Source organism: Dendropsophus ebraccatus, chromosome 3, assembly GCF_027789765.1.
Source record: "Dendropsophus ebraccatus isolate aDenEbr1 chromosome 3, aDenEbr1.pat, whole genome shotgun sequence".
Lineage (NCBI taxonomy): Eukaryota > Metazoa > Chordata > Amphibia > Anura > Hylidae > Dendropsophus > Dendropsophus ebraccatus.
The window spans coordinates 39,479,101-39,731,587 of record NC_091456.1 but is presented as its reverse complement, the minus strand read 5'-3'; the positions used below and the strand labels follow the sequence as shown (position 1 = coordinate 39,731,587).

General features: G+C 43.7%; 5 protein-coding genes across 8 annotated transcripts; 3 read left to right on the top strand and 2 right to left on the bottom strand.

Moving 5' to 3' along the window:
• Window positions 1-14,900: 14,900 nt before the first annotated feature.
• On the bottom strand, window positions 14,901-48,668 carry METTL17 (methyltransferase like 17). Its single transcript, XM_069961539.1, has 14 exons — window positions 48,406-48,668; window positions 42,714-42,867; window positions 38,889-39,035; window positions 37,900-37,987; window positions 36,117-36,198; window positions 31,196-31,269; window positions 29,692-29,786; window positions 29,508-29,578; window positions 23,461-23,568; window positions 23,306-23,378; window positions 22,562-22,608; window positions 17,772-17,864; window positions 17,316-17,503; window positions 14,901-15,500 (listed from the first exon to the last, which is right to left on the bottom strand). The coding sequence occupies exons 1-14, from the start codon at window positions 48,439-48,441 to the stop codon at window positions 15,389-15,391; spliced, it is 1,368 nt and encodes a 455-aa protein (XP_069817640.1). The 5' UTR covers window positions 48,442-48,668; the 3' UTR covers window positions 14,901-15,388.
• PARP2 (poly(ADP-ribose) polymerase 2) lies at window positions 48,590-135,705 on the top strand. The gene is made up of 19 exons (XM_069961537.1): window positions 48,590-48,795; window positions 61,696-61,879; window positions 63,042-63,178; window positions 64,824-65,030; window positions 68,620-68,739; window positions 68,841-68,911; window positions 86,336-86,386; window positions 119,468-119,564; window positions 119,796-119,871; window positions 121,619-121,721; window positions 122,651-122,813; window positions 123,608-123,746; window positions 123,823-123,886; window positions 124,523-124,657; window positions 127,780-127,904; window positions 129,410-129,509; window positions 130,995-131,093; window positions 134,494-134,618; window positions 134,755-135,705. The coding sequence occupies exons 1-19, from the start codon at window positions 48,753-48,755 to the stop codon at window positions 134,912-134,914; spliced, it is 2,199 nt and encodes a 732-aa protein (XP_069817638.1). The 5' UTR covers window positions 48,590-48,752; the 3' UTR covers window positions 134,915-135,705.
• A 1,057-nt stretch (window positions 135,706-136,762) lies between these two features.
• Window positions 136,763-209,245, bottom strand: TEP1 (telomerase associated protein 1). 4 transcript variants are annotated; one of them, XM_069961536.1, is made up of 54 exons: window positions 209,131-209,245; window positions 203,663-204,470; window positions 203,441-203,575; window positions 197,929-198,063; window positions 193,940-194,101; window positions 188,446-188,610; window positions 186,920-186,991; window positions 186,676-186,803; window positions 186,381-186,538; window positions 186,184-186,293; window positions 186,001-186,091; window positions 183,957-184,128; window positions 183,664-183,871; window positions 182,196-182,348; window positions 179,416-179,502; window positions 179,172-179,299; window positions 177,970-178,032; window positions 175,351-175,494; window positions 174,173-174,349; window positions 173,962-174,082; window positions 173,506-173,633; window positions 169,069-169,182; window positions 168,867-168,984; window positions 168,585-168,788; window positions 168,307-168,470; window positions 167,096-167,249; window positions 166,305-166,484; window positions 164,387-164,479; window positions 164,162-164,294; window positions 163,931-164,084; window positions 162,691-162,827; window positions 162,520-162,608; window positions 160,961-161,075; window positions 159,802-160,078; window positions 159,094-159,211; window positions 158,023-158,147; window positions 157,178-157,277; window positions 156,930-157,085; window positions 156,625-156,834; window positions 155,849-156,005; window positions 155,524-155,736; window positions 154,646-154,800; window positions 154,023-154,133; window positions 153,141-153,248; window positions 152,927-153,065; window positions 152,728-152,795; window positions 152,480-152,612; window positions 152,262-152,398; window positions 151,432-151,550; window positions 151,190-151,322; window positions 144,603-144,705; window positions 141,595-141,680; window positions 137,209-137,313; window positions 136,763-137,131 (listed from the first exon to the last, which is right to left on the bottom strand). In XM_069961536.1, the coding sequence occupies exons 2-54, from the start codon at window positions 204,452-204,454 to the stop codon at window positions 136,988-136,990; spliced, it is 7,881 nt and encodes a 2,626-aa protein (XP_069817637.1). In that variant the 5' UTR covers window positions 204,455-204,470; window positions 209,131-209,245; the 3' UTR covers window positions 136,763-136,987. The 4 variants fall into 4 exon arrangements, with proteins under 4 accessions (XP_069817637.1, XP_069817634.1, XP_069817635.1 ...); XM_069961533.1 differs by lacking the exon at window positions 209,131-209,245 and adding an exon at window positions 209,022-209,124; XM_069961534.1 differs by lacking the exon at window positions 209,131-209,245 and adding an exon at window positions 209,045-209,107.
• A 9,401-nt stretch (window positions 209,246-218,646) lies between these two features.
• Window positions 218,647-219,660, top strand: LOC138786431 (olfactory receptor 6B9-like). Its single transcript, XM_069963419.1, has one exon. It carries the CDS (start codon window positions 218,647-218,649, stop codon window positions 219,658-219,660), a length of 1,014 nt encoding a protein of 337 aa, XP_069819520.1.
• A 30,956-nt stretch (window positions 219,661-250,616) lies between these two features.
• Window positions 250,617-251,558, top strand: LOC138786430 (olfactory receptor 11L1-like). The gene has a single exon (XM_069963418.1). The coding sequence runs from the start codon at window positions 250,617-250,619 to the stop codon at window positions 251,556-251,558; it is 942 nt and encodes a 313-aa protein (XP_069819519.1).
• The last annotated feature ends 929 nt before the right edge of the window (window positions 251,559-252,487 follow it).

Here is a 252,487-nt window from a genome sequence, read left to right as displayed (position 1 = left end):
GACCCTCACTCGATAAATGAGGAGTAGGCGGAAAATGATCTCTCACCACACAGGTTTCAGTTTCACTATCAATGTCGCTATCAATCTCCCACCCATTAGAGGAGGACTCTGGGTTACAGATAGATGAGTGACAGACAGAGTACCATCAGCACAATTAACATTAGCATCAGGCACAGGTATGGCAGGTTTATCAGAGAAACAATGTATGTTAATTTCACTAATGGGTACCTGTGCGCCCAGATGACCTTCGTGGTAGTCATCTAGATGCTGATGATGATGTTCTGATCGCTGGGGACGTACAGGCAATGGTTGATGTAGTGACCACTGTTCCCGCAGTAGAAGCATAGGCCGTTATGTCTCCGGAACTCTTGTCTGGCCCTGATGTTCAATACTCCCAGCTGCATAGGTTCCTCCTCTGAGACATCAGGGGTGGGGAAAGGTTTTTCAGCAGGAAAAGAAGCAGAAGATTTGAAGAGGTCAGAGTTTGCTTTCACCCTCTTTCTGTCACATGGTCTGCGGTCAATACTAATGGCCAAGGCCATGGTCTCTTTAACCCTTAGAGGATTGGGCCAATTTAAACTTTTGCGTTTTCGTTTTTTCCTCCTTGTGCTTAAAAGGCCATAGCAGTTGCAACCACTGAATATCTGCGCCATCTCGGCTGCACAGCACGAGCCAAGGGGCGCACGGAGTTCAGCACAGGCATATTCATGACAGGCATCCCATACAGCCCCGTAGGTGAAAAAATAAAGAATCCCAATAAAGCAATTTTAATCATACCTATTTGCAAAAAAAAAAAAAAAAAACTTTTTACTGTTAAAAAAAGAGTAAAACATGAGAAAAGCTATGTAAACATGCATATCACTGTATTCAGACTGACCTATGGAATAAAGATATTATGTCAGTTTTACCGTAAAGTGCATTATGGAAACACGGACCCCACCCCAAAAGATGGAAAAAGAGTTATAGCTCTTAGAAGGTGAGGAGGATAAAAAGAAAGTGCAAAATTGAAAATCTCATAGATGGCTAAAAATAAATTTGCATAAGAGTATGCGACTGGCGTGCCCATCGCCTTCCCAACCATTTATTGGAACCAATCCTCATTATATTTAAATGCATTGTTAGTCAATATAAATGTGAAAGATTCCTTTATGAAATCTCTGAAATCTTCTTGTCTGTGTCAATTAAAAATTTCTCGATCCCCTGTACACATGCATCATGTGGTTGTACAGGCTCTCGACATCAATGGACGCCAGACAAAAACCCTCCTGCCACTTATGCCTTGTATCGGTTTCAGAAATTCATTGCTATCTTTAAGATATTGTGGCATGGGGGGGGCACTCCTCCATGCCCCGCACTGGAGCAATCTGAAGCGACTGACCTGTGGAGGAGGCCTGGGGTCCTTGAGAAGATGCCCGTGCAGACTGCCTGAAGTGCCGGAGACTTCTGATGGCCCTTGGTGCGACGCGTGGAGGGAGAAGATGGCGGGTCCCGGAGACTTGAGGCATGGCCGCGGTGAGGGCGTGGCTGTGGCGTCCTGGCCTTGGGGGCCACAGCCAAGGACGCTTGGGTCAGGCACCTAAGGGAGAGCCCTTGATGAACGCCGGGGATGGAGAGGTCCCGGAGTCAGGGAGAAGCGGTCACATCGTTCTGTGCAACCAATCCGAACCAGGATCGCCCTCCATCTGGCTTAAAAGGAAGTGAAGCATTGGGGGAAGCAGCAGGTATAGTGGAGCGAACAAACGGCTCCCCGCGCTGAGCTGGAGGGGCAAGCCTGCCCGTGGATGCCGGACACTGATATCAGGAGCAGTTAGCACAAGGAACCTGGTGGAAACTTAGTAGTCTGTTTGCTGGGCTCTGCTTCCGTGTATTGAGCGAAACTATTCATGCTAGAATGCTGAGTAAGGTCGGATGAACTACTACACCCAATATGTGTGTTACAGGATTGGACCTAGTGTGGCAAGTAGCAGCAGCCATTTAGCAGGACTTGGTTTGGTTGCCTGTGTGCGGATAATCTACAAGAAATTGTATCTGGGGGCCTTGTTTATTATGAAGGTCAGTAAAGGAACTGGTTTAATCCGTGCATATTGCTCTGGGTCGTCCTTGCCTATATGTTAATTATATGAGTTTCAACTGGGAGGAGAAAATGGGCGCTGAACGGAGAGACTCTTTCTGGCTCAGGTACAGCGTGTTTTCATGTACCTTATGCCTTCCCCCATTTGCTCTGTCTTTTTTAGGATTGGACTTGTCACAACAGCCCTTAAAAACTGGATTTCCCTCTGCTAAGCTGCAAGCATTAGAGAACCCACGAAGAGGGGAACAGCATAATTGGACAGGACACCTTATAAAAACAGTCGACATCTGCTGGTGGAAAGCTAGCTGATGATACTTCTAAAACGTGGGAGCTATTAGAAAGTAACTGGGGGCCCTCGAAGGCCTTGCTTCCTTTTTTCCTTTATTTTGGTCTTTAAGAAGATATAAGGAGAACTTTTAATGTTTATCTGTGACATTGGTCTAAAACTGTCTGCTTAAGGCCCTATTCCACGGAACGATTATCGGCCGATATCGGCCTCTACGGACGATAATGGTCCCGTGGTATAGAGTGCAATGATCAGCCGACATCGTTCCAGTGACTGATCCAGCAACGATCTGCTGCCGTCGCTCCGTTGAATAGGAGCATCGGCAGCAGGCGCTGCTGTATCCTATGGGCTGCCCGGACGATCAGCGATCACGACCTCTCCATGCAGCCGCCGGGGTCCATGTGCAGGGACCCGGCGCTGCTACTAGTTCGGCCCCGGGGGGCGCCTTACCTCGCCCCGCTCCTGTCACCCGCTGTGCCGGCCGGCGCGCGTTCCCCAGATTTAAAGGGGCAGTGCGCTCCTAATTGGTTTTAGTGTCAATCACTCCCCTATAAGTTCCAGCCCTGCCCCCTCCCAGGTGTTGGAGCCTCTGCATGCTTTCCTTAGCGTTTGGCCCAGCTCCCTTGTCCCCTCCCTTGGTCCTTGTCCCTTGTTCCTGTCCGCAGTCCTTGTCCCTAGTCCTTGCCCGCTGCCTTCCCATTGTTCCTGAGTCCTGTCCGCCACCTGCGATCACGCCTACAGACCTCTGCCTGCACAATCTCCTGCCTACTGCTCCTGCCACACCTCGCCTGCCGTCACTAGCAACCAAGCCAGGGGTAGCGACCTGGGGGTCGGCTGCCGCAGCAAGTCCATCCCGCCTTGCGGCGGGCTCTGGTGAAAACCAGCGGCCCCTTAGACTCCGCTCCCTGGTGAGGTTAGTGCCATCGCTAGTGACGGTCCAGTGGATCCACTACTCCAGGCGTTACACTCTAGTGGGGGGCGGGGATGGGGAGGGAGCCGGCCTAGGAAGAGAGAGAACGTCCCCAGTGTTGGTGGAGATCCTTGCAGAAGTGACAAAATGCAACCAGGCTATATCTGGGCTGACTACTCAGGTTGGATCAATTTCCTCTGACATAATGTTATTAAGACACGACCTTATAAATATCCGTTAGAAAGTTGATGCTATTAAGAAACAGGTTTTGCCATTAGAGGATGGAGTTAGTAAATTAACTAAAGAGCTGGGGAAACTGAAGATGGATAATGAGGGGATTAGGAAGAAATTAATAGACCTAGAAGACAGGTCAAGGCGGGCAAATATCCATGTGGGCAATATCGATAGATTTCTGTTGTAAATGGTTAAACAAATATTTTGGTTTGGGGGTGGTGTCTCCAGTGTTTGGTATAGAGAGGGCCCATCGGGTCCCATAAAAGAAGCCCCCAGCAGGGAGCAGGACGCCCCCCCCCCCTTCTCTCTCTCTGTTTAAATGGCTATAACTAAAGTGTTGGCATGGAACGTCAGAGGAATGGCAGAGAGGAATAAACATTGTGCTACTATTGGGGGTTGATAAAAAAACATTTGCAGGCAATAGTCGCTCGGCTAGAGACTAATAGATCAAGGGATGATAGCCCCAATAATATCTATAGCTGGGCTAAATACGAATTCCACTCTGCTCTCTCTTCCTGCCTCTGGGGTCTCTGTTTATATACATGCTCAGGTTAATTTTGAACAATACCAATACCAATAAGGTTGATGACAGGGGTGGCTATGTCTTTTTATTTGGAAAGTTAGAGGGTAAGAGCATAATATTAGCATTTGTGTATATAGCTCCTCCCTTTCGCACAGAAGTACTGGAAATTTGGTCTCCTTTGTGAAGAACAAAATATATGACCTTCTCTTTGTTCTAAGAGACATTGTGTTTGGGAAGGCAGCAGAGACCACAGAAGTATTACTGGAAGATCCGGCCTGGGTCCAACCCCTCTCCGTAGCTTTTGCGCAGAGGCGGGCTGGACTGATGCATGGAGAGCCCTATACCCGATGGATAAAGAATTCTCTTGCTTCAGTTCATCCTATCAGGCGGCCTCAAGGATTGATCTTGTATCATCTGATGCAAAATCTTTGGAGTATGTTAGCAAGGATAAAATGGAACCAAGATCTGTTTCGGATCATACACCACTTATATTAAAAATAGCTGTGGGGCAAACCCACAACCAACCAACCTTTAAGCTGAATCCCCACTGGTTGTCAATATTAAATAAGGATGAGAGGTTTGGAGATAGAGTGGTTCTGGCAAACAAATAAAAGCTCTGCGGATATCATTATAGTTTGGGATGCGTTGAAGGTATAGTAGAAAGGAGTACGGGAAGGAGGAAAGGCGCTTGAGGTAAGAGATTCGGGAGAAGAGGCTTGGGGTAATCTCCAGACAGCACATAAGAACTATGAGGTGCATGTTAGAAATAAAGCACAACATAAGCTCTTTTTCCGAGATCAGACTAAATTTCTGGCGGGAGGGAAACCCAATCCTATATTGTTTAACATTTTAAAATCTCCAAAACATAGGGAGTCAATCCTGTCTATTTAAGATCATACAGAGCAGTTAGTGTATGGTAAAGAAGTGGTTGAAGGTGAAATTTGTTAGTTTCTTTTCTGAGCTGTATCAGTTGTAAGGCTCAGTTGATATAGCGGTAATTAAACAGTTTTTGGAGAGACTGAGCCTCCCGAGCAGTGTGGCTTGCTGAGCAAGGAATTTACTCTACAAGAACTGGAGGAGGAATTTAGCCTCTTTTTCTGGGAATACATCACCTGGGGCTGACGGTCTTCCGTTGCAGTTCTATAGAAATATGTCCAGTGTGGTGTTGCCCATCCTCCTGGGGGTCCTTAAAGAATCCTGCACTAGAGGTAGCCTTCCTTTTTCTATGAGGGAGGCCCATATTGTATTAATTGGGAAGAAGGGGAAGGAGATTGGGTCATATAGGCCCATATCACTCTTAAACACAGACGTTAAGATTTTTGCAAAAATGTTAGCCCTGAGGCTCAAGAAAGTAATAACTATCTTGGTGGGGGAGGAACAGGGGGGTTTATGCCCAATAAAACCGTATATGAGAACATCATGAAGGTCTATGCGACTGTGGAGTACAGTGAGGAGGGGTCCCGATCCATTCTCTCCCTTGACGCAACTAAGGCGTTTGACAGGGTGGAGTGGGACTTCTTATGGCAAGTAATGGAGAAGATAGGGTTGGGAGATAGATTCCTAAATAGTGTTAAAACTTTGTATAACTCTCCGACTGCAAGAACGGTCATAAACTGCTTCCTTTCATCTAATTTTTTGTTAGCTAGAGGTACTTGTCAGGGTTACCCCTTGTCACAACTGTTATTTGCTCTTTATATGGAGCCTTTGGCGGAGTTGGCAAGGCGTCACTTGAAATTTAAGGGCTTTGGGACAGAACGTGACTCTAATTACATACTTTTATATGCCAATGATGTTTTGTTAAAGACCCTGAGAAAGCTGTGTCAGGGATTGTGGTTTCCCTTGAAGAATACGGGAAACTGTCGGGACTAGATATTAATTGGGGGTAGTCCTCTCTCTTCCTTCTGGATAGCAAGGTAGTTGGCCAGATCGGTAGTTTGAGAATCCTGGGGAAATCAGGTAGCCTATGTTATTTAGGGGTAAATATAACGAAAGAAGCTTCCTGTTTTGGTGCAGCAAACCTAAACCCTTACCTCTAAGCTCTGGATAAACGTGTTGGGGTTCGGAAGAAGTTGCCGTTTTCCATGGCTGACAGACTGGTAATAATAAAGTCAGTGGTTCTTCCTCAGCTGATCTTTTTTTCCTCCTCCCCCATATGGATCAGCAAAGCTTGGATGCGGAGGGTAGAAATGCTGTTGGGTGGTCTAGTTTTGGGGAGGAAGCGAGTGAGGCTGAAGTATGAGGTATTTGCAGCCTCTAAGAGTAAGGGGGGATTTTGTTGCTTGTCACTTTGCACGAATATTAAAAGGAGAAAGGATTATTTATTTATTTGTTGAAACAAGGGAAACTTAAAAATTGGATGGAACTGCTGGAATCAGGAGTTTAGGGGAACAGAAATGGTCTTTATAGATAAAGCATAGGGATATGTTAAAGCGACTCTGTACCCACAATCTGACCTCCCAAACCACTTGTACCTTCGGATAGCTGCTTTTAATCCAAGATCTGTCCTGTGGCCCGTTCGGCAGGGGATGCAGTTATTGTCATAAAAACAACTTTTAATCCGGCAGCGCTGTGTCTAACGTCCGGGGCTTACATTTGTATATGCATTAGGCTGACACACCCTCTCTGTCCTTCCTTCCCAACCTCCTCATCATTAGGAAATCTCCAGGCAGATTGATTCCTATTCCCCACCCCGCATAATGAACATGGGCTGGATCGTTAATACACCTGTGCAAAGCTCAAACAGCAGTAAATGTTCCTGGATCATTCCTAATGATGAGGAGGGTGGGGAGGAAGGGCGGAGAGGTGGTGCCAGCCTAATGCATATACATATGTAAGCCCCGGCCGTAAGACACAGCACTGCTGGATTAAAAGTTGTTTTTATGACAATAATTGCAATCCCAAGGACAGATCTTGGATTAAAAGCAGCTATAAGAAGGTACAAGTGGTTTTGGGGGGGGGACAGATTATGGGTACAGAGTTGCTTTAAGCAGTGTTGCACCATAGAAGGTAGTTAAGATATTACTCCACTGTGGGGGAAAAAACTGTTGTTTATGGATTCTGTTAAACTTGAATTATTGGAAATTTTCCTGTGTAAAGATGTTATTGTAATGTATGAGGAAAAAAATTGTTTAAAAAAAAATAATAATTAAAAAAAAAAGATATTGTGGGATGAAAGATAAACAGTGGGCACAACAACCAATCCCTATATTTGAATAAAGATTCAGTCACTGACCTGATCCCCGCTACAATGGGGCAGCCAGGGGGTTGGGTCAGTGACTTATGGGTCTTGGTTAAGAAATACCAACTGGGATGCCTTGGGAACAGTTTTTCTGCTGTTTTTACTGAAATAAGCTTTTTTTCTGTAGCCTTTCTTAGACTGTTCTAAGTTGATCTAAAATTTTATTTTTGGGATCTGTTTTTAGTTTTTTTTTATACACAGTATCATTATTTAATTGTCTACTGGCTTCATCCTCATAATAGGTTTATGACATATTTACTGTACTCCCACCCTTGTTAGCTTTATTTTTAAGTCGGGCATAGTAACCTTCTCCACCTACAGGGCTGGTTGGGGGTGTCATTTTTTGCGCCATGATCTCTAGTTTTTATTGGTATCATATTTTGATTGTTTTTTATAAAAAAAAAATTCCAATATACAATTTTTTTTTAAAATCGGCAATCCTGTTTTTTTTTTTTTTTTTTCATTTTTCATTTACGCCGTTCACTGTGCAGGAACAATATTGTTACATTTTAATAGATTGGACCATTTCACAGACTACGGTATGTAATATGTTTATTTTTTGTTTTTTTTTAAATATTTTTATTTGTCTAATGGAAAGGTGTAATATAAATCTTTATTGGGCATTTTATTAGGGATTTATAAAAAATGTTTTAAAACTTTTTTTTCACATATGATTGCATATACTGATGAATGCTATGCCATAGCATAGCAGTCATCAGTATAAGGCCTGTCAGACATTCCGACTGCGTCCCTGGTTATCGGCCTGGCGGCATTCTCAGGAGGTTGAAGTCCCAGGCCCCAATCAGTTTCTGGGGCTTGGACTTTCCCTCCCATGTAAACCTGTACATTCCCCTCCTTCCTTGCCTGTGATATAGAGCCTCATACCCTAAGTGACTACTTGACCTTTTATTTGTTTCCTGATTAATATACTGGTGTTTTTTACTTTTTGGCTTTGACTTTTGACTACTCTTTGGATTTTTGTGCTTTGCAGACCGCTAGTTGCTGACCCAGACCTCTGACCTTAAGTAATTGTGTTTTGGTTTTTTTGTCCTCATTCTGTGTCACACCTGTGCAGGATAGGGACCGTCGACCAGTCTTCCGCTGCTGTCTAGGGCAGTCGAGGCAATTAGGCAAGGACAGTGGGGTGGGTGTCAGTGCCAGGGCATCACCTATCTGGTTTCGTACAGTTGCCTAGTACTGACAGGAACACTTGGTTGGGCCAAACATTCCTGTGTAAGTGGAGGACAGGAGCCAGACAGAGTTAACTGATGGCTAAATGGTCAGCTGTTAGTTACTATAGGTATAGGGCCACCTTAAGGTGAGGTCAGTGTCTATTATCTATAATGTTGTAATTGAGTGGATGGCCGTCATTTAATGGCAAATATGTGCTGTTATTTTAAAACAACGGCTGTTGTATTGAAATAATGGAAGTTATTTACCGTTATTTGGCAGCCATCCACTCAATTTCAACATTGTGTGGACAGAGCCTTTCTGTGTTTTCAATCCACTCCTGGTTTTGGTTGTTATGAGGACCTGACATGAGGACCAAATACAGCCTCAAATATACATAGTGTGAACCCAGCCTAAAGGGACTTGAAAAAGGAAAGGTAAAGAAGTATCAAACATAACAGCAAACAAGATAACATAAAAATATTTCTCAGTGCTGAATTACTGTAACAGGGAACAAAGGGGTGAAATGTATCTGATAAAAATGTAAAAGTTTATTTTATCTCATACAAGTGCAAGGTATTTGATTAATTACTTTCTATAATATAAACCTGATCAAAGTCCATACAACTACTGCTATGGTGTGTAAATACACAATGAACATGTTCCATACATTACATAAGCCAAGGTGGTGCTTTTCTTACCTTTTGAGATGTTAAACCTGTTAAACCCTGTTATCCTCAGGGGCAACAGTTTCACCGAATACGTTTGCCGGCCGTACCCGCTGCTCGTGGCATGGCCCATGTGAGGTTTATGGCACTGTTCTGACAAAAGTAGGTGTTTTCTGGGAAGTAGTATTTGACTTCAGTAAAAAGTTCTTTTTAACCCCTTGACATCAGCCATACAGCTACTGTATATACGTTCCTGCTACACATACCCCAAGCAGCAGGAATGTATATAAACGTATCTGACAGTGAAGGGGTTTTAAAGTGTGCAGGGCCATTTTAATGCGGTCAGCCCTGCACACATTACTGTCACCAGACCAAGGAATGACACAGGCACTGTCCTGCAGCTGCCTGTCATTAACCCCCGTTAAGGCTGCAATGCACAGCGATCGCAGCGTTTAACCTCTTAAGGACGGAGCCACTTTTCGTTTTTGCGTTTTCCTTTTTTCCTCCTTGTGGTTAAAAGGCCATAGCACTTGCATTTTTCCACATAGAAACCCACATGAGCCCTTACTTTTTGCATCACTAATTGTACTTTGCAATGACAGGCTGAATTTTTGCATAAAGTACACTGCGAAACCAGGAAAAAATTCAAAGTGTGGTAAAATTGAACAAAAAAACACATTTCTTTTATTTGGGGGGTATTTGTTTTTACGCCATTCACCCTGGGGTAAAACTGACTTGTTATATATGTTCCTCAAGTTGTTACGATTACAACCATATATAACATGTATAACTTTTCTTTTATCTGATGGCCTGTAAAAAATTCAAACCATTGTTAACAAATATATGTTCCTTAAAATCGCTCCATTCCCAGGCTTATAGCCCTTTTATCCTTTGGTCTATGGGTCTGTGTGAGGTGTCATTTTTTGCGCCATGATGTTTACTTTCTATCGATACCTTGATTGCGCATATACAACTTTTGATCGCTTTTTATTACATTTTTTCTGGATTTGATGCGACCAAAAATGCACAATTTTGCACTTTGGGATTTTTTTGCGCTTACGCCGTTTACCGTGTGAGATCAGGAATGTGCTCTGAACATCTCTTGCGGACGCATAACGTACCGGTACGTCATGCATCCTTAAGAGGTTAAAGGGGTTATCCAGCGCTACAAAAACATGGCAATTCAGACCGTCCGCTTTATTTTGGTTTACAGGAGTAGCGAGGGAGACAGGAATGGGTGACCGCAGTTTCGCGGCGTGTTCCGCTTTGACGAACCCTTGCGTGACCATGACGTCACTTCCTTTTATGTGCTCAAACAAAAAAACTTTATGTACAAATAAAGTGAACAATAAACATACCATATACATATATTTAAAAACACATACTATATACCCTGAATTCACATAAGGACCACAACATCTACCCAGTTACATAATATTTATATCGCTACGGGTATTTAATCCCAGGCTGCCTAATGCTTCATATTTTATAATGCATTCAGTTTCTTTATTCAAGAGCATTAACTTCCTATCGCCTCCACCCCTAGGGACCGATACTGTACATAGTCCCGCAAACTGCAATTGTGACGGATCCTCATTATGTGTTTGTTGCATATGTTTGATCATGCGTGGGCTGCCCTTGCCTGTACGCAATGATCTGATATGTTCGGAAAACCTCTTCCACATCGGGTGGATAGTCTTGCCTATGTAGTATCTCCCACAACTACAGATCAGGGCATAGACCACAAATTGGCTCTTACACGTAACGAAATCAGTTACTGTGTGTATGACCTCCCAATTTGATCTGTTTGCCATTCTGTAGTGATCTGCAATAATTGCAGTGTCCACATTTAAAGTTACCATGGGCTGAACTTGAGGTAAGCCAAGATCCTTCTCTATATGTTTTTTCCTTCTCTAATCTTCCATGGACTAATAAGTCCCTGATGTTTTGTGTCCTTCTGAATGTCACTATGGGGCGATCTGTAATATGTTCCCTGAGGACTTCATCTTGCTCCACTATGTGCCAGTTTTTATGGATAGAGTTCTTAATTACTCGTTCTAACGGGGAATAATCAAAGGTAAAAACAATCCGTTTTTTGTTCTTTGCTGTAAGTTTTTTATTAGTCATACTCTCACTATGTTGTGCTCTAGTTTTTGGTGGGGATGTGTCCATGTTCAGTGCTCTGTTCAGACTCTCTTGTATCAACTGCTGGGGATATCCTCTCTTGCTCAATCGTGCACTTAATTCTTCTGCCTGTATATGAAATAAGGTGTCATCATTGTTTATCCGTCTCAATCTTACAAATTGGCTATAAGGTAGGGCTTTTTTAGTATGGTATGGATGATAACTATTATAACTTAATAAGGAATTGACCGCTGTTTCTTTTCGATGGCAAGAGGTAATAAGATGTCCATCCCTTATATTTAAATGTACATCCAAAAAGTCCAATTCATAACCCCCATATACTGATGTGTATTGCATATTTAGATCATTGCTGTTCATATATGATACAAATTCTGCATATATGGGGAATTTGTATCATATATGAACAGCAATAATCTAAATATACAATACACATCAGTATATGGGGGTTATAAATTGGACTTTTTGGATGTACATTTAAATATAAGGGATGGACATCTCATTACCTCTTGCCATCGAAAAGAAACAGCGGTCAATTCCTTATTAAGTTATAATAGTTATCATCCATACCATACTAAAAAAGCCCTACCTTATAGCCAATTTGTAAGATTGAGACGGATAAACAATGATGACACCTTATTTCATATACAGGCAGAAGAATTAAGTGCACGATTGAGCAAGAGAGGATATCCCCAGCAGTTGATACAAGAGAGTCTGAACAGAGCACTGAACATGGACACATCCCCACCAAAAACTAGAGCACGACATAGTGAGAGTATGACTAATAAAAAACTTACAGCAAAGAACAAAAAACGGATTGTTTTTACCTTTGATTATTCCCCGTTAGAACGAGTAATTAAGAACTCTATCCATAAAAACTGGCCCATAGTGGAGCAAGATGAAGTCCTCAGGGAACATATTACAGATCGCCCCATAGTGACATTCAGAAGGACACAAAACATCAGGGACTTATTAGTCCATGGAAGATTAGAGAAGGAAAAAACATATAGAGAAGGATCTTGGCTTACCTCAAGTTCAGCCCATGGTAACTTTAAATGTGGACACTGCAATTATTGCAGATCACTACAGAATGGCAAACAGATCAAATTGGGAGGTCATACACACAGTAACTGATTTCGTTACGTGTAAGAGCCAATTTGTGGTCTATGCCCTGATCTGTAGTTGTGGGAGATACTACATAGGCAAGACCATCCGCCCGATGTGGAAGAGGTTTTCCGAACATATCAGATCATTGCGTACAGGCAAGGGCAGCCCACGCATGATCAAACATATGCAACAAACACATAATGAGGATCCGTCACAATTGCAGTTTGCGGGACTATGTACAGTATCGGTCCCTAGGGGTGGAGGCGATAGGAGGTTAATGCTCTTGAATAAAGAAACTGAATGCATTATAAAATATGAAGCATTAGGCAGCCTGGGATTAAATACCCGTAACGATATAAATATTATGTAACTGGGTAGATGTTGTGGTCCTTATGTGAATTCAGGGTATATAGTATGTGTTTTTAAATATATGTATATGGTATGTTTATTGTTCACTTTATTTGTACATAAAGTTTTTTTGTTTGAGCACATAAAAGGAAGTGACGTCATGGTCACGCAAGGGTTCGTCAAAGCGGAACACGCCGCGAAACTGCGGTCACCCATTCCTGTCTCCCCCGCTACTCCTGTAAACCAAAATAAAGCGGACGGTCTGAATTGCAACTAACGGTGAGTGCCCTGCGTCTCCTTCTTTTATTAGTTGATACTCTATGTACAGATCGCCGATAATACTGATGAATGCTATGCTATGGCATAGCATTTCTCAGTATGTGCAATCAAGGCATTGCATATATAAGTCCCTTAAGGGTCACATAAAATTGAGAGAAAATTGTAATAAAAAGTTATTAAAAAGTGGTATATGCGCAAGAAAGCTACCGACAGAAATAACAGATCATGGTGGGAAAAAATGATGCCTCATATGGTCCTATAGACCAAAAAATAAAAGTGTTTTAGGGATGGTAATAGAGCAATTTTAAACACATTTAGTTTTTTAAAAAGTTTTAATTTTTTAAGAGTAGACAAGTAAAGTAACACTTACACAAATTACATATCTTTGCAATAGTACTGACTTGAGGAACACGCAGCAGGGAAATGGCATAAACACGGAAACTCCCAAATGGAAAAAAAAAGCTTTTTTTCCAATTTCACAGCACAAATAGTTTTTTTTCCGGTTTCGCAATATATTTTCTGGACAAATTAGGCCTGTCATTGCAAAGTACAATTGATGTTACAAAAAATAAGGCATCACATGGGTCTGTAGGTGAAAAAAATGCAAGTGCTATGGCCTTTTCAACACGAGGAGGAAAAAGCAAAAGTGCAAAAATGAAAATTGTCTTCTTCCTTACGGGGTAAAGGAGATACATTTTACCATCCACACACTGGACAAGAATTTAAAATTATGTGCAGATTTACATGTGCCGTATTTTCCCTGCTGCGGTCATTCAGGGATTAACAGCAGCTAAATAAAAAAAAAAAAAACATTTAACTCACCTGGGTCCCGTTCCCGGCATCGGCGGGCCTCCCGTACCGTTCCCGATGCAAGCAGTGTTACATACACTACCTGCGCCAGAGACGGAACCTTTCCCGGGCAGCCGAGTGTCTCATCGTAGAGGCTCCGCTGCCGGGAGAGCTTTGGGAGAATGAGAGAGGCGCCGAAAGTTCCCGAAGCCTCTCTCATTCTCCCAAAGCTCCCCCAGCAGCCGAGCGTCTCCAAGTCGCTCGGCTGTTCGGGAGAGGTTTGGCGATCTCCGGTGCAGGTAGTGTACGTCACACTGCCTGCTCCGGGAATGGTACGGGAGGTACACCGATGCCGGGAACAGGTACCAGGTGAGTTAAATGTTTTGTTTTTTTTATTTGTTCAGCTGCAGTTAATCCCTGCCTGACAGCAGCAGGGCTGCGCTCAGGCAGGGGTTAACATTTTTCGGCGTATAAGGCAAACCCCTGACAATCTTCTTAAAAGTCAGGGGTCGTCTTATACGCCCAGTCGCCTTATACGTCCAAAAATACGGTAGGTCTATCTTTGTAATTTATTTTTTACTAATTCCTTGTGGATTGTACTATAGTGGTGAAACTATTAATGAGTGGCATGTACATCTGAATAATCGTAAGTTTACCATTTGGACAACAAAAAAAAAAAAAATGGATCTTCCTATTTGTCATGACTTTGTTGAAGCAGGACATAGTAGCAGCCAGTTGTGTTTTAACATTGTTGATCATGTAGGAGTGGTTCGTGAGAACATATTCTGAAACATATAGAACTCATGTGGATTCTTAGATTAGATACTTTACAACCTTAATGACCTTATATTGATTTTTTAAAACCATTTATGCAATTAGCCTTTTGATTAGACATGGTCAAAATTTTGAATTAAAAAAACATATAAAAAATATAAATAAACATATTTGGTATTGTTATGGGTAATATCTGGACGATTAACATATGTTATTAATCCTGCACAGAAATTGCAAACATCGAAAAAAAAAAAAAAATCCAAAAACACAAAAATTTTACGGTAAAACTAAGGATTCAAAAATTTGCCAAATATTTTTATATTTTAAATTTCACCTCGCAAATTATTTTTCTGTCTTGCCATACATTCTCAAAAGTTTATTAATGGATAAAAACCAGGTGAGTAGGGCAGATCCATGGCTTTCAAGTTGCCTCCAGCAAAAAACATCTCTGCACCCTTTTCAACTAGCGGCGCTGGGTCCTCTTACTCAGAGTCCTCCATGATATTGAATGGTATGTGTATCAACTGAACAATGACCGGCAATGGGCATTAAATACAACATAGGAGAGAAAGCCAGAGAAGCAATTGTATTCATTATGAGAGGCAAACTACAGAACCATATTCTTCCTGTAAATAATGTATCAGGCGGATTTTTAGTTCATTATTGATATCAGGATACAAAGTGATCCATAGTGGTCCAGTATGTGGGCATCCTCACATACACTTTAAGTAAATAATAATTACTTTAACAGAAAGAACATAAGGTAAAAAAAAAACAAAAAAAACAATATTCTCTTGGACGTGGTTTTCTAATGGCACATGTCCTTCATGTTATACACTTTTTCATCCATTATAAAGAAGTCGTCTCTTCATCATAGTGTGTTTTATCAGTACCAGGATTAGCCGTCATGGAAGGCAGACGGTCCCCCCACTCACATTTTCTAGCACACCGGTACAGATCTCTAGGGAAATAGAAAAAGTACCAACCTTAATAAATACAGTACAGCTTCAGGATTTACATACAAGAATACAATCTACAAAAAGAGCTTCTACCTATGCAGGGCCGTAGGGGGGCCTGGCTGCTGTTTAGCTATAATTTGCGCAAAATCGCTGCGTTTTTACCGAGATTTTGCCCAAATCAGGGCTAAATAGCAGGCAGGAGACAGTACAGCAAAGTTACTGTAGATGGTGAAGGACCTTGACATGTGACCATCATGTCACCGCAGGTCCTGTATATAAACTGCACTATGGAGGAAGAAGAAAGAAAATACAGGTGTGTGGAAAGGGGAGGACAATCAGGGGTGCACAGTCTGGGGAGGGGGTTGGCGGGTGCCCAGTCTGGGGAGGGGGGTCAAGGGTGCCCAGTCTGGAGTGGGGAGGGGGGCAGGGGGGTACAGGGTGACACCAGTCTGGGATGGGGAGAGACACACAAGAGAGTGTTCAGTGTCTATTTAGGGGTCTGGTCTGGTTGTACATTATTATATACTTAACCTCTTAAGAACTGCCCTCTCTAAATATATATCGCATTTATATAAACCTCACCTACTATCTGCAGAGGTAGGGAACCTTGGCTCTCCAGTTGTTGCAGAACTACAACCCCCATCATGTCTGGACAGCCAAAGTTTTAGCTTTGACTGTCCATGCATGATGGGAGTTGTAGTTTTGCAACAGCTGGAGAGCCAAGGTTCCCTACACCAATCTATGAAGCACCTGTATCTGTATATACAGCGACCATGATACAGGAGTCATTTTTCTAAATTATTTCTATTTTGAATTTGGTGATGGAATACCTTACTGGAGGTATTGCTGCTGCTGTCTCCGCTGCTAAGTGGAGTTGATCGAAGGTAATAGGCTCTCCTCCTTCCCCACGGACTGGTAAGGCATCAGCAATCAAATGTGGCAGGTTCGTGAATGTTCGAGTTCGATCGAACCTAGGATTTCCCGAGGTTCGATCAACTCTACTGCTGAGCGTACCTGTGCATTAGGAGACGGCACCATAGAATCACATTACACTCCTAATTCACAGGTACAGAAAGCAGGGAGCGGAGACAATGGCGCCTCTGTTACGGTACTTAGGGACCAAATTTTAAATGGGAAAAATGGAAGTACTTTAAAAAATGCTGATTGAGCCCAGAGCTGCCTGATAATCATTCTTCATAAAAACATTTCAGGTACACAGTAAATATGACATTATGTATCCCATATTGTGAACACCACACTAGTGCTGCCAGGAGAGATGAGTGAATTGCTCATCTGAACAATCGCTTATCTAAACTTCATTTAAAAAAAAAATAATATATATATATATGTTATATACCAGCAGTGAAGGGACAACATGGGCCCCCCTGTGCTTACTGCGCACACTATGGGGGGTCGCCAAATTGAATCTTTTCCCCGGGTGCAGGAGAGCCTAGCTACACCTCTGACCTATGTTCCATTACTTATCTTGTATTCCGTCACAGCGTGCATTATAATTCTGAGCTACATTTACAATTCTGCCACATTATACATTCCTCCCAGAATTTCTTGCTGGTTGAGTCTCCAGTGATTTGTATTCTGAGAATTGTAATGCTTACACCAGGCACTGAACATTATTAGAACAAACTTTCCTACCGCAATAAAGGAGCTACCCTGGTCGAAGCATTTCTATCACCAAGCTTATTGACCATTTCCAGTAGTTACTATTGTCATAGAGTAATGTATTTATAAAGTTACTCCACCCTCTCTCTCTATATACGGCTAGTCTAAGGTGTAAAGTGTTACACTAATAAACATACTTTCCGTGTCTTCTGGCTGTGATGACATCATGGTGCAATTTTCCATCGGAGCAGCACATGTTACAGTGTACATGGCGTGTTCTGCGCAGCACAGGTCCAATCACTCTCGGCCAATGTCTGTCATTTTCACCCACAGGGCCACGGGAAAATACTAAGAAGGAAAATTTCTCCCAACGTGCAGATGGGTTCTGGTACATATAAAAAATGCATATGAAAAGCAGGCAAAAGTAATAAGGACAGCATTATCACTAAGAGGCTATTACACATTGGTTTAGTGGACACTTTTTTGGACCTTCTTCATTTTAGCGGCAAAATGTGTCAGTTTTATGCAAATGTTGTCCGTCATTTGCATAAAAAGGCTGCATCTTGGCACCAAAATGACCACTGTCCAAAAAAATGGCCAAACTAAGACGTTGTAAACATAGCCAGAAAGAGGATAGGTAGTATTATTCTCACCCAGCTAAATTTCAGTGGTTGATACTGTTGTAAAAAATTACAAGGTATCTGGGAGTTTCCAGCAAGTTTGGGACATTCCATCTGATGTGGGCACTGGTAATAAGAAAAAGCTATTAGTACATATATGTGTTTCTTCTGGCTCAGGATACAGTACTTGCATAAATGCATGAGAAGAGACTCAAACCTGATAAACCATGTTAGGGAAACAGAAAATCGCTTTATAAACTATAGATACAGTCTACACCATCTGCACAGAGTTTATGAGTAATAATGCCAGCTCGGGCTGACTAGAGATGAGTGAACCTCGAGCATACTCGAGTCCATCCGAACCCGAACTTTCGGCATTTGATTAGCGGTGGCTGCTGAACTTGGATAAAGCCCTAAGGCTATGTGGAAATCATGGATATAGTCATTGGCTGTATCCATGTTTTCCAGACAACCTTAGAGCTTTATCCAAGTTCAGCAGCCGCCACTAATCAAATGCCGATCGTTCGGGTTCAGATGGACTCGAACCCGAACCCGATTCGCTCATCTCTAGAGCAGACATAGAATAATGACATTATCTTATATTCCACTTCTCTTGATGACAGCTTATCCTGCTTTATAAGGAGATCAGGAAGCGCTTTGGACTTTAGTTGTAACATAAAAATAACAAAAAATAAATATATAAATGTACTTGTCCTGCCCCATTATATTCTACTGCAGTGTCCCAGAACAGCCCTTCTTATGCTCACACTTTCATTATAAACAGTTCTGTTCTGGAAAGCTATGGTCCACTGAAAACTGCGTGTATTGTGTCCCCCTTCTCAGTATTTAAGTCTGCCATTTCAGTCATTTATTGCATGTGAATTCAGGTATCAGTGTCAAAAGGTATTATGTCGCCTCCTAGTGTTCAAGGATGGTACTCCTCATGTATGTTCCTCTGTATATGCCTAATGGTGTGATGATGCAATGGCTGGATGTCACGTGACTGTGCCCTGCTTCCATGGTAACACCAATGGTCATCGAGCTTTTGGCTGGGTTACCATGTTACTTCCTGTGCTACCTCAGTCTATTCCCTACCATCAAGGGGATAGGTTGTCTGTTAGTCCTCTCTCTCCCTGCCAAAGAGAGAGGCCTGCGTTGTGCTCTGCTGCTCCAGTCCACTGGCTGTGTTCCTGTCTCAAGTCTCAAGATTCTCATCTGGGTGTCGATTCTTCAGTCATTCTTCAGTTCCTCTCATCATCATCTTCTCAATTCATCAACAGCAAGTATTTCATTCAAGTCTCATTCCACCCAGCATCTCAGCTTCAGTTTCACTACTACTCCCATCATTCAGCACCCTACTCTCACAGCCTATTGCAGCATCACCCATTATTCTGCTTTATTCAAGATTGCCTTATTCCCGGTTGCATCCGGAGAGACTGTTACTACTAGTTACCACCGTTACAATAAATACACAACTACCGTTGTTTCTGAACCTTGGCATTGGTGTGATCATTGGTGCCCTGACTAAGGACAACAAAGAATCGCATGCCCAGTATTCCCGCATGGTCAGGAGCCCGGCTTCCAGCTGTAGCACCCTCGTGCCTAAACCGTGACCACTATTTCCTACAGCTGCCCCGATTCCTGCACCCATCCAACATCTGTATAGCGGAGTGGCCCCTAGGGGCCAGGGCATCGCACTACCTTACTACACTGCATCCCCACCAACCTCATAACACAGCCTGAAATAATAAAAAAAGAAAAAAAATCTCCTCTAATTTCCCCCCCCCCCCCCATTTCCAAAAGGTACAAAAACTTTTCTATGGCAAAAAGAGATTGACTAAAAAGTTGCCATATATTGTAAGCTTTATATCTGGTTATACCTTTGCATAACATAGTTGTTCTATTAAAGGGGTTGTACAGGGAACAGAATATGGCTTTATAAATTCTACTCCCTAGCACTTAGGGCCCTATTACACGGGACGAAAAATTGTTATATCGTTCGAATTTAAACTATATCGTTCTGTGTAATTGCAGGCAACGATCGAAAAATCGTTCGTATGTCGTTGATTGTTGATTTAGATCTGAACCTAAAATTATCATTAATCGTTCGCTGTAATTCCACATTTGTTCGCTCAAGTTCCGCATTTGTTCACTAATCGTTCTGTGTAATCGCACACTGTCCATTGTTTTGTTGGGATCAGAAGGAATAAAAGATTATAGTAATGATTGCAGTAACAATCGTATCTAAAGACCAACGCTCTGTGTAATATGGTGAACGATTTCAGGTTATCGATAAACAATCTCATTTGTGATCGTTTATAGTGAAACAAAAAATGGTGGAGGTCTGCTACACCTAACCCCTACGGATGGAATCCACCCTCTTCGAGTGCACCACTATCCCAGCGCTCACAGGATATAAATGAATGAATAGATATGTACCAATGTAGAGGGCTCTCTAGAAGCGGGTGATATGTTGCAAACACTGTGGAGACATATGATTTGTGCACCTATATAAATTGTACATCAACATTTATTACTTGAATCTCATCAGTCAAACATTGCTATAAAAAACCTTATATAGGTAAAGCTAATAGTAGAAAGCAATCTAGATGTATAGGAAATACATAAAATTTGCATAAAATACCCAACTAGTATAAAGATAAAAGGGTAGAACAGTGGAAGAGTAAAATCTATGTGATAAAATAAAGATTTATGTGTATGGGGAGCCTAGTGAAATTACCTGCGCCGGGCCCAGCGCAGGCAGCTCACCTAAATGATTTTAGCAGTAGTCCCGAATCTCGAGGTCTGGCATGAGCTCGTATCGCTGTATGGCCGTTGAAATAATTATATTAGTGTCCTGGTGAGACAGCTTGCTTTTCAGGTTATACACTTTAAGGTGAAATAAAGTGATATTTGAATGACAAATGGTGGAATGTCCACCTCTCATCCTGTTGGTGGTCGCTCTCACGGTCCGATATGGTGTTGTAGCGGTAATCCGTGTCTCAGTCAGTTCGGCTTCTTTGAGATCCGTGCAATTAAGATCTGATACAGCACAGTGAGCTATTTCATGCTGTTTGCGGCGTCCGCATGCATGTGAGCGCGCGCTCTTGCTAACTGCCGCTTCCGGCAGTTAGAAGCGGCAGTTAGCAAGAGCGCGCGCTCACATGCATGCGGACGCCGCAAACAGCATGAAATAGCTCACTGTGCTGTATCAGATCTTAATTGCACGGATCTCAAAGAAGCCGAACTGACTGAGACACGGATTACCGCTACAACACCATATCGGACCGTGAGAGCGACCACCAACAGGGTGAGAGGTGGACATTCCACCATTTGTCATTCAAATATCACTTTATTTCACCTTAAAGTGTATAACCTGAAAAGCAAGCTGTCTCACCAGGACACTAATATAATTATTTCAACGGCCATACAGCGATACGAGCTCATGCCAGACCTCGAGATTCGGGACTACTGCTAAAATCATTTAGGTGAGCTGCCTGCGCTGGGCCCGGCGCAGGTAATTTCACTAGGCTCCCCATACACATAAATCTTTATTTTATCTCATAGATTTTACTCTTCCACTGTTCTACCCTTTTATCTTTATACTAGTTGGGTATTTTATGCAAATTTTATGTATTTCCTATACATCTAGATTGCTTTCTACTATTAGCTTTACCTATATAAGGTTTTTTATAGCGATGTTTGACTGATGAGATTCAAGTAATAAATGTTGATGTACAATTTATATAGGTGCACAAATCATATGTCTCCACAGTGTTTGCAACATATCACCCGCTTCTAGAGAGCCCTCTACATTGGTACATGTGATCGTTTATAGTTAGTCGTTAATCATTAAAAATCGCTCTGTGTAATAGGACCCTTACTTTATATCTTTTCAGAGGTCTACATTCCAAGACATGAGGGGGCAGGTGTCCCAATCATTGCATGTGGGCAAAACCATGCCTGCACATGATGTCCAATAGTTGTAAAATGTCACCAATGTTGCAGCCATGTAGCTATACAAATAGATACAGCACTCAAGGATGAAATGGGTGCTTATGTAGTATCCCACTCCTTCCAAAGGTAGATAAACTTGGCACTCCATACATATGCTTAGATGTGACTTATTGAAAAAGAAACTCAACAAAAAAGTGTAACGTATCAGTCCTACTGATCTCATCAGACAATCAGATTTCTGTGAGACCATGTAGAAATCAGGGAAAGTTGAATTGTGACTTATAGTTGCTGAGGACTCCTTCTATAAGCCACATGTGGTGTGGTTTCACCCGCACACAATAATCATGACTTACACCTGCCCCCTAACATCTCATAATATATACTTCTGAAATGTAAGGAGAGGAAGCAAGTGCTGGTGAGCAGAAGGCAACAATTGTACACTTAGCCTTATATTAATATTGAAGAAAGTATAAACAGAAGTTGGATGGATTTACTGTTATGAATAACACTATGGCATATGTGCGGTCTCTATATGAAAAATTCCAGGATTAGTACTGTATGTGTAGGTAAAGTTATTGCTATTACAACATATATAGGTGTAGGCTAAGTAATTGCTATTACTATATATATATATATCTATATATCTATATATATATACACACACACACATTATGAATGACTGTATTTATACAAATTAGATTCATTTTTCGAGTGACCACTTTTACACAACGACACACTAGCTTAGCTGAAAATATATAAAACAAATTGTATTATAGCATCATCTACTGGTGAAACACTAAACTGTTTTCAGCAACACTATAATGAACAGGATTCTTGCATAAAAACACCTAAGATAAATTTCTTACTGGTGCAAACACACAAGCAGGGCGGTGGTCCCAAACTTCCTTGTCACCTCCCTATGTGAAGAAAAAAAAAAGTTTTGCTAAGACTGAGATAAACATATTAGTGATAAAACTACAATATAATTTTCTTCCTTTGAGCACACAAGTTTCCTCTAGTTGCTGAAGTTTAATCCCACACTCCAAAAACATACTATTTAAAAGGGAATCGGTCACTAGGTTTATGCTACCTTAAATGAGAGCAGCATAAACTAGTGACATAAATGCTAAACAGGTTGGTGTATTATTTGTATGATTCTGTTCAGCCGTTCTCCTGATATGCAGGAGAATGGGATCCTTGCCACACCCCTCCCACCACCCTCCAGCTACTGATTGACAGCTGACTGCCTACACACAGCATAAATAGATAACTGCCAATCAGCAGCTGGTGGGCAGAGTTTTAGCGTCTCATAAATATCCAGGGCTACTGGGCTCACGCACATAATGGAGAGGGCTGCTTATTGTCCATGTTATTCAGGGGGAGATCTCTGATATAATGGCATAAACCTGCAGACAGAGTCTCTAACTTTCTATGTAACGTTCTAAAGTTCATGTGCGAGATTAAGACATTGGTTCATAAGCCACAAAGATAGGGACTAAAGTGATGCAGCTTATGCTGAAGGGATAGTAATGACGAGAGATGTCAACTTCCCTGTACAAAGAGAGTAGCACATAGTAACTAGATGTAATGCAAAATATTAAAGGGGTTACTTGCCTTTAAAACTATATCACGAGCCTCCATTAAAAGCTGATGTCCTTCTTGGGTACCATTTTCTACAAGGACCTAGGATACCACACAAGATAAAGACAAAGAAATGAAATGATAATAAATGAAGTGGAAAAGCCAATAGCTAAGATATACTAACCAGAAAGCCCCCTGTTTTTCTCCATAATGTCTGGATGACTCTCTCCCGTTCAGCAAAGTTAGGAAGTTCATTTAAAGAGTATGCAGACACAACTAGGTCAAACTGTACCTGGAAAAGCATAACAGGCCAAGCAAACATTGGTTTAATATAGCAGTGAAACACATTTCTCCAAATCACAAAATGGTGATATCGAAAACATCTGACAACTGCATAATATGTAAGTACATGGTCCTAACATGGTCCTCATTTGATCACATGTAGATGAAAGTGAAATGGCTGGATTTCCTGTTAATCATTCCTCAATAAAAAGACCATCCAGTGTAAAAGCTCTGAGACACAACACATTTATTTTGGTCCATTCCATTTTGTTGGGGCTAGAAGACTGTCTAATGTATAAAGGGCAGAAAACAATAGTATCAGCTCACCATAAATAGTTCACTCAATACAATGGAGGCTCTCCAGGTTAAAAGCATGTAAGATCTTTACTGCGGGCCGTTCCCCGTTAATCCATAACATAGAAAAAAGCTTCAAAAAACGTGGCTTCTTTATTTAGTTAGGCATCAACATAAAAAAACATTTAAAAACACGCAGACGCGTTGTGAAGTTACGTTTTATAAAGCTGGAGATCGCCACCTCTTTTCTATACAAAAAAACAGAAAATCGCTACAACCATATACATGCCTGTAATGCAGGTCTGAACCTTCTCCTAGATGCAAGCGTGGTAAAGGAGGCGTCGCTAGTGCCCTGGAACTCACAGGGCTGGTCAGAATGCAATGTCCAGAAAGTATTCCAGCGAGACAGCCATCCTTGATAAAATCCACTTTTATTTAACTTGGACAAAAATAGAATAAAACATCCAGCACATGGATAGTGCGACGCGTTTCGACGTTAGTACGTCTTAATCACTGCATAAGTACATTGTGTGCATGAAACATATAAATAGTGCTCAAAACAATTAAAACACAAAGGGAAGCTCACCTGTATCTGTGTCCAGCAAACATCATAGAGTGGGCTAGCAATCAGCAATGAGGTGAATCACCAACATGCAGCTGGACACAGGACAGGTGAGTAACAGCTCCATCTGGTGGACAGGAGGAATCATGCATGAGAGGATATCAATACAAATACATTAGGTCCGTTTTGTAATTTAACCCTTTGGGAAAACGGGAACCCAGATTGAGAATCCAATACGCTTCTCTATTCAACAGCTTGCGCTGCCAATCACCTCCTCTTGCATCTTTATACACCTTCTCTATACCAAAAAATGAGAAAAACTTTGTTTCACCATTATGAATGTCTACAAAATGTCGTGCGGCACCGGACATATGAGTACTCTTTTTTGCAATGTCATGAAGATGTTCCGCAATTCTAACTTTTAATTTACGTGAGGTACATCCTACATATAACTTATTACACGCATTGCACTCTATTCCATAAATTATATGATCACTATCACAATTGATAAATGAATTGATTTTATAAATTTTCTTTCTTTCACAGTCTTGGAAAGTATTAGTTTTTTTAGCCACTTTGCATACATTGCATCGTCTTCCACCGCACGGGAAAAAACCAGTCTGGGATAACCATATTTTATTACGATTGTATTTCTTGGGGACAGTTGGAGATATTAAATTCCCGATTGTAGTACCCCTTTTCGCTACCACATTAACCCCTGATTTGAGGATATGATTAAGTTTATCGTCCTGGTACAATATCGGTAAGTACTTATTAAAGATTTGTTTAATTTGCCCAAACTGATTGCTGTGAGCTGTAGAAAAGACTAAGTTGGTTCTGGTATTGTTCACACCATCCGTTGTATGGGATGAATATAGCAGAGAATCACGGTCCCGCCCAGCTATGTCATTTTTGGCTTTATCTAAGATCCATGGGGCATACCCTCTTTTTTTCAACCTCTTGTCTATGTTAGTGACTTGTTTTTTATAATCTTGCATATCAGAACATGCTCTTTTACTTCTCAAGTATTCACCTTTGGGGATCGCAGTGATAGTATGCCTCGGGTGGCAACTTCGTGCATGCAGGATATTGTTGCATGCAATTGATTTTCTAAAGAGGGTAGACACCACTTTACCATTGGTATTGTTGCCTCTTAACTTTATATCCAGAAAATCAATTTCATCAGCAGCTCCTGAGCTGGTAAAACTTAAATTTAAATCATTGTGATTAATATACTGAACAAAATCCTGTACGGACGGTACATCGTGACTCCAAATAAGTAAGAGGTCATCGATGTACCGCCCGTACCATTTAATATGATTTTTAAAGGGGTTATTATCTGTGAAAATAAATATTTCCTCCCACCAAATCATATATAAATTAGCTAAAGTTGGTGAAAAACAAGACCCCATAGGGGCACCCGTGATCTGCAAAAAATAAGATTGATCAAACAAAAAATAATTGTATTTCAAAAGAAATTCAACTGCCAAAATAATAAACTCATTAATCTCTACAGAATACATGTTACTCCTGTCTAAATGGTGTCTGACAGCCATAATGGCTAAACCATGTGGTATATGGGAGTATAGTCCCACTACATCACATGATATCCACTTGTAGTCTTTTTCCCACTTGAAGTCATTCATAGCTTTTAGAACTTCTCTGCTGTCCTTTAGGTAACCAATGGAATTTTGAACCAACGGTTGTAACAAGTTATCTATAAAAATGCTCAATTTTTCAGACATGGAACCCATACTAGATATTACAGGGCGTAATGGGGGAGGAAAGATATCTTTGTGCACCTTTGGAAGACCATGAAATACCGGAGTCACTGGTTGTTTAACAGTTAAATGTTCACAATCTCTGTCAGTGAGTACTCCCAGGGACCTACCCTCCTCCAAAAGTGCACAAAAAGCCTTCCGACATTTTTCTTCTGGATTTTTATTCAATTTCCGATATGTATCTGTATCATTCAAAATCACAAAAGATTGTTTCATATAAAGATCGTGATCCAAAATTACTGTTGCTCCCCCTTTGTCGGCTTTCTTAACAATTACCTTCATGTCGTTTAATCCCGACAGAAGTTTACTAGTTTTAGAAAAATCTGTATTGTGGGGGGTAGAATCATACAGCAATTTTAGATCTCTCTCTATGGCACCCTGAAAATTATCCAATACACTAGCCCTAGACTTGATGGGATAAAAGTCAGGATTAGACTTGACAGACATGGGTAAGACTATATCATGGTTAGTAACTGACGTAGAGGATTCAATCTCTAGATTTTTAAGACACATCAAAGACATTTGTTCATCAAATGTGAAAAAAGACGCTCCCAAATCTGATACGTCCCTGTTCACATTGTCAAAGTCGACGGAATCCTCATTATTCATATCCATATTTAAGAAATGCCTTTTAACCGTCAGTAGTCTGACAAATCTATTCAGGTCCAAAAGAGTACGAAACAAATTGAAGTTCTGCCCAGGTGCAAAATTTAGACCTTTGCTGAGAACCTCAATTTGTTCCGTAGACAGCACAATAGGTGACATGATAATAACATTATCTAAGTCTTTTTCCGACTCGAGTATTTTGAGGGATTTTTTCCTCCTCTTGCCCCCCCTTTTCCTCTTCCTCCGTTTTTTGACCCCTTAGCGGTGGTTACTGGGATATCACGATCCGAAGCTTCAGAGGAGGAATAGTCGGTGGAATCCACATCTGTTGATGAGAAAGTAACTCTATGTTCAGTGGTAGAAGTGCTTGGAGACTTTTTCAAAATGGATTTAGGGTTTCTCCTTCTTTTCCAATCATATACTGTATCCGAGTTATAGTCCTGTGTATCTCGCCTGAGTTTCTTCTGTTTTAATTCCATGATGGATTTTTCCAAATTTTTAATATTATCCTTCATTTTTTCATACAGTACATCAAAATCATGGTTTCCCATATATTGTTCCAAGTTCACTTTTATCACATCAATATCAGTTTTCAGATGTTTTAATTTTTGTTCCTCCTCCTCTACAATTAGAGTCATGAGTTTTATCGAACAATCTGAAAGGATTTTATTCCACTTATTCATGAAATCCTCTGAAAATATGGTAGTGGGCAATTTTTTTATTCTCAGTCCCCTCGGTATCATAGACTTTTGTATATACATTTTTAGTGTGTTAAAATCCCACCATGTCCGTTGCTCGCTGGCTAACAGTTTTTCCAAGTCTGCCAGCATGGTGTGATATTCCTCCTTAGATGGATTTTCTCCAGCCTTAGTAAACATTTGCAATAATTTGTCAAAACGTTCATCCTGTGCGGTAGGTTCATTAGATGCAGACATATCGGTACAAAGAAGGTAACAAAAAAAAAAAAAAAATTTCCTCCAGAAATCAAAACAATGTCCAAGTAATATTCAAGATTATACTAGGAGATAATAATGTATTTGTATTGATATCCTCTCATGCATGATTCCTCCTGTCCACCAGATGGAGCTGTTACTCACCTGTCCTGTGTCCAGCTGCATGTTGGTGATTCACCTCATTGCTGATTGCTAGCCCACTCTATGATGTTTGCTGGACACAGATACAGGTGAGCTTCCCTTTGTGTTTTAATTGTTTTGAGCACTATTTATATGTTTCATGCACACAATGTACTTATGCAGTGATTAAGACGTACTAACGTCGAAACGCGTCGCACTATCCATGTGCTGGATGTTTTATTCTATTTTTGTCCAAGTTAAATAAAAGTGGATTTTATCAAGGATGGCTGTCTCGCTGGAATACTTTCTGGACATTGACCTCTTTTCTATGTAATGTATAAAGGGGCCTCCTTACTCTCCACTGACAGATGACGTCAGTGCTTAAAGTGCGGCCGGGTAATTTTTTCTCAAAACTGCCGGGGAGGAGGATGAAAAAAACAGCATGCACTTACCTTCCCGGCTCCAGCGCTGGTGGCCACAAACCGCTGCTCTGGTCACCTTGTAACTTCCTGGTTTGAGAGGGACCTGGGATGTGACGTTTTAGTCTGGCTCAGCCAGTCAGTGGCTGAGGTGGGACACCACTGCAACCTCTAACTGGATAAGCGGACCTGGAACTTCCCAGGTCCCAGGTCCCCTTTCAAACCATTAAGCGCCCGGGGACTGGAACAGTGGTATGTGGAAACCAGTCCTGGAGCCAGGAAGGTAAGTGCATATAATTTTTTTTTTATCCTCCCTAGTGCTTTTCAAAAAAAACTCCCTGCCTGGAATTCTCCTTTAGGGTAGCTTCACACGTACCGCATCTGCAGCGGATTTTACGATGCGAGTTTGCAGCGAAATCCGCTTCGGAACCTGGTAGTGTGAAGTTAAATGGGTCACATACCCGCAGCGGAATTTTCATTCCGCTGACAGTATGTAACCCCCTGCCGCCCGTAGCCCCTGAGAATACATTACCTGCTCGGTGCTGCGGCTGTGTGTGAGGCTCCCGGCGGTCCCCATCAGCCAATGAGTGCTGCCGTGCATGTGCGCTTATTGGCTGATGGGGAGCGAGGGGAACCGGGAGGCTCACACACACAGCCGCGGCACCGAGCAGGTAATGTATTCTCAGGGGCTGCGGGCGGCGGGGGTTAAAGGGGCCGGTTCACATACTGTCAGCGGAATGAAAATTCTGCTGCAGGTATGTGACCCATTTAACTTCACACTACCAGGATCCAAAGCGGATTTCGCTGTAAACTCAGAGTAAAAATCCACTGCAGATCCGGTAAGTGTGAAGCTACCCGAACAGAATAATCCTTCTGTTCTTGGAGCAAAAAGCTAGAGAAATCTTTCTTCTTCCCATTCCAAACACATGAATGCTCGGCTAAGAAAAATGTTCAACATGTATGGGAGAACTGAAAGACATAGCTGCACATATATATGGGTACCTTAAGACCAAAACAAAAGGCAACAATACTTCTGATTTAAATGTATTGTATTCTATGAAAATTGAGCTGGCATCTCTTTAACCTTTTTGATTTTTCAAATCAGTCTCCACCATGGAAACACATTTTGTGACTCCAGCTTGGGGACACCACTTAGACCATCCGAAATTGTAAATGGTGTGCACAACAAGGTTCATAGAAAAATAAATACTTACCTTGGGTGAAACTGGCAAAAATTGTCGAAAATGAACACCAGAGATGTGCATCTCACCCTTTTCTGACCCACCTGTCCGGGAACACAAAACAGAAAGATCGCTGGTTAGTGATATAAGAAATTATAAGGAAATGTAAAAAAGAAAACATCATGACAAAGAAAAAAATTATAATGAAGTATATTACCTTTCAAAACCAGCTCACTGAGAGTATTCATTGACGCAGAAGTATCAATACACATATATTCTTTGAGGTTCTTACCCCATATACTGTGGGCTGCCCTGTAAAACAAAATATGGCAATGCATTAAGGACACGTGTAAAAAATGATAAAAATTACTGATTATAGATAAATAATGAAACAAATTTTTTAGTGCAGCATGTGGGGGGCTGCCATCTTGCCTGAGCTGTTTTAGCAACATGGCCCATGGACATAGAAACTATAAACATCTCCAGACCCTATTCTTTGTATGGGACACATTTGTAAGCATTTAAACACAAGAAAGGTTTGGGATAGAGAGGGTTAACAGTAGAAAAAAAACTATCCCTGTACCACGAGATGTCACTCTATCCTATGCACAAACAACCCACTTACAAACTATGGGGGGGGCATGGGGGAGGTTTATCAAACATGGTGTAAAGTGAAACTGGCTCAGTTGTCCTTCGCAACCAATCAGACTCCACCTTTTATTTTCCAAAGAGTCTGTGAGGAATGAAAGGTGGAATCTGATTGGTTATCTACAATAACAGAATTTAAACATGCCTGGGATAAACATACATCTATCCTAAGATAATAAGAAAGAAAATACTAAAACGGCAGACTAGATGGACCCAGTGGTCTTCTTCTATGTTTCTATTAATCTCCCCATATATACAGAAAAGACACTATGGGCATAGTTCATACACAATAATGTTCCTTTTTTTCACATGATTTACCTAAAAACATGATGTATATAAAATATAGTATACTATTTAAAAAGGTTAAAAATTACCACATAACAAAACAATAATATCTCAGTTTGTAAGCCAGAATAAGTCTAAGGGTGCTGAACGGATGACCTAAAGTGCTTTAAATATGTATACAACGTCACTCTGGTGTCAACTGGGTGGGGCTTGATAGCAGTTGGGCCCTATCTCCTGGCTGGAAAGAGGGCACAACTTTTATGAAGTCCTACTTAAGTGACACTGTCCACCTGTGAAATAAAGCAATTTTAGAGCAAAAAGAAGGTGTATAGAAGGTGTATAGAAACACACAGAGTAATACAGTTGACTGCCTATACACAGCATGGATAGATAACTGCCAATCAGCAGCTGGTGGGTGGAGTTTTCTTCTTCTCATGAATATCCAGGACTACTGGGATCATGCACATAATGAAGAGGACTACTTATTGTCCATGTTATTCAGTTGGATATCTCTGGATCAGCTGCACAGAACAATGTAAGTGATACATCATTCTGTTCAGCTTATAGGACATCATAAACCTACTGACAGAGTCTCTTTAACAGTGTAAATTGTGCAGGATTCTGCAGCTGGCCCCATCTCCTGGCTGCAGAGAGTGCCCAACTGCCGTGAAGCCCGCCTAGGTGACACTGTCCACTTATGAAATGAAGCTATTTTAGAGCAGAAAGAAGTTTTTTAACTTGTTTGGAACTTGAACCGCATCTGACAGTTTCACTTTAATAGCTCTCACCAAATCACTGATCCAATGCCAGATCCAAAATCCATCAATGTCTTTGGGCTGAACTCAGGAACACGTTGATGTATCTGTGGAGGAGACAACACATAATCATTACAGTACAATTCATGTAGTCCTGTCATATTGCAAAGATATCATGATCATCACACTTCTGTTTCCTCTCCTCCTTCCATAAAAACTCCTCATTGTATTAAGATCTGGCACCATTCTCCTATATGAATGCAGTAGCAGAGTTCTTTTATTCTCTTCCATTACATTATATGTTACATTGTACATTATATGGCCAGGTTCAGACTATGTAACTGTGCGGCTGTATTTGCGGCTGTAATTGTGCGGCAGTATTTTTGGTGGTTCATGCATACGCTGGAAAGTATAGGATATACGGCTGCACAGTGCACACTATGTATGAATCTACGGCCCGATCGTAAACGGACCCGTAAAAAATGAACAAGACCATTTTTTGCGGCTGGACATGCGGCCGTGGATTGACAGGCGGTTCGTATGGAGTACTTCAAAAATAGCCGGCAATGATGCCGAATACCGATGCCTCTAATAGTTATTATATTAAATTAATAAAACACATTTTCTTTGTAATAAAGTCCCTTTTGTTGGTCAATAATTTAATTCTAACGATGGATGCGTTTTTTTTTTTTTAAATAAATAAATAATTTAAAAAAAAACGCATAGGGTCCCCCCTATTTTTATAACCAGCCGGGTTAAAAACCAAACGACAGCAGCCTGGTAACACCAGGGTGGGAAGAGCCATTGGTTTAGGCCCTCCCCAGCCTAAATCTTACCAGCCTGCTGCCGCCCGGTCCAGGAGCGCCAATTTTGACGCTCCGGGACCACTGGCACCCGGCTCTTCCCAGTACCCCTGGTGGCATTGGGTACTGGGGTAATAATAGGGGGTTAGTGTTAGCCATTTTATACCGGCTAACACTAGGCCCCAACTTAGTAATGGATTCCGTCTATTAGACGGCTTCCACTACTAAGTCTATAAAGTAAAGAAATAAAGACAAGACACAAGTTAAAATAATTTTTTATTCAAATAAAAACACCCCCACACCCCTCATTGACCATTTTATTAAAAAAATTAATAAAAAAACGCTGGTCATCGACGTAGTCCACGGAATCCGACGTAATCCCCAGGATACCGATATCTGAAAAACAAAAAGGGAGAAACACACAAAAAACACACAAACAGGAGCACAACACCCATCATTGTGAGCGGTGTTGTGCACCTTACAGTATGCAGCATCTTTACAGATCGCTGCTTACAGTCTGGCCCCCAAGGGGTTAAGGGAGGATGTATTGCATCCCCCTTAACCCCTTGGGGGCCAGACTGATGTCAGACTGCACCCATCCCAGCAAGGAAGGGGTTAAGTGACCCCCCTTCCTTGCTGGGAGGGGTGCAGTGCTGGGGAGGGGGTGGGGAGAGCTCTATACTCACCCCGATGTGTCCTCTTCGCTGGTCCGCAGCACAATGAAGTCACTGTACTGCGGACCGGCTCATTATATGTGCGCTGAGCCGATCAGCCAATCAGCTGAGCGCACATATAATTCTAAATGTTTCTTCTAATAATGCTATTGTGATAACATAATTAGAAGAAACATTTGATGTTTTCATTAAAGTAAAGTGATGATTAGTACAGAATGCTCTATTTACCGGGAATATGAATTAACGGCTTATGGAGCTTCCTGTACTAATTAATATTTAATTAATAAAACACATTTTCGATTAAATAAATTCAGTTTCGTTGTTCAATAATTTAATTCTAACGAATCCATCATTTTGCAATTAAATATACTGTCAAAAAATAAATATATATATAAATATACATTTATTTATATATCTATTTATTTTAACAGTATATTTAATTGCAAAATGATGGATTCGTTTAAATTTAATTATTGAACAACGAAAGGCACTTTATTAGAAAGAAAATGTGTTTTATTAATTTAATAGATTAACCATGAGAGACATCGGCATTAGTGCAGAGGATCGCAAACCCCGGTAATAGCAATTCATGTAAACTGTTTCCCTGCTTTCCCAGATGCATCCAGAGGTGTTTGCATCACTTTCTTAAGATTTTATTTGTTATTTTTAGTTGAACCAGATTTCAAAGTAAATGACCGTATGTTTTGAGCCGCATGTCTATTTTTTCCCACGGCCGTAGTTTCATCCGCACATTTACAGCCGCATAAAAAATACAGCTGCACAGTTACATAGTGTGAACCTAGCCTATAGCTATCCTATGGTTTGTGGTGACAGGTTTACACAAGGGTTACAAGAAATTCTCCTGTAACCATTTGAATCTGCCTATCATTCATATGAACAATCGTACCATGGCAGAATAAATCAGCTGAGTTAGTTACTTGCTGCATCAGCTAGCTGCATCAGCCAGCCATAGCAAACTTTATCTCATGTTTTTGGGCATCTTTAAAGGGAACCAATCACACCGAAAATCGCCCCTGTACCCTCCGCACCCCCCCTATTAGACCGTATTCTTACTTTTATGATGTCACGTGCTGTATGTAAATGCCGGGCAAGTAGTCACAGTGGGCATATCTAGTCACGGTCCTGGGCGGTGGAAACGCTGTAATCACGCCCAGAGGGGCATATCTGAAAGACCTGCGTTTCTGTATACATCACCCAGGCCTGCGTTCCACGTCGGTGGTGCGGCGACGTCCTTAGCATGCCGCGCATGCGCTGTACGCGGGGAGAACATGCTGACGTACTGCGCACGCGCGGCATCATGAAGACGGCGGCACGCCGCCGACATGGACTGCAGGCCCCGGGTGACGTCCACGGAACGCAGGTCTTTCAATCATGCCCCTCTGGGCGAGATTACAGCGATTCCAACAGCCCAGGACCATGACTAGATATGCCTAGGACCGTGACTAGATACGCCCACTGTGACTACTTGCTCGGCATTTACATACAGCGAGGGAAATCATAAAAGTAAGAATACGGTCTAATTGAGGGGGCACGGAGGGTACAGGGGGATGTTTGGGAAGCGTGCTGGGTGATGTGCCAGCACATTTCCTTATCATTAGGGCGATTTTCGGCGTGATTGGTTCCCTTTAAGGCCCTCAAACACTGACATTAAGGGGGGGGGGGGGTTCACGCAACAGAATCCGCTCATGGTGGCATGCATCTCTGCCCGTCCCATAGACTCAACTCTATGCGCGGGCGAATTCCGCCGACTGCCAAAAGAAATGGCACGTCAATTATTTCGGCGGATGGTGGAATCCACCCACCCATAGAATGGTGGCTATGGCACAGGTGGATATGTGTGCCTCTGTGAGCGGGTACAAGCGATGGATTCCAATGTCGGTCGCTAAATCCTGACGTGTGAACATAGCCTTAAAGGGTTTTCCGGCCAAAATATCAGCACCAAAAGCCGATCATTGGAATGCCCCCACCAATCAAAAATTTGGCACAGCCAGGCAGTCCACATGCACACAATGTACAGAGTCTGATATGTCATGTTACTGAAGATCACTTCCTATCCAATTCATACGTTGTTCACATGTGCCGAACAGCTGTAAGTGAGCTATTGGAGACCTATCCGAAAAAAACCTTTAAGTATGCTTTACATGCATTCCTTACTAAGTTCTTGTAAATGTCTTAATTATAACCTTGGTAAAACAAAGCACCAGTGATCACCCATGTACTGGAGATGCTTTGTCTGCTTTTAGTTTTAGCTTTTAGAAAAAAAAGAAAAAAAAACAACAACATGCTCTGCTATTTTTTTTAACCAGAGGATACAGTGAAATCTTCAGCTATATGACATCGCCAGAAACCAGAATTAATGATATTAGTCGTGCAGCTCTGCACATAATATACGAGCCAAGTACAATCTGTATAGACACAGTTGAGTCACGGTATTATGACTACCAACTAATATCGAGTAACTACTAAGTGCAGCACTGACAGCCGATAGACGGGCTAGGCGAGACTCAATAGGGTCCTGGTAGATGCTACAGGTATTATAGGCCATGCTGACTCCCATGCTCCCATGCCGACTCCAGTGACTCCCACAGCTGCTGGAGGGTGTAATGGTGCGTTTACACGTAACGATAATTGGCCCGATCGTACGATTAACGATGTCGGAGTAACAATTTTTTTTTCATAACGCTTAAGCCTATGTCACACATTGGTTAAATCGGCGAGCGACTGTTCACAGGGAACGATTTGCAAATTTTTTGCGAACGACGATTTGATAACATGTTGAAAGATCAAAATGAGCGATGTATCGTTCGTCGATTGATCGTTCGCTGCGTTTACACGTACGATTATCGTTCGAATTTGATCGTTATCGCGCAAATTCGTACGATAATCGTTACGTGTAAACGCACCATAAGGGAAAAGAATCAACATGATGATCAGGTTGGTCCCAACAACGTACAACGGGGGTCAAGTTTGGGGAATTAGGGGGGGGGGGGGGGTGTTGAGTAGTACTTGGAAGCATTGCTCCTGGTCTTCCAACCAACATGTTGCATTGTCTTACTGGAAGATGCCATCCACATGAGCAAAGACAGTCAGCATGTATGGGTAAGTGTGATCTGCAAGGATGGACACTTATCCAATTCCACATGGATGAGTGGGCCCAGGGTATGCCATGAAAATATTCTTTAGACCATCGCCTGGTACATCAATGGACGTGCTGTTAAAGTTATACAATATATCATGATATACAATGCAGTTTCAGAAATCCTGCCACCTTTGACCAAAAAGCCAATAATAATCCCTTTCCGCTTTTACCCCTGACAGTAACGAGCGGTAAGTGTGCAGACAGCTTATGGCATACCTTATATACCCATATGAAAGTGATCATTCAATAATAGGTAATATGTAACCATGGGTAAAAAGTCACATTTAGTGGGATTTTATTTTCTGGCATTTCCTCACCTCTTGTAGCACTCGAAATACAGCAGCAAATCCTCCATCAAAGCGTGCGGCTAAATATACCAAGCCAATCTGCTCTGTGTAACTGCGACAAACAAAAGACACAAACAGTAAGAATGCTTTGTGGGAATATTAACCACATAGATACTATAGTGCATACATGTTACCATATTACAACTTTTCTACAGCAAACTTTAAAGGGGTACTTCAGCGGGGGGAATTCTTACAAATTAACTGGTGTCAGAAAGTGACAGAGATTTGCAATTTAAATCTATATTTTAAAAAAATCACCAGTCTTCTAGGACTTATCAACTGCTGTATGTCCCGCAGGAAGTGGTGTATCCTCTCCAGTCTGACACAGTACTCTCTGCTGCCACCTCTGTACGGGACAGGAACCGCCCAGAGCAGCAGCAAATTCCCATAGATAACCTCTCCTGCTGTCCAGACTGGAAAGAATACACCACTTCCTGCAGGACATACATCAACTGAAAAGAGATTGGAGATTTTTTTTTAAAAAAAGGGAAAATTACAAATCTCTGGCACCAGTTGATTTGAAAGAAAACAATTTTCACTGGAGAACCCCTTTAAAGCGAATGTGCCAGCAGTAGCAGATTGGCGCCACCATGGGATCCCTGTTCTCATTCTCGGCGCTGATCTTTTGCCGTGCACTGGCCCCGCTCTATGCACTGTCCCTGCTGCAGGTTTCTTATAGAATATAAGGTAAGCAGCATTCATAGGCCACTGGAAATGTAATTTTATGTTGTATTACTTTCATGCCTCTCAGAATTTTGCTATTACACAGCTAATTTTGCAGTTGCGGTAAAATTACGCATCAAAAAAGACATGACTGTGAAAGGCATGAAAGTGATAATTCAACAAAAAATTTAATTTAAGGTGGGTCCACATGTACCGGATTGCAGCCGATTTCACATTGACAGTTCCGCAGAGAAATCCACTGCGATTCCCGGTACTTTCATTCTGTATGGGTAACAGTTGCAGCAGATTTTTTATTCCGCTGTATGTAAAGCCTCGCCCCCCGGTGAATACTTTTCCCGTCTGCTCTCTGGCCTGCTTCTGTGGCTTCCAGATCTCTGGCGTCCCACTCACAGTATGTAAACCCATACAGAATGACAGGACACATTGAACTCATAGTGTGAAATTCGCTTTGATCCTGTACGAGTGAACCCACCCTTACAGCGGTCTTTGAAAATACAAGTACAAAATTATGCAGACAAACTACTTGTTTCATCTATAAGACGTCTGCTGCTGGCCTCACTGCACTGTGATTGACAGCACAGGAGAACATCCTGCCTTCACTTTCTGTATTTCGTCCAAGCCCTGTCACAGACCATGGTTGTCAAATTCGCGGCCCTCCAACTGTTGCAAAACTACAATTTCCATCATGCATGGACAGTCAAAGCCAAATGTCCATGCATGATGCGAATTGTAGTTTTGGGACAGCTGGAGGGCCACAGTTTGACACGTTTCATAGACAAAATGTATTGCATGGAAAAAATAAGGAACATCTTCCTTATTTTTTCCTGATCACAATAAAAAATTTGTTTGGAAAAAAAAAAAAAAATGTATTGCATGGAAATAGAGACACCTAGTGGCCAATATTATAACTTTCAGTTACACACAGGAAAACAAAGATAATTAGAAATATGTTAGATATTGATGCCTCTGTCCAAACTTGTAAATTATTTGAATGACAGTGCCCATTTAACATTTAAATTGAAATTTTGGGAACATGTCATGTGTTTCGAGGCCCCATACAGCATCTTACCTTAAAGGCTGCCAGTGATACGTGTTCTTTCGTAAAGAATTCAACACCTCATTTTTTAACTTCTCTTCTTTTTGAAAAATATTTAGATCTGTTATAAGACGCAGAAAGATAACAATCAACTGATCTCCGTTTACGCCAGGCAGCCAACATTCACCCATAAGTAATAATATAATTACAACTCATAAACCGAGAGGCGCATCAGCAATTTACTATGACCTGTAAAATGCTGAGAATTCCAATCCCAATCACCTGTGCTCTTACTATTACTGACAATGGCTTGAACTGTCCACGTCAATTGAATATATAATATACCAGGGATGGGGAACCTTTGGCCCTCCGGCTGTTGCAAAACTACAATTCCCATCATGCCTGGACCGCCAAAGCTAAAGCTTTGGCGGTCCAGGCATGATGGGAATTGTAGTTTTGCAACATCTGGAGGGCCAAAGGTTCCCCATCCCTGTAATAAATATTTGATCAGTGGTGGTCTGACTGCTGTGACCCTACCAGTCCCAAAACTAGGCATGTGTGTTACCATATTCCTAATGGGAGAGTGTATATGGTAACATGACTCTCATTTAATATATTGTTGCTAGAAAGGCATTATGGGAGAGATTTATTAAACATGGTGTAAAGTGAAACTGGCTCAGTTGCCCCTAGCAACCAATCAGATTCCACCTTTCATTCCTCACAGACTCTGGAAAATGAAAGGTGGAATCTGATTGGTTGCTAGGGGCAACTGAGCCTGTTTCACTTTACACCATGTTTGATAAATCTCCCCCTTTGGGTTTCTATCTATTTATATTTATTCTTTAACAAACAATACAACATTTTCTGTCCCTCCTGAATGTTTCGCCTTTATCTGAAACAATAAAACTCATGCTTAGTCAAAATTAAAATTAAAATTCTATCATTCCGCTGTCCTTCAGTGTACAGGAACAGCTGAGGTCCCAGATTATCAGATCGGATGAAATCAGGTTTATTGTAGTCACCGGATTCGATGTGTGACTTTTCTTTAAACATTTTTTCTAGATCCACAGCTTTTTCTCTGAGGTCTTTGTCTTCAGACGGGCGTTTGCGGCTCCATAGGTAGCTACTCAGGGATGTGACGTGTTCTTGCAGCTGTCTGACAGGGCTTTCTACAAGACAAATAAATTATTATTAATGAACAACAACAAAGAATACATTTGTTTTTGTTTTTTTAAAATAATGTCCGTTATTACCGCAATTTAATTGACATCAATGGAATTCATTGAAGTCCAATGCACATAGAGGGAAATTTATTATGCGGCGCAGTGGGCATTTTCTGGTGCAGAGGACCCACTTGGGTATAAATCTATTGGCGGAAAAATGTTAACCTATGCCAGCTCGGAGCTGGCATTGTCCCTTTATATAAATCTGGCGAACCTCGGCAAAATAATGCCAGACGTAATAAATGTCCCCATAGTGTATCAAAAAACGGACGTTGTTTATGCGGACGTCAAATTAATGTTCATGACAATTATTCGCGGTTGTTTTTTTGCAAACAGATCGCTCACCGCCCTTTCACCGTCTTCAGTATTAAAGGGGTTGTCCAGCAAAAATCTTTTTCTTTCAAATCAACTGATATCAGAAAGTTATAAAGATTTGTAATTTACTTCTATCAAAAAATCTCAAGTCTTCCCATACGTATCAGCTGCTGTATGTCTTGCAGGAAATGTTTTATTTTCAGTGTGACACAGTGCTCTCTGCTGCCGTCTCTGGCTGAGAAAGGAACTGTCCAGAGCAGGAGAGGTTTTCAATGGGGATTCATAGAAAACCAAGACAGAGTTCCTGTCTCGGCCAGAGATGTCAGCAGAGAGCACTGTGTCAGACTGAAAATAAAACAATATTTCCTGCAGGACATACAGTAGCTAATAAGTATGGGAAGAAGTAAACTACAAATCTATATAACTTTCTGATATCAGTTGATTTGAAAGAAAAAGATTTTCGCTGGATAACCGCTTTAAATTCAATGGACCTAAAAAAAATAAAATTTAAAAAACATACCCAAAAGTGCCTTACTAGAATAATATGCCAACAGCCATCACTAAAAGTCAAAATGACTGACAGCATTTGGAACTCAAGGAAATTCCGGACGTCATTTTAAAACCACTACACTTGTAGCGTCCATACAGAACCCCTATGACCCATAAGAAGCAGACCTGTCATCATACAGCATCACTGGCGTAATAAGAGATCACATAATCACATACACTGCCTGATGACGTCATCAAAGTCACATTTTTCATCAAAACTGGTCTGGTGGTCTATATGAACCACTCACTGCTTACTTTTCATTTCTTAAAGGGGAGAAAAAATAAAATTTTTCTGCTACCTGAAACAAGTCATTGGGTAGATCCCTGGCTCCTCCCCGCCCCATCAGCCTTCATTGATACATCTTTCCCTGTTTGTGAATGAGATCTACCAATCAAAGCTGGTGAAAAGGCCTCCAGGGACCGCCCTGATGATTTCTGGTTCTGACAGCATGAAAGTGATGACAGGTTCTCTTCAAGGGGTTCTCCAGAGAGAAAATTTTGTTTTTTTAACCAACTGGTTTCAGAATGTTATACAGATTTATATATTACTTCTACTTGAAACACTCAAGTCTTCCAGTACTCATCAGCTGCTATATGTCCTGCAGGAAGGGGTGGTTTCTATCCGGTCTGACACAGTGCTCTCTGCTGCCACCTCTGTCTTAAACAGAAGAGGATCCTCCCTCCCTGCACTGACACATTATGAGGAATAAAGGCTCTAAACAGCAAATTGGTGAGTGCCACTACTATTTTAATTTGTAAAGAATTCTTGGACCATACTTTGTTGCTGGCATTGTGCCTCCGAGCTGGAACAGGTCAGGGTGCTTGTATTCCACCCACAGGCTTCTTCGTTCACCTTAGGAAGCAGGTGTGTGGTGCTACTGATCTTTCTGTGGGGATTTGATACTACTCCAGACAGTTCCTGTCACGAACAGAGGTGGAAGCAGAGAGCACTGTGTCAGACACGGACAGAAAACTCCTGCAGGACAACCAGCAGCTGATACTTTTTTGCACACGGCTATGTTTACACAGATCTTTCTCAGTTGTTTTTTTTGTTTTTAATGTCATTTAAAGCCCAAAAATACTGTTCACAAACATAACCTAAGGCTTTGTTCCCATTTCGGGAACGTTGCGGGGAAAGGACGTCCGTCTCGTAATAATAGTAAGAGACAGCTGCCTTTCCCTACTATGTTCCAGAAGTTGGAGCAAAGCCCAAAGAGTAATAAAGTGATACAATACGCAGTGTGTAGAAAAGAGGGAATGAGGGCACTCACCACTTAGGGCCCTTTTACACATAAAGATTATCTGACAGATTATCTGCCAAAGATTTGAAGCCAAAGCCAGGACTGGATTTGAAAAGAGGAGAAATCTCACTCTTTCATGTATGACCTGATCTGTTTATAGTCTGTTCCTGGTTCTGGCTTCAAATCTTTGGCAGATAATCTGTCAGATAATCTTTCTGTGTAAAAGGGCCCTAAAATTTGCCAAAAGACGCCAAACACTCGACAGTGATTGCAGTCACAGCTGTATCGCGTGCATGCGCGCTTCATCAGGCGCATGCGCACGATACAGCTGTGACTGCAATCAATGAATGAGTGTTTGGCGTCCGTGCCCGACATGAATTTTACCAGCTGAATAGTATTTTCACTACAGATGAAATTAAGACAGTGCACATCTTAAGGCTGCATTCACACTACGTATATTTCAGTCAGTATTGCAACCAAAACCAGGAGTGGATTAAAAACACAGAAAGGCTCTGTTCACACAATGTTGAAATTGAGTGGACGGCCGCCATTTAATGGCAAATATTTGTTGTTATTTTAGAACAACGGCTGGTATATTGAAATAATGGCAGTTATTTACCGTTATATGGCGGCCACCCACTCAATTTCACCATTGTGTGAACAGATCCTTTCTGTGTTTTTAATCCACTCCTGGTTTTGGTTGCAATACTGACTGAAATATACGTAGTGTGAACGCAGCCTAATTAGGCTGGGTTCACACTACGTATATTTCAGTCAGTATTGTGGTCCTCATATTTTAACCAAAACCAGGAGTGGATTGAAAACACAAAAAGGATCTGTTCACATAATGTTGTAATTGAGTGGATGGCCGCCATATAACGGTAAATAACAGGCATTATTTCAATATAACAGCCGTTGTTCTAAAATAACAGCAAATATTTGCCATTATATGGCAGCCATCCACTCAATTTGAACATTGTGTGAACAGAGCCTTTCTGTGTTTTTAATCCACTCCTGGTTTTGGTTGCAATATGAGGACCACAATACTGACTGAAATATACGTAGTGTGAACCCATAAGTGGTGAGTGCCCTCATTCTCTCTTTTCTACACACTGCATATATGCATTACTTTAGTGAATTTAGTAAGCACCTCCACACAGCACGTATATATTATATTTATTACTTTCACTCTACAATCTTTCTTAAGGGTACGTTCACATGTACCGACTCGCAGCGGAAATCTTGCTGCAAGTTTTGCAGCGAGATCCGCTACAAGTCAAGGTCCTGGCAGGCACCTGGGACTACATACTTGCAGCGTTCTGCGAGTATGCGAGAGACTGCTGCGAGTAGGTAATGCAGCAGCCCCCTTAACCCCTTCCGCTGCCGCTCGGCTCCCCCGCTGTCTGTATATACATTACCTCTCTCCTTGCTGCACGGGAGTATGTAGTCCCAGGGGCCTGCCAGGACCTTGACTCGGTACGTGTGAACGTACTCTAAAAGTGATACAATAACCACATACTTTTCAGTAACACATGGACTGCATCCTGAGCTTCCTCTGGCAGGCGAGCCAGCTTTATATGTAGAATTCCAGGGTGTTTTCTATGAGGAACTCGAGACAGGAAATCTGAGGAGTTGTCAATCTGTGGCACTGCCGTAGTCACTGAACTCAGCGCCTGTTAGTGGAAGATAGTAAACCATTATGTTAATTACGCACAACAATCACTTTTAGGCTATGTTCCCACCACATAGTAAAGATCGGAAAGGACATTATTTCCGTCCATTGTTTAGCACCCCTAGCACCTGGGTTCTTTCCCATCTTTAGTACGTTGTGGGAACATAGCCTTAAAAACCTGTCAGTAAGGCCGCTGCTGCCAGATCAGCGGTGAATTCCTCCCCTAATCCGGAAGTTTGGGTATCCATGGCAAACAACCATGCGGTGACGGAAATGCGCACAACCTCCATTCTGATCCAACAGTGGTCACACGTATTTCCGGCACAGCGGGGTTTGTTGCCATGGATACCCAAACTTCCGGATTAGGCAAGGAATTCACAGCTGATCCGACAGAAGCGGTCTTACTGACAGGTATTCTTTAAAGGGGTTTTCCAGTGCTACAAAAACATGGCCACTTTCTTTCAGAGACAACACCACTCTTGTCTCCAGATTGGGCAGGGTTTTGCTGCTCAGTTCCATTAAAGTGAATGGCGCCTAACTGCAAACCGCACCTGAACTGGAGACAAGAGTGGTGCTGTCTCTTAAAGAAAGTGGCCATGTTTTTTAGCACTGGATAACCCCTTTAAAACAGCACTTCACAAACTGTAAGGCGCACCTAAATGGTCAGGGGCAGCTCACAGTGGGGCAAGGTGCAGGACATTGGCATGTTTCAAATGAACTGGTTTCAGAAAGTTATACAGATTTGTAATTTACTTCTATTTTAAAATCTCAAGTCTTCCAGTACTTATCAGCTGATGTATGTCCTGCAGAGAGGAACTATTTATTTTGAACATTGCTATAAAGGAAACCAATTGGTACATTTGTGCAGTTTGGGCTCCCATAAGGTCTGTACAGACCTCGCAGTCGGCTCTCCAGTGTTGTCAGGGGATCGAGGCTCCGTCTGCTTCATGTTCGGTAAAATGCATTTTAATCCCACGTATGAGGCAAGGGGAGAGCGGTGAACTAGTCTTCTAGGCTGTGACTAATCACGGCTCTTTCCTGTCACGGCTCTCTTTCCTGTCAGTGCTTTCCTGATTGGCAGGCAAGGAGACATATTAGCGGCCTCTAACGGGGCCTCCTTGCCTGTCAATCACCCTGAGGTGCGTGCAGCCGTTCTTGGAGCCCAAGCAGCACAAATGCGCAGACTGGTTTCCTTTAATAAAGTTATCTTATTATGGACAATGATTACTGCATGGGGACACAAGAGCCATTATTACTATAAGGGGGACATTACTGTATGATGGCATGGTGGGGATATTATTACTAGATGGGGAACATGGGGGACATTACTGTATGATGGCATGGTGGGGATATTATTACTAGAGGGGGCACATGGGGGACATTACTGTATGATAGCATGGTAGGGACATTATTACTAGAGGGGGCACATGGGGGACATTACTGTATGATAGCATGGTGGGGACATTATTACTAGAGTGGGCACATGGGGGACATTACTGTATGATGGCATGGTGGGGACATTATTACTAGATGGGGCACATGGGGGACATTACTGTATGATAGCATGGTGGAGATATTATTACTAGAGGGGGCACATGGGGGACATTACTGTATGATGGCATAGTGGGGACATTATTACTAGAGGCGGGTACATGGGGGACATTACTGTATGATGGCATGGTGGGGATATTATTACTAGATGGGGAACATGGGGGACATTACTGTATGATGGCATGGTGGGGATATTATTACTAGAGGGGGCACATGGGGGACATTACTGTATGATAGCATGGTAGGGACATTATTACTAGAGGGGGCACATGGGGGACATTACTGTATGATAGCATGGTGGGGACATTATTACTAGAGTGGGCACATGGGAGACATTACTGTATGATGGCATGGTGGGGACATTATTACTAGAGGCGGGTACATGGGGGACATTACTGTACGATGGCATAGTGGGGATATTATTACTAGAGGCGGGTACTTGGGGGACATTACTGTACGATGGCATGGTGGGGATATTATTACTAGATGGGGCACATGGGGGACATTACTGTATGATGGCATGGTGGGGATATTATTACTAGATGGGGCACATGGGGGACATTACTGTATGATGGCATGGTGGGGACATTATTACTAGATGGGGCACATGGGGGACATTACTGTATGATGGCATGGTGGGGATATTATTACTAGATGGAGCACATGGGGGACATTACTGTATGATGGCATGGTGGGGATATTATTACTAGATGGGGCACATGGGGGACATTACTGTATGATGGCATGGTGGGGACATTATTACTAGATGGGGCACATGGGGGACATTACTGTATGATGGCATAGTGGGGATATTATTACTAGAGGCGGGTACATGGGGGACATTACTGTACGATGGCATGGTGGGGATATTATTACTAGAGGGGGCACATGGGGGACATTACTGTATGATAGCATGGTGGGGACATTATTACTAGAGGGGGCACATGGGGGACATTACTGTATGATGGCATGGTGGGGACATTATTACTAGAGGCGGGTACATGGGGGACATTACTGTACGATGGCATAGTGGGGATATTATTACTAGAGGCGGGTACATGGGGGACATTACTGTACGATGGCATGGTGGGGATATTATTACTAAATGGGGCACATGGGGGACATTACTGTATGATGGCATGGTGGGGATATTATTACTAGATGGGGCACATGGGGGACATTACTGTATGATGGCATGGTGGGGATATTATTACTAGATGGGGCACATTACTGTATGATGGCATGGTGGGGACATTATTACTAGATGGGGCACATGGGGGACATTACTGTATGATGGCATGGTGGGGACATTATTACTAGATGGGGCACATGGGGGACATTACTGTATGATAGCATGGTGGGGACATTATTACTAGATGGGGCACATGGGGGACATTACTGTACGATGGCATAGTGGGGACATTATTACTAGAGGGGGGTACATGGGGGACATTGCTGTATGATGGCATGGTGGGGACATTATTACTAGAGGGGGCACATGGGGGACATTACTGTATGATGGCATAGTGGGGATATTATTACTAGAGGCGGGTACATGGGGGACATTACTGTACGATGGCATGGTGGAGATATTATTACTAGATGGGGCACATGGGGGACATTACTGTATGATAGCATGGTGGGGATATTATTACTAGATGGGGCACATGGGGGACATTACTGTATGATGGCATGGTGGCGACATTATTACTAGAGGCGGGTACATGGGGGACATTACTGTATGATAGCATGGTGGGGACATTATTACTAGATGGGGCACATGGGTGACATTACTGTATGATGGCATGGTGGGGACATTATTACTAGATGGGGCACATGGGGGACATTACTGTATGATAGCATGGTGGGGATATTATTACTAGATAGGGGCACATGGGGGACATTACTGTATGATGGCATGGTGTAGACATTATTACTACATAGGGGCACAGTGGGGATTTATTTCTATATGACAGCACGGGAGGCATGAATACAGTATTGGGGCACACTGGGGGCATTATTACTATATGGGGCACTGGGGGTAGTATTATGTATAGGGCACCATTACCCTGTGGCTCGGGGGCATTATTACTGCATGGAAGTTTACAGGCTAATATTATGGTATGAGGGCATTACACAAGGAAACGTCATTATTATTAATGGGGGGGGGGGTTACAATTTGGGGATAACTGGTAAATGGGGGGGCACAGTTGGGGCCATTATTAGTGAGGACATTATCACCATATGTTACAACACTGGGGGCTCCACACTCTGCAGAGTCAAGTTGAAAGTAGTTGTCATTCATGGATGCAGGAGTGGTCTGAGACCAAGAGCTGCCTCTTGTGGTAGGCCCTTCTGCCACAGGATAGACATCACAAACGCTCGCAGTTGTTGCACGGGCCCCATGGCAGTGATGTGGTCTGCCTTTAAGGTAGCTGCGCCACTGCATGGATGGCCGAGTCAGATAGAGAAAAAAAGGGAAAGAGAATGCCGCTGATCAGAGAGGTCGCCTGTGAGTCACTGGACGGAACTGTATTCATATATATGGGCTGCAGAGCTCCTATATAATACTGGCATCTACCAATTGGTTATATGGGTCATTACAGTCGTCATGTATATAGATTGTCCTTGTATAGCACAGGACTGTATTATGCAAATGCACTATTGGTCATTGGTGGCAGTGGTGGCGCTATGACGCCTGTGTGTAAAAATGTCAATTTTATTAAAGTTATATACCTTTATATAAATAAAATAAAAAAATAATAATTATATATATTTTTTATTTATTTATTTATTTTTTTTGTTACATGATGGGGGAGATTTATCAAACATGGTGTAAAGTGAAACTCGCTCAGTTGCCCCTAGCAACCAAGGTGGAATCTGATTGGTTGCTAGGGGCAACTGAGACAGATTTATCAAACATGGTATAAAGTGAATCTCTCAGTTGCCCCTAGCAACCAGATTGCACCTCGGTTGCTAGGGGCAACTGAGCCAGTTTCACTTTACACCATGTTTGATAAATCTCCCCTGATGTGTGTACATATATATATTTTTTTTAACTTTTCTTCATGACTCTTTAATTTTCCATATTAACCAATCACAACTCAGCTCTTATTTTACCAGATGAAAGCTGAGTCCTGATTGGTTGATTTCGAAGAGAGGTAAATCAGTCTACAATGTAGAGCAGACATCACGTGATCCCAGAAGTGGAATCTGTTTAATTTATTGAAGCGAGACAAGCCCCGCCCCCAGCGACAAAAGAGCGGCGGCGGGAGAGTAGTCTGACTTGGGTTGTGGGGCGCGCACGTGGCGCTGCCTCACCTCAGCCATTGGACTTAGCGGGCCAGCCGTGAGTCGCTTCCAAGATCCGGGGGAGGGGCGGCATCCGCCGAGCAGGAGATGCGAATGAACAACGGGCGGACCTGTATTCAGTGATCCGCCCAGTGTCACCACACACCGCCCGGCGTCTTCTGCATAGCCCCTCCCACGTAACGGACCGCTCCACTCCAGCGTGGTGTTGTTGGGGACTCACTCACCCGATATCGGGTGACGCCCTGTAAGGGCGGCGAGGGGCTCTTGTCTCAGACCTTCCCGGAGGCAAGGGGGAGATGACGTCACCGGAATGACGCACTCAGCACGTGACCTCTGCATTGAGCTTCCCTTCCGCTCGCACGCTGAGCCCTCACCAGCCGTATATATAGGGCTCTGAGGCCGGGGAGGTTTAGCTTAGAGAGAGGACACAAGTCGGCTGCCTGTTTGGTTATATAACATACATCGTTCCTTCCTTCAGCAATAAGCGCGTCTACATAAAAAATTACTATGGTATAATGTGATATGGTTATAAGTATGAGCCTTCCCAGAAGCACTTGCGCCACTAATATGCAAATTATAAGGCAGGGCTTACGGAAAACGTGTTTACCTATAAGCCGTTCAGCCTCCAAGGCAAACAGGCTTTCCGTAACCGCACAGGCACACGTGACCAACTCACCCTAAAGGGCTGGAAACGGGTCCGTAAAGCCAGCATCGTTCGCCCGGTCAATGTCAGCGCTAAACGCACAGAATGCCAATCACATGGCCGTCCGGAATACGTAGCCAACCAGCGTACGTCCGCTTAGTCCCCGCCTTAAAGTTTTCAACCAATCAGCCGGCGAGCTTCCTTAGCCAATCTCCCGCGAAAACAAGAGTTCTCTAATCACGTGTTTCCTCGCCGGCGTTCTGTCCCCTCAGCTGTAACGTGTTATCGGCTGAGTGACAGGTCGGACAGCCAATGAGAGGCGTAGCTGCGGACAGGCTTAGAGTCTTGAGAGGCAAGAAGTAAAGAGCTGGTTGCGGAAGATGTCCGGGCGCAGAGGCTCAGGGCGGGAGCGTAATCCCCGGGGTGAGAGATGAAGTGTGGCTGGCGAGAATGGGCCGCTCTGGCCGAGTGCTTAGAATACGTGACTTTACTTGTCGCCGTAATAAAATCCCCGTATTCGGGCGCCCGAGACGTGTGTGTGAGGCGAGCGTGTCCGCGCTTCTTTATTTACCGTATTTATGTGGCTGAATGAGGAGCCCGTGTAACGGGCGGGGTGACCGCGGGCGGCGGAGGTGCAGCCTCCTCCCCCCGGTCATTTCCTGCACCTGGAGCCTGACCCGTGCCGCCATCTCCGGGGGGGGGCGCTCGGCCATGGCGGGGAGGGCACAAAGCGCGCGACTAACGCAGCCAGCCGCAAGGCCTCATTCACATCACAGGGTTTCCTGCCTTGTGCACGTAGGGGAATCACCTTGTATGTGAGGGCAGTGCTGCTCAGCATGGATACATGTACACACACAGCGTCTTGTAGCCTGAGGGGGGAAAAAAAAATCAGCTGAACATAGGGAAAAATATCAGTATAGTGTTACTGGCTATAGTCCAAACTATCCCTATAGGTGTGGGTGAGGCCTAGGGCGGTATTCACACTGTTATAGGGCTCACGTCCGCTCCTCATGATCGGATACAGCTAGTACCCGGCCCATCTTCACACCGCATCGCCTGAAAGGTCGTGTTCACACTTGCGTTGCAGTTTCTGGCAGGCGTCCCAGACTTGTGAGCACAGTATGCAGTAATCCGCCGGACACCTGAAGGCTCCCATTGTAGTCGGTGGAGGCTGTCCCATCAGTCCGGCTAGCCACAGTATACAGGATACACATCTTTCCACTGTTTTTTTTTTCGTTTTTTCTGTGGTTCTGTGTACAAATACAGTATACAGCCATGTGATCGTAGTCTGAAACCTTCACTATTGTATTGTGCGCCACCATATCATGCTTTGTATGTAGGAGCTATTCTTCCCTGCACGTGAGGGTTGTGGGGGGTATAATATGTTAAGAAATAAATAAAACCCTATTTTTGCAATGTGAGGCAAATACGAGTAGAGTAATGGCCTATACACATATAGGTGCCGCTTGGTACACTTATCAGCGTCACCTCTGCACTGCAGCGGCCGGCACATAGGGTCTGAGGTTAGGCTCCTGCGTACCTGCCATTGGTAGCATACTCTATAGCGGGGATGGGGAACCTTTGGCCAGCTGTTGCAAAACTACAATTCCCATCATGCCTAAACAGCCAAAGCTTTGGCTGCCCAGGCATGATGGGAATTGTAGTTTTGCAACAGCTGGAGGCCAAGGGTTCCCCATCCCTGCTCTGTAAGGTTACAGTATAAGGCTGTTCCCACACAGTATTTTTTTGGTGGTATTTTGCAACCAAAACCAGGAGTGGATTGAAAACACAGTAAGGCTATGTTCACACTGGTAAAATTAAGTGGATGGCCGCCATTTAAAATGATTGTACCACCAGGCCCAGGCTAAAGCACTGGAGGCGGCCGACCCACCCTTAGTGGGAAGAAACCCCAGCCCATCCATGATGTGACGCCATTAGAATGAATGTAACCCTATCATAGAGGGGCGGGGATTTCCTCCCACTAAGGGTGGTCGGCCCGCCTCCAGTGCTTCAGCCTGGGCCTGGTGGTACAGTCACTTTTTAATGGCAAAAAAATTGCTTCTGTTTTAAAATAATGGCTGTTATTTGCCGGTAGGTGGCCTCCATCCCCTCAATTTTACCAGTTTGTGAGCGTAGCCTTTCTGTGTTTTCAACCCACTCCTGGTTTTGGTTGCAAAATACTGAGCAAAAATACTGTGTGGGAAACAAAGCCTTAGGCAAAGTTCGCATCTGTTTTGTTCATTCCTTTGTTAGCGCAAAATGATGGAAAAGCGGCATCAGTGGATCCATAGCATTTCACATCCCATTGACTATCATGTTATCTGTTCGGTTCCCGGCAAGGAGTCTGTCATGTCACTGGACCAATGCAGGTGTGACCTCAGCCTAAAACCCACTGTAACATCCTCAATCAGTAAGGGTATGTGCACACAACGGAATCCCGGCAGATCACCTCTGCTCCCGGTGATCTGTCTGTCTTAAATACTGTGTGAACCCAGACTAAATGTGAAATATCCCTCTGCTACATCTGTGTGTGAAACTAGTGACCATTGAATCACGAGTCCGAAGAGTTAGACAGGCTTGTGATGTTTCCCATAACCCTATGGCCTAGAAACAGCATGGCTCTGTGCCACATAATGTGAACGGGATTTCTTAAAAATCCTCTTAACGTCTATGTAACTTGCCGTCTGCGGCAAAAGCCTTGTGTGAGGATAGGTTCACCCATAGCGGTAATGTGCCATGTGGGTTGTTGCTGTATGGCAAAACCAAAAATTGCCTGGGCTGTAGAATGTATTTATTGGACATGGTTTTTTTTTTTTGTTTTTTTTACAGGTTTTGTCTGTAAAAACCACGGCCATCGATCACATGCCATACTATTGTGATCCCAGCCTGACAATGGTCAGATGCGGAGTCTGTACAAGGTCTTGGTGACTAATATTATTAGGCTTTATTCACACTGGGGACATGATTTCAGTTTTTACGGGAGCCATGAGGAATGTATGATCCATTTCATGGGTCCTTTTTTTTTCCGTCCTTACAGTTGACTTATTGTGAATCAGGTTTCCATCAGGCGATACGTCTTTTTGTGGATACAATACTGCTTTATGCTGTTCTGGGAAATAAGCGAAGCTTGATAGTAAAGAGTCGGGCCTTAGGTCCTGTTCACATCTGCATCAGAGATTTGTTCCTTTAAAAAGTAGAACAGCATACAGCAGTATTTTGCTGGTAAAATTAGATGCTATGATGGATCCCCAACAATCCCCATAATGGTCAGTGGGGTCCTTTGGGTGTTGCACGTTTGTTATGTCAGATCTACCACTGACATTATTAATTATGCTGCGATGGCAGAGCAGAATGACAGTAATGCCTGAGGCTTGGATAAAAACGATGACAATGAATGATGCAGATGTGTGATCTGTCATAGTAGCAGAACAATGAATATCACGGTGGTGCCAGATACCACTGAATTGATTGATGTGAACAGAGCCTTAAAGTGTACCTGTTGTTATAATGTTCAAAATCTACATATATAAAGCATGTTTGCAATTTTACATTCATTATATTTTAGTTATGCTTTAAAACAAAGCTATGCTTACCTAAAATCCCGGTCCAGTCTCCTGAAGGCAGCGTTTTAGTCTTGTACTGATTGAAAAAAGACTAAACGCAGGACGTCGCAGCAGTACAGAGAGTGACGGCTCAATAGGCATCAGTCACATGACTGCCTTCTTTGTAAGCGCAGATGACCTGGGAGTCTGTGTTTTTAGACTCTCTTGGGGGGGAAAAAGTATGAACACAGGAAGTGCTGTGTTTTTCATAACTAAAATAATAATCATGTAAACTTGCTTTATGGAGCAATGTACCTGGGATTTACTAAGCCTTGCTCCCACCTAGCCAGAAACCTGCAGCACCCCGAAACAGCTGTCTGTGGATGGATACCTGGCCTTGGTTTCTCCCTTGTCATTACATTGACTTTTAGGGCCACTTACTAAGGTGGATTTGGTGGTTTCCCTACAGGAGCCAGCCCTTCGGTGGGCCCTTCCCGGAGGGATATCTGGCTAGATTCTTAAATGAGGCTCCAGGGACTTTTCTTTTGCATATTCATGATTCCCAGGGGGCAATGCAGCTAGGATTTCACTGCATTGAGCGCTTTAACCAGCAGCTGATAGTGGTATCGTTTAGCTGGTCTTTTTTTGCATAAACTTGTTTTATATCACATATACTGCTGATTTTGAAAGTTATAATGACAGGGACACTTTAAATGTGTGAAAAGAGCCATATGATATGTTATTGATGAGCCTTATTGATCTTTAGCATTGTGGTTATCTGCATCTCAAGGACGTCAGCTCTGCCCTAGTGTCTCCTGGATCCTAAGAAGCCCAAACACTTTCAACAGCTGGATGTTCATTTGACAATGCATTCTCCTATTCCCCACATAAATGTTTGAACCATCCATATTCATGTACTCTCAGTGGAGAGAGGAGGGGGGTAAGCCATTGCCAGATTCCTTTGGCGATGGCTTATCTATCCAAGAACAAAAATTAGGTAGTTTAAATCCACAATGCCCATCCTTCATTCATTTGACATCTGTCTGGTGTGTTAGGAGGTCCCCCCCCCATATACATAAGACAGTCAGGCGGTCATGCCGTGCTGAACTCTGCAGCCTTGGCCAACAACTGACTTGTGTATTGGGGGGGGACCAATAGTTTTTATGGAATCTTACTCCTCCCGTATACAAAATCTGGATCTCTGTACATTACTCATGTAGTTGACTTTATATTATGGCCCCAAGACAGTCAACTTGTTGATCTACTCAGCGCTGTGTCATAATGACTTCTTAAATGTTCAGCTACAGTTTAGCTCAGAATTCGGCGATGCTCCCCTGGCACAGTAGACAGAAGGCAGGCACTCGGGTGCAGCCGGAATCTGTGCAACCCTCGCATCTTTGTAAATATTTTATATCTTGTCATGGGACAGTACTGAGGATGACACTGATACAACGTAGTCAGTGTACAGCTTGTATAACAGTGTAAATTTGGTGTGCCTTCAAAATAACTAAACATACAGCCATTAAAGGGGTAGTGTGCCGTTTAACATTTATTCACTAAATAACACACATTACAAAGTTATAAAACTTTTTAATGTGTGCTATTTAAGTGAATGATGGCCCCCTTCCCAGTGTCCCATCCCCCCAGGAAGTGTGGTGTAGTATACTTACTCCATTGCTGTCGACCCCGGACGCCATCTTGGGTCGATGACGTCTTCTTCGGGAGGCCGGCCAAACCACTCCAGCTGTCCCTCAGGCCGGGCCCCCCGCTGCCGCATCATCAGTCATGCTCAGTCAATCGCGGCTTAGCAGCTGATGACGCTGCAGAGGGAGACCAGCATGAGGGACGGCTGTAGTGGTTCGGCCTCCCGAAGATGTCGTTGACCCAAGATGGCGGCCGGGATCGGTCAGTATAATGCACCACACTTCCGTGGGGGGGAGGGGAACACGGGGAAAGGGGGCCATTCACCTAAATAACACACGTTACAAAGTTGTATAACTTTGTAATAAAAGTTATATAACTTTGTAATGTGTTATTTAGTGAATAAATGTCAAACGCCGCACTATCCCTTTAACCCTTTGAGGACCAGGCCCAAAATGACCCAGTGGACCGCGCAAATTTTGATCTTAGTGTTTCCGTTTTTCCCTCCTCCCCTTCTAAGACCTCCAGCACTTTCAGTTTTTTATCTACAGGGCCATGTAAGGGCTTATTTGTTACAGGAATAGTTGTACTTTGTAATGGCGTCTTTCATTTTACCATAACATGTATGATGGAATTCCAAATATATTATTTATGAAGATATAAATTGCTGAAATCGCAAAAAAGAATGCAATATGGTAACGTTTGGGGGGTTCCTGTGTCTACGTAATGCACTATATGGTAAAAGCGACATGATACCATTACTCTATAGGTCAGTCCGAACACAACCATATGCAGGTTTACGCAGATTCTCTGTTATATATTTTTTTTAAATGAAATCCTTTTTTTTGGCAATTAATTATAAATAAAATGGGACTATTGTGACGCTTATAACGGTTTTATTTTTTCACCTACGGGGCTGTATGGGGTGTCATTTTTCCGCCATGATCTCTAGTTTTTATTAATACCATATTTGTGAAGATCGGACGTTTTGATCACTTTTTATTAATTTTTTATATATATAATGTAACATAAAATCGGTAATCCGCGCACTTTTTTCCCTCTTTTCGTGTACGCCGTTTACCGTTCGCAATGACGCTTGTTATATTTTAATAGATCGGACAATTACGCACGCTACGGTATATTATATGTTTATCTATTTATTTTTATATGTTTTATTTATATAATGGGAAAGGGGGGTGATTTCAACTTTTATTGGGGGAGGGGTTTTGGGGTAGTGTGTTAGTGTTTTTAACTTTTTTTTTTTTTACACATTTGAAGTCCCTTTGGGGGACTTGTACATCCAGTACTTGGATTTCTACACTGATGAATGCTATGCCATAGGCATAGCATTGATCAGTGTTATCGGCGCTCTGCTCATTGAGCCTGCCTGTGCAGGCTCAGTGACCAGAGCGCCGATCGGACCGCACGGAGGCAGGTGAGAGAGCTCCGGCGGCCCGTTTTACCGATCGGGACCCCCGCAGTCACACTGCGGGGGTCCCGATCGGTAAGTGACAGGGGACTCCCCCTGTCACTTACACTTAAACGCCGCGGTCGCCCCGCGATCGCGGCGTTTAAGGAGTTAATGACACGCGGCAGCGCGATCGCTGCAGCGTGTCATTACCGGTGAGGTCCCGGCTGCTGATTGCAGCCGGCCCCCACCTGCTATGAAGCGCGCTCCGCTCCGGAGCACGCTTCATAGCGGGGGAAACACCCAGGGCGTACAGTTACGCCCTAGGTCTTCTGGGGACAGACTTCCATGGCGTAACTATACGCCCTGGGTCGTCTAGGGGTTAAAGAGTCAGTCGTATTTTTTGCAGAAATCAATAGTCCAGGCGATTTTAAGAAACTTTGTAATTGGGTTTATTAGCCAAATCTGCCATTATCTGCATGTAAAAAGCCTTTTCCCAGGTCCCCCCCTCCTTCCTCTTTTTCATCCACTCTGAAAAATCTGAAAATTGTGACTTGTTGCAGGAGTCGTACCCTGTCTGCTCTAGGGAAGGAGGAGGAAGGAGGGAGTTAGCCGGCAGCAGAAAGCAGATAACAGAGGATTACAGGCACGGAGCTGGGTGACAGCTGTAATCTGAGCTCAGACAGGTCACTGGTGACTGTCACAGGAGATATCCCGTGAGGGATTTGTAGATTAACTCTTTGTTGTCCTGTTTTGGTCTTTTCTTTAGCTCTCTCCATAGGAGAACAATGAAGACAGGGGGGAGAGCTTCAAACTGCTTTTTCATGATAAAAATGCATTTTTCGGATAATAAACCCAATTACAAAGTTTCTTAAAATCGCCTGGACTATTGATTTCTGCAAAAAAAAAATTCACGACAGTGACACTTTAATGTCTAAACCCCTGGCAACAAAAGTGAGTGCACCCCTAAGTGGGAATGGCCAAATTGTGCTCAGGTAGCAGTTTTAACCTCCCCGGTGTCATGTGACTTGTAAGTGATACAAGGTCTCGCAGATGTGTTAAATTTGGTGTTATCGCTCTCATATACTGGTCATTGGAAGTTTAGCAATACACCTCGATGGCAAAGAACTGTGAGGATCTGAAAGAAAAAAATTGTTGCTCTACATAAAGATGGCCTAGGCTATAAGATGATTTTCAGGGTACCTAGCTGCACCATAGTGACCAAGACAGGTGCCGCTCAGAACAGGCCTCGCCAATGCTGTCCAAAGAAGTTGAGTGCACATGCTCAGCTTCATATCCAGGGTCTGTATGAGTGCTGCCAGCATTGCTGCAGAGGTTAAGGGGGTTGGTGTTTCCGCCTGTCAGTGCTCGGATTAAATGCTGCGGGCTACATCAAATTGGTCTACATGGCTGTCGTCCCAGAAGGAAGCCTCCTCTAATGATGATGCCTAAGAGAGTCTGCATATAGTATGCTGAAGATAAGCAGACTAAGGACTTGGATTAGGCTGGGTTCACACTGCGTCCTTGCAATCCGTTTTTTTTTTATCCGTTTTTTTGAAAAAAACTGATGCATTTGTGTGCATACGTTTTTCCATTGACTTCCATTATAAAAAAAAAAAAAACAACTATCAAAACGGACCAGTGTTTTGTTTTTGTTTTTTTTTTTTTGACGGACACAAACATTGCTGAAACTATTTTTTTTTTGTCCGTTAAATGTATGCTAAAAACGCAGTGTTAATCCAGCCTTACTGGAACGATGTACTGTGGTCTGATGGGACCAAGATAAACTCATTTGGTTCAGATGATGGTGTCAAGCGTGTGTGGTGGCAGTGTCATGGTTTGGGGCTGCTTGAGTGCTGCCTGCTAATACAGTTCATTAAGGCGACCATTAGTGTCATCATGTACTGTGGCATACTAAAGCAGAGCATGATCTCCTCCCTTTGGAAACGGGGCCTCTTATTCCAGCATAATGACCACCCCAAACACACCTCTGAAAACACAACTCCATTGCTGAAGAAACTGTGTGAGGGTTGTTGGACTGGCTAAGCATGTCTCCTGACTTAAACCCTATTGAGAATCTGTGGCACATCCTCACACAAAAGATGAAGTCGTCATGGAGGAGTGGAAGAAGACTCCAGTAGCAACCTGTGAAGCTCTAGTAAATTCCGTGCCCAAGAGAGTTACGGCAATGTTTGGAAAATCATAGTGGCCACACAAAATATTGACACTTTGGGCACAATTTGCCCACTTTCACTTACAGATGTCCTCACTTTTGTTGCCAGGGGTTTAGACTAGTGTTGACAGAGCTAGCAAGGGGTGCTCGATCGAGGTTGATGCTTGATTGAACAGCTCAGGGTGCACTATTGTAATCAGTGTGTCCGCACAGTAGCTCGAATATTTAAACTTTCTAAGCTCCTGACATCATTCATTCGTTATGATGCTGGAGGCTCCAGAACTGTTTAAGTGTACCTTCACATGTAGCCTACTGCAGTGGGTTTAGCCGTGAAATCCACTGCCGTACTGAGTACCAGTAAAGTCTATGGCACTCCATTCTCTAGCAATTGACTGCATACCTCCGGAGTTCTAATGTGTCTTGCAAAAACCTAATGCATTTTTTTGTTCTTAACTTTTGTATATTTCATTACACGTTCCTTCAAGGGATAAAATACGCAAAAATTAGAATAAAAAAAAAAATGGAATAGGTCACCTTACCTGTCTGACATGTTTATAGCCACATGTAAGAAGATTGTCGGTGGGGGTCCGGGTGCTGAGACCCCTGCTGATCACTAGAACGAAGGGGCAGAAGCACTTAGCAGCATGTGCTCTGCCTCTTCATCTCCGTTCTCGCTGCTAATGCAGCAGTAGACTGAATTATAATGGAACGTATGGAACTTCCTGTAGATGAGATTGCTGGATCTTCCATAGACTCCATTATTATTCTGTTCACTGCTTTATTAAGAGCAGAAATGAAAGGGCAGAGCACCTGCTGCCGAGTGGTCCATCCCCTTCGTTCTAGCGATTGGCAGGGGTCTCTGCACCCATACCCTCACTGATGCAAACTTATGACGTAGCTATAACATGTGAGAGCTTTGTTGAAATGGCAGGTGTCACTGTTTAAATTTTATTTGCAGAAATCAGTACAGGCGATTTTAAGAAACTTTGTAATTGGGTTTATTAGCCGAAAAATGCATTTTTATCATGAGAAAGCAGTTTGAAGCTCTCCCCCGTGTCTTCATTGTTTTCTATGGAGAGAGGTGGAGGGAGATGTGGCACCAAAACAGGACAACAAAGAGTAATTACCACCTTCCTCCTCCCCCCCTCCCCCTTCATAGAACAAACAGGATCCGACTGATGTAAAAGAGTTGAGATTTCCTGATTATGAGCAGTGAAAGAGAGAGGAGGGAGGGGAGGGGGGACCTGGGGAAAGGCTTTTTACATGCAGATAATGGCATATTTTCCTAAAAAACCCAATTACAAAGTTTCTTAAAATCGCCTGGACTATTGATTTCTGCAAAAAAAATTAGATAAAAATAAACCAGACATCCTCCACTTTGGTGACATACTGTATTTCTCTTTGCTAAAAAAAATCCTTACAACCTGTTAGAAGTCTGTAGCACGCTCCTGTTCCTCTGAAATCATACAGAAATGTCTTGAGACATTCCAGTCAGTGTAGTACAGAGGTGTTCACAGAGAAGCATTGTTTCTATGGGGAGAATTTCTGTTCTGCCCTGTATGGTGGCGCACAGAGTCCTAGCATGGAGCCACAGAGAGACTGCACACAGTTCTGCTATGTGGATTAGGGATGACGCCATAAATCAGCTGATGGTGCTGAGAGCAAATGTGGGAAGCTGAATTCTTCACAGCTGCTCACATCTTTGGGCACGTTCACACGTACAAATACATCTGAAATGGTGGGATTTCTGCAGTGTTTTTGAAGACGAATGAGGCTGCCTTTGCATGCACATTGTGTGTGTGTGTGTGTGTGTGTATATATATATATATCTCCACCCTTTTTATATAGTGTGCGTACCGATGGCTTCTTTTTCACAGATTTTAATAGAGTACATTATTAGATGAAAAAAGACGGCTGCTTGTACCTATTGTACGGCTTTTTTTTTTTTTTCATTCCCTTCATTTTACAGTGTGTGAACCCAGCCTGACACACACTTCTCACTGAATATTTTGCAACAGAAATCTTGCAGGTGTGAACATACCCTTCAGCTAAGTACAGAAACGACGTGTCAGAAAAACAGTTTTAAGGAATTAGTTTTTGTTAGTTTTTGTGTGTGTTGGGGGGGAGGGGAGGTGCCGCTTTCTGTAGTTTCTAACAAAAATAAATACCTTATCAAAACAAGTGGGCAACAAGAGCTTTTTAATATGAGCATTTACTGCGAAGCTTTCACAGAACATCTCTCAGCCACTAGGGTTAAGGGTGGGTTCACACCTACCGGAATCACAGTGGATTACATGTGAACCCATACAGACTGACAGTACGTGTGAACCCACCCTTGAGGGAATCTAACCTGCTGATAGCCCCCTAATGCGCACAGGTTGCAGAGGGGGAAGGTATGTCTCTTTCTTACCGGCCTCCTCTGTGCTGTTTCCATCCAGTTAGTAGTTGAATCCACAGCCCGGACCATTTCCCTACCCCAATCACACCGAGCCTGCCCACTTCTTCTAATGATGATGAATAAAGTGGCACGAGGGGGGTGGAACAGTGCGCCGGGCCGTGGCTTAACTGCTAACAGCACAGGAACAAGACTTACCTTCTTCCTCAGCGCTCCTGATAGTTTCCCTTTAAGATACATTTGTTTTTTTTTGTTTTTTTTCCGCCTAATCGATCAATTAATGATTTTGAAACAACGATTTGGTTTTTATAACTATCAGCGTTTAGATGAATACTTCGTAAGAAAATTTGTAAGAGAAATCGTTATTGCGATCGTTTTTAAGATCGCTTAAGCCCATCTTTCACATAGGGTGAATCTTTGAAAGACTGTTTACACTAAGCGATCTGCGAGTCTTTAGCGAACGACAACTTGAGAACATGTTGAAAGATCAAAATGAACGATTTCTCGCTCGTCGTTTGATCATTTGCTGTGTTTACACAGAACGATTATCGCTTAAATGCGATCATTATTGCTAAAATTTGTACGATAATCATTCCGTGTAAATGCAGCATAAGAGGGATCTACGCTTATAGGGACTTAATCAGCACATTTGTCCTGATTGGGCTCCCAGAACGGCTGCACGCACCAGGCATCTGGCTCTCTGGTAATGTCGGGGGATACAGGCTTCATGTGCGGTAAAAGGCATTTTAATACCGCATGCAGGGCGCGGGGAGAGGCGTGAACTAGTCATCTGGCTGTGTTCACGGCTCTCCCCCACCTTCCATGCGGTGTTAAAATGCATTTAATTGAAGCCCAGGGAGCCCGGATCTCCCGACATATGAGACCCGGGTGCAAGGTGCTGATTGGTTCTCTTTAACCTGCTCTTGCTTGGGAAAAAAAAAATCTATTTTAGGCCATGTTCACACTGTTAATTTTTTTTTTTTTTTTAAATTAAAATAAAGGCCATTATTTGATACTTGAAATAACGTCCGCTGTTTTCAGTCTTCAATGATTTCCATTGAAGTCTATGAAAAGATTGGCAGTTCACACAATGCATAGAATAACGGACGTTGTTCGCAACAGCTGTCAAATTAATGTTAAGGACATTTTTTGGCAGCAGTTATGTAACAAACAATGGTCGTTATTTGTTCTCAGTTGGGTTTTTATATTTTATCGTCCCTTTATCGTAATTTACACAATTTAAATCAAACTTTAAAAATAGCTACACACAAAAGGGTGTTAAAAAGCAGCCATCTCCTTGTAACAACTGCTTCCAAAGTATGTTGAATAACGTCCGTTATTGATTCTCAAAACCCCAGTTATTTCGCATATCAAATAACCACCTTAAAAAATCGCTGTGTGAACATAGCCTAATTTTTATATAAAGGCATGACAGATTTGTGCAGAGGGTTAAATCTGTGGCCTGTGCAGTCCATTTTTTTTTTTTTTTTTGCATACAAGTGGAGCCTAAATAGAGAAGTGTAATAAAGCTTTCTTCTGTTTGGATTGCTTCCCAGCTTTGACTTAAAAAAAAAAAATTGCATGTAGCTGCAAAGTGTGAACACAGCCTTACAGGAAATCATTGCTGGCTGGGGGAGGAGGCATCAGAACGAACAGAAGGGAGAATGTGAGGGGAAAAAAAATACGCAGCAGCAGGGTGCAAGATATGGTATTGTTAGTAGGTTACAAATTGGTTAAGGCCCTATTCCACGTAACGATTTTCGTTCATAAACTCGCTCCAACGACCGCTCGTTAACGATAATCGCTTCGTGGGAGAGGTGTAAACGAGCAAACAACAAAGGCGAAATCGTTATATTGTCATTCAAAATAGTTTTTCAGCATGTCGGAAAGAAAATGTTGGTCTTTGAAAGATAAATCGCTAATCTGTTTGTAAAATTAGAAATCTTTCAGTCGTTTGTAAAAAGGTTTAAAAAAAAGTAGGTGTCATATGGTCATGATCACCCCGGCGAACGACCATGTAACGACTGCAAAATAATTGTTACCCTACATATATCATTCACGTTCCCACGTGTGTTATGTGTTATCGTTCGCTAAAAAAATCGTTTAGTGGGACCTCAGGGATAACTATCCATTTGGTGAAATGCATTTTTATTTTCTCCCGTAGGATCGCAGAAGAGAAAATCTGAGGTCGATCTCGACATTGTAGTGAAGACTGAAGATGAAAGTGAGGCACTTGGAGACTCTGACAAAGATTCAGAGCTGGAGACTCGCTGGGAATGGCTGAGTGATGCAGATTTGTGGATGGCTTATACAGATGAACTTAACAACCAGATCAACCAAGCATTTAGGTGAGAATTGAGAGCTGTATGTAATGCTTATATTGTCTGCGCTGAGAGATGTGTATGAGGAAAGGATGTACCATGTCTCTTGTGGTGGTTAGTGTGCTGTGCAGCACCTATATCCAACCAAACTGATCTGGCACCTCCCAGTTAGACGTAAGAAGACGTTTCCCCTCTGGTCGCTCTAGAGCTATATATATATATATATATATATATATATATATATATATATATATATATATATATATATATATATATATATATATATATATATGTGTGTGTATATGTAATATATATGTGTGTGTGTGTCCTGGTTTAATCACTGTGAACTTCATGCACAAACAGTACCTGGACCCTGTGCAATGTGCAGTTGTGGCATAGGTTATTGCAGCTCGGCTTCTATTAAATGGTACCTGAGCAGCAGTACCCCACCATCACTACTACACAGCAGGCAGCTCACTCAGAGTTTCTAGCAGGGTTTTCTATATATGGGTGCCAGCGCAGTGGCTCCCCCAAACAACTGGTCATTGAGGGTGGCTGAGCTAACGGGTGGGCTATCATTGGAGGAACAAAGGGGTGCAGATATAGATAAACCTGCTCCCAAATTTGAAAGATTAAGGTTTTTGTTTTTTTCATTTTCACTCAACATATTTTTTCAGTTCTACTGTAGTTTAGGGTAAAATGAAGGTTGTAATTACAAAGTAGAATTGATCTTGCGTAATTTATGGCTCACATATGGCTCTGTAGATTGAAAAATAAAAGTTATGGTTCATTGGAGAGAAGTAGGGACGAGCAAATTTACACTATTAGTGAAGCGCTTCGCTAGGCTGACAGTTGAATTGTTAGCCGGCTGCCTCTGAACTCTTTGCCACTTCTGTCCGGGTGCCTGGAAAAGCTGGATCCAATCCTGGGAAACTGGACTGCAGAGTTATTTGGTCTTTCACAACTGTGCCAGATTTGAGAGGGCCCATGGTTAGGAGGGGACAGAATGATAAGCTGCATTTCAGTCCCTAATCTGTAGTCATTGATGCTTTAGCTAGGAAAGATTATAGATAAAAAAAAAATGGTCACTAAAATTCTGAAGAACATTCCAGAGGCTCAAAATAATGTGTGCTTAATGCTAACGCTAATTCTTAATTGTTGTGTTAAAGATTTGTGAACTCCTTTTCAGCACTGGAAAACACTCTGTCACCATCTCTCCTGACGTTGGGATCTCCTTTCAAGTGGATCTGAGAAATATGGTACAGAAGAATAAAAAGAGTGGCTACCAACGGCCTATACGACTTGCAGTGAAGGAGCAGGATCAATGTAAGTTTACTTTAGTTTCATTGCCTCTTTAGCCTGCATGGTGAAGGCAGACATTTTATGTGCCAATGAGAATATAACTATGAAACATTTAAAAAAATTAAAAAAGGGATTCTGCCAAATGCAAGCCTATGAACCTGGCTGCATTACGTGACAGGTAATAAAGTGGTTATGGCATACCTCTCAAGTCCGTGTCTTTATTGTCAAGAAGAGGTGTGTTGCAGGGGGTGCCCTAAGACCCACAGCACCTCTTTTCCTCCTCTGCCCACACCCTGCATTATGAGGTAGGTGAAGAGCTTTGCTTAGGCTAGGTTCACACTGCGTTTTCAGCATCCGTTTAACGCATCCGTTTTTTGCAAAAAACGCATAAAAAACGGATTGCAAAAAACGGATTCATTTGTGTGCATCCGTTTTTCCATTGACTTCCATTATAAAAAAAAACGGATCCGTTTTTTTTGGCGGACCAAAACGGACCAAAAAAACGTTGCTGACCCTATTTTTCTGGACGTTAAAAAAAACGGATCCGTTAAACGGATGCTGAAAACGCAGTGTGAACCTAGCCTTACATTGCAAATCCCTGCCCAAATCTTCTTCCAGTACCACAATGTTCTTTTCATGCTCAGTGACTTTCTGAAGCTGTGATCACGGTCCCATCTTTCACTGCATTTGTGCTGGAAGAGTACATTGCGGTGTCGTGTGATATTTGGGCAGGTCTTTTCAAAGTAAGCAGAGCCTTATAGCTACCTCATTGTGCAGGAGGGCAATGGTGGAGGGAAAGAGGGGCAGCGGTCCTGTGGTTGTTTGGTGCAATAAAGGTTCATAGGTTGTAAGAAATGCACAGTTTTTGTGCTAAATATTTTAAATGGGGGTTATCCAGCGCTACAAAAATATGGCCACTTCTCCCCCTCTCATCTCCAGTTCATGTGTGGTTTGCAATTAAGCTCCATTTCCTTAAATGGAACTGAGTTTGAAACCCTACCCAATCTGGAGACAAGAGGGGGGGGGGGGGAGTGGCCATGTTTTTGTAGCTCTGGATAACCCCTTTAAATGGATACAAGTAATGAGTACCGATTTTTCTCAAAATATTGCTTACAAATAGATTGTACTGTGAGCTTTAGGAGAGTTATGTATTTCGTCATGTGAGTAGATCATAAATGTAACAAGTCATAAATGTGAGGTTTAAATGATCTGTAACCCTTTAAGAAAGGTTGCAGAATAAGCTGTGTGTTTTTACATAAGCAGTAGCACTACTGAATGTATCTTCTCTCTTTTTTTTTTTTTTTTTTTTTTTTTTTTTTTTGCTTGGGCAGTTTTATGCAAAGTGCACCGGTCATCCTGTCATGGGAAAAAAAACTTTTGACATGTCAGTGGTGGAGTGCCCCTGCCTGTGACGAGATGGCCCCATAGACTGACATATCAAAAGTTTTTTTGTTTTTTTTCTTGTCCACTTTGTTGGTGATTTTGTATGTAGTTTGCAGTGAACTATACATACACAATATGTAGCATATTATATAGTTTATTTAAAGTACTTTCAGTTTATCAAATAAGCTTTAATCTGTAGACATGTTTGCAACATATACAAATCAATATTATTTGCTCAATATTTATGACTTATCCCATTTATGTGGTTTTTTTCCCCTCTTCACAGTTTTTGTATGGCAGTGGCTGTCAGATGATGAATCGTGGATCTCCTATGATGCTAAAACATCCATCTTTCTGGAAACGGCACTGCACACAGACAGCAAGATTGTGTCTCTTTCTCTGGGTGGCAAGCATTATACGATTGATCTTGGAGCCATGGTGCAGAAAAATACCCAAACACAGTATGAAAGACAGATTCAGCGCTGTTTATCTGGTATGTCTGCTGAATAATTAAAGGGAATGTATAGTTGGAAAAAGACCTGTTGTCCATATAAAGTTTTTATGTTAGTGTCACTGTTTTGTTTTTGCAGAAATCAATAGTCCAGGTGATTTTTAAATAAACTTTGTAATTGGGCTTATTAGGCAAATATGCCATTATCTGCATTCGAAAAGACTTTCCCCAGGTCCCCCCCCTCCCTCCTCTCTCTCATTCACTGCTCATTATCAGGAAATCTCGACTTTTACATCAGTCTGTCTGTTCTATGGGGGAGGGAGGAGGCAGATTAGTCGTCAGCAGAGAACAAAGGATTACACAGCGGAAGCTGCATAAAAGCCGGTATTCAGAGGTCAGTCCTGACTGTCAGAGGAAATAGCCGGTGAAGTAGCTGTAAATTAACTCTGTTGCCCTCTTTTGGTGCCTTATCTCCCTCCACCTCTCCATAGAAAATCATGAAGACAGGGGGGAGAGCTTCAAACTGCTTTTTCATGATAAAAATGCATTTTTCGGCTAATAAACCCAGTTACAAAATTTCTTTAAATCACCTGTACTATTGATTTCTGCAAAAACATTTAAACGACAGTGACACTTTAAGCCTTATAATAAGCTGGCACTTCCTGTTCTGTAGAGCTCACTGCTCTGCTGTCTCCTCAGTATCATCACCAGCAGGAATTTAATGAAAGTTGTCCCAAATATGTAGCTAACACATCTGTCTTTCTCAATAAGTTATGGGTACAGCTCCCCTTTACTGCCCATTGATCTAGAGCAGTGATTTTCAACCTTTTTTGAGCCGCGGCACACTTTTTATACTTGAAAAATCCCGGGGCACACCACCAACCAAAATGGCACAAAATGACACTAAAACAGTACATATTATACATATAGTTAATAATATAGATTCTAAATGTATTTATACTCACTCAGTGTGAAACCTGGGCCTGTTTTCTTCTCCCCCCTGTGCTTCTCTCCTGTGCTTCTCTCCTGTGCTTCTCTCCTGTGCTTCTCTCCTGTGCTTCTCTCCTGTGCTTCTCTCCTGTGCTTCTCTCCTGTGCTTCTCTCCTGTGCTTCTCTCCTGTGCTTCTCTCCTGTGCTTCTCTCCTGTGCTTCTCTCCTGTGCTTCTCTCCTGTGCTTCTCTCCTGTGCTTCTCTCCTGTGCTTCTCTCCTGTGCTTCTCTCCTGTGCTTCTCTCCTGTGCTTCTCTCCTGTGCTTCTCTCCTGTGCTTCTCTCCTGTGCTTCTCTCCTGTGCTTCTCTCCCGTGCTTCTCTCCCGTGCTTCTCTCCCGTGCTTCTCTCCCGTGCTTCTCTCCCGTGCTTCTCTCCCGTGCTTCTCTCCCCTGCTTCTCTCCCCTGCTTCTCTCCCCTGCTTCTCTCCCCTGCTTCTCTCCCCTGCTTCTCTCCCCTGCTTCTCTCCCCTGCTTCTCTCCCCTGCTTCTCTCCCCTGCTTCTCTCCCCTGCTTCTCTCCCCTGCTTCTCTCCCCGCTGTTTCTCTCCACCAAACTTCTCTCCCCGCTGTTTCTCTCCACCAAACTTCTCTCCCCGCTGTTTCTCTCCACCAAACTTCTCTCCCCGCTGTTTCTCTCCACCAAACTTCTCTCCCCGCTGTTTCTCTCCACCAAACTTCTCTCCCCGCTGTTTCTCTCCACCAAACTTCTCTCCCCGCTGTTTCTCTCCACCAAACTTCTCTCCACCAAACTTCTCTCCCCGCTGTTTCTCTCCCCCATTGTTATCTCCTGTTTCACAGGGGCACCATAGTTTGGGGAACTTTCCCCGCGGCACACCCAACCATGTGTCGCGGCACACTGGTTGAAAATCACTGATCTAGAGGGTATGTCGGTCTTATGCTTAACTCTTCACACTCCCCCTAATGTCCTCCTTTGGCATCTTTAAAGACTCAGAGACATTGCTGAAGGACACCGGGGGAGTGTGGATCGGTAAGGATAAGATGTTTGTTTTACAGGGCAGCATCATAAAGTTTTTAAGTGCTGGAGTATCCCTTTAAAGGCAGCTCAGGCAAGGTGGCTTTCCCCACAGTTATTTACAGAAAATAGCATAAATTTAAAATCTCTTATTGGCAACTAAAACCATATTAAAATGAAACTCTAAAACGAGATACCAATGCATTTAGTGAAGAAAAATATAGGTGAAAGATTTGGGGATAACCCCTTTAAAGGGAATGTATATTATTTTTTTGTTACATAACCCCTTTACTATTATAACTTCAAAACAAACAAACCTAATTTTAGTAGTAGTGAGACCCAGTTACTATTTTGGGAACACCTCTTTAAATGATAAGCATACAGATTAGATGACCATAATGGTCTGCTCGTTCTTGACAATCACATTGAAATTATATCTGCCCGTGAAGAACAAGTTTGAATGGAACCTGGCAGACTAACCTGTGGGGTTCTGCTGAGCTGCTTGTTTTATTAGGGGAAAAAAAAATCACTACATGCAGCAGTGGTTTTTCACCCTTTTTAGGCTGGGTTCACACTACGTATATTTCAGTCAGTATTGTGGTCCTCCTATTGCAACCAAAACCAGGAGTGGATTAAAAACACAGAAAGGCTCTGTTCACACAATGTTGAAATTGAGTGGATGGCCGTCATTTAATGGCAAATATTTGCTGTTTTAAAACAACGGCTGTTATATTGAAATAACGGCAGTTATTTACTGTTATATGGCGGCCATCCACTCAATTTCAACATTGTGTGAACAGAGCCTTTCTGTGTTTTTAATCCACTCCTGGTTTTGGTTGCAATATGAGGACCACAATACTGACTGAAATATACGTAGTGTGAACCCAGCCTTAAAGAGGGTTTCATAGATGAAAACATTGAGGGTGAAACCTTTAAAGTGGCTTGAAATTCAGATTGGCCACTGACCAAATTGACCAAATATTGTTTTTTCCAACATCCATACTTGTTGGGGCTCAAAGTTTGGCCCCCACTGGTTTGATACTGGTAGCTATCATTAGAATAGGCCATCAAAATTGCGATCCTGGAATTTCCCCTTAAAGGAGAAGTCCCACTAAAGTTAAAAATCTTAAGCAGGCCGGGAGGGTGCAGGAACACAATAAAGTATGCTTACCTGTCCCTGTGCCCTTGATGTGCTGCTGTCAGCCCCCAGATGTCATTCTCTGCCAGCAGCTGGGTCACTTACCAGACTTCTCCAGCTGCAATGTCACAGCCTGGCTGAGGGATTGCCCGCTCAGCCACTCACTGACTGGCTGACTGGGCAGTCCGTCAGTGGGGTACGTCATGTTGCAGCTGCAGGCATCGGAATGTCAGGGCTGCAGAGGCGCAGAGATGGGTAAGTACTGTATGCTTTCTTATGTTCCCACTCCCCTGCCTGAGATTTTTAAGTTTGAGATTTTTAAATTTGTGACTTTAAATATGAGAATCAGCAATGGAGGCTCTGAGCAAAATCTTGGATACAGATGTGATTTAAGCCTTAGCTGTCAAGAGAACTTTTTTCTAAGGTATATAGTTGTAGGAAAACTGTCACAAATGAGTAATACAAATACTTAAGAGTGAAGCAACTTTTGTTGATATTTATTTCTTCTGTATTAAATGAAATGTTTCTGCAGTTGCTTTAGATGTCCTAGCCGATGATGAAGATGACAGTATTAGTAATGGACCTTCTGCAAAACGACTGAGAGGAAACAGGAGTATTGAAAGTGGAGACAGTGAATCTGAGGACAGCAAAGGTAATCATTTACTTCATGTCTTTTATTTGTTTTTATCATCTACTCAGCAATTTATATTTAAAGGCCTTTAATCCAAACTTTTTTTTTTTTTTTAAATACAGAACACATTAGAACCCTTGTCTTAAAGGGTAAGGCCCCTGTGGATCCAGAATGCTCAAGCAAGCTTGGAAAGGTACGCTGTCTGATTTATCCTGAAGCTTACCTGGCACAAAGTACACCGGACCCAATCAACATGCAACTGTGCATGACCCACATTCTGATACAATCAGGGTTGCGGTGTGGTGTGGATACCTGAACTTCCAGCAGCAAATTGATTGCATGCTGATCGGGTCCAGGGTCCTTTGTGACAGGTTTCATAAAGATGAAATTAGGCCTGTGTTCATGGGGAGGCACAATGATTGGATTATTGATGATATTCAAGTAGTATAGACTTGTTACTGTACCATTCACAAAGTGTAGGGCAGTTCTCGATTGACTAAACACACTTGCTCCCACTGTAACACCACCACTATGTGAGGCAGCATTGGCTGCTGGAGACTAATATCTCAAATGGAATGACTTGCACATTCTCCAAATCTAAATCCCATAGAAAACCTATGGAGTCACTATGTAGAGGCTCGTAATTCTCTACCCCAGAACCTCAATGACCTGAGGGCCGTGCTTCAAGAAGAAAGGAATGCCATGTCCCAGCAGACAATAAATTGACTTGTGAATAGCATACAGTGTCGTCAGGCTGTAATTGATGCTTGAGGGCACATGACAAGTTATTGAGGCATTGACATTTTTTGTTGGGGTGTACCCACTACCACTGTTGGCTTTTGTTTCAAAGCATTATTTGAGATGAGGAAATCACCCTTCCATGCTTCTACTTAAAGAGGACTCCCGACCCCCAGCTAGATCCCCTTATACAGACCTCATCTAGCAGAGTCACGGTCCTGGGACGGAGATATCCCGGTCAGAAGCAATCACGTGTTGTGGAGATAGGTCCGGAGTCCATAGAGAATGAATGGAGCCGTGCACACGCTGCAGAGATGAGTCCAGCTCCATTCTATGGACGCCGGACCTATCTCCACAGCGTGCACGCCGGCTTCTGACCAGGATATCTCCGTCCCGGGAGCGGGACTTGGCCAGATGAGGTCTGTATAAGGGGATCTAGCTGGGAGTCGGGAGCCTGTCCTACTGGAACAGTTTAAATGTGGCTGTGTCAGTACAGTAGCATAAAGATTTAGGCTAAGTTCACACTACATAAAAGTACGTCCGTTGTTGCATGATGGCAGGGGGACACTGAGGGACACAGGGCACTGGAGATATACTGAGTATCCCTCTGCACTCATCCTCTCCAGCATGTAAATGTACGCCCGTTTGCGTTAAGGCACGGGTTTTGGGGGCGTACACTTACGCCCGCGGTCTTTAAGGGGTTAATGCGCCTGTGAACACTGCCTATTGATCTATGGGATCCCGGCCGGAGCGTATACACATCGCATCAGAACCCTACGGCCGGTAGGTCACAGCGTGTGAACATAGCCTTAAATTGTTTTGGAGCTCTCAGCATCATAATGGCGGGAGGTCCGTACTGTACGGACTGTATATTACAGATGTGTGAATAGGGCTGTACTTCTTCTTTTCTTGTAAAATGTCAGGAATGTGCAGTAGCCTGGTGTGAACTGGGCTTGGTTTTTGCTTTTGTGTGACACACCCGATTACTTAGCTGCGGCAATCAAGTCTATCAGAGCTCATTAGAGCTTCTGTGTAAATGGACCCTTAGGGTCCTATTCCACGGGCCGAGGAGGGCCCGATCAACGAAGTAAAGGAGCGGCGATCTGCTAGATCGTCGCTCGTTTACTGGGCCTATTCCACGGCCCGAAGATCGTTGAGTGAGGGCTGCAAAGACATCATTACCAATGTCCTTTCAGCAGCATACATTACCTGCAGGTCTTCTCCGCGCTGTCTTCATCCCAGGGTCCCGCGCGCTCTATCTTCTGAATGGCCGGTCAGCTGACAGGCCACACTCCGCCAATCACAGGCCGCGGCGGTCCCGGCCTGTGATTGGCTGAACGCTCCGTCAGCTGACCGGCCATTCAAAAGATAGAGCGCGCAGGACCCGGGGATGAAGACAGCGCGGAGGACCCGGGGATGAAGACAGCGCGGAGAAGACCTGCAGGTAATGTATGCTGCTGCTGCTGCTGTCAGTCTGACAGTGTACACAATAGTGATGTATTTTGTATTATAAAAAATATTCTATCAATGACATACAATATAGACCTTTATTCATGACATAGCTGAGGCCAACACGGCCCTGCCAACATAATCAAGAATAACATGCCTGCTCAACACCTATGTAGAGTTGGATTACCGCATTTTTGCGCTTTCGCTTTTTTCTCCTAGTGCTTAAAAGGCCATAGCACTTGCATTTTTTCACCTAGAGACCCACATGAGCCCTTATTTTTTTGTGCCACTAATTGTACTTTGCGATTACAGGCTTAATTTTTGCATAAAGTACACTGCGAAATCAGAAAAAAGTGTGCTAAAATTGAAATGAAATAACTTTTTAGTTATTTTTTATTTTTTTGGGGTGGGGGGGTTGTGTTTACACCGTTCGCCCTAGGGTAAACTTTTATTTTATGGCTTTTAAAAAAAATTAAAACTTTTTTAAAAAAAAAAATATTACAATTGCTATGATACCATGCTTAAAACGCTTATTACCATGGACGCCCTCCATAAGCCCCTTTATACTCTTTATAGGTAACTCCCATGAGCTGCCTCTACTAAATTAACCTCATCTTTGCATCTGCCTCCCTTTTCTTTCTATTCCTCTGATAATTGACATTACTGTGCTGCCTTGGATTACGCGCATAATTCGTTCCGGGACCGTGCTTGTAATCCAAATTCACTCTTAAACAAAACCTAATTTTCCCATAAGAAATCATAGAAATGCAGACAGTTAGTTCCACACCCCAAATATAATTTATTCTGAATAACATGTAAAACAAATAAAAAACATACATTTAGAAACTTAGAAACAGCTAAATATGTCAAGTTACTGTACAGTAATGGAGAGGATGGAAAACACAAGGGCTCACAGAGACTGCAGGGAGCATGAAGTAATGAGCAGGGCAGATGTGGGCACAGTATAGCAGCACACTCTGTCCGGGGAGAGAGGGGTTACAGCTATGGAGATATTACCGCCACAGTCCTGTCCCCTGATGCAAGCCCCAGCCTGAAGTGAATTTGCTATGATTTGGAAGATGAGGGAGACTTCCTGGGTCAGAGTACAGTGCTGTAGACCACACTATGCAAGTCATACCCCCCTCCTCCACTCCCCTCCGACCCAGTACAGGGAGCTCTTAAACCAAGTCACAATTTTGAAAAACTGTGAGCTGCTCTTGCAAAATGCTCTCAATCCAAGTTACTCTTAAACCGAGGTACTATTGTACCTTCAACTACTCATATGGTTGATTTTTTTTTTTTTTTTTTTCTCCGACATTTGTCCTTTTTCAATTGTTACATTATCTTTTTATTTTTATAGAGTTTGGACATTTGATAATATAACCTGTCACACATATCAGCATAACTTTAAGTGTTCCTTGACATTTTTTATGCCATACATTTACTATTGTTGTGGTGTACGCTGCTGTTCTGATGCACTAATAAAAAAAAAAAAAAGATTAAAGGGAACCAATCACACTAAAATTGGCCATAAAGCTAAGGAAAGGTGCTGGTACATCAGCCAGCACGCTTCCTAAACATCCCCCTGTACCCTCCGTCCCATGTACATACAGCCCGCAAAGTTAGTTTAATAGTCTCCCGCACTCTATGTAAATTACCATGCAAGAAGTCACGGTGGGCAGGGGCTTCCTCAAGTAGTCACTGGGTCCTGGGCCGGCTCCGGCACTGTAATCACGCCTTGTGGCGTCACTGGGGGGGGGCTGGCATTGCACATCGGCCACGCCGATGTCTTTACTATACTGCGCATGCGCAGTGCAGCCGGATAAGAAGCTGCTGTCATGCGCCTGCGCGGCGTAGTACAGCAGCGGCTTCACCCACTGCGCAGTACAGTAAAGACGTCAGCGTGGCCGACGTGCAATGAAACACCCCCCCCCCCCCCCCCCCCCGAATGACGTCACCAGGCGCCGCTTTCCAACACTCCAAGGGGGGCGTGATTACAGCGCCGGAGCCGGCCCAGGACCCAGTGACTGCTTGAAGAAGCCCCCGCCCACCGTGACTACTTGACCAGCCACCCGCCCACCGTGACTTCTTGCATGGTAATTTACATAGAGCACGGGAAACTATTAAACTAACTTTGCGGGCTGTATGTACATGGGACGGAGGGTACAGGGGGATGTTTAGGAAGCGTGCTGGCTGATGTACCAGCACCTTTCCTTAGCTTTATGGCCAATTTTAGTGTGATTGGTTCCCTTTAAGAGCAGTAGTTCCTTGCGTGGACAACATTCTTATTATAGCAGACTCGGCAGAACCATGTATCCTCTTCAGTCCCATGGCTGGATCATGAACAGTTGAGTTTCTAAGGGTCCTATTAGGTACAATTTTTTTTATTTTTACCGATTTTAACAATAATAATAATAATAAATTTATTTGTTTAGCGCCAACAGATTCCGCAGCGCTTTTTTTTTCTATGCATACAGTACAGAGGTACATAATACGCAGTTAAATTGGAATAAATAAGTACATAGTTAATAAAAATAACAAAAAATACAAAATACAGAGTATAGACGAGACCTGCTCGTTGGAGCTTACAGACTAATTTTCATAGACACCAGGCATAAGTGCTTTATTTGTCCATGGTCCAGCCATTGTACATAATTAGAATTACAGGATGAGCCAGTAACAACGCCAATGTCTGATGCAGGTAAACATATAAAGTGCAGGAACAGTCAGAGAAATAGAGCAAGGGAAACAGAAGGGGGAAACAGTTTAGGGAACGTTATAAGCGAGCCTGAAGAGATGGGTCTTCAGGGCACGCTTGAAACTGTGGGTATTGGGTATTAGTCTGATGTGTTTGGGTAGGGCATTCCAGAAAATTGGTGCAGCACTAGAGAAGTCTTGGAGGCGGGAATGAGATGTTCTGATTATGGAAGATGTTAAGGTTAGATCATTTGCAGAGCGCAGAGCACGGGAAGGATGGTAGGTGGAGATGAGGGAGGAGATGTATGGAGGGGCAGAGTTGTGGAGAGCTTTATGGGTGAGGGTGAGGAGCTTGAAGTGGATTCTGGATTTGATGGGTAACCAGTGCAGTGACTGGCACAGAGGAGAGACATCGGTATAGCGGCTGGAGAGGAAGATGAGTCTGGCTGCTGCGTTCAGGATAGACTGGAGAGGGGAGAGCTTAGAGAAAGGAAGACCGATTAGTAGGGAGTTACAGTAGTCAAGACTGGAGTGGATCAGGGCGACAGTCAGAGTCTGAGCAGTGTCAGTGGTGAGGAATGGGCGGATTCTGGAGATGTTTTTGAGATGGAGATGACAGGAGCGTGTAAGAGCTTGGATATAGGGAGTAAAGGATAGATTGGAGTCCAACAAAACCCCCAGACATCGAGCCTGATGCACAGGAGTGATGCTAGTACCACAGACTGAGAGGGAGATGTCGGGTTTAGGTTTGTTAGAGGGAGGAAATACAAGACGTTCAGTTTTAGAGAGATTAAGTTTGAGAAACAGAGAGGTCATAGTGTTAGAGAGAGCGGATAGGCAGTCACTAGTATTTTGCAGGAAGGCAGGGGAGACGTCACGGGAAGAAGTGTATAACTGGGTGTCATCAGCATAGAGATGGTATTGGAAACCAAACCTGCTGATGGTCTGTCCGATGGGGGCTGTATAGAGGGAGAAGAGGAGGGGACCCAGGACTGACCCCTGGGGAACCCCAACAGTAAGAGGTAGGGGACTGGAAGTAGAGCCCGAGAAGGATACACTGAAGGAGCGGTCAGAGAGGTAGGAAGAGAACCAAGAGAGAGCAGAGTCCTTGAGGCCAAGAGAGCTGAGCATGGAGAGGAGAAGCTGGTGGTCCACAGTGTCAAACGCTGCTGAGAGATCCAGGAGAATCAGCAAGGAGTAGTTTCCTTGTGACTTGGCCTTCAGGAGGTCGTTTGACACTTTGGTGAGAGCAGTTTCAGTGGAGTGAAGGGGTCGGAAACCAGACTGTAGAGGGTCAAGAAGAGAGTTATCAGAGAGATAGCGGGTTAGGCGAGAGTAGACAAGACGTTCCAGGAGTTTAGAGATGAAGGGGAGATTGGAGACAGGCCGATAGTTGGCTGCACAGGATGGATCTAAAGAAGGTTTTTTCAGCAGTGGGGTTATAATAGAGTGTTTGAATGAGGAGGGAAAGATACCAGAGGAGAGGGAGAGGTTGAATATTTTGGTGAGGTGAGCAGTGACAGCAGGAGAGAGGGACTGGAGGAGGTGCGAGGGAATAGGGTCACTAGGGCAGGTAGTAGGACGAGAGGAGGAGAGGAGCTTGGAGACTTCTTCCTCTGTCACTGGGTCAAAGGCTGAGAGCGAAGGGGGAGAGGGAAGGGGACCTATGGGAGAAGTAATAGGAGCTGTGGGACTTTGGGGCTGGGAGGTGATGTCGGAGCGGAGAGTGTCAATTTTGGTTTTAAAGGAGGAGGCCAGGTCTTCAGCGCAGAGGTCAGTAATGGGTGTTGAAGAGGTGTTTTGGATTGTTGGAGAGGGAAGAGATGAGAGAGGTAAAGTAAGCCTGTTTGGCAAGGTGGAGGGCAGAGTAATAAGATTTGAGGGTGAATTTGTAATGAATGAAATCAGCAGAGGTTCTCGATTTCCTCCACAGACGTTCGGCCGTCCTGGAGCACCGCCGAAGAAAGCGAGTTTCCGGGGTGTGCCAGGGCTGCCGGCATCTGTGGCGGGGTGTGCGGAGAGTAGGGGGAGCTACAGAGTCTAGGGTAGTTTTAAGGGTGTTGTGGTAGTGTTGTGTGGCTGTGTTTGGGCAGGTGAGGGATGAGATTGGGGACAGTGAGGATTGAAGGGAGTCTTGAGTTGAGGAGTGTTAATACCACATAGATTTCTGTATATGTATGGGGTAGGAGTGTCAGGAGTGGGGCAGATGTTGGTAATGGAGAAAGAGAGAAGGTTGTGGTCTGATAGCTCAGATGGATCGTTAGAAAAGTTAGAAACAGAACAGTGGCAGAAGAAGATCAGATCCAGGGAATTCCCACCATTGTGTGTGGGAGAGTTGGTTAGTTGTGAGAGGCCAAAGGAGGAGGTTAGAGAGAGAAGCTGAGAGGCAGCAGGGGAGATGGGAGTATCAATAGGGATGTTGAAGTCACCCAGAATAAGTGTGGGGACTTCTGTACATAAGAAATGAGGGAGCCAGGTGGCAAAGTGGTCAAGGAATTGTCGAGGAGAGCCAGGGGGACGGTAGATGACAGCTACTCTAAGGGGGAGTGGGCGGAAGAGTCTGAGGGTGTGAACCTCGAAGGAGGGGAATGAGAGTGAGGGCTCAGGTGAGATTACCTGGAAGGTGCACTGTGGGGAGAGAAGGACCCCAACTCCTCCACCATGCCTACCCTCAGGTCTGGGAGTGTGGGAGAGATGAAAACCACCATAGGATAGAGCAGCAGGGGAAGCAGTGTCCGATGGTTGCAGCCAGGTTTCAGTGAGGATTTGTTAATGAAGAGATCATGAATCTCAGTGAGTTTGTTACACACTGAGCGAGAGTTCAAGAGGGCGCAGGTGAAAGATGCTGGAGAGACCGAGGAAAGGGAGGACGGCAGACAGTGGTTCTCAGTGAGCTTAAAACAGTTTTTGGATGGAAGTGAAAGAGAAGGATTAGCAGTAAAGGAAGGAGGACCAGGATTAGGAGAGATGTCACCAGCAGCCAGAAGCAGGAGGGTAGAAAGAGACAGCAGGTGGTTAAGCAGAAGGTTAAAAGACTTGTGAGAGCGACTTCTGTGCTGAACAGTGGAAGGAGTTGTAGGGAGGTGAGTGAGAGTGTACAGGGTATGGGAGCAATGCATAGGGGAGGAGAGGAGAGAGGGGCTGATGTGGATGTAATTTATAGTGTGGATAGAGGGTGGGTAGGACAGACAGAAAACACAGGAGGTGCAGACAAGGATAGTTAGGAAGTTAGTGAAGTATTTCATGGTGATCAGATGTAACTTACAAAAGAGTGTATTTTCAGCAGTCCTTCTCTGATCAATTTTGATCCAATTCTGGCCTAATTCTGAATTTAACACTTAAAGATTGCACTTTAAGATGTGCAAAAATGAGACCTTGTCTCTAAATTTATACTACTAGGTCCAGGAAGTTGAATCAGATTTGATCAGAGCTCAGGTGTGAAAAGGGTGGGGGGGCAGAGCAAAGGGGAGAAACTAATCAGTGGGGAAAGTAAAGACTGTGCCATGCTATGGTAAAACAATAATACACATACCAATGAAAGTACAAAGACACAATTACTGAGGGGATGCTGGGGTTTGTAGTGGACACATACCTGTAACAAGAGACGAGCAGGTCAGATCAGCTGGCAGTTGTATTAGTGTATTAACAATGACAAATGAGCATTTTTGGGAACGACCTGAAATCCAAAACACAGAATCGTTTACTCCGTCTGATCCCAGCCAAAGAACAAACAATGATTAGCAAAGGATTAGTGAACGATTTAATAATTTGTGTCCGGTTAAAAGATGCGATTGACACACACACAATTTGTCGATTCTTGCCTCCATACACACACAATAATTATTGCTTAAATTCAAACAATTTAAGGATTTTTTTGCGCAATAATAGTCCTGTGTAATAGGGCCCTAAGTTTATTAGCACAGTGGAGAGAAGTAGACCTAGAATTAGTGAGCTTCTTATTCACCCACTCCCCCCTACCCTTGGACCTTAAAAATTGTGCTTTCAGATCTTTCTGTATCTCCAGCCTATTTACTCTATATCTGTAAGACTACTTAACCTAAGGGCTCGTTCCCACTGAGCAAAAGCAGCTGAATTTCTGCGCTGAATCAGCGCTGAAATTTCAGCCGTTAAAATAGGTGCAGAGCTAATTTCCATTGTGTTGAATGGAAATTCTGCTCTGCAGTTCACACAGTGGAATTTCCGCACTGAACTAATCCGCTTTCCGCCAGAAGAATGAACATGTTCATTCTTCCGCTAGCGGAAGCCTATACAAATCAATGGGGCTCTGATTTTCTGTTTCAGCGCGGAATACGCGCATATTCAGCACGGAATACAAGCGTAATACAAGCGGAAATTACTCGCTGAATCAGCGCGGAAATGGGGAAAAGGGGGGGGGGGACGAGGATTCTAGTATATCTTCTGGTATAGTCTAGTTTACTCATCAAATACTTGCTGAATTTCAGCGCTGAATGCATGCGGATTCAGCGCGGATTCCTCGAGTATTCCGCGCTGAATTTGTCAAGAGCTGATTACGAGCTGAACACTTTCCTAGCAGAATCCGCAGGGATTCTGCTTACATTCTGCTTATATTCTGCTCGGAATTCGGCGTCAGTTGATTTCAGGCGGAAATATTTCCTTGCGTAATCCGCTCTTTTTGCTCTGTGTGAACATAGCCTAAAACTGTAGTCTTGGTTGCTATTACGTAGAGCCACTGGGTTTCAGGCACAGTCTATTCAAGAACCCTTTCTCAGCATTCTTGAAGATAGACCATGCAGCCCTTGTTAACTGATTACACAGGCCAACAAAAAACAACTTTTTTTATGTTTCTTTGATGAAAATATGCAAATATTACTAATTTTGGGTCAAGAAACTCAAATATACCCACAGAATTGTTTAATTAGCTCTCGTTTTTTAGATACACGCCATGGAAGTATGTGCTGTAGGTAGCGAGAAGCGTTCATTACAAGAGTATATATCGTGGTAAATACTTGAAATCAAAGTATTTTAGGAGTGATACCTTTATTGGCCAACAAAAAATAGTTAGAGCTGTGAGCTTTCGGGATTCACAAGATCCCTTCATCAGACAAGTTCACAAATGAATGACTTACAGAAACGGTACAACATTTTAGGGATGTTACAAGCAAGAAGGGAGATACCTCTGTGAATGGGGGGGGAATATACATCACATAGATAAGCCAGGGCAATAAAAAGGACTTGTTGTAAATTGAAGCTTATTTGGAAGTCCAAGATTGTTGGTCAGTTAAGTCTTATCTGTGGAGTGTGTCCATGTAGTGGGTCATAAATCCAGGTGCCAGGTTTAATCCATGTGTTAATGACTGGACTGTTTTTATCAATTTGAATTCCCACACTTTCCTTTCTCTGTCACTCTGGAAGTGACCTTTGAGGACCATAACCCTTAAATCTGTATTCTATGGTCCAGTCCTGAGAAATGTTGGCTTACAGGGGTGTTGAGACTTCTTTTTATTGTATGTCTATGTAAGTTCATTCTAGTTTGTAGTTTCTGTTTTGTTTCCCCAATGTAAATCCCTGTGGGGCATCGTGTACACTTTATCATGTAGACCACATTGGAGGATGGACATAAGAAAGCATTGGTGATTGTATAGTCTCGCTGTGTGTTGGGGATGCGGATTGTGTTTGTTTGCAATATGTGGGGACATGTGCTGCATTTTCTGTTGTTGCAAGGGAAGGTGCCAGTCTCTGTTGTTGATGTCAAAGCACTTTTTACAAGGAGGTTTCTTAAATTCGGGGGTTGTTTGAATGAAAGAAGAGGTAATTCTGGGAAAATCTCTGTCTGTTGTCCCTCTGGAATATTGGTTGTAGTTCAGCAGCAATCTATGAAGATCCTAAAAAAAAAAGATTGCTGCTGAACTATAACCAATATTACCTCTTCTTTCATTCAAACAAACATTTAAGAAACCTCCTTGTAAAAAGCGCTCTGACATCAACAACAGAGACTGGCACCTTCCCTTGCAACAACAGAAAATGCAGCACCTGTCCCCACATATTGCAAACAAACACAATCCGCATCCCCAATACACAGCGGGACTATACAATCACCAATGCTTTCCCATGTCCATCCTCCAATGTGGTCTACATGATAAAGTGTACACGATGCCCCACAGGGATTTACATTGGGGAAACAAAACAGAAACTACAAACTAGAATGAACTTACATAGACATACAATAAAAATAAAATTCAAATTGATAAAAACATTCCAGTCATTAACACATGGACTAAACCTGGCACACTCCACAGATAAGACTGAACTGAACAACAATCTTGGACTTCCAAATAAGCTTTAATTTACAACAAGTCCTTTTTATTGCCCTGGCTTATCTATGTGATGTATAACCCCCCCCCCATTCACAGATGTCTCTCCCTTCTTGCTTATAACATCCCTAAAATGTTGTGCTGTTTCTGTAAGTCATTCATTTGTGAACTTGTCTGACGAAGGGATCTTGTGAATCCCGAAAGCTCACAGCTCTAACTATTTTTTGTTGGCCAATAAAGGTATCACTCCTAAATACTTTGATTTCAAGTAATTACCACGATATGGATTTTTCTGGCTAACACGGTACCATACTATACATTTTTTTATTACAAGAGTATAAATTGCACACAAATGTCATGTTCAAACTTGAAATATTTCACAGTGAATGTTTAAAATAGCACAAAATAGCAAGAACACAATACATTAATTGCACACAACAGTTCAGACAAGACCTATTCACGAGAATGCTTTCTTTGTTTATTGTTTATAGTACAAACTATGCAGACACAATGAATAAAATGGCTGACATTGGTTCAACAGGTCTGTAATCAGGTTTACCAATACACATTTGGTGAAAATTTTTACATTTCCCTGATAATTCCTGCATAATCATAAATGACCTGTATCTCAGAAACGAGAGCTAAAAATGACTTTTAAGTAACATATTCTTTTTTAGGATGCTAAAATTATTACAAACCAGCTATTTTCATTCATTTCAGAAACATTTTCACTGTTGGCCAGTGTTATCGGACCGTGTAATAGGCCCAGTAAATGAGTGCCAATCTAGCAGATCGGCGCTCCTTTACAGTTATTATCTGGCCGTGTAATAGTACCCTAAGTGTCCCTTTCCTTCATGGTATTACTAGGCTGCATATGGAAAAGGACACCTACTCGCTTTTAGAAGGTAACTGGGTGGTCACTATAGGCTGCAGTGCAACTGGGGATACCAGGACACACAGAGGAGCAGAACACCCATTCTGTAGGTGTTCTGCTTCTACAGTAAGCAGCGAGATGCAGAGAGCACAGTTTGCTTTCTGGCTCCAAAGAGGATAAGTGGCTATTTTGTGCTACCCCACTTAACCCCTTCATTGTACAGCTTTGCCACTTATGTCCTCTCTGGCAGACTGCCTCCTGCTCAGCTTAAGCTGGGGTTCTATAGCCATGGGCCCAGTTCACTAGATGCTTGCTCTTATGTGAAAAACCCTGTTCAGTACTTGTGTATAGTAACCAATGATGCAGTGCTGCTAGCTGCACAGCCTGAGGAGTTAAGTGATTATGCTATGCATCAACACTTCTTAGACTTTGTAAGGTGAGTGCGCTGCTCCTGATCCATAGTATAACCTGGTACCTCAGTAAGCTGATTCAGATGTCAGTCCATAAAATTAAAATTTTAAGGAAGGCAGGCATGGATCCAGCACATCCAAGGAGGTAAAGAACTGTTAATCGTGACACTTTAATTCATAAATTAAAAGCGACACCCACTTGGGGGAACACTCCGACTGGAGTGTTCCCCGGAGTTGGTCTCTTTTAATTTTGAATATAAATTAAAGTTTTACGTTTAACAGTTCTTTACCTCCTTGGATGTGCTGGATCCATGCCTGCCTGCCTTCCTTCCTTGAAATCTTGCTACAAGTGGGTTGGCTACTCAGGATCCCTGCACCGCCTGATTCATGAACTTGGTCCCGGACATAAACGGGTGAGCCGACAACCAAAGGTATTTGCAAAAAATTAAAACCCTTAAGATGACTTTGCAACCTACTAGACCAATAATTGCAAGTTTTGCTACCTGTTGAATTCAATAGGTAGCAAATCTGCTGAGGATCGCGGGCAGGATTTTGTATGCTCAACAGATATGCTATTAGTTCTCTTCAAATAGTATTTTCACACATAGCATATTAAAATAGTGCTTTATAATGCTCAATTCAATTTGTCTTAACAAATATTTTGTGTTTGACACAACCTGCTAACCCCTGATAACATTCTTGTATTTCCTGCGCTGCGTCCTATTTACCCTTAACTAGGCATCGGTGTGGTCTTTTCCTCTGAACAAGTCGCGTCTGTGTGTAAGGAATAGTTTGTAATCACGCCTCTCTGGGCATTGTCACAGTGCAGGACCTGCAGCATCACTGAGGGGCCGTCCGTATATTTCTCTGAGCTCCAATGTCTTCACTGGGCTGGACATGAGCAGAACATTTAGTGTCCAATCCCCACTGCCTCTTTCCTGTACTGCGTATGTCCGGCCCAGTGAAGACATGGAAGCTCAGGGAAATATATGGACAGTCCCTCTGTGACGCTGCGGGTCCTGCACTGTGATCAAGCCCAGAGAGCTAGTTCACAGGAAACGACCGCCCCGATGCCTAGTAAAAGGGTAACTGGCATAAGGAGCGGGGAATAAGCGTTTTAAGGTGTTAGCAGTGTCAAACACATGAAATATTAGCAGATTTAAGTAAGTATCATCTTGTGTGATCTGATTTTTGAGTAGGCTGTTATAGGTGAATAGTATAGCAGACTTCAAGTCTTAAGGTTTTCTGGTTTCTCAATTAGAATTCACTTTGGGGTATCCAACCATTATCCAACAACTATTTTATAAATCAATAGTGCAATTTAATGTAAGTTTTTCATTTCTATCAGTGAAAAATGTATCCTCTTCCACCGCCCAAAAATAAAAATGATCAGTGGAGGCAATCGGGAGGTGAAAATAAACCTCTAAACTTACCCCTCCTCGTAGCACCACTTCGGGTCCTGCAGCTCTGCTAGCTGCAACCTCACGACCCCCTCAGCCAATCTGTGACTGGGGCAGGACACCGCTGCAGTCACTGACTGGCTGGCTGAGCGAGCAACTGCTCAGTCGTGCTCTGACGTTGCTGCAGCCGGCATCTGGACCCTGGAGCGTTGCAATGGTGAGTTTAGATGTTTATTATTTTCACCCCCACCTGCCTGCTGATTTTAATCTCTGTGGGACTTCTAGTTTAAAGCCTTTTTTCTCAGAAAGTGTTGTTTTTTTTTTTGTTTTGTTTTTTAAGGAACATAATTTGGTTTCAACACATTTGTAAAAACCTGTACTATTAAACTTGAACGGTGAACACCATTAAAAGAAAAAACAATATTGCTGGTTTTGGTTACCTTGCATACAAAAAAGTGGAACCATAGAAGCATGTACCAATAAAAACCTAAAACTAATATAAATTTGGTATCAAAGTAATCATAATGACCTGCAGAATAAATATAGCATGTCATTTATGACGCACACTGATGGACATCTTATAAAAAATTTAAAAAAAATTGACAATTTGATTACTTTTTTGTTTAGCTCTCCCTAAAATTTTAATGTAGCAGTAGTGTGCATACACAACATCAGTGACCGATTCACTCCTACTGGGGCATTCAGAAGACTCATTACTGTAATGGTAGGGTTCTAGCAGTTGGGTTTCCATGATCAGTTGTATTCTTATGCTCTGGTGCACCCAGAACGCCAAAATTAGGCTTTGGAATCCAGCCAAAAGATTGATGTTTCAGTGCAAAGTTTGCCCATGTTTACATCACCGAGAACTGTCTTTCCATAAACTGCTCCCCGATACATTTTCCTAATAGGCATATATTTAAGTGGGATGCAACATATGGCGGACTGAGTACTGGCATACCTGTGGGAACATTCTCCCTTTTGCTACTGATTTGCATTAAGTTGTGGAAAATACCATTGGGTTGTGGGGTCAACATGCTCACTATACTTCTAAATGAATTCCTTGGGGGGTTTAGATTACAAAATTGGGCCACTTGTCAGCACTTCCCACTGTACTGGTACCTTAAGGTCAGCACCCTAGAACCATTCTAGCTAAATCTGCACAAAATAATTGTGCTCCTTCCCACCTGAGCCCTATGTGCCCAAACAGCAGTATATAAATGTTAGTGTACATATGCTCCTGTAATCATTGTGAAAATTTTGAACAAAACTAAGTTGCATGGTTTTTTTAGCCGTAATGAACTCTCTCCTGTTATGAAAATTAAAGGCAAAACTTTTATTTTACTGAAAAAAATGTTTTATCTTCATATTCATGGCCCAATGCTAAAAACTTACCTGAAACACTTGTGGGAGAGGAATGCCCTACTTTGAGGGGTGGTCCCTTTTTTGGGGTTTTTCACTGTACTGGCACCATGGGGGGGGGGGCACTGAAAATGTTGCCAAAAAACTATTCCTGCAAAATGGCACATCTTCCTTTAACGTTGCCGTGGTAGTTTATGACCACATGTGGGGTACTACTGTAATCTAGAGAAACTGTAACAAACTTATTCTCCTGTGGCCTTTTAGGCTGAAGCTACATATTTTTATTTATTAGTAGTAGTAGTAGTAGTAGTAGTAGTATTAGTATTATTAATAGTATTAGTATTAATAGTATTAGTATTAATAGTATTAATATTAGTATTAGTATTAGTATTATTAATATTAGTAATATTAATATTAGTAATATTATTATTATTATTCAGATTTGTCATTTTATGTATTAATGACACCTGAAATGGAGGAACCACCAATCCTGACCATTTGGATGCAGCTGCAGGACCTAAGTGGCTAACAGAGGGAGGGAGAGAGGTTCTGATAGGATGTTGTCACTTGTATTCTAGACATACAATTGTAAAGGAAGAATTATAGAAATGTATGCTTTCTTGGCGTTTTTTTTTTGCTTGTGTTTTGTCACATGGTAAATTTCCATAGTGGGAAAGTCTGTGAGGTGTAATTCGCGTTCCAAACTGCGGACACTGTTTAGATCAAGGAGAGCTGTTAGTTTAAGTAGACGTGGTATCTTTCATATATCCAATTGTACTTCCAGATTGTAGAAAAATCCCTTTATTTTTCAATGAAACTGTCTGAGGCTTTCACAAGCTTCTGATCATCTGAGGCTTGTGACGCTTTCCGTCCACAAGGCTCCATTCACACGTCCGCAATTTTGCAGACCTTACGGACCGTGAAGGCCTGTAATGAATTGTTTCCCCGCCTGGCATGATGTATCAATACTACTGTTTGAATCTCCGCAGCATTGTAGCGAAGCAGCTGCGCAGCTCTGTCACTGAAGTGCCACGGAGAGTCAAACATTTGCTCCGATGCCGGCATGATATTGATACATCATGCCGGGTGGGGAAACTCTCTATACTAGCCTTCACTTTCCATAAGGTCTGCAAAATTTACAGACTTGTGAATGCAACCTTACCATGCTTGGAGCTCAGCTTGCAACTGACTGACAGTCAAGCAAGGTCAGATACGTTAGGGGGAGTTGGGAGGCATTCCCACTTGCAGAAGGTCAGGAGATTGGGAAAGTCTCCTAGGCACTTTTCACTGGAGAATAAAAGTATTTTTCCACATTGTGGCAGTAAAGACAGATATATGAAAGGTACCATGTTGCATTGTTGTAACGGTTATCTGTGTCAGCTGTTTAGAACATGAATTGCAGCTGACAGATTCCCTTTAAAAGAAAAGTCAGAAAAGTAAAAAAAAAAAAAAGAAAAAAAAAAAAAAGCGCAGAGGGGTGCAGGAACTTGATGAACAAAATATTCTTTACCTGTCCCGGTGCCTCCGTAGCACCACTCCCACGTCCCACTGAAGGCCGCCAACTGTAATTTTTGGCTGGGATTTGGGTACGTCAGACACCCAACTTCTCTGGCTGCAATGTCACGGCCCAGTTGATCGATTGCCAGCTCAGCAAGTTAGACTGAGGCTGTGTCCCACCCCAGTCACTGATTGGCTAAGTTTTGGTACATGGCGTTGAAGCTGAAGGAGCTGCATGAGGTTGCCGTCTGTCAGCTGGACCTAAGAGAGGTGCCATGGGGCACGAGGAGAGGTAACACTTAAAGGGGTTGTCCTGCGAAAATCTTTTTTTTTTTTTTTTTTTTTTTTTTTTTTAAATCAACTGATATCAGAAAGTTATATAGATTTGTAATTTACTTCTATTAAAAAAAAATCTCCAGTCTCCCTATACGTATTAGTTACTAAATGTCATGCAGGAAATGTTTTTTTATTTTCAGTCTGACTCAGTACTCTCTGCTGACATCTCTGGCCGAGACAGGAACTCTCTCGGGTTTTAGATGAATCCCCATAGAAAACCTCTCCTGCTCTGGACAGTTCCTGTATCGGCCAGAGGTGGCAGCAGAGAGCACTGTCAGACTGAAAATAAAACATTTCCTGCATGACATACAGCAGCTAATAAGTATGGGAAGACTGGAGATTTTTTAATAGAAATAAATTACAAATCTATATAACTTTCTGACACCAGTTGATTTGAAAGAAAAAGATTTTTGCTGGACAACCCCTTTAATGTGTTTTTATTTTCCTGAGACTAAGAATTGTTAGGGGGGGGGGGGGGGGGGGGGGGGGGGGGGGGGGGAATAAAAAAAAATAAAATACTCAAGTGTCAACAACAGCCCAACTTTTTTTTTCTTTTTGTTTCAGGCTCACGTATACAGCGAAGGTGAAGAGGTATACGATGTTATGTTGAACCAGGTAAGAAAGGTCATGTCTTTTCTTTTAAATCTATGTCCGTGCGTTGTTTGGTAAATGTTACACTTGGCATGCATTTGTATTTTATTTGATGTGTTTTTTTGTTTGTTTTTATTTTTGAAAAACACATTCCCTTTTATATAAAAAAAAAGTTAAAACTTATTAACAATCTGCAGTGGTTGGCACTTAAAGCGCTTACTGAGGAATTACGCTTCAATTTCACAAGATCAAATTGCATAAAAAAACAAAACGTGAATGGATCGCAGAATATCAGAAGATCTTAGCTACATAATCATATTACAGGAGGGGATATAGTCCTGACTAAAAGTGACTACCAATTTAAAGGAAATGTATCAGAAAATGGCATATTATTGGATGCAGGTTTTTATTATAAACATTTCATTTTCTTTTTCTTTTTTTTTTAATAAAATTTTTAAATTCTTTGTCTATTATTTTTGCCACTCCCTTGTCTTTTAGAGGAGGGACCTTACTCCTGGAGACCGATAGTCTTAACATTTCTGTCAATTAGATCCCGTCATTTCAACTGCCTTAAAGTAGTCTATACAGACAATACAGGAAGCTTATGTCTCCAGAATGACCACCCCTAATGACGTTAAAAAAAACTAACATTTAAAAAAAAAATTCTACTGACTTAATTCAAGCAAATAAAATGTAAATATATAATACATTCCCTTTAAACATAAAATATTCTTTACTTGTGCGTCAAATATTTGTAAATCTGAAGTGCATATCCCTTTTCCCAATGGGATAATTCAAATTACCAGAATTTTTTCAACCTTTAAGATGGCCATAGACTCACTGAGAATTTAACCATTTGGACTGTTAATAAGTGGTCTTGGCAAAAACTGTATGTCTGTCATTATGAAATTTGTTTCTAATTGCTGAAAATATACGGGACATGCTTAAAGCCCCGTTCAAACTGGAATTCGCTGTGGCTGTATTTTAATTGTACAGTAATGCTGGAGCCAAATACTACAATATTGACTCCGTTAGGACGAGGAAAAGAGAACGCAGACCCATGTGCGTGTTGACATGCGGTTTTACATGCAGTTTTATATACGTTTCTCACACTGTCAAACATGCAAATTAACAACAGGAAGCAATTCGGCAGCATTTTATGACTGAATGCTTCAGGGAACAGGACTGGGAGCTTCAGAAATCTAATGTGAAACTGCCATCCCACCAAAGGATGTCCATAAATGTGAAGCACCTCATTCAACAAGTGAGTAACTCCATTGTAAAGATCTGTGTTAAGTATTAATTGTCATGTTTTTGTTTCCATATGTTATGTTTATTTCTGTAATAATGTTTTCTCATTTTTTATTTTAACTTGAATTTTTTTATTTGTATATTTCTGGTGTTCTTGTGTGCTCTGCATTTAGTGATTTGTGTTGTTTTTTTTACCTTTCCTTAATTTTCTAATGCAGGTGGAAACCCATCCTGAGCTTTGGGATGCCGCGTCAGAGGGGTACAGTGACCGGCAGGCAAGAGAGGACGCGTGGACAAGCATCTTCCGCCACCTGTACCCCACCTGGGATGCGCTCACCGCCAAAGAACAGGGGGCCATTGGTAAGTGTCCAACACACAGATTCAGTATAAAATCTTTTTGGTTAAAATTTAAAAAATTACATTTTTTTTTGTTACGTTGAATGCAGTTTATATTATGAGCAGTTTCAGGATGGGCCTGTACTGTCTGGAAAATTTTGTCCAACCCACTCCCTCCCCCCTGAAAGATTTTATTAAACAGGGCTCCAGACTAAAAAATTTACCTGGGAGCCATTGGCTCCTAACCTGAAAAATTTAGGCGCCAAATAGAATATTTGGTCGCCAACATTTTAAACCATGTAAAATTAATGTTATGTTAAATGGGACTTACTGTGTGCAGAGGCCACGGCAGCAGCCTCCTCCTTTAGATTCTCTCTTTTTTCTTAGTTTGAAAATGTTCAACATGGAAACTTGCAACTTGACAACCATATACAGTCTGACTCAGTACTTCAGCTTCACTTGGCTAGCCTTTTAATGAGGCTTACTCTTCTGAACTTGAACTTAAAGAGAACCTGTCGACCCCCGTGCCGGGGTGACAGGCTCCCAACCCCCCGTTAGAACCCCCTATACTCACCTCATCGCGCCGGGTCCCGCTTCTGAAGATGGTCGGGTCACGGAGATCTCAGCCGCTGCAGCCCGGCGTGCGCTGAGAGATGAGTCCAACGCTCATAGAGAATGACGGGAGAGTCCAGCGCTCCGTCATTCTCTATGAGTGTTGGACTCATCTCTCAGTGTGCGCGCCGGGCTGCAGTGGCTGAGATCTCCGTGACCCGACAATCTTCAGAAGGGGGACCCGGCGCGATGAGGTGAGTATAGGGGGTTCTAACGGGGGGTTGGGAGCCTGTCACCCCGTCACCGGGGGTGACAGGTTCCCTTTAAAAGCTTGCAACAGTCTATACATACTGAGCTAGACTTATGACTGCAGCCATAGTGACCCCCCACAAGATGTGTATATAGATAGATATATCTCTCACCTAGTGACTAATGCAAGTGACCCCCTACAATACAGACACCTGAGGGGCCCTGATAATAATAATTGTGCATATATCTATCTCCCAGTGTCTGCAGCCAGTTTGCCCTACACTTATAGATGGCCCCCTCCCCTTATAGATGACCCCCTCCTTTTATAGATGACCCCCCTCTACCCCCATTATAGATGCCCCCTCCTCCCCCCATTATAGATGCCCCCTCCTCCCCCCCCCCCATTATAGATGCCCCCTCCTCCCCCCCCCCATTATAGATGCCCCCTCCTCCCCCCCCCCCCATTATAGATGCCCCCTCCTCCCCCCCCCCCCCATTATAGATGCCCCCTCCTCCCCCCCATTATAGATGCCCCCTCCTCCCCCCATTATAGATGCCCCCTCCTCCCCCCCCCATTATAGATGCCCCCTCCTCCCCCCCATTATAGATGCCCCCTCCCCTCCCCCCATTATAGATGCCCCCTCCTCCCCCCCCATTATAGATGCCCCCTCCTCCCCCCCCCCCCATTATAGATGCCCCCTCTTCTCCCCCCCTTATAGATAGCCCCCTCTCCCCCCCTTGAAGATGGGGCCCCCCCCCCCCCCTTTCCTCTATGCTAAGCAGTATTTAAAAAAAACAAACACACAAACTCACCTGACAACCCGCTCCCCCGGCGATCCTCTTCTTCTTCGGACGCTGTCCTCGGCTGATGCGCGGCTGCCGGGGGTGTCCCGTCCTATCCCCGGCAGCGCGGCGCATCAGTGAGCTCCCTGTACGCCGGGGCTGTGACTTCTGACACAGGAAGCGTCTCTGACGCGCGCTTCCTGTGCCGGAAGTCAGGGCCCCAGGCAGCTCACTGATGCGCCGCGCTGCCGGGGATAGGATGGGACACCCCCGGCAGCTGCGCATCAGCCGGGGACCCGGACTTAAAGAGACAGCACGCCGCCGCCGGGGCCAGTCGCAAATGGCGCCCAGATTAATAAATCTGGGCACCATTTGCAAAATATCAGTCGCATTGGCGACCATTTTGGTCGCCATCTGGAGCCCTGTTAAAACAGTTTCTTTGTTTTATAACAATAGATATTAGCAGCAAAAATAAAATACAAAGACCGAAATGACAAGGTACATTAGAGTCCCTAAGAGCCTTATTTACATGAAGCAGTAATCTGTTGAATCAGGCAGATTCGTCAGATTGTCGTTCTGTGTAATAAAGAAAATGATCCGCTGTTTGTCGTTTTAACCCGCCAGCTTCGCATTGTTACATCTAGTGGTGCGCTGGCGACGGCTGATGACAGTGTAAAAATAAGATACTTTCCTGTTCTCCCCCCGTTGTACTGCAGCCTTTCCTAATGTTCCCGGCTGACGCTTCTGGCCTGGTTTTGTTTGGGGACAGGCCGCTCAGCCAATCACTTACCGCTGCGCTGTCCAGTCTAGGCCAGTGATTGATTGAGCAGCCTGTCACTGAAGAGACTGTGCCAGAAGTGTCAGTGTAAGCAGTGAACACAGGAAAAGGCTGCAGGACAACGGGGAAGAATAAGTATAAATTTACTGTGTGTTTTGTTTTTGTTGTATTTTTTTTTTTTTTACTAAAATTAATTATTTAGTATAGACTTGATAATTTTTATGTTAAAATCAAGGGCTGCATAGACCTTGCTGCTCAATAATCGAACCATGTATGGGCTCAGTAAGCAAGTGCTTATAAAATGGCATACACCTATGAGTTTACTTCTCAACATGTGAAAATATAATGTTACCTAGCAGATCTCCACCAAAGCACCAAATAATAAACATGTCCTTACTTGTTTCGCCCTTAAAGTGTCACTGTCGTTATAACTTTCAAAATCTAAATGAACAGTAGATGTGATATAAAGCAAGTTTGCAATATACAGTCCTTTGTAATAAGCTGAACTTTCCAGAAATCCAGGTCCAGTCTCCTGAAGGCAGATTTTCTGACTTGTGCTGCTTGTAAAAAACAGGTACATTGAGCCGTGATTATCTGTACTGGCCGGAATTCATGTGTTAAGTCAATCACATGACTGTCTTCTCTCTGTGAGCGCTCAGATGGCCTGGGATACACAGGAATTCCAGTTTTATTTTTTGCGTCACTAATTGTACTTTGCAATGACAGGCTGAATTTTTGCATAAAGAACACTGCGAAACCAGCAAAAAATTCAATGTGTGTTGAAGTTGAACAAAAAAACACACTTTTTTTATTTAGAGGGTTTTTGTTTTTACGCCATTCGCCCTGGGGTAAAACTGACTTGTTATGCATGTTCCTCAAGTCGTTACGATTAAAACGATATATAACATGTATAACTTATATTGTATCTGATGGCCGGTAAAAAATTCAAACCATCGTTAACAAATATATGTTCCTTAAAATCGCTCCATTCCCAGGCTTATAGCACTTTTATCCTTTGGTCTATTGGGCTGTGCGAGGTGTCATTTTTTGCACCATGATGTTTACTTTCTATCGGTACCTCCTGATTGCACATATACAACTTTTTTTGATCGCTTTTTATTACATTTTTACTGGATTTGATGCGACCAAAAATGCGCAATTTTGCACTTTGGGATTTTTTTGCGCTTACGCCATTTACCATACGAGATAAGGAATGAGATTAATAGTTCGGGCGATTACGCACGCGGCGATAGCAAACATGTTTGTTTATTTTTATTGATAACATGGGGAAAGGGGGGTGATTCAAACTTTTATTAGGGGAGGGGGCTTTTTATTAACAACAACACTTTTTTTTTTAAACATATATACTAGAAGCCCCCTAGGGGACTTCTAGTATATGCACTCAAAACTCTAAATGATCTATGCTGTATATAGTTATACAGCATAGATCGATTAGATAGGCACTTGATTGCTTTCGGCTGCTGCAGCCGAAAACAACCAAGTGCAGAGCCGGGGTCAGCGCCACCTTGGAGTGGACCCCGGCAGGTAAAAGACACGGAGATCGCTGGAGCGATCTCCCCACTATACCACCACTGATCGGCTGCAGTAAAGATCGGATGCAGCTGTCAACTTTGACAGCTGTCTCCGATTACTTAACCCTTTAAGGACGGGGCCACTTTTCGTTTTTGCGTTTTCGTTTTTCCCTCCTCGTCTTTAAAAGGCCATAGCACTTGCATTTTTCCACCTAGAAACCCACATGAGCCCTTTTTTTTTTGCGTCACTAATTGTACTTTGCATTTACAGGCTGAATTTTTGCATATACAGGCTGAATTTTTGCATAAAGTACACTGCAAAACCAGAAAAAAATTCAAAGTGTAGTGAAGTTGAAAAAAAAAAACGCATTTCTTTTATTTGGGGGGATTGTGTTTTTACGCCATTCGCCCTGGGGTAAAACTGACTTGTTATGCATGTTCCTCAAGTCGTTACGATTAAAACGATATGTAACATGTATAACTTATATTGTATCTGATGGCCTGTAAAAAATTCAAACCATTGTTAACAAATATACGTTCCTTAAAATCGCTCCATTCCCAGGCTTACAGCATTTCTATCGGTACCTTGATTGCGCATATACGACTCTTTGATCGCTTTTTTATAAAAAAATTTCTGGATTTGATGCGACCAAAAATGCGCAATTTTGCACTTTGGGATTTTTTTGCGCTTACGCCGTTTACCGTACGAGATCAGGAATGTGATTAATTAATAGTTCAGGCGATTACGCACGCATCAATAGCAAACATGTTTGTTTTTATTTAACCCTTTCCCGCATATGGACATACCGGCACGTCCAAATCTGCATACAGTTCCTGCAGATGGACGTGCCGGTACGTCCACGGGATGACAGGGGCGCAGGAGCTGCACTCCTGTCATCCTCGGCGGGGCCCGGCTGTCAGTGATAGCCGGGCACCCGCCGCAACTGCCGAGATCCGTGCCGTGCCCGGATCCTGGCAGTTAACCCCTTAGTGGCCGCCGATACGGCGGTCACTAACGGGCCGGCGCTGTACTACATTTCATCTCCCCCCACCGTGAATCCACGGCGGGGGGAGATGAAATAAGTCAATCAGACCCCAGATCAGCCCCCCTAGTGGGCTGGTCACTAACCCTCTCCCTCCCCGCGGCGGCCATCAGATCCAAGATGGCCGCCGCAATCACTGTGAACAGACTAATGTCTGTTCACAGTGATCAGAAAATAAAAATGAATGAAAGCCCCATGCTCTCCGCCACCGGAGGTAGCGGAGAGCATGGGGCAGTCATCGGGACCCCCCTGTGGGGTCCCGGTACAAGCGATCAGCGGTATATACTATATACCGCTGATCGCTTGTGCCATGTGGAACCCGGCACTTTTTATCCACTGTCACCATCAATGATTGGTGACAGGGGATAAAAAGTGTCACCGTGCCCCCCCCCCCCCCAAGTCGCCCCCCACCCCCCCTGTCACCCTCGTCCCCCAGTCACCCCCCCCTTCCCCATATACTCACCTGCTCCTGGAGCTCCTTCCTCCTCGACGTCCAGGCTGGTTATGAAGTGCACATGCGCTCCATAACCAGCCAACTCTGAAAATTTAAAGTGACAGAGACCAATTTGGTCTCTGTCACTGAACTATGATTACTGTGATAGAAAATATCACAGTAATCATAGTAATACAGTGAAAATGAATGTATAAAATACAAAAAGTGACAAACATACAAAAAAATAAAACACACACTTTTTATTATAGTAATAATTGCAGTTTACTCCCAAATTACCCTTAACCCCCCCCAGATTACCCGTAACCGCCCCAGGTTGTCCGTAATCACGCCAGATTGCACGTAACCCCCCAGATTGCCCGTAACCACCGCACGTTGCCCGTAACCACCGCACGTTGCCCGTAACCACCGCACGTTGCCCGTAACCACCGCACGTTGCCCGTAACCACCGCACGTTGCCCGTAACCACCGCACGTTGCCCGTAACCACCGCACGTTGCCCGTAACCACCGCACGTTGCCCGTAACCACCGCACGTTGCCCGTAACCACCGCACGTTGCCCGTGACCCCCTCCAGATTGTCCATAATCACCCCAAATTACATGTACCCACCCCAGATTACCTATAAACACTTCAGTTTATCCATAACAATGCCAGATTGTCTGTAACCCCCCCCCCCAGGTTTCCCGTGACCACCCCAGGTTGCCCGTAATCATGCCAGATTACATGTAACCCCCCCAGATTGCACGCAACCACCGCACGTTGCCACTGACCACTTCACCTTGCCTCTAACCACCCCAAATTGCCAATGACCGCCTCCAGATTGCCCGTAACCACGCCAGAGTACAGGTACCCACCTCAGATTACCTATGAGCACTTCAGTTTATCCGTAACCACCCCACGTTGCCCGTGACCACCCCACGTTGCCCGTGACCACCCCACGTTGCCCGTGACCACCCCACGTTGCCCGTGACCACCCCACGTTGCCCGTGACCACCCCAGACTACCAGTAACCACCCCAGACTACCAGTAACCACCCCAGGTTGCCCGTAACCACCCCCAGATTACCTGGAACCACCCCAGACTGTCCGTAACCACCCCACGTTACCTGTAATCTCATTTTTTTTATTGTATTTTAGTAACTGCGCTATTCTAATAACTGTTACTAGCTGCGGTTTTGCTCCAGCAAATTGGCGCTCCTTCCCTTCTGAGCCCTGCTGTGTGCCCATACAGTGGTTTACGCCCACATATGGGGTATCGTTGTACTCAGGAGAACCTGCTTTACAGATTTTGTGGTACGTTTTTTCTCCTGTTTCTTGTGAAATTTAGAAATTTTAAACTAAATGAACATATTGGAAAAATTCGAGTTTTTCATTTTTACTAGCCAATTTTGAATACTTTCCTCCAATACCTGTTGGGTCAAAATTCTCACCACACACCAAGATGAATTCTTTAAGGGGTGCACTTTCCAAAATGGGGTGACTTATGGGGTGGGTTCACTCCACTGGCACTACAGGGGCTCTGCAAACGCACTTGGTGCTCAGAAACTTCTTCAGAAAAATCTGCACTGAAAATGCTAATTGGCGCTCCTTCCGTTCTGAGCCCTGCTGTGTGCCCATACAGTGGTTTATGCCCACATATGGGGTACCGTTCTACTCAGGAGAACCTGCGTTACAGATTTTGCGGTGAACTTTCTCTCCTGTTCCTCAAGAAATTTAGAAATTTCAAACTAAAGGAACACATTATTGGAAAAATTCGCGTTTTTCATTTTTACTGTCTACTTTTGAATACTTTCCTCTAATACCTGTGGGGTCAAAATGCTCACCACACACCAAGATGAATTCTCTGAGGGGTGCACTTTCCAAAATGGGGTGACTTATGGCGGGATTTTACTCCGATGGCACTACAGGGGCACTGCAAACGCACCTGGCGCTCAGAAACTTCTACAGCAAAATCTGCATTGAAAAAGCTAATTGGCGCTCCCTTCCTTCTGATCCTCGCTGTGTGCCCATACAGTGGTTTACGCCCACATATGGGGTACCGTTGTACTCAAGAGAATCTGCTTTATAAATTTTGTGGTAATTTTTTTCTCTTGTTCCTCGTGAAATTGAGAAATTTCAAACTAAACGAACATATTATTGGAAAAATTCGAGTTTTTCATTTTTACGGTCTAATTTTGAATACTTTCCTCTAACACCTGTGGGGTCAAAATGCTCATCCTACCCAAAGATGAATTCTTTGAGGGGTGTACTTTCCAAAATGGGGTGACTTTTGGGGGGGTTCTATTCTGCTGACACTGCAGGGGCGCTGCAAACGCACCTGGTGCTCAGAAACTTCTTCAGCAAAATCTGCATTGGAAAAGCTAATTGGTGCTTCCCTTCCTTCTGAGCCCCGCTGTGTGCCCATACAGTGGTTTACGCCCACATATGGGGTACCGTTGTACTCATGAGAACCTGTTACAAATTTTGGGGTGCTTTTTCTCTCATGTTCCTTTTGAAAATTAGAAACTTTACTCTAAACGTATATATTATTGGAAAATTTTAATTTTCCATTTTTTACGGCCTAATAGTGAATACTTTGCTCCAGCCCCTGTAGGGTTAAAATGCTCATTATACCCCTAGATTAATTCTTTAAGGTGTGAAGTTTCCAAAATGGGGTCACTTATTGGGGTTTCCAGTATACAAGCGTCCTAAATCAACTTAAGAAAAGAACTGGTCCCTAAAAAAAATCAGTTTTGGAAACTTTCACGAAAATGTGGTAATTTGCTGATAAATTTCTAAGCCCCGTAACACCCTAAAAAATTAAAATGTTTTGAAATTAAGCCAGAATAAAGAGGACATATCGGTAATGTGACTTAGTAACTAATTTATGTGCTACGACTTTCTTTTTTTAGAAGCAGAGAATTTCAAAATTCATAAAATGCTAATTTTTTAAATTTTTCATGATATTTTGATGTTTTTCACAAAAAACACACAAAGTAGTGACCAAATTTTGCCACTAATATAAAGTGCCATATGTGACAAAAAAATAATCTCAGAATCGCTAGCATATGTTAAAGCATCACTGAGCTATGAGCGCATAAAGTGAGACAGGTCAGATTTTGAAAAATGAGCCTGGTCATTAAGGCCCAAATAGGCTTAGTCTTGAAGGGGTTAAAACCTGGGAAAAGGGGGGTGATTCAGACTTTTATTAGGGGAGGGGGCTTTTTACTAATACTTTTTTTTTTTTTATACACATATACTAGAAGCCCCCCTGGGGGACTTCTAGTATATACACACTGATCTCTCATTGAGATCTTTGCTGTATAGTTATATGCTGCTGCAGCCGAAAGCAAACGAGTGCCGAGACGGGGACGGCGCCATCTTGGATTGGTCCCTGGCCGGCTTCAGTAACGGAGATCGCTCCTCCAGGACAACGTCCCGGAGGAGCGATCTCACCAGGGAAATGCTGCATCCAGTAATCGGATGCAGCTGTCATGTTTGACAGCTGCATCTGATTACTGTACTGTATTAGCGGGCATGGCGATCGGACCGTGCCCGCTAATACCCGCGGTCCCGTATGGGTACGTCATCCGTCCTTAAGAGGTTAATTAGCGGGCAAGGTGATCGGGCCGTGCCCACTAATAGCCGTGACCCCGGGCTACACGCGGCACCCGGGATCGCGGCCCCTCTCTGAACACCTCTTGCGGATACATGACATACCGGTACGTCATGTTTCCTTAAGAGGTTAAAGGGGTACTTCAACTAGAGTTAAAAAAAAAAAAAAGGCTGCAGAAGCATACAGCATTGCTTACCTGTCTGACCCAGTTCTGAAACTACCAAAAATCCATTTGTTTTAGGAGTCTTGGCTTTGTATTGTGCGTTTGTACTCCCTGGTTGAGCAGTTGCTCAGTACTACGAGTTCCAGAATGCATTGCTTTCCCCCAGCTGTTCATCATAGTCCTCCACCCTGCCCATTTTTTCGCCAAAACTGTTGCAGAACATCTAGGCTGTGTTTAGACATTGCTGTTTTAATGTGTTACTGAATTATTTTATTGCAGTACTGCATGATTTCATTGTGGTCCCACCCACACAGCGCTGTATTCTCTACCTGTAACAGCACACTGTATTCTCTACCTGTAACACCACACAGCACACTGTATTCTCTACCTGTAACACCACACAGCACACTGTTCTCTACCTGTAACGCCACACAGCACACTGTTCTCTACCTGTAACGCCACACAGCACACTGTTCTCTACCTGTAACGCCACACAGCACACTGTTCTCTACCTGTAACGCCACACAGCACACTGTTCTCTACCTGTAACGCCACACAGCACCCTGTATTCTCTACCTATAACACCACACAGCACGCTGTATTCTCTGCCTGTAACACCACGCTGTATTCTCTGCCTGTAACACCACGCTGTATTCTCTGCCTGTAACACCACGCTGTATTCTCTGCCTTTAACACCACGCTGTATTCTCTGCCTGTAACACCACGCTGTATTCTCTGCCTGTAACACCACGCTGTATTCTCTGCCTGTAACACCACGCTGTATTCTCTGCCTGTAACACCACGCTGTATTCTCTGCCTGTAACACCACGCTGTATTCTCTGCCTGTAACACCACGCTGTATTCTCTGCCTGTAACACCACGCTGTATTCTCTGCCTGTAACACCACGCTGTATTCTCTGCCTGTAACACCACGCTGTATTCTCTGCCTGTAACACCACGCTGTATTCTCTGCCTGTAACACCACGCTGTATTCTCTGCCTGTAACACCACGCTGTATTCTCTGCCTGTAACACCACGCTGTATTCTCTGCCTGTAACACCACGCTGTATTCTCTGCCTGTAACACCACGCTGTATTCTCTGCCTGTAACACCACGCTGTATTCTCTGCCTGTAACACCACGCTGTATTCTCTGCCTGTAACACCACGCTGTATTCTCTGCCTGTAACACCACGCTGTATTCTCTGCCTGTAACACCACGCTGTATTCTCTGCCTGTAACACCACGCTGTATTCTCTGCCTGTAACACCACACAGCACACTGTATTCTCTACCTAGTAAAATATATACTAAAAGTATATTGTACACGGCGCTGTATCAATTTGGCTGTTAGTATGCTGCTATATTGATGCGGAGTGGGGATACCCGTAGTTCCCTGTATTGGTAACAGCGAAGTAGAAAAAATTGCATCAAGCGCTACTAAAAAGAACTCATATATGGTAGGTCACTCACGAAAATTCTTCCGTAAAGGTGTTTTTCTCGATGGTAAGATATTTCAGTCCTCCAGATTCGGGTTCCAACAAGTAGTTGTGATCCACGCTGGAAGTACGCCCCGGCCGGTAGCGCAACGCGTTGGAGGAACTTTGGCCCTTACTACACCCTGTAACACACTCTGTGACGTCACACTGAACTTGTACCGGAACACCGCTAGCTGGTTGAAGTTGCGCTACCGGCCGGGGCGTACTCCCAGCGTGGATTACAACTACTTGTTGGAACCCGAATCTGGTGTATTCTCTACCTGTAACACCACACAGCTTGCTGTATTCTCTGCCTGTAACACCACACTGTATTCTGCCTGTAACACTACACAGCACACTGTATTCTCTGCCTGTAACACCACACAGCACGCTGTATTCTCTGCCTGTAACACCACGCTGTATTCTCTGCCTGTAACACCACGCTGTATTCTCTGCCTGTAACACCACGCTGTATTCTCTGCCTGTAACACCACGCTGTATTCTCTGCCTGTAACACCACGCTGTATTCTCTGCCTGTAACACCACGCTGTATTCTCTGCCTGTAACACCACGCTGTATTCTCTGCCTGTAACACCACGCTGTATTCTCTGCCTGTAACACCACGCTGTATTCTCTGCCTGTAACACCACGCTGTATTCTCTGCCTGTAACACCACGCTGTATTCTCTGCCTGTAACACCACGCTGTATTCTCTGCCTGTAACACCACGCTGTATTCTCTGCCTGTAACACCACGCTGTATTCTCTGCCTGTAACACCACGCTGTATTCTCTGCCTGTAACACCACGCTGTATTCTCTGCCTGTAACACCACGCTGTATTCTCTGCCTGTAACACCACGCTGTATTCTCTGCCTGTAACACCACGCTGTATTCTCTGCCTGTAACACCACGCTGTATTCTCTGCCTGTAACACCACGCTGTATTCTCTGCCTGTAACACCACACAGCACACTGTATTCTCTACCTAGTAAAATATATACTAAAAGTATATTGTACACGGCGCTGTATCAATTTGGCTGTTAGTATGCTGCTATATTGATGCGGAGTGGGGATACCCGTAGTTCCCTGTATTGGTAACAGCGAAGTAGAAAAAATTGCATCAAGCGCTACTAAAAAGAACTCATATATGGTAGGTCACTCACGAAAATTCTTCCGTAAAGGTGTTTTTCTCGATGGTAAGATATTTCAGTCCTCCAGATTCGGGTTCCAACAAGTAGTTGTGATCCACGCTGGAAGTACGCCCCGGCCGGTAGCGCAACGCGTTGGAGGAACTTTGGCCCCTTACTACACCCTGTAACACACTCTGTGACGTCACACTGAACTTGTACCGGAACACCGCTAGCTGGTTGAAGTTGCGCTACCGGCCGGGGCGTACTCCCAGCGTGGATTACAACTACTTGTTGGAACCCGAATCTGGTGTATTCTCTACCTGTAACACTACACAGCACGCTGTATTCTCTACCTGTAACACTACACAGCACGCTGTATTCTCTGCCTGTAACACCACACAGCACGCTGTATTCTCTGCCTGTAACACCACGCTGTATTCTCTGCCTGTAACACCACGCTGTATTCTCTGCCTGTAACACCACGCTGTATTCTCTGCCTGTAACACCACGCTGTATTCTCTGCCTGTAACACCACGCTGTATTCTCTGCCTGTAACACCACGCTGTATTCTCTGCCTGTAACACCACGCTGTATTCTCTGCCTGTAACACCACGCTGTATTCTCTGCCTGTAACACCACGCTGTATTCTCTGCCTGTAACACCACGCTGTATTCTCTGCCTGTAACACCACGCTGTATTCTCTGCCTGTAACACCACGCTGTATTCTCTGCCTGTAACACCACGCTGTATTCTCTGCCTGTAACACCACGCTGTATTCTCTGCCTGTAACGGCCAGTTCACACTAGGGCTGGGCGATATTGGCCTAAATCAATATCGCGGTTAATTGTACATGTATCCGCGGTAACGATAATTGAATGATAATTATGACACTCCCCTTTTTGCAAGCCACACCCAAACTGGCAATATTTTGTATAAATAAATAAGGAACTCACTGAGCAGCAACACAAGACTGTGCCATTTAGTCTATAGTTATTATCTCAGCAGAGACCTGGACGTGTATACAAAGGTATATAGTTATGTACACACTACAGGATGTGTATACACAGGTATACAGCTATGTACATACTACAGGATGTGTATACACAGGTATACAGCTATGTACATACTACAGGATGTGTATACACAGGTATACAGCTATGTACATACTACAGGATGTGTATACACAGGTATACAGCTATGTACATACTACAGGATGTGTATACACAGGTATACAGCTATGTACATACTACAGGATGTGTATACACAGGTATACAGCTATGTACATACTACAGGATGTGCATACACAGGTATACAGCTATGTACATACTACAGGATGTGTATACACAGGTATACAGCTATGTACATACTACAGGTTGTGTATACACAGGTATACAGCTATGTACATACTACAGGATGTGCATACACAGGTATACAGCTATGTACATACTACAGGATGTGTATACACAGGTATACAGCTATGTACATACTACAGGATGTGTATACACAGGTATACAGCTATGTACATACTACAGGATGTGTATACACAGGTATACAGCTATGTACATACTAAAGGATGTGTATACACAGGTATACAGCTATGTACATACTACAGGTTGTGTATACACAGGTATACAGCTATGTACATACTACAGGTTGTGTATACACAGGTATACAGCTATGTACATACTACAGCTGTAGGAACAGTGCAGACTAGGAAAGTAATAAACCCTGTTACTGTACAGGATGTCGCCTCTCTACTCTGTTTACACATGCATACCATATTCCCACATGTGACACCTCCCTCCAGAGCATTCTCACAAATGACAATAGTCTGCAGAACTTTTCTCTACTCTCCTTCATTGCAGACCATTGTCCCACAACATTGTCCCATATCCTCCCACATGACAGGTCTTTGCAGAACATTTCCCCCCTACAAGGGCACCCTGCAGAGCATACCCATGCAGCATATCTCTGCAGAGTATCTCCCCCCCCCCCCCCCCCCCCAGTACAATTCCCTGCAGAGTATTTATTTCTTCGTAGAATTCCCCAAATACACCTCTCTGCAGAGCATTGTACCCTTCACAGCACCTCCTGGCATAACATTCCCCCCCACAGCACCTCCTGGCATAACATTCCCCCCACGACACCTTTCTGCAGAACATTCCCCCCACGACACCTTTCTGCAGAACATTCCCCCCCACGACACCTTTCTGCAGAACATTCCCCCCCACGACACCTTTCTGCAGAACATTCCCCCCCCCGACACCTTTCTGCAGAACATTCCCCCCCACGACACCTTTCTGCAGAACATTCCCCCCCACGACACCTTTCTGCAGAACATTCCCCCCACGACACCTTTCTGCAGAACATTCCCCCCCACGACACCTTTCTGCAGAACATTCCCCCCCACGACACCTTTCTGCAGAACATTCCCCCCCACGACACCTTTCTGCAGAACATTTCCCCCCCACGACACCTTTCTGCAGAACATTTCCCCCCCACGACACCTTTCTGCAGAACATTTCCACCCCACGACACCTTTCTGCAGAACATTTCCCCCCCACGACACCTTTCTGCGGAACATTTCCCCCCACGACACCTTTCTGCAGAACATTTCCCCCCCACGACACCTTTCTGCAGAACATTTCCCCCCCACGACACCTTTCTGCAGAACATTTCCCCCCACGACACCTTTCTGCAGAACATTCCCCCCCCACGACACCTTTCTGCAGAACATTTCCCCCCCACGACACCTTTCTGCAGAACATTCCCCCCCACGACACCTTTCTGCAGAACATTCCCCCCCACGACACCTTTCTGCAGAACATTCCCCCCCACGACACCTTTCTGCAGAACATTCCCCCCCACGACACCTTTCTGCAGAACATTCCCCCCCACGACACCTTTCTGCAGAACATTCCCCCCCCCGACACCTTTCTGCAGAACATTCCCCCCACGACACCTTTCTGCAGAACATTCCCCCCCACGACACCTTTCTGCAGAACATTCCCCCCCACGACACCTTTCTGCAGAACATTCCCCCCCACGACACCTTTCTGCAGAACATTCCCCCCCACGACACCTTTCTGCAGAACATTCCCCCCCACGACACCTTTCTGCAGAACATTTCCCCCCCACGACACCTTTCTGCAGAACATTTCCCCCCCACGACACCTTTCTGCAGAACATTTCCCCCCCACGACACCTTTCTGCTGAACATTTCCCCCCCACGACACCTTTCTGCAGAACATTTCCCCCCCACGACACCTTTCTGCAGAACATTTCCCCCCCACGACACCTTTCTGCAGAACATTTCCCCCCACGACACCTTTCTGCAGAACATTTCCCCCCCACGACACCTTTCTGCAGAACATTTCCCGCCCACGACACCTTTCTGCAGAACATTTCCCCCCCCACGACACCTTTCTGCAGAACATTCCCCCCCACGACACCTTTCTGCAGAACATTCCCCCCACGACACCTTTCTGCAGAACATTTCCCCCCCACGACACCTTTCTGCAGAACATTTCCCCCCCACGACACCTTTCTGCAGAACATTTCCCCCCCACGACACCTTTCTGCAGAACATTTCCCCCCCACGACACCTTTCTGCAGAACATTCCCCCCCACGACACCTTTCTGCAGAACATTCCCCCCCACGACACCTTTCTGCAGAACATTCCCCCCATGCAGGGGCGTAACTAAAACTGGCTGGGCCCCTTGTAGGCATCTCCCTTGGTTAACCCCTTCCTTAATACAGGCTTCCACCTGCAAATTACCCCTCCCCCCCATGTAGGCAATCCCATGTAAATTAACCCCCTCCCCAATGAAGCTATCCTCCTTCTCCCCTTCCCCATGTGGCCATCCTCATGTTAAAACAAAATAAAAACTTTTACTCACCTAACTGCAGCGTCTCCTTCATCCTGCTCTCAGAGTATGAGTGACATCACTCATGCTCCGAAGCGCTGGGGAGGGAGAGCGGCCTCTTGTGACCGGAGGCAGAATGCTGCCTCCGGACACAAGGGTGATTGGCAGGGTCGGGAGCCAATGGCTCCTGACCTTGTCAATCAAAGCCCAGCATTTAACTGCGAGCGTTCATCAGGAGCGCACGCAGTTAAAGTGACAGGTCCGGAACGCCATTTGCAGCACCCGGCATGTCTGGGAGGCCGCCAGATGCTGCAAATGATATGATGTCAGCGTCACCCGGGCCCCCAGCTGCCCCTTCCGGCAGCTTGCATGTGGATTTCCTCGGTCACTGAAGCAGGGGCCGCCGGAGATGGTGATAGCGTCACTATGCCCCGATCCCGCTGTACAGCTGCAGCACTCGCAGCGACGCTATCACCCACTCCGACGGCAGCTGCGGTCTGTGCGACGTGCTTTTTCAGTGACCGAGAAGCTCCACGTGCAAGCTGCCGGAAGAGGAGTGTCTCTGCCCGGGCTGAGTCTGGCAGGAGGATATACCTTGCCCAAGTCACCCCAGCTGTTTCCCCTGTGACAGGGTGGAGGGAAGGGAGCGCAGCGCGAGACCCCCAGCACTGCATGCTGTCCCATAGATGAAGCTGTCAGTTAGGGATTCCTGCACAATATGGATCCCCCGGTCTATGCCACCTGCTCCTTCAGACACCGAGCAGCTCTGTGTGTGAGCGGCTGGGAGCGCGACGCCAGTGACGGTATCGGTATTTTCACGGTATACTGCCCAGCCCTAGTTCACACTAAGCAAATGTAATGGAATTCCATGGCGGAGCTCTGCCATGCGGAATCCTGCTTGCCTCAGTGTGACACTGTTTGCCTAGGGGAGGGCTCGCATGCTTCCACTCTCCTCAAAGAATTGACTTGTCAATTCTTTGAGTGGAGAGCATCAGGAGCAGAGGCGCACAAGCCCAAAGAGAAACAGTGTGACACTGAGGCAGGTGGGATTCCACCATATTTGCTCAGTGTGAACATACCCTAACACCACACAGCTTGCTGTATTTTCTACCTGTAATGCTGATATTGGAATGAAGTTTTAAAAAAATATTTTTACTTAATTTGTGCAGTTTTTTTTCTTCTCATCTCCAATATTCTCTTACACTGAATATAATGTGTATGCCTTGTTTTTTGTGCGGGTGGGATTGGCAGTGGCAATTCATTGCAGAACTGCATCCATTTTGTGAAGGTGCTGCAGTATTTCGACAGTTCTGCAATAAAACACGGTGTGTAAACATAGCCCTAATCTCACTGCAGACTTTTGCACAAATATTGAAGTTGCAGCGGCTGCTTCTGTCAATCCTTGCCTGCTCAGGGGTAGGCTGGAGGGGCTGGTCAGAGATGGTGAATTGTTGAATCACTCAGGAGGGTGGGAGATCCAGTCAAGCCTCCTGTGACATCAGATGATGCGTTGTCACAGGAGAGAGAAGCTGGGGTTTAATACAAGTTTTGTAGTCCTTCCATGTTGTTCACCTTAGACTGGAATCATGTGGGAGGATCGGACTGAATCCAATGCTCTGCAGTGGTTTTCCATGCTACATAATGCAGCCTTTGGACAGCTAAGGGCCCTATTCAACGGGCCGAGCAGGGCCTGATCAACGATGTAAACGAGCGCCGATCTGCTAGTTCGGCGCTCGTTTACTGGGCCTATTCCACGGCCCGATGATTGTTGAGTGAGGGCTGCAGGGACATCGTTACTAATGTCCTTGCAGCATGCATTACCTGTCAGGTCTTCTCCTCCGCTCTGTCTTCCTCCCCGGGTCCCGCGCGCTCTAGCTTTAGAATGGCCTGTCAGCTGGCCTGTGGCTGAGCGCTCCGTCAGCTGACAGGCCACTCTGCAGCTAGAGCGTGCGGGACCCGGGGAGGAAGACAGAGCGGAGGAGAAGCCCTGCAGGTAATGTATTGTGCTTCTCAAATCGTCGGTCGCCCGCCACGCACCGCTATTCCACCGTAGCAATGCGCGGTGGAGGAATGATGATTTTAGGTCTGGCCCTAAATGAACGATCAGCCGATGACACGATCATCGGCGGATCGTTCTCTATTCCACCGAGCGATAATCGGCCAAATGGGGCCGATTCGGCCGATCATCGTTCCTGTGGAATAGGGCCCTAACTCCTCAACCCCTGTGAGACCCAAAATGCCCAACAGACAGGCTCTCAGGGTAGATGGTACAGAAATATTCTTTGATATAATATGCTCCTTTCCAGAAATCTCCCACCATTCTACACTCCCATAGCATGTACATTAATAAAGCTTCTTCCATACTACACCTCGGACAGTTACACGTGTCAGATACCATTGGAGCTCCCTCTACCCCCTAAATCTCATTGACTTGCTTTTTCCAATTGCCCCATACATAGAGGGAGATTTGCTATGGGCAACAAAGAACATTGTAAGATAAATCTCCCCCATAGTCTCTGACTAATGTTAAGTTGTTAAACACATTTTTTTTTCTTAGGTGTTAGGTTCGGTGCTTCAAAAATGCTTATTTCTAATTTTCCTTTACTGATGTTTTTTGTTTTTTCTTTTCAGAAAAGGATGTTAAAAATAGGTGGAGGTCTGTGCGAGACAGGTTCCGCAAGGAGATGTCAATGGAAGAAAAGAGTGGGTCGTCTCCTTCCAAGCGAAGACCCTACCAATATATACAGCAGCTGATGTTCCTCAGGCAAACCAGGCAATTTTGCCCGTAAGCATTGCAATTATAACATTAAAAGGGTCTCTCTGGACTTAAATGAGAAAAATATCGCCTATACACACAACAGATAATGTATGATCACTGGGTGCCCCACTGCTAGGACCCACTTATTGAAATAGAACAGAGCAGCAGTGCACATACGTAATCACCGCTTCTATCACTGTGGTTGTGCAGTGAGGAGAGCGCTCCGGAGCTCCACTCTAGTGAGTGGTGGGGCCTTTAGTGGTCATACATCACCATCACCTACTGTGCCTTTCACGGGATAACCCCTTTAGGGTAGCACGTAAATTTTACTAATTTTACAATTTTTTGCATTAGCAGTTTTTTGAGCCAGTAGTAAGTAGAAGTCTTTCCTCTATACAGATGGATTCAAAAGTCTCAGGTAGAGATGAGCAAACTTTCAGTAAGTTCGGATTCACGTGAATCACATCGCTCTCCATTTGAATCCCACGACCTGGAGAAGATGGATGCAGTCCTATGGCTGTTTACCTGTTTTCTGGGTAGCCCTAGGGCTGCATCCATCTTCTCCAGGCTGCAGGATCCAAATGCTGAGCTATCAGGTTCAGACGAACCCAAATTTACTGGCAGACCCTTTTGTCAGGAATGAAAGGGAAAATGAAGCAGTAATGGGTGAAGGAGTCTTTTCGGCTATGTTCGAAAAATGACTGCAAGGGTAAGTTTTGTGGTAGGTAGTATATCAAGGAAGACCAAAACTATCTTAGAAATCCATTGCCGCAATGGGATTTTAGATCTCTCTTGTGGTTTAAAAGTTCTCACAGAAAGCTCCTACAACTGTGAACTTTCCCTGTGATGCACAGCCATTTGACGTGTTCAATGTGTGGTCCATAGTGCCGAACACAGAGCTGAAGGAGCTGGATCCAGTCGATATGAACCCACATGAAAATCTCTGGGGAAGTGCTGTAACAATCCTCCGTGATGTGGTGCTGAAGGTGGTGTTTGTTGCTGAATTTTTTGTTTGAGATGACCCCCAGAGCTGGAAGTTGATCCAGCACCTTTAGCTCAGTTTTCAACACCAGGGGCAATACATTGAACATGTCAAATGGCTGTGCATCACTAGGAAAGTCCCCAATTTTCTGTCTCTATAACTTTTGAACCAAAAACCACAGAGATTGCAAATCTGATGACAAATCTGGCCGTCTTTAATATGCTACCCACCCATTGGTCAATTTTGCAATAGATATAATATGTCTGCCATGTTTCAGATATAGCCTAAAAGACCCCCTCACCTTTTCTTTCTAAAATGGGTGTCCTTGGACTCTTGACTTGCTCCGTATTTCCTTTTGCTTCTAAATCTACTACTGACTTCTGGCTCAGAAACCTGCAGTGGAGTTTTTTTTTTTTTTTTAATGCATGATTGCAATCTAAGGGTAGCTTCACACTTACCGGATCTGCAGCGGTTTTCACACTGCGAGTTTGCAGCGAAATCCGCTGCGGATCCTGGTATAGTGAAGTTCTATGGGGTCACATACCCACAGCTGAATATTCATTCCGCTGCAGATATGTGACCCGGCCCATTTAACCCCCCCCCGCCGCCCGTAGCCCCGGCCCGGAGCATACATTACCTGCTCGGCACTGCGGCTGTGTGAAGCTCCCATCTCCCTTCGCGCCTCATCAGCCAGTCAGTGCACGGGCAGCGGGGGAGCTGGGAACCTCGCACACAGTCACGGCACCGAGCAGGTAATGTATGCTCTGGGGCTGCAGGGGGTTAAAGGGGTTGGGTCAAATATCCGCAGCGGAAAGCGCAGCGTGAAATCCGCTGCGGATCTGGTATGTGTGAAGCTACCCTTAATGGTTTACTCCAAGATTAAAGTGTACCTGTCGTTATACTCCAAGATTAAAGTGTACCTGTCGTTATAACTTCCAAAATCTAAATCAACAGTAGATGTGAAATAAAGCAAGTTTGCCATATACATTCATAATTTTTTGTTAAGCTGTAAAACAAAGCTGAACTTACCAGAAATCCAGGTCCAGAAGGCAGATTTTCTGACTTGTGCTGGTTGTAAAAAAACAGACTAAACACAGGAATTCCGGCCCTAAAACAGACTAAACACAGGAATTCTGACTGTTTCAGAAAACAGGAAGTGCTGTGTTCTCCATGATGACTAAAAAAAAAAATTAATGTAAATTGCAAACTTGCCTTAACTCACATCTACTTTTGGTTTAGATTTTAAAGTTATAACGACAGGTACACTTTTAAGTATTTTGATCCGTGGTTTTTACAGAAAAAAAAGCAAGTCTTTCCATTGTAGTTACTGTGTTTGGTTTCACTCCTGGGTTTGGCTGGCCATAAAATTTAATGTGAAAGAGGCCTAAAAGTCATCCCACTATACACAGGACTGCTGGGACTTCTATCAATTACATGATCGGATCTGAGGGCCTTTGTCCCCCAATTGAATGAAGTAGCTACCACTGCTCAGCCACCACTCAATTCACTGTCTACTGCAGTGTTTGGCGGACAGTAACATTTGAAATGCCACTCGCCTTGGAATTGAGCATAGCCCCACTGACCAACTGTAAAAATGGACTGCGCTGTGCTATATGATGATGGTTTATTTGGAGTGAAACACACGCTCGGACCAAAAACGAATCTGTACACAGTGTAAACATAATAAACAAGCATAATACAGCAGAGTATAATCATCTTGGATACACATATGTGGTGGTCCCCCAATACAGGCAACTGATTTATGACTGTCTAAAGCAGTCTACAGCCTGCTGTCTCCATCCAGGGATGCCAAATGTGTCCATGGATGGCACCCTTGGATTCCAGACAACATTTATTGTTCCTGAAGCAGATACAGAATAAGAAAATGGTGTGGACCTAGAACGAAGTGTAAGTTGTGTTTTTTTTTTTTTTGTTTTGTTTTTCCATCTGCTTTCTAAACTGTATTTGCAACAAAACAGGGAATACATTTAATACTGTATACAATTACTGTAACTTAAACTTTTTGATTTTCTATTACAGGACTTCATCAGGTCTGGACAAAGAAATGGGGTTGCCTCAGCCAAAGGAAAGCGAACCTCTTGAAGGCTCCTCTGTGCCAGTTGTTGTGGAAACTGAAGCGCCGAACACAGACTTTGCTGTTGCTGGACAAAGTACTGAGCCAGTGCCCCCACCCCGTGTGCCACCATCGAAAATGGGAGGAAAATGTATTATCCGTAGCAGAGCCAAGATTACACAGGAGTTGGATGATGAAATTCTGGCTCTGTTGCGGAGGACATGGGCTGAGGATGATGCTGATGCCTTTAGCCGCACACTGGCCGACCGAATACGTTGGTTGCCTGAACCTAGTCGCTCAAGGTTTATGGCTTATGTGCTTAGCTCTGTAGAGTATTTTCTCCCCCCCTTTTACCCACCTGAGGTTGACACATTGGTGGCTAACCTCCGAATGGCGTGCACCCCACAAACAGGTGGTTCTCAGTTCCATTCACCCCAAAATCAATAACACTTCTGGTGACATTGCTCTACCATGTCTGTAACATCTTTAACAGTCTAATATACTTTTTTCCATAACTTTTTCGGCCTACTTTATCGCTCGTCTTTCTATCACCTTGTATTCCTGTTCCTCCACATCCAGTTTTCTTTGGCCTTCTTCATACTGTAATATACCCAGCCTCACCTCTGCCAACAACTTTCCTTCCACCACTACCTCCTGATTCAGTTCATTTCATTCCTTTGCTCCAAGTTTGTTTGTTTTTTTTTATTGCATATATATGAACTTTTTTGTTCCATTAAAAAATGGAGGTATGCATCCCGAGTGGGGATTTTTTTTTTTTTTATTATTGAAACAAGTTTGGGGGTTATGTAATCACGGTGGGTTGGCAGGCTTCTTGGGGTGTTGTTGGTTTAACATTTGTATAGAAGGACACTAAAGCTGAAGTTGTATCGTAGCTACGTTTTGCTTTGCTGTTTATAAGCAGCATTGTTAGGTTGGGGAGATGCTGACTGTAATGCTCAATTAATTTACCTGCAAGAAGTCCAAAATGGGTCACTTCAGGTTTAGTTGTCCTTAAACTGAAAACGATTATTATTTTTGGGGGGTTTCTTATTGGGAGGGAGGGGTAGCTTTGTTATTGGGGTGTATTTTTACAGTAAATTGAAAAGTTTACAGGGGAGGGTGGGTGCTTATTTTTTTTACATGTTATGTGAAAAATATTTATTTTATGGTTTAATGAATAATTTTAAGTAAATCAAGTGTCTGTGTCTTATTTTCGTCCAACTGTCCAATGTGCATAAAAGTTTCCTGACTCACACCTGATAGTGTCGGGAGACATAAGGATCAAGCAGTTGGATTTCAATTGTCCGATGCTTTTTTTTTTCTCAAGACAGTATGCTGCTGCCAGATGAGTCAGGCAGCGGCTTACCCAACCTCTGCTTCCCTCTCCTTTAAAAATATGTGCATGATAGAATTAATCCCATATTCTATCAAAAGTGGTCAGCTATAGAAATGTATTCACATTTAAAGGGGTATTCCACTCAAACATAACTTTTTATATGTTGCTGCCCATGGTGAGACTAACAGTTCCTTCCATGCTTGTTATCTATTTATTCTCCTTCCTCCACTTCTCACCTGCTGCTTTGTGCTGAAGACACAAAAATCTGTGTGAGCCTTTCTCTCTGTCCCCCATTCCCCTCCCATCTGAGACAGCTGATGTAAACAAGTCTCTGGCAGGCTTTATCTGCAACATTGTAGCTTCCTTGTAATGCTGGGAGGGTTAATCAACAGTGAGTTTAACGGCAACTTGACCTCCCAGCATTACAAAGAAGCTACAGTGTTGCAGATAAAGCCTGCCACGGACTTGTTTACATCAGCTGTGTATAAATTACTTAAAGCCTTAGGGAGAGATTATCAATATTTTTTTTATGATTTTGCTATGCAAATCTTTGGCAAGCCTGCAGCTAGACTCCCAGAATTATTAGCAGATTTTACTGAAAAATATTAAATCAAATGTGAAAAATCAAATCAGTTAAACATGCATAAGTATTTTGGCTATGTAGCTTTTAGGATCTGTCAAAACCAGTAATTTGTATCTGTCAACAACATTCAAACACATACGCCGAAATATAAACTGATTGGTAGCAAATAAAACTCCAAAAAGTGCATTTTTGTGTGTTTTTTTTTTTTTTTTTAATGCTTATCATACATTAACCACTTTAATATTATAGAAAAAAATACAAATGCTTCATGATTAAGAGCCGGCATTTTCTGATACTTAAAACATTAATAACATTTTAATAACAAAAATATATATTTAAAAATAGATACCAGCGCTGCCGTTCAAAACCCTGGGAAAGATGTGTGAAGCAGTGTACTGAGCAATATGGCTATCTGCACGCCAACTGTGTAATACAAGGTGCTTATTATAAAATGGTGCTGTTCCAGGCTATGTAACAATTGGTTTAAATTGCTGGGCACTCCAGGTGTCTGCTAGAGGGGCTACAATGGTGAAAAGGAAGCAATGTACTGCAATGCTAATATAGTCTATGATATTGTAGCAATGGAAAATACAGGCCGATTGTATCACAATTACGATAAGTAGTGGTATGGTATCAAACATGCTGACCTGCAAATTGTAGTGCAAGCATTTTCTTCTGGCAGGTGGTGCGCTCTGGCCGGTAGGGTGCACAGTCCTGCCAAGTGGTGAGTTCAGTCACTGACAGACTATGTGACGTCACAGCAGTAGCAACGGATCCTGGTTAGGGTCAGAAGGCTCACCACACTTCTTTGCGTTTTAAGACTTACGGCTCTTTGTCAAGAAGACGAGCAGTCTTAAGTGCTGATTCTTATATAGGGTAACCCTCATTTGTTCTCCTAATGCTCTATAAAAATGCAAATCTAATAGAATAGAAACTGACTTAATTCCGAAATAGAATTATTTACATTAGGAGAACAAATGAGCGTTTGATATAAGCACTGAAGGCTGCTCGTCTTCTTGACATAGAGAGCCGTGACTCTTGAAACGGGTAGAAGTGCAATGAGCCTTCTGACCCTAACCAGGATCCGTAGCTACTGCTGTGACGTCACATAGTCTGTCAGTGACTGAACTCACCACTTGGCAGGACTGTGCACCCTACCGGCCAGAGCGCACCACCTGCCAGAAGAAAATGCTTGCACTACAATTTGCAGGTCAGCATGTTTGATACCATACCACTACTTATCGTAATTGTGATACAATCCGCCTGTATCTTCCATTGCTACAATATGATAGGCTATATTAGCATTGCAGTACATTGCTTCCTGTTCACCATTGTAGCCCCTCTAGCCGACACCTGTTCACCATTGTAGCCCCTCTAGCCGACACCTGGAGTGCCCAGCAATTTAAAAAAATTGTTACATAGCGCGGAACAGCACCATTTTATAAACATATATTTAAACTACTTACTGTCTTATAATTTTTAAAAATGAGCTTGCTGTCTACTTTGGTTCTAATAAGTAGTTACAGCCCTGTATTGCAATTACTGTGACTATTTCTGATGACTAAAGGCCCTATTCCACCAACAGATCTGACAGATTATCTGCCAAAGACTTGAAGCCAAACCCAGGAGTGGATTTGAAAAGAGGAGAAATCCAGTCTTTCCTTTATGACCTGTTCTCTGTTTATAGTCTGTTCCTGGGTTTGGCTTCAAATCTTTGGCAGATAATCTGTTGTCAGATCTGTTGGTGGAATAGGGCCTTTAAGGCCCTATTCCACAGATTCCAACAGATCTGACGACAGATTATCTGCCAAAGATTTGAAGCCAGACCCAGGAGTGGGTTTGAAAAGAGGAGAAATCTCAGTCTTTCCTTTATGACCTGTTCTCTGATTATAGTCTGTTCCTGGGTTTGGCTTCAAATCTTTGGCAGATAATCTGGTGTCAGATCTGTTGGTGGAATAGGGCCTTTAGTGACTTGTGTCTAAATTCAATAAAAAAAGGTTAAAAAAAACATTTTAGGCAGAATAAAAGTAAACTGCTCTGAACAAAAAAAACATTGGATGCACATAATCTAGGCAGTTTTCTAGCCTCCTTTTAGGCCGTAAAGGGAATCTGTCACTAGGTTTATGCTGCCTTAAATGAGAGCAGAATAAACTAGAAATGCTGAACAGATTGGTATATAAGGGTGCTTTTACACAGATTTATCTGATGGATTTTGCAGCCAAAGCCAGGAACAGACTATAAACATTGAACAGGTCATAAAGTTCAGGCGTTCTCCTGATATGCAGGTGAATGGGTTTGTACTGCGCCAATTCCTCCACCCCCCAGTTGTTGATGTGATAGCTGCCTGTTTACACTATATTAAAAAGGTGTACAGTACAATTTGCTCAGTTGCCCCTAGCAACCAGTCAGATTCCACTTTTAATTCTTCAGATTCTTTGGAAAATTAAAGGTGGAATCATGTTGCTAGGGGCAACTGAGCAAATTCTACTGTACACCAGTTTGATAAATCTCTCCCTATGTATACACAGTAGACAACTGACCATCAGCAGCTGGTGGGCTGAGTGTTCTATGAATATCCAGGACTACTGAGCACATGCACATAATGGAGAGGACTAGTTTGACATGCTCAGAGTTGTTGTTATTTAGGGGTATATCTTTGAATTGGCTGCACAGAACAATGTAAGTGATGCATAATTCTGTTCAGCTTCTCTGTCACTAGTTTATGCCACTCAAAGCGAAGTGCTGTATCTGCTCATCAGCTGGCTACCTTTTATGGATATGTTCACACTTGGAATTGGTGAGGAATTTCAAGCAGAGTTCGCACCGCCTGTCCCATTGGTTCAATAGGATGTCTCACGTGCACTCTGCCATTCACTCAAAGAATTTACATTCTTGCTGATTCCGTAGTGTGAACATACCTTAACTCAGGTGCTGGGAAAAGCTGGATCCAGCTAGAGAAGTTTCCCAGGACTGGATCCAGCTTTTCCAGGCACCCGGTGAGAAGCAGCATGGAGCGGCTGTGAGTTGAAGGGGTTATCCAGTGCTACAAAAACATGGCCACTTTCCCCTCTCTTGTCTCCACATTGGGTGGGGTTTGGAACTCAGTTCCATTGAAGTAAATGGAGCTTAATTGCAAACCTCACCTGACCTGGAGACGAGAGAGGGGAAAAAGTGGCCATGTTTTTGTAGCGCTGGATAACTCCTTTAAAAGGCAACTGACTGCTGAGCAGCGGATTGCAGAGATAACAAATTGCGTTGCTTTATTAGTACTGTAAATTCACTCATCTCTAATCTGCAGTCCTAGGCTGGAATCACAATAAAATTCTGCAGCCTTATATACACTTGCAGCCTGTAAAAATAGAATGTCGAAATATTCTGCCATGGGCCCCATTGACTTAAATTGTACACCATACTTTTGCGTCCCAAAAATACATTTGTACATTCAGAAAATGACCCAAATGTTACATAGATGCAATTAAAAGTTGGGCTTCTCTTCAATTACATCTGCTAGCAGTGCGTATCTTGTGTTTTGCACAAAAATGTGACTTTTTGACTGTGTATGTAGGGGGCAGGGATATATTCCCCCTCTTAGCTTAGGCCAGGGTAACACTAAGAATTTTGCAGATTTGTGAATCTGAGGTACCAAGCCTACTGGGCTAGAACCCTGGTGAGGTTTATTTCCTACGTTAAACAATGAATCCATACAGTGGCGGTTGGTGGAAGGTGAAATGCTAGGAGTATATTATATAAATACACAGCGCCAACGTGGAGGTCAGAAGGAAATGTTTCTTTAGTTTCTGGAAGTTGTAATATTTGAGAACTAGGGAGGAGAGTGCCCACACACACCTGTATTCTACCATGACAATTCTCTCCCAGCTGTTTGTTTTCACCATACCGCAAAAAAAGGGTTTTGCAGTCTAATACAGAACTAATGCTTATGAAGTATTCTAAAATCATAGCGTGTACTAGTTTTAACCATTTTGCGGAAGAAATATGCCTATTGAGGTCTATAGAGGAAGATTAAAATACGGATGTATCGGTTATTGATCGGTATTTTTATTTATTTTGTCATGTGTTTACAAAGTGCAATACAGTTTCCTGTGTAGAAGACACACCCATTGGTATACAGATGGATTACTGATGGTCTTATCCAAAACCTGGATGTCTGCTACATGTCTGTATCACAGACATTTCTGTATGCACTTTAAAGTTCTGTGGAAACATTGCAATGTATATGTCCCAGGAACCATGTCGGTGGCTCATGGCACAACTGCAGGGAAAAACGATTAACTAATTGCTGCGTGTACTGTACCAGTAAAAACTACAGTACAGCTTGTCCCACAAAAAGCAAACACTCACACAGCTGAAAAACAAAAACACTATGGCTTTTAGAATATGGTGCTGTAGTAAATTTAATTTTTTTTTTAAATTCATTTTATTGTGCAACATTGCAATAATATAATCCTAATGACTTGTAGAATAAAAATAACATGTTATTTATACCACATGGTGAATGCCAAGATAATTACTATTAGACTATTTTAAGACTTTTTGTTTTAATACTGGGAATGAATTATGATGCAGGGAGTTCTGTAGGAGTTTACTCTATAATATACGGTTGGCTTATGGACCGTATATCACAGACATGCGAATGCAGTGTTAATGACTATTAGAGGCTGCACTGAAGATACTGACAAGTGACTACACTCTGCTCCTCTGCTGTCTGGCCCCAGAAGAGTAAAGTGGTGACATACTGGTAAGTTACCACTTAACCCTTAGCAGGCGGAGCAGGAGGCATGGAGGCATATAATTTACATCTTGGGCAGAAGTTATCTGCTCTTGAGTAGGAAACCCTGTACAGAGCAGGGATTCGGGTAATTATGACAGACGTCTAGGCTTCCACATAGCACACAGGCGTGCTTTTTTGCATTGCTGTGTACTGCCACCAGAGGCAAGTGTTGATACTAGGCATCACCACTTACCTCTGTTGTGCACATACCTGGACTCCAGCTGCTGGATGGCCTCCTTATGCTGTGCGTGCGTGCATGCTGACTGACGTAATCGCATCTGCATTGGGACAGAGGTCGAAGTCAGTAAGCTAAAGCTGTGATCCCGCTGCCCACTTAGGTATATCTGCAAACACACATACACTTGGGGAAAAAAAAAAAACACTTGCTTGCGTGGGATTCTGGGACAGCTGTCCTGGATTCCCTGTTGGCGAGCGATCTATGGCGCATGTGCCAGTAGAGAGGGCTCTGAGTGCCACCTCTCCCACGCGTGTCATAGGTTTACCATCAAGGCTCTAGGGGCACTGTTGCAGAGACAACATATGGTGCACTAAAATGGCATGATATCTTATAATAATGGCTAGTTTATTCATTATGCGCCCACTTTTTAGTTTTAGCGCACACTAGACAAATACTAAAAAAAGCATTTTTTTTTTTATCTTCATGGCCCAATGCCAAAAAATAATACATGTAAAATCAAAACTCTCTCTCCAGGAGCTCTGCAAATGCAGCATGATACCCACAAACCTCCCCTTTTAATGAACAAAGAGGGTATTGTGTAAAGAAATCTGCAATACCTGCAAAAACTAAACTTTCCCAACTGATCTTGCAGATTATCAGCAACGTTGTGTGGCTATTGGTAACTGCATGGGGGCATATGTTTTGGTGCATAAAAGTGAGTGCAAGAGCATGAACTACAAAAGTTGCAAATCTGGGTGTTTTTACAAAAACTCTGATGCCTGAAAACAGATGTAAACGCTTGATAAATTTCCACTAATACATTTAATGATGAAGTCAACTTTCTGGTTGAGAATGCATCTTGCAAACAGTGCTGAAGCTTTTCAATCAGCCCGATGAGAACTGTGTTGTGGAAACTGGTCCATGACTAGGCTCCATCCTGTAAAGCTGATCTGTCGCCGCTCTTTAAAAGGGTTATTCAGCGCTACAAAAACATGGCCACTCCCCCCCCCCCCCCCCCCCCCCCCCCCCCCTCTTGTCTTCAGGTCAGGTGTGGTTTGCAATTAAGCGCCATTTACTTCAATGGAACGGAATTCCAAACCCCACCCAATCTGGAGACGAGAGGGTAATAAGTGTCCATGTTTTTGTAGCGCTGAATAACCCCTTTAACAAAGTTGGACCCAGCTCGATGTAGAGGATTAGTGAAGTCCATTCCTCTGAGAATTCGGGCTGTCGTAAAAGCCAGAGGAGGAGCAACAAAGTACTAACTAGGCAACTTGGACTTCAGGATGATAACTTTTATTTTTTTACTTTTACTTGATCTGGAAAAATTTAAATAACCTTCAACCATCAAACATTGTGTTTGGTTGTTTGTCTATTTGCTATCCACTTAAAAAAAAAAAAAAAAATGCAGTGAATATTTTTTGCCAGTGGTGTAGATTTGTGTAAAGTGGACTATTCTTTAAATATACAAACATATGAAGGACAACTGAACCTCTAATTAATCAATACATAATCTTTTTTTAAGAAAAACAAATGAATAAATGGAATAGTAATAGAGGAAAAACAATGAAACACGACTGGAAAAGATGTTAAAACCAATAGCAACGAACATACAAACGGGGGGTAGTACAGGTGGACACTAAGCAAGACATAAGTAAAAGTTTAAGAGCATACCAGAAAATCTTCAAAAAACAGTATAATAACATTCAAAGATCAACATGATAACCAAGGTATATTACCAAAGTGATAGGAGTGTCCGTCTGCTGCCCCCGACCCATGTTTCAGCGACTTGCCTTTTTCAAACCCTTTGAAAAAGGCAAGTCGCCGAAACGTACGTCGGGGTCGGGGGCAGCAGACGGACACTCCTATCACTTTGGTAATATACCTTGGTTATCATGTTGATCTTTGAATGTTATTATACTGTTTCTTGAAGATTTTCTGGTATGCTCTTAAACTTTTACTTATGTCTTGCTTAGTGTCCACCTGTACTACCCCCCCATTTGTATGTTCGTTGCTATTGGTTTTAACATCTTTTCCAGTCGTGTTTCATTGTTTTTCCTCTATTACTATTCCATTTATTTATTTGTTTTTCTTAATAAAGATTATGTGTTGATTAATTAGAGGTTCAGTTGTCCTTCATATGTTTGTTGGTTTGATACTAGAACCCTTTATAGGTGTACTGCAGTAACACCCTGTCCCCCACCCCGGGGTTTCAAGTCTATTCTGTTTCGAATGTGGGGGAGTTTTTTGAGTGACTTGAATTTTTTTTATACCTATTCTTTAAATACAGATTTAATGTTAACTAGAAATGAGCGAACCCGAACTTTCGGCATGTGATTAGCTGCTGATTGGCTGCTGAAGTTGGATAAAGCCCTAAGGCTATGTGGAAAACATGGATATAGTCATTGGCTGTATCCATGTTTTCCAGACAACCTTAAAGCTTTATCCAACTTCAGCAGCCCCCGCTAATGCCGAATAATCGGTTTCAGATGGACTCGAGCATGCTCGAGGTTCGCTCATCTCTAATGTTAACCTTATTTTCTGCATATACGTTTAATGGGGGGGGGAAACAGATGCAATTGTATGCCATCCTCAGGTTCTTTTTTCCATTGACCTTAATCATTATTTTAAAAAAAAAAAATCAGTTTATTTATTTATTTTTTTTTTAATCATGCACTAAAGTGAGCTTGACCACAATTTTCTGTACGTTAAAATTAAACATTCAAATACAAATACAGTGAAACACATGCATAAACACAGTATGAACCAAGCCTAAGCATTTTTTGTTAATGATTTTCCATTTTACTATGTATCATAAATAGATAACAGCTCAACCCTCACTGTAGAATAACCTTTGTGAAAGTCACAGAGCATGCCTAGACACCTTTCCCTTCATGTCTGACATCATTGCTGTACATTGTCGTCTGTGCCCAGGGGATTTGCTGTAAAGCATATTACTAAATGCTGTTAAAACAGATCAAGCCAGATGGATGCCCCTATAGTAATAATAATAAAAAAAATCTTAAAAATTACAATCTGAAATAGAAACTGATTTATAATTAAAAAAAAAGACATTCATTATCCGTTTCTAATAATTGAAAAAAAAAAACTTTTGCATATATAAAATTATGTATATATTATTATAACCTATTTCTTGCAATAAATAATTTAAATTTTTTTTGTTTTTGTTTTTTTCCCTTAGACAAACCTGCAATTTAATAACAATAAATACTACCTGATCCAGTTGCTTGAAGATGACAATGCTAGAAATTTCTCTGTCTGGATGCGCTGGGGGCGAGGTTAGAATTCTTAACACTTGTTTATACAGCTTCATGTGGCAGCTAGTCTGCTACCTCTGCACCACGTCTCACTTTTGGGCTGGCGGTGGTGGGAAGCCCCATGGGAGCTGTAAATGTTTACAATCATATGCTAGTGAAAGCCGCCTTCTTCCCACTATGTGCAGCACACTCATATAAAATAGAACTTCATTGATGAGAAGCCAAATAACTGGATGTGTATTTCCTTTTCAGTGGGTAAGGTTGGGCAGCATTCTCTAGCAGCCTGTGGAGGAGACCTAAAGAAAGCAAAAGACATCTTCCAGAAGAAGTGAGTCTGCTTTCAGTTATTATTAATCTTGAACAGAAAGTGAATAACATCTATGATAATGGCCACAGACCAGTCATTGTGTCCCTGTCAAATGCCAAAATCAACTACATTGGGAACCTAAACACCGAAGGAAGGTCGAATGTGTTCAAGGTGAACTAGTTGATGAATCACATTTTCTTTTACATAATTTGGATCTATGTGTGTCACTTACCTGGGGAGATGATGACACCAGGATGCACTATGGGAAGAAGGAAAGCCAGCAGACGCAGTGTAATACTCTGGACAAAGTTTGGCTCCTGGCATTTATGTGGGTGGAACTTTTGCATGAACCACCTACCTTAAATTTTTGCAGGTGCAATGCACCCCTTCATGGCGGCGGTATTTCCTAAAGACAGTGGCCTTTCTCAATAAAGTAATGTTCTCTATCCTGCCATACTGTTTTAGTTGCTCAGGAATGGCCTAAGAAACGTGTCAATTCCAGGATCTTGGCCTGCAAATTCTTAAGATTTCATTCTGATGAAGCATATCTCAGTTGTACTTGAGGAACAAGTCTAATCTATGAGAGCTCCCTGTTGCAGCATAAAGTGTACCTGTCAATTAAAAAAACTCTTAGGGTGATATGTCAAAAGTTTTAATCAGTCAGGGTCTGGCCCCTGGAGTTCATACCCCAGCCAATCGCAAGAATGAGCATGTGACACAAGGTAGACTTAGGGCCCTATTCCACCGGACGATTATCGTTCAGATTATCGTTAAATCGTTCGAATCTAAACGATAATCGTTAGGTTGAAATGCAAATAACGATTAACGACCGAACAAGAAATCGTTGATCGCTTTATAAGACCTGGACCTATTTTTATCGTTGCTCGTTCATAAAAAAGTTCACAAATTGTTCGCATTGAATAAGACATCGTTCGGTCGTTCGCAGTAGATACGAACACAATAACGAATAAATAGCGAAGAAAAAACTATCGCAATTACGATCATAAGTAACGATTATCGTTCCATGGAAATGAGTGAACGTTTTCAGGTCTTTCGCAATAGCGGTCCTTTGAGATCGTTAACGATTATGCAAACGATAATTGTCCGGTGGAATAGGGCCCATACATTGAGAATCAATCTCACTTATGTGGCATGAAGGTGGGCATGTGCTCAGCATGCACTTTTGACTAGTTCTAGCAATCGGTCAGTCACTGAACACAGAGGCTACAACTGATACAAACTTTTGATCTGTCTCTATGACTTGTCAAACATTTTTTATAAGTGAAAGTACCCGTTTGAAGGATCTACTTTTAAAGATGAAACAGGACACAGAGATCTTATGAAGTCCATGCTTCCACAACTAAGAGCTGTTTTGAACCAACACACTATTAAACAGGTGGTTTTAATGTTTTGGCTGATTGGTGTATGTCATCAAGTGCAGTCACTTGCATCTGGGGTTATCTAGCGTAATAAAATTGATGGCCTGTCCACAAGTGAGTGGGACAATGCTACTATACCTTGCCCTGCCACTACTTACAGATTAGTATAGTGATGTAAAGAACAAGTAGAAGCAAACCCTGAAGAGGCTGGAGCACTTGAACAGAAGCCTCATCCCCTTCAGTCTTTCTTTTGCATTCTGATGTAGATAAAACTTTTAATTCTTTATCCCATCACTTCTTGCCTGTTTAGTGTTTGCACAAATTCCCCCAGCAAGATTAGAGCAGCACTGTATATTCCTAGAGTTGCTCAACTCTTTATGTCTTTCTAGGTTTTTTGATAAGACAAAAAATCTCTGGTCTGAACGTGCACATTTCGAAAAGGTTCCTGGCAAATATGACTTTCTGCATTTGGATTATAGCTCAACCAAAGAGGTAAGAAGAAGCCTTCAGCTAACTGTTAGTAAGGGCAGAGTTAGCAAAGATATTTTTGTAAGGCTGGGTTCACACTGCGCTTTTGCAATCCGTTTTTTTTTTGCAAAAAAAAAGGATGAAAAAAAACGGATGCATTTGTCTGCATCTGTTTTGATCCGTTTTTTCCATTGACTTCCATTGTAAAAAAAAAAAAAGCGGATCAAAACGGATCCGTTTTTTTTTTTAACGGACACAAAAGTAGTGTCAGCTACATTTTTTACAATGGAAGTCAATGGAAAAACGGATCAGAACGGATGCACACAAATGCATCCGTTTTTTTCAGCCGTTTTTTGCAAAAACGCAGTGTGAACCCAGCCTAAGAGAAACGGGCAACACTAAAAGAATTGGTGAAGTATATTGTAATATATATGCCTTTTTTTTTTTTTTTTTTTGGCGTAAAACGTAACTCGTTTTATGCAAAGAAGTTTTTTTTGTTTTGTTTTTTTACATTACTTTTAGAGTGTGTCACAGCCTGACACATGTACTATAGATCACCCCAGAAAATTGCTATAGATATCATAGATGCCAGAAATCAATGCCAGCTTATAGGTAATGTAGATTTTAGTAAGTGTTTCTTGGGCAGTCAGAGATGCATCAGATGTATTAAAGGCGTATTCCCATCTCATAATCATATCTTTCTGGCCTCCCTTACCTGTTTGCGGCTGTCGGAGGAAGTTGGGAAGCTGAAAGTGGCAAAGTTACGCCATTCAGAAACGTATAACATCTATGTTTTCTATGATGAGATTTTTCTATAATGTCACAAATTAAAGACGTCCTCTTCTCTTCCCCCAATGGTCTTATGTACAGTGTAAAAGAAGCTTCTATCTGCATGTGTCGCCCTTACTTTATATAGGACTGCTGATTTTATTAACTGCCTGTCTTTCCCACAGGAAGAAGAAAACACTGTAGAGGTGGATAAGCCAGCTATCATTCCTAAAGTGGAGTCCAAGCTAGATAATTCAGTTCAGGAATTGCTTAATCTCATCTGTAATCTACAGAACATGGAGGAAACTGTACTGGAGATGAAGTATGACACCAAGAAAGCTCCTCTGGGTGAGACAGCAGCTTATATTTTTTTGTGAAATTATAGTATTTTTTCCTAAGAGTACATACAAGCAGATATGTCTGTGTCCCTTTTAGTATTTTTGAAATTATATCTTTATTGGTTAACAAAAAAAATATATTATTTTTACTAGCTTTTGAAGTTCATAGACTTGGTGCTGTAAAACCCAGGCGGACGGCCTTTAAGGGTTAATGGTGGTATACCTCCTTCCTCATGTACAAATGTCTTTATGTAACATCTTTTTAAAGGTTGTGCTATTCTTTCAGACATTAAAGGGAACCTGTCACCAAGACATTGCTATCTAATCTATCACCTTCATGTTATAGAACAGGAAGAGCTGAATAGATTGATATATATATATTTGTGGGAAAAGATTCAGTATAACTTGGAACTTGTTGATTAACATTCCTGCTCCTTCTGTGACAAGGAGTCCAGTGGGAGGTGCCTCTCAATGGACTGGACTCCTCAGCATGGAATGATCAAAGACTTCAGTTGATAATTTACACGTTATACTGAATCTTTTACCATACAGATATATATCAATCTGCTCAGCACCTTCTGCTCTATAACATGATGCCGATAGCTTTTCATGGTGACTGGTTCCCTTTAATTTGTAAATTATTCTGAGGAGGAAGTCTAAGTACCTTGTGGGTAAAATATTTTTTTGGTTAACCAATAAAGGTATCACTACCAAGATACTTTGGTCCTTGACTTAACACAAAAGTATTTGCCATCATATGGCTTACTGGTATAAAAGTTTCTTTTATATCTTGTTCCTCTTTAGGTAAGCTAACTGTGCAGCAGATCAGTGCCGGCTATAGTTCTCTGCAGCGTATAGAGAACTGTATCAAAAAACAAAAGTTTGGCAAGGAACTTCTGGAGGCTTGTAATGAGTTTTACACCCGCATTCCCCATGACTTTGGGTAAGTATTTTAAATGACCTCATACTGGTACCTGTCTGCGTTGGCAAGTAAACTGACATGTGCTGCTTATGTATAGACTCAAGACTCCACCTCTGATAAGAACAGTACAAGAACTGGCCATGAAAGTGCGTCTTCTTGAGGTAAGAACTGGTGCACATGCTAATATACTAAATAGAGCATGTGACTATTTTACGAAGAATACATAGGCTTCATCTGTGCACTTCTCAATGTTACCCCTCTAAGCGCCAGTTCACACAGAATAAAATCAGCGGAATCTAACCTGCCATCTGTTTCATTGGGAGGGCTCGTGCGCTTCCGTAGCTCTCCGCTCAGAGAATTGACTTGTCAATTCTTTGACCGGAGGGCTGCGGAGGTGAGCAAGCCGTCCCATTGAAAAAGACAGTAGGTTAGATTCTGCTGATTTTACTCTGTTTGAACTGGCCCTTATTAAGCATTAGCTGACTTTTCCCGGGGAAGCTGCAGCCAACTATTTCACCCTGGCTAATCACGAGGCTCTCAAGTGGGTTCCCCTACAACAGGGATGGGGAACCTTTGGCCCTCCAGCTGTTGCAAAACTACAATTCCCATCATGCCTGGGCAGCTGAAGCTTTAGCTTCGGCTGCCCAGGCATGATGGGAATTGTAGTTTTGCAACAGCTGGAGGGCCAAAGGTTCCCCACCCCTGCCGTACAATAATCCCAGCAAACCCAGAATTGGCAATATAGTGTCTGTCTGTCACTAAAATACAATATTATAACACTTCTTCCATCTTTCCAGGCCTTAGGAGATATACAGATTGCTGTAAAATTAGCCAGCTTGGATCTGAAGTCCCATGAACATCCAGTGGACAGACAGTACAGACAGTTACAATGCAATTTGGAACCTTTAGACAAAACGTCAAGTGAATTTCAGGTAAAAGTTAGCTGTTAAAGTTGTAAAAAAAAGTTTAGCTTGAAAGGAATAACATGTACTATGTAGATGATTGGACATACTGAGCCTTTGCTTGTAAGCTGTAATTTTACAAGTCTTACAGATTTAGACTCCGTTAACAAACTTAATTCCCGCCAGCCTCCCCTGTCTATGGGAGGCTCGCACACCTCCTCTCTCCGCGCTCAAGAATGGACATGTCCATTCTTCAGCGCGAAGAGACGCCGAGAGTGGAGGCGCGTGAGCCTCCCATAGACTGTCATTAGGACAGGTAGGCTGGCCGGATTCTACGTCAGAATTACGCCTGTTTTGCTCCATGTGAATAGAGTCTTACTTTATATAAAAAAAATTCAATGTATTCACGTTCACTGCAATACTTGGATGACAACCTTTAACATACAGTAGGTGTTAAGTTTGTTCACAGCTTACTGTAATGTATCTCTAACGAGGCATGCACCTGTGTGACCATTATAGGACCAAGCAGATGAGGAAAAAACAGAAAAAACGCAAGGCAGAGCGCCTCATAGTATGACACTGTGTGAATAGATGGCAATTATGCAACATATAAGGGTGTAGGCTCACCTGGTGAGGTTGTGAGAAGTCACAACCACTATACAGCGTATTCAAAGTAGCAAAGTAGAAGATGGTCGCTGCTGAGGACTCTCCACCGCAAACTCTAGGTGTGCGTAATCAATGGCAAAATCCAAAAAAACAGAAAAAAGGAGAAACTGTCCTCGCGCAGACCAAGTGAAAATCTCTAGTTTATTGATACATACGAATCCATAGGTAACGCGTTTCGAGAGTCTTATGCTCTCTTTATCAAACCTCCAGGATGAATAAAAACTATTATAGGACCAAGACAGACATTCAGCCTCTGAAAAAAAAACAATAAGATTCTTATTTATTCCCATAAAGCAGAGATCTTGTATCCCATTAGTTTTCAAACTTGGCACTTTACAATAAATAAGTTTTGGTAAAACCAGATCATCTTTATAAGCATCCTTAACCCCTTAGCGACCCATGAGGTACCTGGTACGTCATGGTGGCGCGGAGGGAGTTCAGAGAGGGGCCCTGCCAGGACCCCGCTCTGAACGGCGCCGCTCCCGGCTGATATCTGCAGCCGGGCAGTGCCTCTATTAGCCAGCGCGGGTCCCGTTGCCGCGCCGGCTAATTAAGCACTTCAATGCAGCTGTCAAACCTGACAGTTGCATTGAAGTGCTTCAAACCTCACGTCCCTGGTGTCTAGTGGGACGGATCTCCCCCCGCGATGCGATCCCAGGGGGGAGATCCGTTCTTCTGCTCGTGCCGGGCCTCAGCGTCGCAATGATGCTGATCCCGGCTCGGCAATACATTGCACTGGCCTGCAGCAGGCCATTGCAATGGATCACAGATCTGATGGATCTTTGCTGTGTATATACACAGCATTGATCTCTATGAGAGATCAGTGCTGTTTATATACAAGTCCCCCAGGGGGACTTCCAGTTACAGTAAAAAAAAAAAAAGGAAAGTGTTTTTATTAATAAAAAAATCCCCTCCCCTAAGAAAAGTCCAAATCACCCCCCTTTTCCCATTTTATAAATAAATAAACAAATAGATAAACATATTTAGTATCGCCGCGCACGTAATTGTCCGAACTATTAATTAATCCCATTCCTGATCTCGCACAGTAAACGGCGTCGGCGCAAAAAAATTCCAAAGTGCAGAATTGCATTTTTGGTCGCATCAAATCCAGAAAAAATGTAATAAAAAGTGATCAAAAAGTCGTATATGTGCAATCAGGAGGTACCGATTGAAAGTAAAGATCATGGCGCAAAAAATGACACCTCGCACAGCCCCATAGACCAAAGGATAAAAGCGCTATAAGCCTGGGAATAGAGGGATTTTAAGGAACATATATTTGTTAACAATGGTTCGAATCAGATAAAATAAAAGTTATACATGTTATATATCGTTGTAATCGTAACGACTTGAGGAACATGCATAACAAGTCAGTTTTACTCCAGGGTGAACGGCGTACATGCAAAACTCCCCGAAATCCAAACAAATTCCGTTTTTTTTTCAATTTGACAGCGCAAATGATTTTTTCCCGGTTTTGCAGCATATTTTATGGAAAAATAATGCCTGTCATTGCAAAGTACAATTGGTTTCGCAAAAAATAAGGGCTCGTATGGGTCTCTCGATGAAAAAATGCAAGTGCTATGGCCTTTTAAACATAAAGGGGAAAAAGCTTTGACCTTAAGGGGTTAAAGGGGTACTAATTATTTCAAATCAAAAATCAATTGGTACTAGAAAGTTATATAGGAGATAGATATAAATTATTTCTATTTTTTTTTAAAATCATGTTTTCCCGATACTTATCAGCTGCTAAATGTCTTGCAGGAAGTGCCTTATACTTTCCAGTCTGACACAGTGCTCTCGACACCTCTGTCCATGACCAGAACGAACTGTCCAGATCAGTAGCAAATCCCCATAGAAAATCTCTTCTGCTTTGGACAGTTCCTGTCATGGACAGAGGTGGCAGCAGAGAGCACTGAGACTATAAAGAATACACCACAGCAACTGATAAGTAATGGAAGACTTTAGATTTTCAAATAGAAGTAAATTACAAATCTGTGTAACTTTTTGAAAAAAGAAAAAAAAAATTGCACTACACTAGCACCAGCACCACTGCTACACAGGGACCAGAGCCACCTGCATCCTCCTCTGTTCTCACTGTAGTGCAGCCACCAAACAGCTGATCAGCAGAGAAGCCAGGGGTCATGCAAAAAAAACTTTTGAAATAGTATAGAGAGATATATCGTAAGTTTTTATCACTTAGGGTCTGAGTGTTTAGAACCCCAGTGATCAGGAGAAAGAGGTGGTAAAACCTGGTAAGTGCATTTATCCCAGGCTCAATGGTACATGATTAAGACAACAGCATAATATAAGTGTAAAAGGCCATCTTGCTTGGTTGGGATCCCGACTGATAAAAACTTGTTGTGTGACTTATGAAAAGTTTTTACTTGTGACAGGTAAACGCTAATAAAACATTGTCATTTAGTATGGCCAACTTATTTCTTGCATCTGTACTTGACGACTGACTGCTTCCATCTTCTGTCATCCCGCAGCTTATTGAACGTTACTTGCAAAGCACCCATGCGCCAACCCACAATGATTACACAATGACCCTGTTGAATGTTCTCTGTGTGCAGAAAGAGGTGGAAGGCAGCTTTCGAGAAGACTTACCCAACAGGTGTGTTCTGTGCAAGGAAAAAAATCATATACAGTAGGCTAAATTAGGCTTAAAGATGAGTGTACTGGGTTAGCTGACTTAAGGTGCCATTTTATTTATTATTGTGTTGTACTTATATTGTGCTTGGTTTTTATTCTATAGCCCGCATTCTTTTACAAATAGTGCACGCCAGGGCCGGATTAAAGGGAGGGCACCCAGGGGCCTCCACCACTTGGGGCCTCCACCAGCCCAAAGCCAGAAGCAGGGCTCAGGCTTGTGGATCTATAGTGATCTACAGCACCCCCCCCCCCCCCCTAAAAAAAAAAAAATTCAGTATTCAGTTCTGGATGGGTGCTTTTTACTGCTTCAGCTAGTGTCAAGCTAGTGCTTCAGCCAAGAAACCGATCATGAGCTGATCGAAGTCTTTCAACATGTTGAAAAAAATCATTGGCCACTGGCTGTGCATTGCTACCTGTAATAGCGATGTGGAACCAGTGTCTGATGTCCATGCAGCAAGATAATAATTGAGCCTTTTAGGCTCTGTAAGCAAGAGCCAATATAGCAAAACGGTGCTTACCCAGGATATGTGGCCATGTAATACTGCCCTTACACAGCGGGCAAGAGCGCACAGAAAGTGCTGGGTTCTCACACTGCATTGTTAACACAAACACAATGTGGGAACACACTCTGATACTCAGCCCTCCCTGCTCCTGTCTCTAGGCTTGCCTTCCACTGCACTGCAGCCTCTAGTGGCCATCATATGCTGAGCCATACAGTCAGGAGCGATCAGGGGCAGGTCCTAAGTCCCCTACAATAATCAGCCATCTGTATAGATCTGTATAGTTTATTTTATTTTTTTTTGGGGGGGGGGGGGGGGGGGGAATGGGGGGCCCCCAGCAACCTCAATCCAGCCCTGGTGCACGCTGCTCTTTCTGCTTCAGAGTGAATTGTACAAGAGGAGCAGCCTGACAGCTTGCTTTACTCTCCAGCCCATCTGTCTCCTCTCCTGAACTACATTCTAAGCTGATTTATGGCCAAAGCTGCCTGCTGCCAATCATTAGAGCTGTCTTTTAACTTTGAACAGATCCATGTCTATGGTGCTGGGTCTCTCACTAGAGACTGGAGCAATAGAGATGGAGCAGGATGCAGGAGCAATAGAGATGGAGCAGGATGGTTCAAATGAAAAATAAAGCGAGCCTGTCAGCAGCTAGATCACTAGATCGTCCGGGCAGCCCATAGATAGCGGCGGTCTGTTGCTGCCGCTCCTATTACACAGGGCGATGGCAGCATATTGCTACTATCTAGATCATTGCTATTTCAACATGTTGAAAGACAATGATAAGCCAATATTTTCATGTCAGCTGATCGTTGTCTTCTATTACACTAAGCAATTATCGCCCGTAATGGTCAGTAATTGCACACACTGAGAACAAGAGTGGTGCTGTTTCTGAAAGAAAGCAACTACAGTTTTCTGATCACACCTTTGATGAATTGTGTTACTGTAACCAGCTGCTTTTCTTCCACAGGATGCTGTTGTGGCATGGATCTCGTATGTCTAACTGGGTTGGCATACTTAGTCAGGGCCTACGTGTGGCTCCTAAAGAGGCTCCAGTCACTGGGTACATGGTAAGTAACATTCTGCAATGTTTAATGCACTATTCTCCTAGGTGGTGGCCTGTAAAAGGTCTTTAGGTGTTATATTGCAACTTTTCCATTTAGGGTAGTTGGTGGTATTAAAGTTGATGCATTGCATCATTTTGCCTTTTTGAAACAGATTTGAATAGATAATACAATCACTCACAAAATTACTTGTAGTCACTAGTATCACTAGTAGTACTGGCTTTACATGGTTCACCCTTGACAGGAAGTTGAAAATGTAAGAACTACAAAATGTGTATTGTCTCCAGCTCTCTGGCTCCTCCCTCTCTTTTCGTAGACAATGCATCATCCTTTTATGTCAAAGCAGGCTTGGCTGGATCTTGTTTCTCTGTTCTAGTCCCACCCCAGCCTCTCCAGGTTACATCACCATCTCCCTGCCATATACACAGATACATGTATACATTATTGGGATGCAGCAGGTGCTCTAACCTCACTGTGCAATAGTCTGCTGTGAAATTAGATGTTCTGCAACAGATTTGGGCAGGGAACTGGCTAGAGGGCTGTGGGAGTAGATTAGATAGGGTAGGAGGACTGTGATGCAGAACTGAGGGAAAGGCATCTGGGAATTGTAGTGCTGACTAGCTGATCAACCAGGCAGTACAATCACAAAGTACAGGACTAAGACTAAACTAATAGATTTTTTGTTTCAAAACTGGGGGGTGTAGTTAAGCAATGCTATATGCCTCTCCAGCAGGTATACCACATTAAAGGGGAACTTAAGGTAGAGGTTAAAAAAATTTTTTACTTCTGCAGAAGCATATAGCATTACTTACCTATCTATCCCAGTTTTGAAACTACCAAAAATCCATTTGTTTGGGGGGTTCTTGTTCTGTATTGTGTTTCTGTACTTCCCGGTTGAGCAGTTCCCAGAATGCAGTACTGGTTCCAGAATGTAATGCTTTACCTCAGCTGTTCATCACAGTCTACAGTCCTTAATGCACCTGCTTCTGGCCGGTCAGAGATGGTGGATCACTCAGGGGATTGGGGGATCCAGCCAAGCCTCCTGTGACATCACGCCCTTCCCCCTCTCTGCATCATCAGCCTGTGCTCAGCAAACACAAACTTCACTTCCTGGATTTCTATCAGCTACCAGTGTGGCAGAACCGCACAGATATGGTAATACATTGTATAGACACATCTATATAACTTTAAATGTATTTTTAATAGAATTTTTTTCCCTTCTGTGGAGTTCCCCTTTAAGCTCCCATTTGTTTTCATTGCAGGACCGCACAGAAAAGTATCACGTCACTTCCCCCCACACACACATAAAACCATGTCCCCCAGTGATACAGATATAAAATTATTTTTTCTTACAGCAAAACGCATGGTATGCACCTATCCTTACAGTCATTATGGAACAGTGCCAACCAACACAATACTTTCTCCTTCCATCCATCCCCTTACCATTTTCAGGAGTCTGTTAAACATTTTATTTAATCTCTCTCTTCCTAGTTTGGAAAAGGAATATATTTTGCGGATGTCTCCTCAAAAAGTGCAAATTATTGCTTCACAACCAGAGATAAGAATGTGGGAATTATTCTGCTGTCAGAGGTAATACCAACTATTTTATTAGTTTTTTTTTTAGCTTTTATTTGTCCTTGTCTAAACTTAGCTGCATATAGGATCAATACTGGAGATGAGCGAACTTGCAGTAATTTGGAGTTCTTAAAGGCTCTATCCATGTTCTCCAGGTAGCCCTAGTGCTGCATCCGTCTTCTGCAGGCTACTGGGATTCAAATGCAGATCGATTGGGTTTGCCCGAAACCAAACTTACTCATCTCTAATCAATACTGTTCCAAGCTCTATCAGTCTTACACCAGTAGCCAGGCATAGGTAATTGTGGCTATGTGCACACTGAGAGCTGAATAGGCAAGGAATTTCACGCAGAAAACTTGCCTCTACAATTCCTCGAGAATTTCTGACAGAATTTGAGCATAATTCAATCAGAATTTGAGCAGAATGCAAGCCCAAAGAATTGACATGTCAATTCTTTGGGCAGAAAGCAGATCTGCCGCAGAAATTTCTGCTCTGAAATTCTGCAGTGTGAACAGAGTGGAAATCCCATTGAACACAATAGGACATTGCTCTGTTCATATTTTACGGGAGGAATTTCAAGCTGAAATAAGAGCGGATTCCTCACCTTTTCTCAGTGTGCACATACCCTAAAGGGGTTATCCAGTGCTACAAAAACATGGCCACTTTTGCCCCGCTCTTGTTTCCAGGTCAGGTGTGGTTTGTGTGTTTTTGTAGCACTGGATAATCCCTTTAAGTAATAGCATAGAAAGGATATTCCACCTTGTGCCTATGTACAAGGAGGTGTAGTCGATAGGTCAGTGCTTTTGATGCTACAGCTTCAATTTTGACACCTCTATATGTAAAGCTTTATGACACTGTAAAACTGTTCAGATACAGGTGTTGCTTCTTGCCAGAGCAGTACCCTGTGATGCTGTTTACACCTAAAATGTTGGAAGTTTGTAGCCAGGAATACTTAAAGGGTTTGTGCTATTTAGAAAACTAGGTCTAAGGGCCCTTTTACACAGTATCGTTTGTGCGGCCACGTAAATAGATTGTCATTGGCCACACATCTCCTGTTTAGACAGAAATGTGTTGCTGATAACAATGATTTTAACGCCCAATCAAACAACGAGGATTTCTGAAATGGTGGTTGAGAGATATAGTCCTACAAATCCCCCATGTGCCTGCTTTGTTTTGATAACCTGCCGCCCTTCATTACAAACCACTATAACGGGCCAGGCATGCAATCTCCAGGAAGAACTGGCAGTTGGTCTCCACTCAGCCTGCAAGCAAGGGGAATTGTGGGAAAGTGTGTGTTCTGTTGCATGGCAACAGCAGGGTTACTGTTCAGAGAGGCAACCAGGAAGTGGATAGATCCATGGGGAGAAAACTGTACAGGAATGACAGCTATTTTAGTAAAAACAGCACATTAGTACACATCAGATTTTACTCACTTTGCTTGATGGCTCAACCCTTTTAACTCACAATACCCTTCCATCTCGCTGCTGAAACCGTGTCTTAAAGCAGCCTAAACATTTTCTCCTCGAGACTCAAAAGCTGACAAATATCAGAATGTAGTCATGAATCCGATGTCTTCATGATTAGGGATGATCAAACATCAGAAAATCTTAGGTTCCATAGAACTTGAACCTTGTCGAACCTTCCGCATTTGATTTCCGATGCCTTCCCGTTCCGTGGGAAAGGAGGAGACAGCCCGGGTACCGGCTGGAATTTCAGGATTCTAAAGGCATCAGGAATCAAATGCGGAAGGTTCGACAAGGTTTGAGTTCTATAGTTCTAAAAATTTTCTGATGTTTGATCATCTCTATTCATGATTTAGTCCTGCCAAGTGATGTTTGCTTATCAGATTATGGTTTCTTCAACCCCTTGCCGCAAAATGACGTTTGGGAAACGTCATGTAAAGCAGGTAGTTCCTGCAACATGACGTTTCCCAAACGTCATGCTTTCCCTTCCTCCCCCCGCTGTCCCTAGGTGAGATTGGGCAGCGGGAGGAGGCAGTATCACACAGCATCCTCCCGCTGCCTCTGCCCGGAGGGGAGCCGCGCTCCCCCCGGGCAGTTAACCCCATAGACGCCGCGGTCAATGACCGCAGCGTCTATGGGGAGATTTGTGGTTTGGGAGGCGATCAGGCGGCGGGAGGGGGCAGTGGCATGTTGCCTCCTCCCGCCGCCACTACTGATGCTCCACCTGGCCGTTCCGTGCTGAAATGCTATTTGGTTGCTATGATGGAATAAATAATTTTTTTTTTTTTACTCTATGGAATTTGTGGTTCTATTTGGACACTAGAACTAGTAACTTGTTGGATTTTTTTTTTTTTTTTTTTTTACATCATTCTCTATGTACTCGTGAATATGGCCTCTTGGTTGAATAGTGTAGCGCATTGGATTTTTTTTTAACTTTAGTGCAATGAGATTATATGAAAACCAATTCTAAACCCAAGTGTAGACCACCCACTGACCATAACTGAACAGTTGTGCAGTGACAGGAACGGCTCCAGCTTCCAGGCTCTCTGAAGAGAAGGCAGACAAGTGTTTGTTACAACATCTGCAGCAGCACATTGTGAGCATTGTGCATGTAATAAAGAATTACACGTGTGTAGAAATCACCGGCACCACTCTCTATCGGCGGCTTTTCTAGTGGAATATTATCTGGCACTATGGACTATGTCTCAGTCGTGTATGGGGTGCTCCTCAATCATTAGCATATGAACAATCCAAGCATATAGAGAAAGAAAGATGAGGGCACTCACCCATGTGTGGCACAACGACTTCTTTATTCATTACATTTGTGGTTAAAAGTCCATGAAGACATCAGGACATGCGGGCAGACGCCAAACACCTTCACAGTGTTAACATGATGGCCATTTCGCGCGCATGCGCGCTTCTACGCATGCGCGCGAAATGGCCATCATGTTAACACTGTGAAGGTGTTTGGCGTCTGCCCGCATGTCCTGATGTCTTCATGGACTTTTAACCACAAATGTAATGAATAAAGAAGTCGTTGTGCCACACATGGGTGAGTGCCCTCATCTTTCTTTCTCTATATGCTTGGATTGTAATAAAGAATGCTACACTGCACATTCTGTATTAATCCTGAGTAGTTGGCAGATTATGTGACTTCTTGGATCTTGTTTTTGCCTATCCTCACCAAGAGCGGCTCACAGTTTGACATATGGTACAGAAAGGTACAGTACAGTTTGTGACTCTGGACCTACACAAAAGCGAAGGCCACGTCACTGTTTATACTGTTGATTTGTCACCAGAATTATGATAATTTAGATAGATCATCAGTGATCACCCTAGAAAATGCCCAGCCAATGCCAGTAGAGGCTGCAGTGACATGTTTTTTGTATTGCACACTGCTGGATGGTCATTGTTCTATTCTTTTGTATTGACCATATTTCTCTCTCTATCAGGTTGCACTCGGTGAATGTAATGAACTCCTAGAAGCAGATTACGATGCTCAGAAGAAGCTAAAACGCAAACACAGCACTAAAGGCCTAGGCCGTAGCAGCCCAGATCCTCAAAAGAGAGTTATTCAGTAAGTTTATCACTTATAGATAGGTTTGGCAGTAGTGTCATAGTTCCATGAATATCAGCATGCACATATCTACACCAGAAATGGTGCACATCTTACAGAAGCTTATTGAAGGAGATCATTTTTGTTTTTTTTACAGTGACGGTGCTGTGGTTCCCATGGGCCCTCTCATAGACACAGGACTGAAAAATGAAAATGGCTACACGCTGAATTACAACGAGTACATTGTGTATGATAGCCGTCAGGTCCGGATGAAGTATTTACTGCAAGTTCGCTTTAACTATGAATCATTGTGGTAACAGAGTAGTGGTGCAGCAGTGAAGTTTGGGATTTAAGGCAATAGCAGATACATCCATGAATACTGCTGCATGGCTAACTGAAGAAACCTTTGCTGTAAGAGATGGTAGTCAGCACATATGCAACAAATGTCAAAGCAAAGCTGGAAAATAGTTTGTTTTTCTTGTAGTGTACTGCAGTAGTTTTTATAAATCAGTAATAATATGTAGTAATCTTGTATCTTAATGTTCTATCACAAAATTACCTAAAACAGAGAGAATCTGTCAGATGCAATTTACATTTGAATTTACTGACACTGTTAGGTCAAGGAGACATGGTGCCTTTTATATATCCAGCTGTACTTCCAGGACAGAGAAAATGCTTTTATTATCTTTGATAGCTGGAATACCTCCCATACCTGACCATGCTTGATAGTCAGTCAGCTCTAAGGAGGGTAAAGAGATGGGAGGGGAGGAGGTGTTACATCACTCAAACGAACAGGAGCTTAGGAAAGCTTCTCTAACACTTTTCTATTTTCTGGAAGCAGAGGAAGATATATGAAAGGTAACATGTGTCTCCATGACCTAACAGCTGTCTAACAGTGTCAGAAGTTTAGAATGTAAATTGCATCTGACAGATTGACTTTAATGGAGTACCAAACACTGATAATGGTATTTCTACATAAAACAGTCTCTCAATTATATTAATTTTATCTCTGAAATGAAAAATATATATATACACCTTTTTCTACATTACTAAAAAAAATATTATACTGTCTTCCTTATAAATGTTAACTGCTTAGAAAATAAAGATACCAGAAAATGCTTAACTAGATATTGTCTTTTTTTTAATCCTTTTCTGTTCTATACTAAACTATTATGCTTGTCCCAGGAGGCTTTTGGTTTGTACCTCCCCTCCTATTTACAGACCTCAGGTCACATCTGTCTGTGGCTGGGAAAGAGCTTACTTAGTCAGGAGAGCACCTCCTCAGTCGCCTCTCCGAAGGGGAAAAACAAACGTCCAAGTTTAAATGAACACAACCCCTTCTGTAGAGACTGAGGTTCTTGCGATCTCCTGATTGACCTAGCAGCTCTATCCTCCTTATATGCATACATATGCCTTTAAAAGAGTGGGCATGCTTAGATGAATGTCAGATATCATTGCAAAACATGTTTAACTTTTTCACAGCATTTTTTTTTTTACTATTTAGTCTTGTAACAGACTCTTGTATAATCCTATATCAGTTATGAGATCACATGTAGCGCACACATTTTATCCTTGTTACAGTAACACAGTATATAGTCTGTCTTTGGATTTGTCACTTGCGTAAAACTATGTGCGCTATGCAGTTTACTTCTGACACTAGTGCACGTAAGGTCACGATGAAACACAGTTCTGTACCACTAAATATTTCACGCCAAGACAATACTTAAATTAACAATAATGAAGTACATGACTTTCTGGCTGCCTTATATACAACGTGCACAGTTTTTTTTCCCTTATATAACTGGATATACTTTTTAATGACTGGATGTATCTGGTGTGGGATAGGATGTGGGAATCTCAATGACTGCAGTTCTTTCATCATGAAGCATATGTCTATTGAGTACTGGAAAATAATTCCACATCTACATATAACGTATTCACTACATATATAGATTTATATTCAATACACACATACATATATTCACATTCATTCTCTTTCTTAGTATATGTCCCTGTGCTGATCCTCTGGCTTTTACCGCAGTCCAGAAAACATGAACATATAGAAGCGAGCAGACAAATTCCTGACCGTACCCACATCCTGCCCACAATACAACCATGTCTAGCTCATGACTTCTGCCGTGCTAGGCACAGTTAACCAACACACATTTTTGAGGTTTCACTGCTTTAATCCAAAAGGTTTCTTTTAAACACATTAACGTTGAAAATGATCAGTTCCACTATGCGACTATTCATAATTCCTCCTGTGTAAGCAGCATGGGTTATACAGATTCATACACTGCACCCCTCCTCATCTGAGCAGTCGTCCGAATGGAAAAATCCAACTACACGTATATGTGTGAGGGAGCAGATAAAGCCCATGGTTACTTGTTTCATAGTGTAATGCAGGTCAGCATGTACAATTTTCCATACTGATCACCGCAAGCTATCTGGCAGGCCGCTGATGAGACGCCGCTTCCAGTCACAGGATGGGACGACAGGCAAGTTACAGCTCCTTCACAGTGAAAAACTCCAACCTGGAAATATACATAGTGTTGAACTTTAGATAACTCCTAACATGCAAGGATTCCCACCCATACAAACACCCACCCACCTGTGTGAACGGGCTGCGTTTCCAAATCTTCACGCTGTGGTCAGTGGATGCCGTGATAACAAGATTATCAATCACACTCAGACAAGAAATAGAAGCAGCATGGATCTGAAAATAGAGAAGATAGAAATGACTGTCTGCTGGGTTCACACTACGTTTTTGCAAAAAACAGATGGAAAAATGTATATATGTGCATCCCTTTTTCCTTTGACTTCCATTATAAAAAAATAAAATCCGATTTTTTTTTTAACGTACACAAAAACAGTCAACATTTTTTGTGTCTTAAAAAAAAATGGATCCTTTTTGATGCAATGGTTGGATGCAACCCTTGGGGGGAGTCCAGGAAAACAGATACTGTATCCACATTTTCCAGGAAGCCTTATGGTGTGTTCACACCCACAGATTTTTGGTTACAACTGGCGAAAATAAAGCCAGGTATTAATGTGAAAAGGGGAGAAATCTCAGTCTTTCGTTTATGACCTGTTCTCTGTTTATAAGTTGTTCCTGGCTTTGGCTTTAAGAATTGCAATGGAAAATTTGTCTGTGTAAACACATCCTTAGGGTTGCATCCAGCAGATTCAAACAGGAACTAAAAAGCTTAAAGCGTAACTGTCATGTTTTTTTTTTATTGCAGAAATCAGTACTATAAGCGTTTTTAAGAAACTCTGTAATAAGTTTTATCAGCCAAAAAAGCCTCCTTCTGTACTCAAGAAGCAATCTCCCAGCCTCCCCCCCTGACTTCTTATCTGTGCATTATCAGGCAAACACGTCTTCATTACAGAGAAGCCAGTGAAGACGGGCTCTGCTCTCTCCATTATAAGCCTATGAAGGGGGGAGGGGCTGAGGGAGCAGGAAGAGGTGACAGGAAGGTCAGCTGTTTGTAGACTCTCTGGGCACCTAAACCGCAGGATTCTGGGGTCAGAAAGGTCAGTGCTTATCTTTGAACTTACTGAGAGAAGACTGCAGGGTGTTGTGCTTTGCAGAAATCCTCCGTGCTCAGTCACTCCTAACAGCCCCTCCCCTCTCCATAGACACATAATGGACAGAGAAATCCTGCTTCTTTTGCAGTGAGGGTGGGGGCTGGGAGATTGCTTTTTTAGTCCAGAAGTTAACTCTTTCAGTACATAAAACCTATTACAGAGTTTCTTAAAATCGCTTGAACTGTTGATATTTAATGTTTTCAAAAAAATGACCCTGAAATGACGGTTACGCTTTAAGTAGAGCTTATCTCTAATGGATACATCAACCAGTAACAACACAGGCAGTACCTAATACATTAGGGACTGAGTTATGTTCTGATTTAAAGCGACTCTGTACCCACAATCTGACCCCCCAAACCACTTGTACCTGCGGATAGCTGCTTTTAATTAGAGATGAGCGAACCGGGTTCGGGTTCGAGACGATCCGAACCCGAACGTTCGGCATTTTAATAGCTGGGGCTGCTGAACTTTGATAAAGCTCTAAGGTTGTCTGGAAAACATGGATACAGCCAATGACTATATCCATGATTTCCACATAGCCTTAGGGCTTTATCCAAGTTCAGCAGCCACCGCTAATCAAATGCCGAAAGTTTGGGTTCGGATCGACTCGAGCATGCTCCAGGTTCGCTCATCTCTACTTTTAATCCAAGACCTGTCCTGGGGTCTGTTCGGCAGGTGATGCAGTTATTGTCCTAAACAAAGAACTTTGAAACTTGCAGCCCTGTGTCAAACAGGAGTATCTGTGCCCCTACTTTGCAACACCCCTCCATCCCTCCTCCCCGCCCTCTTCATCATTATGAATGCCACTGGAACATTTTCTCCATGCTGAACATGTGCTTAACAATCCAGCCCATGTGCCGGGCTGACACAGCTGATGAATAGGAGGCAATCTGCCTGGAGCATTCCTAATGATGAGGAGGGTAGGGAGGAGGGACAGAAAGGGTTTGCCCGCCTAATGCATACACAATGTAAGCCCTGACCGTTGGGCACAGGGCTGCCAGTTTAAAAGTTGTTTTTAGGACAATAACTGCATCACCTGCCGAACGGACCCCAGGACAGATCTTGGATTAAAAGCAGCTATCCGAAGGTACAAGTGGTTTAGGGGGTTCAGATTGTGGGTACAAAGTCACTTTAAAGGAGAAGTCTGGCGAAAAATTTTATTCAAGTATTGTATTGCCCCCCAAAAGTTATACTAATTACCAATATACACTTATTACGGGAAATGCTTATAAAGTGCTTTTTTTCCCCTGCACTTACTACTGCATCAAGGCTTCACTTCCTGGATAACATGGTGATGTCACGACCCGACTCCCAGAGCTGTGCGAGCTGTGGCTGCTGGGGAGGACACTGGAGGGACACTGAGCATCCCTCTGCCATCATCCTCTCCAGCAGCCACAGCCCGCACAGCTCTGGGAGTCGGGTCGTGACATCACAATTTTATCAAGGAAGTGAAGCCTTGATGCAGTAGTAAGTGCAGGGAAAAAGCACTTTATAAGCATTTCCCATAATAAGTGTATATTGGTGATTTGTATAACTTGGGGGGCAATAAAATACTTTAATAAAAATTCTCCTTTAAAGAGTCACTGTCGTATTTTTTTTTTTTTTTGCAGAAATCAATAGTCCAGGCGATTTCAAGAAACTTTGTAATTGGGTTTATTAGCCAAATCTGCCATTATCTGCATGTAAAAAGCCTTTTCCCAGGTCCCCCCCCTCCTTCCTCTTTTTCATCCACTCTGAAAAATCTGAAAATTGTGACTTGTTGCAGGAGACGTCCCCTGTCTGTTCTAGGGAGAGGGGAGGGGGGAGGAGGAAGGAGGGAGTTAGCCGGCAGCAGAAAGCAGATAACAGTGGATTACAGGCACAGAGCTGGGTGACAGCTGTAATCCGAGGTCAGGGAGGTCAGTGGTAACTGTCACAGGAGATATCCCGTGAGGGATTTGTAGATTAACTCTTTGTTGTCCTGTTTTGGTCTTTTCTTTAGCTCTCTCCATAGGAGAACAATGAAGACAGGGGGGAGAGCTTCAAACTGCTTTTTCATGATAAAAATGCATTTTTCGGATAATAAACCCAATTACAAAGTTTCTTAAAATCGCCTGGACTATTGATTTCTGCAAAAAAAAAATTCACGACAGTGACACTTTAACTATGAATGAGCAAGTAGAGATGGGCAAAAATATATTAAGATTCATCAGATATAGTGAATTATCCTTTTAGTTTTGAAAAAGTAATTCTGCTTTCCAAAGATTTTGACTGGCAAAGTCTGGTATGACACAATCCTAGGAGACCACAGAGTTCCATCCCAGACTGACTGTTCTGGGGAAACTCAAACACCTAAACACTGATTCAGTAAGTTGTGCTCGTTTCTCATCCCTCGTGCTTAAATATAAATTCTCAAGCCATCCAACGCATCATTCATGATCTACTATACAGCTGAGCAGAATAAGTTACAATTGTAGTCACTGTTGTTCTGGGATTCTGCTCATGAAGTTCGGATCATAAAAGTTCAAATCAGCTTCCTTCATAATGAATACATTGGTTATAGCCCATGAAACAAGAAAGAACAGACTTAAATCAATAAAAAGTGATTTTTATCAACAATGATGTCACACGTACATGGCCAACCACAGCCAGCTGAAGTGGCACAACATCCTATGGCGGTCAGCCTGTGGGTCTCTGATTTAGACGTGAACAGTCTCTAAAATGCCACCCCTGAGACCTGTGGAATGAATTGTGGTGCCAAAATAATTTTTTGTGGTTACTTTAATAGTTTTTTTCCCCACTACTTCATAGTCTGCAAGTGATATGAGCCTGTTCCTGTTTTATTAGACTTAAATGTTTGAATAAAATACAACACAATCTGGTCACTGTTTAATAGAAATGTTAAGTTACCACAGTTAAGGTATATGAAGTTTAGACCTGGATAAACCACACTCCTGGTCTCAGATACCAAACTACAGCACAACTGCTAAACTATTAGGCTGTGTGACCGCGTCCTATCTATCTATCACATATATAACTACTACTGAAATGAATCAAAGCAGTATACACTTGGGCAAGTTGTGTTTTTGAAGATAAATTTTAATATTGAACTGCAGTGATCTTGGTCAATCCAAAATGTTAATAAATATCAAACCTTAATATTTAGGAAAGTATGAGATTTCTCCTCGTTTGAAATCCATTCCTGGCTTTGGCTTCAAATCTTTGGCAGATAACCTGTCACATAATCTTTCTGTCTAAATGGACCCTCACTGAAATTCAACCCGCCCATCCTTCTCTTTCCCAACAACATTTCAGACGAGAATCAGTGCAGATTTAGCCAGTTTGGCTAATGTTTAATGTGCATAGGAGAGCGCCTTAATCTCAAATAAATAATATACATACAGTCCATAATTAGATTTATAATTATTACCTGCTTTCGCTCCCATGTGTCAGCTGTACTTTCACTGGAAGTTTCTGAGGTTTTAAGCCACAAGATACCAGCTGAGTCACACACACCTATAGGGAAAGAAAGAAATGTCTAGTAATAATCACACGTGGAATGTGTAATACTTATTCCCAATAACCTGACTAATTACATCAAACATTGGTTTGATTAACCCTTTGAGGACCAGGCCCAAAATGACCCAGTGGACCGCGCAAATTTTGATCTTAGTGTTTCCGTTTTTCCCTCCTCCCCTCCTAAGAGCTCTAGCACTCTCAGTTTTTTATCTACAGGCCATGTAAGGGCTTATTTGTTACAGGAATAGTTGTAGTTTGTAATGGCGTCATTCATTTTCCCATAACATGTATGATGGAATTCCAAATATATTATTTATGAAGATATAAATTGATGAAATCGCAAAAAAGAATGCAATATGGTAACGTTTGGGGGGTTCCTGTGTCTACGTTATGCACTATATGGTAACAGCGACATGACACTATTATTCTATAGGTCAGCCCGAACACAACCATATGCAGGTTACACAGATTCTCTAATGTTATATATTTTTTTTAAATGAAATCCTTTTTTTTGGCAATTAATTATAAATAAAATGGGACTATTGTGACGCTTATAACGGTTTTATTTTTTCACCTACGGGGCTGTATGGGGTGTCATTTTTTCCGCCATGATCTCTAGTTTTTATTAATACCATATTTGTGAAGATCGGACGTTTTGATCACTTTTTATTAATTTTTTTATATATATAATGTAACATAAAATCGGTAATCTGCGCACTTTTTCCCCTCTTTTCGTGTACGCCGTTTACCGGTCACAATGACACTTGTTATATTTTAATAGATCGGACAATTACGCACGCTACGGTATATTATATGTTTATCTATTTATTTATTTTTATATGTTTTATTTATATAATGGGAAAGGGGGGTGATTTCAACTTTTATTGGGGGAGGGGTTTTGGGGTAGTGTATTAGTGTTTTTAACTTTTTTTTTTTTTACACATTTGAAGTCCCTTTGGGGGACTTGTACATAGATTAGTTTGATTTTTACACTGATGAATGCTATGCCATAGGCATAGCATTGATCAGTGTTATCGGCGCTCTGCTCATTGAGCCTGCCTGTGCAGGCTTAGAGTAGCAGAGCGCCGATCGGACCGCATGGAGACAGGTAAGAGACCTCCAGCAGTCCGTTATACCGATCGGGACCCCCGCAGTCACACTGCGGGGGTCCCGATCGGTAAGTGACAGGGGACTCCCCCTGTCACTTACACTTAAACGCCGCGGTCGCGCCGTGATCGCGGCGTTTAAGGGTTAATGACACGCGGCAGCGCGATCGCTGCAGCGTGTCATTACCGGTGAGGTCCCGGCTGCTCACTGCAGCCGGCCCCCACCTCCTATGAAGCGCGCTCCGCTCCGGAGCGCGCTTCATAGCGGGAATAACACCCGTGACGTAAGGTTACGTCATGGGTCGTCTGGGGACAGACTTCCATGACGTAACCCTACGTCCAGGGTCGTCTAGGGGTTAAGGCTGTGTTCACACGTGTTTTTTTTTTTTTTGTGTGTGTGTGTTTTTGCTGGGATTTTCCTGTTATTTTGCCATGAATTGCGGTAGAATAGCCCATTTTACAGAGACTAGTCAATTCGCAGCAAAATATTGACAAAAATCACTGGAAAAAAACAAAAAACTTTTCAGACAGTTTTCATTTTTGCATTTTCATTTTTCCCCCTTGCCTTCTGTGTATTCTGTGAATTGTACTTTGTACTGACACTTTACATTTTACCACAATGTATACAGTGAAATGGAAAAAGAAAAAAAAAAAAAATTCTGTGGGCTTTCGCTTTTTTGCAGTTCACATTACGGTAAAAATGACATGCTCTCTGTATTCTGTGGGTCAGTACAATTAGAATACCTAGATTATAAAGCGTTTGCTTTATTTTACTACTTTTTAAATATTTTTAATATCAGGGCTCATTTTTAGCACCATGACCTGTACTTTTTGTTGGTACCACAAGTGCGAAAAAGGAACTTTTTGATTAAATGGGTTTGTTCGCCAATTTTTTTTTTTTCTTTAAAATTAATTGATGCCAGAAAGTGCCAGGGATTTGTAATTTACTTCTTCCAGTACTTATCAGCTGCTGTATGTCCTGCAGGAAGTGGTGTATTCTCTCCAGTCTGACACAGTGCTCTCTGCTGCCACCTCTGTCCATGTCAGGAACTGTTCAGAGCAGTAGCAAATCCCCATAGAAAATCTCTCCTGCTCTCCAGACTGAAAAGAATACCACTTCATGCAGGGCATACAGCAACTGATATGTACTAGAAAAAAAACAGAAGGTGAAACAGCAACTCACAGGTGCAAGGGCTTACCATATATACTCCTCCCAGCGTACACACGGTAAACACCTGCTTTGTAGATATTAAAAAGTGAGGATTACAGATGAGCGAACCGGATTCGGGTTCGAGTCCATCCACATAGCCTTAGGGCTTTATCCAACTTCAGCAGCCACCGCTAATCAAATGCCGAAAGTTCGGGTTCGGATGGACTCGTGCATGCTCGAGGTTCGCTCATCTCTAGTGAGGATCTTAGCAAACTATTTGATCAAACAGAGTGTACCATGTCGCCACGTTAAGGTGTCCTCGAGACATGGTCTGCACTCTAGCATTTTCGCACTAGCAATGGCCTCTCCTGGGCTGAATAAGCCTACAACTGGGTAGATAGGAGCCAAATGATCTCTTTTTATAGCACCCTTAGGAGCCAAATGATCTCTTTTTATAGCACCCTTGGGACATGGGTGGAGTGCAAGCCAGCAGGAGGTAGCCACACCCCCCCACATTCAACAGAAAAAAAGGAAAAAATGGCCACACATCTATGACTCTGTTCACACTGCAGGTTGCATGCTGCTTGTGGCTAAAGTACAGACAAAAAAAACAGAAGGTGCAACAGCAACCCACAAGTGCAAGGGCTTATATATGGTTCTTACCAAACTGTGGATGGGATGCAGTGATAATACAGCCAGGATCTAGCTGTTCTTGTGGAGGGTGGATCTGTGCATCTGGTAGTGAATCTTCACCAACATTTATATCCTGCCACAAAAGAAAGAAACCTTTATAATAACACTGTAATGTAAAAGGCTAATGCAGCCTGAAGCAGTTATTTATCTAGGGGACAGATAGGCTGTAAATATAATAACTTGTCTAGGTGTCATGTAAAAAAAAAACACGAACGGTCACTGCACTTTTAACAAACCTTTTAGCGTAATGTGTATATTTGGGTAGTAGCACTATTTGTCGCCATTTCTCTAGTTTCCCCTCTGCAGGCTCCATCTCTAATTCTAAGTAAAGAATCTCTGAAGACAGTCTTATCTTGGCACTACTACTGACTGTAACAGACGCAGCATGTGAACTGCAGCTAATCCACCCTATGGACTCGATGGTGCTCAATCATCCGTCGCAGCAGAAACATAGCAGGATCAACTTCATACAGAGAATAGAGATGAGGCACTCACCCATCCATCAGCATATGTTTACTTTATTGAAATATCTTCATAGGAACACAGGACACGGTTGAGTGAGTGAACCGCGTCCTGTGTTACTATGAAGATATTTTAATAAAGTAAACATATGCTGATGGATGGGTGAGTGCCTCATCTCTATTCTCTATATGAAGTTGTTCCTTTTAATTTTTAGTTGTCCAAGACTTGATGATCAAATTGAGACTAGCTGCGATATTGTCTTGCATACACTCACACAGATACGATCTTGCAACCCTAAATCTCTGTAGAACCCCTTAGAGGCAGCAGCAGCATGGAAGACATTACAGAGCAATTAGGTACTTGGAGATGTATAAGACTTACTACAAGCTACCGCATTCTGTCTGTATGTTACTCTGTCTAACTGCAGTCAATCCACTGACAATTTTTCATACATTCATTTGGCTCAAAGAGTTCAAAAGAGCATGTGGAAAGTAAGGTGATGTTATGAGACATACCCTTTAACCCCTTAACGACAACGGGCGTAAACTTACGCCCTCGCGCCCTGGTACTTGGCGCATCAGGGCGTAAATTTACGCCCGATGTTTCCCCGATCGCTGCGTGTTCGCACACAGTGATCGGGGAAGATGGCCTGCTATAAATCATAGCAGGCCATCATAGCTTCTCGGCACGGGGGGTGGTTAACACCCCCCGTGCTTACGATCGCCGCTATAGGCTGATCAATTCAGATCAGCCAATAGCGGCGATCGGAACCTTTCCGGGTCATCGGTGACCCGATGACCCGGAAAAAAATGGCGGTCGTTGCTGTCCGAGGACGGCACCGACCGCCATTACTGTAAAAAGTAATGGTGGTCACCGTGCCACCGGCCCGATTGCCGGTGGCACGGCGATCAGAGTCCCACAAAATAAAAAATACCTGCCCTGGACCCCTCAGCTAGGTAGCTGAGGGGTCCAGAGCAGGTATTTGTACATTACTCACCTGTCCCGGGGTCCTGATCGGCGTCTTCCGGGTTCGCGGCGTCCTCCGTCATTCCGTTCGGTCTTCGGGTCTTTCCGGCGGTCCCCGTCGTCTTCTTTCGGCTATTTTCGGCTCCAGCCTCGTCATTTTCCGGAATTTGCGCTCTGCTGCCCTCTAGCGGCTGATATGTGTAATACACTTATCAGCAGCTACAGGGATGTTCAGAATGTAGAAAAAGTTTTTTGTTTTTTTTTCCCAATTTTTTTTTCTCTATTTTCCGCACCCTATCGCCGCTGAGTGTTGATCAGCATCGCACGAAAGTGCGCTGCTAATCAGCAACTCCTCCTTTTTGGCGTAGGGTGTTTTTTTTCTATATTCTACTGCCACGGTCTGCTGATAAGTGCCGCACATAAGTGCGGTATTTATCAGCAACTCCTTTGTTGGCGTAGGTTTTTTTTATACTTACTGTAAAAAAAAAAAACACATAAAAAACACTACATTACACCACACTACATTGAATAAAGTTTGACACTACACCACTACATACCCCATATACCAATCCCCATATAAAGATGGCCCCCAGGGTGTTTTCGGCATCAGACACATACGTTATTATTGCCTCCGACACCGAAACAGCCAGTGAGGATGAATGGGGGGGATCCTTCTTTCCTCCATTCATCCTCATCCTCCTCATCATCATCCGGTGACGTGTCTGGGGGTAGCGTAGCGTACGCTGCCCCCCAGACACGTCTTTTCCGCCAGTACCGTCCCAATAAGAGATGGCGGTATGGCGTGAAATTCTACACACTCTGTGAGAGTACCCCAGGGTACACTTACAGACTTAGGGTACGTGCACACTGCGGAATGGCGAAGGATAACTCTTCGTGCATTCCGCAGCTGGCACCCGCCGGCGGACTGATGCGGGCGCATGTCTCTACCCGTGTCATAGACTCCATTCTATGCACGGGCGGCCCGTGCATAGAATGGAGTCTATGACACGTGTGGAGACGTGCGCCTGCATCAGTCCGCCGGCGGGTGCCAACTGCAGAATGCACGAAGGATTATCTGTCGCGATTCCGCAGTGTGCACGTACCCTTAGAGTGTATGTAGGAAGGGACACCCGAATGCAGCCCCCAGATGCCCCCTCCCCCCCCCCATCCTTGGAACAAGTGGGAAGATCGGGAACTGATCTTCCCACTGCTGGATAAAGGTTACCACCTGTACGGGGATAACTTTTATACCAGCACCCCCTCTTCCGGTCCGTCACTGCCCGAGCTACTGTAGCTTGCGGCACAATCTGAAAATATCAGAAGCAGTAATAAAGCCCTAATAATTAGTAGCCATGGAGCGGACCCAGCGCTTCTGGATATGAAGGACCCCGGATCGCACCAGGACAACATTTTCCAGGTGACGTCCCCCACACTGGAGAAAGGGAGACCCCAGAAGAAGTGCAGAGTGTGGCGTAACAGGGGGATCAGGAAGGACACCATTTTCCAGTGTGACACCTGTCCTGATCCCCCCGGCCTCTGCATACTGGATCGCTTCAAGGCGCACCACACGTCATTGGAGTTCTACATTATCTAAATTCTGTCCCTTATTCCTATTTCAGGGGTCACGTTGATCCAGGGATTATTCTGATCGCCATTATGGAGTCGGGAAGGAATTTTTCCCGTAATAAAGCTACTGTCGTCTGCCTCACAAGGGTTTTTTGCCTTCCTCTGGATCAACACAGATAGAATTTGATGGGCACCTGTCATTTCCAACCTTATAAACCAATAGTTGGCCTAATACCCCCAAATAAATTAGAATTGTTCCTTTTTCCCCAGCTAAGTAGGTATGGCCGCCATTCCCATTAGAGGATGCCATGATGCAATTACAAAGCCTCTGTGCGGCCAGGACAGTAGGAACCCCCCACAAGTGACCCCATTCTGGAAACTACACCCCATAAGGAATCTAACAAGCGGGGCAGCGGGGATATGGCCCCCTGGTGACGGCCACATTTGGGACATGAAAATGAAAAAAAATTGTATTTTTTATTTTCTCGGCACATTCTACGTAAGTGACTGTCACCAGTGGGGTCCATATCTTCACTGCACCCCTTGTTAGATTCCTTATGGGGTGTAGTTTCCAGAATGGGGTCACTTGTCGGGGGTTTCTACTGACCTGGCAGCACAGGAGCTTTGTAATTGCGACATGGCCTCCATCCTCCATTCCAGCCTCTAAATGGCGCTCTGTCCCTTTGGTGGCTTGCCCTGTGCCCATATGGCACATTATGTCCACATGTGGGGTATTTTCGTACTCAGGGGAAACTACCCTACACATTTTGTGTTCATTTTCTTTTTTAACCCCTTGTGGAAATGGAAAAAATCAAGGCTAGACCAACATTTAGTGTAATTTTTGTAAAATTTTTACTCTAAATCATTAATCTTGTCATGATTTTTTCATTTTCACAAGGGGCTAAAAGATAAAAAAAAACAATAAATGTGTAGAGCAATTTCCCCTGAGTACGGAAATACCCCACATGTGGACATAAAGCGCCATGCGGGTGCAGGGTAAGCCTCCAAAGGGAAGGAGCGCCATTTGGTTTTTGAAGGCTGGATTTGGATGGAATGGATTTCGAGGGGCCATGTTGCATTCAAAAGGCCTCTGTGTTGCCAAGACAGTTGAAACCCCCCACAAGTGACCCCATTATGGAAACTACACCCCTCAAGAAATGTAACAAGGGGTGTAGTGAGCATATGAACCTCACTGGTGACGGGCACAAATGTGGAACAATGTGGCGTGAAAATGAAATATTACATTTTTTACACTATAATGTTGGTTTAGCCTTGAATTTATCATTTTCACAAGGGGTTAAAAGAGAAAAAAACACACAACATGTGTAGAGCAATTTCCCCCGAGTCCGTAAATACCCCACATGTGGACATAAAGCGCCATGTGGGCGCAGGGCAAGCCTCCGAAGGGAAGGAGCGCCATTTGGATTTTGGAGGTTGGATTTGGCTAGAATGGATGATGAACGCCATGTCGCATTTACAGAGCCCTCGTGCTGCCAAAACACTGGAAACCCCCCACAAGTGACCCCATTCTGGAAACTGCAGCCCTCAGGGAATCTAACAAGGGGTGCAGTGAGGATATGGACCCCTTGATGACGGGCACATTTGTGCCATGAAAGTGAAAAAATGAAATTTTTTACTTTTACGTCACATTGTTCCACATTTGTGCCCGTCACCAGTGGGGTCCATATGCTCACTGTGCCCCTTGTTAGATTCCTTGAGGGGTGTAGTTTCCAGAATGCGGTCACTCGTGGGGGGTTTCCAGTGTCTTGGCAGCACGAGGGCTCTGTAAATGCGACATGGCCCTTGAAATCCTTTCCAGTGAAATTCAGCTTCCAAAAGCCAATTGGCGCTCCTTCCCTTTGGAGGCTCGTCCTGCGCCCCCTTGGCACTTTATCGCCACATGTGGGGTATTTCCGTACTCGGGAGAAACTGCGCTACACATTTTGTGTCTTTTTTTCCTCTTATCCCTTTAAGAAAATGAAAAATTGAAGGCTAGAACAACGTTTTAGTGTAAAAAATAATTTTTTCTTTTTTCACGCCATATTGTTCGGAAAATCTGTGAAGCACCTGTGGGGTCCAAATGCTCACCGCACCCCTTGTTACATTCCTTGAGGGGTGTAGTTTTCTAAATGGTGTCCCTTTAGGGGTCTTTTTCAGGTTTTGGCACCCCAGAGCCTCTGCCAACCTGAAGTGGTACAGTCAAAAATGACCAAATATAACGGAGGCGTTGAAATTCACTAGGCACTCCATTATATCTGAGGCTTGTGGTTGCATCAAATAGCGCAATAGGGCCACATATGGGGTATTTCTATAAACTGCAGAAACGGGGCAATAATTATTGGGGTGCATTTCTCTGGTAATAGGTTTATAATTATGAAAAATATTGGATTACAATAAAATCTCTGCACAGAAAATTTAAATTTTCTAATTTCTTACACACTTGGCTTTTATTTCTGTGACTCCCCTAAAGGGTTAAAACACTTTCTGGATATGCTTTTGCAGAGTGTGGGGGGTGCAGTTTCTGAAATGGGGTGCTTTGTGGGGCTTTCTAACATACAGGCCCCTCAAATACACTTTAAACCTGAACAGGTCCCTAAAAATATCTGATTTTGAAATTTTACTGAAAATTTGGAAATTTGCTGCTAATGTTTTAAGCTTCCTATTGTCTAAAAAAAATGAAAGATCGTTTAATAAATGCCGCCAACATAAAGTAGACATGTTGCTAATGCTATTTAATATATAATTTATGTGGTATAACCACTTTCTGTATACGCAAAAAAGTTTCAAAGTTGGAAAAATGCAGTTTTTCACATTTTTTCACATTATTTGGGGTTTTTTCATAAAGATTCGTTATGAGTATCGACTCCAATTTACCAGAAATGTAAAGTACAATATGTCACGAGAAAACAATCTCAGAATCAGCAGGATAAAAGCATCCCGAAATTATTAATGAATAAAGTGACACTGGTCATATTCATAAAATTTGTCTCTGTCATTAAGGCCATTTCAGGCTCTGTCCTTAAGGGGTTAAAGAGTACCTGAATGGGAAAAAAAAATGCAAGAGAGACATGTCGAAAGTTTTCATCAGTCGGAGGTCTGAGTGTTCAGATTGCGACCGATCATGAGAATGAGCCGGGAAAAGTCTGCAGGTTCTCTCCTGGCTTTGTGTTATATGACCTGGATGGCTGCATAATGTATGTCTATGGAGCAGACTAGGTCAAAAAAGGACATAGAGCCAGGAGTGGACATGCAGCGAGCTGACTTCTGCTGCCTCAATCTCCTGATCAGACCCCAACTGATCAAAACTTTTGTCTCGCTTTCTCTTTTTTTCATGACAACGCCCATTTAAGTTTAGTAATAAAGCGATACGCCAAGCTTCTATGACCATGGCCACTTCCATATGACAATATTTTGGTCAGTAGTTTCCAGCGGTATTAGTCAGCCAGAATACAAGCGTACAAGTTTTTCCAGTCTTTCTTTTCCTCTGCTTATGTTTGGAGTCCTGGTCATGGATTGCCTATGTAAAATATGCCGGCATGAAAGAAGCCTCATGAAAATCATACCTTAAGAGATCCAGTCTTGGGATCCAAGAGGAAATCTTTTCCTGACAATGTGTGAAGCTGCAGCTGCTGCGAGGCGGTGAGGACAGCGGACGTTACCAGGGACTGTATAGTAACAGTGTAAGTCTTCTTCCCTCTGCAATATAACAGAAGCTCCATTTAAAGAAAAGTGCAGTTGGATAAAAACAACATGTTCTTCTCCCCATCATCACTATATCATATTCTATTCATAACCTTTAACTGACCTTAAGCCGCCTTCTTTACAGGGAAACAAGACCCAGCGGGAAATTGTGAGGTCACTGGACACACAGCAGAATGAACGTTTGGTAGAGAAAATTATTGAGGAAATGGAATGCTCGCCACACTGCAATAAACACATCATCATCATCAGTCAGGACTAGGTCAGTAACCTAGGTAATTCACTGTTCTATGAAATCTGAATGAAGGATCTGAGGGGGCAGTCTATGCTACTCTGCATTTGAGCAGCCAAAAGTTTAACTTTTTAACCTTTTTAGTTTTCTAAAGCAGAAATTGTATTTTTTAGCAGTTTTACAGACTTGCACCTATCTACACCTGTCCCATGTAGCCCGGTCAGTGAATGTTGTAGTCTCACCCCAGTGCACCAAACTGCCTCATATGGGATAAAGTCAAGATTTCCTGAAAATGGCACTGGCAATCAAGGTAAAAAAAATGTACCTTCATCCTCAGCACCCTGCTCGCTATGTGAACATAACAGCATATTCTAATCTCTCCACATTCCACCGATGTCGTACTATAACCCTGGCTGAACGATCCCGTCTCCACTTCTGAGATCGACTCATCTGGCAGTGACAGCCCGCTCAGCCAATCACTGGCCATGGTGCTGTCCTGTCTCAGTCAGTGATTGGCTGAGCGGGCTGTCATTGCCAAATGTGTCTCGATTGTTCAGCCGGGGACCATAGATGACGTAGGACGACACCAGGAGATTGTTCAGAGATAACATAACATTAAGCTGTTTGTTATGTTCGGCGCCTGGGCAGCAACATATTAAAAAGTTAATTCTGAGATGAAAACCCCTTTAAGACCTTCCATTTACCTGCAGTGTCAGTAAAGTTTTCTGCTGGTTCCTGATGATCACGTCTCCACATTCTCCACTGGAAACCACCAGTTCACCATCAGGAGACCATGCAACAGCAGTAACTGCTCCCTTGTGACTAGTTCCCAACTGAGATTCTGTGAGAAGATTATGCAGAAAAGTGAACAGACAAGCCCTTCCTTAGATCTTATAAAGGTATCCACGTTATTGTTTCATACCATCTCTGCACGGGGCTCCCCACAGCCGTATGGAGCCATTTTGGGCCGCTGTCACAGTTACTTCAAGCTGAGGCACAGATGCAGACGATACTACAGCAGCACCATGACCAAACAGAGTTTGTATGTGCTCCATCTAGAAGACATATCACAGGATGTGTCATCCCTATTGCTGTATATGTCAATAAGCATCCTTTAGCTCATCAGATGTTGCTCAAAGGTTGGCTATTAAGTGCCGTATACATTCTCACCTGCAGGGGACTCCACTTTAATACCATGGCATCAGAACCGGCTGTATAAACCACTAAATCAGCATCATCTGAAAAAAAAAAGTGCTTAATACTGTCAACTATAATCATATAACTTTTCAGCTTTTTTTTTTTTTTTTTAAAGAAACTTCTTTCTCTATTTTTCACGATTTTATTTAAAACACTGGGTGCAGATCTGTACCTCTACTATCTTCTGGCTCCCAGTATGCAGCGCTCTGATTTATCTGACTGTGGTGAGTCACAATATTAGCGATCTCTGTCCCAGTAAGACTCCAGACCTTTAAGAAGCCATCCCGGCCAGTAGTGATGACGCGTTCCCCCTAAGAGAAGACAACAGATACGGTCACACAGAGTGTAGCAGATTATAGAGACAGGAAATAAAACAACATACATACCATGCACAGGGCGCTGCTGACCGCACTTTGGTGTCCAGCAAATGTTAAAAGCTGCTTCTCACTCAAGATGTCCCACAGACACACAGATCCATCTCCTGAAGAGGAAACCTGTTATCAAGTACACGGAGATTGGATTTTATACTGTGTACTAACAAACGTAAAACAAACGTAAGTGCGTTTAATGTCAGGGTCTTTTCACATGCGCTGCTTTTTTGTGGCGTTTTCTGGCCTCCAAAGAAATACCAGAAAAACGTCCAAAAATTATCTTGGTGTTTTTTTCTGTCGCATTTGAATGCACCCTATACACACGCACACTAAATTCCATTGACTTACAACTAACATCTGGCCATGGCGTTTATGCAAAGATGTAGCCAGTGTTACACCAGTCTCAAGCTCCCATTGATTTCAGTGTGATCTTCCTAGTGGTAGAGACCTTTTTTTTCAGCGCTGCTTTTTGAAAACTCTGCATTCTCTATTGAAGTTAATTAGAGACAGAAACTGCTTGTTTCTTCACCCAAATTAACATACACCTAATGAAACAGGCAAAACATATTGGGGCGGATTTACTAACCCAACAAACCCATCATTTTTGTCCAAAACCCCTCCATTTTGGCGTGTAATGGGTGTGTCCTTTAAAACCCGCCACAACTGACAGATTTACTAAGCAAAGTGTCAATTTTTTGACAAATCCAGCCACTTTTTGGGTGGCACGATGGTCGGATTTTAGTTTTATCCTTTGAAAAACCTTCCAGATTTACTAAGGGGATGCGGAATACTAATTATTTAACACGAAAAAAAAACAAAAAAAAAACAGGCACAACCAACAGCATAACGGCTTAAAATTAACACATTGTTAGTAAACAAGGCCCATTGTGTTCTTACCAACATGTTGTCATCTGTCCACGAACAGCAAGTCACCCAGTCCTTGTGACATGACAGCAGTGTGTGTGCTAGAACAGGGGGGTTCTCTGAGACATCCCAACACAGCAGAGACTGTGGAAAAGAAAAACTAAGCCAATTACTGCAAATCTACCAATACTGTATACTGCAGATTATTCACACTTACTCATTGACATCCAGTTCATATATAATCAAAGTTGCATTTATATATAGTATTACTTTAGCTTACACATATACTGGCCAAGGCACACTGCGTTCACTTCACTTTGATAGCAAGTACACATGCCATATACTAGAGTGTTTACATGTTTTTTAAGTGCTTTTATTCTCTTTTGTCAGTTGTATTTGTCTGTGGTGTTTCAATAAAGATAAAGATATAGTCTGATTTATTACTTCTTTAGGTGAAGTGCCAATACTTCTACAAGACATATCTTGTTCTCTATTGTGTTATATGTCACATGATTGACATGTCATGAATTTGTGGACCCTGTATTTATAATTGTTGCTAGTGCATGGTCCTCATTCTTTGTTGGTTTAGGATATAGTTGTGTATAAAAGATCTCCACACTACTTACACCTTCTACAAACTACTAGCAGCTTCTTACCTTGTCTTTTCCACCAGTAGCAAGCAGCTTCCCATCTATGTTAAAGGCGCAGCATGTAACTGCTGCATTGTGACCCCAAAGAACAGAGACAGGAGAAACCGATGGAGCGGTCGTCATGAGATTATCCACGGACCACAGACCGATAGAAACATCCTCTGGGATAAAAGAAGGCATTAATATGCAGGTCACATCTACATAAAAAGTAACTACGAAAAAGAGTTATGAACGGATATTGTGCTTCACCATTCAGCAACAGCTTTATGATCCACGTAAGGGCCCGTTCACTCTACAGGGAACAGGCGGAAATTCTGAGTGGAACCTCCGCTCGTGGACTCCGCTTGGAATCCCGCCTGCTGTCTGTTTCAATGGAATGCACCTCTGCTCTCTGCTCAAAGAATTGACATGTCAATTCTTTGAGCGGAGGCACGCGAGGCATCCCATTGAAATGGACAGCAGGTGGGATTCCGAGCGGAGTCCACGGGCGGAGGTTCCGCTCAGAATTTCCGCCTGTTCCCTGTAGTGTGAATGGGCCTTAAGTGATAAGTCCATTATGTCCATGTATAAGGAAGGTGGGGCTGTGGGGCAAATACAGCAGACCCTAGCTGAACACAAGGTTGAGTATGTATGGAGGAGCCAACAGGGTTTTATAACACTATGGGGGAGATTTATCAAACATTGTGTAAAGTGAAACTGGCTCAGTTGCCCCTAGCAACCAATCAGATTCCACCTTTCATTTTCCAAAGAGTCTGTGAGGAATGAAAGGTGGAATCTGATTGGTTGCTAGGGGCAACTGAGCCAGTTTCGCTTTACACCATGTTTGATAAATCTCCCCCTATATATTCTAGCAATGTGTTGAAACAGATTCGGGCGATTCTCACCAGAAGCAGATGCCAGAAGCTGGGAGGATAATGCCAAGGCCTGGACAGGGCGCTGATGTCCACACAGAGTGAGTTTACAGGTAGACATTCCCGGTGATACATTCCAGACGCGTATTAAACTATCAGAGCTGCCCGTAACCAATGTGTCATTCGAGAGCCAAACCAAACTGCCCACCGCCATGTTCTCAAATGGACACTGCGACACAAGCTCCCCTGGAAAGAAACAAGATTCTTGTTAATGTAACATTGGAACAAAACAGAACAAAATAGAACATCATTTGGCTTCTTGAAAAATGGTTCAGCATTAAACTTCCCAGACTCTTACCATTGTCCACTCTGTAGATGGAAACGGAATCCGAATGATAACCAACAGCAAACCTCTGTCTGTCTGGAGAAATAGCTACAGAGAGTGCAGAAGACAAGGCAATCCTCACAGAGCCGTGTGCATGAAGCCTCCCCAGTCCTCCGGAGGACACCCGCACCTGTAAAGACAGCTGAATTGTAATGCTCCACACTTGTGTCATGAAGTCACCTGTTCTTATATCTCATAAGAGCATATGCACATAAGAGATCTCACCCTGGTAGGCTTAAAGGGGTTTTCCAGCAAAAATATTTTTCTTTCAAACCAACTGATTTCACAAAGGTATATAGCTTTGTCATTTACTTCTATTTAAAAATCTCAGGTTTTGCAGTACTTATCAGCTGCTGTATGTCCTGCAGGAAGTGGTGTTTTCTTTCCAGTCTGACACAGTGCTCTCTGCTGCCACCTCTGTCCATGTCATAGAAAACCTTCCCTGCACTATGTCAGACTGAAAAGAATACACCACTTCCTGCAGGACATACAGCAGCTGATAAGTATGGGAAGACTTTCTGAAATCAGTTGATTTAAAAGAAAAAGATTTTCACTGGAGTATGCCTTTAGGACATCCATGTATTGCACACATGGCCAATACACTACAAAGAAAATGTCTGGCTGTTTGCCGTTCACCTCAACAGCCACCAACTTGTTACAGGTACTGTCAGTTCCTACATGAAAGGGACTGACTATAAGACAACCCTTTCAAGTCGTTATTACACTAATACCCTTAGTAAAGTTATTACCTTGCCATCTTCTCCACCAGTCAGGAGATATTCCCCATGCCGCAGAAAGTTAGAAGTCAGTGTATAGCCACCATGAGCTCTGAAACTAGACAGGAGAACCTGAGCCTCCCAGGACCACAGGGACACCCAGCCATCAAGACTCCCCGAGACTAATACATTGCCATCTAAGGAAAAGGACACTGTTCTCACTGAGGAGGAACCACAGAGAACCTGCAAGAAAAAACATTTTTTTTTTTTTTTAATTATTATTAAACCCTTCATCAATATGAGTGGACAATGAACTGTAAGGAGATGATGTCACTTACGGCACTTCTTTTCCAATTGTCTAGTTTGACAACGGAGACTTTGCCGTCCCAAGATCCCACAGAAACCATATGGCGGCTGGGATGAAATGCTGCACAGTTCAGAGGACTGGAGAAGGAGCTGGAGCCTATAAGGGTGCAACGACTGGCGTCCCATACCTTAATAACAGGGGGGGGGGGGGTACAATGAATGAAAAGGAAGCACTTATATAGACATGTGGAATACAATATATTCAGAAATGGGAAGTCACCTTGACATCATAGTCCAGAGAGCAAGTGAGTATCTGCCTGCGATCTGGACTAACACAACATCCGGTGACCTCTCGTCTGTGGGCTTCAATTCTATGTATGCTGGTGAAGTGAAAAGTGAAATATTCAAGTAGGATATACAGTAGGTCCCATATAGGGAAAATCCTTATTTCATTATTTCTCAGCTTTAAAAGGTGAAGTGAACAAATTTAGATTAAAAAGTCAGGTTCTATATACTAATATTGAAGGGAATCTGTCAGCTGTAATTCATGTTGCAAACAGCTGACACTGTTAGATGCTGTTAGGACAAGGAGACACACGGTACCTTTCATATAGGAGTCTGTGCTTCCAGAATATTAAAAAAATGCTATTATTCTCTGTCTGTGTTTCCAGAATTAAAAAAAAAATACTTTTATTCTATAGTAAATTTAAAAAATAGGCTTTCCCAAGCTCCTGAATAGCTGCAAGCTGGAATGCCTCCTCTTCCCTCTCCCTTCTTGATTGAGACTTAGAAGCTGAGTCCCCTGCAGGGTCAGGTATGGGAGTGGGAGGTGTTACAGCTTGCTCTTGCTGCATTTCAGGAGCTGGGGAAAGCCTATTTTTTAATTTACTATAGAAAAAAAGTATTTTTTTTTATTCTGGAATCACAGATAGATTTATGAAAGGTACCATGTGTCTCCTTGCCCCGACAGCTATCTAACAGTTTCAGCAGTTTGGATTGTGAATTGCAGCTGACAGATTCCTTGTAAATCGTAATCTATTACATGTGTGATCTGACAGCCCTTTATGTGTCTTACTCTATATGTGACTTGAAGGAATAGAGTCAGCAGGTGTATGAGCATCTTACCGGCATCCATCTGTTATGTTCCATATCTCCAATGTTCCATCATATGAACCAACACAAAGTAGTGTGTCAGAAATAAATGCACAGCTAGAGACTCCATCACAGCCACTATACAAAGATCGGATTTCCTGCAACACACAGAAACATATTAAACCTAATACTTGTACATGTGTTACAAGTGTTTTATCCAGGGCCAGCATTGGGGGGAGAGGTAAACCGAGCAATTACCCAGCCCCCCTCACCTCCAGTTCCTACGTTATAAGAGTATCACCCTGCAGCCTCTCGGAGAGAACCTCGCTACAGATCATTGCAGAGGTCCACAAAGCAGCTGCAGAGCGTTGTGCTACTGGAGCCACTCTTACTACACTAATCTGTCCTTTGTCCTTCTACTGCTCCTAGTGTAATATTACATGCAGGAACAGTTCTAGCTCTTCTGCTGCCTGGTGTGAAAAATAAAATGGTACCCAAGTAGTAACAATGGTCCCTCCTTTGCCCGAAGTTATATAGATTAGTAATTTACTTCTATTTACAAATATCAAGTCTTCTCATACTTATCAGCTGCTGTATGTCCTGCAGAAAATTGTGTTTTCTTTTCAGTGCTCTCTTCTGCCACCCCTGTCCGAGACAGGAACTGTCCAGAGCAGGAGAGGTTTTCTATGGGGATTTGCTACTGCTCTGGACAGTTCCTGTCTCGAACAGAGATGTCAGCAGAGAGCAGTGTGTCAGAATGAAAAGACAGCAACATTTCCTGCAGGACATACAGCAGCTGATAAGTATGGGAAGACTTGAGATTTTTGAATAAAAGTAAATTACAAATCTATATAACTTTCTGAAACCAGTTGATTTGAAAGAAAAAGATTTTCGCTGGATAACCCCTTATCTGGGTTTTCTGGTCTTTAACAAGAAAATTACTGTAGAATAGGGGTTGGACAAGTAAAAAATATATATTTATTAGGCCATGTTAACACGCTGTAAAATAAAGGCTGCCATTTGGTTAATAATTTTTAAAAAAATTAATTTTCACGTTAAAAACAAGCACCTAATAGCCTAATAGCACCTAATGGAAGTAGTCACCTCTCCACTGTCTGAATGAAGAACATGCAATGAGCCGTCACTGGTACCCACAACCGCCAAGTCTCCTTTGGAACTCAGTGCAACACAACCCGGAGTAGAAGGAACATCCAGCGATTTGCTGTGGTTGAGAAAGACAAGTGGTCTCCATCATACAGAATACAAGTGGTCTCCATCATACAGAATACAAGTGGTCTCCATCATACACGTGGTCTCCATCATACACGTGGTCTCCATCATACACGTGGTCTCCATCATACACGTGGTCTCCATCATACACGTGGTCTCCATCATACACGTGGTCTCCATCATACACGTGGTCTCCATCATACACGTGGTCTCCATCATACACGTGGTCTCCATCATACACGTGGTCTCCATCATACACGTGGTCTCCATCATACACGTGGTCTCCATCATACACGTGGTCTCCATCATACACATGGTCTCCATCATACACGTGGTCTCCATCATACAGAATACAAGTGGTCTCCCTCATACAGAATACAAGTGGTCTCCATCATACAGAATACAAGTGGTCTCCATCATACACGGGGTCTCCATCATACATGTGGTCTCCATCATACAGAATACAAGTGGTCTCCATCATACACGGGGTCTCCATCATACACGTGGTCTCAATCATAAAGAATACAATTGGTCTCCACCACACCATACACCATTGCAGCTCCACATCAGTCCATTCCTTACCTGCTGCAGAAACTTTGGGCAATCGGCTTGTTGTCCCATGCTGTGATCACCTGATCTTCTGAACTCTTCCAGTCCGCCAGAATCTCTTGAGCCTGGATGCAAACTGGGGAACACGCAGGCTCATTCAGAGCCAACTGATAAAACAGGGAGGGATCCTGGGACAGGACATGTAAGGATCGCTCAATGAATTCCCTGAATACCCTCACAGGAGGTTCAGGTGCTGACTGATCAATCTCCATGTCTTCCCAAGATGAAGGCATTTTTGAACGGACGATTTCTTTGTTTAAAAAAAAGAGATGGTTTAGCACATTAACCCCTTAATGAATTTTACATTTTGAGTTTAAATTTTTTTTTCTTCTACAGAGTCATATTGTTCTCATGCTGTTCACTTTGCAGTAAAATTGACATGTTATCTATGTTCCCCAGGTTGGCACAATTACAATGATAACCAGTCCTCACGGTTTCGGTCATGTTTTACTACTTATAGAAAAAGAACTTATATTTTAATTGTAATTTGATGATCAATACAATTGTGGTATTGATCAGACTTTTTGATCACTTTTTAATTGAATTTTTTTTATGATAGGATGTGATTCGAAACAAGTACCACAATTATTTTTTTTACATTTACACCATGCAGTTTAATTAACATTATCTTTTGAAAGGACATTTCCATATATATACTGTGATACCTAAACCACTAGTTAAAATAAAAGTCAATAAAGTTTCCAGCTGAAGGCAGCTGCATGCTGCCAGGTATAGAGCGGTCTTAAAGGAGAAGTTCCATGAAACTAAAAAATGACAGGAAGGCGGCTGGGAACATAATAAACAAAAGTATACTACCTATCCTCGTGCCCCATAGCGCTGCTCCCGGGTCCTGCCAGCGAACTCCTGCAGTTCCTACAGCTGCAAGGTCACGTATCTGGCTGAGCGGGCAATCGATCAGCCGATCAGTGACTGGGGTGGGACAATTGAAAATGACAGCCGCCAACTGTCAGTGAAACCAAGGTGAGGTGCAACAGAGGCACAGAGATGGGTAAGTATACTTTGTTTATTATGTTACCGCATTAGTATCGAGCACATGTTACCTAGTATAGACTTAAGATAACAGCCAAACTTTATGTATAAGAATAGCTGAGGAATAACTGCAGAGACTCACCATATCTGCTGTAAACCTGGCACAGGTGTGGCAAAAGGCCCAAAATGGCATGTGCCCGCAGGAAAGGAAGGTGTACAAGAAGCTCACCAAGAGTCTGCAACTGCTTACCACAAAGCTGAGAAATAAGATACACAGAGAAGAATTTATTATGGTTTGTTTGATACAAAAGTGGCAAATTATTGTGCAAAGTTCATTTGCATAAACATTGGTGACTTTTTTGCTGTTTTATGCAGTACTTGCCACTTTTCGGGGCAAAGGACCTCTACTATAAATTTACCTCAGAACCCCATAGTGTCAATGGGACCTTATGTGCTAGGAAACAGTTTTATTCGTTCCAGGTCAGGTACCCTGTGTATGCAAAAGAAAACACCAAGGAGCCTCATTAAAGAGTCTCGAAACACAGGACAGGCTCTACTAGGCATTGCTCCCACCTAGCCAGAATCCGGCTCCACACTGATGAGGGGCAACACCCCGAAACAGCTGACTTATTGACTTATAGGGCCACTTATTATGGTGGTTTTACTGGTTTCCCTACAGGAGCCACCCGTTGGCTGGGTCCTTCCCGGAGGGATATCTGGCTATTCCTGTGTTTCGAGACTCTTTAAAGGACAACTCCGGCGGGACCCCCGGCGGGACCCCCGGCGGGACCCCCCCCCCCCCCCAAAAAAAAACACAGACACCATACTCACCATCCCTCCGGTGATGATAGCCACTCCATTCGCCCGCCTCACCGTCACCGCCGTCCAGCGATGTCTCTGACTTCCGGGTCCTGGGGATGGAAAAGGCTGCCAGTGCGCTTGCGCACCGGCAGCCTTTTCATTGGCTGGAGAGCATCACATGGCTTCCAGCAACCTCAGCCAATCAGGGCTGAGCAAGCTGGAAGCCATGTGATGCGCTCCAGCCTTTTCCGTCGCATTCACTCTCTATGAAGACGCCGAGGAGGAAGAAGACCCGGACCGCCCCCCGGCTCTGACCTCGTTGTCACCAGATGCCGCCCGGGAGAAGAGGACCGTGACGATCGTAATAGGTAATGTGTACATTCTTTAACTTCCGGGGGGGGGGGGGGGGGGGGGCAGGAAATGGGGGTCCGAAAGTGGGGGAAGGGGGCCAGACCGGGTATTTAACCACATTACAAAGTTATATAACTTTGTAATGTGTGTTAAATAAGCTAAAAAAAATTTTTGTGGGAGTTGTCCTTTAATGAGGCTCCACAGGCTCTTCTTTTGCATATTCATGTTTCCCAGGGGACAATTCACTTAGGATTTCACTGCATTGAGCACTTTCACTAACAGCCGGCAGTGTTATCTTTGTCTGGTCTTCCTGAGATCAGCGATCGGTTTCTCTTAGGTACCCTGTGTGGCACTATATACTCCGCCCCTCTATGATACAGCTCCATTAGAATCAATGGAGCCGCATCATAAAGGGGCAGGGGTTTCCTCCCACTGGTGGTGGGTCAGCCGGCTTACAGTGCTTCAGCCCAGGCCTGATGGTACATTCCCTTTAAACACCCCTACACATCCTACAGAACTGGAAAGATAGATCTTACAGAGGTTACATACCAGATGGTGAGACAGCTCGCTTAGACATTCAGCATGGAGCACAGGAGAGGTGTCGGGATGCTTAGGGGAGGACACTGTCCAGAAGTGTGCTATAAGACAGCAAATAAAGAATGAGAATGAGGTCCTATATTAATAATAAGGAGATAAGGAAGATGTCGGCAAGTTTCTCACCGGCCATAAGAAGATTCACTGCATGCACAATATCTGGTTTTTCAAGATATCGTTTCTCCACAGCTTCTCGTAGAAGATAACTAGAGAGATTCAGCCTGGGCTCACTAGTCAAGTTATGGCTCCAGAGACCAAGAACACTGCAAAGCAACAATTGAAAATAAAAAATAAAAAAAAAACACCTTCAGTGCAACTAAGTGAATTAATGAATGTTTGGGGTATAATCACAAGCCTACTTTTCCCCAAAAATCTTTATTATAAATCAATCTCAGCATTTCCTCTGTTAGTCAATTGTTGTAATTCTAATAAAATAATATTTCCGGAGCTATAACATATCTACCTGGAAATGTATGAACATCTGGGAGTTAAAAGCATACCTGTCCTGTCTCTTTTTTGGCACAAAAAGGTGTATAAAAAGTTTCTGATTGAACAAAAAAAAAAAAAAAGCATACCTGTCCTTAGAAAAAAAACTTTTGACCTATCACATAGACATGCAGAAAAGGAGAGTTCAACAGCATCCACAGACATCTGTGTGAGCAGGATGGCTCCATAGACTTACATTATTCATTCAGCCATCCTGCTCATGTAACAGAGTCAGGAGAGAACATCCTGGCTCTTCTTGGCTTGTTCTACTGATCGGTCGGTGTCGGAACACTCAGATCCTAACCAATCAAAACTTTTGACATGCCTCTGGGAAGTGTACAAAGTTTTATTTAATAACAGGTACACTAAGAGAACAACAACTTCTTCTCTTCCGGGTTCGGAGGCTTAAGACTGTCAGATGGCTAAGAGCCAATCGATAGTAGAGGGAGGCTGGCCTAACTAAGGGACGTTAGTTAGGCCAGCCTCCCTTTACAGATGATGACATCGACACAAGATGGCGGTTGCCTAGGAATCTGTGGTCAATGGGGATCAGGTAAGTATGGATTTAGTACACTTCCGGGGGAAGATGGGTTGGGAGGGGGGGGGGGGAGGATATAGGGAGCGTATACGTGATTGAAGCACATTACACCAGTTAAAACATTTTCCCCACAGCTGAACTTTAACATTTCCTTTGTCAATGAGGCATGTTGCTAAATGTGTCATATTGAATAAGGACAACCCTTATAGGCAAGGAGAATGGCATCACCCAGTTGTCAACTTCATACATTTCAAGGTAATATGCTCCAGAAGTGTTATGATTATTACAATTTACTTAGAGAGTGACAAGTCATGTACAGAACAAATTGTCAATAAGTCTTACCTTCTCAATTCCCCAAGCAGCAGTGAAAAAGTGGCCATGGGAAGGTTTTGTGCATGAGATGTTGCGTCAAGCATCTCAGCCCAGCTGTCTGTGTACACCGACCTAACATGCTGCACCGAACTCAAGATTCTGAGCAAGTCTCTCTCCAACAACCCTGAGGATAAGAGTATACAGATTACTTATAGCATCATCTGCTGGCATGCTTAATTTCACAGGTGGCCATGTTCATACCTTTCCTTGAAACGCATATAGCAGCCAAAGCAACAGTGATAATGTCTGATCCATGTTTTTCTTCTAAGCTACTTAGTCTCTTCTGCAGCAGTTGTGGAAGAGCGGCTGGCAACGTCTGTATATCCTCAGAGAGCTACAAGATTATAAGGTTGAGAAGGACGGCATATGTAACTACCTGACTGAATACACACAGGGTGGGAAGATAAGTATGATGTGCAAACTGACCTTCTCAAAGACTGCATTAGCTCGCAGCTCCTCACAGGCAAGAGTAAGATACAGAGGGTCACGTGTTCCCTTCTTCATCATTAAACTACGCATCTGTATGAAATCAGGGAAGTAACTGTAAGTAGTGACTTAAGGCTTCTTTACCAATGTAGAAAAAAATCATGACACAGTTGAAGAATTTAAAGTGTAACTGTCCTTTTTTAAACAACTTTGCAGAAATCAATAGTACAAGCCATTATAAGAAAATTTTTAATAGGTTTTAATAGGCATAAGAGCTTCCTCCTGTATTTACAAGGCTTTATTCCAGCCTCTCTCTCCCCCCCCCCCCCCTAAATTCTTATCTGTTCTTAATCAAGGCAAAGTCATCTACACTACAGAGAAGCAAAAAGACGACAGGTTTGCTGTATCCATTATAACCTATGGAGGGCCGAGGGGTGAGTGAGCAGGAAGAGGAAAGAACCAGCCCTGCAAACTGTCTGGCCACAGAAAACGCTGGATTTACAGGTCAGACTGCTCAGTGCTGGCCTGGGAACTTGATGAGGTAAGAGTGCAGGATGTTGTGCTGTGCTGTGCTGGCTACTGTACTGCAAACTGCACAGGCTGCCTTCTCTCCTCTCCCTGTTTACTCATAACCCTCTGCCCCTCCCTCTCCTTAGGATATAATAAACAATGTGGGGGAGATTTATCAAACATTGTGTAAAGTGAAACTGGCTCAGTTGCCCCTAGCAACCAATCAGATTCCACAGTTCATTTTTCAAAGAGTCTGTGAGGAACGAACGGTGGAATCTGATTGGTTGCTAGGGGCAACTGAGCCAGTTTCACGTTACACCATGTTGGATAAATCTCCCCCTGTGATTGCAGAAGACTCTTTTGCCTAATAAAAACTAATAGAGTTTCTTATAACCACTTGTACTATTGATTTCTGAAAAGTTGTTTGAAGTGACAATTACACTTTAAGTTAACTACTAGTACAAGCTACTAAACAATACGTACAGACAAAAGATCATAAATAATGCATAAATAATGTAATGAGTGCCTATCAAGGTGCAAGTGCACGAGTGGCGGGTATGGACGGCAAAAAAGGTGTATGGGGACCTCTAATCTGCTTTACCTTCTTGCTGTCAGGACCTCAACAATCAGCTATTACCAGGGGTCCAGCCTGGATACAGTTATTCAGGAAATTAGGTATAAGTCACTGTGAATAAGGGGTCATCTTTGTTAGAGAAGTTAGAGAAGCTAAGCATCTCTGATATAGCTAAAGGGGGGTCCTAAGCACAAGAACGTACAATGTCTATATGATCTATAGATATTAGTGGAGTTATTTTGCTCTATTTTGTTTATGGATTAGTTAGCTATGCAACTCCATTATGTACACTGCCACAATGCACTGCCCAATAGGAGACCATATGAATTCTAAACTGTTTCAGAACTGAAAAAAAAAACTGCAAAGTGGTATAATATATGTAATGGAAAAAGAAATGTTATAAAAAAAAAAGTTACTATTTCTTTTTAAAAAACTGGGGTTTTCCAGGAAAACCCAATAGTCTTCTATGTGTCTCCATGTGCTGAAAAACAACAAAAGCCTGCATACTTACCTCCCCTGGTGCTGCAGCTCTCAGATATTCTGGTCACTGCTCCTGTGCTGTTGCTTCTTGACCTTCCTGACCACCCCCCCCCCCCCCCCCCAAACCAGCCAATCACAGACTAGAACGGAGAAGCAGAACTTAGGACAGTGCAGTGTCACGGCAGTGTTTTTTTTTTTTTTTTTTTTATGTTTTACAGCACAGGGAGGCACGTAGTAAACTATTGTGTTAAGCTAAAAAAAGTAGTATATATAAATCGCATATAAACATAAGAAAGCAAGTGATACAGTACACTACATATTGACTGCCTAAGGAGGTGAGAACCAAGATCTGACCTGGTTATTAAAGGCCGATTCTTCCAGCTTTTTTCCGTAGACAGCAAGCTTTCCTCTGACCAGCTCAGCCCGCTCACTTGGTTCCAGTCTTCCCAAGGGAATGACAGTGATGCCCCTACACTTGCTTAGGGTGCCACATAAAGATGATCCCTCAGTTACACTCAGAACCATGTTAACTCTCTGCAGAAACAAAATACAACTATTATAAGAGATTATAACTTAGAAAAACATAGCACTATTACAGTGTATGTCCCCTAATTTCCACCAATAATTTTGCAATGTTCTTGATCATTAAAATGAATTTACCGCTTCCCTTAATTCTCAATTTTCAAAATTATTTTTAGACTACATGGCTGGCTTGGACATCACAGGGGCGCGGAGCATTTCTGGAAATGCTGGGTTTCCACACTTATGTGCACTTTGGCCTGCTCTATGCGCTGGAGGTAGGCCAGCGTCTCCAGTTTACGGATATCCCCTCCACTCGGTGACACCCCTCCATCAAAATCAAATCTGGCATGTCACAGAAGTAAGAGGAGATCGGCACACTGGGGGTGCCAGGTTCGTCTACAGTGCATAGGGCGGGCTGAGGTGCACAGATTGCGGCAACTGGGCAGAATTTTTAAATGGAACACGCCACCGTCATGTACGCACTAGCATCGATCAGATAGTCTAAAAAAAAATGTTTTTTGCAAAGTAAGTAAGCAAAGTGGTACATTCGCTTTAATATCATGGCTTATTTCTCCAACAAGTTGTCAGCCTGTCTGGCAACAAAGAGGAGTTAAGTTTAGTACCTGAGGGAGGTGATCTGGGATCCAGTCAGAAGTAAGCTCCCCAGCACAACCCTCCAAGACATCGGCTCCATCTACAAGTAGCGTTAATGTGTCATTCCGTTTCAAAGAGCGAGAAACTAATAGAAGCAGAGCCTGAAACTCCGCTAAGGCATCCCTGTAGTAAGACAGTAAAGAGAAACCACTGTTTTTAACGACAAGTACATCTGAGGTCAGGAAGAAAAGACCTATATAATTAACCCCTCAATTAGAACCGGTCAGGTCCCCAGGACCTCACACAATCCCTAGCACCTGACAGGTGAGAACAGTGTGATGCCACATAGATCAAAAAGAACATTAAAGTCACGCTCAATGCAGCCTTCTCCCACCCAGCCCGGCTTCATTGAAAGACTAAGGGCCCTTTCACATGGGCCGAAGGCTCCAATTAACAAGTGCAGGATCTTTTGATTGGTGCTAGTTCATAGAGCCTATAGATGGTTAAAATAATCGAGCAGCCAGGCACACAAACGATAGCTTAAAGCGGTTGGCCACTTTATAGTAAAACTGTTCAGTGTACAGTATTAGTACTAAGGGGCCTTACTGACATCAGCTCCCTGTGTGCCTCATAGAGCTAAACTCAGACTCACCTCCTCCATGCTGTGCTGCCCTGTGGTGATTCTGTCCATAAGATGGCCGACATGGAGAAGCATGTGACCATGCCCCGCCTCCATAGGTATATACAGGCTCAGTGGTGGACAATGGGGGTGGGGCATGGTCACATTCTCCTCCATGTCAGCCATCTTATGAACAGACTCACCACAGTGCAGGGTAGCCCAGCCAGGAAAAGGGGTGTCTGATTTTAGCTCTATGAGGTACAAAGGGAGCTGCTGTCAGTATATACAGGGAGTACAGTAAGTAATATAATAGGATGCGTAAATACTGTACACTGAGCAATTTTACTATAAAGTGCCCAACCCCTTTGACTGTTTGTGCCACCATTTAAACTTGCCATTATTGCCCACACATCTTGTTTACACAGGGCAATGTATGGACGATATTTTACTGAGCACGCAAAAGATGCCATCAGCTAACAAACTTTTCTTATTCGTCGACTGATCTTTGTACAGGGAGAAACACAATACAATAAAAGTTCTAATCTAAACCCTTGCATCCGTCAGGGGAGACCCCACTTGTTCGTGCTTTGGTAAGTCCAGTCAGTATAAGGAGACACAAACCTGTATGATTTGAGGTTCTTGCTTTCTCTTTGAAGGTGATTATTCAGTTGCTTGCAAAAACTCTTCAACATGGTCTCTGCCTCTATTGACCTATGACTTGCCCCAGTAAAATGATAGATGACCGACGCTGAACTTGCATATCTCAGTTCTCTCACAAGGTCTGCCTGCAATGGACACACACAGAAAATACTGCTTACATAATTTGTATATGCACAATTCTCATCACATCTGTCAATGTCAACCTCACTAGGGGAAACTCTACTGTTCTTCTTCCCTACCATAAAAACGGTTTTGCCTTGGCTCGGCCCTCCAACCACCAGAAACACTCGTCCATTTGTCGGAGATGCTCGTCTCTTCTCGAGGATCTGGGCAGACACTTGCCCAATTTGCTTGCTTCTAGCGAATGACTGACGTTCATGCCATTCTTGAAAGCCATCCTGTGTCAGCTGATCTTCATCTTCTTCAGATACATCTGACCCTTCCTAGGAGAAGTAGGCAATGATTTATTAATGTAGAAGACAATCAAACCTGTAAAAGATGGAAATGTGATTGATAAATACCTTAAGATAATCTCTTTCTATGGCTTGCCATATATCATTGAGGACACGAGCTCCAAAGTCCTCTAGCTCTGTCATGTGTGGTTTCCCGTCATTTTCCCCACCCCATTGGCAGGAGTACCTACAGAAGAATATACAACCAGACTGTAAGCCAGAAACTCTTCAATACGCAGCTTCATGTGCTGATGGGGAGATTAATACTTACATGTAATTCACAGCAGCAGGGTGCTTCACTACTTTGTTCTTGAGGTTCATCATACGTTTTTCAGCTTCTGCAGATTCCGAAGCAAAATCTGGGAGCCAATGGCTGGGCACAGACCTGAATGGCGGGAATTGATATAGAGAATAAGTGCAATAATTAAAAAATGTAAAGGTGGGGACTAACAATCGTACCAAATTAGATGAGAATATTTAGGTTAGAGTAGACTGGAATAGTTTATAAATGGATATATAAATGTGTGACATTTAGGTCATATTTCACTGCCATAGTTGTGTGCAAAGAAGTCCTCCCCCAGAAGGAAGAGCAGATTGCTCTCTGGTGCCATGTATTAGTAATGTCTCTGCAAGTCAATGCTCAGCCCTTAAAACCGTTTGTACCTTCAGATAGCTGCTTTTAATCTAAGATCTGTCCTGGGGTCCGTTTGGCAGGTGATGCAGTTATTCTGCTAAAAAACAACTTTTAAACTGGCAGCCCCGTGCCCTACGGGAGTGGCCTAGATTGTGTGTGCATTAAGCTGTCACACCCTCTCTGTCCCTCCCCCCCACCCTCCTCATCATTAGGAATGCTCCAGGCAGATTGTCTCCTATTCCCCACCAGTGTCAGCCCGGCACATGGGCTGAATCGTTAAGACACCTGTGCAAATGTTTAGCATAGAGAAAATGTTCCAGTGGCATTCCTAATGATGAGGAGGGTGGGGAGGAGGGACGGAGTGGTGGTGCAAAGTTAGGTCACAGATACTCCCGTAGGGCACGGGGCTGCCAGTTTAGGCTATGTTCACACTACGTAAAAGTACGGCCGTTGTTGCCATCGGAAACAATGGCCGTACTTTTCACGTTGTGGAACACTGCCTCTGCTTCTATGGGATCCCGGCCGGAGCGTATACACATCATATACGCTCCGGCCGGGATCCCATGCGGCGCCGCAAATAACTGACATGTCAGTTTTCTGCGGCCGCAATTCAATGAATTGCGGCCGTAGGAAACCCTATCAGTTCACACAATGAAGCAAGCGTCACCGGCCGTTCGCTCCATAGTGTGCTGTGGGAGGTTCTGATGCGGGCGCGCGCTGATGCCCCCGCATCAGAACGCTGCGGCCGGAAACATCATCTGGCCGGTACTTAAGTAACGGCCGGGATTATCTGGGCAGAGATCGTCCGTTCCATGTCCAGGCCGGGGCCACGGAACGGCCGGTCTCTCCCAACGTGTGAACATAGCCTAAAAATGTTTTTTTAGCACAATAATTGCATCACCTGCCAAACGGACCGCAGGACAGATCTTATCTTATCTTGATTAAAAGCAGCTATCCGAAGGTACAAGCGGTTTGGGGGGGGTCAGATTGTGGGTACAGAGTCGCTTTAAAGGGGATATCCAGAGTTAGAAAACAATGGCCACTTTCTTCCAGAAGCAGCACCACTCTTGCCCTCAGTTTGGGTGTGGTTTTTGCAGCTCAGTTCCTTTGAAGTGACTGTTGTAATACCACACATAACCTGAGAGCAGGGGTGATGACGTTGTTTCTTTTAGATTTGGTTTTTATTCTAAGCTGGATGATACTGTAATTTAAATGAAATAAAAATAAATCAATAATAAAACAAAAATCTAGGTATGGTAGTGATAAAAGATTTTACTGACCCACACCAAACAAAATGTTTGATCATCACATACAATGGTCTGGCCTCACCATAATACCATCATATTCATTTCTTCTTGTCCCTAAATCTAGGGATAGAGCAAGTTAAAGGGGAACAATCAGAAGAATAGACAAATCTGACCTGCTGACAGCCCCCTATTGCGCAGAAGGCACCAAGAATGAAGGTATGCCTCTTACTAGGGCTGGGCGGTATACCGTCAAAATACCGATACAGTCTCTGGCGTCGGTTAACCGACCTCAACTCTGCCAGGACGGTATCTGCGGTATTTCCCCCCTCCCTCCTCCTCCTCACCGCATGCTCTGCTCCCCTCTGTTAATCTTCCTGAGGAGGAAGATTGGAGATGTGACAGGCTGCGCACAGGCATGCTGTGTGCTCAGCACTGCTGCTGCTTCCGGGCGGCTCTGGAAGCTGCACGGTGTACCCTGCCTCCCCTCTCCCGTACATAAAGTGGCTGCAGGGGTCAGGTATAGGTCGGCACATCCTCCCCCCACCGGGCACCGCACTGTGTCCCGCACAGGAATCCTCGGCGCCTCCTTATCTTTTGGCAGTGCTGGAAACAGCAGTGTGTGACGAATCGATCTGCCCGGGACGCTGCCGGCAGGTATATGTGCTACAGCACTGAGTGACAGGGGGCCGAGGATTCCTTCCTGTGCAGGAGAGAGAGCGGTGCCCGGGGAGCATGGAGGTGCTGACCTATAGCTGACCCCAAGTGTATGTGCGGGAGAGGGGGGGGGGCAGGGCAGCATGTGACAGTGACTGGGGGCAGATATTAGGTAGAGAGATATAGGAGATAGATAGATAATAGAGATAGATAGATAATAGATAGAGATAGATAGATATCCTATCTATCTATTATCTATCTATCATTACATCTATCTATCTCCTATCTATCTATCTCCTATCTCTCTCTCTATCTCCTATCTATCTATCTAGTAAGTAGATAGCCCACGGCACTCAAAGGGTTAACGGTGCGTAATGTAGATTTATTCAAAAAAACATAGTGCAGCACATTGTTTTTGTTTTTTTATAAATCTACGTTTTGCACCGTTAACCCTTTGAGTGCAGTGGGCTATCTACTTACTATTTGAATACGGTCAAGAGTCAAGACCTAGGTCCGCTGGCACCAACCCAAAGCCAATTGAGCAGTGCTGCTTTTTCTCTTTTTTTGTATCTATCTCCTATCTATCTATCTATCTCCTATCTATCTATCTCCTATCTATCTATCTATCTATCCATCTATCTATCTCCTATCTATCTATCTATCTATCTCCTATCTGTATGTGTGTGTGTGTATATGTGTATATATATATATATATATATATATATATATATATATATATATATATATATATTTATATAAAAAAAAAAAATTATTTATTTATTTTTTTTTTTAATATATATATATATATATATATATATATATATATATATATATATATATATATATATATATATATATATATATATATATACACACACATACACACACATACACATACTGGGGGAGATTTATCAAACATGCTGTAAAGTGAAACTGGCTCAGTCGCCCCCGGCAACCAATCAGATTCCACTTTTCATCCCTCATAGACTCTTTGAAAAATGAAAGGTGGAATCTGATTGGTTGCCGGGGGGCAACTGAGCCAGTCTCACTTTACACCATGTTTGAGAAATCTCCCCCACAGTATATAGATAGATAGATATAGCAAAAAATATAGGCAGCACAATAAACGAATTGTGAGTGCCAGCAAACGAATCCCAGACCTTGAATCAAGTCAGCTAGTAAAAATACTCCGATGGTAATACAAACATGAAAACGTGAATTTATTCCATATAACAATGTCCAGCAAACTTCACAAGTAATATACAACGTTTTGGCATCTCCTAGTGGCACTTGAAAATGGCATAGGAGATGCCAAAATGTTGTGTACTACCTGTGAAGTTTGCTGCACATTGTTATATGGAATAAATCCACGTTTGTATTACCATCGGAAAATGGGGTTTTCAAAAGGGGTGTGTCTTTTAAAAGGGGCGTGTCATAATTATTGTTCAATTTATCGCTACCGCGGCTACATGTACGATAAACCGCGATATTGATTTAGGCCATTATCGCCCAGCCCTACCTCTTACCTACCTTCGGCACCGTTCCTGTGCACTTAGTTATCTACTCCACAGTCTGGTAAGACCTTTTGGAGCACTGGGGCACTATTAGGAGCACTGCTCCACCCCCATAGCGGTGATCTGACCCTTGTCATTAGAATGCGTGGCCGGGGACTGATCGGTGCTAGAGAGGTGGGGCAGTGCTCAAAGCGGTCTTACCTGACTTAACAACTAAATGCACGGGAAGTGCGCAAAGGAAGGTAAGAGACATACCATCATCCTTGGTGCTTCCTGCACAAAGATTTGCCTAACCTGCTAATAGTTCCCCCTTAAATATAGAGATTCCTAGCAGCGTTTAAAAACAGAAAGAAAAATACACCCTGCAAAAGGGTATGTGCACAATACGGAATCCATGAAGATACTGCTGCTTGCACACGTGTGCATTTTCACCCATGCTATAGACTCCCATTTCTACGGTAGGGCAGATTCCACTGTCGGTCCAAAGGATGAACCTGTTCATTCTTTGGACGGACGACAGAATCCGCCTGACCATAGAATGGAGTCTATGGCACGGGCGGTGATGGACACACACGGCGAAATCCGTTGTGTGCACATACCCTTAAAGTGCAAAGTGCAGCCCCTCCCTAACCCAATGCAGCCACTCATGCATGTTTTACCTAATGGCTTCAGGATTCCTTAAGTAGAAGAAAGCCTTTGGGTGGCTCGATTTATTGGTCTTACAATTCTGCAAAAATTGCATGGTCTCCAGCTCCGTGATGGATCGTCCTGAAGGATATGTTTGAATCTGCCAAAGATATTGGACAAGTCTTAAATGTGATATAACCGGCACTCCAGTAACAAGACCGTATTGCGGTGCATGTAGTGATGAACGAACAATGGAATGCAAATCCTGGCACTAGCGAGTCCTGGGATTTTCATTACAAAGATATTGGACAATTATATATAAAAAAAGAAAAGAAAAAAAAAAAAAAAAAAAGTATAAAAGCAATGGGACATTCTCATAGGTCATCTTTTGAGTTTCACTGCATTTGATCAAGAAACATAAGAAATCTTTTTATTATACATGTGCATATTTTGGATCTTTTGAAAATATTTTAGGAAGATGCTCTTACCCACTCATACTCAGGAAGGAGTGGAACGGAGTATGTTTTAGGGACGTGACCATATCTCTCGCCCAGAATACCGATGAAGACTTGACTCCGAACAACCTCAGACAGACATAGAGCCAACTGCCTAATGTCAAGAATATAAATAGGTTATGGCAGAGAACCAATCCAATGTTTTCACTATCTCAATTTCCATTACTCGTATCTTTTCTCTAACCTGTCTTTCTTCGATTCCTCTTCTGTAATTCCCCAGCGCAGATCCACTTCTTCCAGTGAGAGGAAGTGGCAAGCAGCGCGCTGTCGCAATTGTGGCATCACCTGTCCAATCAGTAGCTCTCTTTCTGAGTGCATATCACGAAATGTGGAGGAAATGAACACACGGACACTGCGCCACCTAAAAAAAAAACAAGTGCAAGGAATAGAACTTTTGTAACCCAATCAGATTATGTTACTAGCAAAGAAAAAGAGGATAGTAACTCCGGTCTTGAAGGAGTAGTCAAAATTCTTTCAAATTGACTGGTCATAAAGTGCTGAAGATTTGTAAATTACTTCTATTTAAAAATCTCTATTCTTCCAGTACAGGAAGACTGTAAATTTTAAATAGAAGTAAATTACAAATCTCTGGCACATTCTGGCCAGAGAAGTAAAGAGTACCCCTTTAATGATGTTCTTTAGAATACACATACTCAATAGACATACACAATGCTTAAAATTATACTATGATTGTATTTCTACAAGATTACTAGATGACGCAAGTGGGTGACACTATAGACAACCACCTAACCTACAAAGAATAATGTCAAGGACACAACACATATGGATGAGATATCAAGTAACCAAACTCTTCTCTCTCCCAACTAATTGTTAAAGGGGTTATCCAGCGCTACAAAAACATGGCCACTTATCCCCCTCTCTTGTCTCCTGATTGGGAGGGGTTTCAAACTCAGTTCCATTGGAGTAAATGGAGCTTAACTGCAAACCACACCTGAACTGGAGACAAGAGAGGGGGGAAAGTGGCCATGTTTTTGTAGCGCTGGATAACCCCTTTAAACATGCATGCTTGGATCCTCCAAGATCCCACCTCAATATCAGTGGTAAGAGGACAGAAATATTATAAAGTGGCTTATCTCTGGGGGAAACAAAAGGATCAAACATGCTGAAATCCAACATGCCAGATCCATATTGGTCAGACAGCTCCATTCTTTTACAATATCAGCAAGCTCAACGAATGTTTGTCTAATGTGTATGGCCAACTTAAAGGAAATTTGCAATGGTGTACGGTTTCATCGATTCACTGTGCATCTTGTAGAAAACATCTACAATTAAGGGATAAATAAATAGTAATACTTAAAGGACATGACTCTCCATAAAACGCAATATAACAAAATAACTTACTTTTGTCTGGGAATAGTGGTAAGTAGGCCAGTGGCCGCACTGTGCCTCTTTTTGACGCTCTCTGGGTCTTCCGGTACATTGAACCGTTCATTGACTTTCTCCACATGATCCAAGAGTCGGGCAGTTCCTCTCTCTGACACATACCTAAAAAAAAAAATGTAAACAAGCATAAAACAAATACACTCACCGGCCACTTTATTAGGTACACCTGTCCAACTGCACGTTACCACTTAATTTCTAATCAGCCAATCACATGGCGGCAACTCAGTGCATTTAGGCATGTAGACATGGTCAAGACAATCTCCTGCAGTTCAAACCGAGCATCAGTATGGGGAAGAAAGGTGATTTGAGTGCCTTTGAACGTGGCATGGTTGTTGGTGCCACAAGGGCTGGTCTGAGTATTTCAGAAACTGCTGATCTACTGGGATTTTCACGCACAACCATCTCTAGGATTTACAGAGAATGGTCCGAAAAAGAAAAAACATCCAGTGAGCGGCCGTTCTGTGGGCGGAAATGCCTTGTTGATGCCAGAGGTCAGAGGAGAATGGGCAGACTGGTTCGAGCTGATAGAAAGGCAACAGTGACTCAAATAGCCAACCGTTACAACCAAGGTAGGCAGAAGAGCATCTCTGAACGCACAGTACCTCCAACTTTGAGGCAGATGGGCTACAGCAGCAGAAGACCACACCGGGTGCCACTCCGCTCAGCTAAGAACAGGAAACTGAGGCTACAATTTGCACAAGCTCATCGAAATTGGACAGTAGAAGATTGGAAAAACGTTGCCTGGTCTGATGAGTCTCGATTTCTGCTGCGACATTCGGATGGTAGGGTCAGAATTTGGCGTCAGCAACATGAAAGCATGGATCCATCCTGCCTTGTATCAACGGTTCAGGCTGGTGGTGGTGGTGTCATGGTGTGGGGAATATTTTCTTGGCACTCTTTGGGCCCCTTGGTACCAATTGAGCATGGTTGCAACGCCACAGCCTACCTGAGTATTGTTGCTGACCATGTCCATCCCTTTATGACCACAATGGACCCAACATCTGATGGCTACTTTCAGCAGGATAATGCGCCATGTCATAAAGCTAGAATCATCTCAGACTGGTTTCTTGAACATGACAATGAGGTCACTGTACTCCAATGGCCTCCACAGTCACCAGATCTCAATCCAATAGAGCATCTTTGGGATGTGGTTGAACGGGAGATTGGCATCATGGATGTGCAGCCGACAAATCTGCAGCAACTGTGTGATGCCATCATGTCAATATGGACCAAAATCTCTGAGGAATGCTTCCAGCACCTTGTTGTATCTATGCCACCAAGAATTGAGGCAGTTCTGAAGGCAAAAGGGGGTCCAACCCGTTACTGGCATGGTGTATCTAATAAAGTGGCCAGTGAGTGTATACAGAAAGGTAAGAAGGCAGACAAACACACTAGGATGAACTAGTGGGCTGTCAGATGTATCTAAAACAGGTCAGCAAATCTTCCTGTATGGGAATCTGCAGCAGACGGATAGTCACTGCAACCCTGCTGACCAAGTTGCATCGGCAGATATGGCTTCAATTTTCACAGCAGTATTGGATTTTCACCTCCCCGATTGGTAAAGGGTTGCTTTCTCCAATGAGGCCAATGGGTTTTCAGCTAGTGTTGTGGCCTAGGGAATGTTTTTGTGGCGCTCTCTGGGCCCAATCATCCATGTAGAAGGCACACACAACTACTTTGGGTATGAAGCCATCCTTACAGATTATGTACACTCATAGATGCAGATTGTCTTGCATGGAACGGATGGGATCTTGCAACAAGACAATGTCCAACATTTGTTGGAAGAGCATGACCAAGACTTCAAAGTCCTACCCTTGCCCCCTAAGGGTATGTTCACACTTAGCAAATATGGCGGAATTCCACAGCGGAGCTCTCTGTTGCGGAATACCGCCGTGCGTGAATGAGAGGGCGCACGCTCCTTCATGTCCCTTCTTTGAGCAGAGAGAGGCGGCTGCGGAGGAGTGCGCGCTCTCCTATTCAGATGATATGACACACTGAAGCAGGCATAGTTCCACCGCGGAATTATGCCTATTTTACTCAGTGTGAACATACTCTAATTTTCCAGACTTGAACTTAAAGGGGTTATCTAGCGCTACAAAAACATGGCCACTTTCCCCCTACTGTTGTCTTCAGATTGGGTAGGGTTTGTTTTGAAACTCAGTTCCATTGAAGTAAATGGAGCTTAATTGAAAACCGCACCTGAACTGGAGACAACAGTAGGGGGAAAAGTGGCCATGTTTTTGTAGCGCTGGATAACCCCTTTAATTAGGCATCTGTGAGACCACCTCAATGGTTGTGTTTGCTCTACGGATCCTCCCCCACACACCCTCCAGCAGCGGTGGGATGGCTGCAGTCAGTATTGCTCCAGATACCTGTGACAACCTACCAGGACCTTACGGAGTCTCTCCCAGCACTTCTAGCCAGTGTCAGTTGTGCAGAGCGGTTCCAGATACTAACTGGTGATTATACTAAGGAGTGACAGCAAATATTTTGTAACAAAAAGGTACAGTATATGTTAAGAATATGAACATCTACTATGGCAGAGTTTAATTTATACATGGAAAAGGCAAGACTTACTTCAACACCTGCTCTGTAAAACCGCAGAGGGTCACATCATTACACTGATCGTGGGAGTCCTCACTGTGAACAAAAATGTGAAAAAAGTCTAAAAGTAAGGGTTCCAAATACGAGCAGTAAGGAACATTAGAAATACAAGGATTCATTTCTATGACTCCTCAGAATTTAATGCAATGCAGTATATAAAGTGCTTTCAAAATCTTGAAAACATTTAAAGGAGATGATGTCAGGAACAGTTAGGCCCCGTTCACACGTAGCAAAACTAGCGGAATGCCGTTAGCCTCCCTCCATAATGGGAGTCTATGGGAGACACGCGCTGCTGTTCTCACAGCGTCTCTCCGCGCTGAAGAATGGACATGTTCATTCTTCAGCGCGGGAAGAGCAGCAGCGCGCGCCTCCCATAGACTCCCATTATGAGAGGGAGGCTAACGGCATTCCGTGGCAGACAATTCCGTCGCGGAATTCCGCTAGTTTTGCTCAGTGTGAACGTAGCCTTATGTGACAAATGTTAACATCATTACTTGTTTATAAACATTTAATGCGAATGGACCATCAGGTACATCATTTTGGTTTTTTTACATTAACGCATAGGCTCCTGTGCATGGTGCCGGTCTATTCCCACCTGCCCGCCCCCAGTGTGATGATCTACCCTCTGTGACGCAGCCCCATTAGAATCAATGGAGCCAAGTCCCTGGGGAAGGAGGTCCCCATACCCAAAGTGATTGTACATCCGCTTTAATCTTCCTAGACTTCTTCCACAGATATGCCATTTCCTAATGTAACAAAAAAGTAGCTGGCTCTACTACCTGGATAAGGCTAGGTTCACTCTGCATCTCCACACTGTTTATGTATAATGTATACGCAAAAAAGGAAAAAAAACTATTGCCGCTGTGTGCCATACAGCAGAATCCGTTTTCCATTGACTCACACCGCTATGGGGCCCGCCGCATCTGGGGAACTATCCCTGCAATACACCGGGCCTTCTAAACTGTCATCATACTACCAAGGGGGATGCCCACCATGGGGGACAGGATACTAGGGAAGATACCTGTTTTGGGGGGCACTATCTACAGGGGGGATACTAGAGGAGATGCCTAACATATGTTATTTACTAGGCAGAGGAATAACAACCGGGGGATTACCTCCAGTTGAATAGGGAGCCAATCAAAAGTTATAAGAAATAAAATAATAAGTACATGTACCTTGTATAGCCATTAGGCAGCACAGTCACGGAGAGACAGTCAGTGTTCACGACTCGTCGATAATGCTGCAACACAGTCTTAAACTCTTCACTTACAGGATTCTCTCTGAAAAGCAGCAGAGTATCTACCTGTGTAAAGAAAGACTATATAGTATTGTGTACTTCCAGGTGTATGAAACAATACTTGACAGAGCCATGGCACTCTCCTATCTAGTACAGCAGCCCTAAATCATGCAGATTCTTACCTTCGTACGTTTCATAAGAAGCTCTAAGAGGTATTCTGTCAGGGGGTCTTTTTCATCAAAGGGGAGTGATGAATGATTATCCAGTTCCTAAGAGGAAGGTGGGCTATGGTTAGCGAAGTGAAAGAAAACTTTGCAAGAGACTTATGTAATTCAATGATGCGGGATGATTGCGTTAGTGAACATTTCCTCCATGTCTGTGATCCTGAACGTTAAACGTTAAAAAATATTTTCTTTCAAATCAACACGTGTCAGAAAGTTATATAGATTTTTAATTTACTTCTATTTAAAAATCTCAAGTCTTCCCATACTTATTAGCTGTTGTATGTCCTGCAGGAAGTGTTGTTTTAGTTACTTTCAGAAACAGTGCTCTCTGCTGACATCTCTGGCTGAGTCAGGAACTGTCCAGAGCAGTTGCAAATCCCCATAGAAAACCTCTCCTGCTCAGGACAGTTCCTGACTCGGCCAGAGGTGGCAGCAAAGAGCACTGTGTCTGAATGTAAATAAAACAACACTTCCTGCAGGATATATAGTAGCTTATAAATATGGGAAGACTTGAGATTTTTAAATAGAAGTAAATTACAAATCTAAGTTTCTGACACCAGTTGATTTAAAAGAAAATAATTTTCACTGGACAACCCCTTTAGTATAACAGGGGTATTCCTTAGAAACATTTCCACTCTTCGGAAATCAAAGAAGCCTGGTGCCTGCTGTAGAGGCAGGTATAGCATTTAAAACTAATTTTTCACCAGACGGGTTAAATCAATCTTTTATTACCACTCGATCGTCGCTGCCACGCTAATTCCAATGGTGTCCTTTGTTATCAAATTCGCCGCCCAGTTCCAGAGAGATCTACGTTTGTGTGAATATGCCGATTAGCTAGTATGGTGCACTGGAGATGGGCCCGGCGACCCTAGCGCACCCCATTTTTGCCGGGGTAAGCGTAGGTGTCTGATGCTCATTTTTATGTGCTGACTACTATGCAGGTGAGCTGTACTGTGTTACTAATTTTGCTACTCTCTTATGAAAAGTAGCAAAAAAAGTAAAAAAAATACTGTTAAAATCAAGGCATCTGAGACTACAAAAATATATTTGAAAAATATCTAATATCTAAAAATATCTAATATCTAAATCTATTTTTTTTAATGGCCACACGTTACGATAATTGTGCAAATTTGCGCGATAACAAACGAATTCGAACGATGATCGTACGTGTAAATGCAGCGAACGATCAAACGACGAACGAGAAATCGTTCATTTTGATCTTTCAACATGTTGTCAAATCGTCGTTCACAAAAAATTCGCAGATCGTTCCGTGTAAACAGCTGTTCGCTGATTTAACCAATGTGTGAGATAGGCTTAAGCGATCGCAAAACAATCGCAAAACGATTTTCCGTACGATATAATGTACCGTCTAAACGCTGACCGTTATGGAAAAAAAAAATTGTTACTCCGACATCGTTAATCGTACGATCGGGCCAATTATCGTTTCATGTAAACGCACCATAAACGATAATCGTTCGGTTGAAATGCAGTTACCGATTAACGACCGAACGAGAAATCGTTGATCGCTTTATAAGGGCCCTATTCCACCGGACGATTATTGTTCGCATAATCGTTAACGATTAACGATCTCAAACGACCCCTATTGCGAAAGACCTGAAAACGTTCACTCATGGAACGATAATCGTTACTTATGATTGTATTTTCGATAATTTTTTCTTTGCTAGCTCTTCGCTATTGCATTCGTATCTACCGCGAATGACTGAACGACGTCTTATTCAATGCGAACGATTTGCGAACGAGCAACAATAAAAATAGGTCCAGGTCTTAGGGCCCTATTCCACTGGACGATTAACGTTCAGATTATCGTTAAATCGTTCCAATCTAAACGATAATCATTCAGTTGAAATGCAGTTAATGATTAACGACCGAACGAGAAATCGTTGATCGCTTTATAAGACCTAGACCTATTTTTATCATTGCTCGTTCACAAAACGTTCGCATTAAATAAGACGTTGTTTGGTCGTTCGCAGTAGATACGAACACAATAGTGAAATAGCGAAGACAAAACGATCGCAAATACGATCATAAGTAACGATTATCGTTCCATGGAAAGGAGTGAACGTTTTCAGGTCTTTCGGAATAGCGGTAGTTTGAGATCGTTAATAGTTAACGATTATGCGAACGATAATCGTCCGGTGGAATAGGGCCCTAAGACACGTCAATTCTTTGAGCGGAGGCGCGCAACAAATTACTTCGAGACACTGGGGCAGGCGTGATCCCCCCCACCCCTCCCCCCTCAAAACCCTAAACTAAAACCATCTGTATATAGGATAAAGGATGCCAATTTCAAATCTGTAATTTTTTACTTTGTACTCTTTTGCATTCCCCCACTGTAAGCCTACAAACTGGGCATGTTGATGCATTATTCTAAAGGCTGTGTCCACTTTTGCAACGAATTTTGCTCCAATGCATCTGAAAATTGCATCACAATAGTCTAATGCTTTAGCACTGAAGCTCCTATGCAGATCTAAAGGTCTCCATGGTTACAGACTACAAACAAACCTGTGTAGTCCTGTGTAGGGTCTTATAAGATGAGATATATAGTTCTCTATGTAATGCAATGTATGGTAATTAATGTAATAAGATTTTAATACAGTCAGTCATTTAAACATTTATTTTTAATATTTATTGTTGGTTTTTAAACTATACAATGTAAACCACAGAAGCAATGAAAATGTCGCATTATAGGGTGCACGTTCTAATCTGTATCGTTTTACCTGCGCTTGTTGCTTAACCTCGGCCACACGTTCTAGAAGGGGACTTGATGAGGGGTTTACCACGGCATACTTCTTTTCTCTGTATAGGATAAGCTGTGCGTTTTCTGCTGTGTCCATCACCATCAGGCTTAATAGTATACCTATATCCATGAGCTGTGAGGAGAAAGAAGCCTATAAGTTTTCACTGAATGACTAAACAAACATTCTAATTTTCTGACTCGAGTATTACATATTACTTTTTTCTAGTACAAACTGCAAATGCGCAAATTGCTTATTTTGTCCCCCTAATGACACTTAAATGGTACTTTTCATAATAGTAGGTGTTATTGTTTGGCCAGTTACTAACATCATGGCATATTAAAGGGGTACTTCGGCAAAAAAAATTGTGTTCAAATCATCTGTTATCAGAAAGTTATACAGATTTGTAATTTACTTCTATTTAAAAATCTCCAGTATTTTAGTATTTATCAGCCGCTGTCCTGCAGGAAGTGGTGTTTTCCTTCCAGTCTGACATGGTGCTCCCTGCTGCCACCTCTGTCCATGTCAGGAACTGTCCAGAGCAGGAAAGGTTTTTTATGGGGATTTACTACTGCTCTGGACAGTTCCTGTCATGGACAGAGGTGGCAGCAGAGAGCGATGTATCAGACTGGAAAGAATACTCCACTTCCTGCACGACATACAGCAGCTGATAAAAACTGGAAGGCTTGAGATTTTTAAATAGAAGTAAATTAAAAATTGATATAAATTCCTGACACCAGTTGATTTAAAAGTAAAAAAATTTCACTGGAGTACCCCTTAAAATACTGAAACATTTATATCAGTGTTTATTGCTAGTTATTCCAGTACTACAGCACCAGTCAAATTTCAGCTGGTGCCCATGTGACCTATTCTGTGTCTGTCCTCCATGTAAAGAGGCAGGAAGTCAGTGTCTTCTATGCATCTCTATAAGGGCGCTCTGATAGAGCTGCATTGAAGACAGTGATTTCCGGTCTTCAAAAGCCCTGGGGAAAAAAGAGGGTCAGAGGAAATGTGACATAGATATCAATAGGATTTGAGCAACGTTGGAGCAGCAGAATAGCTCCATGGGAAAGTAAAAATCTCGGGCGAGTATATGGGGGAGCCAACAACAAAACGTTATAGGGTCTCTTATAAAGTTATTGATGGTGATGCATCAGGCGATTCATGTAGAAGCCTGGAGGCGCTCGCAGCCGCATCTGTTTTCAAATGCCGGAACAAGCACCCAGCATTCGGAACAGATGTGCTGCGAGCGCCTCCAGCTTTTTGCAGGAATAGCTGAGAATGCACCTGTGCCATGGGGGAAAACAACATCGCCTGATGCAATATTCCTGCTCTGCAATCAGTCGCTTATGTCTAGTCTTCTAAAGGTGACAAATGCTGAACAGAATATACACCTAGAAATTATTAATACATTTCTTCATGTAAATCAAATAGTGGCTGAACAACTCACTGTGGGCTTTCTTCTCAGTAGATCACTCTCAGTGCTAATACATAGTTCTGCAGCTCCATGGCAAGCATTATACATTGAGTAATCCACACACATTAGGATTACTGTACGGCCAGGTAATGGCGGGATATTGTGACGTGCTGCAATCTGAATGGCTTTCTCCAATGATTTCTTATACATATCCAACACCTCTTGATTAAAATTTACTACCCTAAAAGCAAACCCATGAGAGGTCATAAGCAGAAAGTACAGTGAATCCATTTCTATGTATTAGTCATCTGACGTGCAGTTCTTACCTGGCTTTCCTTATGGCTTCTTTCTCTGTTTTTAAAAGGCGATGAACGGACGGAAAAGCTAAACATGCTCTCAACTGTTGTCGACCAAAATATTTGACAGAACGTTCTGAGATGTCTTTATGCTTCTTAAAAATCCGACGGAGGATTTGAGAATTGGTGGGAAATGGTTCTTCTGTATACAAAAGACGATAAAAGAGAAAGTTTAGTTATTGCTTTATAATGCATAACATATTTATTATATCTTTAACCTCATTTTGGGACACCACCAGTATGTCTTTTAGCACTTCTTCCTCTGATCACTGTGACTGCCGCACTGCAAGAGATGATCTCCATAGACTTACAATAAAACCATCTCCTGCAGCGAGACGGGGAGTGAAGCATTTAGCTGAGCGCTTCTCCTCACTGTAATGACTGGTTGAGGTCTGAACACCCAGTAGTTTCAGGTACCTTATTTAGTATAAACTGTAATGTATATGTGTGTACATGAGAATTAGAACTATTTGTGGCTTTTATATGACTGCGTGTGCAATTTACCTAAATTTGGAAAATATATCAAATAAAGCATACTACAATTTTGTGCAATATGGGTAAAACTGAGTTTGCACTGTGTTTTTGCAGTGTTTTTTTCATCCATTTTTTGCAGACCACGCTAAACAAAAAAAACATGTTTTTTGAGGTTTATATATTATATATATTATATAATGGAAGTCAATGGAAAAATGGATCAAAATGGAGGCACACAAATGCTCCGTTTTTTTTCCATCCGTTTTTCTAAAAAAAAAAAAAATCTGTACAATTAAGGACAGGTTGCTGAGAAACCTTGCCAGAAGGGGAAGGTGCATATGAGGCTCCAGCAGAGATCGTCTGGTGACACCTTGACTAGGGCAAGGGTATGCACCCTGTTTGTTACAAACACCCTTAAAGGGATATTCCCACCTCAACTAACAAGCCAGTTAATATTGTAGGGTTCGTCAAGTTAAACTTTTTTGCAAATATAATTCAGTAAACTTGCTTTCTCCTCCTTAAATGCCATTATTTCCATCTCATTGTTCATAGTCCACCAAAAACCACTCTAAAAGCAGTGGCCTGGCTGGTGTATTTATATATATATATATATATATATATTATACAGTTTATATACACTATGGGGGAGATTTATCAAACTGGTGTAAAGTAGAATTGTCTTAGTTGCCCCTAGCAACCAATCAGATTCCACCTTTCATTTTTCAAAGGCTCTGTGAGGAAAGAAAAGTGAATTCTGATTGGTTGCTAGGGGCAACTAATGCAATTCTACTTTACACTAGTTTTATAAACCTCTCCCTATATCTCTATACATCTACATTATAGCTGAATATATACTGTACACCAACCAAACCACTGCTTTTAGAGCAGTGTGGTGTTCGGTAACCTAGACAATGGATTGTTAACAATGGGAGGAAAGAGCAGAATATCGGGAGGAAGAGGCAAGTTTGCTGATTGAATGTATTTGCAAAATATTGAACTTGATGGGTCCTACAAGTATAACTATATTAGTTGAACTGACAACAACCCTTTAAAGGGGTAGTCCACCCAAAAAATTTTTCTTTCAAATCAACTGGTGCCATAAAGTGCCAGAGATTTGTAATTCACTTCTATTAAAAAATCTCAAGTCTTCCAGTACTTATCAGCTGCTGTGTGTCCAGCAGGAAGTGGTGTTTTCTTTCCTGTCTGACACAGTGCTCTCTGTTGCCTCCTCTGTCCATGTCAGGAACTGTCCAAAACAGGAGCAAATCCTCATAGAAAACCTCTCCTGCTGTCCAGACTGGAAATAATACAACTTCCTGTTGGGCATACAGCAGCTGATAAGTACTGGAAGGCTTGATATTTTTTAATAGAAGTAAATTACAAATCTCTGGCACTTCATGGCAGCAGTTGATTTGAAAGAAAAAATTTTTGGGTGCACTACCCCTTTAAAGCCGTTCTTTACAAGAAAAGACATGTTAGTTGAGGTAACAAGTCATTTTTAATATCTTTACAATCCACATATATAACAAAGACAACTGACCTGATCTGGTTAGCTGACCCTCTAGTTCATTAATGACTTTGTACGCAGAGAGAAAGCGGAAAGGGAAAAGACGGCTTTTGATGACCGAATTCTACAAATAAAGTAGATGTAAAATCATAACAATGATCAAAAGTGACCCAAATAAGTAAACTCCAGATACAGTACAGCGCAAACTTTTCATACCTGGTTGGACAGTCGTGCAGTCACTTCCATATGGTGTTTTTCACTGATCCCTGCTCTGATCATATTCCTTAGATTCCTTAATAATGCCATGAAAGGTACTTTACGATTGTCTGCAAAGCAAAACAACAAAATGGCCAATACTCCGGCACAGTCACAGTTTGTACCAATAGTTCAAACATTTAGTTTATGGTACGCACCAAGCAAACTTTCCCATACAGGGCCTGTGTTTCCTTTCTGACTCAAATCCCTTTCCCATGTTTCAGGTTGTTTTAATTTCATTCTCTGGCCTGATAGATGGGACTGCCAAGGACCTTCAAGACCGCTGCGGGAGAAGGAATTTAGGTCTTTGGGATACCTGCATGCAAAACAACATAAATAAGATAACTTAAACGTATAAGGCAAATAGTAACAAAGCAGTAGAATAAAAGTGGTAAAACGAAGGATAACAAGAACCACGGGAAAGAGAAGATGCACAAGGGGAGACCTACTGACCTGCATCCAAGCAGACTCATGACATGGTTGGCTGGCTTAGAAATATGTAATCTTTTTATCAAACTCTTCAAGGAGAACTTGTCTTTAGTCTTCTTTCCAGTACTGGTAGGAGGAGTGGATGGCTCCACCTGTGTCCATATGTAATAACAATAAATATCACAATACCAATCATTTGTGAGTAGAATTTTTGATAGTTAACATGATAATATCCCACTATGGTGGTGGTGGAGGGGGGAAGGCTCACCTGCTCTTCGAGAACTTTAAATAAAGTTTGCAGTTTTCGTAAATTTATGCCACCCTTCAACTTCCCCGCGACCTAAAGTAAAAATGATAACATGTAGTGTGAGAAGTGTATTCATGCATAACATACTCCATATTTGTTCCTAAAGGAGATAAGCTGTTGCCAGAAAGGTTTGGAAGCAGCTTCTTCTCCTCTGCATTATGGAAAAGTTGGGAGGAATAATAAAAGGAGGTCATACACCTTCAATAATGGACGGCTTTCCCATCCTCCCCATACACAGAAATGCTCAAGATGGCTGAGCGTTCCCATGTTACCTATAGGGGGGGGGGACTGCTCTGGCTGCTGCTTCTCTCTCTGAAAAAATGAGAACAAGGGCATGTAGCAAGAGTTCCACACACTTCATACCTACGGTCAACCCCCTCGCAAGCAGCAGACACGTCCGACATATGAGGTGTATGACATACAAGCTTTTATGGCCAATAACTATCTAAAGAGTATGACAAGGTCATTGATCTGTTCACATCACATTTTACATACACATTTACGCTATGTCCACACAACGTATCTTTTCGTAAAAGTACGGTCGTTGTTGCAATCGGCAACAACGGACGTACTTTTTGCGAAAAGATAAGTTTCCTAGTCTTCTATGGAATCCCGGCCGGAGCGTATACACATAATATACGCTCCGTCCGGGATCTCTCGCTGTGCTGTAGAAAACTGACAGTGAATAGCGGCTACAGAAAACCCTGTCCGTGCACACAGTGGAGCGAGCGGCTCCAGCTATACGCTCCATAGTGTGCAGTGGAGAGTTCAGATGTGGGCGCGCACGGAAGCGCCCGCATCAGAACTCTGCTGCTGCGTGATGATCTTTTCAGAGACCGTCAATTCCGTGACCCGGCCAGGTCACGGAACGGCCAGTCTCTTATGATGTGTGAACATAGCCTTAAAGGGGTAGTGCGGCGGTAAAAAATTATTCACAGAATAACACATCAGCCGCTGAGCCGCGATTGGCCAAGCACAGTTATGCTCAGCCAATCGCGGCTGAGCAGCTGATGACGCGGCCGGCACTCGGGAAGATCGAAGGTGTTCGGGCCGGCTGGCCGAAGATGACGTTTGGCACAAGATGGCGGACGCGTGTCGGCACGGATCAGGTATGTATAAAGCACTACACTTCCGGGTACACTGGTGGGGGCCATTCACAGACATAACATACATTACAAAGTTGTATAACTTTGTAATGTGTGTTATTCTGTGAATAATTTTTTACTGCCGCACTACCCCTTTAAACATTGTCACCAAACATACAACACAGATGTACAAAACTGTATGTCAATGACTTAAACTGTACACAATGTATACAAACTACAAACTACACAGAATGTATACAAGTATAGTTTCTTGTGGCCTTCAATAGAGTTAAAAAATAGGTATACTACCTTTTACCGTCAACTGCAATATGTATGGCCAATAGAACGCACACAAACATTATGTGAACAGCAACAGGAAACATTTGGTGGAAAGGCTCTTACTCTAGGCGTCTTTTCCTTCTTTTTCTTGGTGATATGTTTTCCTCGCTGTTTACGGGTGTTGTATTTCGCCAGCTGATATTCACTAAACTCTTGGAACTTGAGGGTCAATGCTCTACGGAGGCTTGAAGGCAGAGGAGCCAACTTGTCTCCTTCCCCTGCTAAGCTCTGTATAGGAAATAAAGATTATCCAAAAATAATAGACAATCATGTGTGATTAGACAGACAGACGATTCAAAGTTTTAAACATGTTAAGGCTAGGTTCAGACTATGTAACTGTGCGGCTGTATTTTTTATGCGGCTGTAAATGTGCGGATGAAACTACGGCCGTGGGAAAAAATAGACATGCGGCTCAAAACATACGGTCATTTACTTGGAAATCTGGTTCAACTAAAAATAACAAATAAAATCTTAAGAAAGTGATGCAAACACCTCTGGATGCATCTGGGAAAGCAGGGAAACAGTTTACATGAATTGCTATTACCGGGGTTTGCGATCCTCTGCAGTATGCCGATGCCGATCATGTTTAATATATTGAATTAATAAAACACATTTTCTTTGTAATAAAGTCCCTTTCGTTGTTCAATAATTTAATTCTAGCGAATCCATCATTTTGCAATTAAATATACTGTTAAAATAAATATATATAAATTAATGTATATTTATATATATAATTATTTTTTGACAGTATATTTAATTGCACAATGATGGATTTGTTAGAATTAAATTATTGACCAACGAAACTGATTTTATTTCAACGAAAATGTGTTTTATTAATTAAATATTAATTAGTACAGGAAGCTCCATAAGCCGTTAATTCATATTGCCGGCAGAAGAGCATTCTGTACTAATCATCACTTTACTTTAATTAAAACATCAAATGTTTCTTTTAATTATGTTATCACAATAGCATTATTAGAAGAAACATTTAGAATTATATGTGCGCTCAGCTGATTGGCTGATCGGCTGAGCGCACATATAAAGAGCCGGTCCGCAGCACAGTGACTTCATTGTGCTGCGGACCAGCGAAGAGGACACATCGGGGTGAGTATAGAGCTCTCCCCACCCCCTCCCCAGCACTGAACAGCACTTAACCCCTTCCTTGCTGGGATGGGTGCAGTCTGACATCAGTCTGGCACCCAAGGGGTTAAGGGGGATGCAATACATCCTCCCTTAACCCCTTGGGGGCCAGACTGTAAGCAGCGATCTGTAAAGATGCTGCATACTGTAAGGTGCACAACACCGCTCACAATGATGGGTGTTGTGCTCCTGTTTGTGTGTTTTTTGTGTGTTTCTCCCTTTTTGTTTTTCAGATATCGGTATCCTGGGGATTCCGTCGGATTCCGTGGACTACGTCGATGACCAGCGGTTGTTTGTTGTTTTTTTTTAATAAAATGGTCAATGAGGGGTGTGGGGGTGTTTTTATTTGAATAAAAAAAATTTTTAACTTGTGTCTTGTCTTTATTTCTTTACTTTATAGACTTAGTAGTGGAAGCCGTCTAATAGACGGAATCCATTACTAAGTTGGGGCCTAGTGTTAGCCGGTATAAAATGGCTAACACTAACCCCCTATTATTACCCCAGTACCCAATGCCACCAGGGGTACTGGGAAGAGTCGGGTGCCAGCAGGCTGGTAATATTTAGGCTGGGGAGGGCCTCAACCAATGGCTCTTCCCACCCTGGTGTTACCAGGCTGCTGTCGTTTGGTTTTTAACCCGGCTGGTTATAAAAATAGGGGAGACCCTATGCGTTTTTTTTTTTAAATTATTTATTTAAAAAAAAAAAAGCATAGGGTCCCCCCTATTTTTATAACCAGCTGGGTTAAAAACCAAACGACAGCAGCCTGGTCCCACCAGGGTGGGAAGAGCCATTGGTTTAGGCCCTCCCCAGCCTAAATCTTACCAGCCTGCTGCCTCCCGGTCCAGGAGCGCCAATTTTGAAGCTCCGGGACCACTGGCACCCGGCTCTTCCCAGTACCCCTGGTGGCATTGGGTACTGGGGTAATAATAGGGGGTTAGTGTTAGCCATTTTATACCGGCTAACACTAGGCCCCAACTTAGTAATGGATTCCGTCTATTAGACGGCTTCCACTACTAAGTCTATAAAGTAAAGAAATAAAGACAAGACACAAGTTAAAAATTTTTTTTATTCAAATAAAAACACCCCCACACCCCTCATTGACCATTTTATTTAAAAAAAACAACAAACAACCGCTGGTCATTGACGTAGTCCAAGGAATCCGACGTAATCCCCAGGATACCGATATCTGAAAAACAAAAAGGGAGAAACACACAAAAAACACACAAACAGGAGCACAACACCCATCATTGTGAGCGGTGTTGTGCTCCTTACAGTATGCAGCATCTTTACAGATTGCTGCTTACAGTCTGGCCCCCAAGGGGTTAAGGGAGGATGTATTGTATCCCACTTAACCCCTTGGGGGCCAGACTGATGTCAGACTGCACCCATCCCTGCAAGGAAGGGGTTAAGTGACCCCCCTTCCTTGCTGGGAGGGGTGCAGTGCTGGGGAGGGGGTGGAGAGAGCTGTATACTCACCCCCATGTGTCCTCTTCGCTGGTCCGCAGCACAATGAAGTCACTGTGCTGCGGACCCGCTAATTATACGTGCGCTCAGCCGATCAGCTGAGCGCACATATAATTCTGAATGTTTCTTCCAATAATGCTATTGTGATAACATAATTAGAAGAAACATTTGATGTTTTAATTAAAGTAAAGTGATGATTAGTACAGAATGCTCTATTGCCGGCATATGAATTAACGGCTTATGGAGCTTCCTGTACTAATTAATATTTAATTAATAAAACACATTTTCGTTGAAATAAAATCAGTTTCGTTGTTCAATAATTTAATTCTAACGAATCCATCATTGTGCAATTAAATATACTGTCAAAAAATAAATATATATATATATATATATATATATATATATATATATAAAAATATACATTTATTTATATATATATTTATTTTAACAGTATATTTAATTGCAAAATGATGGATTCGTTAGAATTAAATTATTGAACAACGAAAGGGACTTTATTACTAAGAAAATGTGTTTTATTAATTTAATATATTAACTATTAGAGGCATCGGCATTATTGCCGGCTATTTTTGAAGTACTCCGTACGGACCGCCTGTCAATCCTCGGCCGCATGTCCAGCCGCAAACAATGGTCTTGTTCATTTTTTACGGGTCCGTTTACGATAGGGCCGTAGATTCATACATAGTGTGCACTGTGCAGCCGTATATCGTATACTTTCCAGCGTACGCATGAACCACCAAAAATACCGCCGCACAATCACAGCCGCACAGTTACATAGTCTGAACCTAGCCTAAAGCGTTAAATAAGATTTAAAAAAAAAAAAAAAAATGTTTTTAACCCCTTACGGACAGAGCCCATTTCGATTTCTGCGTTTTCATTTTTTCCTCCTTGAGCTTAAAAGGCCATAGCACTTGCATTTGTGCACCTAGAAACCCACATGGGCCCTTATTTTTTGTGACACTAATTGTACTTCACAATGGCAGGCTGAATTTTTTCATAAAGTACACTGGAAAACCAGAAAAAAAATAAACGTATGGTGAAATTGAAAAAAAAAAAAACAGCATTTTGTTTATTTGGGGGGTATTTGTTTTTACACCATTTGCCCTGGGGTAAAACTGACTTGTTATACATGTTCCTCAAGTCGTTATGAATAAAACGATATGTAACATGTATAACTTTTCTTTTATCTGATGGCCTGTAAAAAATTCAAACCATTGGTAACAAATTTATGTTCCTTAAAATCGCTCTATTCCCACACTTATAACCCTTTTATCCTTTGGTCTATGGGGCTGTGTGAGGTGTCATTTTTTGCGCCATGATGTGTACTTTCTATCGATACCTAGATTGCGCATATGCAACTTTTTGATCGCTTTTTATTACAATTTTTCTGGTTTTGATGCAACCAAAAATGCGTAATTTTGCACTTTGGGATTTTTTTTTTGCGCTTACGCCGTTTACCGTACGAGATCAGGAATGTGATTAATTAATAGTTCGGGCAATTACGCACGCGGCGATAGCAAACATGTTTATTTATTTATTTACATTTATTTATTACATGGGAAAAGGGGGGTGATTCAGACTTTTACTAGGGGAGGGGGCTTTTGATTGAAAACATCACTTTTTTTTTTACTTTTACACTTATACTAGAAGCCCCCTTATACTAGAAGGGTAAAGGTTAAAAGGGTATTCTGCTCAAACCTAACTTATTAAATGTTGCTGCCTATGGTGAGACTAACAATTCTTTCTATACTCATTACCTATTCAAATGTGCAAAAGAGGAATAGCCAGATATCCCTCCAGGGAAGGAAAGCCTATTGACAAGGGGGTGACTCCCAGTGGGGAGACCACCAAACCACCCTGATACATAGCCCCTTAAGTCCCACTCGGTTGCAAGTATTGGAACATAAATAGGGAAATACCAGGGTGGCCCCTTTTGCGTCAAAGTCTAACTCTGTGGCGAGTATTGCACCATGACAAGGGTTACCAAGGCTAGGCATCCATCCACAGACTGCAGTTTCGGGGTAATTGCCCCTCGTCAGTGTGGAGTAGGATTCTGGCTAACAGGGGAAATGAAAAATAGACCGACAAAACACAGCAATCGCTGAGCTCGGGGAGAACAGTGACAGAAAATCAATGTCTGCCTTGTTAACCCTTGTCATGTCATGTCGCAATACTCGCCACAGAGTCAGACTTTGACGCAAAAAGGGGCCACCCTGGTATTTTCCTATTTATGTTCCAATACTCGCAACCGAGTGGGATTTAAGGGGCTACGTATCAGGGTGGTTTGGTGATCTCCCCCACTGGGAGTCACCCCCTTGGCAATAGGCTTTCCTCTCCTGGAGGGATATCTGGCTATTCCTGTGTTTTGAGACTCGTAACTGAGGTTCCACAGACCCCTCTTTTGCACATTTAAATTTATAGCAGGCAATGTATCAATGGAGACTCTTCAGTAAGTACTCCATTTGATTCTTTGTCACTATGCTGTGTTTCATTACCTATTTAGTCTCCTTCCCCCGGTTCTGAGCTGCTTCCTGGCTGAAGACACAAAAAACTGTGTGTGAGTCTTTATTTCCGTCTCCCCCTCCCTTCTTAGACACCTGATGTAAATAAGTCTCCATCTGCAACTCCGCAGCAATCAGCAATTTGGCTTCAGAATAACCCTTCTAGCATTTTAAAGCTACAAAAGTTGCAGATGAAGCCTGCCAGAGACTTGTTTACATCAGCCGTCTCAAAAGGGAGGGGGGAGGAGAGGGAGAGAAAAGCTCACACACAGTTTTGTGTCTTCAGCAGAAAGCAGCAGATCAGAACTAGGGGAAAGAGACAATAGATAACAAGTATGGAATGAAATGTTAGTCTCACCATGGACAGCGAAATATGAAAAGTTATGTTGGGAGGGGAATATCCATTTAACAACGCACAAATTTTAATGTCTAACCTGATACATCCGTGGAACATCCATCCAGTCACTTGGCAACTGTACAGAAGCGCCAATGTATCTACGCAGGTGGGATCGACAGGTTGGAAGAAAAGCAGAAAGGCTGAGCAGAAAATTAGCAGTTGTACGTATATTGAGCTCCTGTCGTGTATAAAGAGCAACCTGCAGGGAGAAAAAAAATTAAGACGTTAACTAGAAAAGATATGATTCAACCAAACAGCCCGTATAGGTGGGTGCTCTACGACAAACCTATCAACTAACACATACAACCAAAGAGAGACAAGGAGGTATATAGGACAAGGAGGTATGTCATAGTGTAGAGCCAACAAAACCATAATAAACAATAGAAAATACAAAATCTTTATTTTATATAAATGACACAAAATATACAGCATGATAGTCATAAGATTATACTTGTGGACCCTGGCTTGTTCTCTCCTTATACCCTGTAGTGGGCTTGGTGATTTTTGAGTTCATTTATAGCTGTATTATTTATAATCACGCCTGTTGAATGTCTTTGGTTATGTACTGTGGTGCCTATTTGTGGCACTTTATTGTCAAATCAATAGTACAGGCGATTTTTAACCCCTTAAGGACAGCGGGCATACATTTACGCCCCCGCTGCCTGGGCCTTAACACAGGAGGGCGTAAATGTATGTCCTGCCGCTGTCCAGGGCTACCTGCAGCCAGGCCCTCACCCTTAATGGCGGGCGACCGCGATCTCGCGGCCGGCCCCCATTAACCACTTAAATGCTGCGATTGTGCGGCAACGTTCGCAGTTGCAGCGTTTAAGTGAAAGTGACCGGAGCATCTCCGGTCACTTACCGATCGGGACCCCTGCAGCGTGTCTGCGGGGGTCCCAAACGTATGGCCTGACTGCCGGAGGAATGCTCCTTACCTCCGTGCAGTCCGATCTTAGGTGAAAAAATAAATGCGCTATAGGAGTTACAATACAGCCATTTTAAATATACCTGTTTGCAAAAAAAAAAAGTCTTACTGCTAATAAAAATGTTAGAAAACCTAGAAAACATGCATATCGCTGTTTTCAGACTGACCTAAAGTATAAAGGAAAAATGCCAGTTTTACCGTAAAGTGCATTATCTAAACATGGAACCCCCCAAAATTTGCGGAATCGCATTATTTGACCCAAATTCACCCCATAAATAATATTTTGGGGGTTCCGTCATTTATTTTATGGCAGATTGAAAGATGTCATTACAAAGTACACCTGTTCCTGAAAAAAACAAGCCCTCATATGGCCCTGTAGGTGGAAAAAGCGTAATGGGTCTTAGAAGGCGAGGAGGAAAAAACGAAAACGCAAAAGTGACAATTGGCCCGGTCCTTAAGGTCATTTCAGGCCTGGTCCTTAAGGGGTTAAGAAACTTTGTAATTGTGTTTATTAGCCGAAAAATGCATTTTTATCATAAGAAAGCAGTTTGAAGCTCTCCCCCCTGTCTTCATGTTCTCTTATGGAGAGGGGAGGGGTGGAGGGAGATGAGGCACCAAAACAGGACAACAAAGAGTTAATTTACAGCTACATCTCCTCAGAGGTCAGCATTGACATCTGAATAAGGCTTTCACACAGGTCCCGCTGTGTAATCCTTTGTTCTCTGCTGCCGACTAATCTCCCTCCTCCATAGAACAAGACGTGATTTCCTGATATTGAGCAATGAATGAGAGAGAGGAGGGGGGGGGACCTGGGGAAAGTCTTTTTGAATGTACATAATGGCATATTTGCCTAATAAACCCAAATACAACGTTTCTTAAAATTGCCTGGACTATTGATTTCTGTAAGAAAAAAAAAATTAAACGATAGTGACACTTTGAGGCTCGGTTCACACGTTGTAACAGTGCGGCTGTATTTGCGGCTGTAATTGTGCGGCGGTATTTTTGGTGGTTCGTGTGTATGCTTGGAAGTATAGGATATGCGGCTGCACAGTGCACACTATGTCTGAATCTACGGCCCTATCGTAAACGGACCCGTAAAAAATGAACAAGACCATTGTTTGCGGCTGAACATGCGGCCGAGGATTGACAGGCGGCCCGTACGGAGTACTTCAAAAATAGCCGGCAATGATGCCGAATGCCGATGCCTCTAATAGTTAATATATTAAATTACTAAAACACATTTTCTTTGTAATCAAGACTTTTTCGTTGTTCAATAATTTATTTCTAACGAATCCATCATTTTGCAATTAAATATACTGTTAAAATAAATAGATATATAAATAAATGTATATTTATCTATATATTTATTTTTTGACAGTATATTGAATTGCACAATGATGGATTTGTTAGAATTAAATTATTGAACACCGAAACTGAATTTATTTAAACGAAAATGTGTTTTATTAATTAAATATTAATTAGTACAGGAAGCTCTATAAGCCGTTAATTCATATTCCCGGCAATAGAGCATTCTGTACTAATCATCACTTTACTTTAATTAAAACATCAAATGTTTCTTCTAATTATGTTATGACAATAGCATTATTAGAAGAAACATTTAGAATTATATGTGCGCTCAGCTGATTGGCTGTTCGGCTGAGCGCACATATAATGAGCCGGTCCGCAGTACAGTCACTTCATTGTGCTGCGGACCAGCGAAGAGGACACATCGGGGTGAGTATAGAGCTCTCCCCACCCCCTCCCCGGCACTGCACCCCTCCCAGCAAGGAAGGGGGGGTCAGTTAACCCCTTCCTTGCTGGGATGGGTGCAGTCTGACATCAGTCTGGCCCCCAGGGGGTTAAGGGGGATACAATACATCCTCCCTTAACCCCTTGGGGGCCAGACTGTAAGCAGCGATCTGTAAAGATGCTGCATACTGTAAGGAGCACAACACCGCTCACAATGATGGGTGTTGTGCTCCTGTTTGTGTGTTTTTTGTATGTTTCTCCCTTTTTGTTTTTCAGATATCGGTATCCTGGGGATTACGTCGGATTCCATGGACTACGTCGATGGCCAGCGGTTGTTGTTTGAATTTTTTTAATAAAATGGTCAATGAGGGGTGTGGGGGTGTTTTTATTTGAATAAAAAAAATTTTTTTAACTTGTGTCTTGTTTTTATTTCTTTACTTTATAGACTTAGTAGTGGAAGCCGTCTAATAGACGGAATCCATTACTAAGTTGGGGCCTAGTGTTAGCCGGTATAAAATGGCTAACACTAACCCCCTATTATTACCCCAGTACCCAATGCCACCAGGGGTACTGGGAAGAGCCGGGTGCCAGTGGTCCCTGAGCGTCAATATTGGCGCTCCTGGACCGGGAGGCAGCAGGCTGGTAAGATTTAGGCTGGGGAGGGCCTAAAACAATGGCTCTTCCCACCCTGGTGTTACCAGGCTGCTGTCGTATGGTTTTTAACCCGGCTGGTTATAAAAATAGGGGGGACCCTATGCGTTTTTTTTTTTTAAATAAATAAATAATTCAAAAAACCGCATAGGCTGCCTACTATTCGCCAGCTGTGTCAGCACGGCACATGGGCTGGATCGGGCATTAGGCATTCCTAATGATGAAGAGGGTGGGGAGGAGGGACGGAAGGGTGGTGCAAAGTTAGGGCCGTTAGGCACGGGGCTGCAAGTTTAAAAGTTGTTTTTTAGGCCAATAACTGCATCACCATGTCGAACGGACCCCAGAACAGATCTTTGATTAAAAGCAGCTATCCGAAGGTACAAGTGGTTTGGGGGGGTCAGATTGTGGGTACAGAGTCACTTTAAGTGATTGTAATTGGTCTGGGGATTGTTATCTTGTGACTATCATGCTTTATATTTTGTGTCATTTATAAAATAAAGATTAGTATTTTCTATTGTTTATTGTGGCTTTGGTGTACTCTACACTATGAAATCTCTCCTTATCTCTCTTTGGTTGTATGAACTATAAAAGATATGATCACCCCCCACTTCTCAGGCTCCCTGTTGCTTCCCTGCATTTCCTTACATAAAATAAATCATTGGTACGCTGACGCATACTACAAACTGATCAAATTGTCTCACCTTCAGTATAAATTCGGGATCAAACTGTGCAATATCTTCACACAAAGACTTAATATCAGCCCGGGTGGGGTCTGATGGATCAGTGAACTTAGGGGAATTCACCAGGGAGCAACATACAGCGGAAATTAAAGCCATCTGTAAAATATAAAGTAAAGGTTAGAGCGGAAAATGCAACAAAATACAAACAACGATTCTGAATTTATTCTGAACCTTTGACATTATAGCACAGACAATCACTTCAGGTGCTCTGCATACTGTATATTGCTGCATAGTAACATATGTCAGTTTATAAAGGTATTTAAAGGAAAAGTGCGGCGAAAAATTTTTTCCCCCTTTCCCTCCCCACATGCAAGGTTATATATACTTTGGTACCCACTTCCAGAATCTTACCCCACATCTTACCTTGCTGGCCACCAGAAGTGGCTTACTTCTAGTTTAGTCAGGACCAACTTACAGCCCCAGGCGCCATCTTGAGTCGGGACTTAGGGCTGACCACATCACAATCCGGGGCATTCCTTGGGTGTTCCTTCGAGCTCCCGGGTACTCCCTGCCTGCTCTGTCACGCCTCCCTTACCTCCCTAGTCTAAGCTGTGCTATTGGTTCCTACTTTAGCCTGTTGCTCTATGTACAGGAATGTCACAACTACCAGAACTGCAAATCAAAGCGCACCCAATGGTCATACACTTGTGAGTCCAGTGAGTCCAGTCCAGAACTGCATATGTCAGTTTATAAAGGTATTTAAAGGAAAAGTGCGGCGAAAATTTTTTTCCCCCTTTCCCTCCCCACATGCAAGGTTATATATACTTTGGTACCCACTTCCAGAATCTTACCCCACATCTTACCTTGCTGGCCACCAGAAGTGGCTTACTTCTAGTTTAGTCAGGACCAACTTACAGCCCCAGGCGCCATCTTGAGTCGGGACTTAGGGCTGACCACATCACAATCCGGGGCATTCCTTGGGTGTTCCTTCGAGCTCCCGGGTACTCCCTGCCTGCTCTGTCACGCCTCCCTTACCTCCCTAGTCTAAGCTGTGCTATTGGTTCCTACTTTAGCCTGTTGCTCTATGTACAGGAATGTCACAACTACCAGAACTGCAAATCAAAGCGCACCCAATGGTCATACACTTGTGAGTCCAGTGTATGACCTGCTTTACCCTGCTGCTCTATGTACACCAATGTCATTACTATTAGAACTGCAAATCCCAGCACACCGGATGGCCTGAAACTGGGAGGTGTAATATACTGGGGACCTAATACTAGGGTGTGTAATGCTTCTTTTGTGTTATTCTGACTGTAAATTCTAACTGGAAAATGTTGAACCCACACCCATGATAGGCCACACCCCATTAAGACCACACCCACAATAAGCCACACCCCCTTTACCGCTAAAGTGTCCCTGGAAAAGAATTTCAAATGTTGCCAACTATGATATGGACGATACAGTTAATTCCCGGACAGCAATTAGATCTTCCATATATGCCAGTCCAGTGTATGACCTGCTTCACCCTGCCGCGCTATGTACAGCAATGTCAGTACTATTAGAACTGCAAGTCCCAGCACACCCGCCATACACTGGACTGACATGTGTATGACCATCAGGTGTGCTGGGACTTGCAGCAGGGTGAAGTGGGAACCAATACCACAGCTTAGACTAGGGTATGGGAGGTGTGCCAAAGCAGGGAGGGAGCACCCAGGAGCTCGGAGGAGCGCCCAAGGAACGCCTCAGATTGTGACATGGTCGGCCCTATGTCCCGACCCAAGATGTCGCCCAGGGTTGTAAGTTGGTCCTGACGATCCGTGACGTAAGTCACTTCCAGTGGCCTGCGGGACCAGGGAAAGTGGGGTAAGATGCTGGAATTAGGTACCAAAGTATATTAGGAAGTGATATAACTTTGCATGTGCAGAGGGGATAGGGGAAAACATTTTTCACTGCACTACTCCTTTAATTGCCTGTAGAGATGAGCGCATTTCGAGCATGCTCGAGTCTGTCCGAACCCTAAAGTCTTGGCATTTGAAGTTGGATGCAGCCCTACAGCTGCCTGGAAAATATGAATACAGTCATGGGCTATGTTCACACTATGGTTGCTGTTTTACATATTCCAGCGGCCAATACTGCCATGTCAGCCACAGGAACATCATTTTATTTCTATTTGGATTGCGGGCACAATTGTGTGTGCCTGCAATGAAATTAACCAAAGAACTCGGTGCAATGTACGGCCGTCAAAACAGCCATACATTGTGTGCAGTGGGAACAACGGCCATTGTTTGTGCACTAGTGGCCGCAATTGACAACTCAATTATTTGTGCGGCCGTAGCAAACAACGGCCATTGTTCAATACAGCGCATGAACAACAGTAGCTGTTCGCATCGAGTTTAATGCAGTGTTGCAATGCATTATTTTATGACTAGGACGGCCATTGTTTTCATCGCCAACAACGGCCGTTCTTGTCATAGAAAATACATTAGGTGAACATAGCCATAGGTTGTATCCATGTTTTCCAGGACTTCCTAGGGCTGCATCCAACTTCTTTAGCCACAGGTAATCAAATGCCGAGACTTTCGGGTTCAGACATTTCGCTCATCTCTAATCCCCTGCTAATAACCATGTTATTACACCAAAAGGTTTTTGATCTCTAAAACAGAGTATTGCACAAATTATATTCACATTAAGAGATTTACTGAAAGCTCGGATTGAGGATAATTTATAAAATTCTCACTGAACTCTATGCTTAAGGGTCTGTTCACACATACAGACTTGCTGCTTATTTATCGCTGTGAGTTTCTCGCACATAAATCCACAGTGATACTGATTGCTATCAAGTCTATGTATGTGTGTTCTCGCTGCGTGTTTGGTGCGATTTTTACATGCGAGTTTTGATTTTCACATGATTTTTTACAGGCAAGTTCAACATCACCAAAAACGCAGCTACATCCCTGCTGCGAGTTTGTCTTCAGCCCACCCCATTAACCCCCCGGCCGCCGGAGCTGATACTTCACCTGATCCCGGCTCCGGCGGTTCCTGATGTGAACCAGGTGAAGTATATGCTCCAGCCAGCCGCCCGCAGCCCCGGCCGCCCGGTCCCCCCCCCCCCAGCAGCACCGATCGCACGCCCTCCCGCAGCACCGATCGCTTGCACGCCCCCCCCCCCCCCCCCAACCGCGCCCCGGCCGCCCTCCTGCAGCCCCGGCCGCCCGATCGCCCCCCTGATCACTCGCACGGCCCCCCTGCAGCCCCGCAGGGGGCGATCGGTGCTGCCGGGGGGCGATCGAGCGGCCGGGGCTGCGGGGGGGCGTGCAAGCGATCGGTGCTGGGGGGGGGGGGGGGCGTGCGATCGGTGCTGCGGGGGGGGGGGGCGTGCGATCGGTGCTGCGGGGGGCGATCAGGCGGCCGGCTGGAGCATATACTTCACCTGGTCCCCGCTCCGGCTTGCTGAAGACATCGTGAACAGCCGGAGCCGGGATCAGGTGAAGTATCAGCTCCGGCGGGGTTAATGGGGTGGGCTGCAGACAAACTCGCAGCAGGGATGTACATCCCTGCTGCCTGTTTGTCTGCCATTAAAAGTATAGGGCCGGGATCTGCAGCTCCCCTTGCTGCAAATACGCAGCAAGGGGACTCGCTGCAGACCCGCCAAGTGGGTTTGTAGCCTTAAGGAGAAATCTTGCAAAATTTTTTATTAAAGTATTGTATTGTCCTTCAAAAGTTATACAAATTACTAATATACACTTATTAAGGGAAATGCACTTTTTCCCCTGCATTTACTACTGCATCAAGGCTTCACTTCCTGGATAACACGGTGATGTCACGACCCGACTCCCAGAGCTGTGCAGGCTGTGGCTGCTGGAGAGGATGATGGCAGTGGGATGCTCAATGTCCCTCCAGTGCCCTGTGTCCCTCAGTGTCCCACTGCCATCATCCTCTCCAGCAGCCACAGCCCGCACAGCTCTGGGAGTCGGGTCGTGACATCACCATGTTATCCAGGAAGTGACGCCTTGATGCAGTAGTAAGTGCAGGGAAAAAAGCACTTTGTGTGCATTTCCTATAAGTGCACTAAGTGTATATTGGGGATTTGTATAAATTTTGGAGGGCAATACAATACTTTAATAAAAATTTTCACCGGACTTCTCTTTTAACCCTTTGGGGACCAGGCCCAAAATGACCTAGTGGACCGCGCAAATTTTGATCTTAGTGTTTTCGTTTTTCCCTCCTCCCCTTCTAAGAGCTCTAGCACTTTCAGTTTTCATCTACAAGCCATGTAAGTGCTTGTTTGTTACAGGAATGTCTAATGGCGTCTTTCTTTTTACCAAAACATGTATGACGGAATTCCAAAATTATTATTTATGAAGATATAAATAGGTGAAATCGTAAAAAAAGAATGCAATATGGTAACTTTTGGGGGGTTCCTGTGTCTACGTAATGTACTTTATGGTAAAAGCGACATGATACTATTATTCTATAGGTCAGTCCGAACACAACCATATGCAGGTTTACACATATTCTCTAATGTTATATGTATTTTTTTAATTAAATCCTTTTTTTGGCAATTAGTTATTAATAAAATGGGCCTATTGTGACGCTTATAACGGTTTTATTTTTTGACTTACGGGACTGTATGAGATGTCATCTTTTCCGCCATGATCTCTAGTTTTTATTAATACCATATTTGTGAAGATCGGACATTTGGTCACTTTTTATAATTTTTTTTTTAATATATAATGTAACATCAAATCGGTAATCCGCGCACTTTTTCCCCCTCTTTTCGTGTACGCTGTTCGCCGCTCGCAATGACGCTTGTTATATTTTAATAGACAATTACGCACGCTACGGTATATTATATGTTTATTTATTTATTTTTATATGTTTTATTTATATAATGGGAAAGGGGGGTGATTTAAACTTTTATTGGGGGAGAAGTTTTGGGGTAGCATATTGGTGCTTTTAACTTTTTTTTTTTTTTTTTTTTTTACATTTTTGAAGTCTCTTTGGGGGACTTTTACATACATTAGTTTGATTACACACAGCTATGCCAGTTAGCAGTTCGCCGATCGGACCGCACGGAGGCAAGTGAGAGACCTCCGGCGGTCCGTTTTAACGATTGGGACCCCTGCAGTCACACTGCGGGGGGTCCCGATCGGTAAGTGACAGGGGATCGCTGCGTTTAAGGAGTTAATGGCACGCTACAGCTCGATCGCTGCAGCCTGTCATTAGTGGTGAGGTGCCGCCTGCTCACTGCATCCGGCCCCCACCTGCTAAAAAGCGCACTCCGGAGCGCGCTTCATAGCAGGAGAAACACCCAGGACGTACAGTTACTTCCAGGGTCGTCTAGGGGTTAAAGCTCCTACATTCTGACCAGTAGTAGCTGCAGCTAGCCAGAGCTTATTCATACAGCATTTTTATGGCTCTGTGTAAAGGGGAATGAAGCTCAAGAATAGGAACATAGAGCTCCCACTTAATAGAGGTATATTACAAAATGAAATAAACACAATAATTGACTTTGCAGAACCAGCTCACTGACCTTCTTCTGCCTTTGCAGGTTTTCTGACTTCTCAATATCAAGTATGTTAGGTTCTTTCTCCATTGGTTTCACTTGTTCTTCAGCAAGGCCTTCACCAGATTGAGAAGACTGTGATGGCCAAGAGTCCATGGTAGCCTGTGATGTAAAAGCACAAATCTATAAGCTTTTCAATGTATCCGTACTCACAACCGCATATGATTCTACTGCTTTACTATACTATACCTCATCTTCTGACATGAATATTTCACTGGACTGCTCTTCTTCATCAGATACAAGTAAACATGTATTGGCTTGTACATCATCTTGTAATTCAAGATCTGCCGACTGGTCGGCTATCAAAATGGATTGCAGTTCTGAAGTCATTCTGCCTTGAATGGTGGGCTTAGTCACCATGATGGAGTCCTCTTTTAAACTCATGGTGGGTAACACAGTATTGCTTGAGGAAGAAAGATTAGAGGCTGCAACCTTGGGAGTCAAAATGATTTCTGACAATGGGTTACTTGAGGTGTCAAGAGGGATAGTGGAAGAAGAATTCAGATTTGCAGCCACCCCAGCAGATATGGAGGTGAGGGCAGAACGAGAAACCTCAGAAGTCAGACATCTATTTGTCGTCAGTAAGGTCTCAGAAACTGACGGTGAGCTTAGTAGGCCCGAAAATGATGTAGATAAAGATTTATTGTTTACAGCTAAATGAGAACTCATAGAAGAGTCACCAGTCAGGATAGAGTTACAGGTAGAAGAGAGGTTTGATGATGAAATGGATTGAGAGGACAGCTTCAGACCACTCTCTAAAATGGAATTAGAGGTCAGAAGAGGACCGAGTGATCCCTTTTCCCAGGATGGCTGAAGCAATTCATTTTTAGGTGCACAGAGCTCCATCTTGGGCTGAAGAGTAGTGTTAAACTGATCAGAACCAGGCAAGGTTAAAGCAAGTCTTCGTCGAGGCTGCGATATCTGTCTTGCCCCACGGAGCCCAGTATTCTCCAGGGGGAGTCCGAAATCAGAAGATGGCATGTCAGAAGTCCTAAACCTAAAATTGTAATAGAACAATTATATGTATCAGTGGACAACAATGTGACAAGACTTTATCTAATTACACTAAAATCTTCCATAATCAGAACCTCTCACTCTAGCCTACAAGACTTCTCTCGTGCTGCACCAGTTCTCTGGAATGCCCTACCATATAGTGATGCACGATGCACCGAAATATCGATACTACTATCGATATTTCGGGCAGAAAAACGGTTCGATACCAGGATTTCCTGGTATCGATACTTCATGGTAATCTGCATAATAGTGCAGATTAACATGAAGTATGGTGCAGAGAACACGGCCGGCAGCTGCCTGAGCGCCGGCCGTGTGCTCTCTGTGCCGCCCCCTGTCGTCCCCTCCTCAGCCTGCGCGCTCTCCGCTCCCGGCGTCGCCAAATTTAAATAGCCGGCACATAGCGATCGCTAGTGCCGGCTATTTTAAGGGTATATTCACACGGACGGGCTCGCAGCGAGATTCTCGCTGCGAGGCCGGCAGGTCCTGGCAGTTCCCATACACTACATACTTGCTGCGGTCTAAACGACCGCAGCGAGTATGTAATTCTGCCGCCCTTAACCCCTTCTGCTCCCGCCCGGCTCCCCCGCTGTAAGCATACTTTACCTGTCCTTGCTGCACAGGGTCCCGGCGTCCTGCTCTCCCGTCCGGCCAATCAGTGGCTGCCGCTGGGCAACACACTAATTGGCCGGACGGGAGAGCAGGACGCCGGACCCGTGCAGCAAGGACAGGTAAAGTATGCTTACAGCGGGGGAGCCGGCCGGGAGCAGAAGGGGTTAAGGGCGGCAGAATTACATACTCGCTGCGGTTGTTTAGACCGCAGCAAGTATGTAGTGTATGGGAACTGCCAGGACCTGCCGGGCTCAGAGCGAGAATCTCGCTGCGAGCCCGTTCGTGTGAATAAACCCTTAAGGGTAGATGCCGCTGTCATAACCGACAGCAGCATTTAACCCCCGCAGAGCCGATCCATATGCAGCATGAGTCTGCTGCATATGGATCGGCCCCTCACTGCTAATGACTGCGGCCCGCAATCCCGCGGGCAGCAGTCATTGAACCATTCCAAATGCGGGACCCGCCGGTGCTGCGGCAGCGGTCCCTTACACCAGCCAGTTCCCCAACCTCCGGGTCCACAATCCTGCCACCCCCCCCCCCCCCGGGGCCCACCGATACAGTGGCACAACAACTCCCAGAATACCTTCTTGTGCGGAGTTGTTGTTCACAAGGAGGCATGCTGGAAGTTGTTGTGCCAGGAGGCTGCTAATGCATTACAACTCCCGGCAGCATACCTCCTTGTGCACTACATCCCCCAGCATACCTCTTTGTGCACGAGGAGGCATGTTGGGAGTTGTAGTGCACAAGAATGTATGCTGCACGGAGTTGTTGTCTCAGGAGCTGCACAACTGCAATTCCCTGCATACCTCCTTGTGCACTACAACTCCCAGCATACCTTCTTGTGGGGAGTTGCAAAGCACAAGGAATTATGCTGGAAGTTGTTGTTCACCAGGAGGTATGCTGGGAGTTGTAGTGCACCAGGAGGTATGCTGGGAGGTGCAGTTGCGCGGCAGCAGCCTTTCAAAACATCCCAGCATACCTTCTTATGCACTACAACTCCTAGCATAAGTTGTTGTGCACAGGGAGGTATGTTTGAGGTTAGAGGGGAATTAAAAAATTTAAAAAAAAAAGTATTTTTAACATAAAACAACAAAAAAAAAATAATAAAGGTTCTAATAATCCCCCCTTTTCAAAAAAAAACAAAAAAAAACATACATGTATTTGGCATCCATTACATGGGAATTGTCCGAACTATAAAATGTAACAAAGTGATCAAGAAGTCACATAAATAAAAATGTTGTGCATAGGGGGAACATATCTGTAGTCAGGGAGGAGGGAAATTATATTTGTATTTTTACGTGTTTTTTTTCTCAAACTTTTTATTTAGTATCGAATTGGTATTGAGTATCGAAATCCGGAAGCTGGTATCGGTATCGAACTCAAAATTTTGGTATCGTCACATCCCTACTACCATATGACCTCAGACTTATTTCCAACACCCACAGTTTCAAGCGTGCCCTGAAGACTCTTCAGGCTTACTTATAACATTCCCTAATATTGTTCCCCCTTCTGTTGTCTCCTCACTTTCTACTATATCTTTAACAGTTCCATGCACTTTATACGTTTTACCTGTAACAAGACATTGGCGTAAAACTGGCTTATCCAGCTCCTTCTATGAACAATAGCTGGACCAGGGGCAAATAAAGCACCTGTGCCTCGTGTCACCCCCAGTTCGTGATCGTGTCATCAGCTGATCGTTCATTTAGGACCAGACCTAAAATCATTGTTCCCCCACCGCGCATCGCTATGGTTGAATAGCGGTGCACGGCGGTCGACCGACGATTTGAGAAGAAGCAGCAGCATCATACATTACCTGGCTGCAGGGCCTCTTCTCCGTGCTGTCTTCATCCCCGGGTACCGCGCGCTCTATCTTCTGAATGACCGGTCAGCTGACGGAGCGCTCAGCCAATCACAGGCCGGGACCGCCGCGGCCTGTGATTGGCTGAGTGTGGCCTGTCAGCTGACCGGCCATTCAGAAGATAGAGCGCGGGGGACCCGGGGAGGAGACGGAGCGGAGGACAAGCCCTGCATCCAGGTAATGTATGCTGCTGCAAGGACATCGGTAACGATGTCCTTGCAGCCCTTTGCTTAACGATCATCGGGCCGTGGAATAGGCCCAGTAAACGAGCAGCGATCTAGCAGATCGCCGCTCGTTTACATCGTTGATCGGGCCCTCCTCGGCCCGTGAAATAGGACCCTAATGTATGCTGCTGCTGAAGCTGTGGGGGACATAGCTGTGCTATACACTTACCTGTCGAGTTCTGCTGCAAATGCCATATCTTGGGTCTCTTGCTGTCATCTTCTTCGCAACTGACATGTCGATCTGACAGGAAATAGCTGCTCAGTATAGACAGCACCCAGGATTCCAAGGAACGAGCATTTGTAGCGGAGCAGGACAGGTAATTGTAGCAGCAACATACATTAGCCGCTTAGGCCACACAACCTCTCTAAGGGTGGGTTCACACTCTCGCGGATAAACTCTGTGGAATTCTGCTGTCTGTCCGCACGCACGGCCGCGTGCCATTCCGCTGGCTCCATAGACAACACTGTATGGGCCGGCGTATTCCCCTATCTGCCGAAAGAAGTGACACGTCACTTCTTTCTGCGGATAGCGGAATACGCTGGCTCCATAGACACCATTCTATGAGCCGGCGTATTCCGCTATCCGCAGAAAGAAGTGTTTATCCGCGAGAATTCCTCAGTATGAACCCACCCTAAGGCTGGGTTCACACCAAGTATTATGTTCACTATTTTTAGCTGAGAACAGGATTGAAACTGACGCAGAGAAACTATAAAGGAAAGATGTGCTTTCTCTCTGTTCTAGCTAAACTTACTGATGAAAATATTACTAGTGATTATATCCCATCTGTGACGCTGCTCCATTCATTCTAATGAAGCCACATCACAGAGGGAATGGGATATTGTCATACTGGTGGGCGCCAGGCCAGCCCCCAATGCATAGAGCCGGGCCAGTGCACTGATAGCCCGCTCCGTGCAGCAGGTGGATACAGCGGGAGGACTGCCTGGAAAACGGATACAGCCTATGGCTATGGCTGTATCCCAGTTTTCCAGGCGGTCCTCCGGCTCTATCCACCCTCTCCACGGAGTGGGCAGACAGCGGGGATCATTGCAGAGAGTTCAGGTTCTTACGAACCCGAACCGAAACAGGTTCCGACCATCCCTAGTAACATTGCCAAACACAAACATTTTGACAGGTTCACTCAACACTAATTATTATGAGTTATTTAACAGCATTTACAGCATGCCCCATGGCCATAGGTAACAATACGAATGGGAAAGGTTTCCGGGTGTGGTCTGTGACCTTTGCACATTCTATATGTTGAATGGCTGAGCTGTATTGTCTTCTCTACTGGTGTCACCTTTCACTGTACAGATCACTTTTCAGCTGTCTTCTTACCATCACAGACAGAACAGGACATCTAAACATAGTTTTAGGTTTAGCTGCAAGATTTTTTAGGATTTTTTTTTAATATAGAGTAAAATCGAAAATCAGAGAAAAGAATTCCAATAAGTCTTATAGATTTAAGTGACTGCACTATTAGACCACTCCAGGAGGAGGCGCCATACACGCTGTGCCCTTGCACTAGACATCATATGCCTGCCTGCTATCACTGTGGGCCAGAACTCCATTGATTTCCTCTCCTGTGTGTATCCTGCCCTATAACCCGGTGACATCACACACGGTCACACGCATCTACAGCTGAGCCCTGCTGGCTGTATAGCGCTGCCCCCCGGCGCTCCCTGTAATCTCAGCGCCACCACTAGAGGGCAGTAGAATGAACCATTACAGCCCGCGCGATGCTAACCTTCTGCAGAAATAATAAAGCCGGTGACTCTCGGTAGCGCACAGTTCTACTCTATGGTCACAGACCGTTATTACATAGACCCTCGTGAGGGACGATACCTAGTAACTGCAGCCTCCGGTACCTCAGAGCTGGACTCACACCGCGCACACTCACACAGCTGATCCGGGAACCGTCGTCGTTACTCGGCAGTTCCTGCTTCCTGCTTACCTCACGGCCAATCCCTGTCACACCCCGCATTACTCCCTCATGTGCAGCAGCTGACTTCATTCAGCACGGCCCCGGGTCCGCTGACTCCGCACGTTATCCCTGACTCAGGGCCCCGGATGGTGTGAATGTGATGCGATAGTTATCATCTCTGTCATCATACACACTGTACGCCGACATGACAGCGCGCTCGCTTTAGGGCCAGTTAACACTGAGCAAGATCGTCGGAATCCCGCCGTGCTGCTGTAAGGCTAGCTTCACACTGCGTTTTTGCAATCCGGTTTTTTTTTTTTTCCATTGTTTTTTTTTTTTAAACGGATGCATTTGTGTGCATCCGTTTTGATCCGTTTTTCCATTGACTTCCATTGTAAAAAAAAACGGATCAGTTTTTTTTAACGGACACAAAAGTAGTGTCAGCTACGTTTTTGTGTCAGTCAAAAAAAACTGATCCGTTTTGGGGTTTTTTACAATGGAAAAACGGATGCACACAAATGCAGTGTGAACCCAAGTGAATGGGAGAGCGCACGCCCGTCCGCTGCCGCCGCTCTCCGCTCGAAGAACTAACATGTTCATTCTTTGAGCGGAGAGGAAGCGGACGAGCGCGCGCTCTCCCATTCACTCAAAGCAGCACACTGAGCCGGAATTACGCCTCAGTGTGAACTGGCCCTTAGTAATGAGAGAGCTTTGGAGCCAAGGTTAAGTGCACACAGGATTGAGTTGCTGCAGATTCGGATGAATTTCTGCACAGTAGATTTTAAATTGTCACTGGCGTTCAAAAAAATTGTTCGTCACGTCAGAGACGTCAATAGTTTTGATGAATCCGGGCCTGATTGCGAGAACTACTCCGATGAAGTCGCTATCTGCAGGGTCCTATCCCGTCTCTGTGTCACGTGATGAGTCGGACTTGTAATGTAAAGCCAGTATTACACATAGCGATTATCGGTTAAAGATTCGCTATAACGATCGATCGCAAACGATTCTGAGGTTATTACATTCACTGATTACTCTTACGAACGATTGTTTTCACGTCGTCAATCGTTCCTCAGGACGGCCCCCACAACTTTTTTTTATCGGTGAACGACATATTACACAACATATGGGAACGATCTGCGAGCTACCAACGATAACTTTTCAGCATGTTGAAAAACAAAAACTGACGATTTTTCGATCATTGTTTGATCGTTGGGTGTTATCACACGGACAGATAATCACTCATTTTCGATCATTAGGGTAAATTAACACGGACGGATCCGCAGCGGATTTTATGCTGCGAGTTCGCAGAGAAATCCGCTGTGGATCCCATGCCGATTACGTTTAATGAGGATACATACTCGCTGGGAGTATGTACGTGACAGCGCCATTAACCCCCCGGTGGCTGGGGCATACTTTACCTCCATACCACTCTGGCTTGCTTTGGGGGTTCTCGGCTTCACGTCCCGCTCAGCCAATCAGTGCGCTGCCCTGCCACAGCCACTGATTGGCTGAACAGGATGTGAAGACGCCGAGAGACCCTGAAGCAAACCAGAGCAGGGAGGAGGTACAGTATGCTCTGGCCAGTGGGGGGTCAATGGCGCTATCACGTACATACTCCCAGCGGGATGTAAATCCCACTGCGAGTATGTATCCTCATTGAACGTAATCGGCATGGGATCCACAGCACACATGGGATCAGTGGCCGTCACTGACTGGATGGCTGGGCTTGGAACGACACGCCATAAGCCCGCGTCAGAGACCAGGAAGCGGCCAGGCAGCACGGACCTGTGTACAGATGGTTGACAAGGAAATCGTGGAAGCTGCATGCTTGTTAGCAGTTTAAAGAGGATGTACCACCAGGTACATCCTCTTTAATCTAAACCCACGGATCGAACGGCACTGTCATGGGGAAGCCGGTGCCGCGGTCCGTTTTTGGACCGGTTCCCGTGCACGCCGGCTGGTGCTCAAGCACTGGAGGTAGGCCTGCCCGCCCCCAGTGGGAGGGAATTCCCTCCCCTGTATGACGCAGCTCCTTTCATTTTAAGGGGCTCCATATCGGGGTGGTTTGGTGATCTCCCCACTTGGAGGCATCCCTTAGCACCAGGTTTCCTAACCAGGAGGGATATCGGGGTATACCCATTTTTTAGACTCATGTTTGAAAAACCTTTTTGTTTTGCAATTTCTGTGAGTTTGAGGCATTCCACTTGCATTGGCTCCTGGAAAGATTTAACTGCTGCGGTTCGTTTTTCGGACCGCGGCCCGGTTCCCGTGCGCGGTGCCGTTCTGTGCACCGAAACGGCCGGTGCTCAAGCACTGGAGTTTGGCCGGCCCGCCCCCAGTTGGAGGGAATTCCCTCCCCTGTATGACGCGGCTCCCTTAGAATGAATAATGAATGGCCGGTTCTGGTGCATAGAACGTTGCAGTGGGGTTTGGCGATCCCAACCTTGTGGGAGGTATTAGTTATGGTCAATAATGTGCCCGAAGGCTAGATACCAACTTGCCCCAAGGTAAAACGTAACTTTTAATTGATTGCTCATAAAATATACAAGTGAGTGGTAGTGTATATACAGTGTTGCACTAAAATAGATATATGCTCATATACTTCCATGTGTGTCTTTACAGTATATCTGCAAACGCATAGTATTCCCTATGGCAAGATGCTGCTGGGATAAGCGTATAAAGCTCGGGATAACTCCGCTCCGTACTCAATGGGAGTGCTATCTGCACTATTAAACAGTTACATCACTGTCCGTATCGTAGAGTTATTGGAGTCTGCGGGCCCGCAGGTAATAGTGGTTAATGGGAGTCAATAGATACACTGTATATAGATACTGCGACATATAGCTGTGGGTGAAATCACATTGACAGTAGCTACAGTGATTATTACTGTGTATGAGAGTAGATGTCTCTAACGGTATATATATGCTGTGATGCTAGCGCATAGTTTGATAGTGGTATACCCACAGTGTCGGTACGAGTGCTACACAGTCGGTATACACACTGCTGGATAGCGTAAGGAGACCGCTGTACACTAGCGGTGATGAATCATTACAGGCAGTGTATGCCAAAGCTAGCTATGACAGTATCGCGCTATTCAGTCCAGTCCCTGGTACTACAAAATGTACAACGCTCTAGACATTATCACATTGAGTATGTATTCGGTATATGTAACAGCATACGCGAATTTTCAGCCCCAATTACAAACCTACGGCCGAAATCTCTTTTCACACCCTCTCTGGTGACATTTCACAACATAGAGAAATTTGTGAATCTGGTTTGCAATGATCTTCAAAAAATTGAAGTCAAAACAACCAAAGCCAACACCAATCTAACACATTGAGGCCATGTTCGTGCTGGATGCTTGTATATAATGCCTCTACATCCAAACTGGCCAACATTACTCCCGGGGTGACAGATAGATCTTGGAGTTTTTTTACTGTCTCGGTAGTATCTTTAAGATATGAGGGCATTGTTTCTACGAATGGGGCCAACACCTGGTCGACATATTTGCTAATCCCCTCCGTGAGACAGTTATTCCCGGACACAATTGGTCGTCCTGGTATGGGCGTACGCTGTTTATGTATCTTCGGGAGGGCGTAGAACGTTGCCAGTGTAGGGACTTGATTAAACATAGCTTTGAACTCAAGATCTGAAATGAGTTTATGATTTTTAGCTTCTATGAGTATACTTTTTAAGTCACTTGTGAATTGTTTGGAAGGGTCTGTTCGTAATACCTCATAGGTTTTCGTGTCATCCAGCAGTCGAAGGCACATTTGTCGGTATTCTTCTTTCTCCATGACCACCACATTTCCACCCTTATCCGAGGGTTTGATTTCTATGTTTTCATTAGTTGTTAAATGTTTTAATGCTTGGGTTTCCTGATGTGTTAGATTGGTGTTGGCTTTGGTTGTTTTGACTTCAATTTTTTGAAGATCATTGCAAACCAGATTCACAAATTTCTCTATGTTGTGAAATGTCACCAGAGAGGGTGTGAAAAGAGATTTCGGCCGTAGGTTTGTAATTGGGGCTGAAAATTCGCGTATGCTGTTACATATACCGAATACATACTCAATGTGATAATGTCTAGAGCGTTGTACATTTTGTAGTACCAGGGACTGGACTGAATAGCGCGATACTGTCATAGCTAGCTTTGGCATACACTCCCTGTAATGATTCATCACCGCTAGTGTACAGCGGTCTCCTTACGCTATCCAGCAGTGTGTATACCGACTGTGTAGCACTCGTACCGACACTGTGGGTATACCACTATCAAACTATGCGCTAGCATCACAGCATATATATACCGTTAGAGACATCTACTCTCATACACAGTAATAATCACTGTAGCTACTGTCAATGTGATTTCACCCACAGCTATATGTCGCAGTATCTATATACAGTGTATCTATTGACTCCCATTAACCACTATTACCTGCGGGCCCGCAGACTCCAATAACTCTACGATACGGACAGTGATGTAACTGTTTAATAGTGCAGATAGCACTCCCATTGAGTACGGAGCGGAGTTATCCCGAGCTTTATAGGCTTATCCCAGCAGCATCTTGCCATAGGGAATACTATGCGTTTGCAGATACACTGTAAAGACACACATGGAAGTATATGAGCATATATCTATTTTAGTGCAACACTGTATATACACTACCACTCACTTGTATATTTTATGAGCAATCAATTAAAACTTACGTTTTACCTTGGGGCAAGTTGGTATCTAGCCTTCAGGCACATTATTGACTACAACGTCGCAGTGCACGGGAACCGGCACCGGCTTCCCCGTGACGGCGCCGTTCGATCCGTGGGTTCAGCTTAAAGAGGATGCACCTGGTGGTACATCCTCTTTAAAGGGGTAGTGTGGCGGTAAAGAATTATTCACAGAATAACACACATTACAAAGTTATACAACTTTGTAATGTATGTTATGTAATCGACTGCTCAGCTGCGATTGGCTAAGCACAGTTATGCTCAGCCAATCGCGGCTGAGCAGCCGATGACGCGGCAGAGGGGGGCTGGCACTCAGGGCGGTCGGAGGGATTCGGCCCGGTCGTCCGAAGATGACTTCAATGACTGAAGATCGGAGACCGTGGTCGACACGTGACAGGTATGTATAGCGCACCACACTTCCGGGTACACGGGTGGGGGTGGTGGGACACGGGGAAGGGGGCCATTCACAGACATAACATACATTACAAAGTTGTATAACTTTGTAATGTGTGTTATTCTGTGAATAATTGTTTACCACCGCACTACCCCTTTAAGTGGATGAACCTTTTATTTTGTTGTTTTAATTTTTAATAATTATGTATTTTTGCTGTTATTATGGATTCTCATTTTGTATTATTCTTCTGTACTGGATTGTCTATGTGCAATGTCTTTTGGGGAAAAAAATTGAAAAATCTTTAATAAAAAGACGTTTAAAAAAAATATATGTATTTTTAAGATACCTGAGAGCCAATACTTATTTACCTGTAGGGTAAACCTGTTTGCGCTTGGTATCTATAATGCAAATTATGCATTTTCTTCTTCATTGTATATAATAACTAATAACAGTAAGTATATAGTAATCTAGGGTTAAACAGTTGTTCAAAATAACTTAATGATTTTAAGAGAGATTAATGAAGGTGCTCCAGAGGTTATTGTAACATTTCTCAAAGGGATGTAGAGCCCCAGGGAGGTTACTTCAGAGTATGTAAAGTGGGACACAAACAGGGAAATGTGTATTCATGGCCTATCCATCAATGATGAAGCCAAGGAGGCATATGCTGTTCAATAAGTCATCATAGCAGACTGTAACAGGGCCAAATGTGCATAGGAATGGATTTTGCCATATGAAAGACAGACGCATGGAGAATATACGCACGCACGGATATAAAATTTTGGCATCTAAACAGATGAAAACATTTATAATATATTTGCCCAAATGTAGCTCTTTTGTTGCACCGAAGAGCTAATTAGTTTATATATATTTTTTTAAAACATACTTTATTTGAAAAACTTTCAAGAAAGTTACGGCTCATCACAGTCTTATCCAAATATATGTGTATAATTAGTTTATATTTTCTAATGAAACCTGTGTAAACCTGTATGATTTGCTTTAGCACTATTAGACACCATGCACACAGCAGAGTTATACTGTGTAATCATGGTCACTCTTTAAGCCATTGTAGGATAAATTCTCATGCATCACATTTGTTGCAGAAGTTTTAGTACGTTGGTCAACTTAATGGTGCTTTTCAGTTGCATAGATGTACCCTTGGACGCCGTGGTTCCATAGACTTTTTATATGAGCTGTATTATAATTTTGTACAGCTTGGAGGTTCTGTGCATGAGACAACAAAAGTTACTATTATAGGGCATGGCTGAGATTTATCTGAGGTTCAAAACTAAAGAAAACAGGTACAACAATAATACCATGAGCCTCATTTATCAAAATTATTAAGTGATGAAAGTGCATATTTTTAATTTGTATTCCAATGCATATTCACACACCAGAAAAATCATTACACCTTCAAATTATATACAGTATGTGTCATTGTTTTCAATGGGAATGTGTGCCAAACTGTAAGCTTTTTTTTCTGTACCAATTTAAAATCTGAGTGACATGTTTTTGTAAGCCTTCATAGCCCCTTTAATGTGGATTTGATTCTTTCTTTGAAGTTATAACAGGGTCCATTTTTCTGGGAAAACAGAAAAGGGCCAAATGCAAAGTTAGAAGAATACATTTATCCAAAATGTCTTTGAAAGCTGAATCATTCTCCCTCCACCAAACTTTACAGCTGGTACAATGAAGTCAGGTGGGTAAGGTTCTCCTGGCATTTGCCAAACCCAGATTTATCCATCAGACTGCCAGATATGTGATTCTTCATTCCACACGTTTTCCACTGCTCCATAGTCCAGTGGCAGCGTGCTTTACACCGCTCCATTCCACAGTATTTTACTTAGTGATGTAAGGTTTCCATACAACTGCTTCGCCATATAACCTATGCCATAAAGTTCCTTGTACATTTTTTTCTTCTGATCCTTATGCCAAATGAGGTTTAGAACTCTGCATGTTATTAAATCAGCAAAAAGTTGATCACAAAAATGATCCCAGAATAACACACATTACAAAGTTATACAACTTTGTAATGTATGTTATGTCTGTGAATGGCCCCCTTCCCCGTGTCCCACCACCCCCACCCGTGTACCCGGAAGTGTGGTGCGCTATACATTACCTGTCACGTGCCGACCCCCGTCTCCGATCTTCAGTCAGTGACGTCTTTTTCGACCGGCCGGCAAACAGCTCCGACTGTTCCGAATGCCGGCCGCCCTCTGCAGCGTCATCCGATGCTCAGCCGCGATTGGCTAAGCATAACTGTGCTCAGCCAAACTGAGCAGCTGATGACGCGGCCGTCCTCCACAATGTTAGTCCTCTTATCCACCTGCTGTCTACTATTCCAGCCCCACCAAATCTAGGGATCCAACAAATTACAACAGTTACAATGTGTATCCTCCAGGACGCCACCACCCCGACGCGCGTTTCGTTGCCTTCGTCTAGACGCCATCACACAGAAACGATACACATTGTAACTGACCAGTAAGGTATTGAATTTGTTGGATCCCTAGATTTGGTGGGGCTAGAATAGTAGACAGCAAGTGGATAAGAGGACTAACATTGTGTAAGCAAACATGATGAACTATATGCACTAGCACTTTGGATTTGATGAAATAACAAAATGTCTTCATGCATTGTTTTTTCAATATAATCCACCTGCATAATGATATATTTTGTTGGTCAGGGATTTCAGCATATGTGATAGAACATTGATACTAATACTACCTCTGCCACTGTTCTTTTAATGTTTGTTTTTTCTCTTTTTAATGAATTGTTTTAATACATGTATTCAATGAAGATGTAAACCCTTTTTGCTACATAAATTCAGCGTTTTTCCTTTTCTGGTAATTTTATGGTGAGTATTTGCAGCCTAAGGCCATGTTTACTTTGTATTTGAATGAATGGAATGCTGGCCGGAGCGTATACACATAGGGGGACATGTATCATTCGGCATACGGATGATTTTTGGCGGAAAGTGCGGATTGGCGCATTATTTTATTCGCAAATAAAATATTAGCAAATCGCCACTTTCCGCCAAGTACGCCAGAGGGGCGGGGAGGGGGTGTGAAGGGGGCGGAACGGAGGGCGCGGACTCAAGAGTCCGCGCGATTCACCATCCGTTCCGCCAAAAGATACGCCGAAAACCTACTCCAGTCCTCAGCTGGCGTAGGTTTTCGGCCGTGCGCACCGGAGCGCACGGGATTTATGTAGAGGCAGTCTGCCTCTACATAAATCCCCGTAGCGCTGGAGATGCGGGGACATTTTTAAGTCCGGCGTAAAAAAAACGCCGGACTTAATAAATGTCCCCCATAGTATATGCAACGGCCGGGATTCCATTGAATAGTAGCAGAACAGACATGTCAATTCACACAATGAAGGCCGCACTCTCCATTGTGTGCAATGTTGAATTGTGCACCCGCATCCGAATTCAACATAAATGAAGATCATCCGGCCAGTACTGCAGTGATCTTCACTAACACCCCCTGTTCTATGACACGGCCGGGTCACAGAACGGCCGGTGTTTCACGTTGTGTGAACATGGCCTAAACCAGGTGTGGGTCCAAAATGCAGAATGGTGCAAATCTTTCCAGTTTAGTTTTCTCTGTGTCTGTTTCACTTATAGTTTTGTATAAAAAATACTGACCAAAATACTGTTTGAATCCAGCCTAACACACTTGAGGCTATGTTCAAACACTGTTAAAATGACAGCCATTTTAATTGGATGGAGTTTGCCGCGAATTTCACAATGCGCATATAGCAGCAAATCTGCTTTGACACTCTTTAGTCGATAGTTCTGCATTCTCGCAGCAGATTTTAATCTCCCTCCAGAATGTAGTGGCAACTTTCTTTGATTTCTTCTATGCGGGGCTGGTAAAAATAATAAAGAAACCATGCTTACCTGTTCCTCTGGCACCATCCCATCTGCTTTTCCGGGCCACATCTTGCTAACAGCCCCCACAGCCAATCACTGCGCTGTCCAGCCACAGCCAATGATTGCCTGAGAAGACTTTCAGTGAGCCAGAACCCAAAGAAGCAGACAGGACTGCGCCAGAGGAACGGGAGCAGGTAAGTATGGTGTCTTTATTATTTTTACTGGCCCGACATAGAAGTAGTAAGGGAAAGTTTCGACTACGTTCATGCAGCGGAATTAAAATCTGCTGCGAGAATGCAGGGCTATAGACTCTAATGGTAACAAGTATCTCAGCAGATTTGCTGAGTCTACCCTTGACAACAAATAACAGCTGTTATTTTATATCGGCCGTTATTCGTATAATAGCAGCTGTTGATAGAAAATACTGCGTGTGAACATAGCCTAAATGTGAAATGTCCTCTTGAACGCCCTAGGTTTTAAGAATAATTTTAATAAATATTATGTACTATACTATATTAAGAACTAATATGACTAATGGATATGTTTCTGTTATTCTGTAGATGCAATGGCAGATTTAAGAAATGGCCTGAATATTACTAAGGTATCTGGATTTACATTAGTAGGATTCCCTTTGGGGCACCAGGCAAAGGTTCTTCTCTTTCTTGTGTTTCTTTCTGTCTATCTTCTCACCATCCTGTCAAATGTTATTATCATATACTTGGTGAAATTCGACCAGCACCTTCATAAACCTATGTATTTCTTCCTTGCGAACTTTTCCTTTTTAGAGATCTGGTATATTTCAGTTACTGTCCCCAAAATGTTGTCTGATTTTCTTGATGAAGGAAAGAAGATTTCGATGGTAGGCTGTTTAACCCAGTTTTATTTTTTCTTTTTCTTTGGGTCCATGGAGAATTTTCTACTTGTCATAATGTCTTTTGATCGCTATTTAGCTATATGTTACCCTTTGCAATACTTAATCATAATGACTGAGAGATTTTGCATTTTGTTGGCAGTTGGTGCTTGGATTGTTAGTGTTATTGCTATGATGATTGTTATTATACCTGTCAGCCAGTTGTCGTTTTGTGGCTCTAATGAAATTGATCATGTATTTTGTGATTTCTCACCATTGGTCAAACTTTCTTGCAATAGTACTAAGGTGAGTGAAACCATCTTTTTTTTTCTTGCTGGAGTTGTAATAATTGGATGCTTTGGCCTCATCATGGCATCCTATGTCCAGATCATAATAACTGTTGTTACTACTTCATCTACTTCTGGGCTTCGCAGTGCGCTTACTACCTGCACATCGCACTTCACTGTGGTCTTCATTTACTATGGAACTGTCATGTTTATGTATATGAGGCCTTCAGCAGCAATAACCTTCAATGTAGACAAGGTAGTTTCAGTTTGCTATGCGGTTTTAACACCTTTGCTAAACCCAATTATTTACAGCTTGAGGAACAAAGATGTGAAACATGCCATGCAAAGGTCTACTAGGAACTCAATTGAAAGCTTTAATACAATTCGGAAACAACCGAAAAGCCATTCCCTTAAAGGTCATGGACTTCTTAAGAAACCATGAAGTACCGGAAGGCCAATAGGTCCAGAGGCTCTAGGAAGCAAGCTCAGGAGCTGAGCTCACTTCCTAGAGCATAAGGACCGTCTGGTGCTTACTGTAAATAACCCCTTAAACCGCCCTTAACACTTTTAGTGCCACAGTCGCATCATTAAACGGTCAATGACAGGCCCTTTCATTTCTTACTCCGTGCAGTCAGATCTGTGATCCTCCAATACAGTCTGGCACAGGCAGACTCTATGTGAGGATCACAGTTAAAACTGATCAATGCTATGCAATGGCATTGCATTGATCAGTGTTGGGAATGTAATGCATGAATGTAATAGTACCCTAGGGGGACTTAAAAAGTTTAAAATTAAAAGTTAAAAAAGTTTTAAAAAATATGACAAACCCCTCCACCAATAAAAGTTTAATTCACCCCCATTTCATATTTTACATATATAAGAGAAACAGATTGCTGAACTCAGGGAGACCAGCCAAACGACAACACTGCCGGCTGCTAGTGAAAGCACTCAATGCAGTGAAGTCCTAGGTGCATTACTCCCTGGGAAACATGAATATGCAAAAGAAGAGCCCGTGGAGCCTCATTGAAGAGTCTCAAAACACAGGACTAGCCAGATATCCCTCCGGGAAGGACCCAGCCAAGGGGCAGCTCCTGTTAGGAAACCACCAAAACCACCATATTAAGTGGCCGAAGTCAATGTAATGACAAGGGATAAACCAAGGCTAGGTAACCATCCACATACAGCTGTTTCGGGGTGTTGCCCCTCATCAGATATATCAAATATATATTTTACATATATAAAATACATAAAAATAAACCAGCGTATTATATATTGTAGTATGTGTAATTGCCTGAACTAATAAAATATAACAAAAGTGTTCCCGTATGGTGAAAGGCGTAAACAAAAAACGGAAAAAAATCTCAGAATTGCTTATTTTGTAGTTACATTATATATCAGCCAAAAAATAATAATGAAAACTTGCCTGGTCTTTGAAAATGTTTCTTTCGATAACAAACATTACAAAGTTACATAACTTTGTAATGTGTGTTAATTATCTATCTGGCCTCCTTCTCCATGTTTCTTACCTAATTACTGTCACTCTTCAGGAGGATGGCCTAATTGTTCTGCCCCTCAGTTAGGGGAGCCCTCTTCCACAGAGCATCTTCCGATGATTCACTTGCTGAGCCACGATTGGATATCGACAAAATCATTGATGACATCCTCAACCACATCATTGGGGACATCATTGATGATATTATCGACAAAATCACAGATGACATCGACGACATCATTGATGATGACATCATCGATTACATCAACGATGACATCATCGTCGACATCATCAACAACATAATTAATTACATCACTGATGACATCATCAATGACATCTTCAACGACATCATGGACGACATAATCGATTACATCATCGATTAAATCACTGATAACATTATTGACAAAATCATCCATGAGATCCTCAACCTCATCATCGATGAAATCACTTATGACATATTCGATGACATCATCAACGACATTGTCGATGACATCATCAACGACATTGTCGATGACATCACTGATGACATGATTGTTGACATGACTGATGACATCATCAATAACATTATTGACAACATTGTCGACATAATTGATGTCATCACTTTTGACATAATTGATGAAATCCTCGATGCCATCACTGACAACATAATTTATTACATCATTGACAAGATCATCAATATCACTGATGTTATCATCGATGACATCATCGACGACATCATCAAAAAGATCACTGATGACCTCATCTACGGCATTAACAATCACTGATGACATCATCAACAAAATCATCATCAACAACCTCACTGATTACATAATCGCTGACATCACTGATGATATCATCAACCACATCACTAATTTCATCATTGAAGACATCATCAACAAGATCAGCGACATAACTGATGGCATAATTGAGCTCACTGATGACATCACTGATGACATTATCAACATCATCACTCAGTGAGCTCACTGATGACATAATTGCTGACATCAATGATATCGACAACATCATCAACAACATCACTGATAATATAATCACCGACATTATCAACGGCATCACTGATGATATCATGAACATCATTGACTATGTCATAAATGACATCTCTGATTACATCATTAACGACATCATCGCTGACATCACTGATGACAACATCAATGACATCACTAATGATATCATCAACAACAATGAAGACATTACTGGTGACAAAATCAGTAACATCATCGACGGCATCATTGAAGACATCAGTGATGACATCATCGATATCATCGACAACATTATTGATAACATCAGTGCTGAAATCATCATTGACATCACTGATGGCATCATTGACGACATCTCTGATGACATCATCAATGACATCACTGATCACATAATGATCAGAGGTGTCGTAAATGATATTGTTGATGATGTCATCAGAGGTGTCGTAGATGATATTGTTGATGATGTCATCAGAGGTGTCGTTTGTTATATTGTTGATGATGTCGTTGATGATGTAATCGATGATGATGATGATGATGTCATCGATGCTGTTGATTTTATTGATGCTAATACCCCTCCTCTTAATTATATAACATTACAGCTACTTTATACCTTATAATTTTTACAACTTTAGCTTGTTACAAGCAGCATCTCTGATGTGATGCTGAGAGCGGGGGGGAACTATATGAATATGCGCCGTGCCGTAATGAAGCAGGATACCGTTTCCCCCGCTCCCAACATCACATCAGAGACGCTGCCCGTGGGCCAGCCTTAGTTGTTTTTTTTTAAAACTCTAGAAAGACATTTATGTGTCTTTTACTAAGGAAAGGCTTCTTCCTAGCCACTCTGCCATAAAGCCCAGATTGGTGGAGGCTGCAGTGATGGTTTTCATTCTGGAAGTTTCTCCCATGTACACACAGAAATTTTGAAGCTCACGGACAATGCGCTCTTAGGAATTTTTTAGTGCAGCAGAATTTTTTGTTGTACTCAGATTACTCCTCCTCCTGCTTTGCATAAGGCGCACACTCCGCTTTGGGCCGTGATTTATCCACCCAGGGACCGGATCCAGCAACAGGACAAGTGGGATGGTTACCTATGCCGCTGTCCACCGGACGGGCTCCGCCACGGCATCCCGGCTGACAGGTTCCCTTTAAATGTTCAAGTAAAAAAAACAAAAACATTTAAATCAATGGGAGACTCCAGCATTTAACCAAGTGCCCTGTGCACGGCAGAGCAGAGGCTGTTTGCCTAACCTATTGCATTTTTTCGTTAAAATTTTTTGTATATAAAGAAATGTTTAAATGAGATCTGCATAAATTATAATGAAAAAAGTTTTTGTTGTATGGCCACCCAAGCACCCTGATGCACGATTAAACACAGGGCCGATTCTGGGGTCTCTGCTGCCTGAGGCAAACCTCAGGCGGCCGCCCCCTCACTAGCACACCCCTCCCCCCATCTGGACCAAGCCAGATACAACAACGCGCACCAGGCACCCCCCGTAACCAACCCCTCCCCCCTCCGGCCCTGCAGCCGCTCACCGCTGTCCCCCGCCGCACTCCCGCGCCATCAGTCAGCAGCTGTAATCGCCACTGCCCCGCCGCCAATGCTCACCGCTGTCCCCCCTTATCACGGCCCCCGCTGACCCCGGGCACTCACGACTCGCTGGAGGCCGATGACAGCTGCTGACTGACTGCGCGGGAGCGCGGCGGGGGACAACGGTGAGCGCTGGCGGCAGGACAGGACGGCTCATGGCAGAAGCGGCCCTGATTGAACACTATGCAGGACTGGGCATGCTCACTCAACACAGTGTGCCATCGCTTAATCATCAGAGCTGCCACGCTATATTATAAGATGGGAATAGTCCCTTAAAAATAGCTGCTGATGAAATTTCATGAAGTGCTTCACCCTTGCTCAACCTTCTTTGTTGGTTGATTGGTTGATCACTTCACCTGACAAACGCTGGTATTTCTCACTGGTTACTGTCCTCAGTGGAGCAACCATGTTTTAGGCTCATTCAGTCGACCCTCCAGAGTGAAAGTAGTTGAACAATATCATAAAGAGACTGCAAAAAAGTAAAATGTTTAATTTATCTGCATGTCTACATATCATAAATGGATACATATTACACCCAAAATGTGTGACATACACCTCAAAGACTCCTAAAAAACTTAAAAAGTCTTGTTTACATGATAAGATTTAATATGGAAAAAAACTAGACAAAAATAATTCATATCCCCATAGACCAAAGTCACCCATACCAGTCCTTTGATAAATTAGTAATTCAACAGCTGGTCCCGGAGATATTATCAGGAGACCTATGTAACAACAACTAAGAGTGGTATATATTTATACATTGTAATTGTAGTGGTGGTGCTTTACTATCAGCTAGGTTGGTATGTAGTAACAATCCAATATACAGCACAATAACTTAAGTAGAATTACGAAAATGTTCTCTATTCAGTATGAAGTTCTTCATGATGTTTAGATTTTCTCTAATACTATCCCCTTATTAACAATACATGTTCGTTAAAATTCGTTAAAAGAGTATTTACTATTTAGAAAGTTCTTTCAAGGGTCTTAAATAAAAATGTAGGCTCATATCTATTACCATTATGTGATGCTACTGCAATGTTTCCTCATTGAATTGAAATTGAAAATCAGATATATCATCTTTTTATCGACTAATTTAATGGAGACTCGCAATTTCACGTTCACTAATGTATTCACCCTAAGAGGTTTCTCTCTAAGCCACGAAGAGAATACTGTTGCCTTTGTACTATTCCTTCTTATCTACCTCTTCTCCATTAGTTCCAATATCCTCATCATATGCTTAGTGTACTTCAACGGGAACCTCCACAGACCAATGTACTTCTTTCTTAGCAACTTTTCTTTCCTGGAGATATGGTATATTTCTGTTACAGTCCCTAAAATGATGGCAGATTTCTTAAACCATGAGAAGACCATTTCGGCTACTGGATGTTTTTTGCAGTTCTATTTCCTTTTTTTCTTTGGATCTACAGAGAACTTACTGTTAGCCATAATGTCTTTTGACCGCTATGTAGCAATCTGTTACCCGTTGAGGTATACCATCATAATGAGTAATGAGTTTTGTAATTCTTTGGCAGTTGGGGCATGGGTGGTAAGTGCCGTCACAGTGATTGTTGCCACCATCCCACTTACTAGATTGTCCTTTTGTGCCACAAATGAAATTGATCATGTTTTCTGTGATTTTTCACCACTGGTAAAGATCTCATGCCATGGAGGTTGGTTAAGTGAAATAATCTTCTTTGTCCTGGCTGGACTCGTGATTCTAGGATGTTTCACTCTTATTGTGGCGTCCTACATTCACATTATAGTGACGGTTTTTGCAACTTCATCTCTTTCTGGACTGCGCAACACTTTCACTACCTGTGCATCCCATTTCACTGTGGTCTTTATTTACTATGGGACTGTGATATTCATGTACGTGAGGCCCTCGGCACTGCTGTCCTATAATGCAGACAAAGTGGTGTCTGTGTTCTACTCAGCAGTCACGCCGTCACTTAACCCAATCATCTACAGCCTGAGAAACAGAGAGGTGAAAGAAGCCATAAAGAAGACCTTTACCTAGTCATATACTGTACAGTACACCCACACACAAAAGAGCTAAAGAAATTTGTCTCAAAGGTTTTAATAAACAATTTGCTAGAAGATTCTCATTGTTATGATGTTTCCCTGCTGTATTTTATTGTATATAATATAGTCATCATATAAAAGATGGATTTTAGTTATGTATTTTTACTAAACCCATTACCCGTTTTATTGATATTTAAAATATTGATAACATGAATTAATGGGAAACCAGCAGATATAGGTAATGGAGGAATGTATAGGAATTAACTAATTTATATATAATCTCAGTTGTGAGTATTGCGACATGACAAATGTTTACTAAAGGCAGGTGTCAGGGAAGGACAGGAAGGTACAAGGACAGGTGAGCCCTGAAGCTGGCACCCACCCCACTGATCCTACCTATTTGCCTCAGATGCCCTAGATGGCAAACGGACAACTGGACGGCAGTCCCTGTACTAGCTAAGGTGCAACACAAAACTAACAAGACAGACAAACACAACAAGAGAAGAGTCAGAATTCCGGGTCAATAACAGTCGAGCGGCGAGGTACAAACACGAGTCCAGAGAGTAGTCAGAGAAGCAAGCCAGAGGGTCGAGCAACGGGAAAAGCAAGGTCAGGAAAGATAGCGAGGTCAAGAAAACACTAGGGATACTAGGCTCTATCGCAGGCAAGGACTGAGACACAGGGAAATGAACTTATACACCCCGGAGTCCCAGCCCCCAGGCATCATTGGGGCTGGCACTCTAGACTAACACTGGGCGGTGGATATGACTGGAGCCCACTGATGTCAGTCATGTCCCTAACGCCGCTCAGCTGGGGAAGAATGAGCCCCAGCCGCGGCTAGCAGTGGGCGTTCCCAGCAGGCTGACTGCCAGGGATGCTGCCGACGCGCCCCTAGCAACCAGCCCTGCACTAAGGATGCCGTCGGCGTCTCCTGAGCCCGGGCGCGCGCATGAACAGAATGAGAGCCGGGCGCGCGTTCGGCCGTGACGTAATGACAGTGGGCTGGCCGCTAGGGACGCCGGCGGCGCTCCCCTAGCAACCGGCCTTGCACGTCACCAGGGACGCCGGCGGCTCTGCTCAGAGTCCGGCAGAGCCAGGAGCCGAGGGCGCGGCCCGGACCCTGACAGAACCCCCCCCTTGAGGAGGGGCCTCCGGACCCTCACAGGAGCCTCCAGGTTTGGTAGGATGTTCTTCATGAAATTTTTTTATCAACACTGGGGCATGAAGATCCTGTGAAGTGACCCATGTGCGCTCCTCTGGTCCGTATCCCTTCCAATGTACGAGATATTGTATGGTTCTGCGGATTCTCCTAGAATCTAGAATTCTTTCGACTTCATATTCTAGTTCGCCTTGAACCACTACTGGGAGCAGAGGGGAACTGGTATTAGTTGGAGGGATATATCTCTTAAGGAGGCATTTATGAAACACAGGATGGACTTTCAAAGATTGAGGCAATTGTAACCTAAAAGACACTGGACTTATAATGTCTACGATGGGAAACAGACCAATATATCTTGGGGCGAGTTTATACGAAGGAACTCGGAGACGCAGGTTTTTTGTAGACAGCCATACTTTTTCACCTACCACATACTGGGGACCGGGACGGCGTTTCCGATTAGCATATAGAATTTGTTTTTCTTGGGAAACGGTTAGAGTCGCCAGACTCTCCGCCCAAACTGTGCACAGTTTCTTTGTGAGTTCATTAGCAGAAGAAAAATGTGTTTCTTGATTTGGGACAGCAGAGAATCTGGGATGGTAGCCATAATTGCAAAAGAACGGAGTTAGTTGCGTGGAAGCATTTATGTGGTTGTTTAAGGCGAATTCCGCCATAGGTAAGTATTCAGACCATGTAAGCTGATTATCTGAAACAAAACACCTAAGATACTGCTCCAGGGACTGATTGGTCCGTTCCGTCTGACCGTTGGTTTCGGGGTGAAATGCTGAGGAAAAAGACAGTGATATATTTAACAGTTTACAGAAGGCTCTCCAGAATTTTGAAACGAATTGTACCCCTCGGTCTGAGACTATGTTGGTAGGTATTCCATGGAGACGAAGGATATGCTTAACAAACAACTTGGCGAGAGACCTGGCATTAGGAAGTTTTTTCAAAGCAATAAAATGACACATTTTACTGAACCTATCAACTACTACCCAGATTACTGTCTTTCCTAGAGAAGGAGGAAGATCCGTAATGAAATCCATTGACAGGTGAGACCAGGGGCGACCAGGTAACGGTAGTGGTTGAAGTAACCCTTCAGGCAATGACCTTGGAGTTTTAGCCCGGGCACACGTCTCACAGGACTTTACATATTCCCGTACGTCTCGCTGCCATGAGGGCCACCAGCAGGAACGAGACAGGAGGTAAGCAGTACGGCAATACCAGGGTGGCCAGCAAGTGTAGATGCATGAACTTCATTCAAAACTGCTAACCTAAGGTGTACAGGGATGAACAGCTTTTCAGGAGGTACATTAGCAGGCGCATCATTTTGAGATCTCAAAATTTTTTCTTTTAAGTCCATGGATACACTAGCGATCACAATACCTGGGGTTAGGATAATTTTGGGTTCCTCCTCAGGCATATTATTAGTCCCAAAACTCCGAGATAGGGCGTCAGCCTTTACATTTTTGGCCCCTGGGCGATATGTTACCACAAAATTGAAAAACAAGGCCCAACGCGCTTGACGTGGGTTCAACCTTTTGGCTTTGTCCAGATATAACAGGTTCTTATGATCAGTTAGAACCGTTATTTGGTGTTTAGCACCCTCCAGAAAATGTCTCCACTCCTCAAAAGCCCATTTGATGGCCAACAGTTCCCTATTACCAACGTCATAGTTGACCTCGGAGATGGAGAATTTCCTGGAGAAGTACGCCACAGGTCTAAGATTGGTATATGGTTCCCTTCCTTGGGACAACACTGCTCCGACCCCGAACTCTGATGCGTCTACTTCTACCACAAATGGCGAATCTAAGTCAGGATGCACCAGTACAGGTGCAGATGAAAAACTATGTTTAAGCTGGGTGAAAGCTAGGTCTGCCTCGGTAGGCCAGGAGGTTGGATTCGCACCTTTTTTTGTTAATTCGGTTAAAGGCTTGACAATAAGTGAGAAATTACGAATAAACTTCCTGTAGAAGTTTGCGAAACCCAGGAATCTTTGGATTTCTTTCAAGGTGGTGGGTTTAGCCCAGTTGAGTACTGCTGCCACCTTCTGGGGATCCTTCTGTACAGATTCTGGAGTTAAGATATATCCTAAGAATCCAACCTCCTTAACCCCAAAAAGGCACTTAGATAATTTAGCACAAAGGGTATTCTCTCGGAGTCTAGATAAAACCTCGCGGACATGCTGAACATGGGACTTCCAATCAGGGGAATAAATAGTATGTCATCCAGATAGATTACTACAAATTGACCAAACAGATCATGGAAAAGATCTGTTAGGAACCGGACAGCAGGACAAGACAAGACAGTGAGCCCTAAGCTCAGCCCCGCCCACTGTCCTCTACCTACTTGCCACAATCCGCCCTAAGATGGCGGCGAGCAACTTGGCGGCGGTCCCTGCACTGGCTAGGTGGGACACAAAGACAAGACAAACAGACAGACAGACAGACAAACACAATGAAGAATAGTCAACAGTCCGGGTCACAACAATCGGGCAGCAAAAGTACAAAATCACAATCCAATAAACGTAGTCAAAGTCCAGGCAATATGGTCAAGGGCAGGCAACAAGCAAGGGAAGTCAATGAATAAGGCAAAGATCAGGAATAGCAAATACACAGAAGATACAAGCAGGCAGAGACTAAGTCAATAACCAGCAATGATATCCAAGACTGAGGTAGTTATATAGGAGGCCAGGGTTCTGATCCAGAACAAAATTGGACCATCCCCCTGATCTCCAAGCACAGACAGCTGAGAACAAAACAGATCCACTGGCAGGAAGACCTGTCAGTCACAGCAGAACCAAAACACAGATTAACCATGACATGGCCAGACAGAACTCAGCAGGTGAAGTCGGGTGTGTCTCCCAACCCAGGTGAGCAATAAACCAGAATTCACACACAGCAAAACAAAACACAGAAACAGGATACAAGAAAATCAGTGCCTTCTCGGCCGAACAGCACGAGCCGAGGGGCGCATAATGCTCTGCAGAGATACCATCCTGACAGTACCCCCCCTTTTACGAGGGGCCTCAGGACCCTCACAGGACTCAACTTCACTTAGAAGATTGCCATCTGACTCCCATTCATCAGAAGAAGAGTCCATGGCATGGAGAACAGGCTTACTGACAGGACGAGCAGAAGAACATAATAAATTCGCATCAGATACAGGCAAATCAGTTACAGTAGAACTAGCAATATTTATTTCGCCGGAGGGTACCTGTGCGCCAAAGTGACCTTCCTGGGAGTCACCTGAACGCTGATGATCTGGGTGCAGGTTTTCTTGCCGCTTGGGACGTTTGTGGCAGAAACTGATGAAGTGGCTACTGTCACCACAGTAATAGCACAGACCGTTGTGTCTCCGGTGTTCTCGCCTGGTCCTGGCGTCCAATAGTCCCAGCTGCATGGGCTCGTCCTCATGAATATCAGTGATAACAACAGAGTATTTGACCGAGCAGGGGACAGAGGTCTTAGAAGGGTCAGAGCCTACTTTTTCCCTATGTCTGTCACGGAGTCTACGGTCTATGCGAATAGCCAAATTCATGGCCTGCTTTAGGGTGGAAGGATTTGGATGTCCTGTCCAGGCATCTTTAATGTCATCAGATAACCCCTGCTTAAATTTGCATCTAAGCGCTGGATCATTCCATCCGGATGGAACGCACCACTGGCGGAACTCTGCACAATACTCCTCCACCGGTCGCTTGCCCTGTCTCAAAACTGTCAACTGCCTCTCAGCTGCTGCTGCCCTGTCAGGGTCATCATAGAGTAACTCCAATGCAGAGAAAAACTGATCTACAGAAGACAGTTCAGTGGCATCTGGAGGCAAAGAAAAGGCCCACTTCTGCGGAGGTCCTTGTAAGAGTGACATAACTATGCCTACTCTCTGGCTCTCATCCCCAGAGGACCGGGGACAAAGTCTGAAAAACAACTTACATCCCTCTCTGAAGATCCGAAAGGCCCTTCTCTCGCCTTTGAACCTATCAGGAAGCTGCACAGGAGGTTCTGGGGGAACAGCAGCAGATAGCATGGCATTTTGGCCCAGGAAAGACCTGCTGCACCCGTTGCGTAAGGTCCAGAACAAGCTGGTTGAGACTTTGCATTTGCTCAACCAGAGCTTTCATGGGGTCCATAGCAAGGTGGAGAAAAAAAAAAAAAAAGTATGGCTGGTTATTCTGTTAGGAACCGGACAGCAGGACAAGACAAGACAGTGAGCCCTAAGCTCAGCCCCACCCACTGTCCTCTACCTACTTGCCACAATCCGCCCTAAGATGGCGGCGAGCAACTTGGCGGCGGTCCCTGCACTGGCTAGGTGGGACACAAAGACAAGACAAACAGACAGACAGACAAACACAATGAAGAATAGTCAACAGTCCGGGTCACAACAATCGGGCAGCAAAAGTACAAAATTACAATCCAATAAACGTAGTCAAAGTCCAGGCAATATGGTCAAGGGCAGGCGGCAAGCAAGGGAAGTCAATGAATAAGGCAAAGATCAGGAATAGCAAATACACAGAAGATACAAGCAGGCAGAGACTAAGTCAATAACCAGCAATGATATCCAAGACTGAGGTAGTTATATAGGAGGCCAGGGTTCTGATCCAGAACAAAATTGGACCATCCCCCTGATCTCCAAGCACAGACAGCTGAGAACAAAACAGATCCACTGGCAGGAAGACCTGTCAGTCACAGCAGAACCAAAACACAGATTAACCATGACATGGCCAGACAGAACTCAGCAGGTGAAGTCGGGTGTGTCTCCCAACCCAGGTGAGCAATAAACCAGAGTTCACACACAGCAAAACAAAACACAGAAACAGGATACAAGAAAATCAGTGCCTTCTCGGCCGAACAGCACGAGCCGAGGGGCGCATAATGCTCTGCAGAGATACCATCCTGACAAGATCATTTACAAATCTTTGGAAGACAGCGGGGGCATTACTTAACCCGAAGGGCATTACCAGGTACTCAAAATGTCCCTCAGGCGTGTTAAAAGCCGTCTTCCACTCGTCCCCTTCTCTGATTCGAATCAAATTGTAGGCGCCCCGTAGGTCTATTTTAGAAAACCAGTGGGCACCTACCACCTGGTTCAAAAGATCCGGGATCAGGGGAAGGGGAGTTGATCTCTGATGGTGATCTTATTGAGTTCCCTGTAGTCAATACAAGGACGTAGACCACCATCTTTTTTTCCCACAAAAAAGAATCCAGCGCCCATAGGGGACACTGAAGGCCGAATATGACCCTTCCTCAGACTTGTCTCTTGAGGAGACAAGTTAAAAATGCGTCCCTTGGGAAACCTGGCCCCGGGCACCAGGTCGATGGCACAGTCGTACGGACGATGAGGAGGTAAGGCGTCAGCAATGGCCTCATTAAACACATCAGAAAAATCTGAAATAAAATCAGGAATAGAAGAATCAATCACTGTACACATTATAGGATTAACTTGTAACAAATGAGCGTCACAGGAGCCACCCCACTGGACCAGCTCTGTAGACGTCCAATCAAATATCGGATTGTGCTGGCGCAACCACGGTAGACCCAGAATTATATCAGCGGCCAACTCCTCCAACACAAAAAATGAGATCTCTTCATGATGAAGACACCCAACTTGCATTAATATCTCCGGAGAGCGATATTTCACTGAACCGCCTCTCAGAGGGGCGGAGTCGACACCCGCCACTGTGAAAGGAGTACTAAGACATATCAATGTTAACCCTAATGAGTCGGTTACAGAGGTACGGACGAAATTCAGGGCGGCACCTGAATCAACCATGGCAGAACATGAAATTACTGTATTATTGAACACCAGGGTAACCGGTAAACAAAAATTATCAAACTGTCTAGGAGGTACCTGTGTGCCTGAGTGACCCTCCGGATTATCACTCAGGCACTGAAGTTTTCCGGCTTCCGAGAAGGCTTGGTGGGACAGTCTTTCAGGTAGTGCCCTGACTTTCCGCAGTAAAGACAGAGAGAATGCTCCATACGGAATTTTCTTCGGGCTGAGGCACTTCCCAGGATCATAGGTTCGTCAGAGTTCGTAGGAGGGGGAAGCGACTCTGTCACCTTGGGGAATGGTTTAGGGAGCTGACTGACTCTCGACTGTACTGTGGTCACCCCCATCTTTTCTCTCTTTCTTTCCCTGAGTCTCCGGTCAATACTAATAGCCAATGTCATATATGCACTGAGGGAATCAGGAGTGGGATGACTGACCATGGCATCCTTGATGGAATCCGTGAGACCCTGTCGGAACAGGGTCTTCAGAGGGGAATCCTGCCATCCATCCTGCACCACTGGCGGAACTCCGAGCAGTACTCTTCCGCAGTGCGACGGCCCTGCTGGATGGACAATAGGTGGGACTCCACTACTGCAACACGGTTTGGGTCATCATAGATTTGACCCAGGGAGGAAAAGAATGTTTCCACCGAATTCCACTCTGGAGCTTCAGGGGGAAGGGCTAAGGCCCAGTCCTGAGGGGGACCTTGAAGGAGGGAAACAATTAGAGCAACCCTTTCAGCATCTGAAATAAAAGGGTTAAAACGGAAATACAAATAACAAGATTCCCGAAAGGTACGGAACTTGTCAGCACTTCCACTAAATCTATCAGGTAGTATCATTTTGGTTTTATGCTTAACTACCTGGACGGGCGCTGACGTGGCGCTGACGGGCGGGATGAGGTAGCCTGAGACAGATTGTCCACACGGTTAGACAATTGGGCTACCAATCCTGCCACACCTTTAAGCTGGGTAGTCAACTCGTCTAGACGGTCAGCGACCGAAGTATCGGTACTCATGCTGATCCGTCGAGAGTTACGTCGGTTTGGGCCTGCGATAATGTCGGGGAAGGACAGGAAGGTACAAGGACAGGTGAGCCCTGAAGCTGGCACCCACCCCACTGATCCTACCTATTTGCCTCAGATGCCCTAGATGGCAAACGGACAACTGGACGGCAGTCCCTGTACTAGCTAAGGTGCAACACAAAACTAACAAGTCAGACAAACACAACAAGAGAAGAGTCAGAATTCCGGGTCAATAACAGTCGAGCGGCGAGGTACAAACACGAGTCCAGAGAGTAGTCAGAGAAGCAAGCCAGAGGGTCGAGCAACGGGAAAAGCAAGGTCAGGAAAGATAGCGAGGTCAAGAAAACACTAGGGATACTAGGCTCTATCGCAGGCAAGGACTGAGACACAGGGAAATGAACTTATACACCCCGGAGTCCCAGCCCCCAGGCATCATTGGGGCTGGCACTCTAGACTAACACTGGGCGGTGGATATGACTGGAGCCCACTGATGTCAGTCATGTCCCTAACGCCGCTCAGCTGGGAAAGAATGAGCCCCAGCCGCGGCTAGCAGTGGGCGTTCCCAGCAGGCTGACTGCCAGGGACGCTGCCGACGCGTCCCTAGCAACCAGCCCTGCACTAAGGACGCCGTCGGCGTCTCCTGAGCCCGGCCGCGCGCATGAACAGAATGAGAGCCGGGCGCGCGTTCGGTCGTGACGTAATGACAGTGGGCCGGCCGCTAGGGACGCCGGCGGCGCGCCCCTAGCAACCGGCCCTGCACGTCACCAGGGATGCCAGCGGCTCTGCTCAGAGTCCGGCCGCGCGCTCCGGCAGAGCCAGGAGCCGAGCGCGCGGCCCGGACCCTGACAGCAGGCATCCATCCACAGGGGAATTTGACCCTCATCGGTGTGGAGCAGGATTCTGGTTAATGGGGCAATGAAAAGTAGACCAACAAAACATAGCAATCACTAAGCTCAGGGAGATCATTGAAAAAAATCCAATGAAACACACATATGCTTGGGCACTGTGTTAGGAGCTTTATTAGGACATTATTTTAAAATAACGGCCATTATTTGTGCCTAAAATTAAGGCCGTCCACAGGAACGGCTGTCAAAAAAAACAAGAAAAGACATTGTGTGATTTAGCCACTTAGCAGATTGCCAGCTTATGTATGTCTTTGTAAAACTCTTTATAGTGTGAAGATGACAAACACAGAGCTACTTGTCTCCAAACTATAAGTATATATAAGATATAAAATTACAGTCATAATGAAAGTTGTTTTCTGAATAGCTCAGGGAGATCAGTGAAAAAATCCCAATGAATTGCTCAATCAAGAGTCTACATTGATACATTGCCCCTATAAATGTAAATATGCAAAAAGGGCTCTGTAGAACCTCAGTTGCGAGTCTCAAAACACGGGAATAACCAGATATCCCTCCAGGGAAGGGAAACCTGTTGCCAAGGGGTGCCTCCCAGTGGGGAGATCAACAAACCACCCTGATACATAGCCGCTTAAGTCCCACTCGGTTGCGAGTATTGGAACATAAATAGGGAAATTTTTATTTCCCTATTTTCTTTTTTTAAATTTATAGAGGGCAATGTATCAATGGAGACTCTTGAGTGAGTACTGCATTGGATTTTTTCCACTGATCTCCCTGAGCTCAGTGATTGCTGTGTTTTGTTGGTCTACTTTTTATTGCCCCCATTAGCCAGAATCCTGCTCCTCACCGAGGAGGGGCAAATCCCCTAAAACAGCTGTCTGTGGATGGATGCCTGGCTTTGGTAAGCCCTTGTCATGTGGCAATATTTGCAACTGAGTTAGACTTTGACATAAAAAGGGGCCACCCTGGTGTTTCCCTATTTATGTTCCAATACTCGCAACCGAGTGGGACTTAAGGGGCTATGTATCAGGGTGGTTTGGCAATCTCCCCACTGGGAGGCACCCCTTGGCAACAGGCTTCCTTCTCTCGAGGGATATTCCTGTGTTTTGACACTCACAACTAAGGCTTCACGGACCCCTTTTTTTTGCATATTTAAATGTATAGGGGGCAATGTATTAATGGAGACTCTTGATTGAGTACTTCATTGGATTTTTTTTACTGAACTTTCTGAGCTCAGTAATTGCTGGCAATATGCTAAATGGCCAAACCACGAAATGTCTTTTCTTGGCCTTTTGACAGCCGTTTTTGTGGACGGCCTTCATTTTGAACCCAATTAATGGCCGTTATTTCAGATTAACGGACGTTATTTTAAAATAATGTCCTAATAAAGCTCATAACAGTGCCCAAGCATATGTGTGTTTCTCAAGTCCCAGCCCAGACCTTGCTGCAGCCGAGATCATTGGAGACACAGTTTTTTCAGCAATAGCAATACTCAGTAAACTGTTCACAGGTGCAGCAGGCTCCGGAAGATGCTTCCAGCGGCATTGACAGAATGACAATGCATTCGAGGCTATTGTGGACATACACAGTACAGCAGGGAACGGAAGGTGCTGGACTGCGCATGTCCACACGAATATACACATAGGCGCTGTTACAGGAGCTCAGGGTGTGCTTGGTGACAAACGCTTGAAAAAGGTGGGTATTCAGGTATTCATGTTTTATGTGGACTTCATAATAAACAGAGCTGGAATTCACTTTGAGACCCTCTGACTACGCTGTGATTTGTCACTCTGCTATTTTATGGGAGATATTTCTTTTCATCGCATTTAGAATAGAGGTGCCCAGTGCTGACCCTTCTTGTGGGCTTGATGACGAACTAACCTGTAAATCACACGCAGGGAGTCATGATTACCGCTACATGCAGCCCCATGACTAGTTCGGACCCCAGGACCACCCAGATGACTAGTTGGAATGAATTACCATATAGCACAGGAATCAATAAAAGTATGTTTTCGGGGCTTTGCAGGCTGGAACTCATGAAACACACATATACTAGGGCACTGTGTTAATAGCTTTATTAACAATGTTTATTAAAGGGGTTGTCCGGCGATAAAAAATTATTCACAGAATAACACACATTACAAAGTTATAAAAATTTGTAATGTATGTTATGTCTGTGAATGGCCCCTTCCCCGTGTTTCCCCCCACCCACGCTAGACCCGGAAGTGTGGTGCATTATACTCACCGCATCTCGTGTCGTCCACGGTCTCCAATCCTCAGCAGTGATGTCTTCTTCGGGAGGCCGGCGGATCTTCCCGAGTGCCGGCCACCCTCTGCAGCGTCGTCCGAAGCTCAGCCGCGATTGGCTGAGCATAACTGTGCTCAGCCAATCGCGGCTGAGCAGCTGATGACGTGGCCGCGTCATCAGCCGCTCAGCCGCGATTGGCTGAGCACAGTTATGCTCAGCCAATCGCGGCTGAGCTTCGGATGACGCTGCAGAGGGCGTCTGGCACTCGGGAAGATCCGCCGGCCTCCCGAAGAAGACGTCACTGCTGAGGATCGGAGACCGTGGTCGGCACGTGACAGGTAATGTATAGCGCACCACACTTCCGGGTACATGGGTGGGGGTGGTGGGACACGGGGAAGGGGGCCATTCACAGACATAACATACATTACAAAGTTGTATAACTTTGTAATATGTGTTATTCTGTGAATAATTTTTTATCGCCGGACAACCCCTTTAAGTTTAGTGGTGATTGGTTCCCTTTAAGGCTCAATGTATCAATGCAGAGAGGAATCCGTTGTTGCTGCTCGTAATCCTTGTTGGTTGGTTTCCACCACCAGAATGTAATTATTATTACAAATGTAATTATTGTTAGAATGGCTGTCCAGACTAAGGCGTAAACATGGCTGCTTCCTTCCAGAAACAGCACCTCTCCTGTTTGGGTTTGGTTTTGTTGCTTAGGGTCCTATTACACAGGTCGAGTATCGTGTGAATTATCATTATATTGTTCGTATTTAAACGATAAGTTCAGGCAACAATCAAACAACCAAGCAGAAATCACTCATCATTTTGTGCTGACACCAAAATCATTAATTGTTCACTAAGCGTTCATTGTAATTCTGCATTTGTTCGCTAACCGTACATTGTAATTCTGCACTCATTCGATGTAATTCCGCATTTGTTCGCTAACCGTTCATTGTAATTCTGCACTCATTCGATGTAATTCCGCATTTGTTCGCTAATCGTACATTGTAATTCTACATTGTTGATTCATTTGCTGGGACCAGGTGGAGTTAACAAATGTAGTAATGATCGTAACTAAGGGTCCATTTACACAGAAAGATTATCTGACAAATTTTCTGCCAAAGATTTTAAGCCAAAGACAGGAATGGATTTGAAAAGAGGAGAAATCTCAGGCTTTCCTTTATGACCTGATCTCTGTTTATAGTCTGTTTCTGACTTTAGCTTCAAATCTTCGGCAGATAATCTGTCAGATTATCTTTCTGTGTAAATGGACCCTAACGATTAGCGGTCTGTGTATGGTGAAGGATTTCAGGTTAACGATAAATGATTTAGTTTGCAATCATTTATTGGTAATCGTTAAAAATCACTTAGTGTAATAGGACCCTTAGTCCCAGCTAAGTAAATAAGGCTGAATTGCAATACCACACACAACCTGGGGACAAGGGTGGTGCCGTTTTTGCAAGAAAGTTGCTGTGCTTACTCTAATCCTGAATAACCCTGGTAAATGTTTAGCTGAATAAGTTGCTATCTAAGCAAATATAGTGGTGAAGACCAGGGCCGGACTGGGACTGAAAATCAGCCCTGGCATTTTAGAGCACACAGGCCCACTTGCCGTGCAGTGAAAAGGTTATGACATGATGTTGCGGGTGCAGCATGGCTACAGCCATTCCTTGAATTACAGATAATTACATACTGTGCGGTGGTGGCAACCTGTACTGCATCTCATGTCACTTGTACGGAGGCTGAGCTGCAGTTACAGGTTGCCACCACTACACAGTGTACAGTGTACACAGTGTAACCCGGACACTGAACAGCTGATCAGTGGGATGTCTGTGGATGGCTCATCAGTCTGTTTTGGCAAAAAACAATGTCATTTGTAGGGAGGACTAGAACTCCCAGCAGTTTCTAAAGGTTTATGGATGTCAGAGAATTCTAGGTGTTGTAGTTCCCTATGGAAGTGATAAGGTTAATCGTTTTTGTTAAAGAGGACCTGTCACCCCCCGTGCCGGGGTGACAGACTCCCGACCCCCAGCTAGATGCCCTTATACAGACCTCATCTGGCCGAGTCCCGCTCCTGGAGCCGGTCCCGCGACAGAGAAATCCCGGTCAGAAGCCGGCTCCATTCATTCTCTATCGACACCGGACCTCTCCCCACAGTGCGTGCGCCGGCTTCTGACCGGGATATCTCCGTCCCGGGACCGGCTCCGGGAGAGGGACTCGGCCAGATGAGGTCTGTATTAGGGGATCTAGCTGGGGGTCGGGAGCCTGTCACCCCGGCACGGGGGGTGACAGGTCCTCTTTAAGGCTACATCATTCTGGGGGTGTGGACTGAACAATTTTTTCAAACATCTACCTGCTCCTGGGCTACTAGTGCTACAACTTATACTGTAGATCTATAAGTATTATTATTATGGCTGCTACTGCCGGCTCTGCTGATCCCACTGCCACTAAACAGGGGGCTGGAGGGAGCTGGATTCCTATAGGAGGATTTGTGACTCCAGTGACATGTAGGCAGAGACAGTGTCAGACTGGAGCACCTTGGGCTCATCCTTCAGCCACCACACTTATCTATATAAACATAGCTAAGACAATATATCATGCATGATAACAGTATATTATACAATTGAATGGGGTGCTCAGGGGCGTATGTATATATTTATATATAGTATTAGGGGGAATATTATGGCACCTGTATATACTGTATATAGAGCAAAAATTATCACCATATATCATTTTCACACTGTTACTGAGCAAATCCTGTATACTAAGATAAATACTAATAGTACCAGTAATACCACCACCGATACTAAATAAAATCCACAGTACAAGGTCCAATATCACATATACAGTGACTTTATAGCAGCAGATATTAGCTGTACACAGTCTTCTTTGAATCACTGGGGGCTTCTTCTCTGATCGCAGTTGCTTGCTTTTGGTTTTCTTCTCCGACCAGCTTTGGCCATCATCCTCTCAGCCACGAGTCGTTCCATACAATCTGGCAGACAAACATTTTAGCCTCCTGACTCATGTACCATCATCCTCCACATCCAGGGCCGCCATCAGGAATTTCGGGGCCCCATACAACCAAAGTGTCTGGGCCCCCCACATTAATAAAAAAAAAAAAATAGTGTGTTCGCCCCACGCCTTGCTGGGAGGTATAATTTGGTTCAGATCAATTCTAGAGAACTGGCTCATATACCCCATTTTCCCCAGTGGCTTAAAATGTAACCTCTGTTATACAGTTATAAAATTGTAGAAACTAAATGTGAACAAGGTGCAATGTAAATGTCACCATACAGACACTTACTTGTATAGCTGCCTCTTGTGCTCTGTATGCAGTGCATTATATTCACCCTTGCAACGTACAATTTATAGCGTGTCTACAAGCCCAGCGGGGCTCATTATGATGGAGACTAAAACTCATACAAGAGTGGGGTAGGGGTTCCCCTGTATTCAGAATGCTGTTGAGTACTAGGCAATGCCCCGTTTGGGGTTATTGAATTTCGAGGGTCTGGGGGGCTGTTTGATTTGTATATGTTCACCAATATCCCCCCCCCCCCCCCGGTATGCTCACTAACATAGAATATGTTGATAAGGCTAATATAATGAGGCTGTTCCATGTTAGTGAGCATATACAAATCACCCCCCCCCCAGGCAGACTAGTTTAGCTCACCCAAGCCAGTGATAGCGAATACATGGCGGTGAGAACGCTTTCTAGGAGATCCTGTTTGTGCAGCAGAGGTGTCTTTATCCTGCTCTGCATAGACCCTCGAAATTCAATAATCCCAGACGGGGCATTGCCTAGCAGTCAACAGCATTCTGAATACAGGGGAACCCCTACCCCACTCTTGTATAAGTTTTAGTCTCCATCATAATGAGCCCCGCTGGGCTTGTAGACACGCTATAAATTGTACGTTGCAAGGGTGAATATAATGCACTGCATACAGAGCCCAAGAGACAGCTATACAAGTAAGTGTCTATTTGAATTGCACCTTGTTCACCTTTAGGTTCTACAATTTTATAACTGTATAACAGAGGTTACATTTTAAGCCACTGGGGAAAATGGGGAATATGAGCCAGTTCTCTAGAATTGATCTCACACACAGACACCAGCACACATGTATACAGACACCAGCACACATGTATACAGACACCAGCACACATGTATACAGACATACAGACACCAGCACACCAGGGCACGATGAAGTTTGAACTTCTGCAACCTGGAGAAATCACCTGATATCACCTGCAGTCCTATGTAACACCACATAACACAGTGGTATCTCTGAGTACAGATAATGTAGTAGATTTCACCTGCAGTCCTATGTAACAGCACAGATAACACAGTGATATCTCAGAGTATAGATCATGTAGTAGATGTCACCTGCAGTCCTATGTAACAGCACAGATAACACAGTGATATCCCTCTGAGTACAGATAATGTAGATGTCACCTGCAGTCCTATGTAACACCACAGATAACACAGTGATATCTCTGAGTACAGATAATGTAGTAGCTGTCACCTGCAGTCCTATGTAACACCACAGATAACACAGTGATATCTCTGAGTACAGATAATGTAGTAGCTGTCACCTCCGGGCGCCCCTACTAAATGATGTTCTACAAAATAAGAAAAGTGTCATACAGTGACTCACAGGTGATGTCTTCTTTGATCTGAGGCGTCACTTTCCCTTTTCCTCTCCATCCGGCCCAGACCTCCATGATGATTCCTTCCAGATACGTTTCATCTTTTCAAAACCTGCGAGATAAACAATTTAGGCTCCGCACATTTTTAGCAACTTCCTTTCCTTTCTCCCCCCTGTAGGCTCCCATAGTAACTGCGCTGTGTGGGATGCCCCCTGTATGTAGGATTCCCTGCTGTGCCCCCATGAGCTAATAATGCCCCTAGAGGTACCCCCATGAGCTAATAATGCCCCCAGAGGTGCCCCCATGAGCTAATAATGCCCCTAGAGGTGCCCCCATGAGCTAATAATGCCCCTAGAGGTGGCCCCCATGAACTAATAATGCCCCCAGAGGTACCCCCATGCACTAATAATGCCCCCAGAGATGCCCCCATGAACTAATAATGCCCCCAGAGGTGCCCCCATATACTAATAATGCCCCCAGAGGTGTCCCCATATACTAATAATGCCCCCAGAGGTGCCCCCATATACTAATAATGCCCCCAGAGGTGTCCCCATATACTAATAATGCCCCCAGAGGTGCCCCCATATACTAATAATGCCCCCAGAGGTGCTCCCATATACTAATAATGCCCCCAGAGATGCCCCCATGAGTTAATAATGCCCCCAGAGGTACCCCCATATACTAATAATGCCCCCAGAGGTTCCCCCCATGAGCTAATAATGCCCCCAGAGGTGCCCCCATACACTACTAATGCCCCCAGAGATGCCCCCATACACTAATAATGCCCCCAGAGGTGCCCCCCATACACTAATAATGCCCCCAGAGGTGCCCCCATATACTAATAATGCCCCCAGAGGTGCCCCCATATACTAATGCCCCCAGAGGTGCCCCCATACACTAATAATGCCCCCAGAGGTGCCCCCATATACTAATACTGCCCCCAGAGGTGCCCCCATATACTAATAATGCCCCCAGAGGTGCCCCCATATACTAATAATGCCCCCAGAGGTGCCCCCATACACTAATAATGCCCCCAGAGGTGCCCCCATACACTAATAATGCCCCCAGAGGTGCCCCCCATATACTAATAATGCCCCCAGAGGTGCCCCCATACACTAATAATGCCCCCAGAGGTGCCCCCCATATACTAATACTGCCCCCAGAGGTGCCCCCATACACTAATAATGCCCCCAGAGGTGCCCCCATACACTAATAATGCCCCCAGAGGTGCCCCCCATATACTAATACTGCCCCCAGAGGTGCCCCCATATACTAATAATGCCCCCAGAGGTGCCCCCATACACTAATAATGCCCCCAGAGGTGCCCCCATATACTAATAATGCCACCAGAGGTGCCCCCATATACTAATAATGCCCCCAGAGGTGCCCCCATATACTAATAATGCCCCCAGAGGTGCCCCCATATACTAATAATGCCCCCAGAGGTGCCCCCATATACTAATGCCCCCAGAGGTGCCCCCATACACTATTAATGCCCCCAGAGGTGCCCCCATATACTAATAATGTCCCCAGAGGTGCCCCCATATACTAATACTGCCCCCAGAGGTGCCCCCATATACTAATAATGCCCCCAGAGGTGCCCCCATACACTAATAATGCCCCCAGAGGTGCCCCCATACACTAATAATGCCCCCAGAGGTGCCCCCCATATACTAATAATGCCCCCAGAGGTGCCCCCATACACTAATAATGCCCCCAGAGGTGCCCCCCATATACTAATACTGCCCCCAGAGGTGCCCCCATACACTAATAATGCCCCCAGAGGTGCCCCCATACACTAATACTGCCCCCAGAGGTGCCCCCCATATACTAATACTGCCCCCAGAGGTGCCCCCCATATACTAATACTGCCCCCAGAGGTGCCCCCATACACTAATAATGCCCCCAGAGGTGCCCCCATACACTAATAATGCCCCCAGAGGTGCCCCCCATATACTAATACTGCCCCCAGAGGTGCCCCCATACACTAATAATGCCCCCAGAGGTGCCCCCATATACTAATAATGCCCCCAGAGGTGCCCCCATATACTAATAATGCCCCCAGAGGTGCCCCCATATACTAATACTGCCCCCAGAGGTGCCCCCATATACTAATACTGCCCCCAGAGGTGCCCCCATACACTAATAATGCCCCCCGAGGTGCCCCCATACACTAATACTGCCCCCAGAGGTGCCCCCATATACTAATAATGCCCCCCGAGGTGCCCCCATACACTAATACTGCCCCCAGAGGTGCCCCCATACACTAATAATGCCCCCAGAGGTGCCCCCCATACACTAATAATGCCCCCAGAGGTGCCCCTAAAAAAACAAACATCCTACTCACCTAATCCGCGCTGTGCAGGCAGCAGCTCTCCTCCTCCTCTTCTGGCTCCATCTTGCGAGCCGCAGGGACGGGACTTCCGGCAGGCGTGATGACGTCACATGATCACGCCTGCCGGAGAGGTCACGTCCCGGCCTCCCATAGGCTGCTGGCATGAGGTGCCGGCAGCCTATGGGAGAGAATACAGGAGGAGGACGCTGACAGGTCCTTCTCCTGTATTCTGATCGCTTCAATGTTCCGCCCGCTCAATGTGCGGGCGGAACATCAAAGCGATCAATGCATCCGGAGAAGCTGCTCGGCCGCAGCTTCTCAGGATGCTCAGAAACAGGTGGCAAGGGGGGCCGTGCGGGCCCCCCTAGCGTAGCGGTGGGGGGCGGCGGCCGGCGGGCCCGGCGGGCCCCCCCCCGTGTCTCTTAGGGTCCGGGCCCCATACGGCAGTACCACTTGTACTGCCCTATCGGCGGCCCTGTCCACATCTATAGTTAGTTCCCTCAGTACCCATATAGTAGTTAGACCATTCATAGTAGTCAGACCCCTCTCTGTGCATATGTATAGTAGTTAAACATCCCTGTGCAGGTAGTTTCTCTAGTAGGTAGTATGTCCCATGTAGCTATTTCCCCCATAGTTAGTGTCACTAGTAGGAAGACATCCCCTTTAAGTAATATAGCCAATGTAGACACACCTTGTAGGCAATCCAACCTAGTGGTTAGCCCCCCATGTAGTAATCCCTTATGGTAGTTAGCCCCCTTTCATAGGCATCTCCCCTTGTAGTTAGTAGAGATGATCGAACAGCGCTAATTTTCAGGTTCCATCGGCATTTGACTCCCGCTGCCTTCCCGTTCCGCGGGTAAGGTGGAGACAGCCCGAGTACTGCCTGGAAAACAGGGACACAGCCTATTACCTGAAAATTTGCGCTGTTTGATCATCTCTAGTAGTTAGTCTTCTCCCTCCATATAAGTGTCTTTCGTAGTAGATTACCCCTCTCCCTCCTATTAAGTTGTCTCCCCTGGTAGTTAGCCCCTATCCCTCCAATGTAGGTATTTAGTCCACCCATGTAGCAGAGAGAGAGAGAGAGAGAGAGAGAGAGAGAGAGAGAGAGAGAGAGAGAGAGAGAGAGACACACAGAAACAAATTCATTAAATCACATTCTACAAATCCAAAACTACATTCATCCATTGTACACATATATCCATACACACACTACATGTACAGTTAATATACCTACTACCTACTAGCAGCATGCTGGGAGTAGTGGTGCAGCAGCAGCAACAGGCTGGGATCCTCACACAGCAGACTTCTCTCCCCATCGTCCCGACTGCTGGTACATTACACCAGTTACAGCAGGATGAGGAGGGTGTCAGATCCTGCATGAAGAGGAGCTGGAGGGAGGAAGGGAAGGAGGGAGGGGGGCTCCTAGAGAGCATCATACACAGGGAGCCCAGCCTCCTGCAGCCTCTGTGTGACCCCTCATAGCAGCCAGGGATCACTCACAGAGCTGCCAGTGCTCATAACACAGAAACACACACCTTGGCCTGTCTGGCACCCCTGCCTCCCCAGCTCCCCCACAAACTTATGAGTTTTACCTGCTAGACCTGCTGCATTGTTGCAGGCAGCTATTCAGCAATCTCTGTGGTCTTTCAGCTCATGTGCAGATGGTGAAGTGCTCCCCTCAGTCCTCCTCAATAACGGCACCAGGAGCTCTGACTCCGCCCTCCGTAATTGTACGGCAGAGAAGAGGGGACCTGCGTACATACACTTCCATTGGGGGAGGAGACAGTGCGGTGGTGGCCTGTGCTTCCTGGTCCACCAGAAACAATTAGCAAGTAACCCCTGCTGTGCCCACCCAGCAGTGCTAGTATTGCAGCAGGAGCCGGCCGAGACACAGGGCAGGGCCCGGCTTCAGTACAGTCTCTCCCCTGGTTAGCAAGTGTCAGGACAAAAGTCCTGAACGGCTAACCGGGGAGAGTGGAGACAGTTAGCCTCTTTCCCTCTCACCATGAAAAAAAAATAAAACAATCCGCTCCTGCTTCCCATGCAGTCCTCACACCAGGTCCCACAAGCAGAGCACACACCACCGGCTCTGAGACGCCGTGCGGGAGGCGGGGCTACGGTAAGATGTTCCCAGATGCAACTCCCGCTCTGAGATGCCGTGCTGGAGGCGGGGCTCCACTCTGAGACGCGCTATGAGGTTAATGCCGCCTGGAGCGCTCATCTTGCAGCGCTGCGAAGTTTAACACTGGCCGTTCTGTCTTCCTCCTGGCCCAGTGACTTCATTTCCCTACAGGGGAGCAAGTTGCCGGGCCAGAAGAAGCAGGAGACCTGCCCACGGAGGCCTTCGGCCCTTCTGGTATTTGCCAGAAGTGCCCTATGGCCAGTCCGGCCCTGGTATAGACATACTCCAGCATTATATCCTTCAATTGAGGCAGCTCAGCAAATATTTTTTTGGGTCTTTTACCCATTGTTACTGCTAGTTCAGAGTCCAGAAACTGATGATCAACTAAATAAGCAATAACAAAGGGTTAACAGCTATTTAAAAATGACAACCAACATGTCTCCCTCCAAGGAATACCTCTATGGTACGTTAGCTCTTGATAAACCCGCAAAGCTAATATTTGTACAAGGGATTGTAATGGAGTTTCACATAGACTAGATTTTAACAGACAGATAGCAACGAGGTTACAGAAATTTGCACAGAAGATTGAAATCTTTTATAATACCTATTTTTCAATCTAGTTTTTGGGTCTAGTCTTTATTACACACAGGGTCAAACTTATGAAAACTGTTTTAAAGAAAAACTGTGTTCAGACCGCAACTGATCAGGAGAATGAGCTGGGAGAAGTCCACGCTCAGCGCATTCTCCCCCGGCTCTGTGTCGTGTGACTGATATGGCCACATACTGTAAGGCTAGGGGGCCGTCTCACTCACATAGACACAGAGGGGGACATTTATCAAGACTGGTGTACTAGTACTAGTACACCAGTCTAAAATAAAGCCCCACTCCCTCTTTCCCCTCATTTCTTAGTAAAGCCATCTAGCCCGGCGTCTGGCACAGGTATTGCGAAACAAGTCTACACCAGCTCGGGAGCAGGTTTAGATGTGTATCAAGATTTGCACCTGTGAGCGGGCGTAAATCAAGATAAATCTGAAGTGGGAGAAGGCCACGCCTCCTAACCGCTTCTTTGCCATGCCCTCTCAGCCCACTCATTACGCAAGTGTGGGATATGGTTGCCACACGGCACGGAAAAGGTAAGAATCTACCCCTTTACCATGGGGTAAACCAGGGGCGCATATTGATAAATGTCCCCCAGAGTGGGGAGAGCGGCATCTCTGCCCACTAATTTCCCGATCGGTCGTGGTCTGAAAACTTACTCCTCAACATGTAACAATGTTTTAAGGACAGCTACGCTTTAAGATGTAAAAGCTGTGCTGATTGGCTGCTATGGGCAAAAAAAGACAGGTTAGGGTACTGTTAGGAACTCACCTGCCAGGGCTCCTGCAGCGTCCTCCACGGTCCCGGCTCCTTTTGTCGGCGCTAGGACCCAGCGCCGAGGCAGCCGCCAGAGTCGGGTGACGTCACGGAGACCCGACGGCGTCCCTATTAACCAGAGACACCGCGGCTCCGTGTCACTCGTGGCGGCCGCCCAGCCTGTGCAGCTGAACGGCATCATGCTCAGGCTGAGAGGCGGATCGCAGACTGTCTGTAGCAGACCAGCTGCTATGTGTCTGGGATCAGAGGGTGGGACCAATGGTGTGCTGGTCCGGCCTCCTGACCCAGTATAAAGTGTACACACTGCCAGCTCTCTTTGCTGGCTATCAGGGCCCATTCTTGCTTTTCTGCTGCCTGAGGCGAAAATTAAAATGGAGCCCCCACCTCCCCCGATACTAGTATCATTTGTGTAGGAACTATTCTCACGTATTCTCACGTCGATACCTCAGCTATTAGTAAACTAATTATTTTCTCATTATGTATTATGATGTTCTGCAGAATCTCATATCATAAACCTCAGCTGCTGCAGAACCTCATCATACACCTCAGCTGCTGCAGAACATCACACTACACCTCAGCTGCTGCAGAACCTCATCATACACCTCAGCTGCTGCAGAACCTCTTCATACACCTCAGCTGCTGCAGAACATCACACTACACCTCAGCTGCTGCAGAACCTCATCCTACAAATCAGCTGCTGCAGAACCTCATCATACACTTCAGCTGCTGCAGAACATCACACTACACCTCAGCTGCTGCAGAACATCACACTCCACTCAGCTGCTGCAGAACCTCATCCTACACCTTAGCTGCTGCAGAACATCACACTATACCTCAGCTGCTGCAGAACCTCATCCTACACCTCAGCTGCTGAAGAACACCACACTACACCTCAGCAGCTGCAGAACATCACACTACACCTCCTATCAGTGATAGTGTGCTGTATACTTACAGAGGTGGTGCAGTCACAGAGATCCCGGCAGGAGAGGGAGGTCAGAGGTCATCTTCAGCGCGGCGTCCAGAGTAGGGAGCGGCTTCTGCTCACAGTGACAGGAAAGAGGGAGGGGAGGAGCGCAGGGGCTTTCTCTCTCTCCCTCTCTCTACATACTCTGCAGATAACTGTCATTCAGCAGGTGGTCTGCTGAATCCTCTGTCACTCCCCCCCCCCTCTGAAAAGACTGGAGGGAGCTGAGCACAGGACCCGGTGGCCGGATGCACCAAGCCCCGAAGTTCAGTGTGCAGTACAGTGACTCCTTAGGCAAAAGATTCGGGGCAGTGAACTTCCTTTTCGGGGCACTGGCCCCGAATCTTAATGCCTAGGAAAACCACTGCACTCAGTACGGTTAGGAGATCGGGGCTTCTGTCAGTTTAGCGAAGTTAAACTTCACTAAAATGACAGTGGCAGAGAAGATTGTGCCGCCCCCTGCAGGACCCCAAGAGCTGCCGCCTGAGGCGGAAGCCTCAGTCTGCCTCATGGCAGAAGCGGGCCTGCTGGCTATTAGTTGTCCTGATCCCAGCTTACCAGTGCTTCCCTGTATTCTGCCCTAGTCCCTCTCTATTGCCTTGCCTGGATTCTGACCTTTTGCCTACCTCCTGACTACCCGCCTCTTCCTGATTTTGGACTGCGTTGCTCGTTCGGTTTCTGACTTGGCTAGTTGACCTTCCTGCATTGTGTTTGTCTGTCTGTCTGTGTTTTATGTTTTGCACTTATTCAGCATAGGGATTGTCTTCGTGGCTGTCCGCGCCCGCATAGGGTCGACTGAGGCAAGTAGGCAGGTGACAGTGGGTGGGTTCAGATTTAGGGCCCACTGTCTCTTGTCTTGTCTACACCTGCCAGTCGTAACAGGTACGTTCACACGTACTGGATCTGCAGCAGATATTCTGCTGCGGATCCGCAGATTTCATCTAAATAACTGAACACAGCATCAAATCCGCTGCGGATCCTGTACGTGTGAACGCACCCTTAAAGGGGTACTCCAGTGGGGGGAGCACTTTTTTGATGGGACTGGGGAGGAGGTGGCTGAGGGAAAAGACGTCCACTCACCTCCCCGGTTCCAGCGGCGGGTCCCGCATTGCGGCGCTGCGGTGCCCGGTTCCTGGCCGCTTCCGGGTGTCTGACGTGGGCCCGAGACGTGACGTCTCAGGTCCGCTCAGCCACTCAGTGACAGAGGCGGGATCTGAGCGGACTTGAAACGGATCCGGCCTCCTTCACTCCTCCTCCTTCACTCCTTCTTTCCCCATAAATCGACCCCATACTTTTTAATCAGTGCCTTGATGTTCAGAACCCCATTTTATATCTATTTAGAATTAAAATGATTAAATGGATTAAAGCAAATAAATGTCAATTCCCAGTGCCTAAACCCTCTACATTCTAGAAGGCATACTGTTGGGTAGCTTGTTTTTATTCTTTTTACTGTCCCTTGACAGAATTGATTAGTCATAAATGGTCCCCAAGATCCCCCCCAAAAAAATATAAAACAACAGTGTACACAATATCAAAGCTATTGCTCAGGAAGCAACCTAGCCAGGTATTAAATTCTCAATATTATTTTACTGTATGCCAGCCCTTTAATGGATATGTTTTAAGGTAATTTTTGCTATTGCAATTTTTTTTATATAAGCCTTCAGTCATTTTATGTCTGATATGCATTTTAGAAAATCATTAGTTCTCAACTACAAAGAAAGGGAGAAACTAAAAAAATTACAAAATTAATAGGTTTTTTTTCTCATTGTCCAATACTAAAGAAAATCAACAAGACATCTAATTTCAAATTAAACTGGTAATTAAAAATCTCTCGTGATTCTAAGTACCAATGTACTGGATTCAAGACTCTTTTTTTTTTTAATCTAAGGCCTCCTTCACACACTTTGTTGTGACTTTCTTATGTGAAAAAAACAACAACTTTATTTTGAGTGTTTAATTTTGTTATGCAGTTTTTGTGCTGTTTTTCCTGTTACAAGTCATGTACTCACACAGCCTGCTTCCCTGGTGCTGCCATTTCCGAGAGTTTCTGTTCCCCGATACGGTCCTCTTGGCTCCTGTGATGTTTTGTGAAGACTAGAAAGGCTCAATCAGCCAATCACTGTGCAGTTATTATTTTTCTTTAAGTTTGAGGCACATATCAGAAAAACCTTCTTGCCTGGAAACCCCCTTTAAAGGGTTTGACCACTTTTTAGTAAAATTGTTCAGTGTACAGAATTAGTGTATTCACCGCACTTACTGACACTGTGAACCCCATAGAGCTAAAATCAGACACCCCTCCTCCAGGCTTTGTCGTCGTGCTCAGCATGCTAAACTCACTCGTCCCTGTTCCTTTGCTGCGCTGCTCCGGTGTCCCGTTAATAGCCGCCAGATGTCATCTTCAGCTGGAAACCTCGTACATTATGTACCCGGCCCTTCTAGCTGCTATGTCACGGCCTGGCTGAGCGATTGCTTGCTCAGCCACTAAGTAACTTGGGCAGTGTTTTGCCTCAGTAACTGATTGATTGAGCGGACAATCACTTAGCTGAGTATGGGACGTTGCATGTAGGAGAGCTGCAGGTCACTGGCGGCTGTCCAAGGGACCCCAGAGTGGCGATACGGGGCATGATGATAGGTAAGTTTATGTAAATTTTTTGTTTATTATTCCCCCCAACCCCCTGCCTTCCTGCAGTTTTTTAGTTTGGTGGGACTTCTCCTTTATATATTTCATATTAAAATAATATACCATTTAACATGCACATGAATTTATTTTCACAAATGGTTATTTTGCCACATTTATTGATGCCATTGCAGGATTTTTACATCAATGGACAAAATGAATACTAACCACAGCTCTGTGACACATTTTATTCTCCTGGGTTTTTCTCTTGGCAGGAATACTCAATTATTCTTATTCATATTGTTCCTAATTATCTATTCCATGACTTTGATGTCCAATCTTCTCATCATCACCCTGGTAACATCCCAGAGATCACTTCACAAACCCATGTACTTTTTTATTGGAAACTTTTCTTTCTTAGAGATGTGGTATACCACTGTCACTGTTCCCAGAATGCTTAAAGACTTAGGAACTGGAAATAAAACCATCTCATCCACGGGGTGTATTTGCCAATTTTATTTTCTCTTCTTTCTTGGAGCCACGCAACATTTTTTATTGGCGATAATGGCTTATGATCGTTTCTTGGCCATTTGCTATCCTTTAAGATACAATAGCCTCATGTGCAGGTCCACCTGTGGAAAGCTTGCTGCCACTTCTTGGATTGCTGGTTCCTTATCAATCTCTTTGCCAGCTGCTATGATGTCACGACTACTCTTCTGTGGGCCAAATGAAATTGATCACTTCTTCTGTGATTTTAGTCCTTTATTACAATTGTCCTGCACTGAAACCTGGCTGAATGAGATTTTATTTTCTGCCGTGGCTTGGACAGTAATTCTTGGCTGCTTCTTCTTTACTTCTATGTCCTATGTTTCAGTCGTTACTACTATCTTGAGAATACCATCTTCACTCGGTCGCCAAAAAGCATTTTCTACTTGTGCATCTCACATAGCAGTTGTTGGCATATTTTTTAGCACAGTCATTTTCATGTATATACGTCCTAAAGCTAAGAGTTCTTCCCCAATTGACAAAGTAGTCTCAGTATTTTATTCAGTTGTGGTTCCCCTTCTCAATCCTATGATCTACAGCCTAAGAAACAAAGAAATGAAAACTGCTCTGTGGAAAGCTTTGGGTAAATTAAAATGCGCATAATAAACACACGTATACCACCAACAAAGTATTTGTTTATTGCCAAATTTCCACATATAGTGAAAAAGGTATGTTCTACTGTGTTTCTCTAAAAATAAGGCATCCTCTCTACATAAGACACCTCAACTAATCTACCAAGTAGCCCAAAGTAAGACACCCCTGAAAGTAAGGCACCCCCCAAAAGTAAGATCGTCCACCACTTGCCGCCGCTCACCCCCTCCCTCCCCGTGATTGTCCTGTGGCGTTCACCAGTCTCCCTCCCCTGCTGCTCACCAATCTCACTCCCGTGCCACTCACTCCTCTTCCTCCCTCCTGTGCCGCTCACCAATCTCCCTCCCGTGCTGCTCACCCCTCTCTCTCCCATGCCACTCATCAATATCCCTCTCGCACCGCCCCCCCCCCCTTCCCCGCTCAACGTGCTTGTGTGGTGCCGCTCCCGAAAAAATGAGACATCCCCCGAAAATAAGAGTGCCTCTTTGGAAACAAAAATTTATATAGGGCACTGTCTTATTTTCGGGGAAACACTGTAAAAATTTCAGTGTAATATGTGATTTGTTTTTATAAGCTTTCATTTGTTATTATAAAGTTTTATCCTCTTCATTATAGAGCCTATTCTGGCAGATCTGTGATACATTTTATTCTCTTGGGTTTTTTTCTTGGCAGGAATACTCAATTATTCTTATTCATATTGTTCCTAGTTATCTATTCCATGACTCTGATGTCCAATCTTCTAATCATCTGGTAACATCCCAGAGATCACTTCAAAAATCCATGTACTTTTTCATTGGAAATGTTTCTTTCTAGAAATGTGGTATACCACTGTCACTGTTAGGCTAGGTTCACACTGCGTTTTCAGCATTCATTTGTGTGCATCCGTTTTTCCATTGACTTCCATTATTAAAAAAAACTGATCCGTTTTTTTTGGCGGACCA

Bases quoted from the DNA above. Each gene is read 5' to 3' on its own strand.
- LOC138786431 (XM_069963419.1), top strand. From the start codon at position 218,647: ATGGCAGATTTAAGAAATGGCCTGAATATTACTAAGGTATCTGGATTT.
- PARP2 (XM_069961537.1), top strand. From the start codon at position 48,753: ATGTCCGGGCGCAGAGGCTCAGGGCGGGAGCGTAATCCCCGGG. The intron at 65,031-68,619 runs GTATGTCTGCTG...ATGTTTCTGCAG, and splicing joins GATTCAGCGCTGTTTATCTG to TTGCTTTAGATGTCCTAGCC. The intron at 68,740-68,840 runs GTAATCATTTAC...TTTTAAATACAG, and splicing joins TGAATCTGAGGACAGCAAAG to AACACATTAGAACCCTTGTC.
- METTL17 (XM_069961539.1), bottom strand. From the start codon at position 48,441: ATGCTGGCTTTACGGACCCGTTTCCAGCCCTTTAGG. The intron at 31,270-36,116 runs GTGAGGAAATGC...TCTCCTCCACAG, and splicing joins TATTTCGAGTGCTACAAGAG to ATACATCAACGTGTTCCTGA. The intron at 23,569-29,507 runs GTAAGTATTTAT...ATGCTTTTCCAG, and splicing joins TTTTGCCAGTTTCACCCAAG to GTACAGTTTGACCTAGTTGT.
- LOC138786430 (XM_069963418.1), top strand. From the start codon at position 250,617: ATGGACAAAATGAATACTAACCACAGCTCTGTGACACATTTTATTCTC.
- TEP1 (XM_069961536.1), bottom strand. From the start codon at position 204,454: ATGCCATCTTCTGATTTCGGACTCCCCCTGGAGAATACTGGGCTCCGT. The intron at 164,480-166,304 runs GTCAGATCTTGG...GATTTCATACAG, and splicing joins AATCGGCCTTTAATAACCAG to ATGCGTAGTTTAATGATGAA. The intron at 153,066-153,140 runs GTATGTATGTTG...GTCTTCTCTTAG, and splicing joins TCAGCAGCGCCCTGTGCATG to GGGGAACGCGTCATCACTAC.